This window comes from Callorhinchus milii, unplaced genomic scaffold (assembly GCF_018977255.1).
Source record: "Callorhinchus milii isolate IMCB2004 unplaced genomic scaffold, IMCB_Cmil_1.0 Scaffold3, whole genome shotgun sequence".
NCBI classification, from domain to species: domain Eukaryota; kingdom Metazoa; phylum Chordata; class Chondrichthyes; order Chimaeriformes; family Callorhinchidae; genus Callorhinchus; species Callorhinchus milii.
Window position 1 is genome coordinate 70,363,790 of NW_024704744.1, and position 288,358 is coordinate 70,652,147.

The window sequence follows — 288,358 nt, forward strand, 5'->3', positions numbered from 1 at the left end:
TAAACTGCGCTAATCGATTATAATACAGTTACCTCCATTCAGGGTTGCTTTACTTTGAATGCATGTCTGTCAAGTACAGCAATATTAGTGTGGAGGGTATCTATGAATTCTCTTGAAAAAAAATGATCTCAGCAAATGCTAATCGTAAATGTTCTGTTATCACAACTGGGAACTGTTGATGTTGAAACTTATTCCCCTCTTGTTTACACTGTCTCAAAGTTTATTTTGAAACAGTACAATACAAAATTACATTTGTAAAGCGTCTTTCAAGTCAGGAGGACATCCCAATGCGCTGGACAGTCAGGGATTTGGACCCGAGCTGGGGTCGGGATCGTGGAGGGTAGAAGGGTGGCCGAAGAGGAGGGTCTTGAGACATGCCTTGAAGGAGGCAACTGATGAACTGCTGTGCACAATTGGCTGCTGTGTTTCACCCACAAATATACAGTCAATTTACAGTATATTCTGTGAAGCGCTTTGAGACATCTAGAAGATGTGAAAAGCCCTATATCAAATGCAAGGATTATTATTATGTTTTCCCATGAGAGTCATATGGAGTAAGTGGTTGTTTATTTTTGTTGTGGAAATCAGTCTGTGTAACTTAACGTTTTGTTATTTTACTTGCAGAGATATAGTCTTGAAATCCAAAGCAGGACTTGCAGCTTTGCAGAAATGTCACCCTGGTTTACATCCGGCTCTTGCTATCATACAGGTACAGATCCATGAAAAATGTAACTCGTCTCCTCTGATGGTTGAGTAAAATCTTGGCTCCTCTTAGTCTGCACTAATTCCTATAAGCCTTCAACCTACTCCCAACCAAATACTCTGCATTTATTGACATGCCATTAATTACACCTGCTTTACAGGGTTTCTTCCAAATATGCATTTGGCTCAGTCAATTTAGATCTTTTCTCTCCAGTTCTGCACTCAAGGAGCAAGTCAAATAGCCTGCTTATCTCTTTATTGTCTTTGTCTCAACATTTTTAAACTACTTGACTTTATGGGAATTAATCTGAAAATGAGAGGTCCTAATTGTGGTCTGGGGTGGCCTTCACTTTCTAAGATTTATCAATAACAAAATTACATTTGTATAGCGTCTTCCACGTCGGGCAGATGTCCCAAAGCATTGGACAGTCAGTGTTTCGACCTGAGTTGGGGGGTCTGGATTGGGGAGGGCAGGGGGGAAGGAGGGTAATTGAAAGTACGGTTGAAGAGGAGGGTCTTGAGATGGGTCTTAAAGGAGGCAAGGGAGGTGGCGAGGTCGAGGGCCTGGGATGGAGTTCCAGAGGGTTGGGGCAGAGTGGCTGAAGTCCTGCCCGCCAATGATGGGGTGGAAGACGTGAAGCAGGCTGAGCGGTGGGAGTGGGCAGGTTGGTAGGGGATTAGGAGGTCGCAGAGGTAAGGGGGAGCAAGACCATGGAAGGCTTTGAAGGTGAGAACCAGGATCTTGAACTGTATCCTCTGAGTGATGGGAAGCTAGTGGAGTCGGGCGAGGATGGGATGATAGGATCACGGAGTCTGGTGCGGGAAAGGACACGGGCTGCAGAGTTCTGGATGATATGCAGCCTATGGAGGGAGGAGTTGAGGAGATGGACAGTCAGGGAGTTTGTGCAGTCAAGCCTGGATGTTATGAATGCGTGTATGAGGGTCTTGGCGACCTGCGGCATGAGACAGTGGCAGAGCTGGGTGATGTGCGGAGGTGGAGGAAGGCAGAGCGGGTCAGAGGGGTACAAAGGATAGTTGAGGGTCAAACATTGCCCCAAGGTTCCGGACTGGCGTAGTAATGTGGAGTTCAACAACTTGCATTTATATTGCGCTTTTAATGTGGATAGAGTCCCGGAGCGCTTGACAATGGCGGAGCTTGATGCCGGGCAGTGACTGGACAGGTGACTGTAGACGTGCTGACCTACTTCCAGCACTTTTCCAGCAATGCATGCTGAATATGGGGTGTGAGAGTCGTGCAGATTGGTGTCCCAGTCACCAACAGTCTTAAGAGAAGTGAAATTGGGGTACGATTATGTGAGTTTAATGATCTTGACATGGCTTGAACTTCTACCAATGAGTCAGGCTGGCACTCTATGTTACGCTTGCTAAGATAGACCTTAGAACCCCCCAAAAAATCTATACAAATCGTAGCTGATTGAAGTGTAAAAATTGTTTCACTTAAAGAACAAGAGAGCTAATACTGTATTTTGCCCAGATTATAGATAATAAACTTAAAACTAGCATGTGGTATTGCTTTGCATCTTTGTGACGAGGAGTTGCTTTACGTATTTTCAGCCTTTTGTGCCATACTTTTGCTTATTGATCCTTTATTTTAGGTTACGGATGATCTACCGGAAATTGAGAGAATGTCCGCAGAGGTGAGTTTCAGGAGATTTGTGTTCAAATTTGTTAAAAAAACCCTTTATCCTCACAGTACTTTTTTTTCTTTAAGCAGCTCATTTTGTATTCGATTTATTCCTTATATCCCCCCCCTCATCATCCCACCACTACCCTGTCACGATAATAATAATCCTTGCATTTGATATCACGACATCATGTCTCACGTCTCAAAGCACTTCACAGGATACACTGTAAAGTGTATATTTTGTGGGTGAAACGTGGCAGCTAATTGCGCACAGCAGTATCCCACAAGCACTCGTGGATTGAGTCACCAAATTATAAGTATTTTGGAGCTTTTGCTGGTGAGCAGCTCCAGTGGAGGGAGGCCAGTAAATGGATTAGTGGTGCAGAACTATGAATAGGAATTTTGGGAGCTGCTGATTTCACTTGACGTTGCTTGTTAGCGTTGGTATGCGGTCGCCAGCCCGTTTCTGGTTGCAGTTTCCAATCTTTAAAATGGTTCAGAAACATTCTTCCTCGGGGCTGTCTTTTCTTTGGTTTGTACTGTTCTCTTCAACGTTACAGCTGATCTAAATGGCTGTTATGATTACAATGTACTTCCCTTAATGGTTCTGCAAGTCATACCCTGTGTGAAATTGACAATGTTATTTTATTAGTGCCGAGCACACAATGTACTAATTTTGCTACAAATTAAGAACTAGAATGTAGGAAAATGTTTTCATTGTTTATACACTTTTTAAAACACAATAGTTGCATTGTTTTTTAAACTTTTCATCTAATTGCCTGTGTAAAGTAGCATAAAGCTGAATATGCCACTGTTTTCCTGTTTAATGGTTGGTTAGAAAAAAATAATTAAAATACTAAAATACACCGTGTTCTTTACGGGAAAAGTCAAACAGTTGCCTGTTAATATGAAAATGAGGAACCCAGGCTGCTGCCAATAAAAATGCTTGATTTAATGCTTCAATGTTTATTTATGTTTATTTAAAAATATTTTGAGGAATGTTTCTTTTCTCTCAGGTTGGCTTGAATGTTGTTCGCATCTGTCTGCCTGACTGCAGCGAAGAAGAGGTAAATAATGTTAAAACCCTGCATATTCTGCAAGAGGTCATCCATTTAACGCATTACATATCCACGTTCCCTCCCCCACAAAAACAACAACTTGGATTTATATAGCGCCCTCCATGCCGGATGGTGTCTCAGAGCGCTTCAGAGGAACGGAACCCGGGGCTGAGCCAGAGGGAGGGGGAGGAAGGTGACCAAAGGCGCAGTCGAAAAGAAAGGTCTTCAGCAGAGACCTGAAAATAGGAAGAGAAGAAGCGAAGGGAGTGAGGAAGGGAGTTCCAGAGCCTCGGGGCATAGTGGCCGAGGGTGGAGCGGAGGACTCGGGGGACAAGGAAGAGGCCAGACCCGGAGGAACAAAGGCAACGGGCACTGTGTTGAGGAGAGAGGTGGTCAGAGAGGTAGGCGGATGCGGAGGAGTGGAGGGATTTGAAGACAAGGGTGAGGACCTTGAAGTTGATCCTCTCTGGGACAGGCAGCCAGTGCAGTCTGGCAAGGACTGGGGTAATCGGGGAGCAGAGTTTGGTGCAGGTGAGAATGCGGGCGGCAGAGTTTTGCATAATCTGGATTTTATGGATGGTAGTGGAGGGGAGGCCGACGAGGAGGGCGTTAGAATAGTCCAGCCGAGAGGTGACAAAGGCATGGACCAGGGTTTCAGCGGCTTTCAGAGAGGTATTGGCAGAGACGGGCGATGCGTTGGAGGTGGAAGAAAGTGGTGCTGGTGAGGGACCGGATGTGGGGGAGGAAGGATAATTGGGGGTCGAACCTGACGCCTAGGTTGCGTACGGGTTCAGAGAGTTTTCGGGGGCGATCGGGTAAGTGGAGGAGGTGAGAACCATGAGATTTTAGACGTTGACGAGAGCCAAAGAGTATGGCTTCCGTCTTATCAACGTTCAGCTGAAGCAAATCTGCACTCATCCAGCCCCTGAGGTCTGACAGGCAGGCTGACAGAACATCAGGGGACTGGGGGTCGCAAAGTGAGGTGGAAAAATAGAGTTGGGTGTCGTCTGCGTACATGGGGAAATGTACCCCATGTCTGCGGATGACATCCCCAAGAGGGAGCATGTAGATCAGAAAGAGGAGGGGACCAAGGATGGATCCTTGGGGTACCCCATAGGTAACCGGGTGAGAGCGGGAGGAGAAGCCGTTTGTGCAGATGTACTGCTGGCGGTTTGTGAGGTAGGACTCGAACCAGGCGAGTCCAGTCCCACTGAGGTGGATGACAGAGGAAAGGCGGTGGAGGAGGATGGTGTGACTGGCGGAGAGGTCCAGGAGGACAAGGAGGCAGAGGGAGCCCTGATCACAGATAGAGAGGACTTTCACAAGCGCAGTCTCTGTACTGTGGGCAGGGTGGAAACCGGACTGGAGGGTTTCAAAGAGGGAGTGGGAGGAGAGGTGTGCGCGAAGTTGGTTGGCAACAACGTGTTCTAGGACTTTTGCGAGGAAGGGCAGATTAGAAATAGGGCGGTAGTGGCTGGGGTTTGAGGGATCTAGGGAGGGTTTTTTGAGGAGTGGGATGATGACAGCAGTTTTGAGGGGGGCAGGGACTGATCCCCCGGAGGAGAGGGACCGGTTGATGACGTCAGCCACACCCCGAAAGCCCCATCTCCTCCATCTGTGTTGGGAGATGCACAGAGCAGGTCCTCCAATGCAGGACTTGGTCGGACCACAGTAAAACATGGGAAGCTTGAAAGGCAATACCTGATTGTCGGGCACTTTCACAGTTGCTGCCCCCCTAGCCCTTGTGTTTTTTTTGCGCTTGCCTGGTTCTATGTGGGTTCCAGTATGGTACGATCCAGCGCCTTGGAACGACATCCTGCTGTGAAAGGCGCTACCCAAATGTAATTTGTTGTTTTGTTATGGAACTGATTAGGTTGCTGCGTAAATAATAATGTTAAAATAATCCTTGCATTTGATATATTATTACCACAATTGTATTGTGATACCTTGGTCACTTCTGGCAGGGTGGGTTTAGCTGAAATGATCGTAGGTAGCACACATCCACCAAAGGATACAGTGGTAACATTTGTGTTTGCAAGCACACTACCTTGTCAGATGGCTCATCTAGAAAATGACTTAACAGTAACTTTTCCTTATTATCTGAGAAAGCTGCACAATATTTTTATGTTTTTCATTGCTCCAGTTCTTGGGAGTAACTGAAGGAACTGAAACGATGCAGATAAATCACGCTCAGTTTTGCTATAATATAAATGTTTTTTTTTGGCAGGGTAGTGATTTCTTTTTCATTTTTCTTTTTTTTTTAGGAAGAAAGTATACATGCTCTAGATTGGCACTTTTTATTTGTGTGCAATCTTTCCTGCCACTGTAAAATGTTTAAAAAAAAATTAAGAAAATAATTAATTGGGTCTCTTCCGATCTCGCTGTAAAGCAACTTTTTTAGGCACATGGTTCAGTGTTTTTAAAGAGGTGTTTTGTTTTCTGTTTGGTGGAGCAGCTTGTGGATGAGATCCTGAAACTCAATGAAGACCCTAAAATCCATGGCTTGGTTCTGGATCTTCCCATCGGAGCCCTGAGCGGCAGAGTGATCAACTCTGTGACGCCTGAGAAAGATGTGGACGGGTAGGTTTGTGCTCCTTGCTAATTGGTGCAGTTGTTGCTTCTATCTCACATTTGTTATTTCTCACAATGAACCCTCCCCCAACACTGTGAAACATTTTGAAACAGAAAGTAGAGTTCTGAAATTATCCAATTGCTGATTTTCTCGCCTCTAACTTTCTGGTACTACCTCCTGCCGTATGTTATATTATTGAGGTTTGATGTATTTAATTCGGCTAGTGAAATGCGACTACGGAATCTAATCCAACACTGTTTGTGGGACATTGCTGTGCGTAATTGGCTGCCGCATTTCACTCACAAAATATACAATCAATTCACTTCAGAGTTTATCCTGTGAAGTGTTTTGAGATGTCTCAAGGATGTGATATCAAATGCAAAGATTATTATTATTATTATGAGTATTATAATTATTATTATGTTGGAAATTGACGTGCCAAGGTTGTGGATCAAGTTAACCATGTGTAAACAATACTGATATCCCTTTCTTTGAGTTTGTTTATTTAACCAATGTTAGGTTTCCAGAATAGTTTAATTGGTTGTATATGTTGCAGTGCAGTGGTGTAGGTGGGCTTGGATGCTGTAATGCCAAATGTTGGCTTGCTCATTTTTAGCTACAATTCTTCACACAGTGATGGGAGGAATATTCTGAGTGTTGGTCATTGATCAATTTATGCAATTGTATTGTGATACCTTGGTCACTGGCACAGTGAGTTTAGCTGACCAAAGGATACAGTGGTAACATTTGTGTTTGCAAGCACACTACCTTGTCAGATGGCTCATCTAGAAATGGACTAAGTAACTTTTCCTTGTTATCTGAGAAAACTGCACAATATTTTTCAGTTTTTCATTGCTCCAGTTCTTGGGAGTAACTGAAGGAATTGAAGAGATGCAGATACAATGCACTCAGTTTTGCTATCATATAAATGTTATTTTTGGCCGGTTCGTGATTTTTTTCATTTCTAATTTTTTTTTAAGGAAGTAAGTATACATGCTCTAGATTAGCGCTTTTTATTTGTATACAATATTTCCTGCCGCTGTAAAAGTTTGTTTGTTTATTTAACAAATTTATTTATTTATTTAACAAATGTTAGGTTTCCAGAATAGTTTCATTGGTTGTATATGACCGGAGTCCTGTAGCTCAGTGGTTAGAGCACTCGCTTTGCAGGCGAGGGACCCGAGTTCAATTCCAGGCAGAGGGCGAAACCTTGGGCAAGTTTCCTTACTCCACACAGAGCCTAATAATAATCCCTCAAAAAACAATAATAAATTGGTCATTTTCAATCTACGACTGTTTGTGGGACATTGCTGTGCGCAATTGGCTGCCTCGTTCGCCCACAAATATACAGTCAATTCACTTTGCAGTGTGTTCTGTGAAGCGCTTTGGGACGTCCTCCCGACGTGAAAAGTGCTATATCAAATGCAAGGATTATTATTATTATGTTAGTGCAGTGGTGTAAGTGAGCTTCAGTGCTGTAATGCCTAATGATGGCTTGCGCATTTTTAGCTACGATTCTTCACATGGTGATTGGAGGAATATTCTGAGGGTTAGTCATTGATCAATTATCTCTTTCTCTTCCCCCACCCACAGGATCACAGATGTTAATTTAGGGAGATTGATTCGTGGAGATCTGAGTGAGTGCTTTGTTCCTCCAGCAGCAAGTGCAGTGTTGCAACTATTGGATCAAGCAGGTGAGAGGTTTGTCCTACAATAGAGACTATATTCCTGTGCCTGCTGACAATGTTGGCAGTTATCTATGAAACGTTTCACTTCTTCCCACGATATGCTGGTGATCTTGATCTCTGTACCTCTAACATCTTGCCAAATGATGGGAGTTAACATAAAAACCAAAGCCAATCTTCGCACAGCCATGTCCCATACACTGCTCTGAAGTGAATAACCAATCTTATTTTGGGGATTGTTGGGAGAAACTTGCTTCCCTTTTTGAATAGTGCCATGGGATCCTGTAGCTCAGTGGGTAGAGCACTCGCTTTGCAAGCGAGAGATCTGAGTTCAATTCCAGGCAGAGGGCGAAACCTTGGGCAAGTTTCCTTACTCCACACAGAGCCTAATAATAATCCCTCCAAAACCCAAAACAATAATATATTGGTCATTTTTAATCTACGACTGTCTGTGGGACATTGCTGTGCACAAATGGCTGCCCCGTTCACCCACAAATATACAGTCAATTCACTTTACAGTGTGTTCTGTGAAGTGCTTTGGGACGTCCTCCCGACGTGAAAAGTGCTGTATCAAATGCAAGGATTATTATTATTCTGTGAAGCGCTTTGGGACATCTAGATGACGCGAAAAGCACTATATCAAATGCAAGGATTATTATTCTTATCTTTAACATCCATCTGAACAGGCAGGTGAAGACTCAGTTGAAAGTCTCATCTGCAGGACTGCACCATGACAAAAAGGCACAAACCAGCACAGCAAAGGAGTGTCAACTCCCAAGTAGTGCTTTTGCTGGTGCTGAAGTGTGCACACCTTCTCTATGCACTAACTTTCTTCAGTTGAAGGTCAACAAGACCGAGGCCCTCTTGGTTGGCTCCCGTCAGCACCTCCACACCTCAGGCACTCACAGCATCGCCATCCATGGATGCATACTCCACCTTACTAAGCCAGTCCAGAACCTTGGCGTCTTGTTTTACCCTCAACTATCTTTCCCCCACCTCCACAACATCGCCTGGCTCCCCCACTGTCTCATATCACAGGCCGCCGAAACCCTCACACACACATTCATAACATCCAGGCTTGACTACCCAAACTCCCTGCTTGTCAGCCTCCCCAACTCCTCCCTCCACAGGCTGCAGATCATCCAGAACTCTGCAACCCGTGTCCTCTCCCGCACCAGGCTCCGTGACCCTATCACCCCCATCCTCGCACGATTCTACAGGCTTCCCATCACACAGAGGGTACAGTTCAAGATCCTGGTCCTCATCTTCAAAGCCCTCCATGGTCTTGCTCCCCCCTACCTCTGCAACCTCCTAAAGCCCTACCATCCTGCCCCCTCCCTCCACTGAGCAAGCTCCAGTCTGCTTCACATCCCCCGCCTCGCCCACCTCACCATTAGTGGGCAGGCCTTCTGCCACTCTGCCCCCACCCTCTGGAACTCTATCCCGCAGTCCTTCTGCCTTGTCCCCTCCCTTGCCTCCTTCAAGACCTACCTCAACACCCTCCTCTTCGACCGTGCTTTCGATCACCCCGCCCTCCAGCTCGGGTCCGAAACTCTGACTGTCTAGTGACTTGGGCGTTCTCCCGATGTGGAAGGCATTAAACACATAATGTTGTGGTTGTTCTCCAGCCATTGGAAGAGTTATTTTAGCCAACTAAATAATTGCAAAATTCACATTTAGATCTGGGTTGTCCAATGCGTTAGCCACATGTGGTAAAATTGCATTTTTGATCAGTAAATAAAAAAGAGTAATTGACACTGTCATTGGGCACGAGATCTCAAATACTCATATTCACACCGTGTATGCACATGTAGTTCGATCTTTTTGTGCATTTGTTGGTAAAAACAGTGAGACGAAACACAGTGTTTTGATTGTCGCTTGTGCTTTACTTCCTTGCTTACTACAATTGCTCCGGGACGTTACCCCGAAGGGCTCTATGTAAACGCACGTTGTTTGTTATAACTAATTAATTATTGGTTATCTGCTAAAATGGTGTGTAACATAACAGGTTTCAGCACCATGGACACACCAGCAATACTGTATGGGAGCTCAACCAATTGGAATAACCTCAGCTCGACCACTTGGAGTAACCTCTCCAGGCCAGCAGAAGAAAGCAAGCCCAGCCAATAACTAGCAGCTCCAACATGGCAAAGAGCAAGCAGCTGCCAAATGCGTAGATGATAATATTCTGACAAACTCTCAGGTTAACTTAAATAAAACGCGAAATACCTCAGTTGCTGGAAATCCGAAATCTCAGATATATTGATTGCTGATAAACTTAGTTGGAAGAGTTCACAGCCTGATGTATTGACTTAGTGTGTTCTATGTATGAATTTGTTGTAGCCATCTAAACCTATTTGCAAAATGCATGTACGAGCAGATCCCTAACCTAAACTGCTAATGGCAAACTAAATTACAACGTCTAGGGAATTTTGCTCTTTAATTCTAATGAACATGTAACATGTAATCTTCGATTGAGGTCTGCTTGCCTTCTCTCTCAAGGTGGGGTGAACATCAGTTGCAAAGTTAAAACAGTTAACAGATTGGGGATGGTGGTGAGCTGGAAAAGTGGCTTGCTGAAATGCCCAGTGACCTGTGGCAGTGCCCTTGAGTATTTTTCACTGTACTGAGAAGGCATTGGCTTCCCAGAGGAGACTGCTAATTCTCCAGTGCAATTTGAAAGCTGAGTGCTTGTTGGCACTTGGGGCAGAGTCATCGGTATCACTGAGCGACTCATCTGATAATGTTCTGGAATTGAATCTGTTGGGTAATTTTAAGGTCTCTGTAGTTCGCGGTATGGTTTTATTTACCTCTGTCTCTGATGTGGATAGGCCCGTCAGGGCCTTCAACTATTGCCCATCCCTGATTGCCCTGAGAAGGTGGTGGAGTCTTTCTCCTTAAACCACTGCAGTCGTTATGGTGGTGGTGCTCCTTGGCTGGCGAGTGCCAGAATATTGACTTACTGGCAATTTAAAGATGTATAAATCTATCCAAGCTAGGATGGAAAGTAACTTGCACGTATCGCTGTTTGACCTTTATTCTACATAAACATTTTACTGCCCAGAATTGTAATGATCTACGAGTACTCATTAGCCGTATCTATGAATGTGCTTCCATTTCCACTATTGCCTTCTGTGTCATTTCTGTGTTATTTCTGATTTTGTTTTCACAGACGTGCTCACTGTTGGAAAGAAGGTCTTGATTATTGGAGCTACTGGGTCATTGGAAGCAGCCTTGCAGGCACTACTGAAGAAGAAGGGGATGATCACGATAAGCAGCCAGTGGCTGAGCAAAAACCTCAAAGAACTGGTGAGAGCCAAACTAATACTGAGTCAGATATCTGAACCAGGATTAAATAGTTTGAAATTCAAGCTTTTCGTTTCTCTGCTACTATCCCCCTGATCCAATACAGTAGAATCATGTTCTAACATTCTGACCTGTGCTTTAATGAAAGCTGGTCACACTACATATCCAGTGAAGATTGCTGAGATATGGAGAGTGACCAAGGTCTGGAGCCTGTTTTGCTTTGCTGTTATTTTCAAGGATCTCATCCTGTGGCAGGTGGAAGCCCATAATAATTGTCTTCTGTTGCTCTTTTGCCCAGCTGTCTGATTTGTGTCCTATCCTGTAAATTTGAATTTGATTGCACCTGCACTGTGTCAGAGCTATCTGCAGATGGCAGCAAAATATACCAGTTCAGCTTGCTGGTACTGCCATACTTTTACAGCTGTATATGTGATTTTCATAGTGCTGTATCTTAGATTTTTAAATTTATTTCTGAATGCATTCCAGAATTCAAATGATGTATCCTAGTTACTGCATTGAATGAAGTTGCAAGAAAAATTGTGCAGTCAGTGCGGGTTTGCGTATTGGTCTTGCATTTTAAATGGGTCCTTGGTAAATTTTATAGCAATAATAATAATTCTTGCATTTGATATAGCACCTTATCACGTCATTGAGACATCTTAAAGCGCTTCACAGAATATATTATAAAGTGGATTGACTGTTATTTTGTGGGTGAAATTTTCTGTTCTGGGTGGATTTTTCAACACTTTCTAGACATTATATTCAGACCTACACATTTTGAGTGCATAATGGTTTCTGACCTTGGAGTACACCTGAATGAGACAGTAATGAATCGACTATTGTCAGAGGGAGTGAGCGTGGCTGTAAGGAAAGAATGTGCATGACTGAACAGTGTTCGAGGTCTTTGCAGAATAAATGAGCTTTTGTGCATGTGGAACTTACTGGACATGTATTAGCTTTCACAGGGTGGGGGGGAGGGGGGAGATTTTAAAGGAAATTGGAAATTGGTTGAAATTATAGGAAACCAGGAACCTTGATCTGGATGGAGTTAACTATCTGGGTCCCTCTGAGATCCTTGCATAAAGAATTGCAGTACAAATCTCTGGAAATTATATTGACCTTGTGCAGTCTGATGAGCATGGTCTGACTCTACCTGGAGTACTGGATACAATCTGGTTGTCATATTACAGTATGGGTATCTTGGTTATGGAGAGATTACAGAAAAGGATGATTTAACTAATAGCTGGAGTTAAGCACCTGATTTATGAGGCAAGGCTACAGAAGCTAATCTTCACACTGAAAAGAAGGTTGTCCCTTTTTTGCATTTCCTCATGAATAGTGGTTTTCACTAGACTTGATTATAATATACACATATCCCCTTTATATCTGTCTGGTCCCAATTCCTAAAATATTATAGTTCACCATTTCCCCAGCCTTGCAATCCTCACCATGTCCTGATGTTTTCTTGGCAGACGGATGTCTGACACAGGCAGAAACCCATTATCATGCTTAAGAGTATCCAGACCAAGCTGAGATTTCCGTGCATCCCATCTACACATGGGAGTTCCAGATATAGATTGTTTGAATGGAATGTGCACTCTCTCCCTTGCTTACCTAACTCCGGAAAGTATTTGGCCCAGTTGGCAAGAGCCAAGACTTGGGGAACACAGAGTGTGTGTTGGGGTACTGCTGCAGTCTGACCAGCTAAAACCGCATAGCTTGCCATTGATATTGCTGTCTGGCAAGCTTTTCTGTTGCTTGTCCAGCTAGGACCACGCTTCCCTTGGCCTGCAAGGTTAACAGGAGCTGAGTAGGACGACTCCTTACCCCCGGTCCTGATGATGAGACAGGCTGGCTGTGCTGTCATCAGCAGTGCCCTGGAATTCTGCAAAACCACCTGCCTCAGGAATCGGATTAGAGACCGGTACAGTGGCCTGGTTCGATTCTGCCATTCCATTGCAAAGCATCTCTCCTTGGAGCCAGTTCAGCTCAAAGGAGACTCTGAACTATGTACTGATCTAACTCCTTGATTAGTTTTAATACATTGCCTCCATTGGCAAACTGTTCAGTACCATCTGCACAGATCTGTTCAAACTCTGCGCAGCACCTTCAAAAAATATGTACATTTGGTCACTCAATCCACGACTGTTTGTGGGACAGTGCTATACACAAATGGCTCCTGCTTTTCGCCTACAAAATATATACGGTCAATTCACTGTAGAGTATATTCGTGAAGCGCTTTGAGAAGTCTCAACAACATGATAAGGTGCTATATCAAACGCAAGGATTATTATTATATTGTTATCTGAACTGTTCCATTCACTTTCCATGAGCCCTTCTGGATTTGGCCTCAGTCACCCTTCCTGGTATGGCCGTTTCCGCAGTGTATTACCTTTCGTGAAAATAAATCCTTCCTGGTGTCTTTCCGAAACATATTCTTCACAACGCAGAATCTGTGCCCTCTTTACCTTTGTATAGCTGAAAGTACAATTCTGGGTTTACTTTCTCTATCCTGTTAAGCATCTTAAGGTCCTTACTGAAACCTCTCTTTTTGAGGCTGTTGAGCCTTAGTTTATCATCCTCTTAACAATGAGAATCAGTCTTCTCTGTGCTGTCTTCTCTACTGCCTCTTAGGGCTGAGTGGTCTTCTGTAATTTAATGCATTAATTTTGCCAAACCAAAAAAAATTAACATGTAACAATAGAACTGTATAATTAGTTCTCCAGGATGAATTCTGGCATAAAAATCATCATCTTAAACTTGTATTGTTGGCCATAGTCTGTCCAATTTCCTCACTTGTGAATTATAAGGTCAGGAATATGAATTGCATCCTAACTATTTCAACAGCTGCACATAGTCTTAGAATGTTAGTATTCGGATATTATAAACTCTGGATTGTTTTCCTCCTCTCCAATTTTCTACCCTTCTCTGTGTGAGGTGCTGAGTCGAGCCAAGGTGTATTTCCACAGAGACTTGCCTGACCTCTGCTACCTTACCCATGTGGCCATGCTTCATGTCTGAGCTAAAAAGCCATTCATGATGCTAGGTTATTCAATCGTGGGGATTGAGAGAGGTTAGAACTAAGCCTGATCCAATTCTCACTGGTTTAGCCTTCAGACTATTGTCTTAAAAGGGTTAGGCAGCATTTTGGAACATTCTTAAATTCAGTAACTTGAAACTTATTTTGTGGTCATTTTTAGAGACAAATTGTTAGTATGTTTATAATGAAGCAATTTATGGAGTGGCAAGTCTTTCTTAGTTGGGTCAAAGCTCTTGGATATGGAGAAGTGATATCTGAAATCTGGAAAGTATGTTTCATGCAAATTCCAACCATCTAGAATGCTGTAAGTAATTATTAAAGAAAGCTGGCATTCTCCAAGCATGGATGATACATGGCGAGGGAATTTCTGCATTTATATTATGGCTTGATGATGAGAGTCCCTTGAAGTTGAACAAGCAGTTTTCTATGCTGAAGTGTGTGTGTGTAGATGAGCATACAAATGGTTTTGTTAAAGTGAATTTGAGAAATAAAAGGTAGAGCACAGTATCAATAATACTTCAAACCTGCTGCTGAAGCCTTGGGGATCCTTCCTGTAAAACAAGGTCATTTATTTTTACTTCTGACATTATTGTATAATTAAAGCATCCATATTGTAGTGCAAATGGCACCAGTTTGCCATTTTCTGTCGAGCGAATAATTATTAATTGACCTTAAATCTACTACCCTAATTTTTTAAAAATGCTTCTAATGTGCTGCATCTAGTTGTGCAAAAAAATATTGTTTGTATGAGTAATTGAAATTTGATCAATGTTTGTAATCGAGTTAGACACACCAGATCCATGCAGGTATGGAGTCCTGTAGCTCAATGGTTAGAGCACTCGAGCAAAAAACCTGGCTTCAGTTCGCAGCAGGGCGAAATGTTGGGCAAGTTTCCTTTCACCACTTGCCTCTGTTTACCTAGCAGTAAGTAGGAACCTGGTTGTTAGTCGATTGGCGGATTGTTTTTCCGGAGGTAATAATTCCTTTAAAAAAATGTAATAATAAATTGGTTGCTTAAGTCCACGACTGTTTGTGTGACACTGCTGTGTGCAGTTGACTGCTGCTTTTCGTCCACAAAATAAACAGTCAATTCACTTTACAGTGTATTCTATGAAGCACTTTGAGACGACTCGAAAGACGTGATAAGGTGCTCTATCAAACATAAGGATTATTATTATTATATATGTTTGAAAGACACACAGATACCTGGATAGTAGAGCTGAGGAAAGCCAGCACATTTAGATAAAAATATGTATCAACATCTTTAAACTGGTGGAACAAGCTTGATGGGCTGAATGGCCTCCCCCTCCTGTTCCTATAATTTTTAATGATGTTTCTGAGCTATTTATTTGACTAAGATTGATTGTAAAGGTATGCATTATATTTGGTGACTTTCTTTATAGGACAATTGACACAGACAGATAAGGATGTTCTTTAAAAAACCTGAATGAATTTTTAAGTGTTGGGAAATGTCACAAAATTCTAATTTTGGACACCAGTATCTGAATTGAGCACTTCAGAGTACTTTACTACCACACCCATTCCGTCTCCCTCACCCATCCCGCCCTCAGCTCCTGCCATGGCCCCTTTCCTACATTCATTTGCCCCCATCTCTCCTTCCTCCCTCTCATCCACCATCACCACAATGAAATCCACCACCTGGTGCCTCGACCCCCTCCCCACCCAACTGCTGATCACCCAGCTCTCCCTCCTCTGCCCACTGCTGGCAGACACTAGTAACCAGTCTCACTCATCAGGATCAGTCCCATTCCCCCTCAAAAATGCGGTCATCACTGCCCTCCTTATATAAAAAAAACTACCCTCGATCCCTCCAACCTCAGCCACTACCTCCCTACTCAAACCTGCCCTTCCTGGCCAAAGCTCTGGAATGTGTTGTTGCCAACTAACTTTGTGCACATCCCTCCCTCCACACCCTACTCAAACCCCTCCAGTCCGGTTTCCACCCTGCCCACAGTACAGAGACAGCGCTCGTGAAAGTCACAAACGATATCCTCTATATCTGTGACCAGGGCTCACTCTGCTTCCTCGTCTTCCTGGACCTCTCCACCGCATTAGACAGTCGATCACGCCATCCTGCTCCACCGCCTCTCCTTCAACATCCACCTTAGTGGGACTGCACTCACTTGCTTCGAGTCCTACCTTTCAAACCGCCAGCACTACATTTCTGCAAATGGCTTTACTTCTCACTTCCACTTGGTCACCTGCGGAGTACCCCAAGGATTCATCCTTGGCCCCCTTCTCTTCCTCATCTATATGCTCCTTCTCGTGATGTCTCCGCAGACACGGTGCTAACTTGCACATGCATGCGGATGACACTCAACTCTTACTTTTCCACCTCCAGTTGTGATCCCCAGGCCCCTGATGTTCTGTCAGCTTGTCTGTCGGACATCAAGAGCTGGATGAGCGCAAATTTCCTGCAGTCAACAAGACGGAAGCCATACTCTTTGGCTCCCGTCAACATCTTCTATCCCACGATTCCGACCTCCTCAACCTACCTGACCTGTCCTTAAAACTCTTCGAACTCGTGCGCAACTTAGGCATCAGGTTCAATCCCCAGTTATCCTTCCTCCCCATATCTGGTCCTTGACCAGCACCGCTTTCTTCCACCTCTGCCACATTGGCTGTCTCCGCTAATACCTCTCCCCAAAACATGACAAAATCCTTGTCCATGCCTTTGTCACCTCTCGGCTGGACAACTCTAATGCCCTCCTCGCCGGTCTACCGTCCTCCACTATTTACAAAATTCAGCTCATTCAAAACTCTGCCGACCGCATTCTCACCCACACCAAACTCCGCACCCCGATTACTCCAGTCCTTGCCAAACTCCACTGGCTTCCTGTCACAGAGCAGATCGACTTCAAGATCCTCACTCTAGTATTTGAATCTCTCTATTCCTTGGCTCCCCCCAATCACTCTAACTGCCTTTCTCCCCACAGCAGTACCCGCTGCCTCCGCTCTACTGGTTCCGGCCTCCTCCGCATCCCCCGAATCCTCCGTTCCACTATCAGTGGCCGTGCCTTCAGCCACTACACCCAGAAACTTTGGAACTTCCTCCCTCAACCCCTTCGCCTCACTCCATCCCTCCCCATCTTCAGGTCGCGCCTGAAGACCTTCCTCTTCAACAGAGCGTATGGTCACCTTCCCCCTCTCACTGGTTCGGCCTCAGGCTCCGCCATTGTTAAACACTTCGGGACATCGCCCAGTGTGGAGGGCTTTATGCACATTGTTGTTGTTCAGATTCAGCATGACTAGCCACATGACAGAAATTACAAAGGAAAATAAGAGGGCATTCAGCCTATTGACCCTATTCCACCAGTGTTAGATATTGATAGATCTTAATAAGCACTTTGAGACATTTCCTTTATACTCTTCCAATCAGAGAAAAGCCATCCTTGCTGCATCAGCCTTCCTGAGACCCCTGAGAGAGATTATCAATTCAGTGCTGAATTAAGGGCATTTTTGTGTTGTGAACTCACAGGCATGAGGATGAGAGCAGCTGCTGACTTGAAACCTTTATTTCTTTCTGCATGATGTTCCTATTTTTTGGGTCAGCCAGGTGGGAAAGCTGTTACCATGCTTAAGAGTATGCAAACCAGACTGAGAGATCCAGATACCCATGTCACCTACACATGGAGATTTCCTTTTGTCTGAAATGAATGTGCCTATTTGGTGCAGGTTGGAGTGAGGCAAGGCTTGGGGCACACAAAGTGTGCATTGGGAATGGCTGGGTACCAGCTGAAACTATACATTTAGTCTGGGATCAGTTCATCTTTGAGACTCTGTATGGGGCCGGGGGAAGTTGGAGAAGCATATATTGAGACCTGTTAGGGTTGCACCTCCTGCCGGTGGATCATAAAATTACAATAATGCACAAGTCTGGCTATACTTTTTTTTCTAAACTCCCAATTTTCTCTCTCCTCGAGCTGAAGTTTCACCAAGTGCTTTTCTGCTTTTCTCAAGTGCCTATAGTTCACGTGTGAGTTTTGACAGTAAATGTCAATAAAATATTTGACCGAGGAGTGTGGGGATCGGGGGAGATGGATGCAGCCTGAACCTGCACCTTCTAGTGGGTTGCCTCAGTAACCATCAGGAAAGAGAAGGTTGGCTGATTTTTGTTTTCTTAAAAACCCTTCTGAACCCAGAGGAACTTAGTCCAATCGTGCCAACTTCACTCCGACTCTGGCTACTGGGTTCCATTAACTGAGCTCAGACTGATTTGAACCTATGGCTTTCAATCTGTACGGCCCAGTGCCTTTACTGCTGGGCCACCAGAGTTCCTATGGTCTCGTTGATGTGATTAGGAAAAATACTAATGGTGATGAGAGGTGAGGAAAGGGGCATTTAATCAACTAATTAGCAACAGACCTCAGCAGTTTTATAATTTAAAGCACACAGGAAAAACTAATCTGATTTAGAGAACTACATTGCGGAGAGGTTATGGAATGTGAAGATTTAATTTCTCATTTGTGTGTTTTGTATCTTGGCTGTCTAATCTGTCATGACATTTTAATTTGGGGGGAGGGTGTGGTGAAGAGACCAGCATCTGCTAATAATTTATATTATTGCTTTGGCTTAAACACAAGCTAACCATCTGGAGCCGAAATTAAATCTTCCAATCTTCCATCCTTGGAAGTTACAGATTCCAGTAACCACTATACAGTATGAAGCAAGAACTGCACATAAAAGTTGTGTTTGTTACCCTTGTATTTCAAAACGCGCTAGTAACCATTAGCTGAACAATTTATAATATAATCTTGATTTGATTGTCCAACAGAAACTGATTGGTCTCATTTTCATATCTTGAGTCAGAAGGTTGTATGTTCAAGACTCCCTTTGGGATTTAAAGTCCAGGTTGACACTCCAATTGTCGGAGATGCCATCCTTTGGATGAGGAGTTAACACAAGGCCTGGTTTGCCTGTTTGTGTGGAGCTTAAAGATCCCATGGCACTGTACAAAAAGAGAAGGAAAACCAACAATCATCCAGATAAAATTGTTCACTTACTTTGTGGCTGTTTATGGGACATTGCTGTGCACAAATTATCTGCCACGTTCACCTACAAAATAGTCGCACTTTATATTACATTCTGTAAAGTGTTTTAAGATGTCCTCTTGAAGTGAAAGGCGTTATAACAAATACAAATATTATTTTAAGTTTTGAATTTTTTGCAATTATTATAGTGCTAACCAAATTAAGAATGTTAATCATAAGCACTCAACAATCTGCTAAATAAAATAATATCTATTTTGCCTTATCAAGTCATCAAAATATTTCAAAGAGCTTCGCAGAATGTTAGTGTGAAGTTTGGTTTCTGTATTAGTGGGTGATCTACATAAAAAAAACACCTGATTCCATCATGCAGGTACATATTTGTTCAGATATGAACAGGGGAGCATATTGAGTCTTTTTGAAATGTCTTTAACCCACTGGAGTTATACAATACAATATTACATCTATAGAGCGCCTTTCACACAGGGAGGGACGTCCCAGGGCTCTGGACAGTCAGGGATTTGGACCCGAGCTAAGTGTCGGGATCAGGGAGGGTCGCCGGGTGGCCAAAGGCGCGGTCGAAGAGGAGGGTTTTGAGACGGGCCTTGAAGGAGACAAGGGAGGGAGTGAGACAAAGGGAATGTGGGATGGAATTCCATAGGGTGGGGGCAGAAAAGCTTGGGGTGGGCCGGACGGGGGAGCTATATTCATGGTTTGGATGAGGTGAGTGGATCTGTTTTTTTTAAAAAAAACTACAATGCATTACGTTTATACAGCACAACGGCTTTCTGAAGTTGTTATGCTGCTCTCTGTTCTGACTGGGCAGTGTTTACAGCAGCTGGACCCACATTGCTGTATCGCTTGATAGGCCCGGCCAGATGGACATGGGAACATTCCTGTGTATCGTCTACGTAAACAGCTTTGTTCCAGACCAGTTGCAGTTATTTTTTTTTACCGCTGTACCAAGAGTTTCTCGGGTTGCACTGTAGCGCGTCCCCAACAGCCAGCAGAGTAGCCCTATTATCACTTACTGTCCTTGACTGTAGAGAGAAAAAGAACAATAAGATACCATCAGAGACACTGCTACCTGGGCGTTTTGAATTTGCAGCTTTCACAGGAGAGTAAAGAAAGCGGAGAAAGAAAATACGTAAAATGTGAAGAGATTATTTTGTTTGTGGGGGGAGGGGTAAAGGATGGAGTGTGGGGGTGTGGAGAGTGAGGGAGCGAAAGAGAAGGGATGGGCACCAATTTCTTAAATGTTGAAGTTGTACAATGGAATGTTTTTTTTCTCATGGTGATCTTCTAAACACTCTTAAATATGCTTGATGTTCCCTCCGGGGCTCATTTGCACTGGTGTAAATCTCCCTCCTTGATATGAAACATCCAGTGGGAATGAGTGTGGGAACACTGCTGGGGGTGGCTTGTTGCTACACCACACTCTAAGTTGGCATGCTCACAAAGTAGCAACTGGAATTCTTTCAGAGCAATGGGGGGGGAGCGGTGGGGGCAGAGGAGAAGATGGTTGGCGATCATATCTGTGCCATCTCCCTGCCTCTAAAAAGCACGTCCTTGTATCTTCTGTTTGCTGTGAGACCAATCTGGGAGAGAGCTGAAATAAGTTGAACGACATGGAACAGACATAGGGGTTTTGGAGCGAGGGTGAGAGCAACAGGAAAATACACTCTGAATGCAATTGTTTTTGTTCAGTGCATTGAATTCCAGGGATCAACCATTGATGGATGCCTTTCTGTTCCTGAGCCACTTAACTCGCATGTATATTGCAGCCACTAGGTGATGCTGCAATAACAGTCACAATTGATTTTTTTAAAATATCCTTGCATTTGAATAACTCCTTTCATGTCAGCAGCACATCAGAGTGCTTCAGAGGATATATTCTGAAGTGTAGTGACTGCATATTTTCTAGGCGAATGCAGCAAATTTGCACACAGTAGAATCCCACAAACAGCCACAAAGTGAATGGCCAATTTTATCTGAACCAGAAATCGGACACTGGGCAAAACTCTTCTCTTTTTGAATATTTTCATGGGATCTTCATCATCCACCTGAACAGACATGTGGGACCTCAGTTTAACAGCAGAAGGATACTGCCACTAACAAGGAAGCACATCCCCAGCACTGTACTGGAGTGTCAACCTTGAGTGTGAGCTCCAAGTCCCAACACTGGGATTAAATCCACAACCATCTGAGAGGTGAGAGTGCTACCAACTGAGGCAGGCATTAAAGGGAGGGAACTGGACAATAATGTCCAATGATTGATGCTCAAGTGCCAATGTTTGTACGTTTATGCTGAGCTCCAAATGCAGTAGAAGTCCAACTGCTTCTCCCTGATCTCTGAGTCTGGTAATCGTTCCAAATCTTTATATTTCCTCAACATTCCAAAAATCCCAACTCTATAGGATGGAAGAAAATTGTGATAATCTTTACTTTGGGTATAGCACTTTTCACGACAGAAGGACATCCCAAAATGCTTCACAGGTAACATTCTAAAGTGCAGTGACTGTTTTGTGGGCGAACACAGCAGCCAGTTTGCACACAGTAATGTCCCATAAACTGCTATGGAGTGAACTTCCAATTTTTATTTGGGGGATTGTTGGCCACAACTCCAGAAGAAACTCTTCTAAAATAGTGTCACGGGATCTTTAATGTCTCATCTGAAGGATGGCACCTCCGACAATTCAGCACACCCCCAGCACTACATTGGAGTGTCAGCTTAGCCTACGTGAGTTCCAAGTCCCAATGTGGGAATTGAACCCACAGCCTTCAGACTCGGAGGCGAGAGTGCTTGAGCTGAGCTACTCTTGACACAAATAGTAAGATATGGCTACAATGATCTAGGGTAAATGGAACATGTATAATAGAAAAAATTAAACCTGCAGGTTCATTTATTATAAGGTGCTTGGTTTGATGCTGAAAATCGTTTTGTATAGAAGAGCAAGTCATTCAAAGAAAGGTGAGTTGTATTCATTATCGCATTTCGTTATCTGTAGTAAATTAAACTTTTTTTTGTTATAGGTCCATCAGACTGATCTAATAGTGATAACGACTCCAGAACCAGAGGGAATTCTAGCAGAGTGGATAAAAACTGGTTCAACCATAGTTACCTATGATCAGATGCTTTTATCAGGTAAATTATCCATTCTTTAATATTTTGGAAGTACAAAGCTGTTGCAATGGTTAGAATTGAACATGTCGATCTCCTTGCTCTTTGAAATAGTGCCAAGGATCTTTAATCCACCTGGACATGTGGGCGAGACTGTGATTTACCATGTCATCTGAAGGATGTCTAATCAATCAGTCCTAGTACTATATTAATACTAGCATTGATTGAGGTCAGCCTTGGTTTATGAAGGATAGAGGCTTGAAAGGGTAAGGGGATAATACAGGATAGTAGAATTGAATGAACACCTTGTTCTGAGAGCCAGACGCTTCTGTAACTTACTATGATTATGATTAACATTAATTTAACATCACCAACAACAACAAATTGCATTTATACAACACCTATCACATTGGGAGGAATCCCAAGGCGCTGAACCTTAGATAATAAGAGTCAGAGAGTTTGGATTATTCAGAATAAAATGCATTACCATGATAGCAGAGTTAATGTGGTGGAGGAATAATGTGCTGAATAGTCTTTTGTTTGCATTTGACTTTTTTTCTACCTCTCCTGGCTTGGAGTCAAGCTCCACCACTGTTAAATGCTCTGGGATATGACCCCTCATTAAGTGTGCCATATAACTGCAAGTTGTTGCTGATGCTTTTGTTGTTTCTAGTGTTTGTATTGCAGTCTTTCTAAGACGATGTAAGTATTTCATTTAGCACAAGTAATAATGGTGTTTTACACATTGTCACACTTCTTATGCAGAAAGGGCACCTAAGCTTGTTTTTTCCCTTCAATAGTGCAAATATCAATTGACCTGTGCAAGTTTGAGCTTTGCTTGGTGATAAAACATTTTTGATATGCCCATTACCGAACAATCTTATAGCTGCATGTTAGACAAATGTGCTGTGTTTTTTAATTGGTCATAAATCCTTACACAAGGTAAATGTTCGTTATACTTGTGCTTTGGGCACTTTCATATGTAAACCCCATATGTAAAAAGTTTCTCAGTTTTGTCTGTAAAGCAGACCCATGGAGTAATCCGCAAGCTTAAACAATGCAGGACAGTCTGGATCTGACAGCTAAGATGGGTTTGACATTTTTGTGGTTCAGACTATCCTCAAAAAAGAATGAAATTAAACCGCAAAATTGAATACCTTTTGTTCATGTGACTACTGCATAGTATCAAAGTTTTCAGGGATCAGAAGTGTGTGGTTCTCTCATTTGACTGATGGTCTATTCATTTGTATGACTCAAAGAGCAAGTCCACACAGAACTCGGTCAATAGTGCACTTGCTTCTGAGTCAAAACGCGAGTTAAAGCCCCACATCGGGACTGTGAATTTGTGATCCAGACTGACACTCCAATGCAGTATTGGGGTAGCACAAAAATAATAATAATAATTTGGTCACTCAATCCACGAGTGTTTGTGGGAAACTGAGTGTTCAATTGGCTGCCGTGTTTCGTCCCACAAAATATACAGTCAATTCACTTTACAGTATATCCTGTGAAGCTCTTTGAGACATCTTGAAGACATGATAAGGCACTATATCAAATACAAAGATTATTATGTCAGCTGCTCAATCCTATTCTCCTGCCTCAACTCTCTGCTGTTCAGATTCCAGACTACTTCTCGTTTCTTCCGTCTTAACAATGGTAGCTGAGCCTTCAGTCTAGTACAAAGTCCCTGTCCTTTTTGTACTCCCCTGTCCACAGTATTGAACAGCATAAACAATCCACAATGTGAATACTGTTTTTAAAATTCTTAAGATGGGAAATGTGAAAAATATTTTATAGTTTCCAGATCTCAAGTGAGTATGATATGAAATATCCTGTGGTCTAATTGAATGTAATAATAAACCAAACTGAAATGCAATAAGCAGCGAGAACACCACTGTCAGTAGTTTTTCCTTTAAAGCAAAGCGGAGTTTGTATTACAAGTGGAGGACACAACTGCTCTAATAATGCTTGTGGGTTTCTCCAGTCAGTAACTGAGCTGTGCAGAGCAATGTTACCACTTGCATTAGCAATAGAACTTGGATTTGCCCCTGTAAATTCCTCCAAATGGAAGGTGCTTCCTCCACATGTTTAAAACTCATTGTGCCCAAGACTATTGAAAGAAGAGATGGGATAACTGGGAATGGATCTTAAGGCTTTGTTACAAAAAGGGACTCCCAGAATTGAAACTGGTTCGGGGTGGGCAGGGGAGAGAGGTTAAGAGGAAACGATCTAGATTTTCCAATCCTGCGAAGAATGAATATTGTCAATGCAAACAGGTTGTTTAGCTTGGACTGCGGGCACAGAACTTGGGGGAAAAAGAGTTTAGGAGAATTTTNACACTCACCGAGTTGTTGGGAAGAGGCATGTCACCTGCCAAATTAGGTAGACCGTAGTATTAAAGATAGAGGCTTGAGAGGGTATGGGGATAAGCCACGAGAGTGGGAATGAATGAATACCTTGCTCGGAGAGAGGCATTTTGGGGGACATTCCTATGCTCAAATTGGCTGCCATGTTTGTCCGCAAAAATACATAGTCACTTCACTTTGAATAGCTGTTTTTATAATGAACCCCAGTGCAGCTTAATTAGATGGATGGCAAAGTGCCATAAATGTTAGAACAAGTGAATGATGTTGGGTGTACATCAGGTACTTGGTTCTGAATGGTTAACACTATTTAATGATGGAGATACTTATGGCTGATTTTCATTTAGCTTCTTTACTGACAGTTGTTCTGTGGATATTTTATATTGCCAGGCTTCCTCTGTGGTTTGCAGATGGCCCTTGGGGACTGGTTGTAAGCAGCGATGGTGTTGAGGCATTCACCTTTTGGGCTGGTTTCTGGTAGATTTTGTTTCTGCCCTTGTGGTCCTTGGGTTACCAAGATTTGAATGGAGTCAGCTGTGTTGCTCCTAAATTGCATTAAAGCTACAAGGCAATCCCATTAAACAGGCCCTCGCTGGATAGACTGCAGGTTCTTTAAACATGCTGGTCTCTTGTGGACCTGGAGATGTCAGAAGTGCAGCATGATTGCTGTTGCAGACCGGCCAGCTTGTCACGCTAAAAGGCCACCTTCCATCATCCGATTATCACTGATATTGCGACCTGTGCTTTGTGCAAGTATGCAGGAAACATTGCTGATGTTGCTTTGCAAAGGAAGTGACATCAGTGTCAGGTTGCATGCACAGTGCCCACGAGATGGCTTCAGCAAAACGTCCTGCTCTTAGCACCTAGCAAACAACGAGGTCGTGATGGCATTGGTCGAAAGGATGACATAGATTAGTGTGCCGCCTTATAACATGGGATCAAATCACTCCATTGTAGCTCGGTTGCTCTGATAATCGGGATGAGTGCTTGGAAACCAATCTCTAATTTGGGTTTCACTGTCAACATCAAGAATTCCTAGGCCAGTTGCAGCACCATTATACGCAGTGTAAAGCTCCCTCTGCTCTGCCTCAAAAACATTCCTCAGAGACAATCTGATAGCTTGTGAATTTGATGTCAGAGGAAAGTTTGCTAATCTTATAGAGAGTAGCTGTGTTAAGTGAAATCATCTTTTCAGCAGCTATGAGTTACAAATCAAATCTCTTAGCTGACAGGAGTAGTGAACCTCTTTATTGCATAGAATTGTATGGAATCCACAGCACCAAGACGGACCATTTTGGCCCAGCTCATCCATGCTTCCACCCATCCTAATTCCCTTATATTCCTCTGTTCCCTTCTCTCTCATGTATGCAATTCACCTTGAAGTTTATACTACCTGACACCTTTGAATGATCATTGCACCTTGCACCCAGCTTCTAGTAGTACATTTTAGAAGGCACTGCAACATCTTGGTGTATTTATTTTAATCTAAATGCCTGCTTAGCACATGTATAATAAACCATGAGTGGGAGAAAGGAAAGTAATTGTGGAAGATATTAAATAAGATTTATTATTCTTCCTTGCCTTAACTGCAAGAATCTAGTTATGATGTACTCTAAAACTGCATGCAGAAAACCCATTAGTGGGAAGATGGGGCCTTCAACAAGCTGGGGATCAGGTATAGCGCAGAATTTATCATCTATTTAGAATTCACTGAAACTCCCGTAAAACAATGAAGGTAGGAGTGTTTTGTGTGTGGCCATGATTTTGCAGTTTTTCTGACATGGCTGGCACTAGTGGACGAGAATGGAAACTGCAAAATGTCCAGAAGATGAGCTTATGTGAGCTAAGATGTTACAATGTCTTTAGTTGCAAAGCAGTCAGGCTCTTTAACCCTTCTGAGCTGAAGAACAGACTTTTGCAAGGGTTTCTTTAAGTAGGAAAAAAGTGACTGTGCAGATTTTTACTATTTCAATACAAAGGTATGGATCTTTCCTGTTTGTTACAGTTGAGGAATATTTATTTATGTTTGCAAAAATAAAGTAACAGCCAAACTCTGGGATAAGCAATAATATTTTTGTGTGTGGTGATGGGGTGGGGGGTGGGAGAAAAACATCTGAGACTGACCAGTTTGCTTTTAGTAGTTGTGAGATGCTACATAATCCACATGCTTCTTTAAGGCATTTCTCAGTGTACTGTGCACATCCAATCGGCTTTGTACTTACTTTGATTTGCATCTCTTGCTAACCGGAGATAAGTATTAAAGGGAGGTAAGACTTTTAAGAAAAGCCAATATTTTGAAGTCATGGTGCAGTAAATTTATTTATTTGCCATCTGTGGTTTGTTCCAGATGAAACTTGTGACCAGAGCACCAGTCGCCAAGAATTGCAGCGTAATGAAAATACTTATCAGGGATCCTCACATGAAGGGATTGGACTTCTGGCAACTGCTTTGCGGATCAAGGTTAGGCTAAGTTCAAATTTTGAATAGCTTGGTTGTACAGTCCTTTTCTGTGCAATTCTCTGAGTGTGTAATTTCAGATGCTGGAGAACAGATTCCACACACCCCCACCCACGTAATGCATGTTTACTTAACCTATGTCACAAAAGTCTTGAGTTTAAATCAACTACCTGACTTGCTAACTTGCAGTGGAATAGGTGGAGAAATATGGATGTCAATTTGAGCAGGAATACTCATTCCTTTTATATTTCAAGCCTTTGCAAGAGTTACTCACTGGCTTGAAGGGGTTGCTGAAGCTGACTGCTGTTAACAGAGATTCAACATCCATTGTGTATTCCCATTCAGTTGCCTTGCACTATCGGGTTCACTTGTCCTTCATTTATCAGATTTGACATCAGATTCGACGATACAATGCATTTAAAATTGGTGTTTGCTCTTGTTCTACCACTATTGGCAGATTAAATGAAGAACAAGTAAATATTGTGCAAGAATCGATCCTCTATTCCAACAGGTTAACTCAGCAGTGTTGTGATTAAAATCCAATAGTTTGGACAGACTAGTTCTAAAGCAATTATATTAGGAGAACGGATTCATTTGTATGGCTATCTGCCCATCTTGATAGACATGAGATTTACTGTTATCTGCCAGCACCTCCTGTTCTGTTAGACCAACTCATTGTAGGGCAGAGAAAACAAAAGATTATTGAATACAACCAGCTGTTGGGCGACTTGCTGATTAAAACAGTATAATTTAGAGTGACTAACGATGCTTTCAGAAAAAAGACTAATTGGGATTAACAACTCGTTAATTTCATATTATTTTGAGTTTGGGTAAATTCAATTCTGCTTCCAGCCTTGTGGACTATTAAAATAATTATTTAATGCATGCAGGTTCAGGGCGGGAAGAAGGATTTGTGCATGTAACTTTATGCCCTAGATGTTTTACCCACATCCTCACTTGCACGTAAGCACTCTGAGACACCGTCCAGCGTGAAGGGCGCTATATAAATGCAAGTTGCGTTTGTTGTTCACCAATCTCCCCACATCCATCACCTGGGTCTTCACCAGTTTCCACTACATCAACTTCAAGGGCAGACCAGTCACTGGAAGGGCAGACCAGTCACTTGGGGGCAGGGAGTCATTCTACTCAGTGCCTGTTAACTCTGCAAGCCAACGCCTTAGCGGATAGGGTGGTTCTAGCTGAACAACCAGCGCGAAAGCTTGTCAGACATCGATATCAATGGCAAGCTATGCAGTTTTAGCTGGTTGGACTCCAGCAGTGCCCTAACGCACACTCTAGGGTTCCCAAGCCTTGGCTAGACCAACTTGCTCTTATACGTTCCTGAATTAGGTAAGCAGGATGTACCTCTCCAGGGAGAGAGTGTGCATTCCTTTCCAACAATCTATCTCTGTGATTTCCGTGTGTAGGTGGGATATTTGGAAATCTCAGCTCGGTTTGGATACTCGTAGGCATGGTGATGAGTTTCCAGCATGTGTCAGACACTCGACTGACTCCCCCACGCACCCCCAAAACAAAAATCTATTTCTAGATCCTCATTTTTGCTTACAAATCGATCCAATCCCTGGCACCAGCTTATGTCTCTGAACTTAACCCAGTCTCCTCCGCCCGGTCTGATCAACTTGCTGTCACCTTGCTAGCTGGACTTCCTGCGCTTCCTCCCACCTTTTACTGCCACTGGTGGCCTATACCCCTAACCTCAGGAACTACCTCCCTTTACCACTCTCTTCTATCTTTAAGTTCCACCTCAAATTCAATTTCTGCGAACACACCAATGGCCGCCTTGCCACACCCTTGCTCAGCATCCAATCTTTCTTATAAAGCGCTCCAAGATGTTACCCCATGTGAAGGGCACTATACCATATAAGTGCTTGTTGTTGTTGCATTAGAAATATTACATTAGAACATCTTTAATATGAAATGCTTTTCCAAATGAATTCTCTGTGGTTTTATTTCAACTAAGATGAGATCTGATCAATAATTTGAAAAGCTAATAAAACTGGCATCTGCTAAAAGATACAACCAGCCCATATAAAGGAGAAAGCACATTTAATCTTAGGGAGCAGATGAGATATCCAAAGCCAAAATAAACCTCTGTTAAGTGAACAAATCTTATCAACATTATTTATAATTGAAAGCAAATGTCCCATTAATCATAACAAGAAAAAAAATATTCTTGATTAAATGGCAGCTATTGAACAAGGTCCAAATAAATGTAATCATTTTGAGGAGAAATGAAAGGGCATTTCATTTGAACATCATATGCTAATTACAGATGATGTAACTAGGACTTGAAATGTTATCAGAATGTTTGAGAACTGCGAAATAAGTTTGTAAAATGTGAGCAGTGTAATGATCTTATAAAATCAAGTGCTTTCTATCTGTGTAAAATGCGGGTATTACAAAAAAAAAGGATTCCTTTGTGTTATGGAATAGATTATAGGATCTGCCTCATTCCAGAATCCCTGACTTCTTAAAAAAAATCCCCTTAGTTATTGTGGATTGAATTCTTTAGTCAAAAAAAAACATTTTGCTAGTGTTGAGTGACTGAAAGGAAAGATTTCACCTCTAAAAATGACTGACTTGCTCTATTGAACTAAAAATTGCTTCATCATTTAATAGCAGACGTGCTCAAATGTACCCAATGTTTTATTTTGTCTTAGTATAAAGACTGGGAACTTAAATTTCATCTTGGTTCCTCAATTCCAAAATTTCTGAAAGGGAAATCTTTTTTTTGTTGGAGTTGAAGCTCTCGTGTTTAGTTTTTCGTTCTTACTGGAGAGATTGTGAGTTGAGGTGGCAATCGAGGGATTACCAGAGAAGCTTGATGTGAAATACTGACTGTCCAGCTCGGAGAGGTAGGGGAGTGCAGAGGAGTTGAGGGATTTGAATACAAGGGTGAATATCTTGAAGTCGATCCTCTTTGGAACAGGCTGCAAGGACTGGGGTAATCAGGGAGCGGAGTTTGGTGCGGGTGAGAATGCGGGTGACAGAGTTTTGAATAATCTGGATTTCATGGATGGTAGTGGAGGGGAGGCCGGGAAAGAAGGGCATTTGAATAGTCCAGCCGAGAGGTGACAAAGGCATGGACCAGGGCTTCAACGGCTCTCGGAGAGAGGTATTGACGGAGACGAGCGATGCGTCGGAGGTGGAAGAAGGCGGTGCTGGTGAGGAACCGGATGTGGGGAGGAAGGATAATTGGGGGTCGAACCTGGCGCCTAGGTTTCATACGCGTTCAGAGAGTTTTAGGGGGAGGTCGGGTAGGTGGAGGAGGTGAGAACCATGAGATTTTAGACGTTGACGAGAGCCAAAGAGTATGGCTTCCGTCTTGTCAACGTTCAGCTGAAGAAAGTTTGCACTCATCCAGCCCCTGAGGTCTGACAGGCAGGCGGACAGAACATCAGGGGACTGGGGGTCGCAAAGTGAGGTGGAAAAATATTGGGTGTCGTCTGAAAACATGTGGAAATGTACCCCATGTCTGCGGATGACATCCCCAAGGGGGAGCATGTAGATCAGAAAGAGGAGAGGGCCAAGGATGGATCCTTGGGGTACCTCGCAGGTAACCGGGTGAGAGCGTGAGGAGAAGCCGTTTGTGCAGATGTACTGCTGGCGGTTTGTGAGGTAGGACTCAAACCAGGCGAGTGCAGTCCCACTGAGGTGGATGACGGAGGAAAGGTGGTGCAGGAGGATGGCGTGATCGACTGTGTCGAACGCGGCTGAGAGGTCCAGGAGGACAAGGAGGCAGAGGGAGCCCAGATCACAGATAGAGAGGATGTCGTTTGAGACTTTCACAAGTGCAGTATCTGTACTTACTCCACACGCCTGATAAGAATCCCTCAAGAAAAAAATAAATCGTTCATTTTCAATCCACGACTGTTTGTGGGACACTGCTGTGCGCAATTGGCTGCCGCATTTCGTCACAAATATATACAGTCAATTCATTTTGCAGTCTATTCTGTGAAACGCTTTGAGACGTCTAGAAGATGTGAAAAGCGCTATATCAAATGCAAGGATTATTACTATTATAAAATTGGTTGCTGCATTTGTTTACATTTATATGGTCTCTATTACAAAAAACCTCTGCTTTGGCATGACAAGGCACTAAATCAAATGTGAGAAGTACTTATTATTAGGCTACTTTTGCCTTTGCCTGGCATCACACACTATCCACCTTCTAGATCTCTGGATAGTGATTAGGATTGTGAACCTGGCTGATTTGTTGCTCGCTAATCCTGCGATAGTAAGGCCAAACAGAGTGCCCCAACTGAGCTCCGCTTTCTCAGCAGAGACCAAGAAATGAATCGCTGCATAAAATGTACTTATAAAGTAATACTGTAGGAATATTTTTGCTCCTTTAACCAGGTTAAAAAGAAAACATTTAGTGCAGGAAATTATGGAATTTTGAGAGTGATACATTTCACCGGAATGTTCTTGCATGGATTTTGTGGGTTTATTGCCTCTTTCGATAAGCCTGCTGTAACAAATTAAAGAAAAATAACAAATAAAAAGAAATCTCTGGATAACCCTGGTCCACTTTAAACAATTTTGCTGGTGTTTATATTAAATGATAATTAACCATTCAAACACTTGTTGCTGTGGTTGTAGCATTGAATTTATTAGTGTTGGCAGAATATTTTTTTGCTGATATCTTGAACAGCTTGTCAAAATTATTCTAAAAGTATTTTTAATAAATCGCAATATTTAGATCTCCATTCGAGCAACAAAATTCTAATAACTTTTACAATTTAATTAACTATCACTAAGACACGTTTGCCTACAGAATACACTTTATCACTTCAATTCTTGAAATGCACATCTGGTTCTATTGTATTTGCTTTACAACAACAACAACAAGATTCCATTTATAGAGCGCCTTTCACGTCGGGAGGACGTCCCAAGGCGCTCAGTGGAGTCCTGTAGCTCAGTGGTTACAGCACTCACTTCGTAAGCGAGAGACCTGGGTTTGATTCCCGGCAGGGTGAAATGTTGGGCAAGTTTCCTTATGCCTTTGCCATGGAGGGTCTTGAAGACGAGGACGAGAATTCTGAACTTGATTCTCTGAGGGATGGGGAAGCCAGTGGAGCCGAGCGAGGATGGATGTGATGGAGTCACGGAGTCTGGTGCGGGAGTGGACACGAGCTGCAGAGTTCTGGATGGTCTGCAGCTTGTGGAGGGAAGAGCAGGCTGTTGGCATAGTCGAGCCTGGTTTTAATAAAGCCATGTATGAGGGTTTCGGCGGCCTGAGGGGTGATGCAGTGGCAGAGTCTGGCAATATTGCAGAGGTGGGAGAAGGCAGAGCGGGTCATGGCACGGATTTGGGGGATAAAGGTCAGTTGAGGGTTGAACAAGACACCTAGGTTTCTGACTGGCTTGGTGAAGTAGTGTGCATCGTTGGATACTGCTGCTTCCAGGCCTGAGGTGCGGAGGCGCTGACACGAGCTAATCAGGAGAGCCTCGGTCTTGCTGACGTTCAACTATAGAAAGTTGGCTCTCATCCAGGACTTGATGTCTGACGGGCGTTCTGTCAGGACATTAGTTATTCTGGGGTCGAGGGTGGAGGCAGAGAGATAGAGTTGGGTGTCATCCGCGTGGAAGTTGAACCCCATGTCATAGAATTTTAGAGCACAGAAGGAGACCATTCGGCCCATCGTGTCTGTGCCGGCGGATGATGTCACCAAGAGGAAGCATGTACATGTTGGAAAGGACTGAGCACAGAGTCCTGAGGAGCACCTCACAAGACGGTGTTAATAATAATCCCTCAAAAAAAAAAAAATTTGGTCACTCAATCTACGACTGTTGTGGGACACTGCGGTATCAAATGCAAGGATTATTATTATTATGGAACGGCAACTAAACTGATTTCAATGATCTCAAGTAAGAGCTTGCAGTTGTGCCTTTTATTACTCAACTCAGTATATAAACCTGCTGTGAATTGTCAAGGACATCCCACCTGAAGTATTGTTAACATTTTAAACTGCAGATAAAATAAATTTGTGGACTCTTTACACAGAATACAGTGGAAAGCAGCAGCAGGTGGATAACAAACCAACAGCGTAAGAGATGGGATGTGAGGGCTCTTAAACTACAGCCTCTCTCACCTGTTCCCAGGTAAAGTAATAATAACTTATTCCTTTTGGTGGAGAAGTGTTTTAGTGCTGCTCTGTTAAATTTTACATCAAATTGTACTTGCTTACCCAGAAGCATTAGTAATATCTTAAGTTATTTGGTAGCTATATCAAATGCATGATTATTATTACAATTATTATGGATTGTGTAATGTATTCAGTTATTTGTTTCTGCGTAAGTTGCAGTGTAATATGATCTGAAAATCTGGTGAATAATTCACTTAGCATGAGCAAACAAAGTTGATAGAAAAAAGTTTTGTATTTATTCCTTAAAATGCCTATTTTCCACTTAAATGGAATTGAACATCTCTCCCAATTGTCCCGGACATGCTGTATTTCATTATTAAAAATAATTGGACCACCTATGATGATTCCGAATTCTTTGCTTCTTTTATTTCAGTGACATTGAGATTTCCAGAGCACAGACTCCGAAAGCGATTGAAGTACTTGCCAAAGAGATCGGGTTGCTTGCTGGTGAAATAGAAAGCTTTGGAAGAAATAAAGCCAAAGTAAAACTCTCTCTTCTTGAGCGGCTGAAGGAACACCCTGATGGAAAATACGTATTGGTCGCTGGGTAAGAAAATACTCAGTGCTGCACATTTCTCTTCGATTTCATGACTGGCTAACATTTTATTTCAAGCATTCTTCTGCTGTACTTAACATTAGCAAGTGGCCTCATGTTGGGGTGCAGAGTTCTTAAGACTCTCGACCTGATGAGCAAGGCTTATGCTCATATTTCATAGAATTGTCTACAGAGAAGAGCTGTACAGAAGTATGAAGGTGTTTGGGGGTGGGAGGAGGGTTGGATTGTGTGGGTAATTGTACCCCTGTGTGTATCAGAAAAAGTGTACGTCTCTATCAAAACTGGTGGAAATTGGTAACCACTTATAAAATGCAATCATTACACTTTAGAGTAAATCCTGTGAAGCATTTTGAGACAACCTCCTGATGTGAAAGGCTCTATATCAAATACAAGTATTACTGTATGGAATTCTCCCGAGTGTGGAAGAATGGGGATGACGGGGTTGAAAGCACAACAACTCGGATTTACTCAATTTACAAGCTCCCTTTACTCAGGATCGCGTCTCATAGCGCAGAACAGTTTTAAAAATGAATCCAATTACTAGCGTTGTTTCACTGATCATGATTCTACCTTTACTTTCTCCTAGCTGCTACAATTGTTTGATTTCCGGTTGGGGGGGTGGGAAGCCTTTTTTAAAAAAAAACCTTCTTCCCTCAATTTTGGAATTGGTTTTCTTGTTTTTAGAAGAAAAATGAGTGTTAATTTTTTAATAATATGAACGTTTTTCTCTCTATTTAATTGTTTGTCAAGTCCAACTAATTTTGATAACCTTGAATGAAAACAGGGGCAAAAGTTAGACAATCTGTGTTTTCAAAATGTTTGTACTTTTTCAATTGAACATTTCAAGCTAGTCAATCAGTCCTTAACCTGGGATTATTATTTTTTTTAACAAGTAAAGCTTCCATATTGAATTTAATGTTCCTACATGGTTTTGGCCTGAGTTAAACAATCTGATGCCCCCATGATCTAGAGAAGGGAAAATTGGCCTTAGTTCCCATTCTTAACTGTTATCCAGTGACCCCTGTTGGTGAATGCTCGTAAGTGGATATTTATTGAGGTTGGGACATGGCTCAGCACCAATCTCTTCCCAGGACTGAATAATCTGTTGATTCTTTCTATCTCAGTTCTCTTGGGTGATGGGGAACAGTCGTGCGATAAATTGAGCCTCTCTCCGAGGTGCCACAAGTTGTGATTCAGTGTAGGTTGTCACCATTTTCCTCCCTTTTCTCCTGGTATGTTGATGAATTGTGAGTGGTCATGGTTAATGTCTTGCGTTGAAGTTTCCAGCTGCCTTGTGATGTGAAGATTATCGGTTCAGAAAGCAAGTGAAGCTCCTGTTACTAAGCAAATTGCTGTTGAGGAGATGCTCTGTAACTCCCATTGTTCTTGGATGGGAGTGAATAATGACTCTTGAACCGTTATTAAGATATTGTGCAATCAACTTTGGAAAAAAATGATAAAGCTGGAGACTGTTGTCTTTATGGAAATTCTTGTCACAATTTAATTTGTGCTATTTAGGTTGCTGTTTCCATTTTCCTCTTCCTGTTGCTTTACATTTTGTGGAACTATCTGATAATAATAATAATCCTTGCATTTGATATAGCGCTTTTCACATCTTCTCGATGTCTCAAAGCGCTTCACAGAATAGACTGTAAAGTGAATTGACTGTATATTTGTGGGCGAACGCGGCAGCCAATTGCGCACAGCAGTGTCCCACAAACAGTCGTGGATTGAAAATGACCAATTTATTATTGTTTTTGGTTTTTGAGGGATTATTATTAGGTTTGTGGAGTAAGGAAACTTGCCCAAGGTTTCGCCCTGCCTGGAATTGAACCCAGGTCTCTCGCTTGCAAGGCGAGTGCTCAAACCACTGAGCTACAGGGGGCCATGTGAATAGTGGGTCATGTAAACTAATTTGAGGCATCAATGTTCCACTTAACATTGCTTTTCAAGTCGTGCCATGGAATCTTTAACATCCTCCAGAACAGACAGACAGACTCTTGGCTTAATGTTTCATCTGAATGATAGCACCTCCAGAAATGCAGCACACCTCCAGCACTGCGCTGAAATGTCAGCATAGACGGAGTTCAAAGCTCGATTTGGGGCTTGAATCCACAACCTTCTGACTTGGAGGGAAGAGGGCTGCCAACTGAGCCAGCTGTAATCTCTCCAGTGATTTTTTTTAACCTCCCATATTAACCCAAAGCAAAGAGATTAGGAAGGAGATACCTATGATAGTGCCGAGCAAGGCAATTTGATACATGGACACCTTTAATGGACATGTAAAGCTGATTTTTGCCTCCTCGTGCAGTACAATACTGTGATGTTCTGTTGACCTGTGCTATCAACACTGTAAATGTGATAGCCCAGGTGTCATCCTACTGAAAAGATTTAAATGTGTGCTTTTGTAGCCTCGCGTCCCAGCTATGCATTCTAGCGAAAAAATGTCAATGTTTGCCGTTATTGCCCAGGGACATCAGTTACCTGAGTATTATAGTGCAATTTAATCCTTTGGATGTTAAAATGATTATGAACATCTAATGCAATCACGTATGCAGTTGCTTTTTTTTAACCTCTAAATTAACCAAAGGGGTGAGAAGGAGAGAAGAAAACCCGAAGATGTGCTTTTGCTGATTGAAGTTGATTCTGTCTTCTGGTTTCATTGTGTAATAATCTTGGATGGTATTTATCTCTAATCTTGAAACACATCAGGTGTTGTCCATTACTGCAATAATACCTTGAATCATTGGCTTTTAGAACATAGGAGTTATTAGTCCCAGCAAGTCTGTTCTTTTTCACTAGCCCCATTTTATCTGCCTTTTCACTGCAGTGCATCCCTCAATTATATCTCACCAGAAATTCAACTGATTTCTTCCCGAACCAATGTAGAATGTCCATCCCCTGGTAACTTATTTCACTGTTCTATTAGCAAGTAGTTTAAAAATCCTTTTTGCTTCAGACTAACATGTTTATTGGAATGCTCACAGTTCCCAAGGACTAAAAAAGGACTGCCAACTTTGAAGCATTTCTCTGGTGTAATTCTTATCTAGCTATTAAATATCCTTGTTGAATTTTGAGCCTCATTGGAATTTATGAATACTGAAAGACACCATCATCAACATTTGATCTCTTGCATGTCCTTCACTGGGTCAATAACCAACTCTGACTTCAACAGATTTCTTTGTGTCTTTCACAGGCAAACCAATAGCCATCACATTTTACCTTTGGGAGCTTCACTCTTAGTTTTTCTTTATTTTTGGCATTCTTAGTCAACAAAGCTGTCTTAGACAAACTTGGTTTCCTCTTTTGGGCCAACCCACCTTTTCACTGAATAATATCAGCCCAATTCCATCCAAGACTTTAATATTACTTCCCTATGTAATGGGCTATTTTTGATGGAATACAAGAAGTCTTGTCATCTGAAAGGCATTCCTTCTCTCCTCTGATCTCATCATCTCCTGTCCTCCACCTGAGTTTTTCCTTTGTTTTTCTTTCCCCAACCCCTTTTCTGATTGTCTTTACAATCTATTCCCTTCCAACATCCCCCAATTCTGACGAAAGGTCATCAACGTGAAATGTTAACTCACTTTCCTCTCTCCATAGATGCTGCCTGACCTGCTGAGTGTTCCCAGCGACTTCTGTTTTATTCCTTCTCTTACCTCTGGTACCAGCCTTTCAATCTAGTAGAACCCTTCTGTATCTTTTTCTATTTTATTGATCCTACCATAGTCATTAATCCTTTGAAACTTGGGTTCTTGTTTTCTCCAAAATTATTTTTGTCCAAGTTGGTTAATAAAAGATACAAAACAATTGCACAAATTCTGCTTGTGTGTATTATCACTGATCTATACGGACTCTCTCAATGTTAACGTTAATCTCAATGTGATCTACATCACACGGGGTAGCCCATTAAGGAGGTAACTAAATTGCTCAATATAAGTAATGTCATCCTTTTTAACACGGCATTTATACTTTTGTGTTGTGCAGAATTACACCTACTCCTCTTGGTGAAGGCAAGAGCACAGTAACTGTCGGTCTGGTTCAAGCTTTAGGTGCTCATCTAGGTATCAATTCTTTTGCATGTGTACGACAGCCATCCCAAGGACCAACTTTCGGTGTTAAAGGTACCTGCAACAAACACATGCCTCTATCACGTATATGTTATTTTATATTATATATTCTTTCAGAGAAAGAAAGAGGTATAAGACCATATCTTCCTGCCTAATAATAATAATAATCAAATGCAAGGATTATTGTTATTCGGCAGGAAGATATAGTCTTGTACATCTTTCTTTCTCTGAAAGGAGAGCTGTATTTCAGTTCACCATTTTATTGCGCTTATTCATACCCATTTGGGGTGCTTTAGTTTGGAAAAATCTTGAATTATTAGTAAAATGATCCTTGCATGTGGAAATTCGAGCAACTACAAGTGTAATACAGTAGAACCCTGGTAACTCATTGGTTTTGGGTCCATAAACCCAAATATTGCTTTGTACAAAGCCAAACTGCAACATCACGATAATAATAATCCTAGCATTTAATATAGCACCTTCGAGACGTCTCAAAGTGATTCACAGAATATACTGTAAAAGGAATTGACTGTAGTTTGTATGCTAAATGTAAACTATATTTATATTTCAAAATATATTTTTCACTCATGACACCACACAGCCTGAAATTCCACCTAGTTTTAGCCTGTTAAGACCATTGAGCAGAAATGTGAAAAATTCTTAGATCCACCCACTTCTAGATCAAAACTGAATTCAAGAATTTTCCACAATTGAGTACCATTTTAAATGTTAAGCAAAATGGTCTTAGAGGATAAGACTAGGTGGACTTGAATGCCTCATCACCTGGGCCAATAGAAAAGCGCGGAAATATTTGCCAAAAATTGTGGGGCATTTGACAAATTTCATAGAATCATACAATTATACAAGGAGGCCATTCAGCCCATCGTGTCTGTGCCAGGTCATCGAAAAGAGCAATCCAATTCAATCAATCCCACTCCCCCTCTGTCTTCCCATAGCCCTGCAAACTTGTCCTCCCCAAATAATTATCTACTTCTCTCTTAAAAGTTGCTATTGAATCGGCTGCCACCACCCTTTCAGGCAACGCATTCCAGATACAAACAACTCGCTATGTGAAAAACAATTTGCTCACCTCCCTTCTGTTTCTTTTAACAACTATTTTAAATCAGTGTCCTCGGGTCCCCGACCCACCCGCCAGTGGAAATAATTTCTTCTTGTTCACCCTATCGAATCCCCTCATAATTTTGAAAACTTTTATTAAGTCTTCTCTTAACCTTTTTTACTCCAAGGAGAATAAACCTAGCTTCCCTAGTCACTCCGGATAACTGAAGTCCCTCATTCCTGGTACCATCCTGGTAAATCTCCTTTGCACCCTCTCCAATGCCTTGACATCCTTCCTCAAGTTTGGTGCCCAGAACTGAACACAGTACTGTAGCTGAGGCCTAACCAGGTTTTATAAAGGTCTATAATAACTTCCTGGCTTTTGTATTCTGCGTCTCTATTTATAAAGCCCAGTATCCCATATGCTTTTTTAATAGCTTAACCTACGTGTCCTGCCACCTTCAATGATTTACTTATATGAACCCCCAGGTCTCTCTGTTCCTTCACTTCCTTTAAAATTGTACCATCAGCTTATATTGCATCTCCTCATTCTTCCTCCCAAAATGCAGCACTTCGCATTTCTCCACATTAAACTTCATCTGCCACCTGTCTGCCCATTTACCAGTCTGTCTATGTCTATTTGCGGTCTGATACTATCCTCCTCACAGTTTACTACATTTCCTAGCTTAATATCATCTGCAAACTTGGAAACTGTAGTTCCTGTACCCAAGTCCAGGTCATTTATATAGATCAAAAACAGCAGTGGTCCCAATACTGATCCTTGGAGGATACCACTGCAAACGTCCCTCCAGTCAAAAAAACAACTGTTCACCAGCACTCTCTGCTTTCTGTCTCCCAGCCAGTTCTGTATCCGTGCTGCCACTGTCCCTTTAATACTGTGGGCTTCTATTTTGCTTACAAGTGTCTTATGTGGTACTTTATCAGATGCCTTTTGAAAATCCATATAAACTACATCAACTGCACTACCTTCATCCACCCTTTCTTTTACTTCATCAAAAACTGTATCAGGTTTGTTAGACATGATTTGCCTTTAACAAATCTCTGTTGGCTGTCCCTTATTAACTCATATTTTTCTGAGTGATGTTGTCGAAATTTTGCAGAGAAATTTGGTAAATGTTATGAAAAATTGCGGAGGGTTGTTTAATGCTGTTGAGAGATGCATCTTGTGAAACAACCCAGATTAAAACTATAGGCATATATTTCCTGAAAATGTAGTTATGTTTGTAAGACTAAAAATGCTAATGTGAACAGTACAACACTTACCAAGAATTGGTCACAGGAGCTCAGTTTAGGCCACGGGCAAAGCCGATTTTCCTCTGGCGCCATTTCCACCATCTCTAAATTCCCTGCATACGCAACCGGAGCCGCTCCACCCACAGTGGCAGTGTTGGGGAGGTTGTTGCGCATTTATGGCGAATTCCAAGGAAAAGTGTTTTTGCACTTTTCTATTGGCCCAGCTCATCGCAATTGGCTGCGTGTTTCACCCACAAATATACAGTCAATTCACTTTACAGCATATTCAGGTGAAGCGCTTTGAGACGTCAAGATGATGTGAAAAGCGCTATATCAAATGCAAGAATTATTATTATTATTAACGCCAACTAGGTCTAGTGAACACGTTTTTTTTAAAAAGCCAGTAAGCGATCGGCAAAATCTTGTCGAAATAGCATCTAACTTAAGTGATGTATGTCAACAGGTGGAGCTGCGGGGGGAGGATATGCTCAAGTCATTCCTATGGAGGAGGTAAGACACTGCCGATGTCCTCTTAATTATCGTGAAGCTACAGAAGGGTGGAGAGATAGACTACCTCCATTTCAATCTACTAAAATCTATTTGAAATCACTTACAATAGTAAATAGTTTTAGAGCAGAAACATTTACTTCGAGATGATTCTTGCACATTCAACACCAACAACAACTTGGATTTATATTGCATCCTCCACACCGGACGGCGTCTCAGAGCGCTTCACAGTAACAATACAATGCTGAAGCCGAGCCAGGGGGAGGGGGAGTAGGGTGACCAAAGGCGCGGTCAGCCTAGACCTGAAAATAGGAAGAGAGGGTGCGAGGCAAAGGGAGTGAGGAAGGGAGTTCCAGAGCCTCGGGGCGTAGTGGCTGAAGTCACGGCTGCCGATGGTGGAGGGGAGGATTCCAGGGACAAGGAGGCGGCCAGACCCGCTGGAGCGAAGGCAACGGGCCAAGTGCTTAGTTTATTGCTGATGAAGAACAGGGAATGTGTGCTCAGCTGTTTGTCCCTTGAAAACTCTAGTAGTGGGAAAGACTGAATCGATTCGTACCATCTACATTTATACTGCAGAGTAAATCAAGATCACATCCACACACGTTTATAGCAATCCTCAAGTTTTCACATTAAAATTGATTACCGTAATTTTTTTTATGGGTTATGCCCAGCTGATGACTGCTGAAGCCCTGCACTGCTTTGGCTTTGAACCTATTCCTACCTGTCTGTCTACTCTGCTTCAAGATTAAATAAACCAAGCTTTCAATTTTATGCTTGTTTTGCCTTGGAAGTCCAAATGTTTGCTCTGGCACAGAATTGCTTTCCAGTTTTGAGATGAAGCTTGCTCATAAATGTCAGGTTTTTAACTGAGGATTTATTTAGGTCTTAGAGAAAGCTTGATCAAAATGTGTGAGGTGGTCACCTGGACTACTACAATGACTGCTTTTTGGCCATTGAATATAATGCATTCTGATACAATTTTTTTTTGCAAAATTGCTTGAGAAGCCTTGTTTGGCAATAAAATTGTCTTGCCTTTCAAATTATCCTCCCGGTTGATTCAAATTGAGCAGTCCGAGAGACTTTACTGTTGAAGAACCTTTTTTCTATCAAATAATATGATATATGAAGATCTTGACAGATTGCTTGGTAGGACATCTGCCAGTCTGAGTTAGCTTGGTAATAATAATAATAATAATAATAATAATCCTTGCATTTGATATAGCGCTTTTCACGTCGGGAGGACGTCCCAAAGCGCTTCACAGAACACACTGTAAAGTGAATTGACTGTATATTTGTGGGTGAACGCGGCAGCCAATTGTGCACAGCAATGTCCCACAAACAGTCGTAGATTGGTAGACACTGAAGAAGCAAAATCCATCAAATTCCAAGTTCCCTGTTTTATTTCTCTTCATTTTAGTAACATTTCACTCTGTTGCTCTGCATTTTACAAAATCTGCTGCAGCTTGTGTTTTATCAATAAAAAAAAACTTGGACTTCCTACAATATGACCATCCTACCCATCCTATAGTCAAGTATGTTTATTACAAGAAAAGGGTAGATGGTGAAGGCTGTATCATGAATGCAACTAGAATATCTAATGTAAGAATTACATTCAATGGGAAATGTTGGTATATTTGATAATGGGTTTATTTTTGTGTGGCAGTTCAATCTTCATTTAACCGGGGACATTCATGCTATTACTGCTGCCAATAACTTGCTGGCTGCTGCTATCGATGCCAGGATTCTGCATGAAGCCACTCAATCTGACAAGGTGAGTGAGGACATAATGCTATTTTTTTCTCTAAAACTATGTCATTTCTTTATCATGCTGTTTGCTTTTGTGATCTGACAGAATTGAACATGTGTTAATAAATCTTCAAGCTTTGCAATTTTTCTGATATCTTCCTCCTCCCCGAACACCACAATATTGGATACTGTGAGAATGCCCTAATATACGTTACCGGAACTTGGTATTGAAGAACTACATTTTTTCCCCTTGCATTGGGTACAAACGCATAACCAACTTTCCATAGCATTGTGTTTTGGGATGAACAAATGAACTGGTTGGGGCAAATTAACAGTGCGACTGAACTTTGCGAAATCTTGTGTTGCCTTTGAATATGGTATGAAAGCATAAACCTTCAGCCACGGTCTTCAAACATAATTTTGAAATAACCCTGTAGTTTGGAAATACGCTCATTAATAAGGAGCATAGTTGAGTCATTTAGTTATTGTAATTTATGTTTTATGTTTTCCCAGAAAACGCTACCCAGTTGCTCCACTTTATAGTATATCCTGTGATGCACTTTGAGACTTTGAAATGGTTGAAACTAAACCATTCAAAAATGTTAATATTGTACCTTAGAACCAAAGATGATTATCACCACTTGATAATCACGCCACTGGCTTCCCAACACTCAAAAGGATACAGTTCAAGATCCCTGTCCTCACCTTCAAAGGCCTTCATGGCCTTTCTCCTCCCTATCTCTGTGATCTCCTAACCTTCTACCAACTTGCCTGCTCCCTCCGCTCAGTGGGCTCTGGTCTGCTTCATGTCCCCCGCCTTGTCTGCCCCGCCATTGGTGGGCGGGCCTTTAGCCACTCTACCCTCACCTTCTGGAAATCCATCCCACAGTCCCTCCACCTCGGCCTCCTCCCTCGCCTCCTTCAAGACCCACTCAAGATCCTCCTCTTCGACCGTGCCTTTGGTCACCCTCCTACCCCTTCCCTTCCCGCCCACCACACCTCCTGATCCCAACCACCAGATCGGGTACGGATCCCTGACAGTCCAGTGCCTTGGGATGTCCTCCTGACGTAAAAGACGCGATACAAATGTAATTTACGGTTGTTGTTATTTTTCAGGCTTTGTATAATCGTCTGGTTCCCACCATCAATGGAGTGCGACAGTTTTCTCCCATACAGCTTGCCCGGCTTAAAGTAAGCAAAATTGTTTTATTGTTCTTTCCCTCATTTTTCAATCCATCTTTTACCCTTCTCTGACATTCAAGTATGCTGCAAGTTTTGACTTCTAAATGGTGCCAAATTGCTGTCGAAATTGCAATGTGTTTTCAATGGTCCCGAGGAAATGGTTTCACCAGCGAAGTAACTCCAGTCTAACAGCAGACAAAACAAATATGTTTGGTCTCTACTCAAGAAATAGCCTGAAATCATTCTTAAGCTCTTTTTGTTTTAATGAAAAGCCACTATTATTCAAAGGGACTTCTGTTTTAAATGACTATTTGTTTTACATTAACTATTCCCTTTAGTATTTAGAATTGGTCATTCACTTCATGGTTGTTTTCACCTTGCTATGTGCAAATTGGCTGCCACGTTCAGCTAAAATAGTCACTACACCTTAAATCCTATGATGATCTTTGAACCATTTTGCTGATATGATAAGGGGCAATATTAAAATCAAGGACTATTTTGTGATTATGGCTGGTCAAATATATCGATCCATTTAAAACCCATTGTAGAAATGTAGCAATTGGTAACCAAGTTGGAAAGAAGATAAGTGGTTTGAATGACAACCCCGTATTACATTTGTGTTTGTTTAGCTCTGTTGAATTAAGTAGAATTGTTTTTCCTTTTAGGTGGTAATGTACACTTAGCTTGTATTATATAGCAGCCATACTGTACAGCAACTTTGATTTGTGGGAGTCCATGGTTTTGCCAAGATAAACCATATTTGGCGGTGTCATTTTTTTCCATAAAATATAAGTTGAACGACACAATCTAAGTAGTTTGCTGAATTTATGTAACTTTTTCCATATGTGAGTTTAGGTGTGTGCTGACTGTTTGAGTTGTGATGTATGTTCCTGTCAAAATATATTCAATATGAATTGGCTACAATTAATTCTATTAGATATCTTTGTTGTAATTGTTTTTGATAACCAATTGGTAATGTATTTTCATTATTGAATCTTGTATATTTTTAACTGGCAGCGTGTGCGAGATGTCCACATGTGTTTGTTAACCAGTTGCACGTGTGTATTCACTAGTGTTTATATATTTTCCTCCATAGAGACTGAGAGTTGACAAAAGTGACCCAAGCACGTTGACACCAGGTGAAGTCAGTAATTTTGTGCGTTTGGATATTGACCCATCAACAATTACCTGGCAAAGAGGTATTAAAAACTAAGGATAAAGCAACCACAGAAATGTAATCAAGCTTTGTGGGGTGGAAGAAACTTTGTGATACTTAGGCTTCAATTTTTGGTCTGCACTTACTGCTGAAGTTAAAGTATCCTCATGTGCTATCCCTTTTGATATATGAATTTAGTCATAAATTTACTTTCCAGGGCATAGGATGTGTTTCTCTTAGTCATGGTGGAATCACAGTTTATGAACGGTTGGGTCCTGAGCTGCAAGTTTAGTATACTTAATATAAATTGTGATACATTAAGTTGCTCAAACTCTCAGAGAGAGCCAGTAGGTGGCATTTTAGCAGTTTTCAATATTAATTTAACCTGTTCACATCCAGTTTAATACTTGTTCTTATAAAAAGTTTGAATGCCTTGCTTCAGATTCTATCTTGTAAATTAATCCAGGCATCATATCTGGACAAAGTTTCTGTCGTTTGTCCAGGTGTCAGCCTGACTCTCGCTTCTCGTCAAAAGGTTGTGGGTTTAAGACACAACTTGGGCTTTTGAGCTCATAGTCTAGGTTGACTTGGGCTTCGTGTCAATTGCGTGCACTGGTGCGTGCTTGGGGTGTGTTGCATTGTCAGAGGTGCCATCCTTTGAATGAGATGTTAAACTGAGGTCCCATCTGCCTGTTCATGTTGATGTTAAAAATCCCATGATGCTATTCAGAAAGAGAAGAACGTTTCTCCCAGTGACCTGGCCAACAATCCCCCAGATTAAATTGGTTATTCATTTCATGGCTGATTAAGAGGCATTGTTGAGCGCAAATTGTAGAGTACACGTCACAGTAAATCCCATGAAGGGCTTGAGACGTCTCGACAACATAATGAAGGACTATATCAAAGGCAAGGATTATCATATCATCGAATTTACAATGTCCCTTTTCCTAAGTGTCCCTTTAGCTGTTGATCTCTTAAATAATAACGATCCTTACATTTGATAGATTGCAAAATGCAGTGACTGAATTTTGTGGGCAAACACAGCAGCCAATGTCCCCTGCACAACCATGAAGCGAATCATCAATTTTACCTGGGGGTTGTTGGCCAGGATAGCAGGAGTAACTTCTTTCTTTTTTCAACTAGTGCCATAGGGTCTACAATGTACACCTGAAGAGGCCTACAGGGTTTAACATCTCACCCGAAGGAAAACACCTCAAACAATGCAAACAATACAATTGATTTAGCACCTTTCATGTTGGGGTGGGGGGATATAATAATAATAATAATAATAATAATCCTTGCATTTGATATAGCGCTTTTCACGTCGGCAGGACATCCCAAAGCGCTTCACAGAACACACTGTAAAGTGAATTGACTGTATATTTGTGGGCGAACGCGGCAGCCAATTGCGCACAGCAATGTTCCACAAACAGTCATAGATTGAAAATGACCAATTTATTATTGTTTTGGGTTCTTTGGAGGGATTATTATTAGGCGTGTGAAGTAAGGAAACTTGCCCAAAGTTTCGCCCTCTGCCTGGAATTGAACTCAGATCTCTCACTTGCAAAGCGAGTGCTCTAACCACTGAGCTACAGGACTCCATCAAAACGAGATATATCTCAAAACGCTTTGGCAATGCTGGCTGAACATCCTAGTTGGGACAACATACCCCAGCACTTCATTGGTGTATCAGAGTAGACTGTATAAGTTCTGCCCCCCCCCCGGCACTGCACTCAAATGTCAGCCTAGACTAAATTCCTAGTCCTGACATGGGATTGAACCCACAACCATCTGACCAAGATGTGAGAGTGCTCCCAACTGAGCCAGGCTGACACTTATCTTGTAGAATCGAGAAGTGAACAGAATGCTCTGATTTAAACAGCTGGGAAGGAATTCCACCTAAGTCCAGTCAAACTCTATTTGTGTAGCATTTTAGATCATCCAGTATTTGGTATATTGTTGAATTCAGTTTTGAAGCTTTGTTTTAATAATTTTTTCAAGAACTACAGAAAGTCGACTTCAAAATTATGATTGAAATCAACAATTGCCAAATTCTAGCAGCTATATTAATAGTGTAAATCTAGAGCCACTGGGATTTCTCCCAAAGAGTGGTGAATATGTGGAATAGACTTATCAGTGGAGATGATGAAAGCAGATTATTTCAGCATCCTTAAATTGTGGATTCAGTAGCTATTTTGTGAAAAATCTCTCCAGGCATGAGATTTGCATAGGCATATTTATTATTTTTAGTAGTATGTTTATTATCTATGGCCAATTGCAAACACTTCAATTGACAACACTGTGTTCTGAACTATATTTTGACATTATAACTCAGGGACACCACTTTGCATGAAGGACACTATAAAAGCAAGTTGTTGTATAGGTGTTCTATTTAATGTAGGTATTTTTAAGAATTTGTTGCTATATTTCCCTCCCACATTCACCAGACAAATGGTTTCCTTAATTATTTACCAAATACAAAGCAGCTTCTTTTTAGTTGTGTGGATTGGAAAGACCGAACTCCTAAGACATTCATCCCATTGATGCTTATCTATATATAACTATTATTAGTTAAGGTTTCTTCAAACTGAGTCCTCTTTATTTGCGTCGATGTTTTGTTCTGTACTTAAAGTAATGTATGCTGTACACTGTCCAGCGCCTTGGGACATCCTCCCGACGTGAAAGGCGCTATACAAATGTAATCTTGTTGTTGTTGTAAGTTGTGATCATTGTCTTTTGCAGTGGTTGACACAAATGATCGTTTTCTGCGTAAAATAACAATTGGACAATCAAGTACAGAGAAAGGATTTATCCGAGAGGTAATGAACATTTCACATGGTCATGTACGGATCCAGTTGGCAGCTTTTTTGGAACGAGTCAAAATATTCTCGTCTTCATTTGACCTATGTATTATTTATTATTATGGGAAGACAGAATCCCGGTGAAAGAATTATGCGTCAACTCGGGAGAGGGGGGAATTCTGTTTTGCGTACAGTTGTGCTTCTTTTGATCTAAGATGTAAAAGATCTGAAATTCTGGGCTCTGTTTATGATTCATGAGGTTTGTTCAGTAAATAGTTGAGCCTCAAATATTTGCTGGGTGACTTAATTGCAGCAAAGAGCAGCAGCAGTAGTAGTGGTGCTTTAATTGGCTTGTGTCCTTGGGTCAGAGAACGGAAAATTAGAAGTATCCCATTCCTGATCTGTAAACAGTGACTTTCTCTTTTCCCCCCTTTCCCTGGGAGATTTTTTTGTGTGTATATGTGGGTGCATATTGCACATTGGGATGGTTAGTCTGTAATGAGGAAATATGGTCCAACAGCATTCTCCTTCTCAGGGATCTGGATTAAATAAAAATAATCCTTGCATTTGATACGGAGCCTTTAACGTCTGCATCGAAAGAAGGAGAGGTCACTCTGGTGCTTGCATTATTTATCACTTTCATCACAAATCATCAAACTCAAGCACTTTTTAAGGAAAGCAATTCACCTGGAAGCATTCAAAAGGTAGTGGGGTCTAACCACCAAATTTTGTTTCCTGGGATTCCTTAAGGGCAGTTTCCACTAAAGTTAGAAGTTTGGTGTGATGTGCTTTACCAGAAGGAGTCCCTATTTGAGTCACTTGGATTGCTAATCCTGTTAAATTAGACTGATTCAAATAAAATTTCCTCATTAGTTTTACAATTGTACAGCTGTTTGTGGGACATTGTTGTGCACAATTGTGCTGCTGCATTCCCCCACAAATACACAGATACTCCACAGTAAATCCTGTGAAGGGGTTTCCTCCTGGCATGAACGACACTATATCAAACAGATTATCATTACTATTATTTTGTAAAGTCTTGGATCACTGCTCTAAGCAAACTGCCTAGTAGATTGTCAGCTAAAATTCTACTCAAGTATCTGATCACTTGATTATCCTCTCTCTCCCACCCCTCCTCCCCCGAACTGCTTGGGTTTGACAGTGGCCAAAAATAAGTAATTAGACAGGCAGACAGCGATTTTTCCAGTGTTTTTGTGTTTGGGACATGGTGAAGCAACTTTGCTTTGTTTAAATAAATAGTATTTTCCTGAATGTTAGTGCATGGATCAAATGAGCCACTGGAGAATTGTTTGATAAAGTAAACTGATCATATAAATTGCTAAAGAGTGTTATTAAAAAATGTTAACTTGCTGTTAGCTGCATGTCACAGTATTTTGATCAAATTTAGGATGCAGAAACTTTTAGTCAAATAATTTTAACATAGGTTATTTCCATTCGAATGATTTTCCTTCAAGTTTTCGATCACAGACTATTATGAGATTTTCTTCCCTGAGCCATTCTATGGTTAAGACAACAAATGTTGTTTTTCAATAATATTAATTCCTTTCTCCAACTATGGTATGATTTTATGCGTGCTGGCAACTATCCAGTGCTGCAAACAGTCCTCCACTGGCGTACCCAACGGGTCTAGAGAACAATGTTTCTGTCCAACCACGCAGGGGCCAAGAACAAATGTTATCCTTGCCCAATGTCCACATACAACAGGGATTGCTGGATAAAGATCAAGATCGGAAATCCTGGCTGAATTCTCTTCACTACCTGCCAAGAGACCATTGCAGGACCCCTACTGTTGTTCCAGTTGAGATCAGCTAGGTTGGGCAGCAAAACAATTCTCTCATACAGACTTGAAAACTGCCCTGAGACTACCAGCAAAGTGACTACAGATGGTCATGAATGGTTGAACCTGAGTTCTGGGTAAAAGCCTGAACTATGAGCTGGTGGGCAGTGAGAATAATTGGTGGGCAGTAAGGCATGTGATGAAACATCATATTCCTGTCTGCAGAATTGTTTTGGAGAAGGGAGGGTGATTGAGACGAGGAGATATCCATTTTGGTCTTAGGGTCATTAGGGATAATTTCTGGTAAAAGATATTACTAAACCACATGTTTCTTACATTTACAATCTTGCACTCTCTCAATTGAGGATTGGAATGAGTTCTATTTGATTAGGTAGGCAGGGCCTTTCTGTATAAACCTTCAGGGTGTTTAGAGCCAGGTTGCCTGGCATTTCTCTATGCTTCAGAAAAGTCTGTATGTTTTCTTTGATTGTTGTAGGTCTCATAACTGCTATAGGATGAGAGACAGTTTCCTCTGTCAGATAATTCCCCTCTGATCTTGCTTGGATTTATAATTTACCAGGCCCGGCGCAGCATGGAGTTCAGGTTATGGGGATAATTTCTGTGGGGTGTTGGGGGGGGTTGGTGGTAGAAGGGAATGCTAACAACTTAAGAGTTAAGTTTACAATCTTGCACTCTCCTTTCCGAATCGGAGATGGAAATAAATGTCGTCTTTGTCTGTAGGCACGGATGCTTTGTTTTGTTTGCTTTGGAGGCCTTGTATTTCCATTTGGAATGTGCAACCTTCATCCCTCCCAACAGTTTGGGTCAGTTGTGGGAATGGTGCAGTTTCTGAACCAAGTCCTGTGTTCAGGGAGAGTAGCTGATCATTCTCAGCTGTGTTGGGTATCCAGCCATTGTTTACACCATGCATCATTTCTCTTGGGATTTTAGCATTGAGAAATAACATCTTATAATGGTAAATCTGTCTTTGTCTGGATTCCCTCCTCTGTTTCTAATCCAGATAAAATTCCCTCAGTTGCTGTATCTGGGTAGTTTAACAGAATTTGGGTGAGTAATGGAAAAGGAATACATGCAGGGCTTTTTGGTCTGTTTTTTCCCCAATGTTTTGCCTTTATTTTCTCTTTACAGAATATTTGAGTCTGAATTCTTGTTTAAGGATAATGTGTTTCGTCAGTTACATTTACCAATAATGTACAGATTTTGCTAACTAGATTGCAGTAGAAGTTGATTGACTGCTTATTGCTCCAAAAAGAGACACAGGTACAGCACAGACGAGTCGATTGGCTTGTTTTCGTGATGTACCATTCATTTTGTGATGGCCATTATCGACCCTTTACTGTTTGACTAAGGAAATTGGAAGTAATATAGAAGTGTCTTTGCTGTTCCCTTCCTTTATTCCAAGGTAAAATGTCTGCTATGGATTGAGCAAACAAAGAATGATAAGTGAATGTATTCACTGATTTCCTGCTGGGGATTACCTTCTGCTTAATGCATTTAATGCATGAACAGAAATCTCAAGATGATAAAAGCAAACACAACCTGCATATTTAAGTGTTGTCTTTAGTTAATATAAAGTGAATTACAGTCTTGTCTCAGGCTAGGTGTTTGAATCTGCTTTCCTCTGTTCAAGGCTCAGTTTGACATTGCTGTTGCCAGTGAGATCATGGCTATCTTAGCCCTTACAGATGGCCTGGCAGACATGAACAAACGGCTTGGTAATATAGTGGTGGCCAATAACAGGAAAGGACAACCAGTTACAGCAGAAGACCTGGTATGTATTGATTGGAACTGATATCAAAATAACTTTTATTTTTTGAAAGTTAACCTATCCATACCCCCACTCTTTCCAGAATGGCTATTTTTTCTAATTCTATTATTCCCAAATCCATTCCTCTGCACTAAGACTCATCTGATTTCTGCTTGATTTCAATCTTGTCACCATTCCATTTGCTAAAGGTTTCATTTGCCAAATTTGCCAATAGCAATTTTGGAGGCAAAAAAACCTCCTTCACAATACAGTTTACTTTTTTTGCATTTATATCGCCTATTTCACATCAGGATGATGATCAAAGCTTCAGTTCTCTTTAAGCTTCTGTCTCCATCAACATAAATGCCTTTCCAAAATTAAGAGACTCTTTTTATCTTACATTTTGGTGTCTGAATTTAATGAGAACAGTATTCCTTTGCACTCTGAGGGAGATAGATGCTTAAATTTAAATGGTGAACTTGAAGTAAAGGGACTGACTGGCTGAATTGAGGGAGTACTTCCCAAAATTGAATCATTAACCAGGAAAAATACTGGACCAGGACAGGCAGTTGTATCATTTGGTAAAGGAATTGAGCACAGCTATACTGTTAGGCGTTTGCAATGCATCACAAGAGAACAACATAGTTCAATTAAGAGTATTTAATTCAAAGCTATTAAATCTTTGTACCAGTGCTGCTGTTCCTTACTACCTGGCACTCAGTGACTTCAGCTGTCAGAGGGTCAGATGCAGAGGGTGGGAATAGCGGATCGGGAGCACAGAAGTGTTTTGTATTTAATGAACGGTCTGGGTCTAACTCGCTTCTGGATTTCTCACTTGTGAGCTGATATTTTTTTATGACCCGGTTCATGTTCCCGATGGTCCATGCTTTGTGTAAATTGTGCTGCCCCGTTCCGCCCAAAGCTTCATTTAAAAAGGATCTTTGATCATTGCATTGGCGAGGGGTTCATTTGGTTGTGTAATGTCACATTAGATTAATTAATATCCCATTAGAAAGAAGACCGGGGAAGGGAAAACCAATTAAAACCTAATTGTGTGATGGAAAAACAGATGGAAGTTCTGAATCTTTCATGATTTAAAAGGTTTTTTTTCATGTTATTGCTTCAATTAAATACTTATTCTCTTTGAACAGAATGTACAATCATGTAACCAGTTGAACTCATCCTTGCACACAGTGGCATGTTCACTGTGGACTGAAATATAAATTTGTCAATGCATTACAAACACAATTCATTCTTGTTTGTCCATCAAAATCTCTCAAATAGTTTGAATTAATTGCTCTGTTTAAGGAAATGTAGAGCTTGTTGAATGTCCCTGATAGCCTCTATGTTATGCAGAGAGGTATTTGTTTGCTGATTAATGTCAATCATCCTTTGTTAAACAATGAACCATTGGTTGGAGGGTGAGCAGAGATTTTGTAAAGAAATCCTCCTCACATGACCTTGTCAAGGGAGACTGTTGCTGTAACCTTATGCTTCCTATTTGTGACATTGTTATTTGAATAATGATCACACTTGAAATCAATGGGTGAAATGCTGTGCTTGAACTTGTGACACTCGCAAAGGGACAGGAAGTGCTGACTGACTTTGGTTTAATTTACAATATTTGCGAAACTGCAATTGGCCTGAGTGTTCCTGAACTAAGCTATGGAATTCTGTCTCTTTTCTCTTGTGTTAGCCAAGTGGCCATCTTTTGTTCTTTGTTTTGGGCTGTTTTGATGGAACCACTTTAGCACATTAGATTGAAGTAATGTCTTATGTTCTCTGCATACAGGGGGTTAGTGGTGCTCTCGCTGTTTTGATGAAGGATGCCATTAAACCAACTTTAATGCAAACCCTGGAGGTAAGAGTTTTATTCCAAGAAACAAAATCAACAACTTGTATTTATATCGCGCCCTTCACACCGGACGGAAAACTACAAAACTGAAATAGAAATGTGATTGTGGGAAGCCAATTGTGCTTTGTGTATTTGTGTTTATTCCCAAATCAGAATTTGAGGTTAAGTACAATGGTACAGGTGTTATGCACGAGGTATGTTTTAAATTTTCAAAAAGCTGTTATCAATTTCACACAAAAAAGTTTAAACTAAATTTAGTCCCAGGAAGGACATGGTTGCAAAATAGGAAATAGTGTTTGTGAGAATTGCGATCGACTCCAGCTTTGTTCCTGTAAAGGTTCTTTCAACTAAGAAACTTTCAACATTATTATGGGGGCAATGAATCAAGAAAGGAGAATTTAAGATATGTGTCACCATCCTATCTGTGCTAATTAGGGGCTGTTGTACATAAACCTGTAGAACTGTCAGCTTGTGCTTGGCTCCTGTAACAAGTTATCAGGTTGTGTTAGAAGAGTGATTTGTGCATGTTAAAGGTTAGATTTTTGATCAGACCCTGCCTGGGAATATTAGCCACAGTTCTGGTTACGTAAATATAGGAAGGGTTTTGGAGGAAGCAAGTAAGATCATTCCAGATATCCTGAATTTCAGTAATGAGGGAAACTTAGGAAAGTTGGGATTGTTCTGAAAGAAGATTTTGAGGTGAAGTTTTAGAGATTATGATGACACTATTATTTGAAATTGTGCATATTTAAATATTTGGTAAAGACCCAAATGGGCTCTTCACAAGCACACATCCCAATGACACTTACTGCTGAGACTTGGCAGTTCTAGATAAACAGTACTGCACCTGGAGCCTATTTAAGTGCCCATTGGTAGCTATTGATGAACTTGAGCAATCAGTAAATAAATTGCCACAACTAATGGTTTGATCTTGAAATTTCTGGGGTTTATTATGTATTTCCCTGTTCTACCTTTGTTTTTGTGCTCCAGGACTGCTGCTGAAGAGGACTGCTGAATTATTGGTCCATGGGAATTTTCTATTGTGGCATTTTTCTTTGTTTCTGCCTTAGTTAAAAAGGCAGATTGTGTTTTCACAGATGGAGCTTTGGGCCTGTCAGGGGCAGACGGAGCCAGGAGTCACGATAGCAAAATTTCTTTTAAAATGGAAATTGGTGCTTTATAAAATATTAAAGACAGAACCCATTCACGTGAAGTGATTTGCAGTTAAATTAAACTAATCCTAAGAGAATTAATCTTCATGTTGAAGAAACTCAATTTGTGCTCAGGAGCTTGAGGTTTTACAACGTTCGTGTGACTTTAGTTGCAAAATTATGCAGAAATAAAACTTTGGCTCCGTTGCCAACTTCATACAGTACAGAAATGTCAGTAAATCCAGCCAAAATACCATTCACATAAAAACCTCTTGAAGAGTTTGGGCTTGTTCCCATGTATTCTGTAATGCTTTTGTACTGTCATCTCCCCGATGTTAATATTCAGGGAGTCTAAAACCAGTGTATGCATCCCACCGGCTTTTGTTTTACTGAAAGCATAAGGTATTTAGGTCATGTCTAGATGCTTCTGCATTGCATGGATAGTTGACATGTAAACTGAGCTCCTGCACTGACTATTGTGTACATAGGGGACCAGGCTGTCGTCTTGCTGCTGAAGTACCCATGTCAAGAAATCAATTGCACATTTAGTATGTAATAAATAGGAGTTTTTTAAAAAAATCAATTTGCTCTCTCAATTAGTTATTAAATTAATTCGTTGTTAAAGATTATTCACATTTTTTAATTTGAAATTGGCTAAAATATTAATGCTAGGCTTTGTGCATATCGGCAGTAAATTCCATTTTATTTATTCCCAGTCAAAGGTTAAATTAAGTAAAAATAGAGAGTTGTACAAAAGGTATTTGTGCAAAAAGTATTTGCACAAACAATTTTTTTCATATACAATGGACAATTGTATAAATGGGCTTAAAATGCTAGTAATTGATGTCATATTGTAATTACTGCCAAACCGTAAAAATGGTTCAATTATTCATAATTTTACATTTTAAGGTTGTTTTGAATAACTGAATTGTTTATGGGTGTTAACTGATGCAATTAGCTAGCATCTTGCAGTATTTATGTCCAAAACAACAATTTCTACTTACTGAGCAAACATTTTCAGTGTTCGTCAATTCTTGGCCGGGACACTGGGAGAAACGTTCTTCTCTTTTCGAATAGTGCCATGGAATCTTTTAAGATCCCTGAACAGGCAGACGGACCTCAGTTTAATGTCCCATCCAAAGGATTATAATGTGATCATAATATGATTATAATTGTATGGTATGAAAATTCTCATCTTGAGGCTCTGTCCTCAGTGTGGATGAAAACTACCCTTGATTGGAATTTCAGTTTGTATCTCGAGCTTCAGATTTGGAAAGGGTCGACTTGGGGGCAAAAAAAATCCTTACTTCCACACTGCTTTACTGTGTTCAGATGAGAAGTTAAAATTAATGTCTTAATGCTATTATGATACAATAATAATAATACTTGCATTTGATATCACGCCTTATCATGTCTTCGAGATGTCTCAAAGTGCTTCACAGAATATACTGAATTGACTGTATATTTTGGAGCTAAACGCGGCAGCCAATTGCGCACAGTGGTGTCCCACAAACTGAATAAAATTCGTTTTTTTGGAGGGATTATAATCCCTGGAAAGATATCAGGCAAACGAACAACAACTGGGTTCCTACTACTGCTAGGTAAACAGAGGCATATGTGTGGAATAAGGAAACTTGCCTAAGTTTCCCCCCCCCCGTCCGGGAATTGAACCCGGGTCCTCTCACCTGCAAGGTGAGTGCGCTAACCACTACGCTACAGGACTCTATTGTTTCAGGCCTTCTTTTCACTTGATTTTGCTTCTCGTGACCATAATTGAGTTAAAGTTTTACAATGTAACCTATTTAGTCTCCATTATCCTCCGGCTTTCCAAGAAAGCTGTGATTGATTAAGTATCAGCAAGTGCTTTGAACTGATGGTTCTGAGATCTGCATTTTCGTGTGACGTTTGGACTCTGCTGTAGTCCAACTGGCATCATCCAGATAGATATTTGACCTATGCAAATGACACTTTCTACCAATATTTCATACATCTCTGAATGGAAAGTGAGTTGTAAAGACTGAATACTTTGAACATAGTCCAGCACAAATTTCTGTCTCAATGCCTTCATGCTTTGTCTGGCACTGGTTCTGTTTACATCAGCCTAGCCTGTCTATTATCAACCTACTGTAGTTAAGTGTAGTAAAGGCGTGCCTGAGACAAATTCCATAAATTGGGGACCGGAGATTGGATTCTTAGTTCGTTAAAGCATGACTAAGCATTGCAGGATAATTTAGGTTTCTTGCCTCCTTGTTTCTAAGTTGCACTTTTGACAGAGATGAGAAGCAGGATAGCAGGTGGACAGTTGCCTCAAGACTGGCTTCTCGGACACTAAAGTTCATCTCTCTAGGGTAAAACTTGTGGCATTTCAGAATACATTCATTGTGATTGAAGGGAGGGTAAATTCAAAACTAATCCACAGAAACATTATTTCAGTAAACGATTAGTAAATCTATGGGACAGGCTCCCTAGGGAGACGGTGGAAGCAGGAAGTCTGATTTGTGGAAATGTGATTTCTTTTAGAAAATAATATTTTGAGATGCAGTCAATGAGTAATTTGAGATGTGACGTATAGTAAAGTAAGTGTAGTATGCTTGGAAGAAACAGGCAACTTTGGATGTAAGGTACCTGAAGCTTTCCTCTCTGTTGTAGCCCAATCCAAACAATGAATTGCTCTCTACCAGGATGGCAGAAGGCAAATAGACAGACTTTGGTCTTTTTTTGTCTAGCAATTCTACATCATGTTTCTATTATAATTGTCATTCTTACGAAGCACCACAAATTGTCTCCCAGGTTTTGTTGAAAACTAAAATGAATTATCTTTTTGGACTACCCTTGGAAGGAAGCCTTTTAAGGGCTGACCTTTCTTTCTCTCACTCTTCACACACGTGACTATGTACAAGTTATTTCTGCCTCAGGTCTCTCACCCATGTCACTTCAGTGGTGGGCTCATCACATAGCTCTTTTGATTAGTTTATCACATCTGTCCGGTGAGACTCCCCCACCCCCACTTAATTGTAAATCTGCTCTACCATTCCATTGGTATGTGTTAAAAGGGTCAGAAAAACTCCTCTCCGCCAAAAGCCATAAGTTACCTATAAAAGAATGGAATGTACTTTGGCCTTGCTCCCAAAGGTGGTGCCAAAGTTCCATCTCTTTCTACATGTTGTCAAACCATCGTTCGTTCCTCCTGATCACTGGACACTTAAAGGATAGCTTATGGCTGTCCAGGGTCTACAGAGCTCCATGCTGCTATCTAGATCTGCAGAACATTTGCAAAAGGATCCAAGTCATTGGGTGCCATGGCAAATGGTGTCTGGGTTTGTCCTTTTCAAATGCAACATCAGCTAATGTTGCAGAAGGTGGTTTTCACTGTTATGAGTGAGCTTGCAAAATGGTGTCAGTTAGATGTCAGCCTGGTTTAGTTAGTCGTTCTCTTGCCTCAGTGAGAAGGTTGTGGGTTCAAGCCACTTGTCAGGACTTTGAGCTCATATTCTAGGCTGACACTCCAATGCAGTGCTGGTAGTGTGCTGCGATGTTGGAGATGTTGTCCTTTGGATGAGACATTAAACTGAGGTCCCACATGCCTGTTCAGGGGACATTAAAGATCCCGTGTCACTCTTCGAAAAGAGAAGGGAGTTTCTCTCAATGTCCTGGCTAATGAACTCCACATAAAATTGGGTCATTCACTTTATAGCTGTTTGTGGAACATTGTTGTGCACAAATTGACTCGTTTTCACCTACAAAATGCACAGTCACTGGACTTTACAGAAAATCTTTTGAAGTGCTTTGAGACGTTTCAACAACATGATAATGTATTATATGAGATGCGAGAATTATTTATTGTAAAATGCTTCAAAGGAAAATCTGCAATCAAAATATGTATTTCTCTTGTGAGCTTCCTATGGATTGTGGGACTTTATTATCTGGGTTATTCTCATGGTTCAGGGCAAGCACCATAGGCTGGGCAATGTATGCTTATTGTTCCTCTGTCACACACGAATGGTAACTGTTAATGTTCCTGTTTGTTGGTCTTTTCCTGAAACTGAAGGTAAAAGACCAGGACAATGCATGGGATGGCTTGTGCTGGAAGGCATGAATTGTTGGGTCTGTGAGAACACACTCTGTATTTGGGATTCAGTGACTGCCCAAGACATCTTACTGAGTGCTTCACAACTGGTGGAATTCTCATTCAATGAGTTGCAATATAATATGTGTGTGCTTGATGTGGTTGGAGGACTGTGGCATTGCACTTGTTCACTATGTGCAACTGTCACTCGCTGACGTGCTTATGAGGAGTTTCTAATACCAGTTATCTGTTAAGCAAGAACTCAAATCCATCAATTGTGACTACCCTTCTTGAGAGGATACATAGGTAGTCACTCTGGGGTGAAATTGGAGATTACTAAAATTGAAGTCGTGTATTTTGGGAAACTGCTTAGGTGTGTGATGATTTGGGGAGGATGTTCTTGAAGTGACGTCATTCCATATTAGAGCTAGAAATTACTGCACCCGTCAAGGACAAGTACTACTTACTGACATCGTTAACCTCTCCCTGTCCTCTGGTACTGTTCCCACCCCTTTAAAAATCGCTGTCATTACTCCTATCCTTAAAAAAAACCCTCCTTGGACCCTTCTCTACTCCCTAACTGCCACCCCATCTCCAACCTCCCCTTCCTCTCCTGGAACGAGTTGTTGCTTCTCAGCTTTGGTCCTTCCTCACCCGCCATTCCCTTCTCGAACCCCTCCAATTGGGCTTCCTTGTCACCCACAGCACAGAAACCGCCCTGGTCAAAGTGACAAATGACATTCTGTCCATCTGCGACCAGGGCTCCCTCTGCCTCCTCATTCTCCTTGACTTCTCTGCTGCTTTCGACACAGTTGACCACTCTATCCTCATCCACCGCCTCTCCTCTCACCTCAACCTCCACAGCGCTGTCCTTGATTGGTTCATACCATACCTCTCAACACCGCCTGCACTTCACCTCCTCAAACGGTTTCTCCTCTAGCCCCGGACCGTCTCGTGCGGTGTTCCTCAGGGCTCTGTCCTTTGTCCCCTCCTCTTCAACATCTATATATATGCTCCCTCTTGGTGACATTATCCGCAGACGTGGGGTCAAATTCCACATGTATGCGGATGACACCCAATCTATCTCTCTGCCTCCACCCTTGACTCCAGGACCACTGCTGTGCTGACAGATTGTCTGTCAGACATCAAGTCCTGGATGTGAGCTAACTTTCTACAGCTGAATGTCAACAAGACCGAGGCCCTCCTGATTGGCTCCCGTCGGCGTCTCCTCATCTCAGGCGCTGACAGCATCACCATCCATGGTTGCACACTCCACTTTGCTAAGCCAGTCCAGAACCTTGGGGTCTTGTTTGACCCTCAACTATCCTTTCTACCCCACATCTGTGCCATGACTCGCTCTGCCTTCCCCCACCTCTGCAACGTCGCTCGGCTCCGATACTGTCTCACACCGCAGGCCGCTAAAACCCTCATACACGCTTTCATTACATCGAGGCTCGACTATGCAAACTCACTGCTTGTCGGCCTCCCCAACTCCTCCCTCCACAGGCTGCAGATCATCCAGAACTCTACAGCTTGTGTCCTCTCACGCACTAGGCTCCGCGACCCCATCACCCCCATCCTTGCCCAACTCCATTGGCTTCCAATCACACAGAGGATACAGTTCAAGATCCTGGTCCTCAACTTCAAAGCCCTCCATGGTCTTGCTCCCCCCTACTTCTCCAACCTCCTAATCCCCTACCACCCTGTTCGCTCCCTCTGCTCATTGGGCACCGGCCTGCTTCACAGCCCCCGCCTTGCTCGCCCCACCATTGGTGGGCGGGCCTTCTGCCACTCTGCACCTACCCTCTGGAACTCCATCCCGCAGTCCCTCCGTCTCGCCACCTTCAAGATCCACTTCAAGACCCTCCTTTGACCGTGCTTTCGATCTCCCTGCTTTCCCCCCAGCCCTCCACCCTCCCCCCACCCAACCCTCAGCTCGGGTCCATAACTCTGTCTGTCCAGCACCTTGGGACGTCCTCCCGACATGAAAGGCATTATACAAATGTAATTTTGTTGTTGTTGTACATTTAAAAATTGTTAGGTCTGAAATAATTACTTAGGTTGGGAAAAACACAGGTTTGAGACTGGGCTTGCCGATTGAAAGGCGCTATACAAATGTAATTTGTTTTTGTTGTTTGCTAACTGGGAATGCTGCTGGTACCCAGCAGTACATTTCAGCCAACTCCTGGGATTCCTGCTCCGCAGCACGATTCCTAGGCCATGTCAACCGTGACATAGTGTCAGGTGGGAGTCCCCTTTAGTGACTCTGAGTCACTATTAGCAAATCCCTTTGTGAAACATTTTTGCTTGGACCCCGTTGTCTCCTGTATGATTTAATGTTTGTAATATTTAACACGTATTTCTTTTAAATCCAGGGAACGCCGGTATTTGTTCATGCGGGTCCCTTTGCTAATATTGCACATGGTAACTCCTCAGTCTTGGCTGACAAGATGGCACTGAAGCTAGTTGGCGAGCAGGGATTTGTAGGTAAGTAAAATGTTGACTGTTCTAAGATCTCCTGATAATCGGCAAGAAAACTCAGCTCCATGGAAGCTGGAAGGATGAGAATAGATGGGCCGAAGGACCTTCTTCATGCAAACCAAACTAGTGATTTTGTACTATAATATACGGGGTAAAAAACTGAACCAACCCTGCTGTCCTTTAGATTAAATAACAATTAATGTATTTTGAATATACCATATCTGTTCACCTAATAATCACTACACTTTACAGTAAATCCTGTGAAGAGCTTTGAGACATTTCGAAGACATAATATATCATATCCAGCACAAGGATTATCATACCTAATAAAGCTAATTACAATCTTTGTTGCCTTATCTACTAGTAGAAATTGTGATTTTGCATTATGAGAAGTCCAATAATAAGGCAGTTGGTGACCAGTAACTATATATTCAGTGTTTCCTGTTATGTCATCAGTTATGATATTGCTACCAGCCATCTAGGTTTTCCTGTATACTTCATGATTTATAAGCTGTGTTTAACATTTCAGCAAAAGTGATAGAGAAAAGACCTCGCTTCATAGTGAAGAATCCCAACACTGAAGTGCACTAAACTCTTTGAGTTTGAGAAGTTTTATCCTGTAATTTGTAAATAACAGTAACTTGCATTAATATAGTACCTTTCACGGTAGATAGTATTTCAGAGTTTTGACAGAGACTTACTATACTTTGGACCTGAAATGTTGAGAACCAGAAGCAATGTTCCTGTTAACTAGCTACCTGAACAATTGAATGATCCACCATTTTAGTAGTGTCCATTACAGGACGGTTTCCTTCCCTGCTGCTAGCCCTATGATGTCGATTTGAAGTGCTGACTTCATTGCTGCTAATCAGCTGTTTAAAGCAGTACAAAAATGCAGTGTAATGTATCAATGAAATAATATAACATTGATATTCTGGTGGTTGTTGGGACACCCGATTGCCTTCAGAACAAAGCAAATGCATGTTGGCATTGAATGCAAGACATCTCTTTCCAACAGATGTGTACTCTTGTTTCTCTCAGTCCTCAGAGATGCAATGTCTTGTTTTGTTATAAATTACTGATATCCTTGGTAAACTCTTGGGATTTAGCACAAGTGGGAAAATTGAGGCTTTATCATGTTAAGCAACTGTTTCCCAGTCAATACCCATTTATTTCAGTGAGGGTGATGGGATTCATATGAACTGGCGTTTCACATTCGGAATGACATTTAAAATGTAGCTTCAATTTGTCCATTTATATAAATTGTTTTAATTTTTCATGTTTAAACAGTGAGCCCAGATGACATTAGTTGTGCCCAACTCTGGGTGTTTAATTAACAATTGTAGACGTAGACATAAACACATGGATGATTCCGCATTGCTTCTGTGTTAAATCAACTCCCTCGCTGACTGCTGGAAGTAACCGTGCCATTACGACACCCTCCGGGTGATGTCATTGGCAAGATGTCCTAGAACAAAAGGATGCTCGTGTTAACACAATTCTGAATTAGGATTTATAAGGGATTGTTCCCATTGGTCAGGCTGTCTGTTGAACTTTCTAATTTGAATTCCTCTCGTTTGTTTTAATTAAAATTAAATTGGGTCTGAAGGATCCACATCTACATCACTTTCCACCTGTCCCACCTACATCACCTTCCACCATTGCACCTGGAATGTTCCATATTATTTATTGAAGAATTGCCTCACTGCAAAGCAAATTGCATTAGATTTTACTGATACAAGTTCATTTTATTTTGTTCTTTATCCTCTTTCTTTCCCTCCTACCTGATGGATCCCTGTATTGCCAGTCGAGTTGGCTCACCTGTGGTAATGAATAAGACAATTAGCCCTGTTTGGGTAATATTGAATTAACATGCATAGTCCAGTTTAGAATGGAAATTTTAGGGTCAAAGCAAGTCATTCATTTCACGTCTGGTACACTATTGGCATTGCAGGCTGTAACCTTTGGTGTGACCCCAGAGGCCTGTTACATTGATTATTATTTCATCAGCAGGTTTATGGGTTAAAGTGTGAGTCGACATTCAGTGAGGAGTTTTTTGTGTGTGGCGTGAGTACTTTTCCATGGTGGACAATTGATTTATTTCATATCGGCAGCGTGTTGATGGAAAGCAGCTTTTTGTGACGGCCATTGTAAAGCATCGGCACACTTGGCATTATTCCCAGCCCTACATTTCATTTTACAAATGCCTCTGATGTTCAGCGTAAAAACAGTGACAGCCTGGGATAAGTTTGCTGCCTGATCCCATTGCAACATGTTGGGTTGTAAATCTCTGAATTTCTTCAGTGGTTTATTGTTCTCAACAGTTAGAAATATGACTGATCACAACTGGGTTAGCAAGATAATTAATACAATAGAACCACATTATAATGTGTTTTATTATAATGCACTTGTAACATGATTGGGGTGTGGACCCTGACACTTACCAATAATTCCACAATGTGTGCAGAAAGCTACCCATCATCTTTCACCCTATACCATTGCTGACTTCTGGGTCATCAGGTCATCACTGACATTACATCCTGCTCAACATAAAGAAGGGAAGTCATCAGCAACCTGACAACCCAGAAGTCAACCATTTTAGCACTGGAAGCTGGCTGTTTGCTTCTGTGCACATGCGCAATGAACGTGGAAGTGCTGACCAGCAATCTTGCCCTGTTAAAATGCTGATTGGAGTTTTATGACCTCTTGGGTAAAGCCACTATTTGGAAGGTTATAGGTTGGAATCTCCAATCTGTTTTGTGTTTGCTGATCTCATTTGGGACCTTGCAGTTGGCCTCGGTGCCAGGATTTCTACTCCCTATTGCTACACAGAGACCCAGCTGGAAGGTATTGTAGATATGGACATTATTAGTAGTACAGAATAAAAAATGTCAGTTTCAATAAATCCTTGCAGTTGATGAATCTCGATTCATATTGTGACTACGACTCAAACCACTTCAGTTTTTACTGTAAAGTGTAGTGGCTGTGTGTTTTGTAGGTGAACCATTGAGTGAAACCAGGATCTGACTTTACAGTGACTTTTCTTCCCACTCATGTATACAGTCCCAATAGGCTACCAGGATTCACCATTGTGCTCAAAGTAGAGTCATTTGAGAGAGGTAATAGAAGGGGCAATCAGCTTCTGTGCAGTTCAGTTCTTCCCTTATTTCAGCTCTACAAATTTATTGAGGGAGACATGACGTTCAGATAGATCAGTCCAAAACCGCATCTGATCACCTAAATTATTACCAGGTTTCACTGTCCTGGAAAGACATAGCCTGAAATATTACCTTTCCCCCTGAAAGGAAGTGTTTGTGGAATGTTAAGTGCTTTTAGACATCCGACCAATGTAAAATGTACTGCACAAATATGTGTTGTATTGTAACGTTGGAATTCTATTCAGAAGTAAGGAGACCTATAAACCGTGACGAGTAACCATTTTAAAAAACATTAGCTAACAGAACTGAATTTATGGTACTGATGTCCCAACTGCCTGTTCAGGTGGACTTTAAGAAACCCAAGATACCATTCAAAGAGACATGGGAGTTTCTTCTGGTGACCTGGCCAACAATCCCCCAGCTAAAATCACCATTCGTTTCATGGTTGTTTGTCGGACACAGTGGGCCAAATTGGTTGCAGCTTCTGCCCCCAAAATAAGCAGTTAAGACACCTTATACTAAATTGTATGCAGTGCTTTGAGAAGTCTTCATGATGTGAAAGAGAATGCAAAGATTATTATTATCTTAATTTGAGCAGAATGAATGAATGAAAACAAATCATGTTCTAGGGCAATTGAGTATAGAAATGCATGTAGTTTTATTCCTCCCCCTCTCCCGACCCTAACCGATTCAGAGAGCAGCAGCTATTGCAGGTCAAATTTGTTTACATAAAAATACTGAAGGTCACTTGACATACTCTGCACCCACTTCCTTTGAAGTTGAACAAATTAGATATCTTTCATTGTTCTGCTCTGTTGTAAAGGAATATCTTCACCCTACATCCTGCCATGCTTTGTACAATCATTTTTCCACAATTCTGTTGATTTCCTCAAACAAAACAAAATACATGCAAAAAATCCATCCCCCTTTGAAACATTCTTGCTTGGTAAAATCTGTTGAGACTGATCTGTTTCATTTCAATAATCCTATTATCCACACTGTTGAGTAATTGTTTCTGAATCCTAAAATGCCAAATCTCATGTGGCTTACTATGCACTGTGATGTTGAGAAAAGTACTGAAAGAGGAACAGAACTGTATCTCTGTCTCTTTGCCTACATAAATGCACAGTCTCTACACTTTGCAATGAGTTGTGTGAAGCACTTTGAGACACATTCCTGACGTGAACGGTGCTATACCAAACTCAGCTATTATTTAATTGTGAATATTTTTTGTTTGAAAAAAATCAACAAAGGTCAAGTTATAGTTAGAATTGGTGTAACTGTAGCTTTACTACTGAGATCCTCTCCATCTTAGAGTAGGGTGAATAAGTATTGCACCAAATACTCTATAGTATTGAAACAACTGGCATTTTCTTGTAAAGAATTGGTGATGAATTACTTTTCTAATGTTCTGGAGTAACAAAGAATATCATTTATAATATGCCAGTGCTACTGTTAAGTTATTTTAGTTGAATCAACTTGCTCTGTAAAATTAAATTTCAAAAGATAGTGTATGGTTTGCCTGATTTATGTTGTGATTTTGATCCAATTAACCACATCGTCAAAACATCTTAAAATGCTTCATAAGGATTTACTGCAAAGTATAGTGATTGTCTGTTTGTAGGCAGACATGGCAGCCAATATGTGCACAGTGAATTAACAATTTTATCTGGGGACCGTTGGGAAAAACTCCCTTCTGCTTTTGAACAGTGCCGTGGGATCTTTAATATCCACCTGAACAGGGCGATAGGACCTCACAAGATTTAAACAAAGAATGATCTTAGGCTTCCACAATTAGGACACAACTATCTTCCCATTACATCTGTTTTTTGATTTAATCCAGTGGCTTGAGCTCTGACGCTTCCTAATAACCCAGATCATCTTCTGTGTAAAGACGTACTTCCTGTTTTCTCTGTCCTATAATTGCCTTTTGCAGCCTTCTCAACCTGTGCCCTCTTGTCCAGCTGCTACAGTGCCTCTATCTATATAACTCCCTCTCTCTTCCCCTCTGCCTCGCCCTTCTCCAAACTGTCTACCTAAACACTTACCTCTCTAACCATGTTTAAGGTAGCCTGCTCCTCCCTATTGCTCGGCACTCCAAGATGCCATCCTGTGTGACAGGCACCATTTAAATACAAGTTGTTGTTTGTGTATCTGAGTGTATTGTTCATGGGCATTTCTACCAGTGAGCTGCTTCTGCTGGTTGTGCTGTAGCAAAATCATATTCTGCCCATGTGAATTGCCAAGACTGCTACTAATTAAAGAGGATGCCATTGGATATGTCACACCTTTTGGTTTCACTTCACTTCCACTAATAATACGCACATGGCATAGAATCTGTTCAAGTGAAATAGTTTCACAGGTGAGGCTGCATCACGTTCAGATGAATAATTTAGCCCAGTATATAATTGCACAACAAGAAGCAGCAGCTTTCTAAACTGTTGGTTTCTGTTTAATGTAGATGTATCATGAGTGTCCACTGAGCTCAGGAAGGTGAGGGAAGGAAGTACAGAGGATTTTCAAGCCATTTGAGAGTCATATACTTTGAGCCAAGCCAGTTTTTACTCCAGTGTGCTTGCCCTGCAAGTAGTCTAATCAGTCTAACATCATGGCCTTCAGTTGCTGGTTAGTGGGTCTGGCCTTCAAGATAGTTACCATTGGGAATACCATTGCTGGGGGAGGGGGGATGAGGAGAATCTATGCAGATGTGTTTCATGTGCTAAATATCAACTACTACTAAATTAATTCCAGTATATCCTTACAATACATCAATGCCAATGTCCAGATAATATTTTTATATGGTTGAATCCATCAGTACAGAAGGCAGGAAATCATTAGGATTGACATGTTAGTGGAAGCGAAACATGCTTAATTTTTTCCTTTTTTGTAAAAAAAAAGTAGTAACCAGCCTTTATTGCAGTATTTTAAGATTGAAAATAATGTGCATTGAGTATACCACGCGCTCACTTTGAGTGAAGGGTAGTGCTCCGAGACTTTCTCCTGGTTGAAGGATAATATGCAAATGCAAATTGTTATCGTTAATGTGATTGCAACTACTAATATTGAAAAAAAAGTCTTCCCTCCCCAGTTACCTAACCATGTGATGCCTGGTTTACAGTAACAGAAGCTGGTTTTGGAGCTGACATTGGGATGGAGAAGTTCTTCAACATTAAATGCAGGGCATCTGGCCTGTACCCCAATGTGGTTGTGCTTGTGGCAACAATACGCGCCTTGAAGATGCATGGAGGAGGGCCCAACGTAAGTAACTCTTTAAGAGATGGCTTCATGTATTAGATAAATAGCTGTCCAAATCTCATGGGCAATTACTTCAAACTTATCGCTTTGCCTCCCTGATGTCTACAGCATTTTAGAGGTAGAGGGGCTATTTAACAGCTGTTCAGATGACAATGCTATTCAACTAGTTAGTCTCTGGAGTCTGGTTTGGCATCTGACACCAATCTCTTAGCTGCTGGCAGGAATTACCTTCAAATTACAATCCAGCTTCACCGTCATTGAGAGTATGATTGACATTGAGCAGGATTGACATTGGACTTCGAGCAGGTGGGGTATTCATTGAGCTGGTTAAGTCAGGGTCAGTGAGGTGTGGGCTTTTCCAAATATATTTTAGATCCCATTAGTTCTTCTTGGAATTTCCCTCCTTTTGTTGAAATTGTGCCAATAAAAAAAACTGACCTTATTCATAAAAAAGGACAGAATTTTGAATATATTAATTAAATATGCTTTTATGCACAGTTTTTACAAAACTATTTAAAATCAAACATTTTTAGAAAGCACTGCATGTGTTTGAATTTGTCTATATTGCTTGTTAGACATGTATTTGAGTTTTAATAATACAGGCACTATTTGCGCTTCTTTAGGTTACTGCAGGCAAGCCTCTAACGAAGGAATATACAGAAGAGGTAAGTAAGTGCCTTTTGGTATGAAGATGAAGTTCTGTTTGTGAACATTATCCAAATCCTTTATAGTATGAACATATTTCTGATTTTTTTACAGCATCTGAGCTTCAATGTAGCCCCTACAGAGAGGGCATAAGCTCTTTAAATTGCTGTCATTGTTGCCTTCCAGCAGGACCTTTATAGCAATTGGGAGTGGGAGTGGGAAGTCCCGAGTTATAGCAAAGTGCATTCCAAAGGCATTGTGTTACATGAAAAATTGAGCAAAGAGCACATTGGTAAAGAGAAGATGGGGGTTGTGTGGTAAATGGAAGATTCTCTGATTACAATTGGATTTTGTCAAATCTCCATAACTGCTTGGTGCTGCCACTGTTCTCAGTAGGAGGTTCCCTGTCATCTAACATTCTTATTTTGATGAGCACAGTTACATTTATATGTGCTGAATGATTAGAACCACATCATAAACCAATGAATTTATGGTCACTGGATATTCTACATTCTGCATATTCTATATTCTTTTATTAATGGAATGATATTGATATCAATTACTAAACTCATCATTTGGTTACAATGATTAAACACACCATGTTGGCACTTGAGCACACAAACCAGGAAATTTCTTGATCTGTTCTCATCTCAACCGGGCATACAATGAGATGGTTATGGTTGGCCTCCGTTTCTGTGGACCGGGAGTGGATTGATTTCAGCCTGCATTTCTATTCCTAATCACTGTTCAGTGGAAATGTGTTGTCTGGTGGGAAAATGTGTGCATGTACAAACCTGCTGAGGTGGATGGTGCTCTGTTGTGATACTCTCACCCTACAGTAGTGAAATATCTTACTGTCTTAATCTGTGCATCGGATACTTGGGACAAGGGTGAGAGAGGCGCTTGCACTCGGGGAGCCATGTCCTATCTTGTTGATCCACTATTTCATATTCTGACAGTGCCTGAAGAGCCTACATTTTTTTAAAACTTAAAAAAAACTTTATTTAAAACCTAATTTTAATGACCTGATTGCTCCCCAACATTCTCTAGACCACCAACATTTCAATCAAGACTACAAGCACCGATTGTAAGCTGCAGAAAGTTTGCCTTCAGGATGGAGTGAAGACATTCCCTCCAACCTCTCACATTCTTCTGCTAACAAACTTGAGACTATGCCCCCGTGTCTCTCAATTGCCCAGCTAAAAGGAAATTGTTTTTCTCCTTTTGCCCTGTCGTGCCCTTTAAGAATGTTACTTTGGAATGGATAATATTGGAGTTCCTGTGGGGCTCACTTGGTCTCTCCCAGCTCAGTATTGTAAGTCTTGACCTGGGATGTCAGTATCATGTAGCCTTCAGGATGAGAGATCTCTTGGAGAGGTGGCTGCTAATGGGCAGTATTCCCATCTCCTTGGATACTTATGACATCAGCCACAAGGCAACAATGCGAAGTTCTGCTCCGATGGACACTGTTCCTGACGAAGGATTTTATACCTTGCTCTCTGGATTCTGGATGTCTTTCTGACTGATTACAAAGTTGGAGTAATTCAGCTCTTGGCTCCTCAGACCTTTGTCTTGTAACGCTTTCTGAATTCAGAATGAGTCAATGCCTCTAATTACTTCGGAAGTTGCACCTGGTATTGCTGTACTAGCTTGGTACGTCATGATTTCTGAAACAGCAAAAGGGGGAGGAAGGTACCCGACCTTGGTCTTGTTTTTTTTCTTTCTGGAACTAACTTTCCTTTTCACATGACCTTCCTACTGCATTTTACCCTTCCTTAGTATCAGGTGCCAAAATTTTACATGTGCACCGAGCACTTCAACAACCTTACTGTTTACACAGAGCTCAGCAGGAAACATGTGAAACGCTCTGCATTAAAACATTTCTACCATAACCGGACAAAGGTTTACTAAGATTACGTGCATCAAACTGGCTTCCATTCTACGAAGTTTCCAAGATTCTCTTGTACCACTTTAACTTTAAAAAACTGGTTCACGTATCAGAACACCAAACACTAAATCCACCCTTCATCTTACTGATAATGAATCCAATTTAGGATTTATTTTTCAAATGCAACCACGTTTTTATCCTTTCTAACAGGGACGCAAATGATAAGACAACTGAGAAAAGAGCAGATCAACAAATCTACCTTGTTTTTTGTGGCATCTGTAAGATTATTGGAAACACTATTGTTTACGATATCTGGATCTTGTCTGCCCATCTTTGTGAGGTTTTCATTGCCCCCCAGTGACATCGTATTTTCACTTCTTTAGTCTTTTTTCTATTCTGCTACATGCCCCCACCATCTTCGGAAGAGTTTTTGGCCATTTTGCCCCCATTTTCTGGAACTCCCTCCCTGAATCCCTTCAAATTGTCCCTTCCCTCCCCACTTTCAAAGCCCTTCTGAAGACTTTCCTCTTTGGCTGTGCTTTCAGTCGTCTTTCTTCTTCCCACCCTCTTCAGCTCCCACCTACTAGTCAACAGTGTAAAGCGCTTTGAGACATCCTGACATGATAGGTGCTGTATAAATATGTATTGTATTGAATTATTTTACCTTCAGTCTTAATCTAGTTTTGCCGTTTTTTCCTTTTTTTTATTTTGTAACGGAAGTGAGTAACATTGGACATAATATTCACTGACACTTTATAAATAGACTTGGTTCTTTTATTTATTCATTCTGCATTTAACGAAAATGGACATTTTAAAAATGTATTTTAGTTTGGAATTCAATTGCTGATGAATCAGGAAATTCATTACATAACTACTCTATTACATTTCTCTGGGAAGTAGATGGGTATATGAAAGACAGAAGCTCAGGGGATAGGGCAGGGCAGTGGGATTGATGGTACAGCTTGGTTTGGGAGTTATTGTAGACTCTGGAGCAAATGGTTCTTTGTGCTGTAGATTTCTATGATTCAGCTTATTTTATTGACTCTTCAGTTTTAACTTATTTTTTCAGGTGCATGCTTTTGAGTTTTTTAAATCAAGTTCAGGTGTTTAATATGAGATCCTGTAATCCTCTGTTTACATTTTGTAAACTCGTTTTACTATGATTTAAATGGTGCCTATTTCCTTTTCCTTATTAGGTGATGACATTTTAGAATTTCAGACCAGTTAATAAATCTTAAATACCTAACTGGATGAAACATTTATACAATTGAAACCATTTGTAATCTTTTAAGAAAATCCCAGTTTATAGATGAAATTGCTTCAAGAAATTGCACATGAAATGAGTTTAGTTCAATTTGTTGGACAGGTTAGTTGCCAAAATGTCACTGGACTTGTTGGTGAATGGCTAGAGAACCAAATTCCTTAGGTTGAAGTTAATGTTGACCTGTGGGCCAGTGCTACAGTTATACCACACCAATGAACACACAGATGCCTCATTTAACATTACTGGAGTAAAATTGATGCTCAGTGCTTGTCACTCTTCATGCTAATGTGAAAAATTAATTATAATAATAATAATCCTGCATTTGATATAGCGCCTTATCATGTCATTGAGACCCCTCAAAGCACTTCACAGAATATACTGTAAAGTGAATTGGCTGTATATTTTGTGGATGAACAAAAACATGCTTTTGGAATCATTTATTTTAAATCTGCAGAAATATGTACACATTATTGTTAAATTGCCGTTAGTGTTGAGGATCAAAACCTGGATTATACCACAAAGTGATCAGTTGGGGCATGTGTTTAGACAGAAAGCTTGGGGTTTATTCAAACCTTATGTTGAAGGAATTTTCTGTCGATTGTTTATGTAATGTGATTCAATTATTGTTTTAGAACTTGAAACTGGTGGCTGATGGTTGCAGCAATCTGCAGAAACAGATCCAGATCGCTCATCTCTTTGGAATGCCTGTTATAGTTGCTATAAATGTATTCAAGTAAGTGTTTCTTGCAGCAGCTTTATAAAGTTTGTACATGACCGTGAAATCATTGGGTGTTGAACACCGCAGCCTACAGCCGTAAGTGATGAAGCTTTTCATCAGTGCAACAACAAGTTACAAGTACCCCAGTATTGTATCAACAGTGGACAAATTAAGAATTTAACATTAAACTTAATGAGACTGATCCTTAAATCTTGCTGCCATTTGCATTTGTTTTTGAAGGTAGTGGGTGTGGAAATGCAAAGTTCATTCTAAATTTAGAGTCAATTAGTGATCTCTAATATTATTGTTGCCTGTGTTAACTTTGGCAATTGTAAGTACCTTCAATACGTGTTTGATAAAATATATGCCAACCTTTGTATTGACTGAAAATTCTAAGTGAGTAACCCACCACTTATTTTCTTTTCTGGATGGTCAGTCCCTTATCATATTCAGGTTTCATATTTCAGTCTCCAAATAATTTATCATTGATTTGTGCACTTTAAAATCCATCTACTTAGTTATTGTTTGCTCTTTGTCTCTCATTTGTCACCTGAAATGTTAGAATATTACAGGAATTGAACTTTGATAGGGGAATTGGTGACTAGGGTCATAGTTATAAGACAGCCACAAGAACAGCAAAAGGAGAACTTAGTAGGATTTTTGTTTCACCCAGAGAGTTGTTGGGATGGGGATTGCCGAGTAGGGTTGTGGAGCCAGAGTCGATGTGGATTTCTATGTGTCTATGAATTTCTCTTGAGTTGTGTATAAATAGTGGAATAGACCATTGCTCACTTTCTATTTATCATTTTCTGATTCCAATTGCTAAAGTTTTTATGATCGTGCTTCATATTTCTCAAAGCATAACCGATCTTGAAAGAGTCTCAGATGTAGGACACACTTATTGTTAAGAGCTTCTCTTCCTATCCACAGAAGTGACACTGAAGCTGAGATTGATCTCGTCTGTCAAATTGCCAAACATTCTGGAGCTTACGATGCTGTCTCGTGCAACCACTGGGCAGCTGGTGGCAGAGGAACAGTGCAACTGGCTGAGGCAGTGGAGAGAGCTGCAAACGAGAAGAGTACCTTATCATTTCTATATGACTTGAAGGTGAGTGTGCCTTTAAATCTCAGGTCTTGAGTTTTCAATACTGTTACAGTGAAATCTGCAATAGTAGCAGTGTACATAGTGTTGCTCTCATTTTAGGGTGGTTACAAAGTATTCTGACACAGTCTCTGAAAATATCTTGCAGAAAAGAACATAAAATTAGTATGAATACATTTTTGGAAGAAATAATTTAGTCATAGTTCCATAGTTAACATTTCAAATTAATTCAGTGTTCCTGAAGCCTTAATGAGCTTGAGGATTTCAGTTTCAGCCTGATAAACTTCTCTGCTTCCAATAGAATGAAATGGAATATCTCTAAACTAAATGCAAGGAAGCCTATTTTTTTGGTGGGAGTAAATTCCTTCATCTTCCTTCAGAACACCATAGTCCTCCGAGATGGGCTTTGTCAGGTCAGCAACGAGCGGAATCTGCATTTGGCCAATACTACCTTAGTTTAACCAGCATAGTTTAACATCCACACCACACTGAGACACATAGGCAAGCTTTCTGCTGCTTGTCCAGCTGGGACTATCCTACCCCTTTGGGCTTTGAGTTGCAGGGTTAATGAGAGCAAAATGAGAATAATCCCTGCTCCCCATGCTGGTTTATTACTCCAGTCCTGTCAATGAGCCAAGATGCCTGATGCATCATTAACAGTGCCTTGGAGTAATGCAGACATGCCTTATTTAGGAATAACATCAGTAACAACAACAAAATTACATTTGTATAGCGCCTTTCACATCCCAAGGCACTGGACAGACAGAGTTTCGGACCCGAGCTGGGGGTTGGGATCAGGGAAAGTGGAGGGCAGTGGGAGAAGCAGAGAGATCGAAAGCACGGTCGAAGAGGTGGGTGTTGAGATGGGTCTTGAAGGAGGCAAAGGAGGGGGTGAGGCGGAAGGACTGCGGGATGGAGTTCCAGAGGGTGGGGGCAGAGTGGCAGAAGGTCCACCGCCGCAAAAGTGGGGCGAGCAAGGCGGGGGACATGAAGCAGGCCGGAGCTCGCTGAGCAGAGGGAGCGAGCAGGATGGTAGGGGGTTAGGAGGTTGCAGAGGTATGGGGGAGCAAAACCATGGAAGGCTTTAAAGGTGAGGACCAGGATCTTGAATTGTATCCTCTGAGTGATGGGAAGCCAGTGGAGTCGATCGAGGATGGGGTGATAGGGTCACGGAGCCTGGTGCGGGAGAAGACATGGGTAGCCAAGTTCTGGATGATCTGCAGCCTATGGAGCGAGGAGTTGGGGAGGCTGACAAGCAAGGAGTTTGCATAGTCGAGCCTCGATGTAATGAAAGGGCGTATGAAGGTTTTGGGGACCTGCGGTGTGAGACATTGGTCACTAAGATCACCACAGAGGAGAGACTTAATTCTGATATTTTGTTGCTAGCACATCTCTGTGGAGCCAGCTAAAATATCAGAAACCCAGTTTCCCTCTTTCTCCCCTCCTCTAGGAGGATAGTCACGAGGTGATCTGAGTCCACTAAGTGTAGCAAGTCTATACAAGAACAACTTGTATTTATATAGCGCCCTTTATGTGGGACCGTGTCTCAGAGTGCTTATACATTCTCTGGTCATATGTGAACTGGAATTGTATTATTTAGTTCTGAAGATGAAAAGATTCCACCAACTATTTGCCTGAAGTTGATGTGGTTTTTTAATTGGCAAATCGGATTTGTCTATTAGTATAAATCAATAAGTAACCTGCACAGGATGTGCTCCATGTTTTGTTGAGTTTGGAATTGAGAGTTTTTTTTTAAATCTATATTCTATGTATAAAAGTTGAAAGAAAACTGTTGATGTTCCAACACCATTCAGCTTTAAATACCAGCACTTTGAATGTACATGTAATTGGTAGAGTACTGTGAAACGCTTTGAGACATACTCCTGGCATGAAAGGCGCTATATAAATTAAATGTAAATTGTTGTATCATCCTGGCTCAGTTGGTGGCACCCTTGCCTCTGATTCAAAAAGTGCAATACTGGGGGAGCACTGCATTGTTGGCAGTGCCATCCTTGCCATCAGCGGATGATCCTTCATTAATTTGTCCCACCCTTGAACTATCTCCTCCACCTCTCCCCTTTCCGCTCTTAATTTCAAATCCCACCTGAAGACCTACCTCAGTGACTGATCTTTAGGTTCCAACCATCTTGTCTCCTGCTCAGCTTTTATGAGGCTTTGAGATGTTCTCCCAGTGTGAAAGGGTAAGGTGCTATATAAGTGTAAATTGTTGTTGCTAAATTGTTTAGCACCACTGGATTGAACTGGTCATCTTTACTCTTTACTGACACCAAAGAATAAAGTATCAGCAGGATAGTACTATTCTGTGGCTCAATCCCAACACCATGGTTGTTACAGAGCTGTTATTCTAAGGGTTTCTGCTTGATGGTGCTTTTTTGAATGGTGGAGGGGGCTATCTTAAATAAATAAAGAAAATAAACGGGACTCATTGAAAAAATCATTATTCATTTTTCCTTTTATCTTCTCCCCCTCCTCCGCTCTCTTTTTTATAATGAAATGTATTTTTTTGCTGGGTAATATCAGGACTAATTGAAAGTAAAATGGTGGTTTACATCAGCCGTTCTATGGATAATGTCATTTATCCCATGTACAAAATACATAAAAACCTTATGACTGCTCCCATGATATTGTGGTAAATAAAAGAAGCTACTGATTTCCTGAAAGCAGATGTTTATCAAAGAAAAGTATTGTGGCTTCTTGTCCTCTGAATGCCTCTGACATAGTCTGAATAGTTCCGTTTCATCTTCAAGTTTGAGTCCAGTGCCAGCATACCTTCAAACGCAAGCATACAAAACAATTCTCTTTCAGAAGTGGTGTCTTTTTATCTTCTTGTGGTTATAATGTGATATATTGTGTTTGCTCCCTTGCAGCTGTTTCTTTCATTCATTTGAGGTGCAACATGCAACCATTTTAAGTAGGATGAGACTGCCGGAATAATTTGGTACAATTTTATAGTGTGTTTTCCTCACTCAATTTCAGTCCGTTAGGCATTTTGGGGTGAAAGACTCCTGAGTGAAATGACTACCTGGGTTTTAACGCATATCATCAACCTGTCAACCAGTCTGTGCCATTTTATTAGATCATGGCAGCTCTTTAGAAAGATGAAACTCATTTTTGATCACAGTTTGTAGCGCTGAGTAACTTTATCAAGTGCACAATTTTTTTTTTGGCAAGCAAGGCAACCAATTTCCACACAGCAAGAATGCCACAAAGGATTATTGAAAACTAGGACACTGGAATAAACTCCTTTCGAGTAGTGTTGATGTCCACCTTAGAATAAGCAAGCAGGAACTCTGTTTAATGTCTCCAAAGGACAGCACCTCGAACAATTCAGTACTTCCCCTGCACTGTCGGTATGGATTCTTAGCTGAATCCCCAAACCTTGTGACTCATTGGTGAGAGTGCTACAAGCTGAGTCTGATCCCTTTTCCCCACTATTTCACCGTCTCATTACTCTTTAATACTACAGATAAACTCATATAAATTGTCTTGTATAATCATAATCACCCGTCGTACATATTAATAATAATCTTTCCATTTGATATAGTGCTTTATCACATTGTTGAGACGTCTCAAAATGCTTCACAGGACGTACGCTTTGTGGAGTCCTGTAGCTCAGTGGTGAGAGCGCTCACCTCGCAAGTGAGAGACCTGAGTTCGATTCCTGGCAGGGCTAAACCTCGGGCAAGTTTCCTTATTCCAGACGCCTGATAATAATCCCTCAAGAAAAAAAAACAATAAATTGGTCACTTGAATCCACAACGGTTTGTGGGACACTGCTGTGCGCAATTGGCTGCCACGTTTCACCCACAAATATACAGTCAATTCACTTTACAGTATATTCTGTGAAGTGTTTTGAGACGTCTAGAAGATGTGAAAAGCACTATATCAAATGCAAGGATTATTATTATACGGTAAGGTAGATTGACTGTATTTTGTGGGTGAAATGCAGCAATCAGTTGTAATAGCAATGTCCCACAAACAGCAATGGAGTAAGTGACCGATTTTATTTGGGGGATTGTTGACTAAGGACCTGGAAGAAACTCCCATGAATAGTAGATCTTTAATGTCCACCTGAACAGGCAGATCGGACTTCGGTTTAACGTCTCATCTGAAAGATGGCACCTCAGACAATCCACCATACCCCAAGTATGTGCACCCAAGTCCCATTCATTTTCCTACTAAACACTACTTTGATTTCTTTGCATTAGTTAGATTTTACAAGTCATCTAAATGGCTAAGTCATAACAATTTTGTACTTGGTCCCAAATAATGTAAATCCCAAAGGAAATTGTCTCCTAACTCGGATCACTACAACCGCATCTGCTGGTTGCACTGACAAAGTACCACACAATGTTAGTAATTCTTTGTAAGAGTTCATGCCGTTCATTGTATTTGACACGTTTTCTGCACATGAGGACATGTACATTGTACAGATTGTACATTGTACGGAGTCCTGTAGCTCTGGTTAGAACACTCGCTTTGCAAGTGAGAGACCTGAGTTCAATTCCAGGCAGAGGGCGAAACCTTGGGCAAGTTTCCTTACTCTACGTTTTGCCCACAAATATACAGTCAGTTCACTTTACAGTATATTCTGTGAGGCGCTTTGGGACATCTAGAAGACGTGAAAAGCGCTATATCAAATGCAAGGATTATTATATTATTAGATGTATTTGTTATGTGTTACTTGTATAAAATCTGACTTACGCATAACAACAACAACTTGGATTTATATAGCGCCCTCCACACTGGACGGCGTCTCAGAACGCTTCACAGTAACGTATCCCGGGGCCAGGGGAGGAGGAGGAAGGTAACCAAAGGCGTGGTCGAAGAGAAAGGTCTTCAGCAGGGACCTGAAAATAGGAAGAGAGGGAGCGAGGCGAAGGGAGTGAGGCAGGGAATTTCCAGAGCCTCGGGGCATAGTGCCTGAAGGCATGGCCGCCAAGTGTGGAGCGGAGGACTCGGGGGACAAGGAGGAGGCCAGATCTGGAGGAACGAATGCAATTCTGTTTTGAGGACGTCAGAGAGGTAGGGGGGTGCAGAGGAGTGGAGGGATTTGAATACAAAGATGAGGAACTTGAAGTCGATCCTCTCTGGGACAGGCAGCCAGTGCAGTCTGGCAAGGACTGGGGTGATTGGGGAACGGAGTTTGGTGCGGGTGAGAATGCGGGCGGCAGAGTTTTGAATGATCTGGATTTTATGGATGGTAGTGGATGGGAGACTAGCGAGGAGGGTGTTAGAATAGTCCAGCCGAGAGGTGACAAAGGCATGGGTTAGGGTTTCAGCGACTTTCGGAGAGAGGTATTGGGTCGTACTTTGCATACGTTGTATTAAATGTTATGGACCCAATTTTTTTAAAAAATGTCTTAATCAATTTAGCATTATAATATAAAATCCTTGCATTTGATATAGCACCTCATTACATCATTGAGCATTTCATGGGATTCACCAGTTGAATGCAGCAACCAATTGTATCCCACAAACAGATAAAATTGTGCGCCAAATTTTATCTGTGGATTGTTGAACAGGACAACGGAAGATTGTTGCATCTTTAACTTCCATCTGAGCAGTGGAATGGGTTCTCGGTTTAACTTATGCAGGGCTCCCCTAGTAAGCAATGAAGTGTCAGGCTAGGCCATGACTCTGAGCTCAAAGACCCGTCCTTGCAGTCACTTCATTTCACAGTAAATCCTATGAAGCCCTTTGAGACGCCTTGAAGACGTGATATGGCGCTATATCAAATGGAAGGATTATTATTATTTTTATTGGCGAACGGACAGATCCACTTGTTCTAGATTTATGAACTTAGAGCCATGAGACATTTTTCAACTTTTTACTTTGTGCAGAAGTAAAACCACAATCTTCCAACTGGGCCAATAACTAGGTATGTTTTATGTTTTTTTAATAGAATTACAATTGCTCTTTTTTTTATATTTCCTCTGTATTCATTAGTAGAATGATTATAAAATCAATTTTGGTGCTGTTAAATTGGAAAAAGAAATTGAAACCCAAGAAGTTATTTTGATGCATGAAAATCTTTTATCAGTACACTTTTATTTACTTGGTGCTTTTATAATTCCAATACTTCTGTATAGCTGTTTGAATAGCACTATAAAACTGACATAATATTACTGTTGGCAGTCCAACACTCATAACTGGAGTTACAAATCTCCGTTAACAGGCCAATGGCTGATGTCTCTTGGATAGAACTGTTGCCGCCTTTTAAATATTCTGTAACTTAGTTGTGATTGATGAATCCTTTTTTGATAAATTCTTCCTGTGCGCTGTTAGGTCCTTTCCATTATTAATAATAATATTAATCCTTGCATTTGATATAGCCCCTTATCAGGTCAGAAGGACTCAAAGGGGCTTCACAAGATTTTACTGTGAAAAAATAATAATAATCCTTGCATTTCATATTGCACCTTATCACATCTTCAAGACGTCTCAAAACGTTTGTGACTATATTTGTAGGCAAATGCAGCAGCACAGTTGCGCACAGCAATATCCCACAAACGTTCATGGAACAAATTATCTTTTTTTTTATTTGGGGGATTGTTGGTCAGAACACCGGGTAAAATTTCCTTCTCTTTTTGGATAGTGCCGCGGGATCTTTACATCCACCTGAACAGGCAGATGGGAACCTCGGTTTAACGTCTCATCCAAAAGACGAATTAAGTGAACTGAAAGGATCACTTTAAGCTTACGTATCCAGTGTGATGCCAGCTTGTGCAGTGATCTCCAGGTCAGAAGATTGTGGGTTCAAGCTCTACATTGGGACTCAAGCTCATAGTGTATGCTGATACCAGTGCAGTATCTGGGAGTGCTGGAGACTTATTAGAGGTGACATCCTTTGGATATCAAACCAAAATCACAGCTACCTTTCCAGGTGGACTTGAAGATTCCATTATCCTGTTCAAAAAATGTTTCTCCTGGTGTTTTTGTAAACAATTCTCTATAATTTAGGTTGCTTACACCAATTACCTTTGAAGCTCTTTTAAGATGTTATGATATTATAGCCGTTACATCAGGGAATATCATGCACCTTGACTTGAGCTCTGTGGATGGATACCCCCTGGAACAAATACATTTGTGTCCTCTGACTTCTTGACCACCAGTGAAATCTAGAATCAAAAAGTGAGCTCTTAACAAATGGAATTTAAATCACAATACAGTATATTGTCAGATTTTTTTTCCTTAAAATTTATATTGTACAATCAAATTTGTATTTAAGTCCTATCCTGTTGACAGTTATACAAATGCCAGCACTCTTCCAGGTGGTCTAAGTAATGATGCAAAATACATCAGTTCTAAAGGCTGTCCCAAATTAATGCTGAGCATGTAGTGTAACTGTGGCAATGCTTCCAGATGAGCACAAATAGATCTTATAGATATTGATGTTGTTATCAACAACTATTTATTGTGCCAATTAGTTCACAGCAGTAGGTCTGCTTTGACAATTGAACAAAATGGAACCTATATATTTGGAATCCAGCCCAATGACACAAAAATGGCCCAGTAACTTCCAATACCCTGGATTTGCTGTTGGTGAACTGCAAGTAAAACTTAAGTGTTGACCACTTTTCGTTCATCAGCCTGTGCCCAGAAAAAATAAAGTGGTGACATGACCCAGGTTACATTCTTATTATAACACCCTCATTTGAACTGCCCAGGCCAAACGTGGATGAGACAAATAGTCGATATACACCAGTTAGAAGCTATTAGGATTCATTATTTTAAGAAGATGAGACAGAGAGAGATCTTATCTTAGCCACTGTATGATATGATATATACATTAACTTTCCACAACTAAATTCAGAAAGTCTTGATTTTTATAAATGTATAGAAGATTTCACAGCCAGACTTGGGTTGTTCAAACATGTCATTGAGCAATGCTGAAGAAATAACTTTCAATCCCAAAGGTAACTGAATTACGTAGACCAGACTTGCTGGGGGATTATGTTTCCATAAACCACCAGGTCCTGCTGCGCACCTTATTAATACCACATGTCATTGTGGTATTTCTTATGAAGCATAGAGTAATAAAACTGTGCAGGTTTCTGGCATAGTTAGTGTGTCAGAAGAACTGAGCAGACTTCATTAGTTGCAGCCTTACCTCAGGTGAAAGGGTGATTCTGCATTGCCCTGAAAGTAGGGTATTAGCCTGTATTTAGGACATCCTAACTTGAAAGGCACTATACAAATTAAATTTGTTGTTTGTTGTTGTTATGCAGGTTGTGTTAGAAAAGCATTGGCCAAAAGGTGGTGGAGGGAGCAGGAATCATAAAATTCAGGGTTTTGCTGAGTAGCAGAATTCTGACACTTTTTAATTCTTTTCAATTTATCATTTTAGTTTTTAATGGTAATGTCCAAAAGGACCTGACAATGTCTCTCCATAGTATCCTTCATTCACATTAGCTGTGCCAGAGAGAGCAGATGAGTGACCTGCTCCTGTATCTTCACCAATACTACACCAATAAATGGAGCCATGTGAAGGAACACGCAAACAGCTTGAGTGACTCCTAAACCCCAAGGCCTATGGCTACCTCTCATAGCTTAGAGCAGCCTGAATTCTTTACTACTGTACCATTGTTCATTAGTGCTAAAAGTGGGTCTGCAGTACTTCAAGACACTGTTGATGATTGACCGGCCAGCTTGGCTCATTGGCAGGAGTTGAAGGAGCAGACTAGTCACTGGGGTAGGGTATGTTTCCATTCAGCTGCTGTTAAACCTGAAAGGAAAAGGCTGATGATTAATGCGTGTGAATAGCCTAAGACAAGGAAGTATTTCTTTACCCATAAGGTAATCAACAGCTGGGAACTGAGAGCAGGGACTCTCCTCACTCAGCTTTTCAACCCTGGAAGCCAAAGACCTGAAGAATAAAGTGGTCTTAGTTTGCCCAGCTGTGCTCTCAATGATAAACTGTGTGGTTTTAGCTAGAGTCCAGCAGTACCCCAATCCACTCACTGGGATCTCTAATCCTTGATTCTTGCCAACCTGTGCTTAGGCATTAGATAAGCAGGATGCATCCCTCCAGGGAGAGTGTGCATTCCACTCCACACAGGAACATTTCCATGTGCAGGCAGCAATCATATGTGTAACTTTATTTGGTTCAAATACTTTTAAGCATGGTGATGGGTTTCTGTATGTGTCAGGCACTACACTGACAAAACACAACAGCTGGAACACTTCACAAGGAAGAGGAGGTTGATCCTTGGAAACTTGGCTATTCTGTGGACATTCTGTAGCCAGAAAGTATTTCTTGAATGAACTGTTTTCACCTGCAACCCTTTCAGCTAATGTAGAAGTGGGGAGAAAAAGGAGATTTCATCCCTTTAATTGAGATGCCAATATGCAAAGTCCTTCATCAGGGGAAGATTGCTCCCTGAGCTCCTACGGTAGCTGTGGCTATATATAACCAAATTGTTTTTGGTTAATAACTTGTCATTGCATTGTTAAGCAAAATGGGCAAGAAAGCATTTCACCTTTTGATCTCACTAATCAGCAAGAATTATTGGTTTTCTGACTGCACACTTATGCAATCTAATATATCATAAAGTAATCATTTGACGATTTACTTGCTCTAAAAACACGAGGTTAATGTTTTGACCAGCCGGGCTGCTTTTGTTGGTTGAAGGATTGAGGGCAGATAAAAATTCAGACTTATTACCAGGTACTATTTCAATCAAAACTCTGCGGCTGATTGGTCAGCACTGTAAAATATGTGGCGAGGGTAGAATATGAATTGCTATCAACTCTGCCAGGATAATGTAGCTGTCAGAAGGAAGCTATAAATAGTGTTAAATGGTATCTTGCATCAAAGGAGGAAGAGTAGTCGGATCAGTGTTATCAGCATCTGTGAGCCAGTAAGTGTGAATACTAACTTGGAATACTGACACTTGTATGGAGCTCCTGTTAACCTCATACTCTTAACCGGATTCTGTTATAATTGCACAAATAGGGATCCTTCCCATAACAGTCAGTAATAGTCACTCTCACCCACAGATGACTGATATTCTTGTATAGCAAGTATCCTAGCTTTGTGATCAATATTGATCTAAGCCAAATTAATGAGGAAGCTCTATGACGAGCATTTTGCAATTATCTGCTTATCGTTTTGAACAGGTACCCATCTGGCCTGCCACATTGTGTATGTATTTTACAGCAGTTACCAATTACTTACTTCAAATAATGAAACTTCTCTTTCGCCTATGGGTAATTGACTACTTTGTCCCTAGATTGCAGCCCAAATGACACTTGATCATTTTTACATTATTTGTGTGAGCGTTGCAAAATTTCATGTAATGTATCCATCTGCAAGAAGTTAAATAACTATACAACTGTACAATTGAAAGATGTCGTATTAAAATAATGCAAGCATTTGCAAAACACCGGTTTTAATATTTCATTGTGAATTCCTGCTAAGTGTAAACAGTTTTGAAGTAAACACCAATTAGGGATTATAATAATAATAATTGTATTTAATATAGTGCCTTATAATGTCAAAAGGTTTCAAAGCCTTTCAGAGTTTTCTATAAACTATAGTGACTGAGCAATTCTAGGAGAAAATGACAGCCAATCTGTACACAACAATGTCCCACAAACAGCTATGAATTGAATGACCGTTTTTCCTCTGGAAGTGAAAAGGTAGCCTGGCTTGTCGACAGGGGTGACAGGGATTGAGAAGCATGCAATCAAAAGGGACAAAGGGAAAACTTTCAACTTGAAATAATAATTCAGTTCTTTCAGATTTGCATTTTATTACGTGATAATACTCCTTTTCAGTGTGAAACAAAAGTTGAGTGTATTTAATGTCCTGTTTATAGAGCTGTAAGCAAAGTTCCATTTCTTGCAACAGCAAATTAATTGGGAGCAGGGAAGTCTGATTCATACAACTGCCACTTGAGTAGCATTCATACTGCAGGGGTATAATCCACGTGTTGCGAAACCATCGCATCAAGTGGCTGGGCTCCAGCACCCACAATTCACTAGCAAAGCTCAATGCTCAGCCATGATTTACATTGTTTGTAGCAATTCGTCACCGTTTTCACCGCAAGAACTGGGCATTAGATCTTCCACTGTTGATGCTAACAGGCATCCTCAAGAGACCAAGGAATGCACTGCTAACTGCAGTCAGCTGTATATTTCTGTCTGATTTCTAACTGTTACTAACTGTTCTCAGCTACTGAATAATGCGTTGATTTCTGCGTGCGTTTCAGATGTTTGTATGTAGGAGTAAATTGCTGTATTCCAGGGTAAATACTGCTTCTGACAACTTGTACCTATTAAGTTAACCCGGTGAGCTTGCCATATAATATTACTTGCAAAGCCAAACATTTGGAGGTTTTCCATACCACTTTGTGTATTCAATATTTAGCACAATTGCTGGTAAAATACCAGTGTTCTATGTCCATGTTGGCATGTGAATGTAAACTCTCTACAGGTCTCATGTCGGTCTGTTTACACAAAGGAGAAAGCAGAGAATCCAGGTGGATGCTGAAGATTGCTCTTAGTCTTCTGAATTGTGCATTGTTCCTATTTATTGGTTTGTTCAGTCGCAAATCGGTTGCTTGGAGCCAGTCCAGCATGAAAACAAAGGGCCAATGCTGGAAAAGGAATCTTTGCATTCATTTTGTCAAGAAAAAATGCACATTTATTCAAAGTCAACGTGCTTTTATGACAGATAATGCAATTAGTTTTCATTTCATATACATTAAATGTGGAGAGAAATCCTGGCATTTCAAAGGAATTATAAAGTGTATAGTTCTGTTCATGTTAGAAACCCTGCAGTTACCTTCAGTGTCAGATACTGCTCCTGATTTCCCTTCATTGATCCCTATGCATCTGTAGACATTGAGCTCACCCATGATGACTGCTGACACTCCATGTGCACTGAGCATTTTGGTGAGATACCATTGGGCAGTCTGTGCCTAAACAACAAGTTACCACCTTCAATGGTGGGGAAAAAATATAAGAAAATTGGTGGACAGTGAGTGTGGAATTGTAGAGCAAGCTATTATAAGCAGCTCTCTCTAAAATCCTGCTGTGGCAAAAACATTTCTTAGAGTATAGGCATTTAGTTTTAGCCTCCCAAAATCTTATCAAACTGGTCTCAGGTACTTAACTCTTGAATCCAAGAAACAAATCTGCAAACATCATCAACTGACAGTAGCAGTCTGTTTATTTATGCACAACTTTTGGTCGTGAGTTTATTTTGGTCTTTTATTTTACAGTTGCCTATTGTGGAAAAGATCAGAACAATAGCACAGAAGGTCTATGGGGCTAAGGACATAGAACTGTCTCCAGAAGCGCAATCCAAAGTGGATTTGTATGTCAAACAGGTGAGAGCTCTTGGTTTAAGGGGCCAGTAGATTAGTGTTTTATCATTTGTTTTCTCTGACAAAGGGCTCAGCAACATCGTATAGTATTTGATATGATAATGTCTGTTTCTACACTGCTTTGAACCCTGCTGTGAAATCGAACCCGATCCTGAACACATCAAGCTTCATACCTTCCCACCTTCTCCTGCTTGATGACCTGGGACAGAGTTAATGCAAAACGCAAAGATGCTTTCAAAGAATGGAAAATTGTTGTCCCAAAAGAGAAAATGTTAATTATTCTGTTGAAAGCCGGCTACATTGAATGTTGTGTTAACCAGGAAAGGTTGAGGTTCTAGTTCACAAAAGACACAACCTGCTTCCATGAATTGTACCTTAATCGAAGAAACATCTGTGACCTCTATTTCTCTGCCTCTCTCTCTCTATCCATCACCTCCTTTTTCGTTTTCACTCTCTCCCACCCTCCTGTCCCCAGGCTAAAGGCTTCCCAGCTGCTTTGCCTCCTGAAATTAACTTAGCACTAAAAATTGACCTGATCCGTATGACTTATTACGGCACACTGTTCTGATCAAATATAATAGCTTGTCTCTGGTTTATTTGTATGTTCAATAATTAAGTTTCTCCTTTGCTTATAGGGTTTTGGAGACTTGCCAATCTGCATGGCAAAAACTCATCTTTCACTCTCTCATCAGCCTGAGAGAAAGGGAGTTCCCACTGGCTTCATTCTACCTATTCGCGATGTACGTGCCAGTATTGGTGCTGGCTTCATTTATCCGTTGGTGGGCACAGTGAGTCATTTTTCTATATAGATCAGAAAGGGTATGAAACCTAGATGGTCTATGGATAAAGGCATTACCTGCTCCATCAGAGTGAGTTCGAATCCTGTGTTGAATTCGCTGATCACGACTGCAGCACTGCAATTGGTCCCAATGTCACAGGGTTAGCAAGAGGAAAATTGGCCAAGCTACCCAGTTGCTATCCAGAGACCCCTGTTGAAAGGTGCTTCCAATCAGATCAGTCTCAAATTCTGATCAAATAGTTTGCCAGCAATCATAATGAAGACTCCCTCGTAAATGTGTAAACTAGTTGGAAGGTGCTCTGTGGCACCATATCCTCAATAGAAGAGAAAAGGAACTGAACACTTCAATTCCTGGGGGAATTGTCTGATGAAGAGCAAATAAAACAAAGTTAGAAATGGCAGGTAACAGAAATGGGTGGGTCAGCCTGACTAGGTTTACAGCACTCTTTCTTCTGAGTCAGTTGGTTGTGGGTTCAAACCCCACTTTGGAACTTTTAGCACATAATTCAGGCTGACACCCCAATGCAGCATTTCGGGTAAGGTGTAGTATGAAATGCCGTCTGCCTGGGTTCAAGTGGATGTTCAATATGGCACTATTTCAGAGAGAAGGGGGTTTCTCTTGGTGACCTGGCCAACAGATGCGCAGTTTTCACTACACCTTGCAATAGTTCCTTCAATGCAGTAATAAGGCAGTACATCAAATGCAAGGATTATTTATAACCAGTTTGTAATGTGCAATTTGGAAATGTAATATTCAAAATCAGTGTTATTCCAACAATCGATGACAATGAGATGATCACAACAAAATGATGTGACAAATTACCTTTATGGGCCTGATGCATTTCAATTTAATACAAAGCTTGTATAATAATACAATATATACAAGATAGAATATACATAATATATAAATATTAATAACCTTGCATTTGATATAATGCCTTATCGTGCCATTGAGACATTTCAAGGTGCTTCACAGGATTTAATGCAAAGTTTGTGTATTTTGTTGTTTTGAATTAACTTATGAAGCTACCCTATTGCAAAGAGTGCTTGTTAAATTGTGCCCTCCTTTGTTGAATATTTAGAGTTAAAATAGTTTCCCTAAAATGCATACTATACAAATTACTATATCAATTGCTAGTTTCATATCCTTCAAACAGTTTTGGATAAATCTAATTAAAATAAGTAAAAGCAACCGGTTGCTAAAGATTTGATTTATGTTTTAGTTCAGCGATATGACCACGTGTTTTTGCAATTATTGTTCATCAGTTTTTGTAATTTTGTTTTGTGAACTGCGAGCAGAAGTTCATTCAACAATTCACTGAGCATAGATCTACAGAAGATGCTGTTTCCTGTATGGAATCACATTAACATGTTATCTCCACGCACAGGGGCAGGCATTGTTTCCTTCGTTTGGGGGCTTCGAGTAGCTGAAGCTTCACCCTCTGCCTCATTGTTTTTTTAAAAATGAAGTATCTTTTGTAAGGAAGTATTTCCTGAGGAAGAGGCTACCTTAAATACAAAATGCAGCAACATGGGTTAGAGTGGCCTTGGAACTTTGCGCAGTTGTCATATACACAGTACAACAAGAAAGAACTGGAAAACTTCCTGTTCAATGTTTTGCGGTGAGCATTAGAAAGTCTTTAGAATCTGGTTCTATATGTGGAAGAAAAATGTGCAAAGCTCCCAGTTATTGTTGGCCTTTTGCAATGCTGCAGCTATAATGTAACACAATAATTTTTAAGATTTAGAGTGCTGGCTGGCTCCTCTTTATTGCCTTTCAGCTTCAAAATCTTTCCAGGAAAAAGGAAATCAAGGTTTATCTGATGAGATCTGTAGCACAGTAGGGGCAGTTTTGTATTGACGCATGTGGCTTTTCTCCCAGGTTTCCCTATCCCCTGTCCCTGACCCTCAACCACAGCGGACACAGGTGGATAATGACTGAGTCTCTTGACTTGGAAATGGGATTAAGGAAAATTGAGGGCTTGCAACGACAATGAGGTCATCCATTCAGAATATGAAGCCAAGAGTTTAGGCTGCTCATTGAGAATTGAGATGTTTCCAGCAAATCTATTGCAGTTGAAATATGGGTGTCAATTTATACAGATTTTCTTACTGGAAATATGAATTCAAACTGAATGGTAAAAATCTGAAATAAATCATATTGATCATAACAGGAAAGACATTATTTCCATTGGTCAGTGAGAGGAGGCATCAATTTAGGATAATTAGCAAGGGAACAAAAGAGGAAAATTAGGAGGTTTTTTTACATAGTGTGTCAAGGAAAAATCTATATAGCTTTCAAGAGGGATAAATAGTTGAAAAGCAATAAATCACAGGGATATGGGGCTCTTTCAAAGAGTCAGCACTGAATGGCCTTCAGTGCTGTAGATATCTATGGTTCCGACTGTTGGAGAAAAATCATCACATCAGCATTGTGCCTGAAACATTAATCTACTTTCTCTGTCTCGGGCAAGCTTGTCTGGCTAGGATCACTCAACCTGTCAGGGCTTTGGCTTGCAGGGTCCACAGAAGCTAAGTGGGAAGATCCCCTGATCTCTTTTACATTCTTGTTAACAACCTTCTGCACATTTTGCCAAGTCATTTTTGAGTTCCTGGTACTACAGGCATAGGAAGAATGCATGGCAGATTCTCAAAGGTGACCTGAGTATCAAAAGCAGGTCTCTTTTGCATGTACTCTGAATTTCTGACATCCAGAGAGGGGGAGAGAAAGGTAGACATTCTGAAGGTCTGTAGGTACAGTGAGTTATGGCCCATGTGTTGATGAAGATAATTCCTTTACTTTCTCTCTGTCTCCAAGATGATCCACAAGTTCCCTTGTGTTGACCATAGAAATCTATTTGCTTTATTATTAATAATAATCTTTACATTTGGTGTAGCACCCTTCACATCAGGAGGACATCTCAAAGCGCTTTGCAAGATTCACTGTAAAGTGAGGTGACTGTGTACTTTGTGGGCGAACATAGTGGCCAATTTGCTTTAAATCAAGGAGTTTTGGCATCCTGCAACTTCCTATCAACAAATGATTCATTGTTCTTAGATTGAAAGATTAATCAAAAGAATGTTGTGGGAGATTGACCGGATAGGCTTGATGTACCAATGATCAACTCATACTTGAAATTGTTGCAATCTATCATCCAATCTTCAAAGTACCTGGTTATTAAGGATTCACCCAACCCAAAATCATCCACTATAAGTGATTTGTAACATCCTGGTCTTCTCTAAGCACTTACTATTTAAAACACTGATGGTAAATGGAAATTGAGTGTGCTTTAATGTCTTAATAGAGTGTTGTAACAAATACAGAGTGCTTTAACTAATACAGAGTCCTGTAGCGGATTGATTAGAGCACTCGCCTCGCAAGCAAGATGACCTGGGTTTGATTCCTGGATAAGCAAGTTTTCTTATTCCACACGCCTCTGTTTATCTAGCAGTAAGTAGGAACCCGGTTGTTAGTCAATTGGCAGATCGCCTTCCGGGGTTATAATCCCCTAAAGAAAATTATAATAATTTGGTCATTCAATCCACGACTGTTTGTGGGACACTGATGTGCATAATCGGGTGCCGCGTTTTGCCCACAAAAATATACAGTAAACATTCTGTGAAGCGCTTTGAAACATCTCGAAGACATGATAAGGCTCTATGTCAAATGCAAGGATGATTATTATTGATAGAGAGGGTGCCCACTCCCACTGGATGAGAATTCTTATCCAATTCTATCAGGCCATATTCTTCATTTGATTCTCTTTTCAAGAAAAAAAGCTGAGGAATAACCATGGAGAAACTACTTGCCCAACTTAGTTTCTTATTACCAATTGTTTGGGCCTGGTTAGTCTGTCTGTATTTCCAAGGCGTTGTAGCAGCATATCTACCGTCTATGAAATCATAGTGTTAAAATATCAACTGCTTGTTTTTCTCCCATAAAAGGAGAGCACCCAGGTAGAAACATAGGAATGTACAGCACCAAAAAAGATAGTAGATCATCTAGCAGATTCCAAGTGTATAAAATAAATATTTTTACACAGCGACTTGTTTGGATCTGGAATGCACCGTCTGAAAGGATGGTGGAAGCAGATTCGATAACCACTTTCAATAGAAAAGTGGATAGATAATTGAGGAGGACAAATTTGCCAGGCTATGGGGAGAGAGCGGGGGAGTGGGATTAACTTGGATGGCTCTTTCGAGAGCATGATGGACTGAATGGCCTCCTTCTGTGCTGTATAATTCTATGATTCTAAATCTCTTTTATCCCTCAATCTATTTCCTTACTAAATAACTATCTTCTTTACTCCTGAATTTGCTGTTTCAATCTGTCATCGTCACATCTGTAGATGTGAGAGCATTCTCTTTATGTATGTAGATGGAAACATTTGTAGATTTAGGCAGGCATTTTTTCATCCAGAAACCAGCCTTTGAGTAAACCCAAACCACAGTTGACAAGCAAATCGGATAGTGGTCTGCACATACTTGTATTTGCAGGGGTCTCTTCATTAGTGCTTCCTATTGAGTCTCAGACTAGCAGCAAGGGAACTATTTAGATTAGTTTGTATTGTTTCGCTACACTTTATTTCCTTTGTCTTGGCTACTCAGGATGATTATGCTCAATCGCTGCTATGCTTCAAGTCAACCTGAAGCTGTAGGATCTCAAAGTCCCACAGTTCAGGTTCTGTCTTCTATTAGTATGCAAAGAATGAAGAGTGAGTAATTTGTTTAGGGGTGTCAGTAAAAGACAGGTAAATGGGAGCAAATGGGTTCCTCTTTTAACGAACCAACACAGAACGCAATCGGCCAAAATGACCACCTTCTGTGCTGTAAAGCTCTACGATTGCTTAAACGTTGTGTCCCAGAATGAGATTTTATATCAATAATAATATCCACTTGGCTGCATCCTCCTTCTCTATGTCCCCTTCCGCACGCCCTAGACCATCTACACCACCCCCTCCTTCCACCAGGGCCCCTACCACTCCCCACTTCCTACACTCTTTTGTCCCGATTACTCCCACCTCCTTCTCAACCACCATCTCCCAGGTGAAGCCCACCACCTGCTGCCTCAACCCCCACCCCCCCTCCCCAACCCAGATACTCGTCACCCAACTCCCCCTCCTCTCGCCGCTGGTAGCCAACACAGATAACCAGTCGCTTTCCTCAGGTTCTATTCCTCTCCACTTTAAAACTGCTGTCATTCTCTCCCCACCTCAAAAAACTCACCCTTGACCTCTCCAACCACACAAATTACCAACCCACTTCGAAGCTGCCCTTCCTTGCCAAAGCTCTGGAACGCATCGCTAACCAGCTTTGCTCACACCTCTCCCTTCACTCTCTCCTCACGCCCTTCCAGTTTGGTTTCCGCCCTGCCACAGCACAGAGACGGCGCTTGTCAAGGTCGCAAACAACGTCCTCTCTGTCGACCTCCTCGTTCTCCTGGACCTCTCCACCGCGTATGACAGAGTTGACCAATGCATCCTCATCCACTGCCTCTCCTCCCTCATGCACCTTAGTGGGACTGCACTATCCTGGTTAAAGTTCTACCTAACAAACCGCTTTTACTTTATCTCCTCAAAAGGTTTCTCCCCCTGCCCGGTCACCTGTGGTGTGCCCCAGGGCTTCATCCTTGGCCCTCTCCTTTTCCTCGTCTATATGCTCCCTCTTAGCGATATCATCTGCAGACACAGGGTAAACTTCCACATGTATGCAGATGACAGACAAATCTACTTTTTGTCCTCCAGCTGCGACTCCAGGTCCACCGACATTCTCTCGGCTTGTCTAGTGGATATCAGGACCTGGGTGAGCGAAAACTTTCTGCAGCTGAATGTTGACAAGACAGAAACCATACTCATTGGCTCCCGTCAATGTCTTCTCTCCTGCAGCTCTGACCTCTTCAACTTCCCTGGCCTTTCCCTCAGACTTAACAAACCAGTGCACAACCTAGGCGTCAGGTTTGACCCACAGCTGTACTTCCTCCCCACATCCAGTCCCTGACCGGGACCGCCTTCCTCCACCTCCACCACATTGCCCACCTCCAACTGTCATTTGCTCCAGACGCAGCCAAAGCACTTGTCCATGCGTTCGTCATCTTACGACTTGACTTTTCAAATGCCCTCTTCACCAGTCTCCCCAGCTCCATCATGCACAAGATCCAGCTGATCCTAGACTCCGCCGCCCACAAACTCACTCGTACTAAACTCCATACCCCCATCACACCAGTTCTAGCCAGGCTCCACGGTCTCCCTATTGCCGAACAATCGATTTCAAGATCCTCACACTCATTATCAAATCCCATCACGTTCTGGAACCCCCCTACCTCTCCGACCTGCTGACCCCAGAACTCACTGCTGCTGCTCGACTGGCTCCGGCCTTCTGCATGTCCCTCATCCTCTTCATTCCATCATTGGCGGCCGGGCTTCCAGCCACTATGCCCCAAAACTCTGGAACACTCTCTATCTTCAACCCATTTCCAGGATGTACCTGAAGACCTTACTCTTCAATTGTGCCTTTGTTCACCTCCCCTTGGCTCGGTGTCGTGCTCCGCCACTGTTGAGCACTCAGGGGCACTACCCTGCATGAGGGGCGCTATATAAATGCATGCTGTTGTATTTACAGTAGTGTGTGTTTATCTGTGTAGATTACCTGACCCTGTACATAGAATAAATTCTCAATGAAACTGTCCTCGGTATTTCTATTGGGTGTGCTCACATGAACTCAGTCAACATGTGGAAGGTGAGATGAGTTAATGTAACATTTCAACGAGCAATCCTGGAGAGACTGTAAAGATCCACTCCAGTTGATTTGCAACCCGTACATTTACTACAAATGACTTACAGTCTTCACAGTCTCTCCGGAATTGCTCATGGAAATGTTACATTTACTCATCTTATCTGAGGGAAGGGAGCCAGATAATGGTCCAGATATCCTGAGGATTGATGAATTGTGTGTAACTGTATTTGAATATTTTTTTTTAAATTGAAGGTACCAAAATGGTCTTCACTTGCGTGGTTCACTTTTAAATCACCTTAAGTTGGCAATAAATAGAATACGGATGACAATTTGCTAATCTTGTTGATTCTCATGTGCTTTCTGGCATGCAATGCAATCTGTTCCACAGCTGTTTTCATGCCTTTTAAACTAACATGACAAATGATTGCGGTAGCCAGTTACACTTGTTAAAGCGAAACAACACTATTTAAATATTGTTCATTTCAATACCAGAAACCATCTGTTAGCCCGAGTTACATCATATAACTTTGAAAGCATTACAGAAGGCGTGAAGTGGCTGCGGAGAATGGGCTGTCAGGAGTGCTGTCATTGCCTGTAACATACTGTACGAAGAATGAGTAGTGGGGTAACTCTGGAGGTATCACAAGTGACATTTCTGCAGCTGAGCATATTCTGTTTACTAAATGATTGTTCTTAGTAATTTAATTTTTTTTAATGTTCATCACTGCAAAGGATATTGCTGACGGGAATGAATTATTTTTGCAATTCAGGGAGGACACCCTATGTCTGCATCGAGCACACATGGGTTGGCTGGGATGGCCTGAGTGAGATTGTCGATTTGTGTTGATTGGTGAGTAGGATTTTGCTGTAGGTTCATACTGATTAGGAATTGGTGCCTAAACTCAAAGTATGGCTACAGTGGAGAGAGAATAGGCTTTGATGCCATCTGTGTGGATTGAATTCAAGCTCTGGTCCAAGAGATGAAAGCACAATCTGCTAACTAATTGGTTCACCACAAAATCTCTCTGTGTTTTCTTAAATCAGGATGAGTTCTTTTGAAATGAAATATTTGCTGTTTTGCAATGGGGCTGATGAGCATTTTGGATCATCAAACATTCTGGACGCACCAGATTATCCCCCAGGAGAGTGTGTTCACAGGCCATTGCCAAAGCTGCTATGTGTTACAGTTCAATCAAGCTTTACAGCTGAACTAACATCCATGATTTATTTGATGCTCAACATACTGTAAAGTCAAATTTCTGTAATTTAATTCAGTGCCTTGAGCATTTTGTATTCGCCACTGCTCCGCGACTGTCTCACACCACAGGCTGCCAAAATCCTCATACACGCATTCATAACATCCAGACTTGACTATGCAAACTCCCTGTTTGTCGGCCTCCCCAACTCCTCCCTCTATAGGCTGCAGATCATCCAGAACTCTGCAGCCCGTGTCCTCTCCTGCTCCAGACTCCATGACCCTATCACCCCCATCCTCGCCTGACTCCACTGGCTTCCCATCACACAGGATACAGTTCAAGATCCTGGTCTTCACCTTCAAAGCCCTCCATAGTCTTGCTCCCCCCTACCTCTGAGACCTCCTAACTCCCTCCCAACCTGCCTACTCCCTCCGAACTCCACTCTACTCCCTCCACTCCCCTGCCTCGCCCACCCCACCAGTGGCGGGCGGGCCTTCAGATACTCTGTCCCCACCTTCTAGAACTCCATCCACAGGCCCTCCACTTCACCCCCTCACTTGCCTCCTTCAAAACCCATCTCAAGACCCTCCTCTTCGACTGTGCCTTCAATCACCCTCCTTCCACCCCTGCCCTCCACCCTCCTCGATCCCGACCCCTAGCTCGGGTCCGAAATACTGACTGTTCAATGCCTTGAGACGTCCTCCTGACGTGAAAGGCTCTACACAAATGTAATTTTGTTGTTGTATTCATTGATCGTAGTGATTTTACCAGCAACCAAACCTGTACACACCCTGTTTTATCGCAGTATTCCCTTTGTACAGGAGTGGCAAACATTTTATTTTGCTGTTGCTGCAGCTGGAGAAGTGTTAATATCTGCCCAACTGGGCCATATGTAAGAGTGGTGCATTTAATTTTTGTGTGTGGTTTAATGCACACTCGGAGATGTGCTCCTTATTTCTTGAGTGCAGTGTTTCTGGATAAACAAATGACAGCTAGAAGATTCATTTCCATCACCAAACTGTTGAGGAGTATTAACCATTTTTATCTGCTGAAAGAATGAGGGAAAAGGCTGGCTGGTTACCCTCGGCTGCCTACTGTATACTGTATACTGACACATGTTTTCCAATGCTTCAGTGCTAGTGTTGTCTGATTCAAATCTTCTGAGAGAACTTTGCAAAAATCTTATTCATGAAGACAAACATTTAGAATTAGAGAAAGGCAATGTTTTGTTTTATCACCACATTTTGCACAAGTAAATGGAAGGTGATACATTTCAATAAGATTGGCAGTGTACTTGCAACCAAGTGAATCTTGCAAATGATTTGTTCATAAATCTGATTCCTCTTTAACAATGAACCTTATTGCTTTGTCAGTCTACAGGCCTTAAAAACTGATTCTTACATTTGATGCAATACTTTTCAAGTTTATGCATCAAAGCATGTCACAGAATATACTGTAAAGTATAGCGACTGTATTTTGTAGGCGAACACGCCAAACAATTATGTTCCACAAACAGCCATGGAATGAGTGACCAATTGTATTTGGGGGATTGTTGGCCAGGATTTTTTTTTAAGCAATTTTCCAGTTTGTACATATGTGTGTATATATATATATAGTATATATATAATATATATACACACAAGTTCCTCGAGCCTGTTCCGACATTCTATAAGATCATGGCCGTAACTCATATCCCTTGATATCCTTACCTAACAAATATCTATCCACAGCAATACGAGGGAGTATGGGTGTGAAACAAAATTGCACTAAAGCCAACTTGTATAGAAAATAAAGCTTGAAAGGAAGGCAAGTTTGAAATTAAAGTTGGCGAATCTTGGAAATATACAGCAAGATGAGAAACATCCGAAAGAGATGGATGAAGGATAGTCTTTAAAATGATGAGTGGCTTCGATGATGTAGATTTAAACAGGATTTGTCCATAAGAACAGAGCTAGAGGACGTAGGATTTAACTTAAAGAGCTTTAATAAGCACAACAAAGTAGAGTTTATTTCCCTACTGAGTAGTGAATAGAAGAGAACACCACAAAAGCAGTTGATCCTGTCCTACTTGCCTTTAGAAAAGCGTAGGGTATATTTTCGCTTGAGAGCTGTACGAGAAGAAATAGATGTTCAGACTGATCAATACAGCACAGGATTTGATCATTTCTTTGTTCCTGTGGCCATAAGGCACACTGTCCATTCAACCCAACAATTATGCAGTAGTGTTTTTGTTCCTTGGGCCACCACGACTAATCCCACTCTTCTGGGTGATTCAGGCCAGGTATGGAAAAATGGAAGATGTGGAACGGAGAAATATTTTGAGCAATGGTGATTCTTTCTAAAGAAAGTTTAACCGCCCCCCAGATGTGAGTTGGTGGAGTTCATGATTTTGAGCAGCATTGGCGGACGTTATAGGGGGCGTCCTTTAGGCATATGTATGGTGCCTTTTGAGAGGCGGAGTAGGAGGTATGAGGCAGCGTGGAGAGCGACTTTAAGGTAATGCCATTAATGACCTACCCCCCTTACCATCACCACCACCACTGATTCTGATAATAGGGTATCCACCATGTGTGTGCTTTAGTTTAAACGTAAATATAACAATAATGATGTGCATGTGGTGCCATACTTGTCGTAGCTCAGACTTAGTTGCTCTGTAGTCCACGACTTTTCACAGCAAAGTTTTCTTTAGGAACTACAGCTAAAGGTCAAATCAAGAGCACCATCTTTCATTTCCATATAAGGGAATAAATTGTGTCTCGTGGGTTGAACAATGCAGCATGTTTGTGTCTTAATGAACCCTTCTCTTCTCCCCCAACCCCTACCCCCTTCTTAAAAAAATTTAGCAGTTAGCTGTTTCCGTGACTAAACCAATTGTGAATCTGAAACTGAAAGCACTCAGCATTTAGTTATACATAAATATAAATGTATGTAATGCCTAATGTAATATTCTTTTATATTAGCAAAATAAATGCCATCTTGAGTTGATTGCAGGAGTCTGCTATTCGTCACTGTCCACCACTGTTGACAGAAAAATCCTCTGATGTATATCACACAGAATAAGCTGCAGTAAAATCTCAGCCAGCAATGATGCTGATAAACTGTTTGCCTTTGCTGTTGCTGTCTATAGTCATTCGCCCCTCTGTGTTGCATTGCATTGTACCACATCACAAACAGCATTTTATCTTCCAAGTTGTGCATAGTATCTTTGGTTATTTAAGTTGACCCTCATTAAATTTGAAACAATGATGTCCTAATCATTGATTAGTCAGTGGGAAAATGATCACATTATTGAATTGAGTTGCCTCGCTACAAATACCGACCCAAACTATAGCGTGTGCACAAGTGATGTTTGTATACACATATATGTTCGACAATCCATATATGTGTACTTATGTGTTGTGTCACACATACATATGCACGCAAGTGCACAGTGCATTGCACATACATGCAACGTTCGCCTACATACAACATACATACACAGCATGCACACGTATAAATGGCCGAAAGTGATTGCAAGGCTGTCAAAGTTCAGTTGACCATTAAAAAGCCACTGTGACCTCCTCTGAACAGATATGGCCATTTTATACTGTCCAAAAGTAATCTAAAAGATACTGATCTAAACATGGCTTTAGAGGAGCCAGTTGTAAGACAGTCAGTCAGTCTGTGGATTCTGTTTGTAATGTTTCTCTTTTAAAGCTAAGCAGCCTGGTCATGTGCGATTAACGTACAAAGTCTTTGCATCTGAAGGTTGACGGTTTAAGACAGAATTTTGCAGGCATTGTTCAAGTGAGATAACAACTGCAGATGTGATCACTGTTTTCCCCTTGTTTGGCTTGAAGTGATATCAGGAGAAGAAGAGTTCAGCAGTGGAGAAGGAGTAATAATTGTTATTAAAAACTTCTGCCCAGAATTTAATTAAATTCTGTTGGCAATCTGGCTGATGCCGAGATTAACAATGTTTAAGTAAGTTTATGATGTTTGCCAATTGGTAGTGTTCAAACTGTTTTCATTCTATACTTTTTCGGGGAGGGGGTTTAAAAGGGGATTCGTTTCTTTCACACTAATTCCTCAATTGGTTCTGTGTCTGCTTGAGGAGGGGAAGAAAGAATTTGCAATTTCCACAATACTTTATAACATCGAAACGTGTCAAAGTGCTTCACAGCAGTTACTGTTAACTGTAGTGGTCATATGGCAGCTATTTTGCACACAGGAAGTTCCCACAATTAATTAAATAAACGATCAAGTTCACTGGAGGACTGGTGACCAAGCGCCGGGACAGGCGCTCGCTCCTTTCTTTCACTCGCTTATGCGCTCTCTCTCTCATATATAAATCATTTTTTAATACTACTTTAAAACCATGAGTCAATTTAGTGTTAGTTTCTATAGTCAGGATTAGGATCAACAACTGTAATATTAAATCACCCACCGCCACTTGTTTATTTATTTGTCTCGTGCATAACTTCATTCAAGTTGTAATAATATTCGTTACATTTGAAATAGTCCCTTTTCAATTTGTAACATCTTAAAATGCTTTGTGGTAATTCCTGTAGTGACTGTGTTTGTAGATGATCACAGAAGCTTATTGGTGCACAGTAATGTCCCAAAAAAGAGTTAGGAAGTGAATAAGCAATTTAAATGGTGGACTATTGGCCAGGCCGTTGGGAGACTCTTCCTGACTCTTTTTAAATGGAATCATGGATTCTTCATCATCCACATGAACAGGCAGTTGGCATCTCGATTTAATGTCTCATCCAAAGGACGAAGCCTACAACTATGCAGCACTACCCCACTACTACACCAGAGTGTCAGCCTAGACTAGACTATGATCTTGAATCCACAACGTTATGACTCAGAGGCGAGAGTCCAACCAGCTGAGGCATGCTGGCACTTAACTTCTTGTATCCAAAGATTGTACTGTTTTAAAATAGTATATTTCAATACATTCCCATCGTCTATTTCTGTGGAATTGTTTTCCTTTTACTAGTTGGTATATCATTGTTAACTTTCCAAGGCCTGTTATTTATAATTTTAGGTGTTGATGGATCTCTGTTATCTGTAGAGTACGTTTATGGATTTTACTGTAATCTTGTGATTGGAACTATCTTCTCTAGGTACTCGAACATTTGTAGTTCTTTATTGTGGTTTTCTGTGTAAACAGATGTACTGCTAATTTACTACATTTTTCCAAACACAAACTTAGGAAGCTACAGTGAGGGAATTTAGGGTTGTTTGAAGTGTAGGTCTGGTTTCATGCAGTGCTTCAATGCATCATCTGTCAGTTCATAATTCAATCGTTTTCCACCTTTTGGAGTTTATTTTCCGGTCCTGTTTTTCCCTTACATTGATTTTGTCTTGTGATAAGTTATCAGTGCAGCTCTGTCCATTTTAATGTCTCTCTGGTAGAGGAAAGTCACTCAATGGGGCTGAATTTTATCCCTGTTCATAAAGAATCAACCTTGTAGTTCTAATATGCAAACGTTGGTTTGTGGGTGTAACATAATATTCCCTGATAATGATCCTTGCATCTATCTATACTAATAAAAACAAAATGTCTGTATGTCTGTTTGTGTGTCCATCAAAAACGCAATAACGATTGACTTAAGAGACATGATTTATACCTCATCGTAAAGGTCTTACATCAGGGATCTCCTATCATGGCCTAAACAAGCTCATCAGATATGTATAGACTCCAACAAGGAGTCCTCTCAACCAGGAGTCCTCCCAAAGGATTCCTCCCAAAAGGATATGTGTGCAAATATGTGGACAAGGAACGCTAATGAGTTCAATAGCACATTTTCTTAATCTTAAGGGATAAAAATGTAATGCTTAAGAAGCGAAGATCAAGCCTTTCAAGGACAAGTAAGAATGCCAGACGAAAGAGAGAAGGCCGATTAAATGAAACTGGTTGCAAGCGTAGCTGCAACAGGTACAGCTAGTGTGGTATAATGCCTGCCATTCATGTCAGGACATCTCAAAGCATCTCATAGGATATACTGTAAAGTGAAGTGACTGCGTGTTTTATGGGGAAATATGAGTTGAGGTTAATTTAAAAATTGTATCTCTCAGCATCTCCAATAAACGTTGGTGTCACTATTTTAGAAGGGATATTCAGTTGTTGGAGTTAGATTTTCCAAAGGACAGAGTTGTGAGAAAGCTAGGCTACTGTGGGATGTTTCTCTCTTGATCAGAGAAGACTGAGGGGCACTTGTTGGATTATGAAGGGTTTGGGATTCAAATGGATTTTCTGCATCTTTAACATGCATCTGAACAGGCAGACGAGACGTTCTTCGGATGAGACATTAAACCAAGGTCCTGTCTGCCTGTTCAGGTGGTTATTATAGTTTCAAATAACAATTTGAAAAGCAAAAGGCATTTATCCCAGTTCCTTGGCCAACAATCACAATTCACTGCATAGTAGTTTTGGAATATTGCTGTGTGCAAATTGACTGCCGCATTCACCCACAAATCTTGTGAAGTGCTTTGGGACGTCCTCCCCACGGACAGGTGCTATACGAAATGCAAGGATTATTATTAAGAACAAGGAGTCGCATCTTCATAGAGTAATCCTTCCTAGGGTTGAACACCCAAAACTCAGCACAATAATGAGTATGCACCTGCTTACTAGTTTGTAATAGTTTACAAATCAGGACCCCCCCTCTAAATCCACCTCCCCCCGCCCCACACCCCCCCCCCCCCCCCACTCCATATTTAGAACATATTGGCTGCCAGTCTTTCATTAATATTGAACCACCCCACACATTACTGCATTAGAATCCACTTGCTGATCTTTCACACATGAGCTTAATCCGTCTTTTCTCTTTACAATTTTCTGCTCTTTGTTTTGGTCTTCATTTGGAAACCAGTTCTGATTAATAACATCAGAAAACTGGTTTCTATATGAAGACTGGCTAAAAGAATTTTCCAAAATACATCTTAAAATTGCAAGGGAATATGACCAAGTCTAAGGTGGTATTGTGGACCTTAAGGTGAGTCGAATCAAGTCTCTGTACAAGTTCAGTGTCTCTTCCTGTCTTGCTGTGCCTTACTATTTCGGCTACACATCACAGGGTCTTGTTTTCTGCTGCTGCTGTTGGTTTTAGTCCACCAGTACCCTCTTAAGGGACCCTCCTTTCTCCACAAGTCATCTTTCATATCAGCGATGCAATATTTACACAACTTTAAATCGGAATCCCAGGAGACAAAGCCAGCATGTGAAACAGACGTGTGTTAATGAAAGGATTCGGGAAAGAATGTTTGAAAAATGTGCATTGGGGCATGTATTCCTACACTATTTATTATACTTTACAGAAAGGGATTAATAATTTTGCTCATTGCCTTTTTTGCTGTGCGTATCACCAAGTACTTCTCATCCGACTGTCATAACATCAGCAAATCAAGGCTAAAATGCACACATTGGCAGCACTGAAGATTACGGGGCCGGGAGTGGAGGGAGCGTCACTGGGGCTGTGGAGGACAAGAGTTAATGGATGGTGGGGAGCAATGCTGGGAGGAGGCGGCAGCTGGCGAGCCTTTTGGTGGGGGGCGGGTCAACAACGACGACAACAACACACATTAGCGGGAAGTTGGGTGCAGAGGGCGAGTTTATTTTATTCCACCTTCACAATGTGTGCTATGAATTGCATCTATGGGAAAATTTTGGACATGCCTCACTTCTTTGTGAGGATACTGTGGGTATTGTTCACCTACAAATACACAATCACAGTAAACTCCCGTGAAGCACCTTGTGACTTTGACAACATGATAAAACTCTGTATCCAGTACAAGTATTTTAATCATTACTGTTGGGGAGAATTTCCACCTGTGTCTACATTTACTGCTTGTGTCTAGATTTATTCTATTTAGCATTTCACAGTGTCCAGAATTAGACAAATTCTTAAACATTTTGAAGTCATGTTTTCCATAAATTCTTTCAAGAACTATGGAAAAACGGCTTCACTGTTGAGACTGAATTCAACAATTCGTCAAATCCTGCAAACTCTGAATAAAATGAAACATAAATAAAGTGAATCTAGAGCCAGGTGATGGTTCTGCCCTTCATAAAATGGAACAACTTCTTCCTTATGCTCCATTGCTCTTATTTTTTTAAATACCTTAAAATTGCTGCTTGGCCCTTCAACATTACATGGGGGGGGGGGGTGGTCACTGTAGGTAATCTGAACACTGTACTTCATTTTCCACTCTATTCTCTCCACCTGGCTATGATATTCTCAGTTTAAATGCAACTTGGTTTTAAAGCAGGAAACAAATGAAGAACAGATGCAAGTTGATTTGTATAAGATGGACCCTGAATTTTGGTTTGGTGGTTTACTGAAAAATAAACCACTAAATCCCACTGTGGCATTAAAATAATCCCTGCGTTTTGCACTTAATGCTTTGCATTTAACAATTTATCATGTCGTCAATGCCTTAAAGTGCCTTACTGTAAAGTGCAATGACTATATGTAAGTAAATGAGGCAGCCAATTTTCACACAGACAGCAATGTCTTGCAAATAGCCATGAAGTGAGTGACCAATTTTATCTGGGGAATTATTGGCCAGGACACTGAGAGAAATTCCCTTTAGGCAGAAAGCACATTTCTGAATGCAGCAGATGTTTGTCATTATATTTGATTTGGAACCGCTTTGTCTACTGTCAGCTATGTTTAACTTGCATGTGGCTCGGGGGAGGGGGGAGAAGCATATCATGAATTTTGGTCATTCCTGAAAGCAGTTACTCTGTACATGTAGTGTTTACACATTCCACTTATCTTAACATCATCTTGAAATAAAAGCAACCGGAAAGTGGTTTAATCACCCTTCATGGTATTCTGCGCTGGGATTTTATGTATTTGTAGTCTGTGATATCTGTGACAGAGCTGCGACTGTAAGGTTTGTCCCAGGTGTTTTAAAGAAAGTGATAGAAAATTAACTTGAGGTTATTTGGTGAGAATGAAGGTACTGAAGAGAGTTTGGTTCCTGGTGTGGTTGGACATTCATCATCTCATGGACCAGAAAGTTGACAATGAAAATTGTAAATTGACTGGGCTTTAATGCAGGAGGGTACGCCAAATAAGATAGGGCACTGCTACCACCCTTTTTCATGGTCTGTTGCTTGTGAATAAAGCCTCTTTTAAAGAAGGATTGGATCTACTTTACTTTGTTGCAAGGACTTTTTCTTCTAATTCAGCTTTTCGTCCAATTCACTAAATGTGGCGACTGCGGCAACATTTCATCAGACAGAACTTTTATATTACAATGCTACATGCCTGAGCCCAATAGAGGATTCTACCCAATACTCTGCTTCTGAGATCTGGCCGAGGGCGGTGCCTTGTAGTGGGGAGGGGGGATCAAAGAGGTCTTCAAATCCAGAATTCCATATTCAGCTAATTACAACGTGGTGGTGTTTGCCAGCCAAGTGAGGCCAAGATAACCAGATGTAGGAGGAAAAGGGAGGCTGCGGAGATGAATCCTCAAACCACAAAGTGCTGTAACATTGATATGCACTAACTGGGCATTCAGCCGTGATAAACATTTCTTCAAATGCTGCTACACTCACACCATGGAGATCTGCTCAACCTGAGCCTCTTCTCTTTGTGCGACTTAAATCAGCCCTGCCATTTCCAGTACTTGTTGATTCAAGTGCTCACTTTACTAAATAAAGAGATGGTCTGTGAGGTGATATTCTGCAAGACTGGGCTGAAGATCTTTCTCTGTCTGAATCTCTCTTTAGGGTCTTTGGTAGTTTTGCTGTACTTTGCTTTTTTGGCATTGTGAGGTCTACTCTGAATTGCAAGACACAGCCTCTTGCTAAAGAGTTCATCTGTGGTGACAGAATCTGAGTAAGATGGTTTCCTATTAAACCATAGAGAATTTGCTCAGGGTGATAAAGACTGGCAATAAAGCATATTGTAACTTGAAATTATATACCCCGTGCACCAAGGAAGAGGTTTTTATTAAGGAGCTGAAATGTATTTGTTTATTAAACTGCTAAATGGTTCATTATTTATTGGAGGGACTATTTTCAGCTACTTGTTTACAAAAGTATGAAATATTAGTAGTTAATGCTTTTCATATTGCATTCTTTACAATTATTCAAAATATAAGTTTCCTTGTTGAGCCTTTGTAATGTGCGGGTGAATTGTACTGAGACTGCTTGGTTTCAACAGCATATCAGTTCTCACGGCTACAACAACTTACATTTGCAAGGCACCTTTCAGGAAAACAGATATCTCAAAGAACTCTAAATATTATTATACTGTTAGAGTGCAAATGCAGTGGTTTGAATCGATCCTGGCTCTGCTCCCAGATTGTCCCATAAATCTTCTTGGCAGTCCAAAGCTTGATCCAGAAAATTCCAGGGATCATCTTTTGATATTAAGGAGGGGATCAAGTGACGTTATTCTCCCCATTGCCAGAATTCTGGCTCCATCCATGTTTAGTTGGGAGCTCTTTTCCAATACGAAGAGGGTACTATTAACAAGTTTAAATCGGGCTTCCACATCCGACTGCTTTACTGTTAACCCAAAATCATTTCTGTAAGTAATCCTGGTTCACTTCCACCAGTAGCTCTGAAGGATTGTGAACAAAATGGGGAAATGCAACATTAAGTGGTAATAGGAGAAATGAGAGGAAGATGAGGTTTTGTAATTGGTTGGAGTGACACCGTTTAGGCTACTTTGTAGCTTTAAGACGCACGCATGTTTTGTTGATAAGAAATTAATTTTAAAAAGTTGCACATCGATACTGTAGCCCGGGTTCAAGCCACAAACAACGCAAGGCTTCGTTGAACCAGACATCTTATTTATTTTTAGCAACAGCATTTGCAAACATTTACTGAAGAAGGGGGAGAAATCAATGCACACGGCTGCAGGAAATGCTAAGTGCTGCTCGCTGACTGAATTATATCCATTAGGAGAAACTGATACATAAAGCAACGACTTGTCTTAGACCTGGAAATGTACTGCAATGATCAGTCTTTCGGTTCCAAAAATCTGTATTTTTGGAACGTCAAAACGTCAAACCATTTGATATGTATTGATTAATGTGTCAACTATTTATTAATGAAAGGGGCAAGTAGATATCGTATGGCTTTTTTTTACATTTTAATTTTAAATATTTTTCAAAATCAATTTTCATTGCCAGACTGATATTCCAAGTGCAATATTAAGGGGAGCTCTGCATTTTCAAAAGCTCTTATAGATGTTAAGCCCACCCATTCAGGTGGATGTTCAAGCTCCCATGAACACAATTTAAAAAGAAAGTTGGCCCCAATATTGCTTCAGGTTAATTGGTCATTCACCTTCAGACTTCTTTCTGGCACCTTAGTGGAACAAGTGGTTGCCACAAAGACAGTCACTACACTTCCTAGTAATTACTTGTGAAGCATTTTGAGCCATTTCAACACAACAGGGTGCTGTGAAAATGCAAGTCATTTTTCATTAACACAAGACTGTGCAAATTATATGGTAACAGTTCTCAGAGTTGGTGTCACACTGGTCCATTCCTCTCTCTAACAAGTGTTTTGGGATGTTTTGTCAAAGTAACAAGTCACTAAAGAAGATGCATGGATTATATTACAATTCAAGTTACTACCCCAATATCCACATGTTATCTATTAACATGATGTGCCAAATTAATCATATGTGCAGGGTTTTTAATCACTCCTGTTAACGGTAGATGTCATTTCAGTTTGGAGTGCAGTTTAAGTACCTTTATTGAGGAACATAGATGTGTAGACCCTGGTGTGATAATATGAAAGGGATGAGGACGTGTCTTAATTTGAGCCATGAAATGAGTGGTTTTGCTCCAGTGTGAACGGGACATGCTTTTTGAAAGAGCTGGTAATACAGAATCTGTTCTTTTGCACCCATAAAGTTCATGAGTCATCCCTGCAGTCATCTTGGGTGGTTGGATGTTGACCAGAGGTCACCAGAGTGTTTTGCGAACAAATGTTGGATGTGAGTTACCTCAGCTGCAGCACCAGCACAGAGCTCAGTTATATGTGGAAGCTGACTTCATGTAGATGTTCAATAACCATGTCCTTATGTCTGTTCGCTGCAGGAGGTTTTTTTTTGTTGTTGCTGGAAACAAGAGACAAAATTCTCTGAAGGGTTCACTTATTAAATAGAACTGCCAGGAAAATGTCCTGGCAACAAGAGATTATTTTCTGAAAGCCAATATGTGTAATTCCCCAGACAGTACCAGTCATTTTGGGTATAAAACTGTTCAGGCTTCTGTGGCCGACTTGATGCGGTGGACAAATGTCGGACAGACTAGACTGAGCATTTGCCGAAGCTGCTTGTGAAGATTGATTCATGGTATATTAGCTTTTAGAAAATAATCTGCTGTTGCCAGGACATTTTCCTGGCAGCTCTATTTAATAAGTGAACTCTTCAGAGAATTTTGTCTCTTGTTTCCGGCTCGTGTGGCGTTCCTCAGGGCTCTGTCCTTGGTTCCCTCCTCTTCAATATCTATATGCTCCCTCTTGGTGACATCATCCGCAGACATGGGGTCAACTTCCACATGTATGGGGATGACACCCAACTGTACCTCTCTGCCTCCACCCTTGACTCCAGGACCACTGCTCTCCTGACAGAATGTCTGTCAGACATCAAGTCCTGGATGAGAACTAACTTTCTTCAGTTGAACGTCAACAAGACCAAGGCTCTCCTGCATGGCTCCATCAACGCCTCCTCACCTCACGCGCTGACAGTATCACCATCCATGGTTGCATGCTCCACCTTGCTAAACCAGTCCGGAACCTTATTTGACCCTCAACTATCCTTTCTGCCCCACATCCGCGCCATGACCTGCTCTGCCTTCCCCCACCTCCGCAACATCACTGTCTCACATCGCAGGCTGTCGAAACCCTTATACATGCCTTCAGTACATCGAAGCTCGACTATGCAACCTCATTGCTTGTCAGCCTCCCCAACTCCTCCCTCCACAGACTGCAGATCATCTAGAACTCTGCAGCCCGTGTCCTCTCCTGCACTAGGCTCTGCGACCCTATCACCTCCATCCTTGCCCAACTCCACTGGCTTCCCATCACCCAGAGGTTACAGTTCAAGATCCTGGTCCTCACCTTCAAAGCCCTCCACTGTCTTGCTCCCCCCCCTACCTCTCTGACCTCCTAACCCCCTATCACCCTGTTCACTCCCTCTGCTCAGATTCCCATCTCAAAGCTGTGTTGTGTTTAGCACAGAGCACAGTCATGGTAATACTTAAAAGTAACAAGGTACATCCAAACAAATTATTTCATCTTTATGTCCCTCTTAACCTGGGTTTATCTCCAAATCTTTGAAAAGACCAAGGCAATAAAACTTTGAACAATCTGTCCATAACCTTTATAGCTTGTATTCTGTGGATTTTTAGTGCGCGTCAGTGATCACAGTTTCACAAGATACAGCTTATGCGAAATTGCTGGCTGTTAAAAGCTAAATCCCTTGGTGGTATGAGCACAGCAGCCTTTTCATATAATAATAGTTATTGCATTTGTTATAGCGCCTTATAAAACTAATAAGAATGATCAGTTTATTTTTTAAAAAATCAAGGGACTGTTGTTTCATAAAGCCTTTTTTGTTCTATTTGAAAATAATAATTGTGAATGTTAAATGTCACTCAACAAAATTAAACTGTCCCCTTCCCTGTACCCATAGTTTCTTCTTTCCTCGTCTGAATCAGTGCTTTGGGGAGTCTTCCCGTCTATTATAAACGTAAAGTTGGTGACTCGAGCTGGGGTACAATTCCATGGAATTGGTTGCTTTGTGGTTCTTTGTAAAATGGCCGTTCTTTGTGAGTCTCAAAAGTGAGACAGCAAGGATATTTTAACCATGGGGAATATCACAGCCGAGTCCAGTTCAGTCTTCACCTAATATCCACAAATGGACATTTCATGGAGGAAGGTCACTGGATAATGTTCAGGAACAGGAACATGATTTTGTTTTTTGCCTTACCAGTGGCCCAATTGTAGCGCTGCTAGTGAGAGAAATGACAAAAGGTGTGGTCAGAATAGCTATTTGAAATGGACAAGCATGGATGGGATGAAAGGGTGAATACTTAATAATGCCAGTTTGATCGGACCTGAGTCTTGCAGGGTCTGTGGTTGGTGAGTAGCTGTTAGTGGTCTCAGATTTCTGTGGTAATTAATGACCCAACAATGACGAGGCTCTAAAACCACAGGCATCTGGTGATCTTTTGTTCATCGGCTCCAGGTAAAAGTTGACGAAGAAAGAATGTCCATGGTAACCGTGTTTACCAAGATAATGTTAGATTAAGCACTTAATAAACAACAGCTGCTGAGCAAAACTGCTGAGCAATTGGAGGTTCAATAGGCTCCTGTTTGATTGCCAAACATAGCAAAGAGATGTGAGATAAGGTCTGATTATCCTGCTGACTGTCTCTCTGATGGTGCACACTTTTTTGTGATTTTCATTGAGCTCAACGCTCTCAAGTCCAGGCAGGCTATTGGCAAATGTGGATCTGTTTTCACTGGTGCAAAAGGGGCAACTGGTTTAGTTTTCATACCAACGCTGGTGGTGTCAGTGGTCAGTGGAGAGGTCTGTGTTATAATGATCGATGTATTCTTGTTTTTTGAAGAGTTTTGCAACCAGGGAGGGAGAGATGGTGCGAGATGAAGGAGTTTGGGGAGAGTTCCAGAGTGTGGGGGTTAAACTTGGCGGTGAGAGCTGGGTGGTGGAGGAGAAGGTTGACTTACAGTAGGCCTGAGTTTGCGGAGCACAGGAAGCAGAGTAGGTTGCAGAGGTAGGGTAGGGCATTGAGGTATTCACAGGTCAGATTGAGGATCCACTAGGGGACAGGGAGCCAGCAGAACTGGCAACAATGTGGGTGATGGGCCTGTGGGCCCAGTACACGAGAGATGGAGGCTATGGAGTTCTTGATGAGCAGTAGCTTGATGGAAGGTCAAGCTAGGGAAGTTGGTGCTGTGAGTATTCGTAGTCAAGTTTGCCCAGTGCTCACTGCAGTCCAATAAGAAACGATTTTCTAACAAGATTCCTTATCTACTTTCAGAGCAGAGCTCCTGCAGGTCAGTGTGACCTATTTCCAGTTACCAGAAGGAAGTCAGTACTCAGTTAAGGAATCCTATTAGAAGAGCAAATATTTGACTGCAGTGTCTGCAGTCGATCTCTAGTACAGAAGATGTTGGTCACTGCTGCTTTGTTTTTCAGGGAGATATTTCTGAGCAAGTTGACAAAATTTAATTCACTTTGTGAACCATTCAGTTTAATTTAATGTATAATTTATGGTGAAGTTCACATATCTACATTGCACATTGGAGGCCCAAGCGCAGACTCTAGAGGCATGCATACTGCCTGCAACACTCTGAATTGCTCGCAACAACAATTTGCATTTATATAGCACCCTGCACGCAGGATAGCGTCCCAGAGCACTTCACATACATGTTCTAAACCTAGATGCTGGGACTAGTAAAATCATACTTTACACATTGTGTAAATGCATTCAGTGGATGTTCCCTTCCACCCACCCAAACCATCCACACCGCCTTCTCCCTCCGCCACGGCTCCTGCCACTCCTCACTCCTTACACTCCTGTGCCCCCATTTCTCTCCTCTCTCTCAACCACAATCACCCAGATGAAGTTCACCACTTGCTGCCTCGACCCCCTCCCCACCCAGTTGCTGATCACTTATCTCCCCTCCTCTCACGGTTACCCAACCTCTCCTCTGGCTGTGCTCCACTTCCCCTGAAAACCACTGTCATCACACCCCTCCTCAAAAAACCCACCCTTGATCCCTCTAATCTCTCACACTACCGTCCCATCTCCAACCTACCCTTTCTTGCCAAAGTCCTGGAACGCATTATTGCAGGTCAACTTCGGTCACACCTCTCCCTCCACTCCCTCTCGAGCCCCTGCAGTCTGGTTTTCGCCCTGACCACAGCACAGAGACAGCACTTGTCAAAGTCACAAATGACATTCTCGCTATCTGTGACCAGGATTACTCTGCCTCCTCGTTCTCTTGGATCTCTCTGCCCTGTTCAACACAGTCGACCACGCCATCCTCCTCCATCAGCTCTCCTCTCTCATCTACCTTAATGGGACCGCACTCGTATGATTTGAGTCCTACTTAACCAACTGCCTCCATTTCATCTCATCAAATGGTTTCTCCTCCCACCCCGCCTGGTCACCTGCGGGGTACCTCAGGGCTCCTTTCTTGACCCTCTTCTTTTCTTTATCTATATGCTCCCTCTGGGCGATGTCATCCACAGACACGAGGTAAACTTCCACATGTATGCCGATGACACACAAATCTACTTTGCCTCCTCCAGCATCGACTCCAGGTCCGCCGATGTTCTAGCAGCTTGTCTGGCAAACATCAGGGCCTGGATGAGTGTAAACTTCCTGCAGCTGAATGTGGACAAGACAGAAGCCATACTCCTTGGCTCCCGTCAATGTCTTCACTCCTGCAGATCTAAACTCCTCAACCGCCCTGGGCTCTCCCTCACATTCACCAAACCAGTGCGCAATCTAGGCGTCCGGTTTGACCCCCAGCTGTTCTTCCTTCCCACATCTGTTCCCTGACCAGGACCGCCTTCTTCTACCTCCGCCACATTGCCCGCCTCCAACAATACCTTACCCCAAATGCAGCCAAAACCCTTGTGCATGCGTTTGTCACCTCCCGCTTGGATTACTCAAACACCTTCCTCGCCTGTTTCCCCAGCTCCACTATTCAAAAAATCCAGCTCATTGAGAACTCTGCCATCCCATACTGACCTGAACCAAACTCCATACCCACATCTCACCAGTTCTGGTCAGACTCCACTGGCTCCTCATCACCGAATGGATCGACTTCAAGATCCTCACACTCGTGTTCAAATCCCTTCACTCTCTGGCATCTCCCTACCTCTGACCTCCTCACTCCCCAATCCACCACCCGGTGCCTCCGCTCAACTGGCAACGGCCTTCTGCTCGTCACTCTTCTTCAATCCCTTCGCCTTGCTCGCTCTCTCCCCATTTTCAAGTCCTGCCACCTCCTCGCTAAACCAAAGCAGCATTTTTTCATGTGATAAGTCACCCAGAGTCCAAGAGCATCTTGTCAATTGTTTTCTGATGGAAAAAAAATCTCATGTTCTTTCCATAATTTGATTTTACAATTTTCTTTCCAGGCATTGCCTTCTACCGCAGCTCACAAGATTAGTCGCATGTGATTTGAAATGTGGATAAAATAAACTAGCACTCCAAATACTATTATTTTTGTAGGCGAATTTCCTTAGCATTATTCTCAAACTGGTCACTTGATTGTCATCAGGTTACGATGTCCTGCTTAATGCAAGTTGTTGTGTTTTCCTACTGAAAAAGTCCATCAGCAATTCGCGATGAGCATACACGCTAATCAAATTCGCTTAAAAAACAATCCATCAAGCAGTTGGTACTGTCAAGCAAATAAATGCCAATTAAACACTACTGTTGGAATAGTCAGTAACACAAAACTGAATATAAACATAAAGCATCATACTGTTCATATGTGCTTATGTTGAGAGTTCTTTGCTATAGCACTAATAATAACAATATCAATCCTTAAAGCAGCTAATTTGTGCACAACAATGTTGCACAAACAGCTATCAAATGAACCAATTTTGTTTGGGAGATTTGTTGGCCAGGATACTGGGAGAAACATCCTTCTGTTTTTGAAAAATCCATGGGATCTTTAACATTGCATGAATAGACAGACGGAACCTTGATTTAACATCTCATCCAAAGGCCAAAAATTGCTCTTCAGATTGATACCATTCAAATAGATTTGTGCACCTTCACCTTTGACTCAGTTTACACATCCCTTTAATTCTGCAGACTGCGGATACACAGTACTTGCAACATATTACAATTTGATTTCTTCATATGGGGTTTTTAATATTCAACCACTCCAGCTGACAGAAGATTAAACTTTTCTAGACTCTGTCATGTATTAGGACAATGTGACATGAATGTTTTTTTTGGGGGGTGTGGATATGGGGGTTAATGCAAGAAGGGAATATTGCAGAATGTGAGAATTCACCAGTCCAAGTAGTGGAATTTGTCAGAACACGTTACCATCTGGTGATGCTGAGGAGGTGAAACAAAGGTAAATTATTAGGTGGATATCTCTGCAAACATGATAATGAAAAAGGCTAATGCACGATTGGCTTTTATCACAAGACTGGAATACAAGAGTGAAGAAGTGATGTTACAGTTGTATAAAAGGCTGGTTAGACCTCATTTTGGAGTATTGTGTGCAGTTTTGGGCACCAAACCTTAGGGAGGATTGGCCTCAGAGAGTGTGCAGAGTCAATTTACTAAAATGATTCTATGTGTCAGAGGACAGTGGAGCAGAGTAAATTGAAGAATTTAAAAGACAAATGGATAAATGCTTGTTAGACAGGGATATCGAGGGATTTGGAGACAGGGTGGATAGGTGGAATTGCATTGCAGATCAGCCATAAACTTTGCAAGTGGTGGAACAGGCTCAATGGGCTAAATGTCCTGTTCCTATAGAAGCATTAGTATATTCGGGCCATGTGTTTAATTGCCCCACAAAACATGCCACCCATTCAGAATCTTACACATAACTTTCATTTATAGAGTGCATTCAAAGGAACCACTCAAAACATTGGGCAAACATAGTGAAACACCAAGCACTTAACAAGGTATTTATGCTGACCAAAGGTACCGTCTGTTTTGAGGAGGATTTTGAAGGCAGGGAGAGAGGTCATCGTGCAAAGTGATTGATGAACAGAATTTGAGGGGACAGGACATGGTGACTGAAAGCTCAGCCATCAATGCCAAGAGTGGAAGGAGTGGAGAATGACCAATAGAATAGCTGAGGATACGTGCAAGGCAATGGAGCTGTAAGATCCTGTGCAAGGGGGTAAAGTACATGTATTATTGTGCTGAGACTAAGAGTCCTGGCAGTGGAGATGAAAGCATTGCTTATTTGGGGAAGGGCGGAGGAGATTTACTGGTCTCTTAAATTTTCCAATGACATCCACTTAAATTGAATCTTACTACAACAGAGGAATGGTTGTGCAGTAATCTCACTCACATGTTGAATAAATATTTCAGAACTGGCCTTTAGTACTGAGCAAATATTACAGATGATTGAGTTCATTATTTGTCTGAGGTTCAGTGCAGTCAATATTAACTGTGGGTTGAGGCGTATTGTTTCAACGTTTCTTACCTGAAAAAAAGTTATTTTGTTTTTTTTCCTTCATAAACAGAAGAGAATGAGTGCAAATCATTATTGCTCACAGATACAAATTAGAAAGGTACAATTCCAATTAAATTTTTGACAACAAGATTAGTATTATGCAATTATTAATTTCAATAAAAAAATGTACCTCAGATACCTACATGTAAATAACTATTGTTCCAGTGGCTCTTTAAAAATGAAAATTGAGCACCGAGCTCATTCAGCTTTGAGGTTTTGTATTGATGTTTGGGATTTCATTTTCTGGTGACCAGAAAGGCTTTTATCCCACTGTTCATTCCCAGTTTCCCACGGGAGCTCAGCACGGCCCTGAATTCTGATGAAATGGATAAGCGCAAGGAAGAAATGTTAACCATAGGATCACAATTTCTAAGTAACGGGAGTGAAGGACGATGAATTTCAATGGCTAAAGCTAGTCGTGCTTTCATCCAATCTCTGCACTGTGTGGACTGTTAAATGCACTGTGGAATTCAAGCTATATGAATTCGACACTTGTTATTCATTGCACTCATGGGTATGCTGGCTGTTAATATTTTTGCTGATCAGCAGTTCCTCATCTATATAACTCATTCAGATACAAGAGCTTGGTCTGGATTTCTGCACATTAGTTATCCTGACCTGTCTGTCGGCGCACTGTAATGGTACGCTTCAGTGATTTACCTCGGTGCTAGTTTCTTTTCCTATCTGAGACTTGATCGCATTCAGCACATAAATGTATATTGAAGTCATCAGTTCAGGAAGGATTTAAAATCTGTGTCTGTGTTACTGATAGTTGTCCATAAGGCTGCATGGTATTGCTGATAGTTTGTTTATATGTATGGTTTGGGTACGCTAGAAATGTAACCAGCTTTGAGACAAATTGCTAAAAAGAAAATGGGTAAAAATCTATCCATCCTAGTGATTCTGACTCTAAGCTCCTACTAGCAGAAATTTCCAGGTGTTGAATGAATTTTCTGGGAGTGCAAAATCTGGTTTATACAGAGATGTGGTTAAGTGGGGTTGGGGTTGATATGGATTAATTTTAATCCAATCAGAAAGCTATATAATAATTAATATGGACTGTCTGGTACTGGCGTTTTGTCGTAGAAGTTATTGAAATAAAGATTTCTTTCAAATTGACAGCTTTGCTTCCCCTCTTCTTTTTCATCCCCTGGAGACTAGGATTCAGACTGGGGTATAGTTCCCAGGTGCCCTCTGCCATTGCCCAAGTAGACATTCTTGATGTGTCAGGTTTGTGAACCTAGATGCTGAGTGTTAGCAACCTAGTTGACTGTACAAATGGTCTCCTGAGTTGATGGCCAAGCATGCACAGTATTCAGCAGCAGTCAGTGGACAACAGTTGGGAGTAGGAACCTTGGTTGTTCTTTCTCTCTCCTCTTTTTTTGTCCTGGTAAACAAAAGACGATTGTAATTCTCTCACTGCCTTCCCTGCAAATGCCCTACCAAGAATCAGTTAATTCAACACAGGCAGGAGACTGAACCTGAGACCCATGAGGTCTGCATGGGTCGAGGCATTACAGCGGGTTCATTAAAAATAGAAGCAGCTATGAAAGGTGATGCAATCGTGTGCACAGCAACAGATATAAAACCCCATTCTAGTTAGTGATAGAGCGGTGACTACAGAAGTAAGTTTTATGAGCTGACTGCTAAAGCAAGAAAGCCAACAAAGGCATAATGCAACATCTTTGTCATACCACGTATTCAGTGATCAATACTGCAAGCCAGTCGGACAGCGATGGAAATGCATTGCACTTAGAGTGTACCTCAGGTCCATGATAAGTCCGGTTGCTTTAAGCGGACCTGCCTCATACTGGAGGCTCTATGTTATGGGATTAGTCTGTATACCCGAAATAGTGTGGCCTTTCATGCCATTTGATCTCATTCTTGCAGAACACCCACTCTACTCTCCTATCACAGCACCATGGGTCAACTTTATTTTTAATGAGTCCAGCAATACATTGTTGCCTCTGTTGGCAAATCCATTGTAGAAAAAAACCTTGCTACTGGCAAATCCTGCTGGTTATGTGGTGCCAGCGGAAGTCTGCTGGAATGGCTGATGACTGTGTGGTGCCCAAGGCTGATGGATGTTTGTTGACCTTATGCCCTGTCGGCTTGTTTGGCAGAAGATGATGTTTTGCGAGGATACAATAGCCGGTTTGTGCAGATTATTGGAGGGCAGAGGATATCAAATTCATCCTGCCCTCGAAACATGCAAACATTTCGGTCACCTCCAGGCATAGATTCATCATTGACGTAGTTGTGAGTTTAGATGGGGAAAATAACTTTTAGCAATATGTTTACTTCCATTTTTAAAAAAAATAGCCTGAACATCAGCCATTCAGATACAGATGAGAAACCACAGGATCGTGGAAGCAAAAGGCAAGGTTACTGAGAGGGGAAGAGCTGCAGTATTGGTCTGTCTATCATTGGAAGGTTGTTTACTTTGCTGACCATTTAATTGCAAACTTGCCCTTGGCAATATTTATAGGTTTTCATCTGAAACTGAGAACTATATATTCCTTACACCAGAAACTCCTCTGAAATTAAACTTGTCTTTAGTAAAAATTGAACTGATAATTGCAAGTCTACATATAAACTAATGGTCTTCTTAACAATTTCTGCTGGCATGAGTTTTCTCTCAAGTCTGAAGGACAGACAGCCTGACTCGGTCTGCAGCACTCTCAGCTCAGAGTCCGCAGTTGGGGGTTCAAACCCCACTTTGGAACTCTGAGCTCACAATCTTTGCTAACTCTTCAGTGAAGTGCAAGGGATTATTGCGTTGTCAGAGATACTATCCTATAGATGAGATGTTTAACCAAAGCCTCGTCTGCCTGTTTTGGTGGATGTTAAAGATCCTTTGGTACGTGTAGTAGACCAGTGTTTCCTGAGTGAAGGGAGCAGCCAGGCTAGGAGAGTTACTGGAGAAGTTCTGTAGTTTGTTGCACCACACATTGTGTGTCTGTCTGTGGCAAAGCTCTCTGTCCATAAATGCAGTCCAGTAATTGCTTGGAACTATAGTCCAAGGTCATAGATATTCAAGGTGACTGTTGTGTGGTGGTGGCCATATAATGAGGTACTGTTTGTGCTAAACTAAACCAGAGTCATAAACATTAAAAAGAACCGTCACTGTCCAGTTCAGCTGCTGTCTGGAATCTGGCAGAGTTCGGCAGTGGGAATGATTGTACAGATGTATGGTGCAGTGAGGGTAGCTTGCTGTATAAAGAGGTAAATAACGTGGGAGGAAGGTGTCATCATTGAAAGGTGATACTTGGGAGATAACTTTAGGACTAGGTTTACAGAAGCATAGATATAATACACAAGAGGAGGCTTTTTATACCCAAGATGAAAGTTATGTGAGCAAACATTAAGAAAGTTAGGAGAGGGAATATACAGGGTTAGAAAATTACCATTGCAGGCCACCTCACTAGTCCCAAAATTTAGGAAAAGTTTTACACTACTGGATTTTTTTTGTCTTAGTCATGATTCCATACCTAAGGAATTGATCCCCTGCTTGTTTGTTGAAACAAAGGGCTAAAAGGTGTTTGAAAATCAAAGCGATTGATCCAAGTTAATGAAGACACCACTGAAAGGCGTCATAAAATGGGCACATGAGTTAGAAGTTAGAACTATGTATAGAATTGGGGTAGGAGTGGTGGTAGTAAATGTATGGAATATAGTAGGGGAGGGAGGTTGTTGAACCAATGGCATAAATAGGGTTAAGGGACAACTGGATGTAGTTAAGAAGGTGTTGAGTATGAAAGGTAGGAATGACTATTCAACACTCTAAAATGGGCTAAGACTAGAAATGTACGTTAAACACTATAAACCCTACTTTCGCCCACAAATTCACTTTACAGTCTATTCTGTGAAGTGCTTTGAGGCATCTAGAAGACGTGAAAAGCGCTGTATCAAATGCAAGGATTATTATAAGGCGCTTGATCACAAAGAGCAGTACACCGGAGCCTGGATGATAAAACCACCCTGTTGTCGTTGTTGCTAAGAAATCAATTAGCGTTGCTGCAATACTGATCAGTGCAGAGAATTGGTTCTGTTGGGAGTGCAAAAATGTTCTTTTGACGGTTCTTTGGTCATCTGGTGAAAAACTGAAAACAAAAACAATATTAAGGTGCAAGTTGCAGTTCCAGGGCTTCAAATCCATTTGCCACAGGTTAGTACAGCTCTGTCTGTGCTTTGTTGTGCATGGATTTCTTTCTTCTCTCCTTGTAATAGTAGTTTGAAACCGGAAATATATAAAAGCTGCTTCCACAGCAAATCTATCTTAAAACAATTTAAACATTTGACAAAAAAGCTTAAAAACTAGTTTTTTTTATAAATATGAATAATAATTTGGTTCTTGACAAACCTAAAATAGATTAGCGATAATAATTTGGAAGTGATTTCAAGTCTCAAGATGGACATCATGTTTAAAGTTTATAGCAATTTCCCCCTCATTTGGGTTTCTCTCAATTTTGCCTCCAGAATTGTTGCAAAGTGCCGGATGTTTGTGAATACTCAAGTTTTATGAATAGAAACTTTAATCTTGATGAGAGATTATATTTTGTTAGTTATTTCAGACATTTTGTTAGTTATTTCAGAACGTTGAGATGTTTGATGATCGAAAATGCCAGTAATTGAATTTCTTTCTTCAGATCAGCACACTTAGCCCTTTGGCAACCACATCATGGTGTTTTGACCGACTGTTGATACTTGAGTTTTTTGGCGCAAATTAATTCTAGTTATGTAAGGTGTATTTGGGACTGCCAAAACACACTTTTTAGCTTTACTAATGTCTTTGCTACAATCAAGTTCTTTGGTCCAAATTTTAATAAATTTCCTCTCCCCCCACCCCAACTACCACATCATAACGCAGTCAGATTGCATTAAATACTTCAACAGTGGTGAGCTTGTCCTGATTTTTGATCAAGCTGAATTTAATGTGAAATGTCCAGAAAGAGTTTGCTGGTTGAAAGCTACGAAAACGTTTGAAAAAAAAAGCATGGTCGGTCTTTGAAAGATTTGATCGTTGAAAGTGGCAATAGTTTATCTGTGAAAGGGTTAACAAGAAAGTTGCAAAAGATAACTCTGTAATCAACTACCTTCTGTGCGCTCTTTATCTTGTGGATGTCAGTTCTTATGAGTGTCAGTTTCACTCAGTTGGCAGGTCTTGCCGCTGGTTCAGAAGATTGTGTGTTTCAGCTCCATTTCAGGACTTGAGGTCAAAGTGCAGGCTGACCCTCCAGTGCAGTACAGGCGAGCGCTGCATTGTCAGGTATAGTCCTTCAAATTAGACATTAAACCAAGGTCCTGACTGCCTGTTTTTTGAGTGAACATTAACGATCCCATAACTCTGTTCAAAAAGAGAAGGGAGATTTTACCCTAGTGTCCTGGCCAACAAACTGCCAGCGAATTTCGTAGTTATTTGTGCCCAGTTGCCTAAAAATGTAGTCGCTACACCAGATAGCGGTTAGCTGTTGAAACACTTTTCAACAATATTACTCTATCAATTGCAAGGATTATTTATTATCTGATAAAAGTACAGGATTATAAACATCATGATGTAAAACCTTACCAGGCTTGGCTGGTTGCAAGATTAGAGTGATCCTCAAGTACTCTCCAAAGCTTGTTCTGCCAAGTGTTGCTAGTAGTGTAGATCTTTTTTCTGACACACTGGTTGGAAGCCAGACATGTTTAGTGCTACAATGAAATACTGGGAAATGGAAAAGGACACATGAACACTGGATTTTACAGCAAGTCAGAACCTTTTAAATTCGACTATCAAGAATAAAAAAAAATTCCACCTGTTATATAAAGTAGATCTAGCGACGCAGTAAGTATCTATGTCGGAGCTTTTCAGATGGTACCATTCTTACAATCTGTTCAACACCAGAAGGGTAACAATTAACCACCAAAGTCTGTAATGTTTCCATTTCATTCATGCTTTCTAGCAGAAAATGGTTAATATGAAAATAGAAAAACAACAAATCATATATTCCCTTGTTTAAAACAAAGTACAATTTAAAGAGATGCTGTTAGGTGCAGTTTCTGAATTGTCATTTGTTGTTTCTCTCTGCTGAGTTGCACCTAGAACTGTGCAAACACAACTAGGCTTTCAAGACCAAATGTGGCATTTTAAAATGGAATTTATGTTAATAAAATCAAGAAAGGTAATTCTTCACAGGATGGTAGGGGCTTAGGAGATCGCAGGTCAATTCTTCACTATCTGAAACCTGTATCACAAAAATACAATTGAGGAAACCGGAGACCAAACAGAGCTCAGTAGAAGCAAAAACATAGTATCCTAGATTTTTAAGGTGGCCCATGCCAACTGGTATTTCAAGCTTGGGATGAAAATTCCCATTATCTTAACATTTATGAGCGTACAAAATTCTGGAAAATTACTAAATTTGGAGGCCATTTTTCTGCAGTGCTTTTTAACTTTTCCAGAAAATCAGTTTCTAAATGAATCTGCTTTGTTCGATACGATGAACATCATGCGATGATGTCTTAGCACTGATTTTACCACAGTATGTCGTCTACACGACTTTTACTATTCCTATTTTCAGCAGCTGTCAGTCATATCTCTGACAACATGCTTTAAGTGTCATCAGTAGTAGTCCAGTATCTATTCTGGTCGTTCTGCAAAGATTATGTCAAATACAAAGATAATTTTGTATAGAAAGCTACTTTTGAACATGGGTGTTTCATGTCTTGCTTCTTTCTTTTCATGCTTAAAGCAATGACCTTAACCCAAGCAGTAGCGCTTTGTTTCATTTATATAATAAGAATAATCCTTGCATTTGATATAGCGCTTTTCACATCTTCTCGACGACTCAAAGCGCTGCACAGAATAGACTGTAAAGTGAATGGACTGTATATTTGTGGGCGAAACGCAGCAGCCAATTGCTCACAGCAGTGTCCCACAAACAGTTGTGGATTGAAAATGACCAATTTATTATTGTTTTGTTTTGGAGGGATTATTATTAGGCTCTGTGTGGAGTAAGGAAACTTGCCCAAGGTTTCGCCCTCTGCCTGGAATTGAACCCAGGTGTCTCGCTTGCAAGGCGAGTGCTCTAACCACTGAGCTACAGGACTCCACCCTGACTTTTAGCTTGTTCTTTTAGTTTGTTTCCTAAGTAGCTAACTTGTTTGTACCTCAATAGGTTGGTTTCATTGTACATGATGTACTGTTTCACAATGTCTTCTGGTATTCAACGTGTCTGAACCCAAAATTGTGTCAGGCAGGCAAACAGGAAAATTCAATGGCACTTTTCGTCAAAAAGAGGAGGAAGCTTTTGCTTGGGGCATGGCCAACGATGCCCCACATGAATTGGTTATTAATAGCACAGCAAACACCTGGCTTGCTTCATGTTGCCCTGCCTGTCTGCCCAATATTAGTGGGTGAGCTTTCAGCCTTTGTACCTCGGCTTCATGGAACTCCATCCCGGACGGAGTTCCTCAGCCTTGCCCCATCCCTCCCAATTTGAAAGCCCACCTTAAGACCTATCGTTTTGACCACATTCTTTTGACCATCTTCCCCCCGCCCCCCCCCCCCCCCCACACACGTAAATGTGAATTGTTGTTGTTGTCAATCACCTTATAGCTGTTTGTGTTGCCTTGCTCTACACAAATTAACTCACGAGTGTTTGCAAATAAAACGGTCACTACCTTCACTAAACTTTGAAGAGTTTCAACAACAACAAAATTACATTTGTAAAGCACCTTTCACGTCGGGAGGATGTCCCAAGGTGCTGGATAGACAGAATTACAGACCCGAGCTGGGGGTCGGGATCAGGAAGGGTGGAGGGCAGGGGGGGAAAGCAGGGAGATCAAAAGCACAGTCGAAGAGGAGGGTCTTGAGATGGGTCTTGAAGGTGGTGAGGGAGGGTGCGAGATGGAGGGACTGCGGGATGGAGTTCCAGAGGGTGGGGGCAGAGTGTCGGAAGGCTTGCCCGCCAATAGTGGGGCTATTATTATCATATTATATTAAATTAAAATAAGTGAGGCAGGGGATGTGCAGCTGGCCGGAGCCCGCTGAGCAGAGAGATCAAACAGGATGGTAGGGGATTAGGAGGTCGCAAAGGTAGGGGGGATCAAGACAGTGGAGGGCTTTGAAGGTGAGGACCAGGATCTTGAACCGTATCTTCACTGTGTAAAGCAAAATATAACTTGACGTTCTTCTAGTTAATTCTCTTCAGATCACTAAATGGACTTAACTTGAAGTTCAGCATGAAATACTGCACAAAAACCCATGAGTCAGGAATGGTGTATAATGTGGGGTTAACACATTTCGCCCACAAAATATACAGTCAATTCACTTTATAGTATATTCTGTGAAGCGCTTTGAGATGTCTCAAAGACGTGATATCAAATGCAAGGATTAGTTTTACTATAACACTTGAAACTGATCTTACAAACAAGTTCTTCAAGACCCTTTCCCTCCCAGTAATCTACTGTTTCAACCAGATTTATACTGTGGTGGCTGCAGATTCTTTTTTGTCGTTGCTTGTTGTTTATTTTTGAAGTTTAGTTTGAAGTTGCCGTGTTTGAAATCATGTCATTGCCATGGCTTGCTGAATAATTGTACATTTTGAGGAGTGCATGACTTTTGCTGCTTGTGAGGCCTGGGAGATCAGGTGTATTTTGGTTGTCAAGAATGACTGAATGTCTAAATAAAAGGAATTATGAGATGCAGGAGGAACCACATTTAGTATTTTGGAGGGGTTTGTGTGTGTTTTGAAAGCAGGGTTTACAAAAGAGGGGGTGGGGAGAGGGAGATCAAGTCTAACAACTGGTATAAATAGCAGCAGTGGTCTCTGGCAGTGGGCATTTTTTTGAGAAACCCTACAAAACAATCCCAGATGAGATGATCTTGAACTACATGACGCATTTAATGTTGCACTGGAGTAAAATAACATCTGTTTGCCTCCGTGAGAATGTCTCTAGGCCCGTAATAGAAAGAAATATATCCTGATTGCCACAATGAGATTGGGGTATATTTAATACTTATCTCTTTTTATGGCAAAGGGAAACTTTAATGTCTTTCTCTTTGGAAACTTTCAGATGAGTACAATGCCAGGATTGCCCACAAGGCCTTGCTTCTATGATATTGACCTGGATTCAGACACCGAGCAAATCACCGGATTATTCTGAGAGCATGACTCCAGTGTTTCAGGTAACCTTTTTTATGTTATATTTTTGGTACAAAATGCATAGTCACCACACTTTACTTATCTTGTGAAGCTCTTTGAGCTGTCCTCCCAACATGAAAGGCGCTACATTTAAATAACTACATTTATTCTAAAACGGCCATGACGCTTTGCTTCATTTTAAATGCACTTCTATTAAATTCAATAATGAGGGAAACCGGCCCAATAAATAAATATAATAATGATCTTAAGCAGAAGCAAGAAGGGTTTTGAATTCCTTTTAATAACTATTTCAGCAGATGTTGCTATATTTATAAGATTGTCTCTGGCAAAATCTTTGTTAACCTGCCCAAAAAGTTAAATAATTCTAAAAGCTTTTGTTGCATCCAAAGCTGCAGGAGCTTGTGTGATCTTGCAGCACATGGAAAGCCAAAGTCAAATGTTCTGGCATTATGCAGCTGCAGATTTGCCTCCTAAGCACCCTCCCCATTTATATTGAAGGTTGTGTCTGTCTTAAGAACTCTTGTGTTATGGCTCCTTTGTGATACTACTCTGCAGAAGTCTCTTCTCTGCAGCTATCTTTCTAACATATGAGTTACATCCATGTATTTCAATCTTACGCCACTTTGCATTCTCAGGCATCCAGTCTTGAGGACCTGAGGGTAGGATAGAAAATCTGAGAAAAGACAATTCTGGTCACTCTGATATTTTCTGGTGTCCACCTGAAGTGGCATTGGTCACAGTCTGAGAAAAGATGATCTGACCCACTCTCAATTTGCAATTCCAGTGAAATCTAAAATGGGGTGGGGAGTGAGTCTTTAAACTGAGAGAATGGGAAAAGCACATGACATTAGGAGGAGTATTCAACAAACATACAGCTCACCATTTATTAATAATATTGTTATTACTAAAAATTATCTTTGCTTGTGATATAAATTATATCAAACCAACATCAGACATCTCAAAATGCGTCAGAAGTGCCGTTGTTTTTGTAGCTAAATTTAAGAATATTAATAAAAATAATAAATAATCTTTACATTTGATATTGTGCTTTTCACATTGGGAGGACATCTCAAAGAACTTAACGGGATTTTATTATAAACTGTAGTGACCGAGTATTTCCAAAATTATGCACAATCTCAAATTTTAAGTCCAGTCTTGAAATTAATTTCATGATTAATTTTGGGCGTCCATTGAACAAGGCCAAAGTGTAGGGAGGCACGTGCCTTGTTTAGAGCCTGTCAGCCAAACCTCTCTTTTTCTAGTACTTCTACTGTAACACATGGCCTCAGTACTTTTTCTCACAAGTGAGAGGGAAGTCTTCTCTGCAGTGATTTTTTTTAAACTTACGAGTTTGAAGAAACTTAATGTCTGCCAAAAACAATTGATTCATATCTGGAAACTATAATTAGATATAGTGTAGTTAGGAACACATCAGTTGTAGGGAAAATCTTCAAAATGACTTTTTAAGTTTTGTAGTGAGGGAACACTAGGAAATCGGCACCTCGATAAAGAAAAGTAAATTTAAACAATGCTTCGTATATCCAAACTGCTGGAGCTCAAAGACATTAATGTCACTGTGGACAAAGGAAATTTGTCCTAGCGCCTTGCAATATCCTCCAACATGAAAGACCCCATATAAATGTAAATTTGTGGTTGTTGAAATGAATGAATTTTATGCACTTGGATTTCAAATGTAATTTAAGGTGCTGCGATTGGAGACTGAGGTAAAATAATCATCTAAATAAATAGTGACCTGGGAACACTGGGTGACAATATTTGGAAATGTTTCTAACTTTCTGATCTTGCACGCCACTAAATCAAGCGTCCATATCAACAAGATAATTTGGCTACTTACCTCGTAAATCAGGGGCTCTGGATCTCTTTTCGTATCAGTACAACCTAATGCAACACTGGACTGAGTTTACAGTCATTAATGAATTCTCTTCAGAAATGGATACTGAAGGAAGACCACTGTTTGATTTTGATGAAATTTTCCTTTACTTCAATTGAATTAAGAAAGACCGCAAGAAAAGAAATGCAAACGCACAAACAGTTAGTTACAGATGAATTTGTAAATAATAGATAGTACTTCACCAGCTGCTGCTTTTGTCTGCCCCGACCCTCCAGTCACACATTCGAAACCTCACTAACATTTTTAGGATACACGCTTTACCTTATTAAACCATTACCTCAGACACCCCACTCAACAGACATCCCATTGTACAAACACCGTCAGACTGAATCAAACTGGGTTTCTATCCATCGCCCTTTCAACATCACTATGCATTTCAATTGAGGTGGAAGTTTCACCTCACATCTTTCACCACTTTGTCTTAGCTGTTCTTTGACAACTGCTCACGGTTGTGAAATTCCACCCTTGACATCTGTTGTAATGCATTGCACATCTTGCTTATTTATGATGCATTGCTGTGTTGCAAAACCTGATACATTTGCCTACAAAAACAGTCGCAACACATGACAGTGATTACGAATGACATATGAAAACACTAAAAATTCTGAAGTGTTCTTTCTTTGATGTGTGTGAGCAGAAAACTGCCTAAACAAGTTTTTGTGTACGACCCTGTTGAGCTTCTGAAATTTCAAGATTTTTCAACAAACCCAGTGAAAAATTACAGTTCGTTACATGTTATGCAACTATTAAAATTGAAGAGAATTTAATTTTGTGCTGTGCTACAAGAAGATTACTCCTGTTTACTGCAGAGCAAGACACGAGTTGCAGTCACAAGATTTGTGCGACACAAAAAAACAAAATCTGAATTGTTAGTCAAAATATCCTTGCTCTGCCAACTCAACTCGAGAGTGTTCTGCTGGATATTATCAGTGTTATCGGTATTATCTGAGGAATACGGAGGACATAAGAGAGAGCTTGGTTTAAAAGAAATAGGTAATGCCTCATAATTCTATTAGTATTGTTTGAACATATAATAAATTATTGCATGAGAGCTAATCTGCAGATATAATTGCCATCAGTAAATTATAAGGCTAAAATAGGCTCATGGAGTCAGTGGCAAAGCAAGTAGCTGGGTTGTGAAGTGGCTCAGTAGATCAGCAGAAGGTACTAAATAAAAGGTCAAAAGGCCTATATCTGGAGATCAGTCTCCAGGGGGAGTTCCTCCCTCTGCCCCTCCAACTCAGTCTAATCCCTCTCTATTTATTTAATTCCTCTCTAGAAATCTATAGGGAAGAATTAAGCACAAATATTATAAAGAGTGGGTGAGATCTCTTTGACCCACCTACGGTCATCTCCCACTTCCCTTGCTTGGTGTCTGATACTGTCCCCAATAGAGATCTTCTCCGGGTCCTTCACGTGCTATAAGCGCTTCGGGACACTACCCAGTGTGAAGAGTGCTATATAAATACGAGTTGTTTTATTGCTATTGATGCGTCCTACTGAGGTGGGACTTCGTAGTGCAATAGATTGCCCGCTGTCTGCGCTATCAGGCTCCCATTCAGATATCAAGTCAGGTTGCAATGGCTGGAATTTGTTTGAGTTGTGTGCATGCCTGCGAAGTGTCCATTTTAATGGAGTACAAGATTTGGGAGATACAAATTTAGTGAGTGAAACAAACACACAGACAGTTAGAAATGCAGAGGATTAGACAAAGGCAGAGAGAACGAGATACTTAATACAGAGACGATTTATTTGCACTGTTTTTATATCCACAATGAACTGGTCCCATTTCATACAGATTTGGAGTTCTCTAGTGCAATATGAAATTGGCTGATGTGCTTTAAGTTTCCCTGTTCCCATCGGTGCAGTGATGTGGAGCTGCCTGCAGATACTTTATACACCTATTCTTCTTTCTACATCGCTTTAAATCAGTCAAAGCCGAACAAACAAAACCATCAAATGTTGAGGTTGCACTGGTACACGGCTTATCAGATAATTATTGTTTGATCGAAGAGCCTGTCATGTGATCAGTTTATCTCAACATTAGAAAAAGGCCTTGGAGCCATCTATAGAAGTTGAAAGGGGTGTTAGTTCGCTCATGACTCACCAGGTCTAAACAGTGTCAGGCGCCAATAAAAAAAAGCAAACCAGATGCTGGGGCACATTGCCAAATCCTCTGGATTCTGATTCCCAGAAGGGATTGGGGGCCTGAAGGCTTTACCACTGACAGTGGTTTGAGAGGAGTGGGCGAGCAGAAGAGCGGGATAGAAGATCACAGGAATAGGAAGCTGCTAGGGAGTTAAAGAAATTATAGGTGAGGGTTTTGGTGGTGATAGGGACATCTTTTTGGGTCTTGTGCGAGATCAAATGTGAGCAAGGAAAGAGGGCTAAGGATCAAACCAAATGGCAAGTTGTGCACTGGTTCGGTGAGTTTGAGAGAGAGACCACAGTCAAAGGGTTATCAGGCAGTGACGTGATTTAATGAACAACTTGATGCTATAATGGCTGGGCTCGTATTCTGGAAGGACTAGATCAAATGGGCTGAAGGGTCTGCTATCTCTCATGAGTTTGTGAATCTTAGCTCCAGTAGTTTGTGAATCTTAGCTCCAGTAGCTTGTGGTATGGAGGAGCCCTGATAATATAGGAATTTCACCTATGCATTTGCAGAGAAGTTCTCCCCAAAATAAACATTCTAATATCCTCCAACTTAAATAAACATTCCAACATCCTCCGACTTAATAATAATAATTCTTAACATTCAGTGCCGTGCCTTTCATGTTGGGAGGGCGTCTCAAAGCGCTTTACAAAATTTTACTGTAGAATGTAGTGAATGTGTTTTTGTGGGCGAACCAAGCAGTCAATTTGCAAACAGCAATCTCCCACAAACAGCCATTAAGTGAATGACCAATTTTATTTGGAAGATGGTAGGCCAGGACACCAGGAGATCCTCTTTTCTCTTTTTGAATAGCGCCATGGGATATTTAACATCCACCTGTTTTTCACTTTGTCTCTCTCTCACTGAGCGGATTACCTCAGTTTCTTCCCCACTCCTAACCCCACACATCCATTACTGTGGGAGCATTTTGTGGACAGAGGTAATAATCCCTTCAAAAATAACAATACTAATTTGGTCACTGTATCCACGGCTGTTTGTGGGACACTGCTGTGTGCAATTGGCTGCCGTGTTTTGCCCACACAATACACAGTCACTACACATTACAGTATATCCCGTGAAGCGCTTTGAGATGTCTCAAAGACGTGATAAGGCGCTATATCAAATGCAAGGATTACTATTATCATTAACTAAATGGAGAGGTGGGCTCTTAGTTTAACATCTCATCCAAAGGACGGCGTCTCCAACAATGCAGCACAACCCAGCACTGCATTGGAGCGTCTGCTCAGATTATATGAGTTCAAAGTCCTGACAAGGAACTCAAATCCACAATCTTCTGACTCAAAGGTGAGACAGCTTCCAACTGAGCCAGGCTGACACAACTTTCTGGAAAGGAACGTTGCATCTGGAAATGTAGAACTAGTGATATCATTCAATGTCAACAAAACTTGTGCCAATTAATTCCTCTGTGACCCAGCTTCCACCACCTCAGAAGTTAAAAATTTTGGAATGGCGTAACAGTGAATATTAATACCTGATGTAGCACTGGAATCCATCAAGCTTTGGATCGTATTAAGCTACTTGGCCCTTTTAAACTTATTCAGGAACACAAAAAATGGTTCCCAAAGTTAATTTTTATTTGTTACATTCGTAGAAAATACAAAATAGAATCGATTCTTATCCGGATAACCTTGCTAATGTTGAACACCGTCACAGATAAAGCTATTAAATTCTTATTGTTCTAAACCAACTAATATTCTAACATTCAGTTGAGGATTTGAGTGGAGGAGGCCCAGGTTTGTTGCTTTTAGGTGCCTAGTGTTTAAATGTTTCTTCAGACCTCTTCTGTGCTGAACACTAAAACAACTGTTCACCTAAATTTATTTGAAATATTGAAGTAACCAAAATATCAGTATATAAAATATCTGCGTCTCCTGCAAAGATGATGTTTGTACCTGCATATTCGGTAGCAAATGACAGTGATTCCATCCTAAATAAACGGGGCTTTATTGCGCTGTCAATCCTGGAGGTGGTGGCTTCAGGAACAGTTTGATTCCTTGCGGAATTAGTGGTTTGTTGTTGCAATCTTTACCTTGGGACATGTTTGCAGTTTGTTACTCTTTAAAAGTTGGGATTGCACACCAGTTTTTGTAAAATTATTGGTGAAATGATACGCCGAATGGACATCTGATTATTTGTTTTTTTCTTGTTTCCAGATTCCCTGGAAACCTCCTCCACATCTCCTCACACCAGATAGAGTGACCTGACTCAGTTCTCCTCTTCAGATCAGTTAGAGTGAACTGGCTCAATTCGTCTCCTTACACCAGATCTGAATTTGTCTACTTGCCTTTTGAAGACTGTGGAAATCTCATCATAGAATCTTATAGCACAGAAGGAGGCCATTTGGCCCATCATGTCTGTGCCGGCTCTTTGAAAAGAGCTACCCAACTAGTCCCACTCCCCTGATCTTACCCCATAGCCCTGCATTTTTTTTCCTTTTCAAGTACCTATCCAATTCTCTTTTGAAAGCTCCTATCAAATCTGCTTCCAATGTACTAGAGAGAAAAACTAATGTGAGCTGAATACAATACAGCTTCTAATCTATATACATAAAGTGCAAGGAGTCCTGTAGCTTCAAGACCGGTCTCAAAACCTTTCTCTTTGACCGTGCCTTCAGCTCTCCTCTCGACTCTCTTCCCCCTTCTCGCTCCCTCCCTTCCCTCCCCTCACCCTGACCATTTCCCCCCTCCTCGCTCCCTCCCTTCCCTCCCCTCACCCTGACCATTTCCCCCCTGCTCGGGTCATGACCCAACTGTGCAGCGCCTTGGGATGTCCTCCTGACGTGAAAGGCGCTTTTTAAATGGAATCTTGTTGTTGTTGTTGTTGTAGCTCAGTGGTTACAGCACTCACATCGCAAGCGAAAGACCTGGGTTTGATTCCCGGCGGGTGAAACCTTGGGCAAGTTTCCTTACTCCACATGCCTGATAATAATCCCTCAAGAAAAATAAATAAAAAATCAAATAATAATTTGGTCATTCAATCCACGACCGCTTGTGGGACATGGTTGCCGCATTTCGCCCACAAATATACTGTCAATTCACTTTACAGTATATTCGGTGAAGCGCTTTGAGATGCCAAATGCAAGGATTATTATAAAGCTAACTCATTTGTATGTTTTGGAAGATCAAACCAGTGCTTTAAAATGTTTTTTTTAACAGCTTAATTGTATGTGCTCTTCTGTTACAAATACCCTAACCCTAACTCTAATATTAAATGTGTGGTTACAGATATTTTGCTATTAAATTTGTAGTTACAGACTATGCTAATAAATGACTTACATTGTAAATCAAAGGTGTTTCTGACTCTAGTCAACTTTGTACCTTCTTTATTTAATACTACAGTTATGCTGCTGGCAGCAAAGCCACTTCCATTCTGTCAGTTTTGTGATGTGGAGTAGGAAGCAGATTGTCTGCCCATTCCACATCACTCGGAGATGTCAGTTTGGCTCAACTGGTAGCACTTTTACCTCTGGATCAGAGGGTTGTGCATTCATGCCCAATAGTATGTGAGCTTTGTCTAGACTGACACTCCAGTACAGTAATGGGGGAGTGCTGCCTTGTCAGAAGTACTATTCTTCAGATGAGACATCGAATCCTTGCCTTTTCCTCAGCAACATGACATCTCTATGGGTACTTAAAACACCAACTAACAAAATAGATGAAATGAGAAAGAAATCAGTGTGTCCAGGCTACTTTGGCTTACATTTCCAAATAGTTACGAATCATAGAAACATCTCTGAACATTATCCTTCATCCAGAAGCACATGGCTTTCCCTCAAAAATGAATCTCTGTGTAAGATTCCTTGCTCAAGATTAACAGCAGAGGTCCAGGACAGATCATCGTTCAGAGCTGTCCAATTGGAAATCCTGCCAAAGACCATGACCCCCCTGGTTCCTATTATAATCATCAAATCCTGGATGAGCTCTAACTTCCTTCAATTGAACGTCGCCAAGATCCTCATCCACATTTTTAGCACATCCAGACTTGACTGCACCAATGCTCTGCTCACTGAATACCCCCCAGTTCTTCCTACACAAGTTGCAGACTATCCAGAACTATGCAGCCTGTGTTCTTTCTCGCTCCAGGCTCCCATCACCCCCATCCTCATTCAGCTCCACTGTCTCCCCATCCCCAGAGGATTCAATTCAAGATCCTTGTTCTCACATTCAAATACTACCTCTCACCCTACCTCTGCATCCTCCTCAAACCTTACCGACCTGGCTGTTCCTTTCACTCAGTGAGCCTGCTTCACGACCCCTGCATAATCTGCCCCACCATCAACAGGTGGGCTTTCATCCTTTTTGTCCTCATTTTGGCCCGCCAATTCCCTCCATCAAGGCAGATTTCAAAATGTACCTCTTTGACCGTGCTTCCAGTCATCTTTCCCCTCCCCAGTGCCCTTTGGCTCCCACCCACAGATTGGGGGCCTATGCAGCACTGTAAAGTGCGTTGAGATGTTCTCCCAAGGATAAACGTAGGTTACAACTTACTCCTTTATCCCAAGAGCTTCACTTTGTCCACAGTATAATGTGAAAATTAAGATATAAAATGTCTAATATATTGGCATCATCCACTTTTACATCCTCAAATAATTCCAATAAATTTATTAAGCATGACTTTCATAAACCCATGCTGTCCTGAAGGCGTTTCCTTTATTCCTGTTAAGTGTGCTTCAATTGCTTCCTTTACAATAGGCTACAATGTTTTCTACTGGAGTTTAAACCAATTTCCAGGATCATGGGTCTGATCTTAATTGAGAATTGGAACAACATGAACAACTTTCCAATCTTCTGGTACTCTGCACCTAGTTAATGACCTGTAAAAATAATTCAACCGCAGCTCCCTCTACTTCTATCCTCACTCCATTCAGTACTCTTGGATCGGTGCCACATGCTCCTGTTTTATTAGGAATTTTCACGTTCTCTAGGTTTTTAACCATTACTAATTTCTTTCTGGACCAGCATCGCCTAGTCCCAAAAAAGGAAATACCTGCATTTTCAACAGACAATTTGCTATTGTCTCCACTGTATCTTTTGTCTTCCAGGGGTCAGCTTGCTCTTTAATTCTTTGCCTAATAAACTCCTACTTCACATCATATATTCAATTTAGCACTTTATCCAATGTAACTTTAGGATTATAAGCCTTGCATTTTGATATAATGTTGAATGTCTCAAAGTGCCTCACAAATGTTCTGTAAAGTGTAGTGACTGCTGTGTGCAATTGGCTGCTGTGTTCTGCCCACAAAATATTAATCAAATCACTTTACAGTATGTTCTGTGAAGCGCTTTTAGAAGTGATAAGGCGCTACATCAAATGCAAGTAGTAGTATTGTACTTTGTGGGCGAATGCAGCAGAGCAGCCAATGTCCCACAAACAGATCTGAAGTGAATGACCAATTTTGCACATCGAGTGTGTTTATACCTAACGTTTTACCTGAGGTGTAAGTCTAAATCACACAACTGAGAGTTATATGTTTGCATGGTTTCTATTTGTTTGGCACTGAGTGCACACTCTCCCCTAAAGAATGTATCCTGTTTACCTAATCCCCCAAAATATAGGACAAGGTTGACAAAAGTCTTGGGTTGGGGACTCCTCAAGTGCACATTGTGTTCCTGCAGGAGTGTAAGCATCTAAATCCACTCAGCTTGTCATTGTGAATACTTTGAGCTTTGTGCTACTTACCAGCTAAGATCACAATACCTGTTAGGGTTTTGGCTTGCAGAGTTAACAAGCTCCAAGTGGGAAAAATCTGACCCCTCATTGACTGGTTTCCCAGTCCCACAACATTTCAAACCCATAGGTCAGAAGGGCTCAGCTGAAGTCGACCTTTTGGTCTCTCTGATCTCATCCTTCCACAATAGCCATCCTAACATCTGTCAGGAACAATTATGAAATCTGAACGAGTTGGCCGTGCAACTGGTTCTAACAATAACACTGAAAAACTAACCTGATTTCAGTTCTGCTCAATACGCGTATACACAGAGCACCAAATCCATTTTGTAAAGGCCACTAAGTAATATTGAACACAGTAAATCGAGCTGCCCATTCTGCTACATATCGCTATAAAATTTGGGAACGATATTGCAGTATTTAAATTTTTTTAAAAAGAACCTGCATTTAGCTTTCCATCTCCTGTAAATTCCTATCCTGTAATTTTCCATGATTTTCAATATTTAATTATCTGTTGATTTTTTCCTCCATATTACAGTATCAAATCTAATGGCATTTGGTCATTAATCTTAAAGGCTTCTGTTATTCATAATCCTGCTATCAGGCTGTCGCAAGATAATAAATCAAGTGTGAGCTCCTTATTAGTCACCAATAAAATGCTGTGCCAAAACGCCTGAACTAGCCCTTGCAACATCCCTTTCCCCATTCCACTAGGATCATTAAAATCTTCTGCGTTTTGTGTGGTCAAATAATTTCAGGAAAATGACCTCTTGTCCTGGTGATTTTATAACCATTTCCAATTATTAATGTCCTATCCTTTGTATCCTGTGTCTAAGCTGATTCAGATCTTTTGTCATCCAAAGCTGAATCTTTTCTTCAGACAATTCCCCTAACCCATCAATAGCAATACAACCCCTTCTAAACCTGTTACACTGAGCTTCGTAAAAGTGGATCCAGCTCTCTGTTAAATCAATTAGATCTTTCTTACACTCGTTGATTCAAAAATATTTTGCTTTATCTAACTTATGATTCCTGTCAATTCATTGTTTATTAAAAGCATAAATACTCTGCTTCACATTACATTTTGTCACTTGACCTTGTGGTGCTTCTCCATCTTACATCGTCTTTTATCCCCCATTCAGAACTTAACATCTACTTAACTTAAAAACCAGAGGTTAGATGCTTAGCAGTTCATGTTGATTTGGTCTTTAAGCACACTTCATTTTGATCTGCATAGACTCTCAAACAAGAAATTATCCTCGTCAGCATGAAGTTATCAAAGAGCACAGGAAACAACCAAATAGCATGAACTTCACGCTTTTGTCCTGCAACTTCATAACCATGTCCATATATTTCCTTTTCAGGACCTTTTGACTGTTGTATTTATTCCGATATGTACAAATACAACAGGCTTATTTTCAGCTGTCTAACACACAATCTAGCTTCTCACCTCAGTCTCAGTAAACACAAAAGCACATGACTTCACTTACGTTCACTACATAGTTCTCTGTCGTTGCTAAATGCTGTTTCCATAGCAATTCCTTGAGTTTCATTTGCACATGTTCACGCTCCTCTATCCAAGACCTTTTTCTATGACTGCATCTCTTTCCATCTTAATTGGTCTCAGCCTGGCTCAATTGATAGCACTTTCCTCTGAGTCAGAAGATTGTGGGTTCAAGCCTTATGTTGTGATTTTTGAACTCACTAGACTGATACTTCAATACATTCCTGGAGAGTGCTGCTTTGATGGAGGAGAAATTTACAGGGGTATGGGGAAAAGGCAAGTAAATATTCCTTTGGAGTAGACCTTTAAACTAAGATCCTGCCTGCCTGAATAAGATAATGTGCAAATTGGCTGGTATTTTGTCGTCAATTACAGTCACTACACTTAACAATTTACATTTAAGCACTTTGAGACATCCTCCGATGTGAAAGATGCTATATAGATGTAAAATAGTTGTTGACGTTGTAGTTGAAAGAGCAATCCATTGTTCAGCCATTTATTTGCATGGATTACAATTGGCTTCAGTGGTTCTGGGCTAGGAGGGGTCAAATGATAAATTGATCACTATTGGTTTTGTTTTTTCTGTTGAGAAATTACCAAGCAAATAGAAAAACATCCATCCAGATGTTTATGACGTGGGTATTTGAGAAACTCTGGCTAGAAGACAGACAGCAGGGAATACAAGTAAATGGATGTTTCTCAAATGCATAAAATCTAGCTTTTGATGTGTCTCAAGAACTGTGGTGGGACTCTTGTTGCTATATAATACTACTATCACTGATAATAATTCCTGAATTTGATATAGCATGTTTCATGTCTGGAAAACATCTCAAAGCGCTTCACAGGATTCAGTATAAAGAGCAGTGACTGTGCATTTTGTTTCCTTTCCCTGATAATCTGAGGAGGGTTGTGTTTTTGTTCACTGATACACACATTTTTTCCACACGTTATTTCTTGGTAGAAGAGACTTAGATATTTGGCTAAGGATTCAGATCTGTAATTGGAATCACAGAGAGTTTCACATGCAACCTCCTGGTAATGAAATAGAAAATTAAATAATGATATTTTCAGATCATATGGAATGTTGCACTCGTCACAAACTGGTTCCATGTGACCGAGGTAAGGACCCATGTGATGAGAATAGCAATCTCTTTGTTGCTTGTTTTGTTTTTCTAGCAAAGGCAGCAAGACTCAGGCTGTTTGTTTTCTGGACCACTTTATCATATTTTTCTCTGCATTATGACTAGTTTTGCTGCTTTCTGGTTTTCAGCGGGAAATAAAATCGGTATCCGTCTATTCTCCGATTTTCTCCAAATCAAGGAAAATATCCACTTCACATCAAAGTTAAACATCTGGGTTTTCCCCCCTAATTTCTTGTAAAGCTTCCAAAGGCCATTTGGGGGCCATTGTTTTGCTTTCCCAACTCTTGTTGGAGCTTTCTTCCCTTTTAATAATGATAATAATCCTTGCATTTGATATAGCACTTTTCACGACTTCTCGACGTCTCAAAGCCCTTCACAGAATATGCTGTAAAGTGAATTGACCATTTATTTGTGGGCGAAATGCGGCAGCCAATTGCGCGCAGTAGTGTCCCACAAACAGTCGTGGATTTGTGGGACCAATTTATTATTGTTTTGTTTTGGAGGGATTATTATTAGATGTGTGGAGTAAGGAAACTTGCCCAAGGTTTCGCCCTCTGCCTGAAATTGAACCCAGGTGTCTCGCTTGCAAGGCGAGTGCTCTAACCACTGAGCTACAGGACTGTTTTCTCAATCAAACAAACAGCTTGAAACCAATAAACCGCCCACAGTGGTGACTTTTGTTTGTGGCTGTATCATTCCCCTCACCCCGTCCCCTCATATCTTGCTTGTGTGATTCGATCTTGAGAATACTAAGAAAACCAAGCCTGACTGAGGCACAGTATGATCAGTCATCCCAAAGAACAGAAGAAAAGAGGAACTGAACTGCTAATGTAAACCATTATCTGGCCTTAGGACATTAAGTACAACAGTAGCCCAATTTATCCTTTAACATACAAGACAAAGTGTCCTTTGGTTTCTGGAGCACTTCATATTTCTGGCATTATCTGAAAGACAGTATAAGTAGCTCAGAGTGGTTCAGACTCCTTCTGATATAATACAGCTGGTTTGTGCCATCCTTTCATTCCTTGGTAACGTGTAACCATCGTCACAGAAGTAGCTGTATTAATACACAAACTATGCTCGCCACTGTGCACAATACCTTTCAGATGTGCAATGTTATCACTATGTCCTGTCTGCTAGTTAGGAGGACGTTAAAGATCCCATGACATTATTCAAAAACAGAAGGGAGTTTCTTCTGGTGTCTAGGTCAACAATCTTCCAGTTAAATTGTTCTTTGACCTCATGCTTGTTTGTGAGATGAATTACTTTCTGCATCTGCTCGCAAGTACACAACAGTTCTTTGTGAAGCACTTTGAGATGTTTTCACATTCTATCAAATCCAAAGATTATGATTACATTGTAATAGGAACACTATATGTATTAGATACTTAATGTGCAGACTGTGCTTAAGCTCGATAATCTTCTCCATTTCCTGCCTATGCCTCGTACTTTTCCTTAGTTTCTAAAAAAAACACAAATATAATCTTGTTCCTTGTCATTGGAGCTCAAAGGTCAAGAAAGTCAATCCAAAAATAATCCTGTATATTTGCCTTCAAAATTAGTATGTGAAAAGTTAATAACAGTTTTATTATAAACTTTTTACTTAATAATTGCCCTTAAAAAGCTTAATGTAGGCTTTTCCTGGTAATCAGATAACTTTATAACATTAGCATAAAATGGTAGTCTGATCGCAGTGCAATCTAACACTAACTTCTGACGTCTGTATGACTGTAACACAGGATTATATTCAGACTGTCAGCTGGTAGTTGGTAATATTCATGTCTTTAAATCTGAAGGTTGTTTGTTCAAGCCCCATATTAGGACTTTGAATTCACAGTCTAGACTGACAATCCAATACAGTGTGGGGGAGCCCTGCATTGTTTACTTACTATTATTTGAATGAGACGTTAAACCGAGGTCCTGTCCATCTGTTCAGGTGGACGCTAAAGATCCCATGGCATTTTTTGAAAAGAGAAGGGGGTTTCTCCCAGTCTCCACCCAAGTACAACAACAATTTTTATATAGCGCCCTCCACACTGGGCGGCATGTCAGAGCGCTTAACAATGGCGGAGCCCTAGGCTGAGTCAGGGGGAAGGGGAATGTGACCGTAAGAAGAAAGTGGAAGGTCTTCAGGCGCGACCTGAAAATGGGGAAGGAGGGGACGAGGTGAAGGGGTTGAGGGTGGGAGTTCTAACGTTTCTGGGTGTTGTGGCTGAAGGCATGGCCGCCGATGGTGGAACGGAGGATTCGGGGGACACGGAGGAGTATGGACCCAGTAGAGCAGAGGCCACGGGTACTGCTGTGGGGAGAGAGGAGGTTAGAGAGATAGGGGGAGCCCCTATAGAATTGGTCATTTACTTCATGGATGCTTGTGGACAAATTGGCTGCTACAATCACCTACAAAATAGTCACTCCACTTCACAGTAGTAATAATCCTTGCATTTGATACAGCATCTTATCGCGACTTCAAGACACCTCAAAGCATTTCAAGAATATAATGTAAAGTGAATTGACTGTATTTTGTGGGCAAAATAAATCCTGTAATTTCTTCACTGTAAATCTTGTGAAGCGCTTTGAGACATTCTATCAAATGCAAGAATTTATTATTACATTATTATTTATTATTATAATATGGAAAACTAGGATGCCTGCACTTATTCAAACATTCCTCCAAGAATGCCCTGTTTATTTTGTGAAGCACATTTGTAAATGGCTGATATTGTACATCCTTTTCTTGTTGTTCTTGCTTGTTTTTTTAAAACTCAATCCTTGGTTGTAATTTAGACCGAGGGGAAGCAGGGTCGAAGCAGAATTCTCCCCCTCACCCGACTCACTATAAAAACAGCATTGCTGACAGGTCTACATAAAAAGAGATCGCAACTTTTTTTCAGCAATTCTTTATTAGTTTGTTAAACTTAGCATGTGCCTGCTGGTTTATAAAGGTAAACAGAATGAACTGCAGCTCTGTTATCATGTAAATAAGAAGGATTACTCTTGTCCTGGAGCACTTAAGGGCCAAATATCTCGTATTTACACATAAACAAACAACTTTACTTGGCAAACTCTGATGCTGATTGACACGTATTGTGTGCATCCTACCTGCTATATAGTGTTTCAGGAAATCACTGGGGTTGAGGGTGATATAACTCGATGGGTATTCACAATAAGTCAGTAAAGTGGGATAGACTGTTTAAATTGAGCGCCCCCCAAAAAAACAGGAATGGCTCTAAAAACTGGAGCTGTGCAAATGTGGCCGTTTCTACTGTATGTTGGGAGTGATAAATGACAGCAAATTGTTGCATTACCCCTGTGTGATTTACGGCCCGTGCGATAAAACGGCCCAATCTACTTGACACTTTGCCCACTCCTGTCTCCCCCCTTGTCCCCTTGTCCATTTGGAGCTGAGCTGCTAATGAACGCTTTGTGTGTCGGTGCCTTGAACATGCGGTTCCTGGTGAGCCTGTGAAACCCAGCAAAACCCAGCAGGGAGCCGCTGACACAGACTAATTCACTTGAGTTGTAACATTCCTGATCCATTCTGTCAGAAGCATGCCAGGATCCGCAAATTTGTTGCTAATTATTAGGAGTGGGTAAGTGCTTTCTGTGCTCTCCTTCAGACTCTCACTGCCCCCCCCCCCATCCCCTTGTTTGAAGGAAGGACCACAAGAAAGCACCATATGACACAGGGGCCCCCCCAGCATATTCAACTACAACCCGAGTGTTAGGTTTGCTGCCCTCTGGGGAAGCAGATTTAATTATAACCCAAGGTTTTCTTTGCAATAGGCTGCCTGCGTTGTGGGGGAGCATTTGTCCTGGACTCTCCCGCTGTTTCTAATGGGTATTTGGTTCCTGGGAAGGTGTTGATGGCTCGTTTGAATTGACTGACTTTTTTGAGGGATGTTTTCATATAAGAAAAATAAATGATTACCTTTCCCGACCTTTTACATATTTATATAGAAGGAGTTTTGCACCCAAAACCTTGTCCAGATAATAGCATCCATCAATCCTTACATATCTTCAAATGTACCTATGATCCACAGTTAATACTGGCATATTAGTATGAAGAAAAGCAGGATATCACAGTAGTGGGTTCACCCACTTGCGTGTCTACATGTCGTGGAGTCCTGTAGCTCAGTGGTTAGAGCACTCGCTTTGCAAGCGAGAGACCTGAGTTCAATTCCAGGCCGAGCGAAACCTTGGGCAAGTTTCCTTACTCCACACGTCTAATAATAATCCCTCCAAAAAAAACAATAATAAATTGGTCATTTTCAATCTACGACTGTTTGTGGGACACTGCTGTGCGCAATTGGCTGCCACGTTCGCCCACAAATATACAGTCAATTCACTTTACAGTGTGTTCTGTGAAGCGCTTTGGGACGTCCTCCTGACGTGAAAAGCGCTATATCAAAAAATATATATATGTAATATAAATAAAATATGTGTCTCCCTTGCCTGTTGCTGTGCAGGTACCTTTACTATGTTTACAACGCTGCTGTGTTCTGAAAAGGAAGTGGATGGGCATCGAGAGCAGCTGGATATCAGCATTGGCTTTTACTGTGGTAATAATGGAGCCACACAAGGAAAGATACACAAAGCTGCCATTCACTTTCCACAAACATGTTCTTTCTCAAACAAATATAACACTATAATAACTCAATGATTAGTAATAGGAGCACAGATACAGTGATGGGTACAGGTAGTTGAGTCATACTTACAGCACTGGAAAAAAACCTTCATTCCTTCAAAGCTTGTCTCATTTTCAAATGTTGTCCTTCTCTGTTTTACATGTGCCCCTAATTTCCTTCACCACCTAAAACCCACCATTTCCCTCTTAAAACTGCCCAGACCATCCTGTGTTAAGTAGTTAAATCCAAAATGTCTATCCACCCTCCCCCTTCTAAATTTGAGACCAGGACCCATTTAGCCATTGAGGCTTGACCAAATTGGCTTGACCTGTGGAATGGGCTCCCTAGGGAGACGGTTGAAGCAGGAAATGTTGATTCCTTCAAACACAGATTAGATAATTTTCCTTTAGAAAATAACATTGTGGAATATAGTACATAGGTAGTTTGGGACATATGTACATGCGACTGCCAGGAAGGTGGAAGGGGAACTAGATGGACCTTGGTCTTTTTTCACCTAGTATTTTTATGTTCTTATGAATAAGGTCTGGTATTGGAGTTGAGTTTAATTATACCCTTCATGATCCAGAAGACTTCAATGAGTTCAGCCCAGAGATGCTTCTTCTCCATTAATAAACATTCCCAATTTCTGCAATCTCACTTGATACAGTGGCCCTAATCTCATATTAATTTAGTTGTACCTTCTCTGTAAGGATGCCTAACTATTGCAGTGTAGATCCCAGAACTGTTCCAAAGTGGGGCCATACCAATTCTTTGTTACTGTCATTGTTACTGCCAGTAATTCATTGTTACTGTCATCCATACTCTACAACATGATTACCAAAAACAAATTGTTTTTACATAGCACTTTTTACTGTGGGTGGCGAGGGGGGCGGTATCTTTCCAAGGCTCTGTACAGGCAAGGTTTTGCACCAAAGCTGAAGGTTGTACTCAGGAGTGGTGGGGGATAAGGGGGATGAAGGTAGGGAGGCGAAGACGACTGAAGGTGCCATCAAAGAGGAAGGTCTTCTGACAGACTTTGAAGGAAGCAAAGGAAAGAGCAAAGCGAAGGTAATCTGGGATGGAGTTCTAGAGAGTGGGGCAGATAGCCTGAAAGTCTGACCCTCAACAGTGGGGCAAGCAGGGCAGGGTACATGAAGCAGGCAAGTTCTGGTAATGTCCCACAGGCAATCAGTGCTGGAATCGAGGATAGCGGCAGAGAGATAGGGGGGGGTTTCATCGCATACATGTGGAAGTTAACCCCATGACCTCTAACCCCCTAACTATGGGTCCTAAAATCCTGTTTGCCTTCCTTGTTGCTGCCAGACACTATGCTAATAGGCTGAAAGATCTATTAACCAGAAGTCCCAGATCATTCTTCTGCACTGAGCTCTGAAATCATATATTGTTTTGTTAATACTCCTAACACTCGTTACTCTATCTCAGCCCCATGACCATTCACTTGTTGACATTAAATGATAACTGCACCCTTTTTCAACCAATCTATTCCAACTTCATTTGTAGCCTGCATCTTCTTCCCTTTTATTAGTAAAATAAACCTCAGTCAATTTGGTATTGTTTAGCAAATTCAATGAACTGTTTTATCCCAACTTCCAAATTATTTACGTAGACTATAAGCAGCAGAAGTCCCAACACTGAGCCTTGGGGGCACCCAGTTTATCACCATCCTCCATTATGATTATACCCCACAAACCACTGCTCTTCACTTTCCTTGATGCAGCCAACGTTTGATCCACTTTAGAACCCCCTAACCCCTTTGTGTGTCTTTTAACCTTGTGAAGTAATTTTTTATGTGTCACTTTGTCAAAGGCCTTCTTAAATTTTAATATATAGTGTCCACTTCGTCACCTTTATCCACCAGAACTGTAATTTCTGTTCCTCGCTCTTACCCGACTGAACAGAAAGTGAGGCGAGGGGTATTGACCTCAGTTATGATTTCTGACACATCCAAATAACCTCTTTAACAACTTGCTTTGTAAAAAAAAAAAAATCCTCCTAATCTTCCCCCTTTGCTAATTATTTTAAATTGATACCCTCTAGTCACTGACTCACTGACCAGTGGAAATAATTTCTCCCAATCGACTATCAAAACCCCCCCATAATTTTAAAGACCTATAAAGCCAGAGGTGAAGCATCTAGGGTTTGAGGTTTCAATGCTCTACCGATCACGGTCTAAGTGCTCCGAGACGCCGTCCAGCGTGTTGTTGGTGATGTCAATACCACAGTCTCTTTCGCCACCCAGTAACCAGACTGGATGAACTTATACACAGTCTTGTATATTTGTCAGAATTGGCACAGGATACTTTGTCCCCAAAGAGAAAAGATAGAAATGTATTCCTGCTAAGAGATGCAAGACATGTTACAACAGAAGGTTCAGGCAAGCAGACAGTTACGTTCATGGATAGACATTGTGTGAGCAGACAGACCAATGTTTTGCAAAACCCAATTTGGGATTCAGAATTCTGACAGACAGAAGAGCTAGGGGATTTGTATGTTGGGTTGCGTGCCGATTCAGTACAGGCTCAAATACAAATACAGCAACTTGCATTTATATCGCACCATTTAATTAGGGTAAAGCCTAGGAGAGCTTTACAAGGAGGGCTTTACAAGGACTGGGTCAGATGCCAAGCAAGGGAAACGGCACTTTCAAAGAGGTAGGTTTTGAGACAGGACCTAGAGATAGAAAGAGAGGAGGCGAGACAAAGGGGTAGAGAAAGGGAATTCCAGAGGTTAGGGATGTAGGTGCCGAAGGCTCAGCCAATGATGGTGGTGTGGAAGAAGCCAGGCTGCCTCACACAGTATGCCCTGGACGGTGCAAAGTGCCAAAACTCCAGTGCAGCAAGTGAGACTTAATGCAACCACTCACACCCTGGAATGTAAAGGGCCCTTTGACTACATTGTTAGAGTTGAACAAGGCTGACCAGCTGGGCGACCATAGGAACAACACAGATGGGAGAGTTTGGCATTGCTGGAATACAAATGTTATTGATATTAGTGCTCCCAAGATGTTACCTTGCCTGAAGAGCTCTATATACATGCAAGTTGTTGTTGATGAGATGCTGGTGTCCTTCAGCTGTCAATTAGCCAGGACAAGCACACTGAGTTTATATCCCATGTATATATGCTCCACCCATGTCAATCTCTGACCACAAACAGAATGTTTATAAGACATAGAGCCACTCATGTGCAGTAATTGCCAAGTTTATTGCATAGACCAGGAAGTGACAAACATGATCCAATAGACAGCACCATCACTCAGACATATTCACCATATTCAGGCATAAAGTCTGACCACATTGTTGTAAAACCTGTCAGTTGTTAGTGGAGAGTATCTGAAATATGTAATGTGACTAACGAATAAAAGGTAATAATACCTATACGCAATAAAGAAATAGACTTTATAGTACAATTCAAAAGCCTTGCTTACATTTTAATGTCATTAGCACCATCAGTAATAAGATATTGCAACATACAACATCAGAGGAGGGAGTTTCTCCCGGTGTCCTGGCCAACAATCCACCAAATAAAATTGATCATTCACTTCTAGGCTGTTTGTCGGACATTGTTGTTTGCAAACTGGCTGCTGTGTTTCGCCCACAAAATACACAGTCAATCTATTTTACAATATATCTTGTGAAGTACTTTGAGACATCTCAATGACGTGATAAGGCTACATACCATATATTATATATATAGTATATGTGGTGTGTATATATATGGAAGACAACACTACCATATATTCTTTTGCACACCCAAAACATCCAACAGAATTTTTCTCTTTGTAAAAGAAGGTATGAGCACATAAATCTGTAACATCCCGCTCATTACCTCTCTGTTCAGGGTACTGTTCCAGTCATTAATTATCCTCTGGGTAAAGAAATACTTCCTGAAATTACCCTTTGCAACCCTACACCTGTGCCCTCTTATTCTGCTGACATGGTGTATCTAAAAATATTGTTCTCAGTTTACTTTCTCAATTCCATTTAAAATCTTATAATTTACCCGCTGAGACATCTCTTTGTTGGATATGGAACACACCATTGAGAGGAGGGAACTATTTCCACATCTTGTTGAGCCTCGCTGTTCCATAATTTGAACCAGGCATCATGTCACAGTGTTGCCAGTGAAATGTAAGAATTTTCCAAAATTCAAAAAAAGTTTCACATTTGAAAGACAATGGCCTTAAGGCTAAGCCCACGTGAAATTTAAGGCCACAAGATCCTTCCATTTACAAAATGGGTTTGTATAGTTCCATTACACACAAGGCACAAACTGAGCTGCTCTTTCTTTTTTTCCCCCCCTCTCTCTCTCTCTCTCTTTCTTTCTTACTTACTTTCTTTCTTTTTTTCTGGCTTCTCCCTGTGCCAGAAAATCCTACACCCCAGAAAGATGGAGGCCAGCATAAGGGAGTGAGTGCATTTCACTGAGAACTCTGCAGCTAGACCATTATTCAATGTCACATCAATTGACGTGCAATTGATCAATGGTGTGTGTGTGTGTGGCGTGTTCCTCAAAATGCTTTTCATCATGCGTTTGTGTTCCTGCCATAATTCCTGGGAGCAAAGGTAATCTAAAGGAAACGTGCCTTTTTCACAAACAGGTGTGTTTGAAAGTGCAAAAGATTATATAGTAACGTTGTCAAAACCTCCATGTAATATACACCCAATGTGAATTGTATCAAAATTGATAAATATAGGTAAGTGGACATAAACTAGTGGTGGATTAGTGTTGTATGGACAAGAGTAAAGGTACACCTGTCTTTTTGTAGGTAAAAGTGAAATTATTTGAAGAGTAAAGGAGTTTAGGAGTCCTGTAGCTCAGTGGTTAAAGCACTTGCCTCACAAGCGAGAGACCTGGTTTCAATTCCCGGCAGGGCGAAACCTTGGGAAGGTTTCCTTACTCCACATGCCTGATAATAATCCCTCAAGAGAAAAAAGCAATAATAAAATTGGTCACTTCAATCCACGACCGTTTGTGGGACACTGCTGTGTGCAATTGGCTGCTGCATTTCGCCCACAAATATATAAGTCTTTACAGTTTACACTTTACAGTATATTCTATGAAGCCCTTTGAGACGTCTAGAAGACGTGAAAAGCGGTATATCAAATGTAAGGATTATTATTATTATTAGAAAGGAACACTGGTCTACCAGTAGTCTGCCCTGGAACTATAGGATATATGTATTGGACTGTAGTTGTACAAATCTATGACATGCTTGGGAATAGAAGCTTAGAATCACTGACAATTTATAGCATAGGAGGAGTCCTGTAGCTTAGTTATTAGAGGACTCGCCTCGCAAGCGAGAGGACCTTGGGTCAATTCCCAAGCAGGGAAAAAAGTTGGGCAAGTTTCTTTACTCCACACGCTTCTGTTTACCTATCAGTAAGTAGGAACCCAGTTGTTAGTCGATTGGCGGATCGCTTTTCTGGGGGTAATAATCCCTTAAAAAGCAAATAAAGAAATTAAACCCACGACTGTTTGTGGGACACTGCTGTGTGCAATTGGCTGCCACATTTCAACCACACAATGTACAGTCAATTCACTTTATAGTATATTCTGTGAAGCGCTTTGAGACATCTCAAAAACATGATAAGGTGCTATATCAAATTCGAGGATTATTATTATTATTCAACGCTTTTTTGAGATTGTACTGGTGCAAGATACCCCCACTGAAACCATTTACTCCAATCCCATTTCCCTGCTCTTTACCCATAGTCTTTAATATTATTTTTCCTCAAGTATCTATCCCGTTCCCTTTAAATTATCATGTCCACACTCTACAACACTTAGGAAGGCAGCAGAACTGTTTTTGCTCACTAGTTTCTTTTCCATCACTTGATTAGGTTGCAATCCCTAAGTGCATTGGATTGATGACTTCCAATATACAAGTGCACAAGGTTCTTTGACTGATCCCTACTGCATTTCCACCATTTGTCTGAAACGAGCCAATGATATAGAAATTCAGGGTTGCAGTATCTTGAAAACTATGGCACTATTGTCCGAAGCACTTACATCAGCCATCTCTTTAGAAATTTTCAATGTTTATATTCTCGGAAGTTTCAACCATCTGCTTGCTGAAACCAAGGCACCACAGTGCAGCCCTGCGCACCTTTTCTCTGAGATAATGTCTGAAGCCCCAATTTCCTTAAGCTTCTAGCGTTAACACCATTGTCTTCAAATTTAAGGCTGTGCAGAAATTTGTAAAATTCTTAAATTAAGTCTTTATTTGAATCCCAGTACCCACAAATAACAGATCCCAAATAAAAGTGGTCATTGCCTCCATGTCTGCTTGTGGGACATTACCATGTGCAAATTGCCTACCGCACTCACCCACATAATACACACAGCCACAGAACTGTTCAGTATATCCTGTGAAGAGTTTTGAGATGTCTCAATGATGTGACAAGGCGCTGTATCAAATCCAAGGATTATTATTACTATAACTCTGGATGGTCTTAAGACTAAGAAAAATTTCAGGCTTCTGTTTCTGAGTATCTGTGATGTGTGTCTGCACCACCAGACCCTCATCTAACTGAATGATTGCAGTCAAAATAAGAGGCAAAGGCATGGTTCATGGTTCACGAGGTCACGCTACAGTCTGTGAATTTTCTATCCTTGTGAGCAGAACTTGTAGTCACATTGAACGAGGATACAGCAAATTCTTTATTTCGAGTTAATACTAGTTAAGGAGCTTTTCCCAGAGCTTTACCGACACTTCAGAAAAACAATTGCAACAGCTGAAACCCAGGTTAAAAAAAAACTTTCCAAGGTGGACCAATACACAATCCACCTGGAGTCCTGTAGCTCAGTGGTTAGAGCACTCGCTTTGCAAGCGAGAGACCTGAGTTCAATTCCAGGCAGAGGGCGAAACCTTGGGCAAGTTTCCTTACTCCACACAGAGCCTAATAATAATCCCTCCAAAACCAAAAACAATAATAAATTGATCATTTTCAATCCACGACTGTTTGTGGGACATTGCTGTGCGCAATTGGCTGCTGCGTTCGCCCACAAATATACAGTCAATTCACTTTACAGTGTGTTCTGTGAAGCGCTTTGGGACGTCCTCCCGACGGGAGGGGTGGGGTGGGTGGGGTGGGTGTGGGGGGTGGGGGTGGGGAGGGGCGGTGGGGTGGGGTGGGGTGGCTGGGGGGTGGGGGGGGGAGAGGACAGTGCAGCCCCGGGTCCTGCCCCCCTGGAGCTGCCATTGGCTGTGCGGGGTTTGCGGGGCGGAGATACATATAACCAGTCACCAGAGGGGAGTGGGTCGAGCGGTGAGACCGCAATCCTCTGGGGCTGCGGGTGAGTGAGATGGCAGTGTAGGGGCTCTGCTGCTGCTGTGGTGCTCCTCCTCGCACAGCGCTGCCGTTGGGGACAACAGGAGGAGAGGAGAGAGAGGAGAGGAGAGAGAGAGTGGAAATAAAAACAATCACTGCGGAGCAGTGCTTTTTTTTTTCTTTTTTTAAAAAATAAAAGTCGACCATCACCGCAAACCGGGACCGGAGTCCCCCCACTGCGGAGCTCTCCGCACGTTTTGGATCTGCGGAAAATCTCTCTGCACTGTGTGGAGAGGGAGAGAGAGAGGGGGAGAGGGGAGAGAGAGGGGGAGAGGGGGGGAGAGGGGAGAGAGAGGGGGAGAGGAGGGAGAGGGGAGAGAGAGGGGGAGAGGGGGAGCAGTGCTGAGTGCCCGCGGCCGCTGGTGCGGGAGGAGCGGCACTGACCGACCTCTCAGTGCAGTCCCAGTGGGACACAGACAGAGACCCCCTCACCCCCCTCACCCCCCCCCCCCCCCGGGCGGCTGCTCCTCTCTCCCCGGGACTCTCTGATCCTCACCCCCCCTCACCCCACACCCCCCCCTCACCCCCCACACACCCCCCGAGGGCGGCCCTGACGCCGAGATGGGAGTCGGCACCTCCACGGCGGGGGAGCGCCACAGCCCCCCCGAGAGCCCGAGCGGACACCGGCCCGGGGGCCGGGACAGCCCGCACCGGGAGGCGGCTGAAGCCAAGGTGAGGCTGGGGGGGGAGGGTGGGGTGGGGGACAGTCTGGGGTTGGGTGGAGTGTGGGGTGGGGGGAGTGTGGGGTTGAGTGGGGTGGGGGGGAGTGTGGGTTAGGGGGTTGTGTGGGGTGGGGGGAGTGTGGGGTTAGGGGGTTGGGGGGGAGTGTGGGGTTAGGGGGTTGTGTGGGGTGGGGGGGAGTGTGGGGTTAGGGGGTTGTGTGGGTTGGGGGGGAGTGTGGGGTTAGGGGGTTGTGTGGGGTGGAGTGTGGGGGTGGGGGAGAGTCGGGTTGGGTGGAATGTGGGGTTGGGTGGGGTGGGGGAGAGTCTGGGGTTAGGGGGTTGGGTGGGGTGGGGGGGAGTGTGGGGTTAGGGGGTTGTGTGGGGTGGGGGGGAGTGTGGGGTTAGGGGGTTGTGTGGGGTGGGGGGGAGTGTGGGGTTAGGGGGTTGTGTGGGGTGGGGGGAGTGTGGGGTGGGGGAGAGTCGGGTTGGGTGGAATGTGGGGTTGGGTGGGGTGGGGGAGAGTCTGGGGTTAGGGGGTTGGGTTGGGTGGGGGGAGAGTCTGGGGTTAGGGGGTTGGGTTGGGTGGGGGAGAGTCTGGGGTTAGGGGGTTGGGTGGGGTGGGGGGAGAGTCTGGGGTTAGGGGGTTGGGTTGGGTGGGGGGAGAGTCTGGGGTTAGGGGGTTGGGTGGGGTGGGGGGAGAGTCTGGGGTTAGGGGGTTGGGTGGGGTGGGGGGAGAGTCTGGGGTTAGGGGGTTGGGGGGGGTGGGGGGAGAGTCTGGGGTTAGGGGGTTGGGTGGGGTGGGGGAGAGTCTGGGGTTAGGGGGTTGGGTGGGGTGGGGGGAGAGTCTGGGGTTAGGGGGTTGGGTGGGGTGGGGGGAGAGTCTGGGGTTAGGGGGTTGGGGGGGGTGGGGGGAGAGTCTGGGGTTAGGGGGTTGGGGGGGGTGGGGGGTGGGGGGGGAGTCTGGGGTTGGGTGGAGTGTGAGGTGGGGGAGAGTCTGGGCTGAGGGGGTTGGGTGAGGGGCTTGGATGGTGGTGAGTGGGAGAGTCTGGGGTTAGGGGGTGGGGGGGAGTGTGGGGGGGGGAGAGTCTAGGGTTAGGGGGTTGGGTGGGGGTGAGTCTGGGGTGGGGGGGGGAGAGTCTGGGGTGAGGGTGTTGGGTGGGGTTTGGTTTAGTGGAGTGTTTATTTTTGGTGGTGGGGTGGGTGGGGGGGTGTGTGTTGGTTTAATTGGGGGGTCTTAAATAATAATAATCCTTGCATTTGATATAGCGCTTTTCACGTCGGGAGGACGTCCCAAAGCGCTTCACAGAACACACTGTAAAGTGAATTGACTGTATATTTGTGGGCGAACGCGGCAGCCAATGCGCACAGCAATGTCCCACAAACAGTCGTAGATTGAAAATGACCAATTTATTATTGTTTTTTGTTTTGGAGGGATTATTATTAGGCTCTGTGTGGAGTAAGGAAACTTGCCCAAGGTTTCGCCCTCTGCCTGGAATTGAACTCAGGTCTCTCGCTTGCAAAGCGAGTGCTCTAACCACTGAGCTTCGGGACTCCACCTTCACCCCTGCTGTCATTTTATCTCCAGTGCTTTGTGCCCACACCCTGATCCACATCTCTGATTTTTAAACTCTTTCATTTCTGAAGTTACATTTAGATTTATTTTTCCCCCACCAACCCTCCCCCCCCCCCACACACACACACCAAACAAAGTTGCGTCCAACAGGAATGAGAATCTTTTTGTCATTCACCAGCTCCCAGTGAAGCTGAGCCCTTTGCAAGTTGGGGAGGGAGTTAAATGGTGTAGGTTTCCTGACTCCTGTGGCTGTGAGGTCTTTCAATGTGGCTCGTTGCGGACCCTGGGAAGAGCCTGGGGGGCGACTTGGCAGATCTGGATTTATTTCCTCGGATCCTACCGCCCAGATACTTTTTTTTAGTTTTTTTTTCTCACTGCGCAATTGCATTTCCAGTTCACTTTCATATTTTCTCTCTCGAGTGTGAGGAAGGTCTCCCTCGGGCCAGCCACACGTGTGTGAGGCTGAGTTAGCAAAACTGCTTTTCTCGGTACTATAAACCCATTCCCACGGAACCGTCCGTGTCTCTCTAGCACGAGGGAGCGATGTTTTAAGATCGTATGTGCACACACCCTTCGAGCCCCACCCTGCAATGCTCGTTTTAGTTGACAGGCTCTCGATTCACTGTCCTCTCCCTCTCCCCACTCGCCCCAAAAAAATCCCTGTTGTGTGATACTGAAGAGGTGCCAATGTTGCCTGCAATAAACTGTTCTTAATTTACCTAAAACAAGCAGATGTTCCAATGATCAGGAGAGATTGTGTCAATGCAGCGTACTTCCGAGCTTAGTTTGCTGTTAAATGCTCCGATCACTGCATGAAGGATGCTGCTGTATAAATGCTTGTAGTTGAAGTGCTTTTGTTCTATGTTTATGCCCTCTTTATTGTGTCAAAACGAGGGCTGCGAGTCCTGCAAGTAACGTTGACTGTAATTTATCTGAGGGTCGAAGAAGTTTGCACGCATCAAAGCGTTGTGGGCTTCTTGAATTGCAAAATGTGATTTTCTAAAATGAGATGATTTGGTGAATCTTTCTTGGGTCAAATCACAAGCGAGAGCGAAGAACCTTAATCTGTGCAAAATCTTGGATTGCATTTAACTATACATTGGTACCAGCTGTGTATTTAATGCAACAGCTTGCATTTTGTACAATGCCTTTTTCAAATCAGAAAATGCGTCAAAGTGCTTATTATAATAATTACGTTTGGCATAGAGCCTTTCATGTCTGGAGGACGTCTCAAATTTCTTCACATAATGTGCAGTGACTGCGCATTTTGTGGATGAACACAGCAGCCAATTTGCAAGTAACTTTCTTCCCACAAACAGTCGATTATAGTATTGCGGGGGGAGAAACCCTTCTCTTTTCGAGTAGTGCCATGGGATCTTTAACGTCCACCTGAACAGGTCATCTACTGTCCACATGACACTAGTTACAGTAAAATAAGTCAGTTTGGGTTTATCCTACTTTTTGAAATATTACTCTCTAATACAATACAAAATTACATTTGTATAGTGCCTTTCACGTTGGGAGGATGTCCTAAGGTACTTGGATGAAGATGAAGCTAATCCCAAAAGGTAGATAATCTTTCCCAGCTAGAGAAGCAGTAGGGAGGGAAGTGGGAGGTATGGCCAGAGCTTAGTTGCTAGATCTGGCTGGGGAGAAGAGACTCCTGAGAGGTAACCTGGTGAGTGGGTGTTTGGTGAAGATGGTTTTGGGATCAGTTATGGCCTGGTGTATATCATCTGTGTGGCACATCAGTGGCCGAGCCTTCAGTTAGTACACCCCTAACCTCTGGAATTCCCCGCCTCTATCCCTTTATCTCACCCCTCTCTCTATCTGTCTTTAAACCCCATCTTAAAACCTATTTCAACTGTGCCAATGGTCACCTCCCTCTCTTTTTCGCTTCCTTGGTGTCTGACCGTGCCACTGTGAGGTTTTCAGACATTATCCTACTTGAAGGGTGCTATATAAATGTCCACTGTTGTTTGTCTGCTTACTTTGTACCCCAGTACAATACTCTATATACCATACTCCAGTAGAGGTGTAATATTGCTGTTGTGTTTGAGAGATCTCAGAGTACGTACAGGAAGAATATATAGAATGTAAGTTTTGCATACACTGGAGTAACAAGCAGCGTTGAAGGGAGAGAAAGGAACTGAAACAATGCTAAAATGGATTGCTTGGAGGTCCACAGCAATGCTTGGAGCTAAATTCAGCTGAGCATGTAACAAAAATGTATTTGAAAGGAAGAGCAACAGATTCCTGAAGTCTCTTCTCACTGCATTGTCAGTTTCAGCTGCTTTGAATCTGGAGTACTCCAGGAATTCTTTAACACTGCCAAGAAAATGGCCAAGACTCTTGGGAGTTAAAGGCTTTTGTAAGACATTTTCTTACTAACTACTTGGCAAAGCAGTTGTGTGTTCTTTCCAAAATTCTTCTGCTGATTAAACCCCCATAACTTTTATAGAGTTTCTGATTCTATACAATGGAAACATTTGCTTGCTGATAATCTACAATTTTATTTAACTTGAATTGGGGGAAATAAACCCCTCAAAAAGTTGAACTTAACTCTTGCATTATTCTAAGTATATTTAATGTCGAATTGAAAAGTAAAGCAATCTATATGGTTGTTACTATTTTGCTAATGTACAACAACAACTTGCATTGATATAGCACCCTTCATGCGGAATAGCGTCCCAGAGTGCTATATGCTTTTGTAATGTTCAGATCTTAAACCCTTTCTATAATAATAATCCTTGAATTTGATATAGCGCTTTTCACGTCTTCTAGACGTCCCAAAGCGCTTCACAGAATATACTGTAAAGTGAATTGACTGTATAGTTGTGGGCAAACGCGACAGCCAATTGTGCACAGCAGTGTCCCACAAACAGTCGTAGATTGAAAATGACCAATTTATTATTGTTTTTGGTTTTGGAGGGATTATTATTAGGCGTGTGGAGTAAGGAAACTTGCCCAAGGTTTCGCCCTGTCTGGAATTGAACTCTGGTCTCTCGCTTGCAAAGCGAGTGCTCTAACCACTGAGCTACAGTACTCCACTGAGCTACAGGACTTCTGTAGTATGAGCTCAAGTCCCGGTCCTTTCAGAGGAAAATTATTACTGTATTTGTTAAACACGACTGATTTTTGCTGATGTCTTTGAGGAAAAATGTTAGATAATTAGAAGCATTACTATCCCCAATCCCCCTGAAGAAAATAATAACAATTCTGTAAAATAATTGTTTTTTAAACAAATATTTGATAAACTATCAACTGGTAATTGCTCCTGTAAATGAAGTATTATTGATCTGGATTGGTAGAATATGACTGGATAGAAAGAAAGACTTGCGCTTTGATAAGGCGCTATATCAAATGCAAGGATTATTATTTTTAAATAAATTGTATTATCTTGAACTTTTCCCCCTTCCCCCCACCCCCCAACTTCACAGCACTTACTGTCATTTGTAAGGATTGTCTTTGTAGGCCAACACAAAGCCATTTTGCACACAAAATTCCACAAAGAGTTGAGATGAATGGCTAATTAATCTAAATTGTTGGCCAGCAAGACAGTAGGAAAACTCCCTTGTCATTGAATCTTTTCAGAGCCACCTGAACAAGCAGACTTGGCTTGTCTATATTGTAGAATAGCTCAGAAAATAGTGTTTTCACAGCACTGGAGTGTCAGCCCAGACTGAGCTCATGCCTTTGGCAATGAGTTTGTCTTCGGAGCATAAATTAGAAATTATGCAACTGATAGCTAAAATAAGGAGTGAAATAATTAGCCAAATAACTTGTCTTTAAATCAATGCTACAAATGGGGAATGAGTCATTTTCAGAAGGCATCCACTTTCTCTTTACCCCCCACCCCCCCACCCACTGGACCAGGAATCAGAGTTGAGGCCACAGCGTTTAACCCGAATATGAGAATGGAAGGGAGGATATCCAACTTTGCAGTAGACTAAACAAGTTGTCAGAACTATGATCAATGCAGTTTCATGTAGCAAAGTGTGTTGAAGTATACACTTCAGATGAAAGACTGGATGGGGATGGATTCTTAATTGGATGGAACAACTAGTTGGGGTAGATGAAGATTTTTTTGTTGGGTGGGATTTATAAGTTAAAGCTGATTCTGTACAGTAAGCAATCAAAGGCTAATGGGCTTGTCTGGAATATTATTACCAGGGAACGCTACTTTAGTTGTAGTCATTGCTGGTCAAGCCTCATTTAAGTTTCGGTCCTCTTTAATGCCCCACCTAAGGAAGGACATATCCTTAGAGGAAGGTATGCAACAAATCACTGGACAAATTTCAGTTGTGCCTAGAACTGAGGTCTAAAGGTGCCCTGTTTGAGGCAAAAGTACGGGTTTCACAAGCCAAAAAGGTGGCCACTTGGGTTGCAGTATCTTCAGGAAAGGGGGAATTTAGATAGGATGCTTAAACTGCAAGCTACCCTTTGCTGCTCATCTTGCTTCACTTGCCTCGCCTGCTGCTCACCTCCCTAAACTACTGCCTCTGCTTGTTCCTGTAACAAAACATTCAATCTCAACATATGATCATTTGACACAGCCGTATGAGTACATTTGACTTTTAATGCCCCTTTAAATAGCTTTTTTTTAAGAAGTGGTGAGCTACTGCACTTTTTTGCTCGGATACTGTAACTTTGGATGATTTGGGATTCGTATTCTATTGGATCCTTGGGTTCCTTCTGATCTAATTTTGATGATACTGCACAAATGGGCTAAATAGTGTTTATTTTTGTCCTTTCTAATTCCAGTTTTTTTTCTTCCAAAATTGCATGAGTTGAAATTGACTTTTAGGAATATTACACATTTACAGTAATGGGAAACCATGTATCTGCATTCAGAGGGGTATTGGGTTGCAAAAATGATTTATCGTGGGGTCCGATTTCAATTTCCTGGTCCTTTTCAAATTGCCCTTTTGTATACTTCAAGGTCATGGGCATCCACATATATTTTATATATATATATATATATAATACAAACACTTTCCTATTGTGTAGTAATTGTATCTTATTCTGTGCAAATAAGGGTGTTTTTTTGGTCAGCCAAGTATCTGATATATATGGAAACATCACCAACCTGCTTAAGAATATTCAAACTGGACTGAATTCCACATCTGTATGCCACCACCACCATACAGAAATGTCCCTGCCTGGAATGGAGCACAGACATCTCAAATATTAGATGCATGTTAGCAAGAGCCAAGGCTTGGGGACTGAAGACTTCACTGTGGTTCTGTTGACATTAAACCAGCTAAAATTGCAAAGAGACAGAATAAATCTAGAAATCTTGCAGAGATGTCACAGATCCACAGTTTCTACTGGTATCTTAATATTTCAGGGATTATCTTTCATTGGAGCTCTGTGAAGATCAAAAATGGATAAACTAATCCTTCCAAACAAAAATGCCCAATAAGAATGTATTTAATAATAATAATCCTTGCATTGATATAGTGCCTTATCACATCTTCAAGGCATCTCAAAGCGCTTCACAGAATATACTGTAATGTGAATTGACTATATTTTGTAGGCGAAACACGGCACCCAATTGCACACAGCAGTGTCCCACAAACAGTTGTAGATTGAAGTGACTGATATTTTAATTTTGAAGGAATTATTACCCCGGGAAAAGTGATCCGCTAATCGACTAACAACTGGGTTCCTACTTACTGCTAGGTAAACAGAGGCGTGTGGAGTAAAGAAACTTGCCCAATGTTTCTCCCTGCTGGGAATCGAAGCCAGGTCTCTCACTTGTGAGGCAAGTGCTCTAACCACTGAGCTACAGGACTCCACAACTCCCTGCCTGTATGTGGTATTTGCTTGTTTTAATGAGAGAATTACATTTTTGCAAACATTCAAACTAACTTTGCAAAGCTAAGGGGGAGGTGTGATGGTTAGAATCTTTTATCTGACATCAATGAGTACAGGAACACAAATTCTCCTGGCCACCCAGTTGGCTCTTTTTGGTCCAACCATTGACATTGAAAACTTCTCTCCTGTTCCAAATGGGTCGTCGCCCCTTTGAAAGGCTACTCAATCCCTGTCAAACCACCATCTTATCTTTCACTTGCGCTTCCTGGCCAAAGTTATTGAAAGATTGTTGTGGCATCTTAAATGCCTTGGGACGTCCTCCCAAATGTAATCTTGTTGTTGTAAACAAGCAATGGATCATATGTGGAGTTTGAAACTCAATTGAGGATCAAGCAGTTAAGGACCACAAAACCAACCTGAGTCAGGAAGCAATGGAACATGCTTGCTTCTCATTATTCCCTGTTCAGTCCCTATGTTTTAACTGCACTGAGGCCCAAGTCAATCCATCAGTGACAACCTGTATAACTGCAATGGTGGGCTATCTGCTGCCTTCACATTATTAAACATTCACATTCTCCTTGGTTGTCCTATTTTTTTTCCCCACCTAACCTATTAATGTATTGAGCACACAGACCTTTGGTGCACCTCAGAGTTTTGGTTCTTCCGTTTTGCATCTACATAATGCACCTCAGCAGTGAAATCTGCTAGCACAAGGTTAGCATATAAAACCACAAAGTGCCCAACGTGACATCTTTCCTCTATCACTCTTGATTTCTGTATGATTGGACAAGCAGCCAGACAACAAGTTCTGAATAATCTAACTTCCTATAGCTTAAACTTGAGACTGAATCCATCTAATTTGTCTTTAGCCTCTAGCTCTGATTCTATTAAACCCTGCTTCCTGACTCAGGTTGGTTTTGTGGTCCTTAACTGCTTGATCTTCAATTGAGTTTCAAACTCCACATATGAACCATTGCTTGTTTACAACAACAAGATTACATTTGTATAGCGCCTTTCACGTCGGGAGGACATCCCAAGGCATTTAATGGCCCTATCTCACCACACCTAGTGCTAAAACCCTTGTCCATGCATCGATTACCTGAAGAATTAAGTTCTCCATTTAGTTTCCTTAGCTCCATTCTTAACAGCTACAAATTACCTGGATCTCAGCAGCCAGAGTCCTGTTTTGTACAAGGTGGCTGTGATTGTTTTTCAGCCTTTGCATGTACTATATAAAGATTCCTGAAACATGATATCTATTGTATTGTTCTGTGCAAATGTCCTTTGTATGGTATAATTGGGTGTTGAATATTAACTTGAACAGTGTATCTAATGTAAAATTTTAGACCAGTCACTTGACTCTATGGTCGTGTGTTGCACAATCATCTTATTGTGATGTACAGGAAAAGTAACCTTACTATCACATAACCAATGAACCAAATTCAGCTGGCACGCTTTATGAATGGAATAAAGTACAATGCCTGGCAGGTCCTGTGTTCTGTTTTATACCATAATTCTTTGTTGCACCTTCTTGAGGAAAAGCTCTCAGTTCATAAACCAAAGCTAGCAAAAATAACTTCAAAAAGGCTTGAATTCTACTCTTGGCCATGTATTATACTCAACCTGAAACTAGGGTTTGATCTGGTCAGGGATACAGTTCTTTTGTTTCATGTCTGTCATAGCTTCCTCTGTAGTAGTTTTCAATATTTAACATTCCATTCACAATAGTGTACTCTCTAAATGGAAATTATACCTTATTCATGTTTACTTCACCACTGGTATGCTGTGACTATACTCTCCTTGGAGCTTAGCTAGCTTCAAGTTAACTTTCTTGACAACCAAATGTCTCAATGAATCAATCCTGTGCGGTGCTCTCGGTAGTCCAGTTCCTGAGCCAGGTGAGTCCGTAGTGCTCCAGGGCACTGCTGATGGCAGACAAGCCAGTCTAGCTCATCAGTCAGACTTGCAAGTCGCTGGAAGCAAGGATTCTTCCGCTTGGGTCCTGTTAACCCTGTATACAGCAACTATTAATATGGGGGAAGGGGACTTCAATTAGATTCTGTACTTTAGCCTAATGGCTATCAAAAATTGGAATAGCCATTTGTCTGCTCTGATAACCACTAACCAAAGCAATGTTGCACTGTACCAATAGAACTGTAAGCTTCTGTTATCCAAGTGCCTCAACTGGAACTGTGCATGAACTCACCTGTTACCAAGCTTTTTTGATGCGGAAAAAAAAATCTGGTTTTAAGCAAATGGGTGTTGGGATGTTAGTCGGTATGAGCTCATCTGTTACTGCAATTTGTGGCCTTTGGGAGACGAGAGTGGGAGGAACCTTGCAATTTGACTGAGGCTGGGAATCCAGTTAGGACTTCAGTCGCACTACTATCACATGAGGTTGACTGTCATTTAATAGCTTCTAGAGCTGGCAGGTGATGAATACATTGCAGTGTTCTATTTGGAAGTCCAGTAATTCCTTGAGGGACTGTTAAATAAAAGAATTCTCTCCTGCTATCCTGAGATTGTAGAGAGTAGATCAGTACGTCAGTGGTCACCTAGCTAGTTTACTGAATGCAAAGCTACCTCTTGATATTTCAGTCTGCCAACTGTGTCTTGTTTCACAGCATTTTTAAAAAGATCCTCAGAGAATCATCATTTGACCCATTTTCAGAGAATTACAGAAGCTGTTCGGCCCAGTGCTCTTTTTTTCAAACTGCATTGTATAGTTGGAGTTTCTCATGATGCAGATATCTGCTTTCACAACTTTGCGGTACCTTGTGTTGAAGTTGTGATAATACAGCATTTTACACCCTGGGTAGGTTGTGTATTTTTAGAGGTGAACATTCCTCCCAGTTCACCTGCCCCTTGTAAGAAGTATTTCTGAGCCTTAATCTATTCCTATTAACACAATAGGGAGGGATAGAATAGTCTAGGTTTCAGGAATTAGTTTTGTGCTTGACGGCCAATCTCAGAAAAGTATAATAATTAATCTATATTTAGTGTAACACCTTTCATGTCGGGAGTGAGGTCCCAAAGCACTTCACAGGATATACAATAAAGTGGTTTAACCGTCTTTCCGTTTGACCCATTTTTTCATGTTGGAAGTTTGCTCCTTCAAGAAGCAATCCATCCTAACCAAAATTCCTAGCGTCCTCTTAATACTTTTCCCTCTACATGTGCTTGTCCACATCTTAAATGTCTCAATCAACTGCTCTATTAACAGCTACCTCTATCTGAGGTTAAAGTATCAACTGATTAATGAATTGTTTAAGATGAAGAATTTATTACATTGTAGCTCAACTGCAGATGTTTAAGAATTTAGACAGTACTTGTACCACCTCTGCTTATCGTGTCTGCCTCAGTCTACACCGCTGACTCTGGTTTAGGCAGCTTGGCCATAGTTCAGGATTCTTGCCTGTACTTTGTTTTTATATATGCTTTAGGGAAAGGACACTTGATTCCAGCTGGCATTGGACAAATATTGTCCTTCTTTCTCTTTTTCAGCCCTTTTTCCCCCAATGCATTCTGATCTATCTGTGGTACACCTCAAACAAGTATGTGGTCTACGTTACATAATGTGTGCCTCGCCTCAAAGATTGAATATTTCACTATTGGGACTGACCGAGAAACATTTATAGTTGCCACATGGAAGAACCTGCATGGAGAGAGTTTGAAGATATTAGAGATGGAGCACTTGGTATCCCCTAGGTGGCAGACAACACTAGTCATGCATTCTCTGTGTTTGCTCATGGCTAACATCCTCACAGGTGCTCAAATGCGCATCTGGAAAATGTTTTACTTTAGTGTTTTCAACGTTCTCAGAGGGCAAGAAATCTAATTTTGCCTGTATTAATTGGGCAATGTAGGCAAATGCTGTATTTCCTCTCCACTGGAGAGAACAGGCCAATTATGGTTGGACTCTATAATATTATAGACAATACACTGGGCCTTTCAAGGCAATCTAGGTAACATGTTTGGTTGGGAGGGTGGGCTGTACACTCTATTACTTCTTTTATGCATTAGGGCTACTGGATGAAGACCGAATGTTTTTTTTAGGAAAACAAGGGGAACCGGATTTATAAAATGCACCACTTCACATGCACTGGTTAATCGCAGTGATGAGATTGTGGTCGCTATTAGGAATGGGGAGCGAGGACAAAATGTCATGTGAACTAATGCATTTCTTGCTTCCAAAGTACCATATTAAAAATTCAGATGCTTAAATGCACCAGAATATAAATAGTTTGTAAAAGCCTTAGCACTTTGACATGAAGGTTTTACAATGTATAATTTTTCTTATTTTGAAATGCTTTATTTCCTCTTCAGAATGCTTTTCCATCTGGTCATGTCCATATTTGGGATCTTTATCCTGTCTACATACCACCCATGTCATCTCTGTGGTTTGGCAGCAAATTTCTGTGTTCATTATGTGGATCAAATTGCAGGACTGGAAATCTTTCAAGTTTTTAAAATCTTTGCTTGCAAACCACAACTGTAAGATAATTGGCCTGGTCAACAAAGATGTACCAGAGGTTGATTCAACTAGTTAAATTCAGTTAATTTTCGACGTATCTAGTTTCAACTCTGTAAAACTTGCATATGGTTGGGAAGGAAGCACATCAGAAATGAATGTTCGCTCCCAAATTTGGCTTTGGAATTACTCTTACCCTGAATATCCTTCACTGATGCTCGTTTAGCTGTGATCTCCATATTATCAGCTGGAGATGGGTCAAAACATTTTCATGACTAATTATAATAATGATCATTACACTTGATGTATTGCATTTCATATTGGGAGAATGTCTCAAAGTGCTTTATAGGATCTCTATGGGGTGTGACTATTTTGTGACTGCTACACTTTGATCTTTCATTAAAAGTTAACTTCTAAATTATGAAATTTTAGCTAAGTTTTATTTAATTAGCCCTTTTGGGAGGATTATACAGGTGAAGACTGAATGCAGTGTTTGACCAATAGTACAATATTGCTTTGGATTTAGTCTCAATCCACTTTTTTTGTGTAGCTGTTTGATGGAACATAAGTTTTCTCATCAATGAGATGACCATGTGTGATTTGCTGCTATTAAGGTAGTATTAAGGCATCCACCCACAAAATACTCATTACACAACAACAAAATACATTTGCATAGAGCCTTTCAAGTCAGGAGGACATCCCAAGGCGCTGGACAGTCAGGAATCCGCCCCCGAGCTGGTAGTTGGGATCTGGAGGGTGAGAGAGTACTTTACAATATACCCTTTGAAGCGCTTCCTCTTCAAGTGAAAGACTCTATATCAAATGCAAGGAGCAGTGGGGTGACTGCTTCTCTCATACAGCACTACATGTATACCTGGTGTGCAAATTTAGTTTGACTAATGTGAAATCTCAAGTTAAGTCATATGGCTGCTTTAGCAGAATGTTCTCTTGGGTTCACTAGTCAAATTGAGCAGTGGTAATGTTTGAGTGGCAAACTGACAGGGTCACTTGGGGTACTCTGTTCACAGTGTAAAAGGTGACCCCATTACCACTGATCTGTGCCTTTAAGATCTGGTGTTAAAACAAAGCACAAAAAATAGCCTTTGTGAAGTGACGTCAACCATTCTGCACATGGCACAATGGGCAGGAGGGGAAATCAGTGATAACTGCAAAGTGACCTTTTAGTACAGAAAGCTAGCTACTGAGCGCCAAGTTCTGTACTTCCAGTATAGGGTAATAATAATAATAATAATCCTTGCATTTGATATAGCGCTTTTCACGTCGGGAGGACGTCCCAAAGCGCTTCACAGAACACACTGTAAAGTGAATTGACTGTATATTTGTGGGCGAACGCGGCAGCCAATTGCGCACAGCAATGTCCCACAAACAGTCGTAGATTGAAAATGACCAATTTATTATTGTTTTGTTTTTTTGGCGGGATTATTATTAGGCGTGTGGAGTAAGGAAACTTGCCCAAGGTTTCGCCCTGCCTGGAATTAGGGTAATAAACTAGGGCATCTTAATGGAGTCTCCCTTCTGTATTGATTGCATTTTGACCCTTCATTTTTATTAAGAGTGGAGCTTTGTAGATAGTCATATGGCAAGCTAGAGATGGTTGTGCTTTTTTAAAAACTATCAAAGACTTGTAACTTTGGATTCGTGTAATGCTGCTAAAATAGCAAACAACAACAACTTGCATTTGTATAGAGCCCATCACGTGGGGTAGCGTCCCGGAACGCTTGTGATTTATGCTCAAAGTGCATCCTACAGGTGAATTGGGAACCATTTGATCAAGTGTTGAAATAGCCATTTGGTAATTGCAGCTGTAGAAATGGAGTTCACCAGTGGAATGGAGATTTAATGCATTCAGTGGAATGACTGGTTACAAGCAGCTGCCTCTCACTATTGTAAACAGATGCATCTAATGTGTTTGAAAGGTTCATGAATTGGGATGGTGTTGAAACTAAGGTTTAAAGAAAAGCTCCAATAATGGAGTTAGCCTATCTTAAAAGCTTGTGCTGCTGGGTGCATAATTCACCACAGGCTGGACTCGCTTGTCAGCCAAGGCATTAGCAGTTAGTTTGCTATTTCCCTCTTGTTTTATTCCAATAGCATGATGGAATGCCTTTCAAGCACATTTAGTGATGAACAGTATTCAGAAGCTCTGCAGCATATAGCATCCAAGAGGACAGGGTGGAATGGGGGTGAGTGGAAATACAGGATTGATTTTTACAATGCAACATTACATTTGTATAGCGCCTTTCATGTCGGGAAGATGTCCCAAGGTGCTGATTGGCATTATTAGCATTTTAATGCAATAATACTTGCATTTGATATGTAAAAACTTGAATTATCAGCACCCTTGTTGGTATATGCTTTACTTTCTAAAATCCTCATATTTCTCTTCCTGAGGTGAATAGTACACGTGGTGAGAAATGTACCCATTAATCAGCACGAGATTCTCCATTCTTATATTGCCTTCAACTGCACGTAATTCTGTCCCATCTGGATGCATGTTTTGGGCTAGTGTAAAATTGACCCCGGAAAGCGATCCTCCGATCGACTAACAACCGGGTTATAGATAAACTCTTTTTTTTCAAATAGTGCCATGGAATCTTTTACCTCTACCTGAACAAGCAGATGGGACCTCAGTTTAATGTCTCATCTAAAGAATGGCACTTCAGAATTGTGGCTCCTTCAGATTTGTCCCAAATGATGTGATTCCTATTGGTGAAAAACATCTAAGCAGCAGTGACTCCTGACAAGTGCCTCTGGTCCCTGACTAGTTCGCTGGGAACTTGGGTTGTACTGTGGTGTCATGGTTATGCCTACGTATCTTACTGTAATGGCTGCTAGTACCAAATGCATTGATGACACCGTGTCGTCTCTATGGGTAACCAACATGTTCAGCTATTTGGAATGGAATTTGCAATGACTTAAGAGGCCATCAATTTTTTTGGAGGGAGGAGGGGGGTGAAAATAAGAGGTTGTGTCATGAACAGTGGCGTGCTCGACACATCTGACACTCAATTGGCAAATTCTTGCTTGATCCCCTGGTTTCACGCCAACTTACAATCATTACTGAGGAAGTTCTTTGGGCCTGAGCACCTTTCTTCCAAACAGGATTTGTGCCCGACTCTGGACAATATGTAACCCTATTTAAGGCAATGTGTTCCCTATAACTGGGTAGATCTGTATATTTCTGGGTGGTATGACATAGTTGCTGAAGGATGAAAATGAGGGCATACAGTTCCATTTGTCCCTGTTAGGTGCTGAGATTGAGACAAAATGACTGCTCATAGCAGCATGATGCATGTCTGCAGTGCTGGAAGCAGACTTAACAACTGTAGTGGTGGGGTTGGAGAGGGAGAGAAATTAAAGGGAAGGAAAGATCAAAGGTAGCTTTGAAGAACAGAATAAGTACAAATTAACATGGAAAGGTGAATTTAAGAATGGTGGGGAAGAATTGTTGTTCTCACATGGCTAGCTTTTTTTTTACACATAAGTGACATCACTGCTTATTATTATTATCATAGAAAACTTGCATCAATTTATGTTCTGGAGAAGTGACCGACAGATGTGGCTTAACTGCCTGACTTGACTCTTGCTTTCCAACAGCAGCTTTTATATTTTTCTGCAGAGAGTGCTGTCTGCACTCTCCACCTCTCAAAGCCAGTCAGGAACCTCGGGGTTCTGTTCGACCCTGAGCTGTCCTTTCTCCCCCATATCCGCGCCACAATTGGCACCGCCTTCCATCACCTCCGGAATGTCGCCAGACTATGGCACTACCTCACCCCTCACGCTGCTGAAACCCTGGTCCACGCCTTTGTCACCTCAAGGCTGGACTATGGGAACTCTCTCCTCGCCGGCATTCCCGCCACCTCCCTCCACACTGCAGGTCATTCAGAACTCTGCAGCTCGTGTACTGTCCCGCACCAGGCTTCGGGACCACATCACTCCCACCCTCGCTCGCCTCCACTGGCTCCCATCCCCCAGAGGATCGAATTCAAGATCCTCATCCTCACCTACAAGGCCATTCACGGCCTTGCTCCCTCCTACCTCTCCGACCTACTATCCCCCTACCTACCTGCCCGTACCCTCCGTTCCTCTGGCTCCGGTCTGCTCCACATCCCCCGCCCCAACTACCCTACCATCGGTGGCCGGGCCTTCAGCCTCTCAGCCCCGAGGCTCTGGATCTCCATCTCACAATGCCTTCGCCGCCTCCTCCCTTTCCTCCTTCAAGGCCGGTCTCAAGACCTTTCTCTTCAACCGTGCCTTCACCTCCCCTTTCGACTCTCTACCCTCTCCTCGCTCCCTCCCCTCCCTTCCCTCCCCTCACCCTGACCATTTCCCCCATGCTCGGGTCCCGACCCAACTGTCCAGCGCCTTGGGACATCCTCCCGACGTGAAAAGCGTCCTATAAATGCAATTTTGTTGTTGTCTGGCAAATGCGTGGCCTCCACATAAACCACCGATGTCTAGTGTTTCACTGGGCTTGTATCGGCATCAATAATCCATAAGAAATATCTAACTCCCACCTCGCCACTTCCAGTGTTGTAGTAATGTGCTTCCTATAATGCCTGTAGTCTCATGCTCTACCACCAGACTCAAATTGTACTTCAGTTCTTTTTAATGCAAGCTTCAAGGCAGTAAATGGTATACTACTGTTAAGTAAGTGCATTGTATGAGTCATGCTCAACCTTTGCTTTGCTAAATTCCTAGTGAATTGTAGGCTATTCAGCCTGTTCTACTGATCATTGTGTTCTGTTTAAACAATTCTTTAATCCTTGGATCATAGCAGACTCTTAATCCAATTTCCTTGCCTTTTCATATCCCCTAATGTGCTTGCTTCCGAAATGTGCATCATCTCCCTTTAAACGTCCCAGATCTATTTGCACCCGTGGTCTTCTGTAGCAGCGAGTCTTGTCTCACATTCTCACAGCCCTTTTTTGTGAGAAGAGGATTTGTTACTGCATTAGTAAACTTTAAACTTGCTGCTGTTTCTACATGAATTGATAACGTTGGCGATTTCACATCTTACCTATTGTCTGTCCCTGCTGAACTGTAGCTAACACATGTGATTTAATGGAAGGGTAGAGTTGTTTGCTACCACTTGATATAACTATGAGCTTGCAGAATATAAAAGGTTTTAGAAAAAGTGATAGCAACGCTCCCTCGGGAGAAAGAGGGAAACCCAATGAGCTAGGTTATCGTTCTCACTCCACATCTGGACTGCACTGCTCTACTGTGGAAGATCGCAGGTTGTATCCTGGTCTGTGCTGAGTTAGCTGGGAGTGCCAGAATTAGAAATGTGCACCTGGGTTAGGAAAGAGAAAACAAGCTTATGATTCTTCTTTTATTTACTAGATTGCATAGGATATCAAGTGTTGCATGTTAGGGAATTAATGCCTTCAGTAGTTGCAAGCTGATTTCTATTCCATAGTGGTATCCAGCATCAATAAAAATACTTGCATTTGACATAGCGCCTTTCACATTGTCAAGATGTCTCTTCTCACAAAAAAAACACATGTGTTACGGGATATACTAGAAAATGGATTGACCAGCCTGCATCTCCCAATACCTGCAGATGACAACAACAAATTGGATTTATATACAGTATTATTTCACATGTCATCAGGAGGGCGTCTGAAGGCGCTGAAATGGGATCATTAGCAAATACTCCAGATGTGGAGTGAGAACCATAATGTAGCTCATTGGGTTTCCCTCTTTCTCAACCCCCCCCACCACCTCACTACCCTCCTATGAGGAATGGCTATTTGTACGAGGCATCTGTGGAACTGGTGGAGTCTGATCTCCTTTTGCCTCCACACACTTTATCTGATTCTATGATGAGAAGCTGCGGAGTTGGGATGTGCTAACTTTTAAATCCCATTGCGATTCCGACAAAATGTTGGCACAAACCAGTGTTAGATTTTAAATTAACTTACCACAGTATCACTATCTGCGAGCAGTATTGCAAACCAAACCTCTGAGCCTTTTCAGATGCATTTCCCAGCTTCGGCTTCCATTATTTGGATAGAGCAGATTCTCCTTCACCCTATACACACTCTTGTGGAGGTTTTCATGTGCTCTATTTACTACAAGCAGTGTAAAAGGTGTTGGCTCCGCTTTCACCCTGTACTCTGGAACTACGACATATAAGCAAAGCTGTAAGCCACTTGGGATTTTTACTATGCATAGTTTGCGTGTGCTCTGATTGCATTCATGTAAATCTGATTGTTAGTCGAAGCGGTCTTGTTCCATTCACTGTACAGGCCTCGGCAGTATTCCACATGCCCCCAACTCCTGCCCGCAGTAACTACACAGAAAAGATCTGCAAATAGGGGGATGTTGGCCTCAATTCTCTAGGGTATACAAAATGGCTTCCTGAGATGTGATAAGGAATTCACTTTGACTAGCGTTGCATTCCATTCCAGTATGTTAGGAATTCCTAACTATTTGCTAGTGATTTCTTTTCTTGCATCTGACTTGAGGAGTAAACTACATTTTGAAGATAGAGAATAGGTTTACACTGAGCCGTAATTACTTCAGTGACTGCTTACGGCAACTCTTTAGCTAGGATAGCAGCAAATAGTCCAGCTGAACACCAGAGAAACATGGAAATCACTTTATCAACAGTATCTCAAATCTGTTATCTGATCGGAGTCAAACTTCTGAATTCAAGGACTGTTTTTTACTAATTGTGCAGAATATTGTCTTGAGAACAAAGCGGGGCTTCTTACACTGAGGCAAACCCAACTCTTTATCTGGCTAACCTTGAATACGTCATTAAATATTTTATCTGGAGATTGCACGTTTTGAAGTGAAGTGCCATGCATACCAATTGAACTCTGCAAAACATCAACCTCCTGAAGGGTGTTTATGGAGTCTGTGGTTTGAGAGTAGCTTGGCAAGGAGAGGCATTTATTCTCTGGTATATACAGTATCTCTGCTGTAAACTGCCCCAAGCTGACAGAGGCATGCGGAATGCACATGGTGACACTTGGCCATCAATCTGCTGTACGTGTAAAATGCTTTACTAATTAAAATAAAATGTAACGTTGCTTGAGGTATGAGCTTGCCTTTCTCCAGAGAGAAAACTGACAATGTCCAGTGGCTCAGATTGGAAGGAAAATGCAGGACTGAGTGGGTGGCCATCTTCAGCTCACCTCCTGTGGTGTGAGAAGCAGTTTTGTGTGCCAGCTGCTGCTTATCCAGCAATTGTAGCTTCTCCGAGGCTCCTCGCCAGGGTATATGTGGTATGGTCTCTATGTGGCATACAGTCCTGTAAAATGATATTTGTAGTAATAATGTGTCTGGCATTTTAAATAGATGGGCAACATTTTTCTCTCCCTTTTCCCCCAAACCCCATGGCAGTTCTTTTCTGGAGAGACTGTAAATGATTCCCATCTTTCTATTCAGATCCAGGTCCACGGGTGCTGGAGTCATTGATATTTACCCAAGTATCCACTGACGTGCGAGCTTGCCACAGTAACTGCGAGCGGAGTGTTTGACAGTAAAATGAGTCCTTGACTGATCTGGAAAGGGTCTCTGGAAGTAACCTATCCCCTTGTCCAAGAGCAGCACTCTGGCTGAGATCGGCAATGCAGCACAGCCTGTAATCTAGTAGTTTGTGTCCTAGTGTTGAATTGGTTGGTGCCTTCACTCACTAGGTCAGCATTGTAGCTCACTTGTGTTTTGGTAGATCACTTCCCTCCTGCCTACACGCTCTCTTCTTTCTGACCTGCCACACTTGAACTGTTAATTTGGTGTTTTTTTTCTTTTTCTTCCCCAGTGTTTCTCTCTCCATTGACGGTGGTGAGGTATAGTTCCCAAATGCTGGAACCTGGACTTTGTCACTTTCTCTACCCCCATTCCTCCCCACCAAAAAAAAAACTGGGCAGTGTGGTACTGAAAGTGATCTTAGCATTGATCCTTATTGAACCTAGAACTGTCCTGGTTTGCATAGAGAGCTGCCCTCCTGACATGAAAGGCACTACACAAATGTAATTTGCTGTTAATTTGTTGCTGTTTGTGGAGTCCTGTAGCTCAGTGGTTAGAGCACTCGCTTTGCAAGTGAGAGACCTGAGTTCAATTCCAGGCAGAGGGCGAAACCTTGGGCAAGTTTCCTTACTCCACACACCTAATAATAATCCCTCCAAAACCCAAAACAATAATAAATTGATCATTTTCAATCTACGACTGTTTGTGGGACATTGCTGTGCGCAATTGGCTGCCGCGTTCGCCCACAAATATACAGTTAATTCACTTTACAATGTGTTCTGTGAAGCGCTTTGGGACGTCCTCCCGACATGAAAAGCGCTATATCAAATGCAAGGATTATTATTATTATTATGCTGGTTATTTTTTTATTGGAATGTTTCAGTTGCTATGTGTTGCTAGTTTCCTCTGACACAGAACTGGAGCCTTTGACAACCTTTTTATTTATATGTTGCACTTTGAGCACAGTCTTGGCTTTGCCTTGTCAGAGGTGCTGTTCTCCCTGTTCAGGTGGACTTTAAGGTCCCTTCAAAAGTTTTTCTCTCTCTGTGTCCTGGCCAACAATCCTCTAGATAAAATTGGCTCTTCACTTCATGTCTTGTCAGGAGATTCCTGCGTTCAAATTGGCACCATGTTAGTCATCTTACAGTGACTGCACTTTAATAATGCTTGCCTTTTTTTAAACAGGAACAAGAAAGTGCATTGAGATGTTTTGATGCAACATTAAGGATTACTTTTTTAAACGTGAAGTCTGTATAAATATTTTCTCGATTCACTTATAGGCTCCAGAGAATTCTGAACAGTTTTCTGTTGCGGTATTCAGCTTTGCTCTAATTCTTTGTTTTTCCGCTCCTCTGCTTGCTAAGCAAAGAGTTCAGTTAGTGGTCAATACTTAATTTTCAGCTATACTCGGGCAATAAACTAAACTTCCTTCTATTTTTATGCTTTAAATGAAAATATTCCCAAGTATCTGTCTAATTGCTATGTACTTTCTATAGTTGAATTGAAGACAAACTGACCTTACTCAATATAAAGCATTGATAGCCTGATGTATTTCCCATTCAATTACTTCAGCCAAAATCCATGAAAAGAAACTTTCAACAACAACTTAGTTTATATAGCCCCCTTCGTGTAGGATAATGTCTCTAATGTTCAAGAAAGACTGATGATGTTCAAGTGTGTTCACACACTTGCACATAAAGGCTTAGCCCTTATAGCTTATTCCAAATTGTGTGGTGCAAACATAGAAATTTACCCACGCCTATTTTAACTGCATGGGGTGATGGTTGCTCTAGTTAATCGTGTGGGCTGGGTGTTTATTTTGTCTTTTATTCAATAAACCTTGATATTGTAAATACTGCTTACCCGCTGAGTGGGTTTTGGCCCCAATCATTGTAGGGTTTGTTTATTTGTGGGGCTTGCTCTACAAATGTCTTGTAAACAGAAGAGAAATATGTTAGTAGAGAGAGGGCCTTTAAGGGTGTAATGTTGACTTAAGTTCTCAAAGATTCAGTTTCTAAACGTTTAATCAGGTCCTAAAGGGCCTAATGTTTCATAAAATCTTGGTTGCCTATTGCCACAAGAGCAAATATTATAGTGCAATCTCTTCAATACTCCTTTACTAGAGCCGTAGTGATTTTGGCTTTATTAAAATGTTTGGGAGTAAGGCTTGTGTAATGCACAGTAGCTGTTTAATTGCTAAAGGGCTTTGGAACTCAATCGGTGTGAAGTGAATTACTACCTTCCACTTCTCAAGGTGCCTTTCAGGCTCCCATTTCCTGAAGGATTCTTAATAACTTGCCTGAGTCACTGCTCCCTTGTTTTGGGAGAGAGGATGTGGGCCAGAGAGCTGCTAACATTTTCATTATTTTAAGAGCATGAAATGCTTTAACTCCGTGGGAGGGATTGAGAAATCACAATGTTCTGGGCTGATGTAGCTTCAGACTGACTCAGGCGAATAATAAACCAAGTTACTGGAGATGTGTATTCCCTATATACCACTGTATATTCCCTAAATGCTGATTCAGACTTTGTCTTTAGAAAAGCTGTTCATTAACAGAACCAACCAGCAGACTGCACAGCAAGATGGATCAATTAGCTCTCCTTGGCCAAAGGAAAGCAAACTGACTACTGTATGTTGGTAATTGTTTTCTCCCAGAGCCTGAATAATGAGGTTTATCATGGCTAAGCACCACTCCAACGCTCACTTGGTCTATAAGCTGAACTAGTTTGTTTAGTTTGATTCAGTTTGTTTATAAAGTAAAATATTTCTTTGATCTCTCAATGATCGCTCCTTTTACTGATAAAATACGATGTTATAACTACAGTACTGCATCTTATCCAGACATGTAGTCACAGCAGCCTGCACACGTACAGTGGATAAGGAAGCCATTCACACCATCCTATTAGAAGCAGACAAAGGATCGTTTGATCTTTACCAATCAATATGTCTGAACTCTTTATATCCATTGGCTATGCACTTATTTCTACTGGCAGTACTTTGCAGAACACTGCATATCTGTCATTTCAGCACCAGAGTTCATTTGGTAACTCTGCCACTAGAATTCCATTCCCTTGGTTTTAATTTCTTTCCCACTTCCCAATGTAACCCTGTGTTCTGTTTAGCTGGAAAGCTTGCAACTTCCCTTCCCACACTTATTTTGTGTAACTATCGAAGTACAGGAAATCGGAAGTGCAGGAGGTTTGTGTGGGGAGCTCTTGCCGGAAGCCTTGTTGAAGTACTGCAAAGTGTAATAGGATGCGAGGTGACTGATTTGCTATTGGAGTGATGTAACCACCGCATTTAAAGCCTGAATATAAATCTTCTATGTAATCTTATATTCCATGAACACAAAAATATAGAGCCAGTTTAAGCTCTAGTAGCCAATAATTGAGAATATATTTTTCTTCTTTCCACTTAATTGTTGATCTAGTGACTTATTTTATGTATCACTATCATTTCATACAGTGTCCAGCTGCCACATGGAGCACATCTAAGGCAGCAACATCCCACAAACGGGAGACGAGATTTCCTTTTTTGTGTGTGAATTTAGATGACTGTGCAGCTCATGGCCTCTCTCTCTCCCGCACCATGCTCAGCTTGCCTATATATTTAAATCCTCGCTCAGCTTCCCAATCTCCAGCGGATCAAATTCAAGATCCTTGTGTTCAAATCCCTTCATGGCTGCACCCCACCCTATCTCTGTGACCATCTCTACTATCCTGACCGCTCCCTCTGCTCAGTGAACACCAACCTGTTTCATGTCCCCTGCCACATCATTGATAGGTGAGCTTTCGGTCATTTTGACCCCACTCTCTGGCACTTCATCTTGGACTCCCTCTTTGGCCCCTCCCTCTCTTTTTTTATTTTAAAAATATCCACAGTTTAATTTGAAATTATTGGCTCTAATCCAGTTATCTATCTGAGCTGGTCATGGCACTTGACTACAAGACAAACTGAATCACTTGTGAATACAGTTCAGTGATCTGAAGCATAAAGCTTGATATACTGTGAAATCTGCATATCTAATGTGAGAAACTTTTTGTAGAACAGATATTGGCAAAACAATGTACCTATGATCTTGGCACCAGAGCACAGTGTTAACACTGCACGTTTGCAAGTAAGCTTTAGGTCAGCCACTTGTCCACGTTCATTTTCCCCTCCTCCAAATTGACCTTGAAAATTAAAACAACCCCCAGACTTTTTTCCCAACCACCCTGAGATATAGATGAGCTGGAGAGTTTGGGGAGCAGGAAGTTGGAATAGTTGAGCCTGGGGTAATGAAAATGGAGGAAGGACCCTGCAGATTAGAGGGAGAGTTGATGGCAAAGGTGTATTGAGGCTGCCGTCCAGAATTTCCTACACTCAGGACACTCTCAAAATGTTGAATAAAGCAAGACTGGTGAAATTTCTCCTAAAATATCCTGTACAAAAGGAATAGGATTCCCTACATTTTCTCATTCAACAACTTTTATTGTACGTGTTTTGCTAAAATGTTTCTAAACTTCTATCCAGTTGCCTTATGGAGAGTGGCTGGTCAATTCAAAGGTTATTTATTCTATATAAAGAGGTCTTTGTTAGACATGAGAGCACTAACATTTGCAGTGCAGTAGATAAATTGCTGGAGTGTGGAATGTGGTTGGAGTGAAGAGGCCAAAGGGGATTCGCCCAGGTAACCAGATAGCTAAGTCTCGAGTTATCATCAGTATGATCTTTATCACTCTTTGATAACATTTGACATTCCTAGAAACATTTAGCATTCCTAGATTGTTGTGGACCAAACTTAGTCCTCCTCGCCAGTTGTCTGGATAGCTCTTGTTTTAAATCAAATTCTTCACTCTGGGTTTGAACAGAAGACAATTTTGTTTTAAAAAACACCCCTGAGTGGTTTCCACCAGCCTGCCCATAGTTTGCTTTTATACTTTCTCTTTTATACTTTCTCTCAATTGGTTAAATTGCATGTAAACCACAAGCTTCACCACAGTGTCAGGATTACTATTAGTTCCTTTCAAGCGGGCAGCAATGTTTGGTATACAAGCAATAACCCTCTCTGTGCTTTCCAGCAGCTGGTGCCTGCCAATATCAGGAGCGCTGCTCTGTACAAAGACCTCCTGTTAATACATCTGCTTCATTGCTAATTTTGTTTTGCTTCAGAGAGTCTTTTACTCTTTAAAAGACCTGAACTGCAAAAATTCAATCGACTCGCTTAATTAAAACCGTATGGGTTAGTTATCTCTTTCAAACTGACTACTTTGACAATAGAAATACAAAACCGCTATTATGTCTAAACTACTGGTATCTGTTCTTACACAGGAAACCTTGTTTGTAGCTTTATCCCATTACAAGTGTACCTTTTTTGGTGATTTCAGGAGCCTGATTTTTGTATTGCCTGAATCCTGTTTTAGTTTGGAAGCTTATCTGGTTGTTATTGCTTTGATGTCTAGATCCTAGAATGGGAGGTGTGAATTTAATAGCACTATGATTAGTGGAGTTCACTCCAGCATGTATTGCTTAAAATCAGTGCTGTGTGGGGGCCCTGCAGAGTGCATTCTACGGCAGCTGCTGCTCCAAATGGCTAAATGGCCAGGTTTTTGTTCAGTGGCTTTCTGCCCATGTATGTACAGGGGAAGCTTCTTATAACTGTATCCCCTGGGCAAGTGACTTGGGGCTGAGACTTGGGGGCTGAGTTATAAGCAACACACAAAGAATAGTTGACTTTCATGTTGCTGCTGACTTAATTTCCTCAGTTGGTTGAACCATCGCTCAATGGGAAGGAATGTGTGCCCGAGCTGCGAACAGGCAAGACTGTGACACTGCTCTCATGCATTTCATACTGAGATGAGTTGCACATGGGAAGCTCGTAGGGAGTTCCTTGTACCTACCATCCAACCTGAGGGCTCAAACCTGCGCTTGTTAGATTTTGAACGACCAACTAGTGATTATGCTCATTAAGGGGGGGAGGTAAGCAGCGTCTCCTTGGAGCTGAAATGGTTCCAAGGAATGTCAGAATTGAGCCAGTCCTCTGTGGCGGTCTTGGTAGTTCGGTTCCTGAGCCACGCAGGTCTGCAGTAATCCAGGGCCCTGTTGATGACAGCATAGCCAGCCTGGCTCTTCGGCAGGACCTAGAAGGGCAGACCAGTCACTGGGGGCAGGGAGCCATCCCACTCAACTCCAGTTAACCCTGCATGCCAAAGCCCTAACAAGTAGGGTGGTCCTCGCTGCACAAGCAGCGGGAAAGCTTGCGGGACAGCAATATCAACGGCAAGCTATGCAGTTTTAGCTGGTTAGACTCCAGCGGTGCCCCAACACACTCGCTGGGGAGAGCGTGCGCATTCCGTTCCAACAATCTTATCTCTGGGATTTCCATGCATAGGTGGGATGCAAGGAAATCTCAGCTTGGTTTGGATACTCTTTAAGCATGGTGATGGGTTTCCATGTGTCAGACACCCAGCTGACCCAAAAATAAATAAAATCATTCCTTCGTGAAGCAACATCAGCAGGGCTTCCAACTCGTGCATAGGAAATTATATCACCAGCAATCCAGTAGCTGGCCCATGTCAGCTCGGAAAGCCAGGAGCGCTCCGCCTTTGGTTAGTACGGCTCCATCAAATGCCAGCACTATAAGTAAGGCAGTGTGACATGGGGGGTATTTTGTTTTTCCTTGACTGGTTCAAATCATACCTTTCACACCGCCTTCACTTCGTCGTCACAAACGGGTTATACTTCAGCCCCCGCACGTCTCGTGTGGTGTTCCTCAGGGCTCTGTCCTTGGTCCCCTCCTCTTCAATAGCTATATGACCCTCTTGGTGACATCATCCACAGACATAGGGTCAACTTCCAATGTATGCGGATGACACCCAACTCTATCTCTCTGCCTCCACCCTTGACTCCAGGGACCACTGAATGTCTGTTGGATATCCTGGATGAGAGCTAACATTCTTCAATTAAATGTAAACAAGACCGAGGCTCTCCTGATTAGCTCCCGTCAGCGCCTCCACACCTCAGGCACTGACAGCATCACCATCCATGGTTGCACACTCCACCTTACTAAGCCAGTCTGGAACCTTGGGGTCTTGTTTGACCCTCAACTATCCTTCCTACCCCACATCTGCGCCATGACCCGCTCTGCCTTCTCCCACCTCCACAACGTTGCCTGGCTTCGCTGCCTTCTCACACCACAGCCCGCCGAAACTCTCATACATGCTTTCATTACATCGAGGCTCGACTATGCAAACTCATTGCTTGTCGGCCTCCCCAGCTGCTCCTTCCACAGGTTGCAGATCATCCAGCTCGTGTCCTCTCCCGCACCAGGTTCCGTGATCATATCACCTCTATCCTTGCCCAATTCCACTAGCTTTCCATCACACAGAGGATACAGTTCAAGATCCTGGTCCTCATCTTCAATGCCCGCCACGGTCTTGCTCCTCCCTACTTCTGCAACCTCCTAACCCTCTGCCATTGTGCTCGCTCCCTCTGCTCAGCGGGCTCCGGCCTGCTTCATGCCTCACTCGCCCCACTATTGGCCGGGCCTTCTGTCACTCTGACCCCATGCTCTAGAACTCCATCCCGCAATCCACCCGCCTCGCCACCTTCAAGACCCATCTCAGGACCCTCCTCTTCGTCCTTACTTTCGATCTTCCTGCTTCCCTCCCTGCTCTCCACCCTCCCTGACTACCCGCTTGGGTCCATAACTCTGTCTGTCCAGTGCCTTGGAACGTCCTCCTGCCATGAAAGGTGCTTTACAAATGTAATTTTGTTGTTGTTAGTCTCCGCTGCCACTTACCCAAGATGGTGTGTGAGCACCATAGAAGGCCAGTCCATCACCCATTGCCCACATAAATGCACCTATAATGAGTGAGAAACTTCTCTCCTTTTCTTCCCTTTTCATTTTGAAATTTCTCAACTGTGTGATAAGGCGCTATATCAAATGCTTTTATATATTCAGTCTAATTTCTTTATGCTAGCACTGATGTATTGTAGATGGCCACTACTTGGAGTAGTCTAAGGTAAATGAAGCATTGCGTACAAAACGTTATCCTTCAAGGAAAAGATTGGGTGTATATTATACATGACAAACTGAAATGAACTGTCTTCTTTTCCAAAACAGCCCATGCAGAAGAATGGTCAGATCTCCAGTATCCATGGCAAACCAGAGGAGCAAGCAGATATCAATGGAACATCAGAACAGTTGAATACGCATCAGGAGGAAATATCTCCCATAGAAGGTGAAGAACATCTTGAACTTTTTTTGTGGGGGAGAGAAATGAGACATTAAAATATGCAGAATTCTGGTGTTTAATGTTCTACAGAACATTAATACATGATCAATACATAAAGGAATGAAGAAAAACTTACCCTTTTAAAAAAAATTAGATGGCGCGGTTCACTTTCACAAATTATTCTCCCAAATACATATGTAATTTTTACCATCTGCCCGGTTTGTTATCTGTGATGATCATAGCTGTTCTGTGAATGTGCCCACTGTTAAGGTTATCATTATATGGATGCAAAATAACTATTTTAACTATGAGTGGGATTAAGTTGTAATGTGCTATGTTAAAGGATTTCCCCCACCTCTCCAGGAGCTTACCCCTCTTATTTGGATGTAAAGACAATGCAATGATGGCTATGCTATATACACTCTCTGAGATTGGATGAATGTAATATTAGACTGGATATGTAGTCTATAATCCACTTATTAGTTTACCAGCAGAAATGGCACTTTAATGCATCTTTACTTCAGAACCAATTCAGAAATCCTGAGTTTGAATTTGTGATCTAGGTTGACAATTCAATGCATTGTTGGGGGAGCATTACATTGTCGGGTGAGATGTTAAACCAACAACAACAAATTACATTTGTACAGCGCCTTTCACATCGGCAGGGCGTTCCAAGGTGCTGGACAATCAATGTTTCGGACCCGAGATGAGGGGTCAGGATCCAGGAGGGTGGAGGGCAGGGGGGAAAGGAGGTTGACCGTAGGCATGGTCGAAAAGGAGGGTCTTGAGACGGGTCTTAGGGGAAGGGGCGATACGGAGGGACTGTGGGACGGTGTTCCAGAGGTTGGGGGCAGAGTGGCTGAAGGCTCGCTCGCCAAAGGTGGGGTGGGTGAGGCAGGGGACATGAAGCAGGCCGGAGCCCGCTGAGCGGAGGGAGTGGCCAGGTTAGTAGGGGGGTTAGGGGGTTGCAGAGGTAGGGGGGAGCAAGGTCATGGAGGGCTTTAAAAGTGAGGACCAGGATTTTGAACTGTATCCTCTGTGTGATGGGAAGCCAGCAAAGTCGGGCAAAGATGGGGGTGATAAGGTTGTGAAGCGTGGTACAGGAGAGCACGCGGTCTGCAGAGTTCTGGATCATCTCAACCTATGGAAAGAGGAATTGGGGAGACTGACAACCAGGGGGTTTGCGTAGTTGAGCCGGGATATTATGAATGGATGTATGAGGGTCTCGGCGGCCTGCGGTGTGAGACAATTGGCGGAGCCGGGCGATGTTTGTGGAGGTGGGGGAAGGCAGAGCAGGTCATGGCACGGATGTGGGGTTGAAAGGTTAGTTGAGGGTCAAACAAGACCCCAAGGTTCTGGACTGGCTTAGCAAAGTGAAGGGTGCAACCATGGATGGTGATGCTGTCAGCGCCTGAGGTGTGGAGGCGCTGACGGGAGCCAATCAGGAGAGCCTCGGTCTTGGTAACGTTCAACTGTAGAAAGTTAGCTCACGTCCAGGACTTGATGTCTGACAGACATTCTGTCAGGACAGCAGTGGTCCTGGAGTCAAGGGTGGAAGCAGAGAGTTAGAGTTGGGTGTCATCCGCATACATGTGGAAATTGACCCCATGTGTGCAGATGATGTCACCAAGAGGGAGCATATAGATATTGAAGAGGAGGGGACCAAGTACAGAGCCCTGAGGAACACCACACAAGATGGTACGGGGGTTAGAGAAGAAGCCGTTTGTGGAGATGAAGTGGAAACCAAATTCCTGTCTGCCAGTTCAGGTGGACGTTGAAGATCTCGTGGAACTATTTGAAAAATGAAGGGAGTTTCACCCGATGTCCTGGCCACAATTCCCCCAAATAAAATTGTTCATTGACTTCATAGCTGTTTTGTGGGACATTGCTCTACACACAGTCTGTGGGGTTTACCTACAAATAAATGGTCACTGCACTTTGCGATAAATCCTGTAAAGTGCTTTCAGATGTTTCGAATGCTTGATTAAGTGCTGGATGAAATGGCAGGATTGTTATATTGACTGACTTGGCTGATTTCTGCATCTGCTGGGATGGTCAGCTTTATGCTTGCTATCTATTGCTTTTAGACATGTGTAAGCAAGATTCTTTCTGCAAACGTGCAAAGAATTAGATAGGTTTTTGGCAGTGTCTCTTGAGTAGAATGCAAATGTAGCATAAGGTTTTTTTTTGGCTTTGCAATATTTTTTTCATTCCTGTGTTTCAGGACCTGTCTCTCTGGGTTAAAATGTCTGCTTGGTGGCTGGCTAACAGTGGGCTTTTTGCTGTAGGAAAATGAGCTTTGACCAGTTGATAAGTGATTGGTCTGGATCCCCTGTGTAGTGTAGGGAGGGGGTGGGCTGCTCACTAAAATCACATGACTCGATGTCTTTTTTTTNGCCTGCTTGATACAGGAACATGCTGATAATCCCATTCTCATTAGGGTTTCAGAAGGAGTCGACCAGTGAACAGCTGAGGACCACAAAGGGGATGTCTGTCAAGCACTGTGGCTGTTGAAATGTGCATTTAGTTTGCCTTAGCTTGTGCTCAGGCTGAGAACAGTAAAAGCTTGGGTTTGTTCATTTTTTTTTAATTTAAGTCTTTGGAGACTCAAAATTAAAGCTGGCCATTTAAAGAAAAATCTCAAAAATTGGTGTGAAGAATTGCCAGGAAAGGCTTCAGTTGCAGGTAAGATAACTTAAGTAGGGCTGGAAACAGGACTGTGAAGGTCCCTTAGCTTCAGCTAGTCTTTATCCTGGAACTACAGTCTGGCCAAGAGTAGATCAGGGTGTGGCTGGCCCAGTTCGCTTGGGTTTTGTTTTTACTGATGCTGTTCATTCTAATGCTTTACCTCACCAGCAGTAATAATGTAGGATTGTAGCTGTATGCAACCAGCAGAAATATCAGCTTATATTTTTGGATTTGTATATGGCAGAATGGTTGAATTTAGCTTTAAGATCACTTCATTGTTCTATAAAATTTGCTGGTAATTTTTAATCTTGCGCTTTCTGAGTACTTGACAGTAATTATAAAATCTTTCAATTAAAAGATCAGATGCTTTCAATTTAAACCATGAATACAATGGTTTTTATTTTTTTTTAAATTAACATCTAAATATCTTATCCTGAGTTTCTTGTTTCTATGCTGATGCCATTATCAGATAATTGAAGTTTTAATACTGAGGCTCAAAGTTGTCATTAACCAGTTTGAATTCTGCTTTCTCAAAGTCTGCCTAAACTATTGTAGAATATATGTAAAGGCAATGTAATGCAACTATGACTCTTGTTTAAAGTGGAGCACCAGCTTTGTTTAAAGTGGAGCAACAGCTTTAAAAGGCTGCATTGTTAATAGGCAAAAAAAAACTTGTAGCTGCCCTAACAATGTTAAGCATTGGAAAGCTTTGCTGCCTCACTGGAGAGCAGTACAATGAGTTCACAATGGAATGTAAAACTTGAAACCTGGATGTGTCTGTCATTTTGAGCAGAAGGCAGCCCAGCCTGGGTGGAGTAATGTGGAATCTGCAGCAGCTGGTCAAGCAGGGACCATAGCTGGGACTCTTGATTTTTTTCATCACTTTGATGATTAACTGCAGCTGTCTTGTGTTATCGCCACAGCCTTCCCGTGTTTAAAGACTTAAAATTGGTTTTAGCTTGAAGTTAGTTGTGTTCAGGAGCAGGTTAATAACCAAATGTCTTGCTGTCTTGTGTTATCGCCACAGCCTTCCCGTGTTTAAAGACTTAAAATTGGTTTTAGCTTGAAGTTAGTTGTGTTCAGGAGCAGGTTAATAACCAAATGTCTTGTATTGGGGTTGACCAGATGTTTTTTTTAATGGTGCAGATCTGTTACATTGAACGGTTAGTTCAGTGCTCTAAGGCATTAATTACCCTGTGTGAAGTTATTAGTCTTTATCCAGCTTGTCATTTAGTTTCTTGGAAAGCCAACAGGTAGTTAAATGTCAATGTGAATATTAGGGTTGGTGCTCTACTATACTGCAGAATCACTTAAGAATTGCCTGCAGCTTCTCTTGCTAATGGGAATTTAAAATCCAGTATAAAAGGGCAACAGCCAGGGAAAAGCTTTCAGACTTAGGTCATTATTGCTGCAACTGAGATTGTAGATTTAATCACAGAATGTGCCAAATAATGAGGAGGCTGCTATGAATGTCCACTGCCATAGGGTATGGTATCTGGTGAGTGGATTCCTACTGAGTGCTGCTGGTTTGCTGCTCATTCCAGAGCTGTTATCTGCTACACCCAGCAATGCAAATGCCTGTAATTCCTAGTCACATTGGGCATTAATGTTTGTGTTGACACAGATTTTCTTTGCTGCTTTGATGGATGTTATAAGGGATGCTGTGGAATGGGATGGTTTGTGATGCGTTGCTTGTCTGATTGTAGAATTTAAGGAATGCCTGGGTTAGCTTTCAGGCAGGCAGTCTGCAGATCCCAAGAGAGCACTCAAAATGGCTCCAGATGTCAGGAAAACTGGTCATCACATAGTACATGGCTCACAACAACTGGAAGTTTCTAACTATTTTATACACCAAAGACTCTAATATAGTTTCTAGTCCAATTAATGTTCAAATGTACAGAAGTCCTTATTAAATACTACTATCAAAATTCCAAGATTTAACCAGACAACAGGTAGAGAGTTCTGTAGCTCAGTGGTTAGAGCACTCGCCTTGCAAGCGAGAAATCTGGGTTTGATTCCCAGCAGGGTAAAACCTTGGGCAAGATTCCTTACTCCACACGCCTGATAATAATCCCTCCAGGAAAAAAAACAATAATAAATTGGACACTTCAATCCATGACTGTTTGTGGGACACTGCTGTGCGCAATTGGCTGCCCTGTTTTGCCCACAAATATACAGTCAATCACTTTACAGTATATTCTGTGAAGTGCTTTGAGACGTACAGAAGCCACGAAAAGTGCTATGTCAAATACAAGGATTATTTATTTTATTACAACTTGTTTGCACTGCACATCATGAGTAAAATGTTCTCTGTCAGCTGCTAATTGCATTTCCAGTTCCTGTCTTTTTAAAATAAATTCTCTTTTGGTCCTCCTGTGATGGGTGAAGTTTTTTCCATGAGGTTTTTTTTCAACCAACTCTTTCTGGGATAGGGCAGTTTCCAGAGCACAAGCTTTGGTAATTTTCCTGTGTGAGCCCGAGTAGTAATCATCAGGGCACAATATGACCAGTGCTGAGTCTCTTCTCATCATACTTTTTTCTACAAAGGGTTTTTTTTTCCCCCCTCCCCCTTTTACTGGCCATAAAGCTAATTGTAGCACTCCTGCTGTTGCCTGGCTGAGACCCAGCCCTGTAGGGGTGCCTGCTGAACTTGGACCTATTCCGTCATTATTCTACCGCCTCTATTCACTTACCAACTGAAGCCGCTACTACTGGTAACCCAACAGCTAGCCACATGAGGCTGATGCGAGCAGTGACATGCATGAGCAGAGTCTTTGGCATAGACGTTAACCAACTGGTCTATCTAAACAGTAACTGAAAACTGGGGGAGAGGAAGAGAAAGAAGAGGGTACAACCCCGACCTGCTAGTTAAATGGTAATAAGCAGTCACAAGCTCCACACATCAAAGTCGCTCTACCAGTTGACTCCAGGGTTGAACATATTGTATACCACCTTAGAAAACCATGGGTGCACAATCAATTGAAGGGAGTGATGGACATAATGAATAATTTAGAAGTGAGGGATCTGGGAGGGAGAGGAATATGGGGAAAGTGGAGAAAATCAGGTTAGACCTTAGAGTTCCTGATGGTGCAGGAGTATTACTGCGTTGAATGACTAACTCCTGCTTTTTGGACCATATGACATAGGGAATGGAGTCACTGACTGCCTTTTTTCTATGTGACAAGGGTCCTAAAGGCCCTTTCTCCTAAATGTGTGAACTGCTAGGAACGAAAGGATGCCAGCTATGGTGACAGGTTCACAACAGTCTGTGACTCTGCTCCACTTTGTCACCCTCTTGCCTTCCAGCCCTGGGTATTCAGGAGGTCAGTCTGATCTCTACCTTAAGAGTAGAGTTTTGTCAAGTTCTGTCCATCTGCTGCCCCGATGGGGGTAGTGTTTCAGCTGAAACTTGAAGAGGAAAGACTTTATTCTTGATATGTCTGACCATCTACTTTAGTTCTCCAGACTAATGATTGTGGTGTTCACCATTCCCCAGGTTGTATAAAACTGTAGTCCCAGAGACTCTTTGGCTGCAGCCACTTTCTTATTGCCTTTTGGTCTTATCTGCTGTACTTAACGGAGTTTTTGATAACTATTTTCCAACATATCTTTGATTTATTCAAAGCAGAAGGAATCTCACCTTGAAATGTTGCAAGGCCTATTTCAAACACACCCATCTAAAGTGTTGCACCCTTCTGGTATGTTGCCTTAAGGAACTTAACATTTTTCCTTTACACATGAATTCCAAGACGTTAGCAATCTGGGACTGACTTCTCAAGGGATTGTTCCAGCCACAACCCTAATTGAATAGATGGGTGGGAGGGAAAGAAATAGCAGATGATGCTTGTCACTCTGGTTTAGCTTGGACCCCAGAAGTTCAAACCCATTTACTTACTAGGTGACCAGCATTAAGCCCCATAGATTTGGAACACTTTGTGATCATTTTTGTACTGTGCCCAGACTCATTAGTGGTGTAAAAGCAGGCTGGATTCTTGCAAACAAATCCATAACTTAAGAGGAATTGCCCTAATAGAGAATGGCATCTAACATGCACCCTTAACAATAGTATTTGACGGACAAAAGTGTATCTGAAGGACTGGAGTGAGTAAAAGCCTTGCATAAATATTACACAAACTAGTATTCTTTGTGGAGCAACTCTCCGATGCATCAGTTAACAAGTGGTCCTCTGTCTATATTGAGTGATCTGCATTGTTGACTTGAATTTACAATTGTCCATCAAACAGTCACTCCACTTTACAGTTACAGTATATCCTGTGAAGTGCTTTGGAGAACATCCTCTTGACATGAAGGATGCTATATCAAATGTAAGTATTCCATTTAGAGCTACTGTATCTGAACTGATTTCATTGCTTATAATATTTTACACTGTAAGCCAACACCTTAAACGTACTTTAGGTCTTGTTCAATCCTGTACGAGTTAAGCTATAAACATTTGGAAGTCCATTGGTGTAGAAGAATTAATTTACTTTAATGCATCTTTTTGCTCAGGTGCTTGATCCTGGACTACCCACTCACTAAAGCTGATTGGGTGGAAGAGAGGAAAGAGGGGATGGTGTGCCCATGAAGTAGGGGGACATGGTCTGGTATATTCAAATGCGAGTCAGGGTGAGCTGAAAATAGTTCTATTGTGTTTGAAGGTGGGTGCTGAATGAAGAAAAGGGAAACTTCCTGCCTTGCTTTATAGGAACATCTTTATTATTTTGAACTGAAGTTTCATTAGTCCTGTAGCAAGCGAGAGTACCTGGGTTCGATTCCCAGGAGGATGAAACCTTAGGTAAGTTTTCTTACTGCTAGGTTAACAGAGGTTGTTAGTCAATTAGTGGATTGCTTTTCCGGGGGTAATAATCCCTTTAAAATAAATACATAATAATAATTTGGTCACTCAATTCACCACTGTTTGTGGGATATTGCTATGCACAATTGGCTGCTGTGTTTCGCCCACAAAATATACAGTCACTACAGTTTATACTTTATTCTGTGAAAAGCTTTGAGATATCTTGAAGTGATAAGGCACTATATCAAATGCAAGGATTACTATCACACATGTAGCTGAGTTTCGTCCTTGTAAGTTTTTGCAGAAAGTGCATAGCCCATATCATTTGGTTGTCTTCTTGTGGATCTCTGCCTTCCATGTACATTGGTGACAATCTGCGGGATTCTCAAATCCTGCAGGAACCCAGATGTCATTGTGCCAACCTGCCTGAATTTCATTCTGATGCCAGTCTCCTGCCAGGGACATCCTTTGGCTTTCGTCTGATTTAAATCCTTGCAATTGATTCCAGCACCTTTCATGTCAGGAGGACATCTCTAACGCTTCATTGTTTTTATTGTAAATTGAAACTGGTGAGCATTTGCCTACTCCCTTTACAAATTGTTCCATGGGATCTTTACAGTCCACCTGACCAGGCAGATAGGACCTCAATTTAACGTATCATCCAAAAGAAAGTACCTTATAATTCAGTGTTCCCCAGGACTACCTGGACATGTCAGCCGAGATTAGGAATTCAAAGTCCCAATGTGGGACTTGAACCTATATCCTAACTCTAACCAACTGAGCCTGGCTGACTTCACAGATGGGGCAAACAAGAGGCTTTCAAGCAGAGTTCTGGTTGGTTGACATAAATCTCACCCAGGTATGTGCAGGATTCAATATTTGTATATCTTTTTACAAATCCTAAATTTAATCCCAAACTGATTTGAAGTCCAATTTTGGGGATGGGTAGATTGCTATAAAGTTGCTTTTTTGCGTAAAAGCCCAGCAAGTTGCCGACAGACCGCCAGAAAAACTTTGGCCCTACTTTCTACCTAACATTTAATGATTTGGCCATTAAGGTGCAAGTTGCAACCAAGATTTTTTTAAAATCTACAATATTATCAAATGTAGCTCCGCTTCAGGGAAGTCTAAAACTTGTTGGCTGTTTGATCATTTAGAAGAAGGTAAGATTAAGCCTATCTTCTCTCTGAAAGTGGATTTAGTTGGTCTTGAAATCTGATTTACTTTCTTATGTTCTAGCTATTGTTCACACATGATACACACACTCTACAGATATACTGTAAAGTGCTTTGAGACATCATCACAGCAAGAAAGGTGTTATAACAAATGTAATGCATTTTCCTTCAATGTGAAGCTCTAAAAACTATAGGAGAGCTGCCCCTGCGGACATTCAGAAGTGAACTGCAGTCCACTTTGAACTGAGCTAAACCAGTTGCTTGCTTGCACTGTGGAATCTGATTAAGATTTCATCAAGTCAGAAAAGCTCAGTTTTTACTCCACTGTATTAGTTGCCAACAGCCTTTGATCCTAGTTTTCAATGCTACAATCTCTTCTGTAAATGGACTCATTCCATAGATCATACCTGTGGGACAGTAGTGGAGGATCTCGGAGTTGATTGAGTAAAGGTGAGTAATTGGAGTTTAGATACAGATCAACCGTGATCTAATAGAATGGAGGAACAGGCTCGAGGGGCTGAATGGCCTATTCCTGTTCCTAAAAGATCCGTTATGGAACACAGGAATCTCTCTCTCTCGGGAAGTGTGAAGTTCAGGCTTGACTCGTGGTTCTTTTGAATATTATCAAACTCTTCGATCACCCGGACCGTGTAATATTAAAGGGTGAGTTGAGGATGTTCATAGTGAACTAGTCTCTTCAGGGGTCACCACTTGCTCAGGATATCTTAACTTCCCAAGGCTTTTTGTATCTGATTTATAATTGGCAAGTAATTCAAAAAGTAATGTGTAGATGATCAAATATCGCCATCTACCGATGGAATGGATGTTAGCTTCAATCTGAATGATGGTTCGGATACTGACTGCCATCTTCAGGGATGAAGGAATGAGGCGAAGAAAATTGTGAGCCTATTAAAATTGCAGGATTGAAGGGGGGAAAATGATGTGCACATTTTTTATGTCTTTCTAAATTACCAGGAATACAGATGTTGCAGCTTGTTTTTAAAAAGACTTTATTACGACTATTTATGGCATTTGATGATTTTTTTTAGAAAGGCTGACCAAGTTATGATCTTGAAGTGTTGCACTCGATGTTTATGTATGTTTGGTGCCCGTAGTGTATAGTTGATGTAAACTGAGCAGGTGAGCAATCTTTCAGTCCTGTAGCTCAGTGATTTAGAGCACTCACCTCGCCATTGAGAGACTTGGGTGGTTGGGGGTGCGTGGGGCACAGGCATGTGTGATTGGGACTGAAGAATAGAATGCTATCTTAAAGATCCAGCAGAGATCTTTAAGATGTTTAAGTAGAGATGGGCTAGTTAGCCAGCTATCCGCTATATAAAATTTCTAAACATTTTCTCTGGGGTTTTAAGATTTTGTTTTAACATTGATTTCAGAAAATGTGAAACATCGGAGCACTTGAGGACCAAGAAGCGAGCCTTATTTTAAAAATGCTGCCCTTTAAAACCAACATGAATCATTTGTCTTGCAAATATTTCCAAAAGGTCTGATCGGTCACCTTTAGGCAATTACAATGAATCCAGTCCCCGTGTAAAAACCAGATTGACTTTCTCTGTAACGTAATACAGTGACCTTGATTTGTGACTTGATGTCAAACTGTTTTCGTATAGCAGAATTTTTTATGGCCTGGGAGGACTGCAATGCAGAGGAGCTTGCTTGCCTGTAAGCTCTCACCAGTTGGGTGAGGGGATGGTTTGCTCTGCTCTGACACAAGTCTGGGCTATCACATGGTTCCTCTCACAGGGCTGCTCGCTGCAGTACTTGCCAAATGGATTCAGGGGGATGATTGTTGCTTGGAGAGCTCTTGAAAGGTGAGAATGATTCAAATTGAAGCAAGCGTCTCTGAGCCTTAATAATGCTTTTGGTTTTAAAATGTTGTACAAGAAGGTCAGTATTTGCATATGAAATGTTTAGTTTGATTGTGTGGTGTGTAGTTTTGGGGACGTGTGTGATTTTTAAAAAAAAATTCTGGCAATGTGCTTTGAGTTATTTGTGTGTTGAGAGAGAAACTGTTGTGATTGAACAGCTAGCTGGAGCTAACTGAGGTGATGGTGGGGGAGGGGGGGGAATCTGTATTGCTAATTAGAGTTTCAATTTTAATCAGCTTTTTAACCACACACACACTTAACTTGCTTGCTGAGGCTTCAGCCCCTCACAGGGTCCTCAAAACAGGGAAAGATGCATTTCTTATTGACTGGGTTACTTATGAGAATTTAAAATGTTTTAAATTAATTTTCAGTCGTTGTCATTGCAAATTTTGACATTGAGGCTTCCTTGCAACAAAAGCCATTTTTTATTTGCCATGAAACCATCTTTACCTCAAAAGGCCTCAGTATGCTTTAGTTGCCTCTAGGATAAATAGGCATCTAGTTTTCACCATTTTCCCAGTTCTTACTAAGTTCCAGATCCTTGTTTTTTTACTACCTTGTTCCAGACTAGAATCTTCAAACAATTTTCCTTGAATTCTCCTTACAATTTTTCCTGAATTATCCTTACCAAAATGACTTTGCCTTGTATATTCTCAAATCTCCCATCCCTTCCATTCTTAACTTCTACCAGTGTTTCTTTTAACAAAAGTGCAGTTCCGATAACTCAATTGGATAGACAGCACTAATCTGTGCAAGGATTGATACTTACACCATTAGGTTTGTACGTGAGACCTTCAGCTGTTCAGGCAGATGTTAAAGATCCTGCGGCTGTACTCAGAGAATTGAGTCTCTCCGAGTCTCCTGGCCAACATTTTCCCCCAAACAAAATTTGTCATTCAGTTCATGGTTGTTTGTGAGACGTCATTGCTGTGTGCAAACTGACTGCTGTGTTTGCCTACAAATTTCACAGTAAATTCTGTGAAGTGTTTTGAGACTTCTTCCTGATGCTATATCAAATGCCAGTATCATATCAAAGTACATTGAGCTAAATATTTTGTTTTGTCTTACAGTTGAGCAAGACAAGGCAGTATCCCAGAAAGTACAGGACAAAATGGAAATTGACCAAGAGGTGGCTGTCCAAACGAATGGGGAAGAGGAACAGAAGAATGCCCAAGAAGGCAAGGCTCAAACAGGCACAGATACTGGAGAGCAGCAGGAAGTATCTGAGGGAGCGCAGGCCGGGGAAATTGGTTTTAAAAAGGTCTTCAAATTTGTGGGCTTTAAGTTCACAGTAAAGAAAGAGAAATCTGTGAAGTCTGAACCAGTTCAACTGCTGACAGTGAAGAAGGATGAGGAGGTCACTGCTGCCGAAGGGGGTGATGAATCCAAGTCAAAAGGGGAAGTAACGGTAGACCATGAAGTGGCTTCAGCTCCTGAAGAATCTTCTTCTGAGACGAGCCCTCCTGAAGCTCCTTCCCTGGAAAAAGTAGATCAAGTTATTGAGCAGGCAGCTACAGAAGCAGAGCCTGGGCAGACAGCCACTGAGCCTGTGGAGACGGTGCCCGCAATCACAGAAGCGGTAGAGCCTGCCACAGAAGCGGTAGAGCCTGCCACAGAAGCGGTAGAGCCTGCCACAGAAGCGGTAGAGCCTGCCACAGAAGCGGTAGAGCCTGCCACAGAAGCGGTAGAGCCTGCCACAGAAGCGGTAGAGCCTGCCGCCACAGAAGCAGAGACTCTGCAGACAACCACGGAAGCAACGGCGGCTGAAGAACCTCTGAAACCCGCCGAGTCTCCAGTTAGCCCAGTGGAAAGCAATGCAGCAGCTTCTCCTTTCAAAAGGTTTTTTAAGCAAGGATTCTTTTCCGGATTACGGAAGAAGCCAAGCTTTAAGAAAACTCCAGAGGAGATGTTAGTTACTGAAAAGACTGAGATGATTGCAGTGAAGGGAAGTGAAGGGCAGGAAGATAAACTAAATGGCAGTGGCAAGGAGGGGAATGAGGAAATTGATCAAGAAGCTAAACCCCAACCCTCAACTCCAGAACAAGTACAAGACATGGCAGGTCTCCAGACTGAAATCACTGCAGAAGAAAAGTCAGAGAAAGTGGCTGATATTGGAGACTTTGTACCAGCTCTGAATGATGATGATACTATGATTAAAGGCATAACTACAGATGTTTCAGCTGAACCAGGAAAGGTCTGCACTCCTGTGCAATCTGAGGTCAATCAGATCAAACCAGCATCTGCCCCAGTTCAGCAAGCTGAGGCCCTACCACAGTTGGACACCACAGTTATTGAGGCTCCAGCGGAATCCCAACCTGAAAAGGCAGCAGTAAGCCAGGAAAAATTCACCACTGAAGACATAGTCAATGAGGCTGAGCTGCTTTCTTCACAAGAAAAAGCTAAGTTGCAAGGAAGCCCCCTGAAGAAGCTCTTCACAAATAGTGGGATAAAGAAGCTGTCTTCAAAGAAGTCAAAAGGAAGGAAAGAAGAAACAAAAGTAGAGGAACCAGACGATGCCAAAATGCAGATGCATTCCTCGACCGAGTCTGAAGAAAGTCCTGATGGCCCCAAATCAGAAAGTCCGGTAACTTCTCCAGAAGAGATGCCCAAACCAGGCATTAGTGAGGTAATGCCACTAGATACGACCCATGTTAATGGACACGGAGAAAATGGTAGTGCTGACTCTGAGAGGAGGAAAGAAGGGGTTACGGCTTGGGCTTCGTTTAAGAGATTAGTGACACCAAAAAGACATCCAAAACGGCCATCGGACAGTGACAAAGAAGATGACCAAACGGAGAAAGCAAAGACCTCAACAATATCTTCCACTGAGAGTGCTGCCTCGGCCACCTCAGCTGTCTCCGTGGAGAAGCCACCTTCTCCCATCGAGAAGCAGGAAGAAAGTGTGCCAAATGCTGAAGAGCAAAAACTAGAGCGTAGCAATGAAGATCCTAGAAAGAAAGTGGATGCCTCAGTCTCATGGGAAGCTTTAATCTGTGTAGGATCTTCTAAAAAGAGAGCTAGAAAGCCATCCGACCCCGAGTCCGTAAAGCCAAGTGAAGAGATGGAGAAATCAATGGAGGAAAGTGAAGCAGTGCAAGATCATGTTGATGAAGAAGTAAAAACCAGCAGCACTCAAGACACTAACCAAGAACCAGTTGGAACATCTCCAGAACGTCTTGAGAGCCCTGTAGAAGAAGCAACTGAGGGGACGGTCTCAACGTGGGAATCTTTCAAAAGGTTAGTGACACCGAGGCGCAAGTCAAAATCTAAACTGGAGGAACGGATTGAAGAGCCTACAGTGAATGTTGACGCTGTTCCTCCAGAGAGTGAACCTGTGAAAGAGGAATCCTGGGCTACTTTCAAAAAGTTGATTCCTGGCCGAAGGAAAAGAAAGTCTGATGCTAAACCGGAGCATGTTCAGGCTGAGAAATTGACCGAAGTTGGAGAAAACAAAAGTGATGAGGAGTCTGAGACGCCAGCGGTGGTTCCACTATCTGAATACATTATTATTGAACAAGAAGCAAAACCTGTTGAGTTGGAGAAGGTGTTGGATGAGGAGAAGCAACCGGAAGGAGCAGAAACCAGTCAGATGACTCTGACTGGCGAAATACCAGATGAACGTTCTTCTGTCGTTCCTCTTAGTAAAGATGTAGAACCTGGTGCTGAAACTATTCCTACGGTAGAACGTACACCTTTAGAAACTGCCAAAATCTGTGTTGATGAGAGATCTCCATCATGGATATCAGCAAAAGTTTGTGAAAAAGATATCAAAAATGAGACTGAAGAAGTAGCTGAGCAGAGAAGAGCAGAAACTGAACCTACAATCCAACAAGTGGTGGTAAGTGCCATGAAGAGTTCAACAGAAATTGTGCATGAGGTCAGTCAGGATGACGCTGTTCCTCCAGAAGCTGAACCTGTGAAAGAGGTCCAAGAGGTCTTCTCTGAAGTGGTAACTGCTCCAGAGTACCCAGTAGAAGAATCCTTTACAGAAGAGACTGAAATGGTTTCAGCAGTGTCACAACTGACTGAAACCTCAGCAACAACTGCTGAGGGTACACCACTACAGGAGGACGTGCAGTCAACCAAGCAAACTGAAGATGTGCTTCAGGAAGTTGCTGAAAAGGTAAAGTTGTCAGAAGATGGAATTGGACCCCTGACTAAAATGGTGATTGCAAACGGGGCTTCATTGGAAGAATCTAAACGGGAGATTGGAGGTTTTGTGGAAAAAGATCAACTTGAGATGGTCAAAGAATCCTATGATATGTCTGAGTGCATAAAGGAAGAAGCTGAAAAAACACCTGCTGTAGCTGAGGAGTCTGAGCCAACTGACTTATCAGAAGAAAGTGAAGATTTGCAAGACCATGGAATTACTGGCAAGACTGCAGTAAAAACCAGTGAAGTGCAAGAAGTTGTAGCAACCAGTATCCTACAGGAGGCAGAAACTGTTCCTCACAAAGAGGTTGATGCTCTTCAAGGAGACGTTCCAGCTGAAGTTATACAGAAGAAAGGAGCTGAAATGGTGCTTGTAGAGAAACCCATTGCTTCACCAAAAGTAGCTGAGGAAGCGATGGAAATAATGCAGATGGGAAAGGCAACAATTGAAGTACAAGAGATTAGCACAGCTCGAGTTGCTCAGAAATTGGACACTGGAGTGTCTGAAGCTCCAGTTGGTGATCTAGCAAAGGTAGGAGAAGAAATTGTCTGTGAAGAGATCCTCAGATCCACTTCAACAAATGTTGATGTGGAAATGAAAAAGGCTGAAACTTTATCCGAAGAGACTCTTGAAGCCACGATGGTTGAAAAGGTGGAAGTAGAAAATGTGGAGGCTGTATGTGAAACAACTGAAATTGTAGCTTCAGAAGTGGTGAGGCAAATGGGAGCAGAAGAGAATGGTGCTGTAGACGAGCAGTCCTTTGAAGCCACTCCAGCAAAAATAATTGAGAAGGTGACAGCTGCAGACATTAAGGCAGTAACTGAAGAAATTAAACCCATTTCTTCCCTAAAAGTAGGAGGTGAAAAAACTGAAGCAGCTCTTTCTTTAGAGGGGGTTGAATGTGTAGATAAAGAGCTTGCAGCTGACCAGGTGGCAGAGAGCATAGTGGAGCAGGCTGTAAAATTGTCTGCAGACACCAAACTAGTTGATAAAGTAATAGAACACAATGCTGCTCCTGCTGCAATTGAGAAGACTGAAGAACCGCATGTAGTTGAGAAGGTAGTACTGAGTGAGGTTCCAGAGGTTGAGAAGTTAGAAAAGACCAAGGATGTTGAGCATAGACTTGAACAGACAAAAAGCATTGATAAGGTGAAACAGATAGAGGAACCTGAGAAGATGGTTGTACAGATGCAGGTGGGTGAGAAAGTAGAACAGTTTGAGGCACCTGACAAAGCTAAATCAGTGCAAATGGTTGAGATCGAACAGTTCGAGACAACTGAGAAGGAAGTTGAACAGATAAAGATAGAAGTGACAAAGGCACTAGAGGTAACTGAGAAGGTGGAAGTGATCGACGCACTGGAGGTAACTGAGAACTTGGAACAGATTAAGGCATCTGAGGAAGAAGTAGAACTGGTGAAGGCACCAGAGATAATTGAGAAGGCAGAACCTATTGAGGCACCAGAGGTAACTGAGAAAGTAGACCAGATGGAGGCATCAAAGGTAACTGAGAAGGTCGAGCCAATTGAGGCACCAGAAGTAACTGAGAAAGTAGACCAGATGGAGGCATCAAAGGTAACTGAGAAGGTCGAACCAATTGAGACACCAGAGGTAACTGAGAAAGTAGACCAGATGGAGGCATCAAAGGTAACTGAGAAAGTAGACCAGATGGAGGCATCAAAGGTAACTGAGAAGGTCGAACCAATTGAGGCACCAGAGGTAACTGAGAAAGTAGACCAGATGGAGGCATCAAAGATAACTGAGAAGGTCGAGCCAATTGAGGCACCAGAGGTAACTGAGAAAGTAGACCAGATGGAGGCATCAAAGGTAACTGAGAAGGTCGAGCCAATTGAGGCACCAGAGGTAACTGAGAAAGTAGACCAGATGGAGGCATCAAAGGTAACTGAGAAGGTCGAGCCAATTGAGGCACCAGAGGTAACTGAGAAAGAAGACCAGATGGAGGCATCAAAGGTAACTGAGAAGGTAGAACAGACCGAGGCAACTGAGAAGGAAGCTGTACAGATAAGCATAGAACTGATAGAGGCACCAGAGGTAACTGAGAAGGTAGAAATGATTGAGGCATCAAAGGTAGCTGAGAAGGTTGAACAGACCGAGGCAACTGAGAAGGAAGCTGTACAGATAAACCGAGAACTGACAGAGGCACCAGAGGTAACTGGGAAGGTAGAAATGATTGAGGCATCAAAGGTAACTGAGAAGGTAGATCAGATGGAGATATCAAAGGTAACTGAGAAAATGATTGAGGCACCAGAGGTAACTGAGAAGATAGAATTGACCAAGGCAACTGAGAAGGAAATAAAGGTAGAAGTGACTGAGGCATCAGAGGTAACTGAGAAGGTGGAACAGTTTGAGGCACCTGAGGTACCTTCACCAGAGGTAACTGAGAAGGTAGAACAGATCGATGCAACTGAGAAGGAAGCTGTACAGATAAATGTAGAGCTGAAAGAGGTACCAGTGGTACCTGAGAAGGTAGAGCAAACCAAAAAGGAAGCTGAACAGATAAAGGTGGAACTGGTGAAGGCACCAGAAGTAACTGAGAAGGTAGAAAAGACTGAGGTACTAGAGGTAACTGAACAGATGGTTGAGAAGGTAGAACAAACTGATATCATTGAAGTGGCTGATAAGTTGGAAGGAGGGACTGTAGCTCTGAGTGGAGAGGTCATTGAAGTCACTTCTCTAGAGGCAGAACAGGTAGAAGGAAAGAATGGGGTTTCATGTGAAGAGAAAGTTGAAACTACTCGAGCAAATTTGGTTGAGCAAGTGGCTGCAGAAACCAATGGGGTTGCATGTGACAGGACCATTGAAACTACTTCAGCAGAGGTGGCCGAGCAGGTGGATGTACACTTACAGTCTGAGCCTGTACATGAAGTAGCCAAGCCTGAACCAGGTAAAGGAACTGAGATGATACAAGAAAAGCTTGAAGCAGTTGCCTTACAGAGGGTAGAATCTGAAATGGTTGAAGCCACCCGAACTGATCTTGTACAAGAAGTTGCTGAGAAGATCCAAACCGAAATGACTGAGGCAGTAAGTGAGGAGATGATTGAAGTGTTGCAAGAATCACTTGGAAGCACTGATAGGGAAAAGCAGAGCATCGAGGCACAGGTTGTAACTCCCACTATTCCAACAGTTGAAACTAGGCAAGAGGAACCAATTGCAGAATTGGAATGCAGAGAGTTGGTCAGAACCATCCCAGCTGAGGATGTAGAGGAGGTAGGAACAGAAATGGCTGAGGCAGCATGTGAAGATAGAAACAAACTTGATGCGCAACCTGAGCAAATTGAGGAAACTCAGTTGGAGGAAGAAGTGGGCTTGAATATGGTTACACCAGCGGAATCTGCTGTGACGATGGTACAAAATCAGGAAGCTGAGGTTGCAATTGAAGGGAAGATTGACTCTGCAGTGGCAGTGCTGGGTGAAGTTGAGCTTAGAGCCTCGTGGGAAGAACTGGCTGTGGAAACTGAAATGGTTAAGCCAATAGACCAACTTGAAGCAAAACCAGAAATGGAAGAAGACAAAATTGCCCATCAATCTGAGAGTCCTGAGCAAGGAGCAGTAGTGGAGGAAGTGATATATGAACTGATTGATGCAGCACAAACCAAACCCGATGAGGCTGAATTAGTTAAAGAGGCTGTACACAAAGATGAAGTTCAACCTGAGTGTATCAAAGCGGAGACCCCTGATGGTGGCAGAAAGAAGATGCTGTGAAAGTACCTGAAATCACTGCTGCAGCAGGATTTGAATTGTTGTCCGCTGAAGCTCAAGTAGAGGGATTTAAAGAAGCAGAACTTCTGCTTGCATCTGAACCCAAGCAGGTCGCTGATCTTGATGCAAAAGTGTGCTCGGCTTCTATTGAAGTTCAGGCTGCGGAAAATGAGGCAGCGATTCCCATTACTGCCGTTCCTGTGACTGAGAGCTTAGAGTCTCGGGAAGTTGCTTTCCCTGTGACTGTAGCAGCCATAGAAGAACAAGTTCTCACCGAGACAACAGCAGTAATTGAAGCCCCAGTGGAGGCCGAAGTCTCAGAAGTAATCGATCAGTCTCAGGAACTGGATGAACGGTTTGAAAGTACTGTCAAAGTATCAGTTGTGGAAACTGCAGCTGCCATTGTTGAGGCAGCAATAGAAGCTGCTACTGGTTGCTTTTCAGATGATGTTAATGTGGTCCACGAAACTGATTTAACTCCTGATGTGCAGCAGAGCATTATGGATGAATCACCTGAGGGGACCACTGAACACACAGATGTTGCTGAATCAAAAATAGAGTCGGCGATGGAGACTGATGGACAAAGTAGCCTCACGGGGACAGTTGAAGTACAAGGTACCGTGGCAGGATTTGTTGAACAACAGGTCTCCATGATGGTTCAGAATGCAGTTCAGAGTATTGTACTGACTGAGAACACGGTGGAAACTGTGGCTCCGGTACCCTCTGATGCTGAATGGGTAGGCAAACCAACTCTAGAAGGTGAAACACCAGAAGTGGAAAGGGCTGTAGAAGCGGAAATAAAATGTGAACAGAAAATAGCTGATCAAGAGCAAATCCTAGAGAGACTGGAAACTGAAGCAATGGAGCAAGTTAGCATTAAAGAGATGTTGATGCCAAATATTGAGATCGTGCTTGAGGCCATTAAATCCGAACAAGAACAAGTTGAGATCAAAGTATTAGAGTCAACCGAAGCTAAATGTGAAAGCTTGTTGCAAACCACATTAAAGGATTTGCAGCCTGATGAGAATTCTGAGGATGAGACTACAACACCTACGCAATCGGAAGTGACCAAAGTAGAACCATGCCAGTTATTGCAGACGTCTGAAGAAATGCAAGTGTGTGCAGTGCTGACTGAAATTCCCAAAGAACCCAATATGATAACCCAACAGCAAGCTGAAACCGCAACCTCTGTAGATGCCATGCCAGCTGAAATCTTGGTGGCTGCTAAAGGGGGTCCGACACAAGAACTTGCAATCAAAGCTGTGATTGAAACCAATGAAGATGAGCAATGGGAAGTTTGCAGGAAGAAGTGGCCCAGGAACCAGGCAATGAAGAAACTCTAAAACAGGAAAGCCAAGAAGCTGGGGTCGAGCACCAAGTGAGCCTATCCTCAACTTTACAGTGTGTGCAAATCACTACTCAACAGACGCCATCCTGAGGTAAGTTGAGACTAAACACAAAATAATACAGATAGGGAAATCTGAAAGCAAAAACAGAAGTTGCTGGGAACACTCAGTTAAAGAGGTGTTAATGATGTAGTCTATCACATCATCTTGGTCCCACATGCACCTTTTCTTTCCCTGATTTGCCTATTTTGTTGCATCTCCTTCTCTCCCCCCCCCCCCCCACCCCGCCGCCACGTTTTACATCATTATCACCTCTTTAACCCATCATCCCCTGCCTTCTACCCCATTTTCTCCTTTGTTTTCCTTGTCCTGCCTCCCCCATCTCTATTAGCCCTTAAAAGCCTCTCCCTCCCAACATGCCCCAGTTCTGACGAAGGGTCATGGACCCGAAACGTTGACTCACTTTCCTTCCTTCATAGATCTGCCTGACCTGTTGAGTATTCGTAGCGACTTTTGTTTTTGTTTTAAGTTGAGACTAGTGCACATTTACAATTGGAAAGAAATTATGGTTGTCAGTTTACTTTCTTTGGGCCCCCAAATATAAATTTTTCAGGCTCACTGAGTGCTTTTTTTAAAACCTGATTACCAGACAACTTTTTTTTATTGTCGTTTGATCTCAAGTGCACCCTCTGCACAGGTGAAATTATAAAATCTGTGCTGTCTAATGTTTGTGTAGGTAAGGTTTTATTTCCTCACTTAAGTAAATAAAATGATCAGACTAACTGGAGCTCTGCATCACTTCTGGCTTCCAGCTGAAATTAGTGCAAGTGTTGTGGTACCCCATGTTTTATGTTTTATATTGAAAAAAAATACATCTGGAGCTTGGGAAATGTTCAGTGAAAGACATTGCAGTCAAATCGCCAAAGAAAAAAACAGTGCTACATTTTAGTATCTCGTACCCTTCAATTGATTTGCCACATTGTCAGTGACCCCTTGAATTTCTGGCCCAGTCTATCTAATCTATCCTGCTTCCATTAAACTCTTAAATACCACATCTTCATCTTGCTTCAAAGCCCATTTTGGGTTTACCTGGAAAATGCTGTGATTTGTATTCAGTTCTAAAAGTACAATGAGCATTGAAATTCATGTATCTATTTCCTCATGTACTAAATTCCAAGAAACCTAGCTTGCATCCAAGTGCTAGAAAAATACCTCTGCAGTGAAACGGACTGAAATTATAGGCTGTATGATGATCTATTTAATATTATGACTTTTAGATTCATAGAATGTTACGGCACAGAAGGAGGCCATTCGGCCCATCGGGTCTGTGCTGGCTCTTTGACAGAGCAAGTCACTTTCACTAACCCCAATCACCAGCTTTCTCCCCATACCTGCAAACCTGTCTTCCCCAGATACCTATCCAGTTCTCTCTTAAAAGGTGACTTGTTCACCTACAATGAGACATTTCTAAGGGTTGTATACCGAGGGTGGCAACTTGGACCGAGGAGGGCTACTGGTGACTGCCAGACCAAAACTGAGCGCAAGTTTGTCATCTTCAGGAAAAGTGTGGTGTGGGGGTGGGATTGGAGGAACTCTGCCGTGTTAATTTATTTCAGCTTTGCTTCTTTTCCCCACTAAACAGATCTCTGAACGAAAATGACCTTAGTCGCATTAATGGAAAAATGTGAAAAATAAGAAGATGGGAGGATCGCACTACTGTTTACTGTGACCGACTGCCACTGTCTGCCAGTCCTGTTGATTGACAATCCCGAAATAATTCGAGAGCTTTGCCTACACTGTTGTAGTATCGTGGTCTAATGGTTTGTTGCTTTTTAGCCTGTTGTCCTTGTGATGAGTGTAATGTTGCTTTTTGTTGAAACAAGTGACCTTCCTGCTTTCTTCAGACTCCGCATGGAAGGGAGAGGCAGCATTATACAACTTCCTGAATTCCCTCCCCCCATTTTATTGTTAGCAGAACTGGAGAGCAATTATTTGTATATTATATGTATATCATCACTAGATCCACTTTTTGTATGTATGAAATTCCATTCTTAAATATAGTGAATATAGTAATATATCCTTTCCATGTTAGGTATTCCACCTGGATAATAGGAGAATCTACAGCAAACAATGTATGTCGACTCTGTCAACTGATAGATTCCTGATGTGAGGAGAAGTGTTTGGCTTGACTTTTTTTTGTTGCTTGCCAAGTGATCTCGGTTCCAACAATGATCTGTGGAACCATCCAGAGTAAAAGCAATATTTTAAATTCCTGCGCTCCGGCTGTTATTGCGGGCCATAGTGATAGCAAGACAGTACCCTTTGCTCAAGTTCAGTTGTCCTTTGCCACGTAAATTACCCAAACTAATCTCTTGCAGTGTACTCAAAAGTGCATTCCCAAATAACTGGGCAGAGTTGGGCTTGATCCTTCACTCACGCATTAGTGGGAGAGAGAGGAACATTTGTGCCCTTTTGTTAAAGTTATTAAATGATAATGTGCAGGAGTGGGCCTGGGCTGTTGTAATTAACCTTGTGGTTCTAGTTCCAGTATGGTCAATAGCTCTAAAATGAAAATGCAGCAAACATTTTTTTAACAGCGGCTTTATTTAAAGAAGTCTTCAAAAAGGCATTGAAACTTGGGACGCTTCACATGTTTTAAGAGTAATGTTCTCGCCCAAGAGGATGTATGTTCATGGACTGCACTGTTACCAGAAAGTCTATTGTAAAGTTTAGTGAGATTGTAAAATAAACCATGATGCACGTGCATTTAATTGAAGACTTGTTGGGGTTTGGGTTCCATTAGCACCTCCAGGACGTGCCTTGGTATTGCAATTAATGCACAACTTAGCCATTTTTAATATTCTTTGAAATTCCACCAAGAGTGCATATTTGAGTAATCCTACAATTTAGTAAGGACCATTTTAAGGAAAAGCATTTAAAGCAAAACGAACATAAGGTTCATCATATAAGGGTAGAAGTGATTCCCATCTCGCCCTTTCTCCTAGGGGTGAGAGGGGGTGAACTATCCTGCAACCATTAAAATGTACAGTTCCCACTTCATTTTATGTTATGCAGTACTTTACAGCACTAAGTTAGTGATAAGTGCACTGGAATACTGTGATTAATTTCTTGGATAAATACTGCAAAACTATTTTACGCATGTCATTTGTAGGGCAGAATTACAGGATCATCTGCAACCCAGAAGGCTAAATTGCTTGCATTAATCCTTCTGTGCTTTTTATAGCAAACTGAATGTGAAATTGAAATTTGTACAAATTGTATACCTATGTACCTTAAGCCATATTGTAATACTTAAACTGCTTCTACAAATAAAGTAATGTTAGCATTAACTGTCTTTGAATTGATGTATCAAGAAAATAAGGTGATTTTGGTGGCATGGAACTGCTAATTCCACTGTCTGGAAGATTTGCCGGATTGTACGTGTGTTCACATTTTCTTTGATCACTTACTAAAATTGCTTTTTATACTTTGTTCTTAGAAAAACTTTAATCTCAATTCCTCACTTCACTAAACTTTCTAAGGAGGTTAAACAATAACCCAAATAAAAACAGAAGTCACTGGGAACATTCAGCAGGTCAGGCAGCATCTACGGAGAGAGGAAAGTGAGCTGAAGTACAACTGACGAAAGTCATCACAGTGAATCGTTAATTCACTTTCCTCGCTCTATAGGTGCTGCCTGGCCTGCTCAATGTTTGCAGCGATTTCTGTTTTATTTCAGATTTCTAGTATCTGCAGTATTTTACCTTTTGTAAACAATGTCCATCCAGTTTTAATTGGTTCACTCCAGGTCCAAGTTTCCCTACACTAAAATATCCAAGTGCCTTGACCCAATCCACAGCATGAAGACAACACATACAACCCTATAATAATTCCTGGCCTCAAACCACCAAAAGGCAGTGTAGATGGTGTCTGTTTTCTTCACAGCTTCATAATCACAGATAATAATAGTTCTTGTATTTGATATAGCGCTTTTCACGTCTTCTAGATGTCTCAAAGCGCTTCACAGAATATGCAGTGAAGTGAATTGACTATTTAAGAACAGTGATTTGGCAATCTTAATGATCTCACTATTATTGGGATTTATTCATCACATCAGGTGACTCCCTTCAGGACTCCATTCAGCAATATGGTCTGCTGTAGAGAAACTGGCTTAGCCATGTTAATCATTAAGGTTTTCTGTTTTAATACTGTGTTTTAATACTGGATGTTTTCTGTTCTAATACTGTGCAGGTAATCCACCGCATCAACTTGCAGATCAAATCCATACTTTATCCAAGCCTAATTGATCTTTGCCTTTACCATGGAATCTAATGGAGTCAATCAAGTGATGTCTGGTTGATGTGTGGTTAACACCATCTCCAGTAGGAATAATTGAGAAGGCATCATTTGAGCCAACCATTGTGGCTTGTGGATATCTAGAAGTGCAGTCTGGACCTGTGCCTGTCCTCAAGTTTTTCGACAGATTTAATTGATACACCAACAAACATTTTATCTGTTCAGGTGGATGTTAAAGATCCCATGGCACTATTTGAGGAGAGAGTTTCTCTTGGTGTCCTGGCCAAAAATCCCAGATAAAATTCACTTCATGACTATTTGGGAGACATTGCTTTGTGCAAATCTACAAAATAGTCACTCGACCTTGTAAATCCTGTAAAGCACGTTGAGGTGTCCTCTTGATGTGAAAGGTGTGTAATAAGATGCAGCAATTACACAAGTTTGTTAAGTGGTTTATTTAGCCTGTGTGTGTCAATTTGTAACCAGTTTGAAAATAAATCTATTGCAGTGTTTGCATAGATAAAGATGCAACTCCTGTGCTGATTTAGAATTAAGTGGAAGCAGGAGATTGGACTAATTTGCTGGATTGAGCCTTTTTAATCATCGTATTTTGTACAAAAAACTGCCCCAGTAACTGTTCTACCCCAGCAGGCGGGCTGGTCTGTCATCAACAAGATCCTGTGGAACACTGGCTCAGGAACTGCGCTCCGGAGACCACCAGATCGGGCTCGATTCCAACATTCCACTGTCACCTTGGAGTCAGCGCAGTTTCAAGGTTTCCCTGCTTACAACCCCTACCTCCCCGAGAGGAAATTAATATTGAAACCAAGGTCTAGTTAGCAAAACTAAATAAAGCAAATGTTGAAAGAGGAAGACTGGAAAATAAAGAAATATTATTCGACAATGTCAAATGTAATTCTTCACAACCAATTTCTTTATAGAAAACGCTGGTCATATTGCCATTTGGGAAACTGGAAGGGTGTGGAAATGGAGAGTAGTAATGAAATAGTCATTAGTGAACTGCAGATTTGAATTGGTACCAGTTGGAATGTATCCAAGAGTACAAAACAAGCTGAACTCATAAATAAGGAGAGCTGTGCATTACATTATTCTTAGCACACTGAATATAGGGATGGCACCAGACAACTGGAAAATAGCTAATCTTGTTCCAAATTTTAATAAAGGTCAGAACATGGTCCTGGGAATTTGCAATACATCAACTGTGGAAACTTATTGGAAGGCCCCAAAAAGGAATCAGTTCTAATGCATCTTATGAGAACTAAACGCTTAACAAATGTATTGGATGTTTGTGAAGCTGTAATAGAATATTGTGGATGAGGGTAATTGGTTGGATTTCTTTATATTATAACCTAATGTTGAATACAACAACTTGCATTTATCTTGCGCCCTTCAGGGCAGAGTCTCGGACCACTTAACATTGGCAGAGTCTGATGCCGAGCCAGGGGGAGGGAGGATTGGACTGTGCTTAAGAAGAAGGTCTTCAGTCAAGATCTATAAGAGGGGAAGAGCGGGTAAGGCGGAGGGATTGGGGAGAGTTCCAAAGCTTTGGGGTGTAGTGGCTGAAATTGCAGCCTTTAATCTCCTCTACATGGGATTTAGAATTTATCCAATGTGTGAGAATAGTATGTTTGGGTCTGACAGATAATAAATGTGCAATTTATCAAATTCGTAATAATTGTTAGGAAATCTGATAAATTATCTGAGTTACTGTTAGGAAGTGTGAGAAATACTGCAAATTAGATCATATGTCCCTGTAATCCGCTAATAGTGGATAACATTTGTTTTGTTGAAAGCATTGTGTCACACGCATAACTTTTTGGCTCAATTTCCCTTTCGAAAAGTAAAGTAAATAAATACACCCCTCCTGTCAGTCCTTAATAAAATATGACCCACACCACATTTTTTATTATCCAATGATCTTAAATCTAACTGCATACTACATCACATGCACTGACTGTATAATGCCCACCAATAATAATAATATTCATTGCATCTGATATAGCGCCTTATCACATCTTCGAGATGTCTACGTGCTTCACAGAATATACTGTAAAGTGGATTGACTGTATATTTTGTGGGCCAAGAAGTTTTATGGCTCATCATTTCACAGCACAGCTGCTCTCACAAACTAGAGAGCACTGTACAGAACCAAATGTTCATTGATAAATAATAACAATTATAGTATGACAAGTGGCTACATAACAGAATAGCACAAAGGAAGTTGTTGAATCCAATGTTTGTTCCACTTTTGACAAAAAGAAAAATGCAATCGTTCACAAGCTTGTGAATGAAGCAGGTCGGGTCAGCTTATTGGTTAGGGCTCTCATTTCTGGGATACAAAAAAATTGTTTGTTGGGACTTGAGCTCATAGCTCATAGCACTGGCACTGCATTGTTGGATGTGCTATCCTTCAACTGAATGATCACCTATGGACAGGCAAATAAGATTTGAACAATTCCTTGCCACAATTGGAAAAGAGAAGGGAGATTTCGCCCAGTATCCTGCCCAACAATCCGCCGGGTAAATTGATCCTTTAACTCATCATGGTGGTTTGTGAGATCTTGCTATTTGTAAAATGTCTGCTGTCACTTGTCAACTGATACATAAGCTGTTATTGCAAGAGCATGCATTTTTCATGTAAGATAACATCTCAACGCATTTTGACCACATCACTCCCACCCTCGCTCGCCTCCACTGGCTCCCCATCCCCCAGAGGATTGATTTCAAGATCCTCATCCTCACCTACAAGGCCATTCACGGCCTTGCTCCCTCCTACCTCTCCAACCTACTATCCCCCTACCTACCTGCCCGTACCCTCCGTTCCTCTGGCTCCGGTCTGCTCCACGTCCCCCGCCCCAACCGCCCTACTATCGGTGGTCGGGCCTTCAGCCTCTCAGCCCCGAGGCTCTGGAACTCCATCCCCCAGTGCCTTCGCCTTGCTTCCTCCCTTTCCTCCTTCAAGGCCGGTCTCAAAACCTTTCTCTTTGACCGTGCCTTCAGCTCCCCTCACGACTCTCTTCCTCCTCCTCGCTCCCTCCCTTCCCTCCCCTCACCCTGACCATTTCCCCTCCTCTCTCCCTCCCTTCCCTCCCCTCACCCTGACCATTTCCCCCCTGCTCGGGTCATGACCCAACTGTGCAGCGCCTTGGGACGTCCTCCTGACGTGAAAGGCGCTCTATAAATGGAATCTTGTTGTTGTTGTTGTTGTTGTTTAACAGGTACAGCACTGGACACAAGCGGAGAGGATGGGAGATTGATAAGAGGAGGCAAAGCAGAGGGAATTCCAAAGGTTATGGCATAGTAGCTGAATGGTCAGCTTCAGATAAGGAACAAGGAATATGCAGCAAGCATGAGAGAGCAAGCAGTGAGGGCCACGATCGCAGACTTCGAGAGGGTGAGGATGTGTAGAGATTTATAGGTGATGTTACAGTGAGAGTGAGGATCTACTAGAAGACTAGGGAGCCTGGCGAGGACCTGGCTGATGGGTATGTTAAGATTGATGACTACCTAGTGATTCCTGCTGAAAGTACATGATTTGTTGAGGACAGAATTTATCTCGCCTGTGTTACTCCCATAATCAAACAACCTGCCAGCAATCATCACCCAGGTTGACACATGATGAAATGGCCCTGGGAATGTTACTGAAAAGATCCTGGCATGTGCTGAATCACATCCCGGGGTGACTCACTGCTTTTATGCAATGAGAGAAAACTGGAAAAACTTCAATGCCTTTCTCAGGTTCCGATACTGCTAATTTAAGATCAATTATAGACTGAATTCCAGTTAAAACGGCAATTTATTTTTCTGCCTCTTCACCTCCAGTCCCAATTTTTTTTTACAGGACTATGTGTTAAAATTGTTTGTATTTTTACACTGAAAGAACTGATATTTTGTATATCATTCATAGGAGTCCTGTATCTTAGTAGTTAGAGCACTCGCCTCGCAAGCAAGAGGACCTGGGTTCGATTCCCGGCAAGGCGAAACGTTGGGTAAGTTTCCTTACTCCACACGGCACTGCTTAGCTAGCAGTAAGTTGGAACCCTTTTGTTAGTCAATGGCGGATCGCTTTTCCAGGGTTAATAATTCCTTCAATATAAATTTTAAAATAATTTGGTTAATTTATGACTGTTTGTGGGACACTGCTGTGTGCAATTGGCTGCCATGTTTCACCCACAAACTATACAGTTAATTCACTTTACAGTATATTCTGTGAAGCACTTTGAGAAGTCTCTAAGACGTGAGTAGGATGTCACCCTGCCCCCAGTGACTGGTCTGCCCTTCCAGGTCCTTCCGATAAGCCAGGCTGACTGTGCTGTCATCAGCAGGGCCCTGGAATACTACGGACCTGCCTGGCTCAGGAACTGGACTACCGAGACTGCCAGAGGGCTGGCTCGTCACTTCAGAGTCAGTTCAGCTACAAGAGACAACCCTCCCTCCCTTCCGACCCTCCGCCCCACCCGGGATACCATAGTTCAAAAAAAACACAGCTATCAGAGAAGATAAAAACACTGATGTGATCTAATCCTTTCATCCACCAAATCCATCACTAATTCCTTTCGTACTACTTTTCAGGGTCTGGTAATCTTTCAGGAACCTTCGAAATAAATGTAGACAGCTGGAATAATGATGTGTACCACTATTTCACACAGAAGCAGGAACCTTTGAACAATCTTCACGCTATGCTGGTTCACTGTCCAATCCTAACATTCAGGGTATAAAATGTGACAATCTCACCCTTTATGCTCTGAATCAGAATAGGTTTGGTACCTGGCCTTGCACCAAGAATGGCCGGCATAATTGAAACTGGAATATTTGCAAACAAAAGTGATGAAACAATATGAAAATCCTTTAACCACTAATTTGTTCTTAGTTGTATTTGGGTCTGAGGTATGTGCTGCTGAAAAGAAACATTTTAGAATAAATAAATTCAATTTTGCAAACTTTTTTTGGGTCAGTCGGGGGCGTCTGGCATTGTGGAAACTCACCACCATGCTTCAAAAGATCACAAACTCGGTCTGGATGAAGAAGACCCATTGGCTCTTTTGATCTCATCCCTCCAGAACACCCCATCATTGTGTTATGCTGCTTTTTAAATGTCCTGGCCTCTACCACCTTTCCTGGCAACCTGTTCGTTGTTGATCACTCTCTGCGTGAAGAAAGGTTTCCTGATATCTAACCTGAAATTGTCATTTACAACTCTAAACCTGCTTCCTCTTGTTCTGCTGTCATGATGCATCCTAAAGCAAGGAGCTGGATTTACTTTTCCAATCTTATTTAAAATTTTATACACCTCTTTGAGGTCCCCTCTGAGTTATCTTCTTTCAAGATTGAAGAGCCTTAGCTTGTTTAGTTATTGCTCATAGATCATTCCTCTAATAGAGAAGAGCCAAGGCTTGGGAATTGAAATTTGCGCTTTGGGGTCCTACTAGGGGTTGAACCAGCTGTAATCCCAGTTACTTGCCACTGAAAGCACTATCTGGCAAGCAACCCTTGCTTGACCAATTAAGACTACCCTACCCGTTTGATTTGCAGTTCTAACAGGAGCAGAGAGAGAAGAATCCTTCAAACGATCCATATAAATGACATAAAACACCACTAAAAGGCACAAAGGGTAATAGTAACTTTAAGACAAACCTGAGTGACCTTGAAAAATCAGTTATATGGCCAGCAGAGTATGGTGGTAAATGAGACCCAAAGCAGGTGCATCTGCCAGTGAATATTTTATGCCTAAGTATCCATGCTTGAACTAATGTAAAAGGTGAGATCAAGGAAAATGCAGTTACTTCTGATTCTTTGTCCAAAGTAATCTCAATGTCAATGTATATATGACCAAACTGCAATTGTGAAACAGCATCCGTTACATCACACAAACATTTACCTATTTTACTCCAGTTAACCCTGTAGCAGTAACTGCATCTTTTATTTATAGCCACTTTTATTCAGTTATTTATATAATCCTTGCATTTGATATAGCGCTTTTCACATCTTCTGGACATCTCAAAGCTCTTCACAGAATATACTGTAAAGTGAATTGATTGTATATTTTGTGGGCAAAACACAGCAGCCAAATTGCGCACATCATTGAGCCACAAATAGTTGTGGATTGAAGTGACCAATTTATTATTTTTTNCTTGAGGGATAATTATCAGCCAGTTGTGTGGAGTAAAGAAACTTGCCCAAGGTTTTGCCCTGCCGGGAATTGAACCCAGATCTCTCGCTTGCGAGGTGAGTGTTCTGATCACTGAGCTACAGGACCAAAATAGAGAGTAACCTACAAATGTTATTTTCTCGACTTTCCTCTTTCTATGTTTTAGGAGTTTAAGTTCGGAAGTAACAACTATTTAAAAAAGATACTTTCTTTTATTCAGTTCTTTTACAACAAAGATATTTATTTCCAGGGATTGTATTCAAACTATAAGGTTGAGTTAGAAGTCCCTTCCAGATGATGTTGGGCATTCATTCATAAATAAGATAATTTCTCGGCACTGCCAACAATTTGCAATCAGGGGAATGGGACTTTGTGCAGCAGACAAATGACTGCTGGCGGGTTACAGCAAATGAAAATTCATTCTCACCAGTAAAAATCTTACTGGGGGATAAGATTCAAATGAGACACTAAAACAAAGTTTCCAGTTCCTACCAAGCTCGTTTTATTCAAGTCTTTGGTATCGGCAGCATTATATTACACATTGTACAAATATTAACTAACAAGATTTTTGATTTAACAGTGAAGTTGTTGCATGGAATCAGAACTGAAATACAGGTGCAGTGTATATTCAGGTTAGATAAAGGACTAAATAGAAATACTAAATGACGTAAGAGTAAGGCTGAAGCTCAGTCTTATGGGCCAATTGACAAAGCATGCATGTACAAGTCTTTTTAAAAAAATTAATCTGTAGTTTATTGCTGTACAGGGGGGATGAAAACTATATATGTGCTTCGTCAAACAAATCCCAACCTAAACCAATGAACTGGATAGCAACTTTTTTTAAAAAAAAATCATTACAAAAAAAGGCAACACTGAATGATGCATTTCAAATCTCGATGCTGCTTGTAAGGAGTGCTAATGCAGGTGATGTCACAGAAAACAATGCTCTTACCCTTTGCAGTTTGAAATTCAAGTAAAGTCCAACCACTATTCTGAATATTTTAAATCATGATCATCTTAAAAGAGCCATTTCATACCAAAAGAAAATCGTACGCCTGCATTTTCCTCTCCTCCTCCTCCCACCCCCTCCACAGCCCCCTCCCAATTAAACATCTATGGCTAGCTTTTATTTTGTTTTGGTCAAAACATCAAGCTCTAGTCTATCGATTCTTGTTCACATAAGTGAAGGAATGTACTTTCCTCATTTGGGGCAATACAAATCTGAAATACATTACTTCTTTCCCTTGAAACATGTCCCATAAAATTCAGTTTTTAAATTCACACTTTATTTAAAAACTTTAGTTAATGCAAAAAAGAAAATGGGTTTGACACCGAATATCATGTTTATGCTTTATTAAATATTTTAAGGCAGTTGTAATTTGTTTTACTTTTAAATACCAACCCTACTGTAGTAAGCCTATCATTTACAATAATACAGAGTAAGTTATAAACATTAATTTTCTCAACTATCCTCATTGTATGTTTTAGGAGTTTAAGTTTGGAAGTAACAACTAAGTACATCTCAGCACTGATGGTTTACTCAGCTGAGAGTGTGTTAATAACTGTAGAGGCAAAAGCTACAATTAATAAACAGTAAAAAGAAACATTATACTATGGGATTTTACATATCTTGCAACACAACAGCATTTACAAGTAACGATTCTGAATACATCAGCCTTGTGTAACTCTTTATAACCAATTTCAAATGAGACCCTTTTTCCTGGCATTTTAATGCTTACTATTGCGGCTTATAAAATGTACTTCAGATGATGTTTTAAGTGAATGTCTAACATAAGGGCATTGCAATACTATTGATACTATCTAGTTTAACTAATGTTATTGTACTGAAGTTAATGTACAATACTGCAAATAAAAATGGGTAACTGAGATAGTTAAAGAGTCAAGAGCATATTTCTGATAAAGCTTCCTCAACTTCAACATGACATGATACGAAAAACTGTCACTTCTGTTCCATACAACCTAGATTACTCTTTTGCACACATTACCTAATGGACAAAGCTAATAAATTGCCGATACATTTACAGTATGAGTTTTACTATTTTTGGTATGTGTGCACACTTACTTTGTAAGTAAAATATATTGAATCCTGGACCAAATTTGACATATTCTTTTCCCAGCATACAACCCTTTTCCTTCAGACAGCAATGTTAATATTTGCAATTTACTAGTCTATGGTACATCAAGTTAATCCGCAATATAATAAAAGGAAAGTTTTTTTTGTTGATGGTTGTTTTAGCTTAAAAAATTCAACATTTATTAAAAACGCTACAAATGTTTAGACATACATCACAGAATAAATAATGTATCTACTATTTCGGTAAAACAAGCTAACATTACTAATGCTACTAATTTGAAGTCAGCATGCATAGATGTTCTTAAGTTTCTTTTCTTCTCCTGAAAGCAGATTACATGGACATGTCAAAGAGCAAATTGTAAATAAGTGAGGTAAAAGTGATATTTAGATTTACACTGAACAAATTTAAAACAAGATTATACAAGTGAAGAGGCTAACAGTGTGGAGCACCAAACAACGGCACATCTTTGCTCTATCACATTGGAAGATGTTTCTTGAAAATGAAGAAAGCATTTGCATTTCCTTATGCGAGCAAATTGTATTTAACACCATATCAAACATTCTACCTGTGAAATATTTTTCATGTATATGACACACTCATAAAAGGGAATCCTGGTTGACACAAGAATTGTAATTTTTTTTGGCATAACACCTGGTCCCAGGTTCACTCATTTTTTTTAAAAACCATTGCCTGAATTAATCTTTTGGGAGATAATGTTGTAAATGATTATACCCTGGATTAAGTCTTCAATGTGGATTTCATTATTGGTTCAACAATAATCACGGTCTACCTGTACATTTTACAATTAGCCACTGGTGGTACAGTATTCTTGCAACATTGTGGCCTACTCAGTGATAGTTTGATACTGTAATCTATGAAGCATAACATTTATCAACAGTTCTTGCATCTTGTTTCTTCACCTCAGATTAAAATAAATTTTCACTTAATTCTAGAAAATCAGTAGCTGCACAGTAACCCTTGAAACTGTCAGTCACTGATGCTTAATTCAAATGGGGGTACACCGGTCCCGTTTGGTTTGAATATATGCCTCATGTAACTCTATTGGAATTTGTTTCTTTGACTCAGCAGTCACTTTGAGAAAGGCTGGAAGGATAAAAACCTCAACGGGCATATGCATACAATGATGTTGTAACACCTATGAATCCAGGACACCATGATGTAATTTCCCGTTCCAGTCACTTTCAAAGGGAGATTTACTCATAAGAGGACACTATTGCAAGAAACGCAGACCAACATACTTTGGTTTCCTTTAGTAACTAGATGAACACTACTAATGTGGTCCCAAAGCAGTTCATGATTGACAGGGGCTACGTAATCCAAATTCTGATGCAAACACTGACTTAATTTTTATCTTAAAGTAACAAAATCCTCAAGTAACAAATTATTATACATTTTTATCAAAAAGAAAGCCTAGAATGGACTTTGAAAATAAACATCCGGTTGTATCTAGCAACTATTAATCTTGTATATTATAAGAAACACACTGATAAGTAAGTAAATGGGCATAGTTTTTAATCTACTAGAACTGCCTGAACATCCTCCTCATTTGACATGGTCTCCAGCTTCAGTGACTGGTTAGTTTCTGTCACTTCACAAGCCTCTGATGAACCCTCCCCTCGAACTGCTGACTGAGTTTCCATCAACACAAATGTATCCGAGTTCTGGTTTTGACATGAATGCCTAACAGCTTCGCTAGCACTAGAGAAGCTTTTATCACACAGATTGCACTTGTACGATTGATTTGTTGGAAGGTACATAGGATCCATTAATGACTGGTTATTTTCTTCTGAAGACCCTTCCCCAATCACGGTTTGCTTATTATCCACCATCATAAAGGTATCAGAGTTCTGGTTAAGGCACACATGCCTAGCAGCCTGGTTGGCCCTACAGAATGTTTTATCACAAGTACTGCACTTATATGGTTTGCCTGTGTGAATATACATATGTTCTCGCCAGTGGCTTTTCTGTATGAACTTACGGCCACAGATGGAGCACTCATACTTTCGTCTTTTTACCTCCCTATCTTGATCTCCTAGCTCTAGGTTATCAATATCCGCAATGTCTGATGGTGGTGGTGTTTCTGCCTGCTGCTGTCCATCCGTCATTGGTGAATCATTTTTCTGTGGCAGCTCACTGTCACTGATTACTTCTGCTTCAGGTATTATTTCCTCAGGATCTTTACTGGGTTCAATAGACTCAGATTGGCCCAGCAGATTAGACATATTTAATCCTGGTTGATTGCTAACAGGAAGTGACATCCCTGTGTGAAGCTGCAAATGTTCACGCAGGCTGCTTCGAAGCGTGAAACGACGACCACATAGATGGCAGACATAAAACTTTGGAAAACCACTATTCTTCTTCATTATGCTAGGCTTAACGTGAGCTACTGCATGAATTTCAGGCTGCCCATCTAGAGGAGGAATATTTTCACATCGTTCCTCCACAGATTGTGAACCAAGTGGAGGGATTTGTGCTTGCAGTGTGCCTGAGGATGTCAAAGATGACTGCCCAATATGCTGAGATGGTTGGATAATAGGTGTGCCCTGGGGATGCTGTTGACTCCCTTCTGAAACGCGATCCTGATCCATCCGTGATGAGTGTGTTTGAGACCTGGATTCTCGCACAGACTTTTCTCCAGTTGCAGACAATCTGCCATGAGGCGAAATTTGATTATCTGCAATCTGAATGCCATACAGTGACGATGTCCATGCAAACACTTGATCAGGACGAGGAACGGCTCCATGGCTGGCAAGGCTGGCTTCTTGAACTAGCGGATAAGCATGCAGAAACTTAATTCCTTGTTCAAGACGAACAGGATCAATGATCTGCGGAGCCATCTTCCCAGTGTACATTAAATGCAGGAGGTAGCTAAAGATATCTGGTTGAATATCTGTTGGTTTCAGACGGACACAGTCGCTGCAAAAAAGAATAAAAGTTTTACAAATATTATATGTCCTACTATATTATAAAATTGATGATTTTGATTCAGCTGTCACCGTAACTAGTTGTTAATAAAACTGAAACATCATTCTTTTTATTCAAACATGCAAATTCAAAAATCATAAGTTGAATCAAGGAAAACAAGTGGAAAACAGTATGTTTCAAATCTACCCACTGAAATACACCCATATTACAGAAAGTATATTTTAGCAATGGAAAGAGTATATTGTAAATTTACCAGGGTTGAGTGAATACAGCTATCAGGGAGGGATGGATAGATTGGAGCTTTGAGACAACTGAGCAAAGATAAAACATGTTTAAAATTATGAAAGAATTTTATAAGGAGGAAATTGATTTTCATTTACTGATGAGTTCAAAACATGAATGCATAAATGTAAGATAGCTAGTAATGGATCTAATAAAGGGTTTAACAGAAACGTCATGCAGAGGTTGTGGAACTCACTGGCAGAAGCTGTGGTTGAAGCAAAATTCCATGTATTTAAGAAAAAGTTTGATGCACACATGAGGGAGAAGGGAATATAGGGGTATAGGAGAGGGAATAGGAAGGGTGGGGACTCACGTGGAGTATAAACACAAATGGTCCATTTCCATGCAATATCATCTGTAATTCTATGTAAATATGTTGTCACCACTATTACAAATTTCACTTATGTTGAAATCCACATAAATATACTTGACAAAAATACATTTACAAATGTTAGATCATAAACTGAAAATGTACTTAGAAACAAAAAAAATGACATTTTATATACATTTGCAAACTGTAACAGAAATGCTATATTCATATAAATCACAAGAACAGAAACTTTTGTTGTTTAAATGCATCAAAATATTTATTACCTGGTCTGATGAATAAAAAGCATTTTGAAGTAATTGGAAAAAGAAGCTAGGACTGCTTTATGTGCCTTGAAATAGACATCACCTATAGCCACTGTGCAGTCACACAGGAAGCCAAATTCCCGTTGAGCATTGAGCTGCTGTAGCAGGATAAGACCATGGTTAGCCAGTTCCATATTTAGATCCTAGAGAATACAAGAAAAGAGGTCACCTTAAATACATGGATGAAGCCAAGTAAATTACCAATATCTGAAAACTATAACTCTATCAAATGATATCACTCCACTCTAGGGAAAACAGCTAATCTTTCTCCATAAGTACAATCTCTCATCCCTGGTACCATCCTAGTGAATCTCATGTGCACCCTTTCTATGGCCTTAATTGAGGCCTTCCTGTATTGAGGTGTTCATTATTGGACACAATTCTTCAGCAACATTGGTCCAAATAATGATATATACATGGTTAACATTACTCCTTTACGTTTATATTCTATGAAACTAATTATAAAATGCAATATTTGAATAGCTTTTTTATAAAAACTTTCATCAACTTTCCCTTCCACCTTCTTTTAAAAATATTGTGTATTTACATCCTAACAATCCTCTGTGTAAAAATATTCCTATCTTGAACCAACTATACATACAGTAAAATCCTGATAAATCGACCCTGGCTTAACTTATCACTGTTATTTAAATCATAATGTGTCAATATCCTGACCACACTTATTTATGTATTTATACACATGCCTAACTCACCACTCTGGATAACTCGTCATTTGAGTCCTGTTCCCTTGGAGTGATGATTTATCAGGATTTTTCTGTATCTGTAGAATAGCCCAGTTTATGGTAGTTTACAAAATGTTGTAATTTTACATACAACCACTTTGAATTTAAGAAAAGGCCTAAACCCCCTCCTACCCCAATATTCTGCAGTCACTTTTTCCTCTCTGAAATCATTTGACTCATCTTCCTTCCAATGATTGTACAAGTCCACAAATGTACTTTGATACCTCAAGTTGTTCTTTCTTCCAAGTGTGAACCTGGATAGTGGATGTTACAATAAAGTGGAGTCCTGTAGCTCAGTGGTTAGAGCACTCGCCTTGCAAGCGAGAGACCTGGGTTCAATTCCAGGCAGAGCCAAACCATGGGCAAGTTTCCTTACTCCACACTCCTGATAATAATCCCTCCAAAACAATAATAAATTGGTCACTTTCAATCCACGACTGTTTGTGGGACACTGCTGTGCGCAATTGGTTGCCGCGTTTCACCCACAAATATACGGTCAATTCATTTTACAGCATATTCTGTGAAGCACTTAAGAGATGTCCAGAAGATGTGAAAAGTGCCAAATGCAAGGATTATTAATATAGCAAACAACCCTGGGGTAGTACATTTGATTGAGGTAATTAAATAAATTAACTTTAGTTGGACTTGCATATTTTATGGGATATAAAATGGGCCTAGATTGCTAGGAAGTCACATGAAAGACTTGCTGTTGTCTTTGTGGTGGGCTGTTGAAAGTGCACTCAGCTCACAGATTTGTATTCAAAATTGCTCCAATTCCCTATTGTTTGTGCTTGAAATGTTTCCAACAGCTCCTGCTTATTGAACAAACCCTTTCCTTGAAACAATGTTTGAAGGAGGTTGATCAGAAGGTCCTGTGGGAATTTTGCAGTGGAAGACCAATAGTGGAAAATGATCCTACAGGTTACAAGCCATTCTCCTGTGTTCTTTCTGTGCTTTCACTGCAGTGTGCTGCTGGAAATGGGAAGAACCTGACAACACCCAAAACAAATGCCACTAATCATGTTCACGCTGGAAAAGAGAAGATTGAGAGGAGATATGATTGCTGGGTTTAAGATTCTATAGGGGCCAGACAATGTAGATCATGACAGGCTGTTTCAACTAGTCTGAAACTAGTCAGAAACTGCTCTGGTCAAGATCACAAATGACATCCTGACCATGTGTGACCAGGGCTCCCTCTGCCTCCTCGTCCTCCTCGCCGCCTTTGATACCATGGACCACTCAATCCTCCTTCACCACCTCTCCTCCCACCTCAATCTTCAAGGTTCTGTCCTTGACTGGTTCAGGTCCTACCTTTCACACCGCCTCCGCTTCGTCGCGGCAAACGGTTTCTCTTCCAGCACCCTTGTGCGGTGTTCCTCAGGACTCTGTCCTCGGTCCCCTCCTCTTCACCCTCTACATGCTCCCTCTTAGTGACATCATCCGCAGACATGGGGTAAATTTCCACATGTATGCGGATGACACCCAACTCTACCTTTCTGCCTCCACCCTGACCTCCAGGACTGGCTTCCTGACCGATTGCCTGTCCGACATTAAGTCCTGGACGAGGGCCAACTTTCTCAAACTCAACGTCAGCAAGACCGAGGCCCTCCTGATTGGCTCGCGCCAGTGCCTCCGCACTTCAGGCGCTGGCAGCATCAGCCTCCACAGCTGCACACGCAACCTCACTAAGCCAGTCAGAAACCTGGGTGTCTTGTTTGACCCTGAACTGTCCTTTCTCCCCCACATCCGCGCCATGACTGGCACTGCCTACCACCACCTCTGCAGCATTGCCAGACTCAGTCACTGCCTCACCCCTCAGGCTACCGAAACTCCACCCACGCATTCGTCACCTCAAGACTTGCTTACGGAAACTCCCTCCTTATCGGCCTTCCCAACTCTTCCCTTCACAAGCTGCAGATCATCCATAACTCTGCAGCTTGTGTACTCTCACGCACCAGGCTCCACGACCCCATCACTCCCACCCTCACCCAACTCCACTGGCTCCCCAACTCCCAGAGAATCAAGTTCAAGATCCTCGTCCTCACCTTTAAGGCCATCCATGGCCTTGCCCCCTCCTATCTCTCTAACCTGCTGACTCCGTACCAAACTGGCCCATCGGGCTCCGGCCTGCTCCATGTCTCCCTCCCGATCCACCCTACCATTGGTGGCCGGGCTTTCAGCCTCTCTGCCCCCACACTCTGGAACTCCATCCCATGGTCTCTTTGCCTTGCTTTCTCCCTTGCTTCCTTCAAATCCGGTCTCAAGACCCTTCTCTTCGACCATGCCTTTGGTCTCCCTCCCACCTCTCTGCCTTCCCTCACCACTACACCACCCCTCCCCGATGCTCGGCCCCCCAACATTTGACTTTTCAGCGCTTTAGCAAGTCCTCTATAAGGCGTTCTATAAATGTAATTTTGTTGTTGTTGTAGTCCAGGATAATAAAGCCAGAGGCACGGCCTGCGATTGAAGGGGATAAATTCAGAACGAATCTACGAAAACACTATTTCAGTGAGCGAATAGTAAACTTGTAAACCATCTCTCTAGGGAGACGGTTCAACAGGAAATGTTGATTCTTTCAATATAGATTACAGTTTTCTTTAAGGAAATAGCATTATGGGATATAGTACATAGTTTGGGACATATGTGCACGCAACCGCCAGGAAGGTGGAAGGCGAACTAGATGGACCTTGGTCTTTTTTTCATCTAGCATTTCTTATATTCTAATGTAATCAACGGCAGTTTGGATGTAAAGTATTCTGTCAAGGTAAGATTAATCCTTCTAGCTTCTAGGGCACAAGTTAGATTTGCTTCTGTAACTCCTCTAAGATTTCCTGTGCTTCAATGCACAGAGAGGGCAGGTTGAATATGAAGAAACCTTGAGTCACATCTATATAATCAAGAGCAATGGTGACATGACTACTGTATAAAACTATCACATTGCTAGGCTGTTATTGTGCCTGTTCAGTGGATCCCAGAAATGCCTAAACCTTCTAGTCTGTTTCATGGACTCCCAGGAGCCAACTGGGACTGAGACCACTATCAGATCTACTTGAACTGGGTCGAATGGAAAAGAAGGCCAAGTGGGTAATTGGTAGGCCAATTGGTAGTTGTTGATCAGACACAATGTTTGCAATGATAGCTGTACAGGTTTTTTAAAAATAGTTATTTAATAACAATAATCCCTGCATTTGATATAGCGCTTTTCATATCTTCTAGACATCTCAAAGCGCTTCATAGAATAGACTGTAAAATGAATTGACTGTGAATTTATGGGCAAAACACAAATATGATAGAAAATAATCCTTAATAAACAAAGCCTATAATAATAAACAAAACCTATAAGATTGAAATGTCTTAAAGTGCTTTACAGGCAATTGCTGTAGAATGTAGTGACCATGTATTTGCAGGTGAACTTGGCAGCCAATTTGCACACAGTATTATCCACAAATAGCAATGAAGTGAATGGCCACAATTGTATATGGAGAATTGTTAGCCCCTACACATTAGAGCTCTCTTCTCTTTTAGAATAGTGCTGTGGGATACCTAATGACTACATGAGCAGGCAGATGGGGCCTCAGTTTAGCACCTCACCCATTTAGGCAAGAATCGAACCAAAGACATTTATGGCACAGAAGGCCATTTGGCCCATGTCTGTGCCAGCTCCATCAAGGGCAACCTTTCAATCTCATTTACCTCCCCTTTCCCAAAGCTCTATAGATGACCCTTTTAATTTATCAGTCTAGTTCCGTCTTGAAAGCAAATATAGATTGTGCCTCAACCATCATTCCCGGCAGGGCATTCAATTTCCTAATTACTCTGTGCATGAGAAACATTTCTTCGAACCTTCCGGCTTGCTCATTTACTAACCATCTTAAACTGATGTCTTTCAGTTACTGACTCACCAGCCAGTGGAAATAAATTCTCCCTACTAAGTCTATCATAATTTTAAAGGTTTCTATCAGGTTATTCTTCAACTTTCTTTGTTCCAGCAGAGAGAGAGAGAGAAACACACACACAACTCAGCGATGGAGAGACACACACACTGAAACTTAGAGAGACGCACACACGCCCTCACAGACACAGAAAGACACATTCAAGAGACAAACACACATACACAGACACAGAGTGAGACACATCCACTCACAGACAAAGAGAGACACACTCATTCAAAGACAGAGACACACACACACATTCAGAGACAGAGACACATATGCACTAACAAACACACACAGAGACACATACACACAGGCAATCATACACACTCACACACAGACTCACAGACAATCACAACAGCGGGGCCTCTGAATGAAACCCATTTGCCGCTTGCGCCACACATGCACGTTCAGAGCCGTACTGCCCCACCCACAGTGACGTCAGGTAAACAACTGGGAGGCCCACTGGCCAGAAACTACATTTATAGCAGGGTGTAGTGGAGGTGGGCATTTGTGGTGGATTCTGTGGGTGCACTTTTCTGTTGGCCCAGGTTATGACTCGTCACTGGTACCCCAATGGTGCCTTTAGAAGCACCTATTTTCAAGTAACTTTCCTTTTCCTATATGGTGAGGTGCTGCCCAGCCCCAAATCATTCATCATTCAGCCACAAAACAGTCACTCCACTTTACAGTATATCCTATGAAGTATTCCTGACTAGTACTAGTGTGGCCCTAACCCTATGGTGTGTGAAGGACATTGAAAATGAAAAAAAAAATAACTGCCAGTACAAAGTAATAATAATCCTTGCATTTAATATAGTGCCTTATCACATCTTCGAGATGTCTCAAAACTCTTCACAGAATATACTGTAAAGTGAATTGACTGTATATTTTGTTGGAGAAACGTGGCAGCAAACTGCGCACAGCAGTATCCTACAAACAATCGTGGATTGAGTGACCAAACTATTGTTCAAAATTTTTTTTAAAAAAGGGATTATTATCCCTGGAAAAGTGAGGAAACTTGCCCAACGTTTCGCCATGTTGGGCTAATCAAACTCAGGTCTTCTCTCTTGCAAGGTGAATGCTCTCACCACTAAGCTACAGGACTCCACAGTAGATATAGAAAAAAAGTATACAGTTCTATTTCCTAAAGCAAGAATCTTCACTTGAACCCAAAGATTCCACTTCCTCCTGATATCGGCATTGGGTTGGCCATGTTTTAGAGCATCTCGGTTCTGTCTTGCAGAGTAGGTTCTCTGGACTGTTGTATGCCTACTAGACCCAATATTTACTGGGGTTGGGGAGTACCCAAATTAGTTTGCAGACTTTCCCAAAGTACCTGCTCCTGCTAAACTCAATAGAACAATTCCATAATTCCATAATTCTCAATTGTTCTGTTCAAGCAAGAAACAAAATAATAATCCTTGCATTTAGTATAACACTTTTCATGTCAGGAGAATGTCTTGAAACGGTTCACAGGATTTATTGTGAAATGGAATGAATGTTTATTTGTAGGCAATTGCAGTAGCCAAATTGTGCACAGCAATGTCCCACAAATTGCATACAAAATACAAATCTAAATTTGGTGTTGGAGGTATCCAACTATTTTTACACTTGAAATGTGTAATGTTTCTTTTGGGCAACAAAAAAAAGTCATATGGCCCAGTAGTGAGGTGTAACTTAGGAGATCCCAACCCCAATTCCTGACCATCACAATTTCAAATAACTGGAAACCTGTTCCATTGAGAATATAAACCCAGCCTTTTTATTTGGCAGATTGAATGTTTTCCTAGACAGCTTAGTGATAAACATTTTTGGCCTTATTACTACCCTTGTTTTTAAAAGAGGGAAATTGGAAATAGATGACAATATCTGCTGACCTGCCACAATTAAAATAATGCAGGAAGTGGGTACTACCGCTCACATGGGGCACCTAGTAGAAAATGAGATACCAGGCAAAGGTCAGACTATTGAAAAACAGTCACTTAATACTGGTTCAAAAGGCCCCCCCCCCCAATGTAGTATAATCAATTAATGGTCACTATCTGGTGGAACATACTGCAAACTCAATAAAAAAGCAAAGCCATTTTCCTGTAAATGTAACCATTATACTGGGAACCAATTTTAATTTTGATCGTTTTAACTCATTCTTTGATGGTATGCTTTGATTATTGCAAATCTGATTTTCATTAAAATAAACCTAAAACTGTACAACTGAAAACGTACAAACAAAGGCTTCAATGCCTATTTTCTGAGTTCTGACAGTTCTTTAGTGGATTCCTGGCAGTTACAATTGATATCCACTCCACTAGCTTCAATGTAACCAAAACCTCAGTGCTACAAATGTCACAATTTTGAGCTCACAAAGGGGGGTTTCTTATTGTAGCCCTGCAAAGCAATCTGAGATTTTATATACCGAGATACAGTAAGCAACATTATGAAAAAGCCAATAAAGTATCTATAAAGCCGTTAACAAAACAGGAACTTTGGCTGGCATTGCACAGCAGCTTGATCAGAGCTTGACAGATGTATAAATGTTGCTTGTGTAAAAGGGTTACACCTGAAATGTTAACCCATTGATTTCTTTCAGATATTGATCAATCTGATAAGTCTTTTCATCATTTTATATAGTCAGCATTCTTTCAAGTCTAAAATGCTATTAAGTTGCATATCATATGATAGAAAATCCATTGAATTGCATGAATAAACACAATGGTCTAAAGTTAGACCAGCAATGTTTGAGTTAGCTTGAGCAGCGTTATAGCCTCCAGGATTTGTCTCAGTAGACTAGGGAAGGCAGAAATCAATCAAGTTACTGCTCATTATCCAGTGAAAACCATCCTTGTCTATATATATATATATAGTTTAATCTTTATGATATATTTGTTTTTGAATTATTAATTGCCAATATTAACCAATGTTTACATTAAAACAAAACTAATTCTAGTAAAACCTGCAAGTTACTCATTCAAAGCAAAAAAAACAAGTTTGGATTCCTGTTCCAAAGATAGATTGCATTGATTGTCTCCACTGCATTTTTCTCCTCTCTGCTTCTGAAGAAACTGCATAGGCAGTACTTTGCTCAAGTGATCATTCTACACATGCAAGCCTTGAATGCCAGCATGTTACTCAGATATGAGGAATGTCACAGCCAAGCAATAACCTCTGCTTACTTAATATCCACACACTGCATTTTCCAGCAAAGGTTCACAATAAAGAGCAGGAATGTTAATTTTATCTCCCACTTGATAAACTCAACAACAGCATAAGTCCTACTATTCTAAGAGAGTGTTTATTTGATGTTACTGAGGCTTTCAGACAAATAAATTACTCAGAATCTACTGTTCCATAGAACTCTGGTTCTCTCAAACCAACCTGGCCCAGCTGTGGGATTTTACCAGAGTTGGGTCTCAGAGCTATCCCCCTCTTCTCTTGCCCAGTGAGAAAAGTCAAGAATAAATAGTACAAAGACAAGATATTCAAGCATTTATAGAAGTATTCCAACATCTATATAGCAACCCAATTAATTGTAAATGTAGGTCTTATCATTTTAAGACATGTCAATCCTACTGTGCCTCCTCCCCGCCTAGCAAGTGTACAAATTAACACATTTGAAATCAGTAACTTGGAGAATTGCACGTCACAATGTGTTGGGAGCATTCTTGGATTGTCCCTTATGCAATAAAATACGTGGTAATGTGGCGTCAACGAATAACAGCAATGCTGATTAAAGCATTCCATGAATAAAAACTGCTTAAAAGATATGAGCTACTCCACGGTCTGAAAAAAATGTTTTGAGTGATTTCAGTAAGTAAAATTTATATGTTATATAAGTATGAGCAAATTAATCAACGTTTCTGGTTTTCTCTCAAGAGGTTTAAAAATATATTTTCCTTTAGCATCTCTTGCTAGTTCCTAGATACATGATAAAATAATTTCATATAAAATACCAGCTATAACTAGAACAATTCAATTCAGTACATGTATCTATTAATGAGAAATATTTACCAAACATAAAATGTTACAAGCAAAATGTATCCTTTGCCATCAATACATAAGCAAGCTACATTATAAGAAGTTGAACTAAATAATATAAACATTTGTTTCAACTTCTTGCAGTAGATTATACTTAAGGCAAAAGGATAGTTTTTTCTCAAAAAAAAACTACTGTGCAGCTGTTAATGGGCATGTGGTAACTAGCCCTGCTTTCCTTCATACATGGAGTTTAGTGGTTAGAACATTTGCAAGTGAGAGAACCTGGATTCAATTCCCAACAGGATGAAATGTTGAGTAAGTTTCCTTACTCCACACGCCTGTTTACCTAGCCATAAGTACGAAACTGGTTGTTCGTCGATTAACCGATCGCTTTTCCGGGGGTAATAATTTCTTCAAATAAGAAAATGTGATCACTTAATTCACAACTGATTGTGGGACACTGCAGTGCGTAATTGGCTGCTGTGTTTCGCCCACAAAAAACATAATCAATTCACTTTATAGTAGATTCTGTGAAGTGCTTTGAGACATCTAGAATACGTGATAAGGCCCTATATCAAATGCAAGGATTATTATTGTTATTGGTAGAACACCAGCTACAAATGGAGGGGATACTAATCTGAAAAATCTTATTTTCCCCCTGTAATAAAAATACAACTCACAGCATACTAAGAGAGCATCAGATATGAGCATTATGAGGTGAATTGAATTAGCTTCAACAATGATAATTGTTCTGAGATGGCGAAAGAAATCAATTTAAACTATGATTCTATGAACTCCATGAATTTCTACTGGCCATTTGTAGAAGAGCATTGTCAGAAGCTTGAGAAAGGGTTTGCTTTTTTGGTCTGACTTAGAAGAAAATGCACAAAATAGGAAGGAAACAAATGCAAGAAATATGAAGTTGAGGAAATACATCTGCTATGGTTTTCTCTTGCTTGCAGACATACCTACAGTAAATGGCACATAAAATAAAGTTTAAAGAGAGGAAATTCATTCAGAGCATCACAAAAAAGCATTAAGTACTAAAAATAGAAATTAAGTTTCAAAATTACACAGCAGTTTACAGCATGGAAACAGGTCAATCAGTCAATACCAGTGTTTATACACCACACAAGTCTCCACTACTCCTAATCCTCTCTCCTATACCTCTCTGTTCCCTTCTCCCTTGGTTCTGCATCAGTTCCCTTTTACATACGCTGATGCCTTTTTTGCTTCAACCATAGCTTCCAGTGAATTCCACATTTTTATTCTTAACCAAACAAAGCTCACAAATTACAAAAATAAGCATCTGCTTTGTCCTGCTGCAGGCCACTATTTAAGAAGGTAGCCAAACTTATTTGCAGTGGTGAAATCAGGAAAAGTTAATTTAGTATTGTGAGGAATGTAACCATCTGCCTCACTTAAATGTAATGGTTTGTTTCATTCATTAATTTGCTACAGCGGAGTCTACTTAACCTGCAATTAGAGTGAACAGAATTTTGCATGAACCCAGCGCTAAACAACAGAAAGATTTTGTAAATGGTCTATCCCATGTTACCAGATTCTTGACTGGGAGCTCCTGGCTTTGTCCCTGTCAAACTGTCCTTTAGCACAAAGAGTATCACATGGTTATTCACGTTTGCACCTGAAACTGGCCAAAATGATTTTGTTCTCCTCTTTACAGAGCATTTTTAAAGGAATTTTCACTGGTGAGGACTGAACTCAAAAAGGCACTTTTATTCCACATCCAGAAACATTAAAAACAGATTTCTGCAGATGAAGCAATGCTTTGTGTATTTGTTTCAAACCTTAGGGTGATTAAAATAAAAGCAGGGATCTAATAAATAATAAGCATATTCATGCCTTTAATTATCAAATAATATTCTGCTAAATTTGCCTAAAATTCTGTAACCATTTGGTGACTGCTGACGAAATCACCGATATCTTGTTTATTATTATGGAAGGGCAATTTACTGGTGAGGAATTTTGAAAATATTACTGGGGAATTTCTAGGGGCTGGTGGGGATTTTCCCCACAACTTTATATGTTAAAAAATACCCCCTTAAGTGAATTGACCACCATTCTAGCAAAAATCAAATACTTTCATCTTTCAGTCAAAGATTACTCTGGTATAAGTGACTGTACTGTTATGCAGTTGACACATTGTGCATCATTTGTTTAGCAACATCTGGAACTTCAGCTTTGAAGACACCTTCTAATAGGAATTTAATTGCTATTATTGTTGTACAAGGGAGATCCACAGTTGCCAATAAGACATACATAATGGGTTACTATCGTTTTAGGTTTGTAAGCAGCATCAATAAGAGAGATATGGTGTCAAAAGTTTTTCATTTGGTATAAATGAGAGAGGTAATGTAACCGGCCTTGCATTATGATTATGTACATATCTTTACTAATCATAATTGCAGTTTTGGTTGACAGATGGTTTTGACTATGCCACAAAATAAATTAATCTGCTTTGTTGTCTAATGACTTTACCTCTGCCAGTAAGTCAGTCTTACCGGCTGTCATACAATTAGGGAGATGCAGTAGCACACTGCAAAAAGTCTTACTCTTGTTATTTAAAAAAGATATATTTCTCCCTTCCTCTAATAACAATTTGATGCCGAACAAATACTATCTGACGTCTGCACATACGTGTTTGTTAGTGCTGGAGATTTCTAGAATTGAAGCTTGAAATGGAAAAAAAAGACAAGCTGGATTTTTGAAGAATTTCTTCCCTGTTGTCAGCAAAATTCAATTCAACGTTTATAAACTGATGCTGAACCACATACTAATAAATTGAATACAAGAGGGAATACCTGCCAGTTCAATATAAGGAAAGATCATTCCAGTCGTACTGTACCAGTTAAGAGGCAACAGAAAAACAGAATGAATTTCCAAATGACAATCACCCACAAATGCCAGATCCAAACACTAATTGTAAAGAGTGGAGGTTTAGCTTTGAAAGCATTTTTACAAAAATCATCATCAAAACTTTTGGTAGTATTCTCACCTCTAAGTCAAAAGGTTGTAGGTTCAAGTTCCACATCAGAACTTTAAACTCAATCTGGACTGACAATGATGGCCCAATGCTGTGCTGTGGGGAGCGCTGCATTGTTGGAGGTGCCATCCTTCGGATGAGATGTTAAACCGAGGTCCTGTCTGCCTATTCAGGCGGATGTTAAAGTCCCATGGCACTACTCAAAAAGAGAAGGGAGTTTCTCCTGGCGTCCTGGCCAACAATCCCCCAAATAAAGTTGGTCATTCACTTCATGGCTGTTTGCGGTATATTGCTTTGGGCAAATAGGCTGCCATATTCATCTACAAAATATAATCACACTTTACAGTAAATCCTGTGAAATTCTTTAAGACCTCCTCCTGACATGAAAAGCACTATACAAAATGCAAGGATTTGTATCATAATTTATTTTATTTGGCTCAGCTGCATTAGCCTGGTTTAGTCGATAGTATTCTTGTCTAAATCCAGAACTCTGCAGCCCCTGTCCTCTCCAGCACCAGGCTTCACGACCCGATCTCCCCATCCTCGCCTTGTTCCACTGGCTTCCCATCACTCAGAGGGTACAGTTCAAGATCCTGGTCCTCACCTTCAAAACCCTCGACCGCCTTGCGCCTCCCTACCTCTGTGACCTACTAACCCCCTACCAACCTGTCTGGTTCATCCGTTCAGTGGGCTCTGACCTGCTTCACGTCCCCACTTCGCCCATCCCACCACTAGCAGGCAGGCCTTTAGTCACTCTACCCCCACCCTCTGGAACTCCAACCTGCAGTCCCTCCGCCTCGTACCCTCCCTTGCCTCCATCAAAACCCGTCTCAAGATCCTCCTCTTCGACTATTCCTTCGGTCACCCTCCTACCTCCACCCGTCCCGCCCTCTACCCCTCCTGCTCCCAATTACCAGGGTCAGTGTGCGGACCCCTGACTGTCCAGCACCTTGGGATGTCATCCTGATGTGAAAGGCGCTACACATATGTAATTTGTTGTTGTTGTTGTCTGAGTCAGAAAGTTGAAGGTTCAAGCTCCATATCACTCCAATGCAGTACTAGAGCTGTGCTGCATTTTGGAGGAGTTATTCTTCAAGTGAGATGTTAGACTGAAATCCCATTTGCCTGTTCAGGTGGATATTAAAGACCCCCATGGCACTATTTGAAAAGCAAAGTGAGTTCCTCCTGTGTCCTAGCAAAACAATTACCCCTAATAAAATTGCTCCTTTACTTTATAGCTGTTTGTGGGATATTGCTGTGCACAATTTGGCTGGCAGTTTTAGCTACAAAATAAATTCACTATACTTTACATTAAATGCTTTGAGACATCCTCCCTCCAACTGTGAAAAGTGTTACATGAAATGCAAGGGCTATTTTATTTCAAGACTTCATACGTCAGTTGAGGAATAATTCTTGAAAGAGCCATCCTGCTATGCAAGTGGATAATAGTGTAAAACAGTTTTGCAATAAACTGTTTACCTCTGGTTTTATTTACCCACAGGGGACAAATCCATTTATATGAAATAATTGTCAAGATTTCCAAAATTTCTTTTTTCACAGGTGTGTAGTACATCAATCCATTAAGCACATTTACACAATTAAAACATTTGCCGAATGGATTTGCGAGGAGGCAGGTAATATGAAGGAAAAACAATAATAAATTGGTCATTTTCAATCCACAACTGCTGTGCGCAATTGGCTGCCGTGTTCGCCCACAAATATACAGTCAATTCACTTTACAATGTGTTCTGTGAAGCGCTTTGGGACGTCCTCCCGACGTGAAAAGCGCTATATCAAATGCAAGGATTATTATTATTATTAGGTCACAAAGTTACATGTAGGTCACATAGTCAATCCCAATGCTACATTAGTTGTAGGTGATGAATGACCTGTGTCTGATCTGCCTAATCCATCTGGCTAAAACCGTAACTACCACAAAATCAGTCTTGTACGACAAGAATTTGAACTCACAGATGCCTAAAGGTTTGAATAGCGTATACATCAAGTACAAGACTTAGATTCAATTTGGGATCAGTAGAGATTGGTCAATGTTGATTATTTTTAAACTCACCTCCATGAAAATAGAAATTTAGAGCCTTTCAATAATAATACCCAAAAGAAAACTGAAAACACTGCTAAGCAATCAACATAAAGGTATGATAGTATCTCCTGCTGCTGCTAAACAGGAAGAAACTTTGAGACAAGCACTGCTGCATAGGCAAACATGGTGAAATAGTGGTCAAAATCTTATTAAGTATACGGTGTAATTTATGGTTACACCATTACAGAATGAATATTATTTGCCTATGCAGTATTAAATTGTAATTAGGGTTACAATTATTTTTGGGAGGAGGTATACCAGCTTCAGTCTCCTGTAATAAAATCAGCAATTCTCAGCTAATATGCTGTAGGATATTAAAACAAATAAAAAGGCAATATCTTTGAGAACTGGCCTCTGATGTTACTGTAATGTATGAGAGTATGTCCGTTTTAGAACCGAAGGAAATTCTTACAACCTAGAATACAAAATCCAGTAATATTTAATAGGCAGTGTAAAGTAGTATTTTATGGCACTATATAAAATAACCACTGGGGGGCATTGCCACATTAGGAAGAATAAAACAATGCTAAAGAAATCTAAAACAGTGCCATTGGGTACGCCAATTTCACATGCAAGAAAGAAAATATTTTTCTACCAAGATTTCCACTCTCTGGTATTGCACTACCACCTGGTTGCTTCTAAACCCTTGAGAAGCAGATTTTGATTATGGTGCTGGAAACCTTATCAGCAGTCCAATGTTTCAATAATGTACAAATTACAGGTCTTGAAGAAGGCAAGAGAGGGAGCGAGGTGAAGGGACTGCGGGGTGGAATTCCAGTGGTTGGGGGCATAGTGGCTGAAGGCCCACCCATCAATGGAGGGGAGGGGAGGGGGGGATGTGAAGCTGGCTGGAGCCTGCTGAGCGGAGGGAGCGAGCAGGTTGGTAGGGGGCTAAGAGGTCGCAGAGGTAGGGGTGAGCAAGGCATGGAAGGCTTTGAAGGTGTGGATCAACAACAACAAAATTACATTTGTTGGGAAGATGTGCCAAGGCGCTGGACAGACAGAGTTTCGGACCTGAGCTGGGGGTCGGGGTGGGTGGAGGGCGGGGGGGAAAGCAGGGAGATCAAAAGCACGGTAGAAGAGGGTCTTCAGCTGGATCTTGGAAAGAGGCAAGGGAGGGATTGTGGGATGGAGTTCCAGAGGGTGTGGGCAGAGTGGCAGAAGGCCTGCCTGCCAATAGTGGGGCGAGCAAGGCGGGGGATGTGAAGCAGGCCGGAGCCCGCTGAGTGGAGGGAGCGAACAGGATGGTAGGGGGTTAGGAGGTCGCAGAGGTAGGGGGAGCAAGACCATAGCGGGCTTTGAAGGTGAGGACCAGGATGTTGAACTGTATCCTCTGTGTGATGGGAAGCCAGTGGAGTCAGGCGCGGATGGGGGTGATAAGAGTCACGGAGCCTGGTGTGGGAGAGGATGTGGGCCCCAGAGTTTTGGATGATCCGCAACCTATGGAGGGAGGAGTTGGGAGGTAAACAAGCAATGAGTTTACATAGTCAAGCCTCGATGTAATGAAAGCATGTATGAGGGTTTTGGCAGCCTGCTGCAGTATGAGATGGGGCGGAGCTGGGTAATGTTGCAGAGGTGGGGGAAGGCAGTGGGTCATGGCACGGATGTGGGGTAAAAAGGATAGATGAGGGTCAAATAAGACTCCAAGGTTCCAGACTGGCTTAGTAAGGTGGAGCGTGCATCCATCACAATGCTTAAGAGTATGCTCAAAGCCAGCTCAGCTCCAAGGAGATCTCGCTTACCTCCCCTTTCAGGATAGACACTCGTAGGCCATTGACATCCAAAATGCGCAGGTTTGAGCCCTCTAGGTGGATAACAGGTAACAGAAACTCCTACAAGCTTCCTGGTGAGCAGCACAACTCAGCATGAAATGTGTGAGCATTGCCACCATCCTCCTGCCCACTGCTCAGACACACATCCCTACTCATTGGATATCAGGCCCTGGATATATGGAAGTGTGTTCACAAATCCGAACTATAGTTAACATCTTCCAGCAGCTGTTGTCACAAGCCTCAAGAGTTTCCTCATCAGTTATCAGTATGTTGTACTCTTGTGATTGATAGTATAATTAGATGAAAAGTAAAGCCACCTCTGTTCTGTGTCAACAACGTGTATTGATCGTAACTAAAAAAAATGTTTTTCTCAATTTTCTATATCAGCTGTTTTATAGTGTCTCCACACAAGGATCCAATCTTGTGTTGAAACCCTCGTTCACGTCTTCTTCACATCCCAGCTGAACTATTCCAATGCCCTCCTCACTGGTATCCCAGCTCCACCATACACAAATACTAATTAATTAAAAACTCCACCGCCCAGATACTCACCAGCACGAAACTCAGTACCGCCATCACACCAGTACACTGGCTCCCAATCACCGAACGAATCGATTTCAAAATCCTTACCCGTTTTCATATCCCTTCATGCCCTCGCACCTTCCTACCTATCCGATCTGCTTACCCCACACCTCACCACCCACTGCCTCCGCTCAGCTGGCTCCAGCCTCCTGTTTGTCCCTTGTACCCTCCGTTCCACCATCGGTGACCGTGCCTTCAATCGCTACGCCCTCAATCCCTCCGCCTTGCCCCCTCCCTCTCCACCTTCAAATTCCACCTAAAGACCTTCCTTTTTCATTGTGCTTATGGTCACTTACCCCCTTCCACCCTGGCTCATTGTCTCGTTCACGTCTTCTTCACATCCCAGCTGAACTATTCCAATGCCCTCCTCATTGGTATCCAGTGAGGAGGGCATTGGACTCCGGGACTCTATTCTGCATGAAGGGTGCTATATAAATGCAAGTTGTTGTTAAATTATGGGCAGTAAAATCAAAACATTAAACTTCTTTCTCTTTTAGATGTTGATCAGCCTACTGTGAATTCACAACATGACAGCAGTGGTTAGCAAGTTTGCTTCACGAGAGGATCTGGGCTAGTTTCCTGTAGTAAGTAGAAACCTGGTTGTTAGTCGATTGCTAGATCACTTTCGAGGGTAATAATCCCTTTAAAAAAAATTGGTCGCACAGTCCTGACTGTTTGGGGGACACTGTTGTGCACAAATTGGCTACCACGTTTTACCCACAAAATACAGTCAATCCACTTTACAGTATATTCTGTGAAGCGTTTTGAGACATCACAATAAATAATAATCCTAGTATTTGAAATAGCGCCTTATTACGTCTTTCAGATGTCTCAAAGCGCTTCATAGAATATACTTAAAGTGAATTGACCGTATATTTGTTGGCAAAACGCGGCAGCCAATTGCACACAGCAGTGTCCCTAAACAGTCATGGATTGAAGTAACCGATTTATTATTGGGGTTTTTTTTCTTGAGGGATTATTATCAGGCGTGTGGAGTAAGGAAACTTGCCCAAGGTTTTTCCTTGCCGGGAATCAAACCCAGGGCCATTGCTTGCGATGCGAGCGCTCTAATCACTGAACTACAGGGCTCCACAATGACGTGATGAGGTGCTAAATCAAATGTGAAGATTATTATTATTTTATTTTTAATTTAGATTTCCACCATTTATGATTTTTCTTTTAAATCTCAAAACCATGGGGAGCTTCACGGTATGAACTCAAGCACATAGGAAACTGTGCTAAGACTATTCAAACTTGTTTCAACATAGTATCCTTCCAGCCAGCAGAGAGCATCTTTTATCCTTATGTCAGGAATTAATCAAACTATGTTCCACAGATAAAAATTCAATGTGCATTTCATGAACCATTAGTCTCCAATTATATCTAGTTCTACAGCTTGTTCCTCTCAAATAATAAAAAATAAAATAAAAAGCCTTTCAGCTCTCAAGCTTTGAAATGTGAATCAAAATTTGTGGAAATTTCAGTTGTAAAGAAATATCGAATACTTACTGCAGCATGGCTCCAGTTCACAGTTTTGCCATTTAGGTCTTTTACTGTTACTAATGCAAACTGAAGGGGTCACCCCAATCTCTTTCTTCTCCCCCACCCAAAAAAAAATCTCTTGCAGCAGAGCATGCATGTCCATTAGGCAAAATGTCAATCTGTGTACAAATTTTAGCAGTCTCTAAGTGATGTTTGAGATCTTTGCTTCCTAATTATTATTTTAAACTCTGTAAGTCTATTCATTAAGACATGTTGTTTTAATATACTATTGGCAGAGCTCAATCTGACCTGGGGGTTTAGGACCATCTGTCAACTCCTTGAATTAGCTGCCAGGTTACAAGAAGGGTCATGCTGTAGATGAGTCGGAGATCCTGGACAGAAGGCAAGTTGTGCTGGATATTATGTTAGGTCCTTTATAATACTGGTATATTAATACTGTAGAAGAGTATTAAAAAGTCATAGCTCTGTGAGCCTTAAATAATTACTATAATGCAGCATTTTATATGCAAATTGCTTCTGCTTGCAAACCACTTTCTCAATCTATAATCAAACCTATGGTTTTAGGTGGTGGACAGGAGAGGAAAAGCAGAGAGGTTCATTGCACCACTAGCCGTCTAGGGTCATGTGAAGGACATTGTGCAAAATGACCAGCTGACACTTGGAAAATTCCCTACGCAAGGATACTACTCTTCACAAAGTCATAGAATTAGCAAGAATGGATAATCCTGCGGCTTCAGAAACACAAAAACTTTTAAAATCTTGGAAGTCATCTTACAGATTAGAGAGATCACCAAAACTTTAAACATCTTTATTATTTGAATGGGGAATTCCGATGACATCCTGCTCCTATCCAGTATAACAAGTTAGCACATACAAAGCACCAGTTCCTTTTTAACTAAAAAAAATTATATTTCAATCGGTTGCAATTCCCCACAAGGCAAGGCAAAACCTTGGGCAAGTTTCCTTACTCCACACGCCTGATAATAATCCCTCAAGAATAAAAACAGTAATGTAATCGGTCACTTCAATCCACAACTGTTTGTGGTACACTGTTGTGCGCAATTTGCTGCTGCGTTTAGCCCACAAATATACAGTTAATTCACTTTACAGTACATTCTGTGAAGCGCTTTGCGACGTCCAGAAGCGTGAAAAGCACTATACCAAATGCAAGGATAATTATTATTAAGAAATGGCCAGGTGGGACCATAGATGAGGAGAATGCAGACAAAAATGAACACCTTAGATGGTAATCTTTATTGTGTATCATCTGCACATTACTAGAACATATTGAACAGTTAGAACACAAAGGTCCATGTGAGGAGTTGGGGAGAGAAAGAGCACTAATACCCTGGGAAGACAAATGCTATTACCTACAGCACAGGCCCAGGATTCTGTAAAGTTACATGAATTATTTCATGGAACAATTTGACAAATCACATCACTAGACATATTTAGATGCCAAGAGGCTGCTATAATTGTTTGTGAGTTGGTCAAGGTTTCAATTTTGGAAATAAGGCTGTATGATTTCATCTTCCAAATAATTTAAGAAGTGAGATATTAAAGGTGTTCTTTATTTTACAGAAAACTGAAATGGATGCAAGATGAATTCGTACTGAGCTTAGTTTCACCCCAAAGTCAAAAAAGATGCTGCAATATCTTGTGTACAGAAGGCGCACCACAGGAGAGAGAACTAATGAGCATGGACAAACTTCTTCTACTTGTTATATATACAGCTGGTGGGTGGCTTTCTTGCATAACAGTGTTCACTACAGACACAGTAGTCCCTAATCTAAGAAGCATTTTATCCATGCTGTCAAGCAGAAGCTTGTGCATTCGGAATGCAGAATCTGACCTGATAGTTCAGGGGAGTTCCTGTGAGATTGGTACTGTTCAATGCCAGGATATCTGAGAAGTACAATTTACAAGGCCAGAATTTACCAGAATTATTTGTGCCTTCAAAGCAGAGCACCAAGTACTGGTCGTCTGTGATGACATCTATCATAACTTGTCATTGCCAGAATGAACCAAAGACAGTGCTACTATCTTAAATTTTAACTGTTAAAATGTCTAAAATCTAAAACGGGACAATGTCCTTCCGATGTTTTAAATCAAGAGCAAAATTTGTTCTTTTTTTTGGAAGAACCTACTCTAACCACAGCAGATATAGGAGACTCATTTTCTGCCACTAGGACCATCACAAGGCAAGAGTTCTTAAGCAGTCAGTAAAAAATGCAGCAGATGCAGTCGTTCTCCCCTGAAGTGTAATGGCATGATCAGTGATCTCCTACTTAGGCAGAAATAACAGGAGACAACCTCCCACCTGGGTCATCTGTTCAAGGAGCTTCAAAGCAATGTCGGGTGAGTTTGCACAAAAATAACTGAAATTCAACTTAGCCTGTTCGATCATTTCCTCTTAAAATTTAAGATCATACAGAATTGTGTAAAAATCTTAAAATTCAGTCTAATTTGGAAATTGGTTTTCTATAACTCTTAAGAAGATCCAATTTCTGTTGAGCCCTGTGATAAATAACATTTTCTGCCTAAAGAGCCTAACCATTTAGACTGCCAATCAAGTGAAAAGGATTGCATTCCTAAACTGCTGATGTATCTCTGTGTTATGGAATAGACAACACCTGGATTATAAGTCAGTTTAGTTGTGTGTGTTGCAAAACAACTCAGTACAGATTTATGTACCCTGTAAATATAGTCTACTCACATCTACAGATAAGACCACGTCCCTTGGCAGTGATCCAAAGGGACGTAGACATAGAAAATTCCACCGAGGTTAACAACAACAACAACAACAAGATTCCATTTATAAAGCGCCTTTCACGTCAGGAGGACGTCCCAAGGCGCTGCACAGTTGGGTCATGACCCGAGCATTGGGGGGAAATGGTCAGGGTGAGGGGAGGGAAGGGAGGGAGCGAGGAGGGGGAAGAGAGTCGAGAGGGGATCCTCTTGGAGATCCTCCACAACCTCTTGGAGATCCTCCACAATTGTTTTGTGCCCCCACCCCCCATCCCTAACAGGAACATTCAAAGAAAGCACGATCATGTTCTATGAAACCCTGGCATTAAACAATTCTCCTGACTAGTCCAATAACAACAACAACAATCCTTGCAGTTATTATGACACCTTATCACACCTTTGAGACATCTCAAAGTGCTTCACAGAATGTACTGCAAAGTGAATTGACTGTATATTTTGTGGGTGAAACACGGCAGCCACCTGCGCATAGCAGTGTCCTACAAACATTCATGGATTGAGTGACCATTATTATTTCTTTTTCTTTTTGAAGATTATTACCCCTGGAAAAGCGATCCACCAATCAACCAATGGGTTCATCGGCCACATCCTGTTCTTCCACAGACAACTCCTCCTTCAAGACCTCCTGTGGCTTAATATCCTGAGGCTTAACATGCTGGGGTGACAACCTGGAGCTCAACAGTCCAAAAGACCTAAAATAATTCCCACAGGGCTTTGACCACATCGTCATAGAGTACACAAGCCAGTGCTTTGGGACAAAGGTGATATTAACTGCACATTTTTTGCCTCAAGACATTGATGCAGTTTCTGTTTGTTGCCTGGGACCGACAAAGTAAGTAAAAGATTAGGGATATGACAACTGAATGTTTCTCCATAGTGCTTTTTGGTATTCTTTTCTTCACGTAGCTTTACCAGCCATTGAAACCAGTCAAAATATTATCTAACACTTTTATCAGAACTTTCCTGTGTTGAATGACAACTGTCCAAAACCACTAATTAAAACTTTAAAAAATATATTTTAGAGTGCAATTTTTCTCCTGGCGCCAGTGGTACACAAACCATACAAAAACTGTACATTTGTAAATCTACAAAACAATACCATCTTCATGATAGAAATAAAAATCAAAGCTGTGGCTCATGCCATAACAAATGGGGTGCAGCTTTCCCAGTGTAGAGAAAAATAAACTGCATCTACAACCTATGCACTCGGCCTTTAGAGTGCAGGGATCCTGTGGTCAGCACTACCTAACGTTGACTGTGACCACAGAAAAACATTATAAAGAGTGTTGTCACCCATGTTGTCTTCACAGAAAATTAGCCATACCTGACTCATCTTAGTAGTATAAGAAAGATTCAAATTAAAGAATTAGTCCTTATTCCTTACCACCTTTCTATATATATATTCTTGTTATAGCAGTTGAATGGGACTTATTTAACGGGAGTAATATTACATTCACAAACTGTTAAAACAATCAGGGAGCTTGTTTCTAAGTTTGAAAAACGCATGCATGTGTATCCAGTCAAGCAAGTTGGGAAAGCTTGAACTGGGTAAAAGATAAAGAGAATTGGCTTCAGGCAGATGGGGAGGGAAGAGAAGAGCAAGAATTTAACCTCAAGACCACTATAAATTATTCCAACACATCAGGCAAATGTACTCTCCTGCAAAAATAGTCTGATGCACTGAAACATTTAAGTTCTGAAATATCTGTCTACGAAGTAGCGCAAGGGTTAAAGGATAGTGGCAATCTGCCAAAGTACACCGGGGAAGTAGAGTTTCTAAATAAATAAAAGAGGAGGTTTTTATATTTAAGACATTTGGGGTTTAACCAAAGGTCTAACGCCACCCCCCCCCCTAAAAAAAAGCTCACACGTCAAACAATTGGCAGTATAATTCAGATCCGAGGTCTTTTTACGTGTAACGGTCGCTAACCTTGAATATTTCATGCATTTTTTAAAAAAAAAATAACGCGAGGGCAATAAGACAGCAGCCCCGCGGATTTAAATTCTCAGCCATTTGCGGACTCAGCCGACACGCGCTGCTTTCTTCGTCCGGTTAGAACTCATCCACGGGTTTCGCAACCTGTCGTGGTGCGGGTACAACTCGCTCGTTCACAAATGCAATAAAGTTAACACACATGGACTCGATCGGCCAACTTATTTGTTCGCGCACTTTCGCGTTGCCGACTCTCTCCTCTCACCCGCCGCACCGACACAGATTTGCACTCCTCCACACCTCCCCCGACAACACGCGTTCAAGCTTTTCCCCCCCTCCCCCCCCCCCCACCACCATCCATTCTCTCTCTCTCTCTCTCTAAAATTTCACTCTGACCCACTCTCTTCTTTTAAAGTATTCAAACAAATCTCAGTTAAAACAACAACAACAACAACAAAAAAAAAAGCAGAGCGAGGACTGGCTGCTTTGAAGAGGATTATAATAGTTTTCGTGTGTGTGTGTGTGTGTATGTGTGTGTGCAATCCCGCCCCGTTCTCGGCGGCACTGCACTGCAAGTCTCGGCTGCGAGTGAGTGAGTGTGAGTGAGTGAGTCCTCCCCTCCTTCCCCGTGACCGGATGGATCTCCCGCACTGCCACTTCCGCACATCCAAACTAACAGCCCCGAGGAGGGAAAAGAACAAAAAAAAGCAGCCAAAAGGTCTCCCTTCTCTTCGGGAGGAGAGGGTGAGAGCCCGGAGGGGGGGGGTGGTGGTGGTGGTGGGGGGGGGGGTGAGTGAGTGAGAGGCAGAAGAGTCGGTCTGAGTTAGCGAAAGAGTCGGCGGTTGGGGAACGAGCGACACGCGAGCCCCCGCTCGGGCTCACGCCGCTGCATTTTTTTTTCTCTCTGGGTCACGGCGCACGGCGCACGGCGGCGGCGCGGCCGGTGGGCCGGTGGGCCGGTGGGCGGGCAGACAGTCGTTGCTCTGCACAGCCCCGGGGGCCTTGCGGCAGGCGAGCGGGGACGTGGGGGGAGGTCATGTTTAACCGAGTGAGCATTTGAACCGCGCCGACACGAGCGAGCGAGCGAACCGTCCACGAAACACACCCGAGCTCACCCCCCCGCCTCCCTCCCTCCCTCCCTCCCCGCGCGGCCCTCTCTCCTCATACCGACCTGGGGCTGGATTTGAGACTTTTTTTTTCCCACTCTTTTTTTTTTCTCTCTTCTTTTTTTCCCCCCCCCTTACCCCTCCCTCCCCCCTCGCTCGCTCTCTCTCTCTCTCTCTCGCTCTCTTTTTTTTTCGCTGCCTCTCTCTCCGGGTGTAACCGCCACTCGGCTTCCGCGCCGCCGCCGCCGTTGCCGCCGCCGCCGCCTCCTCCTCCTCCCCTTCGTCCGCACCAACTGCCAAAACCGTCCGCCGCACGTTCCGTTACGTTCCCGTCACATGACCGGAGTGGGCTGAGAGCTCCCGGGGCGCTGAGGCGGCGCGAGCCAGCGACACAGAGAGGGAGAGACACACACACACACACAGGGGGAGACACAGAGAGAGAGAGGCACACACACACACAGGGGGAAAGACACACACACACACACACAGGGGGAGACACAGAGAGAGAGAGGCACACACACAGGGGGAGAGACACACACACACAGGGGGAGAGACAGAGAGAGAGAGGCACACACACACAGGGGGAGACACACACAGGGGGAGAGACACACAGAGAGACACACACACACAGGGGGAGAGACACACAGAGAGACACACACACAGAGGGAGAGACACACACACACACAGGGGGGGAGACACACACACACAGGGGGAGACACAGAGAGAGAGAGAGGCACACACACAGGGGGAGAGACACACACACACAGGGGGAGAGAGAGAGAGGCACACACACACAGGGGGAGACACACACAGAGAGAGACACACACACACAGGGGGTGAGACACACAGAGAGACACACACACACAGGGGGAGAGACACACACACACACACACAGGGGGAGAGACACACACAGGGGGAGAGACACAGAGAGACACACACACAGGGGGAGAGATACACACACACACAGGGGGAGAGACACACACACACACAGGGGGAGAGACACACACAGGGGGAGAGACACACACAGGGGGAGAGAGACACACAGGGGGAGAGAGACACACAGGGGGAGAGACACAGAGAGACACACACAGGGGGAGAGACACACACACACACAGGGGGAGAGACACACACACACAGGGGGAGAGACACACACAGGGGGAGAGACACACACAGGGGGAGAGACACACACAGGGGGAGAGAGACACACAGGGGGAGAGAGACACACAGGGGGAGAGACACACACAGGGAGAGAGAGACACACAGAGAGGGAGACACACACACACAGGGAGAGAGTGAGACACACACAGAGGGGGAGAGACACACAGGGGGAGAGACACACACACACACACAGGGAGAGAAAGACACACACAGAGAGAGGGAGAGACACACACAGGGAGAGGGAGAGGCGTGCAACACACACCGCAAACGGCTGCAAAAGAAAATAGAGAGAGGCCTTTTTGCACTGCGCCATCCCTCTCCCTCTCTCTGTGTGTGTGTGTCTCTCTCTCTCTCTCTCTCACACCCCCACCAGTCCCTGCAATCCATAACATTGCTTTTACCCACCAACCCCCTCCCACCCACTCCCTCCCTCCCTCCCCTCCCGCCACTACACCGACAAACCGAGGCAGAGCTCCCAATACACACACTCCCTCCCTCCCACTCGCTTATACCGACGTTTTGCGGTTATATCCCAAATCCCCACTCCACAAAGAAACGCGAACTCTTAATACTTCTTTTTCCAAAAAAAAAATTTTTTTAAATTTTTTTTTAATATTAAAAAAAAACACCCACCACCTTCTTACCGACCACCAGAGAGAAAGAGACAGGAGGGAGGGAGGGATTTACCAAAAAAAAATCACATAAAAACCCATGAAATAAAATTCAGGTTAAATGGAAGGCCCGCGGGCCACCGGGAGCCGCTCAACCGGTTCAGTGCAAAGCGAATCGTCCAGGTGAGGCTTTTCTTTTTTCCCCCCCTCCTCCTCCTCCTCCTCCCAACGATTTCCCCCCTTTTTTTTAATTTTATTTGGCCAAACAATACAATCGCACAGCACATCTGTAAGTTTTTTTTACACACACACACACACACACATATATATATATAGTGTATATATGCATATATTGTATATATATATATATAAATATATATTGTGTGTATATACATATATCATTTTTTAATTATTTTTTTTAAATAAAACAATACAAATCGACTCGCTCGCTCGTTTTATTTTTTTTTCCTTCCCCCCCCCCCCTCCACCACCACTTTTTTTTTCTTCCTCCCCCCCTCCCCCCCCACTCCCCCCGCCCCCCCAAAAAAAAATAATAATAATTTTTCCCACCAAAAAAAAAATGAGGGAATAGGTTTGCCCACCCCCTAGAATCGATCCAAGGTCATTCGGTTTAGCGCCGCCGTCCAAATATGGTGGTGAAGACCATTGCATTTTTAACACTGATCGCGCAACAGCAGGGACATGGGGGTCAGGCCGCCTGCAGATGCTCGGGAGTCCTCGTTGCCCTTCCCCTCCTTCCTTCCCCTGCGCACTGCCGATACACAATGGTGGGACTCGCTGGTGGGGGGGTGGTGTGTGTGTGTGTGTGGGGGGGTGGTGGGGGGGGAATGCATTACTCCTCCCCCTCTCTTGTCACATTAATTATGAAAATATTTCTAGGTCGTGTTTTCCAGGGTTGTTTTTTTTTTCTTTTTTTCTTGTTGCTTCGCTCTCCTCTCCTCTCCTCTCCTCCTCCTCCTTCTCCTCTCCCTCCTCCCCCCCCCCCTCAATTCTGCAAGTTCTCTTTAATATACAGTCAATTCACTTTACAGTGTGTTCTGTGAAGCGCTTTGGGACGTCCTCCCGACGTGAAAAGCGCTATATCAAATGCAAGGATTATTATTATTATTATTATATTATAATATGCATCCCAACAGTATTAAGCCAGGCTTACCATATTTTTCAAAAAAAATTGCACAAGCTTTTCTTTTGAGTTTCACTTAAAAGCAGAAATATGCCGACAAATCCAGAGCAGGTCAATACGTGTGTGAAACGTTATAGGTCCCATAGGGTAAAACATTTTCAAAGCTAAACTTCAGAACTGATCGCCCATGAAAGGTCACACATAAAACAATCTATTTATGCCATGTTCTGCTTCGCACCCGCCCCGCCCCCCCCCCCCCCCCACATGCACGAAGAGCAGTGGAAAGTGGAGATTGCGAAAAATATTTGGGTTGCACCTCTGCCTGTTACCGGTGTTTTGTTCTTCTGTTTCCATTCCGACTTGATCCACTGTCTCCACTTTATCTCCGATGATTTCTCACCCCTCTCTCACGTTCACCAGTGATGTACCTCAGTGGACTATCCTTGGTTCCCTCCTGTATCCTTATCTCCCGAGTTTCACCATCCACAACAAACTCTGCTGCCGAACAACAACTTGCATTTACATAGTGCCCTTCACACAGGGTAGGGTCTTGGGGCACTTAATAATGGTGGAGCGTCATGCCGATCCGTGCGGAAGTGACCATCGGCACGGTCGAAGAAGGAGGTCTTCAGGCGTGATCTGAAAATGGGTAAGGAGGAGGCAAGGTGGAGGTACTGAGGGAGAGAGTTCCAAAGTTTTGGGGCGTAGTGGCTGAAAGCACAGAGCTGAGGGGATGAGAGACAAGCAAGAGGCCCGAGCCAGCCAAGCAGAGGTGGTGGAATGGGGCTAAACAGGTCGAAGAGGTAGGGAGGTGCTAGGGTGTGAAGGGATTTGTATACGAGTGTGGCGATCTTGCACACATCCTCTCCCACACCAACGATTGTGTGCTAGTCATCCCTTAGCTCACCTGGCTCCTAACAGATCGATTTCAAGGTCCTCACGCTCACTTATAAATCCCTTCGAGCCCTAGTACCTTTCTATCTCTGATTTTCCACATCACTCCTCTGCCTGCCCTCTCTGCTCGGCAAACTCCTATCCCCGCCATTGGTGGTCAAGCCTTCAGCAACTACACCCCTAGCCTCTGGAATTCTCTCCCTCTTGCACTCCCTCTATTCCACCCAAAAAATTTACCTTATCGACCATACCTATAGTCACCTCCACCCTTACTCTACTCCATTATTCAGGATCCTCTGTAAAGCACTCAGAGATGTTATCCCATGTGAAGGGCACTACATAAATGCAAGTTGTTGTTTTAGATGTCAGGATCTCCCATGAATGGAGCTTGCAGCACAACTGGACACAAATGTCATTACGTTGGCACTCTCACAAAATCGAAACAACTGCAAAATAAAGGTAGTGGAAAGCAAGGAACAACAGTCACTTTTGCCCTGCTTTCTGACCTTCAGGGAGCTAAGCTGAATACAGGAGGATTGCGCTGTCCGTGTACAATGCATGGGACAGTGTATACATGACGATTAAATTCTGATGGAGCACAAACTTCTAACACGCACAATTAGCATGTGGTCAGAGGTCACGATGTTGCTAACAATGGCAGCAGGACTCGATGCATGACACATTGGTGAATTATCAGCGGGGGCAAAACCACTTAGTTCACTTTTTGAGCTTGCTGACAATTCAGCACACACAACTGAAGTCGGCATGGATTTTTTAAATACAGATCAATCTTTGGGCATTTCCAACATTTTTTGTTCTCATTTAAAATTAAATCAGATTTGCGTGATTATCGCATCATTATTTTAACACGGCCTCCGCAACTTTAAGAAAATAGAGATCAGATGTGCCAAAGGACCTTCACCCAAACCAATCTTGTGAGCAGTGGGAGGAATATTATGTATTTTGCCAGAACCCCTCCATTCCCTCCCACATAAAAGGGAAGGATCATTCTAAGTGTTCTAAAACTACATTATACTACATTATACACATAATGGTATTTCAGCCTTCTTTCCCCCCTATTCTGTAATTTATGCTTTCAGAACTGCTGGTTAGAAGCATGCTGAGAGGAGACATTTTGTGTAGAATCCCTGACCCAGTGTTTGAAGGCATATAATATGGAGTCCTGTGGCTCAGTGGTTAGAGCACTTGCCTCACAAGCGAGAGACCTGGGTTCGATTCCTGGCAGGGCAAAACCTTGGGCAAGTTTCCTTACTCCACACGCCTAATAAAAATCCCTCAAGAAAAAAAACCCAAAATAAATTGGTTACTTCAATCCACGACTGTTTGTGGAACACTACTGTGGTCAATTGGCTGCCAAGTTTCGCCCACAACAATATAGTCAATTCACTTTACAGTTTACTCTGTGAAGTGCTTTAAGAAGTCTAGAAGACGTGAAATCACTATATCAAATGCAAGGACTGTTATATAATAATAATCCTTGCAATTGATATAGAGATGTCTCAAAGTGTTTCAAAGAATATACTGTAAAGTGAATTTACTGTGTATTTTGTGGGTGAAAAAACACAAGAATCAGAGAATCACAGCTAGAGGTGCCTGTGCTCCTGCAGTAGAACCTAGGATTATTAAGTATTTGGTACTACTCACAAATTAAAATAACCATTTTAAGATAAAGGGCTTTGTGTTCCTCTCTCAACATGCAGCTCTTTCTCAGTAACTGATCTAGCCACCCAGGCTTCACAATATAGACCTCCAGTCAGCAGCCCCTCTATAGACAAGTAATATGTAAAAGTTTCAGTTGGAGTTTGCATTTAGTAGAGGGACTCCACCTTCTGCAATGAAAAACAGGGACCTAAGATTGCGATGAAGCTAGCAAGCATGATAACATAATAATAATCCTTACATTTGATATCTTGCATGTCATTTTAGGAGAACGTTGTCTGCTTCCTTTGATTATTACTGTGCTCGACTCCCCACCTTCACCAGTCTCACTTCCTAAGCTCCTTTTACTTTGTTGGCCATGCCCCCTCCCTGTGCTCCTGACGCCCCCACCCAACACTCACCATACTCACTTTTTTAATAGATAGCTGTACCCATTGCAGCAACCCTTGAAACCAAAGGCTCCAATATGGAATGTAGATTTCGGCATAAACACTGTGTGTGCACCTTGCATGCCTTTCTGCGTCAAAGTCGAGCATTCAGCTTTCTTGATGCTGCACATTTTTTGCACAGATGGCGCCATGGAATAAGCAAGCAATATGCAATTGCATCTTTCCATTGCTTTGGATAGGAACTGGCAGAGTGCTATTGATTCACTCTCAAACTCAATACAGCAGAGGGAGATTCATTGACTTTCAGTACTGCCAAAGAGCAGGAAGGTTTGCCATCCTTTTTTGATCAGTAGAAAGTAGAGAGGAAATGTTCTGTGACGTTTTTAAAAAGCGTTCAAAAGCTGCATCTGCTCCAAAGTGATAAAGATGCATGACATCCTCTTAGAGTCATCTCACTTACACTGATACTTTGAAAGTCAGGCTGTCATGGGTAACGTTTTGCCACACTTTGGTGCTGGGATCAAACGTGCAATATAATGCCTAATGCATTTCAACATTAAAGGGAAATATTAGACTCTAGGCTAAATAGTAAAAGTAATCAAAATAAATATAACCACTTATCTAAAAATATTCTCTCTTTCTTATTTCACCAGTGTTTTAATATCATTTGATGAGTTAGCTGGCTCAGCTGGTAGCACTCTTGCTTCTGGGTCATAATTGGGATGTGAGCTCTCTAGGATTGTGCATTGCCTTTTCATTTTTGGGACCTGACATGAAATTACAGTAATTCCAGACTAACGGTTTGAATCTTGCCTCTCTCTACCTACACAAGAGCCCTACAACAATTTTACAGAATTTGGCCAATTGTTGAATTTAGTCTTAATATTCAAACTGTGGTTCTTAAAATACCTTATAGAAAAACTGTTTCAAAATTGAGACTGCATTTAAGAATTTGCAGATCCTGATTTCTCTGGCATGTTATGTAAATAGAGCAAATCTAGACCTAGGTGGCCTTTCTCCCCAGGTGTGAAGGCAGCAGAGGGGAATATTGCTTTGCATTTAGCAGAGTTATATCTGACCTATTTATGTATGATGCTGACCCTGGGTCCCAAAAGTAGAAAAAATCCATCCCAAAATATAAATTTCAAAGAACCAAAACTGAAAGTCTGTCTTAGTCTATATGATACAATCGAGCGCTGGGGCATCTATATAAGTCTAGGGTATATAAACCAAGCACATTTGAAGGCATGTTAAAAACACTTTCAATCTCAAGAATGATCTATAGAAAAACTACAAAACTTCAAATCTCATAAATGCAAGGAGGATAACTCCTGTTTTATGAATGGAAATGTAGCCTGTTTGAGATCATCAATTTGTACAACAGCACAAAACAATTTACATTTATATAGTGCCTTTCACAACTGGAGAATGCCTCAATGCGCTTTGACTGGGAGCCTCCGCTGGTGGGTGGGTGGGGGGGGGGGGGGGCAAGAGTGGCCAACAGTGTGGTTGAAAAGACAGGTCTTAAGCTTTGTTTTGGAGGGTCAAAATGAACTAAAACTTAACAACAAAGGTAAACATCCATTTATTATTACTCAGAGTTAGCAACATCTTAACAAGTTGCATATCCAATTCAACAGCTCACCGGAGATGCTACATTCAGCAGCTTGTCAATTAGACTAGAGGCCATTCCCTGTTGAGGGGTCTGATATGTTGATGGCTGCTGTTCCAGCTTTGTGCTTTATTGTACACAGGGTTAATGAGCAGTCAATGGTGAAGTTTCTCAAGTGGAAACCTGATCTTGACTTAATATCAGTGATAATTACTGTCTTGATAAATATTAACAGAGAAAAAAGCACAACTCACAGCATGTTTAGGAAAGAAGAGAACAAATGCTAATTTTTACCTGATGAGCACAAAATAACTGACTGGGATAACATATCATTGGCAAGCTCTCCCTTCAAGACTGAATGCACACTGATCCAATTAAGCCTTTGCGATCTTCATGGTAGAAGAGATGCTTATAAGCAAATAGGATCACAAGCAATAAAATAAGTTTTACTATAATCACACAGCTCAGCTCCAGTGTTACAGACTCTATTGCTATGGTCTGATAGATGAAATCTGCTATGGAAAGAGCAACAGTACAGTAACATCTGTTATAAATCACTTTTCCAGTACTTAGATTGTCATTTCGTATACAGACGACCGTAGCTGCAATGCAGGTGGTGCAATAAATCTGAAGGTAAGCGTTTCAAGAGTTTACTAGAACCAATTTATGGAGTGATCAGACATGAAACAACTATTTGGCCCAACTAATCCACACAAGCCCCACCCCTCCTATTTCCCTCTCCTATGTACCGTATATTTTCTTGTTTATAGTAACAGTATATAATATTGTGGACAGCATTTTGCCAGTAGCTCTTGGTAATTCAACCTAAGCTCATTTCTAAACATTTGGACCAGACAGGAACAAGTTCCCTCAGACAAATTTGTTGAGCTCAGCTCCCACTCAGAAACTTGCCTAGTCATACATGTATGTCTACTGCCATGTTCATACATGTCCTTTATTGCCATGGATATAAAAGGAGAGACTGACTGACTTTGCAGAAGATCCACAGAACATCATCGTAATATCCTGTTTCTACAAAATCCTGGTAAATCTGCATCTGGCAGAACTTCAGCTTCAATCAGAGTTGACAGGGAAGGTGGAAAGAGAAGGTCAATTCATTCCCGGTTGGCCATCCACCCATGCCTAGATTTTACTTTGCTAAATAGCCAATGGGATTATCACCACTGCCAATATACTGTTTGGATTCTCAAGGCACACAACATTCAACCCTCTATTCCCTTCTCTCTCATGCATGCATTGAGTTGTTCTTGAATGCATTAATGCTTTCTGCTTCAAATATTGGAAGTGTTTTTCCACTATAACCGATTTGGCTAGCTGAATATTGTTCTTATTAGCACTTGTTCAAGGAGGAAAATTACATTTCAGGGACAATTTTGTGCCATATTTGTTTGGTCTTGCAAGCTATCAGCCCATCTTTGTAATGTCACCCTATTGTCTTGACCGCCCTTCCCCCCCTACTTTCTGGTGAAACCTCTCTGTCTTCTCATTTCACCTTTATTATAAAGCCCTTATTATTTTGTCTTTCTACATAAATTCAATTCACACGAAATTATAAGATCATAAGAGAGGATTGTTCTGGCTTTCCTTTCTCTATCCGCAACAAAACACACAAAAGTCACATTGCTTTACAATATATCCTGTGAAGCGCTTTGAGACCGTTTGAGACAGTGTGATAAGGATCTATATCAAATGCAAGGATTATTGTTATCTCATTAAGTATTGTATGAAACCAGGCATTTTATACATTCATTTGTCTTTCATTTAATTTCAATATCCTCAATCCTCTGTTGAATTCCCCTAGTGTGGCCTCATTCCAACATGCAGCCACATATTCCACCATACTCAATCCTCTGTTGACTGATTTCTTCTGCTTGTGCCCCGTTCTCTCTGTTCCACCATCAGAACATAAGCCTTCAGCCACAGCTCCCCTCTCCTCTATGACTTTCTTCCAACACCACCAATGCAATACAGCGATGCACAGGATGCAGAGAAGGTTGATCATATGTTCCATTTAGTGACAGATTAATACAAAAGATACCAATCTGATTCACTTGGTGCATTATTTGATACATTATTTATTTGGTGCTCACTGGCTGATGCCACTACATTCAAACTGTGCTGTAAAATCAGGAGATAGAGTGGGAGGGCAGGCCAGCTGGGTTCTCCAACTGAGTCACAAATATCCGTTCATTCCATTTTCAGCTTATATAATGTCATATTGGAAACATTCACAAGCAATTAAATGAGCAACACTGTCCAATACAAAGTCACAATATATTTCAATAGTTTTATTCCAGCTCACGACGTACCAGAATTTTATGTGTCTTAACATTTGATTTATCTGTTTCCAATTTTACATTGTTTACAGAATTTGGTTCAACACTGTGCCAGGTCCTGCTGTATAATTTTACTGCTGTGGAGGTGGACCAGAGGCTTTTGTGATGCAAAAATACCTTTTTTGTCACGGTTGTGGTTCTATTTCCTGTACTGTAGCTGCCTCTGCACTAAAATTACCAGATACAGGAACAGTATTCAGACAGCCCATCTTTTCTAGTTGGTGTCAGAGGTGAGACTTTGACCACATGTCACTCAACACAAAATAGAAAACAACATTTAAAACTGAATGAGGAAATGACAATCAATAAGACATTGGCGTTAAATTGGCTAAAGATATAGCTGCTTAATTTTCATATAACCAGCAATTTAGGTTAAATTACACCATGCTATTTCTTAAAATATGTACCTGAAAGCTTCCCACGTAGCCTTGTAGGTAAAAGCACTGCTTGTGTGACACTAAAGCCATATAGACCACAAGCCCCAAATTTTTCATTTGGGCTTCAAATTCATCATTGTCTTTAAAGTTAACATCTTAGAAAATCCTTAAGTGAATTCATAATTTGAAAGATGGTTTTACAGAGTTCTTTTTAAGGCCTGTGGAAAGCCGTTTTCCATGTTAAGGCTGAATTTCCAGAGTTCAACACATTCTTCAATTTTAAGACAATGTTTGTAAGATTAAGACTGTGAAAAGCTTGGGTTCTCAGAAGACTATGGGTTAAATTCCCTATCTTCACTGAGCTAGCAAACCTTAGCTGGAGCAGTAAATGAGATGCTACTATTGGCCTTAGTGCTCCTGGCTAGGAAGAGGAATGTTAGCTCAGATTTCTGCTTGTGATCATTGAATTATATACAGTGATACGGCATGGAAACAAGCAATTTTACCCAACTAGTCTATGCCAGCAAACACATCACTATACTGTGACTCAGTCATGACTGTGTTAATGGCTATCTGAAGCTGCCCACATTTCTCAAGTAAAGTGACAAACCAAAAAGTGTTGTGCCTTGCTTGACTCTCAACTCACCTTTAAACGTCACATTTGCTCTGACCTGCTCTGCTTTTCCCTTTTCCCATTCCATTAGGAATATGTGAGGTTTACTGTATATAGATATAAAATTGTATTGTATTCAAGACTGGATTGTACTCAGCAGCCCTCTTTCCCTCAATTAAAATTTGCCTTTGAATCATCCCATCATCTGGGATACTCTCAGAATCCATCTACCTCACAGGCTCCCTCCTTTCTTTCACATCCCAGCTAAAAAAAAGTGCATCATTAACCAAACCTTCAGTCACCTCCCTCTCGTCTTTTCCCAATCTCCAACCTGCTTGACCTCCCATTCTGTCTCAATAAAGTGCTCTACCCTTTCGCAATACCCTTTAATACATCTACTACCCAAGTACCTATCTCTTATTTAAACATCTCCATTGAGCTTCCCTTTACAGCTTTCTGGGGCACAGCACTCTGCGTCTTCATACCCTCTGACCTCATTTCTAACTGCTTTAGTGCTGGTTGAAGAATCTACATGTCCTCAGTCAATGTGAATTTAGACAAGGGTGACTCACACCCATACACATGGACACACAAATAGCAAAACTTCAGTATAAATTCCTAGATATTATATGATAGATTAAGTTTTAATTAATTTCTCCTCATTTAACCTCTTGTTTGTATGTAGAGCAGGCAGCTGATTTGCTTCCAGGCCAAGATGGTACCTTGTGGAAAAGCAAGTTAGATCCACTTTACTCTCTTTTTAAGGAGGCAGTTGACATCATTAGAAATTGCAGCACAGAACCAGGACATTAAGCCCATTCTGCCTGTGTTAAACAGCCAAGCACTGCTGAAGTTATCTATTCCGATCCCATTTACTTGATTTTTCTCCATTATGGCACAGCTGAGATTGGAAATTCATTTTATTTTATTTTGGTCAGCTTATGTGGAATGCATGCAGAAACCCATCACCATGCTTAAGAATATCCAAACTAAAGTGTGAATTCAATGCATCCCACCTACACATTCCAGAGATAAATTGTCGGACTGAAACGTGCACTCTCCCCCTCTGGAGAGACGCATCCTGCCTGCTTATCTAATTCCAGAAAGTATTAGGCTTTTTAATAATAAACAATTTAAATAACAAAGGTATTAGGGAACTCATTTTACCATTGTAATAATACCAAACTATATGCCTGCTATCAGGTAATAACCTTGGGCAAATGGTGTCACGTGTCAGGAACTGCAAATGTGTCACATCAACCCACATGAAGTCCACTATGGTTGAATAGATCACATTGGAACAGAAACCACTGGTCAGTCAGCACAAACACACTAGTTACCAGCAGGAATCACTGCTTGTGGCTTCCTGTTATGAATATCAAAGTTTAGATCACTTAAGTCTCTAAAACAGCAACAACAACTTGGATTTATATAGCAGCCTCCACGCTGGACGGAGTCTCAGAGCGCTTCCAAAATATATTCCTCTATGGGGTTCACAACATGTGGGGTGAGTGGGCTACACCACATGTGACGTGGGAGAGGGTAACCTATTAAGTTTTACATTCCATAATTCGTTTTCTAAAATAAACAGATTTTTGGGGGGTAGTTATGCCTTGACTGCTTCAAAATAATTGGAATCTCAAGCAACCCGGCCTTGTTTATACTCGGGGGGACCCCAGAAAAATAAAGTCTCCGATAACCATGTCAAACTATCTGTAATGAAACAACAAGCACTATGCCTTTGGCCAAAGAGAGAGGGGGCAGAGTTTAGCAAGACACTGGAGAGATTGCCAGCTTGCAGGCCTGGAGCAATGGCTGAATCTATTGTTTCACACATTGCCTTGGAATGTATGCTCCTCACTATTCAAGGGTCCCGGAGGTTAACCGAGGAAACCGGTTTGAGAGAGATTCTTACATTTAAACAGAACCCTGATATGAAACAGACAGCACCAGGAAGTGCCAAAGGTTTCCAGTCTACAAGGGGTTTAGAGTGCTGGTTTTCCGGCCTGATTTTTTTTTAAAAAAAGCTCATCGAGATTCTCAGAGAATTGTGGAGAAAAGATCACTTTAATTGCAGTCCTTTGCCTTGCGAGATGTCGTCTCTGCATCCAAGTTGATTCCCCCAGGCTGGTCTTTACTCTCTGACTTGTCCTGTATGTTTCCAAAATATATTCCTGGCGTTGGATGAATCCCACATTGTGTTCTCGCAGCTGCAGGCTCTCAGATCCTCCCCACCCCGCTTCAAACTCCCCAATGGCTAATCATAACCACTGCTGTTAGCACTGCCAAAGCTGCAGCTTTTTTCTCACATTGTCCTGCACAAAATGATATTTTTTTGAAAAAGAAACATCAAAGAAGCATTTTGCTATACAATTGTACATTGAGATGTTCCTATGCATGAAAAGTGCTGCAGAAATGCAAGCTATTATTGTTATTATTATTATGCTTATGACCCAGTGTGATAGTGAGACAGACTGGTCAGAAAGATCCCAGGTTGGATCCATGGTTTTTGCTGATTCAACTCTCTCAACTGGGTCGAGGGAGAGAGACAGTAGACTTTACACTAAGAGACATTTCTCTGTAAGTAAGGTGCTACAGAAATGCAAATTATTAACATTACTCAGTGTGGTACTGAACCACACAGAACAGGTTTGATCCATAATTTGTGCTGAGTTAGCACTGGGAGCTGAAGCTGTACTATAACTGGGGAGGGGGGGCAGTTTTTTTTAGTCTGCCAGGTGGAGGCCTGGCCCAGATGGTAGCACTTGCCATCTGTAGAAAAGGGGTTTTGCCAGTCGGTGCCCTTTGTAGAGGACAGTATCAGTCACTGTCTTCTGTAGAGGAGGGGTGGAAAGAAAGTCAGAGAAAATAGTGATACTGTACACTTGGGAGATGATAAAAAAATTCCTGTAACAATAACAAGATTACATTTGTATAGCGCCTTTCACATTGGGAGGACGTCCCAAGGCCCTGGACAGTACAACATTTCAGATCCGAGCTGAGGTCAGACGGGGAGAAGGGAGGGGAGGGGAAGGGGGTGGCCGATGGAATGGTCAAAGAGGAGGGTCTTGAGGTGGGATTTGAAGGAGGCTAAGGAGGGGGCGAAGCGGAGTGATTGGGGGATGGAATTCCAGAGGTTGGGGGCAGAGTGGCTGAAGGCTCTCCCGCCAATGGTGGGGTGGGTGGGTCGGGGGACGTGGAGCAGGCCAGAGCCGGCTGAGCGGAGGGAGTGGGCAGGTTTGTAGGGGGTTAGGAGGTCACAGAGGTAGGGTGGGGTGAGATCATGGAGGGCTTTGTAGGTGAGGATCAGGATCTTGAACTTGATCCTCTGAAGAGATTTAAGGACAGTTATTTAGTTCATCATATCATCATTCTTTGACAAATGCTACATGTCACGTACTTCTTAATATCACAATATCCTCCCCCCCTGACCTCAGCTCGAGTCCGAAATGCTGTAAACTGTCCAGCACTTTGGGACGTCCTCCCGACATGAAAGGCGTTATACAAATGTAATATTAAGTTCAAGTTGGGTTCAATCACTCTAGCCTTTGGAGGCTGTCTCTTCTTTGAGATGTCTCAAAGTGCTTCACAGAATACACTGTAAAATGAATTGACTATACATTTTGTAGGTAAAACCCGAGAGCCAATTGTGAACAGCAGTGTCCGACAAACAGGCATGGATTTTTGAGGGAATTATTACCCTCAAAAAAGCAATCAACCAATCGACTAACAACCGCGTAAACAGAGATGTGTGGAGTAAGGAAACTTACCCAACGCTTTGCCTTGCCTGGGAATCAAATCCAGATCCTCTTGCTTGTGAGGCGAGTGCTCTAACTGAGCTACAGGACTCCACATCTCATGATCTCAACTCGTAATCCAAGGCTGTTATTTCGGTGCAGTATTAGGGAGTGTTGCATTGTTGGAGCTGTCAGCCTTTCACCGTGGTTTTAAACCGAGGACCTATTTTCCCTTTGTGTTGATTCTAGTGGGCATTAAATATCCCTTGGCACTATTTCAAGAAAAGGAGCAGTGTGTTAGTTTCCTGAGGTATATTTATCCCTCATCCAAATTTATCCAAATAAACCCCTCAAAATATTAACTGTTATGCTTTGTTTCCTTTTTATGGGAATTTACCAATTTACTGTCTAATTTACCTACAATCTGCCAAATAGAATCGGCCATTCACGCCCTATCACCTCCCTAATCTCTCTGATCTCTTTCTAAGATTTGCCCGCTCAATCAGGCTTGCTGCATGTCCCCTGCCCTCTCTGCGACAGGAGCTTTTGGATGAGCTTTTGGATTCTATGCCCCTAACCTCTGGAACTTCCTTCCTCCACCCCTCCATCTTGCCCCCCCCCACCCATGTGTCTTCAAATCCCGCTACCTCTTCGGCCATGCCTAAGTCACCTCCTCCTACTTCTCTCTCCTGCTTGGCATCCATCCCTGTCACTGGAAAGTACTCCGAGATATTATCCTGTGTGAAAGGCACCGTATAAATGGAAGTTGTTGTTGTCATTGCTTTGAACACATTGACAGTTTTGTTTGCCTACAAATGCACAGTCACTACACTAAATGCCCAGTCACTACACTATCCAGTAAAATCCTTTAAAGCATTTTGAGATGTTTGAGCAATATGAAAAGGCATTCTATCAAATATAAGGATTTTTATTATAATTGAATAACAACAGTCAAAGTTATTCACAGAATGAAGAGTTTTCAGACATTTCAACACAATATCAAATTCAAGCATTATTACTGTGCAAAATGTGAATGGTTACAGAATGGTCTGTGTTGTAGGAGATTTTTTCTAATTCAGAGCAGTTAAAGTGATTATAATTGAGGTAGGGGTAACTTTTGCTTATTAAGAGAGGAACGTTTTCCCCCCCCATGTTTAGAATCAAACAACAATCTTTCAAAATCAAAAAATCTCCAAATGCATCCTTTTCTTGGGTCTTCCAGTTTAATAGAAAATGCTAAGGGATTTTTTTTTACAGGAAAAAACCCATCAATGTTGGAGAATATGCTTGGCAGGAATCAGCATGTTGTGGACAGAGTTGCAAATGCGATCTTTTGCTTGCTGCAGTACATACATGAATTGCTTTCTTTTGTGAGGCTCCTGACTCAGTGTGACTAATTTGCTTGACAAGCTGTCTAGTTGCTAACGGTGCCAAATCTGTTTGTGTCAGAAAGGTGGAAGGTTAACCCTCTTCTCCCCCCTCCACTTTTCTTCCCTCTTCTGAAGGCACCAACTCCTGCTGGCGTGCAGTTACACTGGCAAGATTGCCTTCTGGCGCTTCACTCACTCTTCATTGTGAGCCCAGACACTGAATGCTGGCAGACTATCGATCATGGAGCCATCCTAGTGGAGCCTGATTCTGATCCTGCCCTCCTGCAACATCCACACTTAGTTACTAAATGACCTGCATGGTTCAGTTTCACATTGAACAGTGGTAATATAAACAGGAGAGTTGGTGATCATCTTTTACTTGTCAACTGAAATTTCATACTGAATTGAATTTTTTCCCAGCAATTTCCCTCCTCTCTTCTTTTGTTGTGGGTATAGTTTGAATGGAAGCCTGTTAGGTCTAAGTGACTATTAATCATTTGTGAACCCATGCAGTGACTGCCAGGAGGCTATTGACCATGGAGGTCATCACAGATTCTGATCTGATCCTTACCCAACAACCACAAATGTTATCTTCCAGCAGGAATACCTAGATAGCACCAGGAGCAGGAATCTGGCCCATATCCACCCCACCCCCAACCTAAAAGCATTCATTTCATGGTTCTTTGTTGGACACTGCTGTGTGCAAATTGGCTGCCTTGTTCATTCACAAAATAAAGTCACTACACTTTACAGTGTATCGATGTGATGTGCTTTGCAATGTCCTCCAGACGTGACAGGTGCTGTATCATATGTAAGGATTATTAGTATTAAGCACTGAGTGCACCCGTGCCCTGGATGAGATCAACTAATTCAGCACAGATAACCTTGCAGCCTTCCAATGGTCTTGATGGCCTATCATTCAAATCCAATATTGTTCATCTGGTTACAAAATACATTTTTTTTAACCAATGAATAATTGCAGTTTATTGGAAGAGAGGAAAAGCTTGTCAAGAATTATCATCCTTTCTGTCACAAGTGGATTATGGAACATATATTAAACGTACAAAAGGGCAGTGATATCAATTTACACGACTCTTCACGACGATATATTTTAAGATATATTTTTATTTGAACAGTTTCCAACCACATTAACAATATTAATAATATTGATAGAATAAAAAATCTGTGAAAAAAAATCTATTAAAAACCTTGGAAGTCAAAAATATAGTAATGTAACTGTACAGTAGTGTTGCATGTCCAGAATATATGAGACTGATTCACCAACAGAAATCTGTTAAACAAAGAGAACAGTTGAACAGTATGGTGAGGTAGGACCATCTGTCATCCTCACTGTAGTTCTTTCATGAAAGTGAAAGACCCATAATTCATAAGCACTGCATGCAGTAACAGTGCTGCCATCTCTACAGGGATTCCAATACGTTACAAAATTCCTAGTGGGAACACAAGTATGAAGATGGAATTCCCAAGGCCGGCGTGTAATTTTCAGTGTCCATGGAAACCATGAAAATAGCTGCTGAGATTGTAAGATCCTCAGAGAAAATGCATGACATTGAAATCTTTCTTGGAAAATGTTTGCAGCCATTTTGTTGGACCAAAGGTTGGTCGTCCTGGAGTGCAAGCACTCAGGGAGGCAGCAAAGAGTGAGATGAGGGGGTGAAGGAGAGGAGCAAAGAAAAATAACAACAGAGGAACAGAAAAACAGAAAAACATGGAATGAAAGGAAACTAAAAGAGCAAATAAAAAGAGAAATGAAAAACGTCAAGGGGACGAAAAGAGACTTAGAAGAGAGAAATTAAGAGCAATTGATGGAAAAGAGATTTTTGTTGGCAATGTAGTGATTTGGTTTGACCCATTTGTCAGCGCTGTGTCTCAGTGTTTGCCACACAAACAAAAAGGTTTGCTACTGTTCAATTATGATCTCAAGGACCAGGATATCTGAATGAAGCATTTCCATTTTAGGTATTCTTCCAAATGTCTTTGCAGTAACCAGTACTTAGTATATTCTGTTTTACACTGCAAACAACTGGAATGTGTTTTGCGGAGATATAATCTTCTCTTTTCTCAGGATCACTCAGGGTCAATGTGTTATTGCTCCAGAGTCAGAGATGGTTGCATTGTTTCCTTCAATAACTTGCATTTACACAGCACCTTTCATGTAGGAAAATGTAAATTGTAAATTTACCTTGAAACCAAGTAGCCTCAGCAGACTAAAATAAATTACTTGTTTGCGTCTTGAAACCCTAAGCTGCTCAGAATCAAAAGTGGTTGTTTGCACTGGAAAGCCCCCACTGCTCATTCAGAAATGACATTTCATAGAATCATAGAATCATACACAGAAGGAGGCCATTCGGCCCATCGCGTCTGCGCCGGCTCTTTGAAAAGACCTAACCAAATCAATCCCACTCCCCCGCTCTCTGACCATAACGCTGCAAACTTGTACCCCCCACCCCGCCCAATTTAATCTTGTGGAGATTCACTCTGAATTTATTTAGATCAAATTTGCATTTGGTGCAATCATTCGAAAGCTATAAAAACTGAGACTCTCGGGTCTATTTTTCTCCCATTGTAATGCTTAACAAACGAAAAGTCAGGGTTAAAATGGAAGACGTGTTGTGGTTGTGAAAATATTAGTGATAGTGAAGTAGAATCTTAGCTAGGAATTTTTGTGGAAATGGGCAAGTGCAGCTCAGTAAAAGTAAAATAATTTGACTTATTTTAGTTAGCTTACCATCAAGGTCACGTTCCTAAACTAGCATTTTCAGGTTTAAATAGCAGGTCCGCATGATTAAAAAAAGCGAGTTATAAGAAAGGAAGTCAAGCTGAATCTCTGCACCAAGAGGCCTGAAATTAAACCTAGTCTTAGCCTATAAGACCACATGTTCTTAAAATTTAAGATAACGCAGAATTATGGAAAGTTCTTCAATATAGTCTAAATTGGAAATCATAGGTACGGGAACTAGGGGTGCAGGAGAACCCCCAAGATTAAAGTACAGCATCATGCGAGCTTCTGACTAGTGGGTAAGTAATGGCGGTTGGGGATAAATAGTGCAGGGAACACCCCCACTATAAAAAAATTTCCAGTACCACTGTTGGAAATTAGTTTCCAAATTAGTTTCCAAATAGCAAATAACAAATTACATTTCTATAGTGCCTTTCACACTGGGAGGGTGTCCCAAAGCCCTGAAATAAATACTGCATTAAGACTTTCACACAATTTGGTGCAAAATAGTCTTAAAAGTAAAGACTAGGTAGAATGAATTTTATGGATGTAAAAATAGGCACAAAGCACTTGTATGTTTTACAGGATGTGCTCATCTAGGACCTCCCCAACCATTTCACTTTGGCTTGCTTGGTTGAGGACACAACTACACATTGACCTGTCAGACAGGCTGCTGTATTATTGCAGACCTGCCCAGCATTTGCCAGCATGTCTCCTTGGGGCCAACTGAACCCTACAATGATCCTGCTTTTGCGCTCCATAGTTCTAATGGATGGAGCTGTTCATGCAAAGAGTCTGAACAAGTCATAAGCACAAAACTTAGTAAGTACAAGATCACTAGTGATAGGAACTCCTCATTAAAGGTCATTAAAATAATCATCTGCAACGTATTAGGGTAACACTAAAATGGAGAGATCGATATGGTCTACTTTGCCACCTGGCAGCGATTTAATTGCTAAATATTTATTAACTTGAAATCTCAATTTATATAAACAGTAAACAAAATTACACTCCTAAAATCTTTTTGCTTTGAAAACCACTATAAAACAAGTTTCAAACACACCTCGAGAACGAAAGCACTTACAAAGCCTTACAAACATTTCCTATTATGGCAATATTGTGACAAACATGATATTGTTTCCTCAGATAAGACCCATGCATAGATACTAGCTGCCAAACAATGCTTCAAACTAGTAAATGATCAATTTGAATAATATTTTTGGCAAATAATGTTTTGATAACAACAAAATTACATTTGTATAGTGCCTTTCATGTCGGAAGGACGTCCCAAGGTGCTGGACAATCAGTGTTTCGGACGCGAGCTGGGGGTTGGGATCAGGGAGGGTGGAAGGCAGGAGGAGAAGAAGGGTTACCGAATGCACGGTCAATGAGGAGGGTCTTGAGACGGGTCTTGAAGGAGGCATGGAGGGAATGGAGACAGAGGGACAGCGCAATGGAGTTCCAGAGTGTGGGGCAGAGTGGCTGAAGTCTTACTTGCCTGCCAATGGTGGGGCGGGCGAGGAGGAGGGAGCGGCCAGGTTAGTAGGGGCTTAGAACGTTGCAGAGGTAAGGGGGAGCAAGACCATGGAGGGCTTTGAAAGTGAGGACCTGGATCTTCAACTGTATCCTCTGTGTGATGAGAAGTCAGTGGAGTCGGGCGAGGATGGGAGTGATAGGATCACGGAGCCTGGTGCTGGAGAGGACACTGACTGCAGAGTTCTGGGTGATCTGCAGCCTATGGAAGGAGGAGATGCTTCGCAGCTTCGCTCTTTCCTCTTCTCCCACTCCCTGCATGAATCCCTCCAATCGGATTTCCGTGCTGCCCACAACACTTATGTGGAGTCCTGTAGCTCAGTGGTTAGAGCACTCGCTTTGCAAGTGAGAGACCTGAGTTCAATTCCAGGCAGGGTGAAACCTTGGGCAAGTTTCCTTACTCCACACAGAGCCTAATAATAATCCCTTCAAAAAACCCCAAAAAAACAATAATTAATTGGTCATTTTCAATCTACGACTGTTTGTGGGACATTGCTGTGCGCAATTGGCTGCCGCGTTCGCCCACAAATATACAGTCAATTCACTTTGCAGTATGTTCTGTGAAGCGCTTTGGGACGTCCTCCCGACGTGAAAAGCGCTATATCAAATGCAAGGATTATTATTATTATAACACGGAAACTGTTCTGGTCAAGTCACAAATGACATCCTGACCATGTGTGGCCAGCTCTCCCTCTGCCTCCTCGTCCGCTCCGCTCCTTTGACACTGTGGACCATTCAATCCTCCTCCACCGCCTCTCCTCCCACCTCAACCTTCAAGGTTCTGTCCTTGACTGGTTCAGGTCCTACCTTTCACACTGCCTCCACTTCGTCACATGCGGTGTTCCTCAGTGCTCTGTCCTCGGTCCCCTCCTCTTCACCCTCTACGTGCTCCCTCTTGGTGACATCATCCGCAGACATGGGGTAAATTTCCACATGTATGCGGATGACACCCAACTCTATCTCTTTGCCTCCACCCTGAACTCCAGGACGGGGTCCTGACCAACTGCCTGTCCAACATCAAGTCCTAGAGGAGGGACAACTTTCTCCAACTCAACGTTAGCAACACTGAGGCCCTCCTGATTGGCTCGTGCCAGCGTCTCTGCACCTCAGGCGCTGGCAGCATCAGCATCTATGGCTCCACAGTCAACCTCACTAAGCCAGTCAGGAACCTGGGTGTCTTGTTTGACCCTGAACTGTCCTTTCTCCCCCACATCCGAGACATGACCGACAATGCCTACCACCACCTCCACAACATTGCCAGACTCTGCCACTGCCTCACCCCTCAGGCTACCAAAACCCTTGCCCAAGCATTCGTCACTTCAAGGCTCGATCATGGAAACTCCCTCCTTAAATTGGTCATTTTCAATTTTCAATGTTTGTGGGACATTGCTGTGCGCAATTGGCTGCCGCGTTCGCCCACAAATATACAGTCAATTCACTTTACAGTGTGTTCTGTGAAGCGCTTTGGGACGTCCTCCCGACGTGAAAAGCGCTATATCAAATGCAAGGATTATTATTATTATTATTATTATTATCAGCCTTCCCAATTCTTCCCTTCACAAGCTGCAGATCATTCACAACTCTGCAGTTCGTGTATTCTCTCGCACCAGGCTCTGCGACCCCATCACTCCCACCCTCGCCCAACTCCACTGGCTTCCCATCCCTCAGAGGATCAAATTCAAGATGCTTTCAAGGCCATCCATGGCCGTTCCCTCTGTTCAGCGGGCTCCGGTTTGCTCCATGTCTCCCGCCGACCTGCCCTACCATCAGTGGCCGGGCTTTCAGCCTCTCTGTCCCCACACTCTGGAACTCCATCCCACAGTCCCTTCGCCTCGCTTCCTCCCTTGCCTCCTTCAAGGCCGGTCTCAAGACCCTTCTCTTCGATCCTGCCTTCGGTCACCCTCCCACCTCTCTGTCTTCCCTCACCCCTCCCCCATGCTCAGTCTGGTTGACAGGAAGTTGGCTCTCATCCAGGATTTGATGTCCGACAGACATTCTGTCAGGACAGCAGTAGAATCAAGGGTGGAGGCAGAGAGGCAGAGTTGGGTATTATCCGCATACATGTGGAAGTTGACCCCATGCCTGTGGATGATGTCACCAAGGGGGAACATATAGATATTAAAATGGAGAGGGCCAAAGACAGAGCCCTGAGGGACACCACACGTGACGGTGCGGGGGCTAGAGGAGAAGGTGTTAGAGGCGACAAAATGGAGATGGTGGGAGAGGTAGGATTCAGAATGTTGTGAGTGACTTTTAACCAGGGCTGTGGCTGTGCTGTGGACAATACAGGGGAATGGAGAGGAATGGGAGTTTGGAGATTGGACAATAGCTGGAGAGTAGGGATGGATCCAGGGAAGCTTTTTTGAGAATGGTGGTGATAACAGCTGTTTTTAGTGGGGTGGGAACAGTCTCAGTTGGATAAGGGGAGGTTGATAACGTCCGTTGAAAGAGGGACCAGGAGGTGGAGCTGGGAGGTGAGGAGAGGGGTGGGGACGGGGTCGAGGGAGTAGGTGGTGGGCTTCATTTTTGAGATGATGGAGGTGAAGGAAGAGGGGGAGACAGGGTCGAAAGTGAATAGGGATGGATGGGTGGGGGCCGAGACATGAGGCGGAGGTGGCAAGGAGGTACCAGTGGACTGGGGAGAGGTAGCTGAACGAATCCCTTTGACTTTGGATTCGAGGAAGGCCAACATCTCCTCGCATTTGGAATTGGAGAGGATGGGCGTGGCGCAGGTAGGTGGACGCAGGAAGCGGTTAGTACAATTCTGTACTTAACAAGGTAGTGATTAATATTTAGATAATAATCTTTGCAATTTGATTATAGCATCTTATCACATCATCAAGATGTTTCTACGTAATTCGCAAGGTATACTGTAAAGTGTAATTTTGTGGACGAAACATGGCAGCAATGTAGACAGCAATGTCCCACATACAGCCACAGAGTGAATAACCAATTTTATTTGAGGGATTCTTGGCCAGGACATGGGAGAAACTTTTCGAATAGTGCCAGGGGATCTTTAACAACCACCTGAACAGGCGGATGAGACTGCGGTTTAATGTCTCATCTGAAAGATGGCATTCCTGATAATGCAACACCCGCCCCAGCTCTGCATTGGAGAGTCAATTTAGATGATGTGAGTCCAAGTCCCAAGAAACCGCAGCCATCTGTCTGACTCAGGCGAGAATGCTGCCAATTTGCCAGGCTGACATATCATCAGAAGTATAACACGTTAGTACCAAGTGAGACCTCAGTAGAGTTAATTTAATGTAAAGCCTTTACAGAACTTGGAAACTTGAGTCTAGTCCTTTTCCCACGTCCAGTTCAGACTGCTATTCTCAGGTTAATGATGATTCCGAGTCCTTGGAATGAGTTTTCCTGTTTTTCAACTGAAGTGGTTAATTTGCTACACTGAGAAGCACAAATACAGTACAAAACACAAAATACTGCAGATGCTGGAAATCTGAAACAAAAACAGAGAGAGCTGGGAAAACTCAGCAGGTCAGGCAGCATCTACGGAGAAAGGAAAGTGAGTCAACGTTTCGGTTCCACAACCCTTCGTCAGAACTGGGGCATGTTGGGAGGGAGAACTTTTTAAGGATAAGTTGAGGGGGAGGCAGGACAAGGATGGCAAAGAAGACAAAGGAGAGAATGTGTTAGTTGATGGCTTAAAGAGGTGAGAGTGGTGTAAAACAAAAGGTGGTGGGGGGGGGTGAGTTGAAACAAAACTGGGGAGGTGTTTCCTTTTCTCCCAACATGCCCCAGTTCCGACGAAAGGTCGTGGACCCGAAACGTTGACTCACTTTCCTTTCTGCACTATTAATAATAATCCCTCCAAAACAAAAATCAATAATAAATTGGTCATTTTCAATCTACAACTGTTTGTGGGACACTGCTGTGCGTAATTGGCTGCCGCATTTCGCCCACAAATGTATGGTCAATTCACTTTACAGTCTATTCTGTGAAGCGCTTTGAGACGTCAAGAAGACGTGAAAAGCGCTATATCAAAATGCAAGGATTATTATTATTATTATTAACACCTCTTCTCCCCAGATTTGTTTCAACCCACCCCTTTTATTTTACATCCCCTCCTTTTGTTTTACGCCACTATCACCTCTTTTACCCATCAACTAACGCATTTTCTCCTTTGTCTTCTTTTTTGTCTGCTTTGTTGTCCTTGTCCTGCCTCCCTCTTCCAACATGCCCCAGTTCTGACGAAGGGTCGTGGACCTGAAACGTTGACTCACTTTCCTTTCTCCATAGATGCTGCCTGACCTGCTGGGTTTTCCCAGCTCACTCTGTTTTTGTTTTGTGAACACAAACACACCTTCTGGTTCTCAATTTAGTTCTCACAAATTTTTGATTTTAAGTTACATTCTTTATTGTTTGTCCTTCACATTATCCAACTTGCACGGCCTTCATTATTTGTATCTAAACAGTGTCTGCATACAGTTTTACTACAGGTAGCCTAGATCACAAATTGGAAAAAATATATGGATGATGTCTATTTAAGACATTGGCAACAATTTATTTGCAAAAAGTACAAGTTCCCTGGGCATCATATATTTTCTGCAGAAGTATACGTAGCTTGTAATGCAATATACAAACCATAAATATGACTAATTAATGATACAGACAGTAAAATTTAATGAAGTAACTACTCCTGACAGGACCAGAATAGAGCTGGAAGATGGCATGCCTGCCTGGTTGAGTGCAGGATACTTTAAAGACTAGATACTTTTACAAGATTGATACGATCTGCATTCTCATTCTCCCATTAGGATTATCATTAGGATTCTAATGAGGCAACTCAGTAACAGTCGAGAGGAAAATCAGGGTGCAAGACAGATCTAATTAAAACCAAATCTCTCTGGCAGAAAGATCCAACCAATAATTTTATAAACTAACTTTCAAAATGATCAGTCAAAAAATAGGAAAACTTTCAAGTTGCAGTGTGAATAATGACTTGCAAAAGGAAGAAGGATCTGTGAATGGATTTTGCTGTTAATGTAGTTGAAATAACAGATTATAAAGTGCCACATGTAATACATGACAGCCCAATCCTAAAATGCCATGATTCATTTCAACAAATAAATAAGTTTCTAAAATTCATAATAGTTCAGTTTAACAATTAGTCCATAATATTTCAATAATACTTTCTGCATCCAAGACTCTCTTAAGTCACTTTTATTTTCAGAACAGTAATAGCCAACAACCTTTTTAATGAATTTATAACCTTATATAAAAGAAAACAAATAAAAAAATCTATATTTAAACATTTTCAAGTAAGTCTGATATCACCAATGAATTACAGTTAATCCCAAATCAATATAAATGCAGTATAAATGAATGAACAGGAAGTTCTGCATGAGAACTAAATTGCACAAATAGTAAAACATCCCACAGGGATTGGGATCAATGCAGAAGCCAGCTGGAGGATACTGCTCATCCACTACTTGAAGATGCCATTCTGTGTTCAAAACTAGTATCCATCTAATTTAGAAAATTACTCGACCAAGTTCAAACAAGACCTAGACAAGAAAAGTGGAGAAAAAAAAGGCTGAATTGTGGATTGTGAAATATTACATATTCTTAAATCTATTGTCTGTGTTAAGAAACTGTAATCCTCCTCATTGTGCATCAAACACTCTTACACATAGGTGCAAGAATTAGCTATGGTAAACTATACTATATAATAGTTTTCAAATTAGAACAAGCAAGAATTCCCCCTCATCTTTATACTCACTTTCAACCTGTCAACACAGCATTAATGAATCAGGTTAAATAAGGGTAAAGTTAAATATCGCTTAAATTAAAACTTTCAAATGTGGGTTAAACAGACAAGAATTTACAAGGATTCAATGAGACTGGAGAATTGATTAAAAAAGTAGAGGGCACTGCAGTAATTCACGTCTTGAAATGTAGAGGGCCTTCAGGGTTTACATCCAAATCAATTCAGTATTTCACTTTATTAGACTCAGCTATATATGATCCACACTTGAAAAAAAAGTTGAAAAATGTTGAAAAAAATTTGGAAGTGTACCATTTGCTGAGCTCAAATTTTAAATATAAACATAATTATAATAACCAGAAGTGCAGGAAGTTTTGAATAATTTACTTGTAGGTTGTCCAGAAAAAATTGGATACAACGGTTTGCAGAATCTTCTCAGGGGCAATATTCTACATCTTAACCAATGGCTTCATAAAGTTGTTCTATGACGTACCTCAATGGTAATAAGGATAACAATCATCCACTCGAGTCGCAGTCCATGTTTCTCACTTAGATGGTTCCGCATCAGGTCTGTTAACTCTGTACAGTGTTGCAGCTTTTCATTGATAACCTATAGGTTGAAGGTTTACCACAATATAAGAGCTACTACTAATTGGACAGTATTTCATACACATCTTGCTTGCATAACGTATCCTTCAACAGATATAACTGGACATATGCATTTAGCATTATTTATTCCCATGCCAACACACTAGTATATATATGTGAGAGGTTATACAATGAAAATTAGAATACGTACAATAGTTTCAAAATTTCACCACTGAGAATTTAATTTACATCATAATTAATTATTAAAATAAGGAAGAAATATATTGGCCATGACACAGAGAATTCTCTATTCTTCAAAATAGCATCATGGGATTTTTATCTGCCACCAGAACAGACTGAAGTACCAAATTAACCTTGATTTACTGTCTCATCTGCTGGACTGTATAGTATACACTACTCAGATTAGAAGGGAGCCAATGCAGTGAGTCAGTATTATTCCTAAACAGTCATTCATCATGGCCTTCCCTGAAATTATACATCTACCCATTGTCCAATCTTACATCACATTATTGTACATTCTTACTTACAGCAATCTTGCTGTAATTCAGGAATTACTGAGATCAACGGTGCGAGAGCTGAATAAGTAAATGATAGATAATCATTAAAACTGTTTACTCAGACCTAGAAATCCATCCAAATTAATACCCGTGAGGACATCAAAAATAAAAATACATAGGAATTGATCCCAAACTTTCAAATAATGATTTATAGTCGTTTAATTTTTTCAATGAGTATGTTTGTAAGTTTGAATGCGTACAATATTTTCAGAAAATCAATGGCATGTGAAACTTGAAATGGGAGTACATTGAACAGTAATTTTAGCAACTTCTTCCATCATTTACGGCAGAAGAATTTTTCAGAATTCTTTATCACAGACTTGGATTTTCAATTTTTTTTTACAATTACAATTCCTTCCCAATTTCATCATAAAACACCAACCTTTACACGTCGGTTAATGTTTAGGTATTGACAGGTTTTGTCATACAGTTGTTCTAGGTTCTCCCTGTCCCAGTAAAAATCTGGGGTCATCAGCAGATCAGAGCTCAAGTTTATACGGTGCCTGAAAGAGGACAAATGTATCGTAACTACAGGTAGATAGTATCAATAGTAATAAAAATCCTCACATTTGATTTAGTGTCTCTCATGTCAGAACAACATTTTAAAGTGCTTCACAGGATTTACTGTGAAGTGCAGTGACCATGTATTTTGTACGCAAACACGGCAGCCAATTTGCACACAGCAATATCCCATTGAAGTTAAAATCCCATTAACAAAGTGAATGACCAATCTTATCCCTGAGTTTGTCAGCCAGGACACCAGGGAAAACTCCCTCATCTTTTCGAATATGGCCATGGGATCTTTAACGTCCACTGAACAGGCAGTTGGGAACTCAGCTTAATGTCTAACCCAAAGAATGGCACCTCTAACAATGTAGCGCTCCCCTGGCATTGCACTAGAAAGCCAGCCCAGACTAAAATGCCACCTGGAGATTAGGGCTGAACAACTGTCTGCCAAACAACAGGATTGTGTTAAAAAACGCAACCAATGATATCAGGAGAGGGAGCTCAGAGCTGGTGGAGTAGAGGATGAGATTCACAGCCGGGGGCGTGGATGGAATGCGACACCAAGCATCATCTTATAGTAAGTAGACAGCTCCAGCAAACATTTCTGGAACTCAGTTCATCTGCTCATGGTTCTTAGGATGTAAGATTGTGGCTGAATCTGCCCAAATTGTTTAAAAATATCCCTCAAGACATGAAAATGCATAACTTGTGTTCAATGTAAATCTTTCTCACTTTGACACCCACACTTGTGAACAGTCTAACAGTTGTGTTTCTCCACAAACCTCGTCACCCTCTGCTGTCACAATCCCCATGCTCTAGTTTACAATTATTAACTGTTATTAGATATTTACTAGTTATTAGATATTTACTAGCCACTAGAATTTTGTAAATCTATTATAGACAAAAAAGGATGTTTTTGAGGAAAACAAATAATGCATTTTTATTATAAAGATGTAGATTTAAATGTTCTAAAGCTAAAATTCTTAATGTTATTTTCAGTCCATTTTCTTAAAGCTAGGCAGACTAATGTTGAGTATTAATAGCTTTTTTATTTGCAAATACTGTTATTTTTAAGATAGTTTGACAATTAATAAAGATAGTGGAATTCCCAACATGAAGAGAATTTAACTTTGTTCATTGGAATAAATTCAAGTCATTTCCATTGCATATTGGGGCCATTCATATGAATATTTAAATTCTTCCATTTTATAATTTAAAAAAATCTTGCTTGCATTTAAGATAAGCCACGCATCTGATTTAGGGCAACAAGTTTACATTTTTACATGAACCGTGTTCCAAACTGCAGGAAAAACAGAAACAAACATCCTTTTCCTACTATACTAACAGCAAGACTCCAACCACTTCTTAGTGGAGCTTCTTTTGGGGTGGAGTGCTGCTAAAGGTTGCTTTGAGTTGCTCCTAATGTACCATTTCCAAAATACATGGAGGAAAAGTGCAAAGCACAACAATTTTCACTGCTCCAGAATTTACACAAAACATTCTGTGGGTGAATTGAACCAGCATGTAGGAGAGGTCATATACTATGAGGGGATGATAAATCAGAAAGCTCAGTAACTATATGAAGATAAGCCTCCAAGTGTTTTTGTGGCTAGCGTCTCCATAGAGCTGAAAAAATGCCTGTTCCTAAGTTTCACAATTAGCTATACAAGATATTGTGATTCCAACTAACCTCAATTAGCTGATTTCGAGTTAAATAGAATGAATATCCTATAACATCCTGTTACATAAGAAATTAATAGCTTTATTACAATAAACTGGAAGCTCTCGGCTATGTAATTCACAGTTCCATTCATTCCCTTTTGGTTTGTATTTTTACCTAAGGGCAAACAGTTCACCGATTTTCTGCATGACTTCAGATCGGGAAATTTTCACTCGTTTTCCTGCCTTCAGCATCTATTAGGAATGAACAATAATACAAACCTATCACGATAAGTTCTAATCAATAACAGTAACCTTTTGCGATATGTGAATATGCCAAATTCCAAGTAAAAAACAATCTCATTTATAGAATGGTACTTTGTTTCCCTTTATGTAAAAAAAGCACCTTAATTTATTTAGCAATATTCTCAAATGATTGTTTTGTGATTAATTATGTGTTCAGCTTTATTGAGTCATTTGTGAAAGTCCCAAATATTGGTTTGTACCTCAATAGACATCTTAAAGGTTTACTTAACACACCAAGAATTTGGTTGACTTCCAGACTTGGGATCAGGAGGGTTCCAAGTTTGATTTCTTCTGGGTTCCCTCAGCCCTTTGCTCTTTCAAACCAATAAAATAAGTGCTGTATCCTTGGTCACTAAACTGGCTCTGAGGAACCACACATATCAATGGGAGGCAGGTCCAACATATTCAGTCACTGTTGACACTTAACTGGTCTGTTTCGTCAAGGAAATTTGGAGGTCCTCAACCCTGTGAGTTAAAGCCCTGATATCTAGCATACTCCTAGCTGTACAAGTATCACAACATGAACCAATTTGTAGTTACAAGATGCATGGCCAATTTTACTAAAATTTTATTTTGTCATTAGTTTAGATTTAAGAAATTTTGAACTAATAATTCAAGATACATAAAGCTGAGACAAGACATAGTTTAGACTAACGAATGTCAAAGTAATCCCAGTGGTTTGCATCTGTTAGTCATACATTGGTGTATAGCAGTTAAATTTCTGCCGAACAGAGCCTTAAACTGGAGAGTAGGTGGGTTTCTCTCCATGTCAATTGATGGCAGTGAAAAATGCACTCACTGAGGCAATTTCCTTGATGACAGATCTAATCAAATATAGTACATAGTGTATAACTATGTACTATATCCCATAATGTTACTTCCTAAAAGAAAACAATCTAATCTGTGTTTCGAAAGAATCAACACTTCCAGTTAAGATTTATATACTACAGACAAAGACAAGTTGAGGATTTTGTTAAACCATATGGAACACAGACACGTCTCCTGGTAAGATTTAGGAGGTGACTGGAGCACTGGAATTGTGAAAAATTAATGAAGTGTGTTTAGTTTGACTGTGGAATGCAATTAATTCACAGGATGGACTCAAACTGCCAGGAAACAGGTCATCTACTTCCAGAGTAATTGTGACAGAAATATAAATCTGGCTAATCTGTTAGTGTACAAATGTTATCCAAATATACTGATAAGAAGTTATTTATATCTGGAAGATTCCTTCAAGTATAGTTCTCTCTGACTGCATTCCATTTGAATTCCTTCTCCAGGAAACGACACCTTTAGCCTGATTGGGAGATTAATTCCCTTTTTACACCAGGAAGAAGCTCACACTGTAAAAAGTTAATTTTCCCTGTGGAAAATTTCCCCAAATGAATTTGGACTTGGATCTGTATTGCGCCTGACTACAGGAGTTCTGATTCCATAATAAAAATCTTGCCACTGGACCAGGTGACATTCCATGCATGCCTTGAGCCTATTGCATACCTAGCACGTCAAACTCATACATGTTTGCGCCACCAGTAAAAATTGGATTTTGTCATATCCACTGGCCAAATAATAGCACAATCATGAAAAAAACTGGAAACAAAGTCATCTGTTATTGAGGTGAATCTATCAGTCTTCGTTACCATGATATGGGTAGCAGTGACCACAAAAATGAATTTATAATAGGATTTGGCGCTTGTATGAAAGTTGGGTGGAAATGCAATATTTACAGAATGACATCAAGGCATGCACGTAATATTAGTTTCCTTACGTAGCTTCCGCCCGATCAGTGACCAGGCTTTCAGGCTCTCTGCCCCCACAATCTGGAACTCCATCTCAAGGTCTCTTCGCCTCGCTTCCTCCCTTGCCTCCTTCAAGGTCAGTCTCAAGACCCTTCTCTTCGACCGTGCCTTTGGTCTCCCTCCCACCTCTCTGCCTTCCCTCACCCCTACACTACCCCTCTCCCATGCTCGGGCCACAACACCTGACTGTTCAGCTCTTTGGGACGTCCTCCCAATGTGAAAAGGGGCTCTATAAATGTCATTTTGTTGTTGTTGTAGTTTCTAGAAATCTGGAGGCAACATAAACTTATTGACCAGTATGTGACAATGCCCTCGGTTTGGCACCAGATTTGGAGTATGGAGCCATGATGTAAAAGTGGCTTTACATTATTTTGTGCTTTAATTACTGTTGGGAAAATCAGTCTCAAACAAGGGCGTTTTCATCGCCACAGGATCCTCATAAAAGCTTTTTTTTCTGCTGGTTCAGATTTTCCCAGGTGATTTTTGTAGCAGATAACATTGTTAAGGCACTGAAAATCAGGAAGGAGCTGACTTGTAAACACATCGACCAAATCTAAAACCAAATTCTTGCTGATGACAAAGTGCTCAGGTAATTGAATTCCTAATTGGAAAGCAGTGCACACATTGAATTTAGCAAAGTCACTTTTGTGTTGAGATAAATACTCAATAGTCACCAACAGAGCATTGAAGGAATGGAGAAGAGGCAATGGATCCTCAGGCAATCCATTACTATTTGTCTTGCGGGAATGAAGTTTGTATTGATGAAAGGAATTAGCTGCCAGTGACAAATCAGATATCACCAACATGTTAAGTTAGGTTTGGAGTATGATTGACTCTTCAGAAAGTTAAGCAATGATAGAACACAGAAGACTTGCAGGCATCGGTAGGTTCCATAACACTGAATACAGACTTTGAAATGAAGCTCTACCAAGCTCAGGTTCAAAAAAACATGACAGGTTCTCTCCAAATGCAGCATAAGAATCTCGGCCTTTGGTCATTTAAGCCAATGGTAGCAGAAGTAAGAGGTATTCAGTCGTGAGCACTTGAAAGTAAGGTTGCTATATTTTCATTGTGGCTGGGCTCCTGATAGCAGGAGTGCCATTGCCAGTAGACCTATCTTATGAAGCTCGCGTCAAATGTTAAAACATTTAGAGCTAAGCAAGCTATTTGACTTGGATTGTGAGCAAAGAATCTAAAATCCAGGCTCAAATCAGAAATCTTAACTCAGACTTAGAAGAATTCTACTGCCCACCCCATATAGTATGTTTATGGAAGACAGTCATCAAAAGAAGCGGAAAAATATTGTTTGGGAATGATATTGAAGGTGACAGGGAGACTGAGAAAAAGAATACACAATAGTGGAGTATGGTTTATGTGTTGTTGGGTCCAATCGGAGTAGTTTGTGGGAGCAGCCAAATAGGGTTCTTAGGTTACAACTGAAACCTTCCTTTATTCGAAAATCATTAGTGATTATGCAGTAAATCGATTCTAGTGCTTTTTTGAGAAAGAGAGTGTTTTACTTTCAGGAAGGAAAAATAGATTTGAAATAAAGTGCAATTTTCGGGTAGCAAAAAAATACAAACTCTTTGGTACATGTAATTTAACAATTTATCGCATACAATTATTATCAATAATGCTTGCGTTGATATTATGCATATCATGTAAAAGATCTCAAAGCACTTCAAAGGTAATTGCATCAAGAGTAGCAACTGGATATTTGTAGACAAATGCAGCAGCAATTTGGTGGACAGCAAGGGCCCAAACAGTCATGAAGTCCTCATCCAGTACTGGAGTGTTACCCTAGACTGCTTACTGAAGTCCTGACATGCATGGTGCTTGAACCAACAAACTTTTGACTTAGACGTGGAAGCCAACCAAATTGGTGTATAAAATTTTAAATGGAATTGAAAAGTAAACTCAGTTCATTACTTTAGGATGTATCATGGCAATAGAATAAGAGGACATAGATTTAGAGTTGTAAAGGGCAATTTCAGGATTGATATCAAGAAACAGGTCACATAGCAGGGATTCAATATGGGATCTTATTGTGCTGTTATATTACGTTTCAGTTGTGCTTATTAATATTCTAATCAAACCAATTTTGCGATAAAGTGTTTCTAATCTGTTATCATTCCAGTTTCTGGTTTCATTGCATTCTCACAATTAACAATATTAATTTGACATGATGGTCATGCATAACACCAGAAGCAAACCATTTGCTGCTCATGAATATGCTTTAAAATTCATCTCCTGAATTAGACTTGCAATCTAACTATTTGTCAACTTACCTCTGGAATGGACTGAATGGAGTTAACAAAACAATCCAGTGACACCTCCCAGATGGCAAGCTTCACTGTACCCAAAGATACAAAGAAACAGTTGTAACAAAATTATAAAAATTTCAGTGAGGCTTAAGCAATTTCAACAAGGGAAACTTCATGGCATTCTTTATTCTTACGAGAGGTCCTTTATATGTAAAGGAAGAGATATTACTCCTGTACACATATATTAAACAGGAGAACTAATTTACAGCAACACCCAGTAAAACACTGCCTTGCTTAGAGAGCAGGTACCCTGTGTATATCCATGAATGTAATGGTCAGCTTCTGTGGTATCTGTCACCACTGTTGTTACTTTCTTACACGAGGCGCATGCAAATCATGAAATATTAAAATATTTATATTATATAAAAATATTAAAATGCTGAACTCACTTTGCAAAGGGGGTTACGTCAGCAGAATTTCCTGCGCATTGGGTGCAATATGCAGCAAATGACATCAGCAGTGAGCTAAGAACTGTGAAGTCGGCAAAGAACTCCTTTAAACCAGTATTTATCTATTTTTAAAGATACTGCTATGACTTATTTCACCTAAACTAAAATAGTACATTGATATCATATTGAGCATCAAGTACAAAGATATACATATACATACTTATGACAAGCTTACCTGACAAGGATAGTGCATTTGAAAAGGCAAATTTCTCCAAAATAGATTCATTTGGCTCCAAATCAAAATTCAACAAAATCTGTCCACGATGTAGTTTGGAATGTCCTCTGTTAAGATAAATATACACACTCTTATTGTAAAGAGGTTAACTGTTAACACACATGTTCAATTTCTTGCCTATCCTCACAGATGGTATAAATATGACTTTAATAGTAATCAGATGGTGCAAATTGCCTAAACCAATTAATATGCTTTTTTGGGTTTAATGAGCACAGGTTATTTGAACCCTCATACCTAGTTACTCAAGTGTTCACTACATGGAAAAACCAACTAACAAAATGTGAGAAGTATTTCTTTTGTAGGCATTTTTCAAATTTCCCCTGCAAATTTAAGTAAATTTATTTTATAAATAAATAAGTAAATAAATGAAACTTCTTACTCTGAAATCCGATAGTTAATTTCTTCATTCTCCCAATGAACCAACGCCACTTCATATGCCTGGATCTCATGTCGTTCTAAGATTCGCATAATATTTTTCATCTAAAAGAAATGTTTAGTAAAGTCATTATAAACATAAAGCTTAAAAATACTGAAATTCTTAATATGTATATCTTCATATATAAAATTCCACAGATTTATAAATACAAAAAAAAATTCTTCCATACTAAACTTTAGTTTCAGCTCGTATTATTCTTTTCCATTATACAAGTTTAGCTTTGCCTGTCTATCCTTTGACTGGATAGAGGATAAGACAGCCTTAAATTTAATAAGGTTTTAATCTATTGTGAAAATATTAACTTAAAACTTGGATTAGTTCAATAGAACTGAAAATGTCCATTTATGATGGATATTTATAACTACATTCACTTTACAGTATATTCTGTGAAGTGCTTTGAGATGTCTCGAAAACGCGATAAGGGGCTATATCAAATGCAAGGATTATTATTACATAATTAATACAGGAACTAGTGTAATCATAACAAAGTATTACATACATGCCTTCAATGAAGAATATAATAATCAAGCAGAGTAAACAGTACAAAAACAAGAGCACGTCTCAATAATAAGTTCTGATTGCAGGTGCATCTCAGCATGAAGCGACCAGAAACTAACAGTTTAAATATTAATCAGGATGTAGGTGGTGAGATTCCAGTGCACAGTGAACCTCATAAGTTGCCAGGATTATTATATGATACAAAGGACAGACGGCCTCAAAGACTGGCATGAGGATTGCAAAGGATCAGTAGGCAATGGGATTCATAGGTTGGCAGGATAAAGACTGGGCTGTTGCATAGCAATGAGCAGATCTGGAGCCAGATGAGTCTATCGGTTGGCAGGATAAGGATTTTGTGACACCACTGGGCAGCAAGTCCCACAGGCTGGCAGAATACTAATGAGCAGCAAATACCCTGGTTGGTAAGGTAAAGGATGCATGGCAACAAAAAGAGGGAAGGAAAAGAACAAAAAAAACTGAACTACCATTATAGACATGCAATGTACCTGTATATTTCAACTTACAGTTTTATCTTCAACATTCCAAAATACAACCGAGCCCTCCCTGTGTAGATGAGAAATAAAAGCTGTTACAGTTCCCAACCATAGAGAGGACCATCTGTTATCTTTTAATAGTCAGCTAATAGACAGATGAGACAGATTTGGCAACACTATACCTAAATTCCATTTATAAAATGCTGAAAGCTAAATTAGCTATGAATACATTTAATACTGTAGGTACAAATCTTAAAATGCTATAAAAACGGTTAACACTTTTGGGGAAATAATTTAGTTCCATATGTTAGAGGAAAGAACTTGCATTGCTATAGTATCTTATTTCAAAAAAAACATTTCAGGTAATTACTGCCAGTGTAGAAACTGTTTTCATACCATCTGCAGCAGTCAATCTTAAAAGGAAACTAGGACTGTTTTATTCTGCACATATTCAATACAGTAGTTTTAAATGGCTAATTGCCAGAGTTATATTGCAATGAGAATCTGGATAAACCAGTGTTATGGTACATTGCTGAATTCTTTCTACTCTACTGTAAATATCAGACAGGATTAAATTGTCATCAAATAAAAAAAATGAATGGGACTTGGGTGCATATACGACTTAAGCAAGTTATATGACTTTTAACGAGATGATTATTTGGGGAGGACAAGTTTGCAGGGCTAAAGGGAGAGCGCGGGGAGTGGCATTGATTTGGATAGCTCTTTCAAAAGGGCCGGCACAGGCATGATGGGCCAAATGGCCTCCTTCTGTGCTGTATAATTCTATGGTATGACTTATGCGAGTGCACCTGTATCAGTAATATTACAATATTACTTCCATGGGGCATTACCTCAAATTATTTCCTCCAGCAACCGACGCGTGATGTGGTGGTATTGATAGAAATCTCATGAAGTTTCTTATACAAGAATATTACCAATGTTATAATAGTAATAATTATTCTTGTACTTGATACAATGATGTCATTTCAGGAGGACATCTCAAAGCACTTCCCAGGGTATATTCTGAAGTGCAGTGACTGTATTTGTAGGCGAATGATTAAGGGCCATAGGCAGATTAATTCCAGAAACTGTTCTTGTGTGTGCTACGGAGTGTAGCCAGCTAATCCGAGCTCTGCTGCAACACAAGCCTCCAGCACTTTATGCATATGAACTTCTGGATCTGAGAAACTAGGATGCCCACATGATGTATACACACACACACACACTCCACAAAAGCGATATCGCCATTTTTTATGCTCAGCTGTTGTGCTAACCATACGTAATTACCTCAAGAATTAGTTCTGATGTTTATAGTTTCAGTCCCACGATACTTCAGTGCTGAACACCCTCTGCTATCTTAAATTTTGTTTGGTTTATAGCACGATTCTGCTGGCAATGACACTCTGAATGTCCTTGGGATGTCCTCCCGACGTGAAAAGCGCTTTATAAACGTAATTTTGTTGTTGTATTTTCTTGAAGTGAAAAATGGGTGACCTGGGACGATAGAAAACTGAGGCCGCACTTTTCCCACGGAATCCGCTACCAACACCCTATCAATTTTCTCCGCAATTTCCCATAAAATTTGCCAAATGGCCTGAAATTTTTGGCAAATATTACCACAATTTTCTATTGGCCCAGGGGATGACCTACTTGGAGGCTGAAATAGTTCTGCCGACACATACATCTTCTCTTGACAGCTGTTACTGTCCGTGCTCCAGATAGATGAATGACCACTGACAATGACAATAGTCTTCCCGATCAATTAATCATTTAACTCATGGCACTTTGTGTTAATCCTTGCATTTGGTATAGTGCCTTATCATACCATCAAGACGTCTTAAAGCCCTTCACAGAATACACTGGAAAATGGATTAACTGAGTTTTATGGACAAATGCAACAACCAATTTGCACAAAACAATGTCCCTCAAACAGTCATGGAGTGAATGACCAATTTTATTTAGGGCATTGTTGGCCAGGACACTGGGAAAAACTGTCTTCTTTTTTCGAATAGTGTCATGGGATTTTTAATGTTGACCTGAACATGCAGACAGGACAACAACAACAAGATTCCATTTATAAAGCGCCTTTCACGTCAGGAGGACGTCCCAAGGCGCTGCACAGTTGGGTCATGACCCGAGCAGGGGGGAAATGGTCAGGGTGAGGGGAGGGAAGGGAGGGAGCGAGGAGGGGGGAAATGGTCAGGGTGAGGGGAGGGAAGGGAGGGAGCGAGGAGGGGGAAGAGAGTCGAGAGGGGAGCTGAAGGCTCGGTCAAAGAGAAAGGTTTTGAGACCGGCCTTGAAGGAGGAAAGGGAGGAGGCGGCGAAGGCACTGGGGGATAGAGTTCCAGAGCCTCGGGGCTGAGAGGCTGAAGGCCCGACCACCGATGGTAGGGCGGTTGGGGCGGGGGACGTGGAGCAGACCGGAGCCAGAGGAACGGAGGGTACGGGCAGGTAGGTAGGGGGATAGTAGGTTGGAGAGGTAGGAGGGAGCAAGGCCGTGAATGGCCTTGTAGGTGAGGATGAGGATCTTGAAATCAATCCTCTGGGGGATGGGGAGCCAGTGGAGGCGAGCGAGGGTGGGAGTGATGTGGTCCCGAAGCCTGGTGCGGGACAGTACACGAGCTGCAGAGTTCTGAATGACCTGCAGCTTGTGGAGGGAGGTGGCGGGAAGGCCGGCGAGGAGAGAGTTCCCATAGTCCAGCCTTGAGGTGACAAAGGCGTGGACCAGGGTTTCAGCAGCGTGAGGGGTGAGGTAATGCCGTAGTCTGGCGATGTTCCGGAGGTGATGGAAGGCGGTGCCAGTTGTGGTGCGGATGTGAGGGAGAAAGGACAGCTCAGGGTCGAACAAAACGCCGAGGTTCCTGACTGGCTTTGAGAGGTGGAGAGTGCAGCCTTGGATGCTGATGGTGTCAGCGCCTGAGGTGCGGAGGCGCTGACGTGAGCCAATCAGGAGGGCCTCGGTTTTTCGCACGTTGAGCTGAAGAAAGTTGTCTCTCGTCCAGGACTCGATGTCGGACAGGCAGGCTGTCAGGACATCGGTGGTCGTGGAGTTGAGAGTAGAGGAGGAAAGGTAGAGTTGGGTGTCATCCGCATACATGTGGAAGTTAACTCCATGTCTGCGGATGATGTCACCGAGGGGGAGCATATAGAGGGTGAAGAGGAGGGGACCGAGGACAGAGCCCTGAGGGACACCACATGAGACAGTACGGGGGGTGGAGGAGAAGCCATTCGTCGAGACAAAGTGAAGACGGTGAGAAAGGTACGACCTAAACCATTCAAGGACAGTGCCTTGAAGGTTGAGGTGGGAGGACAAGCGGTGGAGTAGGATAGCGTGGTCGACCGTATCGAATGCTGCCGATAGGTCGAGGAGGACGAGGAGGCAGAGGGAGCCCTGGTCACAGATGGTCAGGATATCATTGGTGACCTTGACCAGGGCAGTTTCTGTGCTATGGGCAGCACGGAAACCTGACTGAAGGGGTTCGAAAAGAGAATGGGTGGAAAGGAAAGAGCGCAGTTGGGAGGCGACAACTCTTTCCAAGACCTTGGAGAGAAAGGGGAGGTTGGAGATGGGCCGGTAGCTTGATAGCTGCGACGCATCAAGGGAGGGTTTTTTCAGGGTGGGCGTGATGGTGGCAGTTTTTAAGGGAATGGGGACAGAGCCAGAGGAGAGGGACAGGTTGATGATGTCGGTGATATGTGGGGCAAGAAAGTGGAGCTGGGAGATAAGGAGTGGAGTGGAGTGAGAGGACCTCAGTTGAACGTCTCATCCGAAGGATGGCACCTCCGACAATGAAATGCACTCCCAACACTGCATTGGACTGTCATCTTAGGCTTTATGATTCCAAGTCCTGACTTGGTGCTTGAGCCCACAACCTTGATTCAGAGACAAGAATGCTACCACTGTGCCAGGCTGACCCAGCTGAAGGACAGCACCTCCAACAATCTTCTGGTATCTTCAAGCATCGACCCCTGGAAACCAAACACTGTAACTCAAATCTCTTTTTAGCAGCATCGACATTTATGGGTTACTTCCTGTATTTTGTGTTTGAACTTGTTAGATAGCCAAGGAAGTTTTAATGCATTGGACAATGTATAATCAATCTATCATGTCTCAATGCCACCAAACCATTCTGTTTGGAGGTCTCCCAAATTGTTTTGTAGAGACTACATATGAAGAAGACACCTGAAGTGGAGATGTGTTCATGAGATCCACAAATAAGACTGCAAGGTAATATATGTCTCAAGTCCCAACTGCAAGGTAATATTGGGATCATAATCCTCAAAACAGTATAAAGATATTCACAGATACAGTGTGTTGTTTTGCAGTAAATTGCTCTGGGTGCACATTCCTCTCATCATCTGCACACTCATCTTCATCCCAAAGAACAAAGGGCAGATCTCTAGGACTGGATTCTCTGAAGTCTGGATTGAAGCCTGCTACATAAGAGACAAATAGCCCATGGACTCCATGGTGTCCAGAACTGGGCATTGGAAGCGACACCATAAACACTGATGTGTAAACTGTTTTCTTAATGATATCAGGACTGCAGGGGCTGCCTTTGAAGCATTTAGACGGAGGAAGTTTTAGCTTGGAAATGGTTTTGACGGACATCATCAAAAGGCCAAGTCACTCTTCTCAGGAATGTTCTGATCAATATGCTCATAGAAAGAAATCTATGGGTGCATTGTGGGAGGACGAAGATCAATGGCAGGTTTTGTCAGCTGAATCTGAAGCACTCCCTTAATGGCAATATTGATGAGCATCTAACCTTAATCACTTCCCATGCAGACATGGCTACTTCACCATCAAAGTCTGCACAGTCGAGTCTTTATTGTAGACACTTTAGCTACCTATGTCTGAAACAAAGATCAGCGATCTGAGGGCTAGGCCTGCTTAGATGGGTGTAACACCCATCTGATCTGGAAGCAGACAAATACCTTAAGAACATGCTACTTGAAGACTTCTTGGGTAACACCAAATGACATTTTTAAAGCAGGATAACCTTTTCATGGAATAAAATTTTGTAAGACCTTTCGAATTGGGCAATAACTGAAGACAGCTTTACCAGGTAGTGTGAGTATTTGTTACAGAGAAGGGTTAATAACATTTTACACATTTAGAATTCAGTGCTTGTATGAAGCTTGTATGTTTCTGCACTCCATCCTTCTCCATTGCCTTTCCTCCCTGCTTCACTTCCATGATTCTGTCCTTTGCTGGTTTTACTTGTCATCTTCATTTTGTCTCTTCCAGTGACTTTGCCTTCCACCCCAGCACCACTGGGCATTCCTCAGGACTCTATCCTCAGTCCTCTCCTTTTCACCATCTATCTACTCTGACTTGGTGACATGATCCGTAGGCTGGGGTCTCCTTCCACATGCATTCAGATGGTACCTAACACTATTTCGCTGCCTCTACCCTCCAGGACCAATGCTCTTATGACCAATTGCCTGTCCTGGATGAGTTCTAACTCAGTGATCTGCAATGGATGCTCATTCCATCTCATGGAGCCAGTGGGGATCTTTGCTGACTTGTTCGATCCCCCAACTGTCCTTCAAACAGTGCCGGCAGTACATTCATTTGACCTTCCATTATCTTCACAGCATTGTCCGTCTCCACTACTACCCGCTGAGACCCTCATCCATGTCTTCATTACATCCAACTCCTGTGTTCCTCAGATCCACCAGCCCCTCCCTACACAAGCTGTTGACCATCCGGAAGTTTACAGCCTGGGTCCTCTCCTGCATCAGGTTCCACAAAATCATCACCCCCACCCTCGCTCGGTTCCACTGGCACCCCATCCCCCAGTGGATTAAATTAAAAATCCTTATCCTCACTATTAAATGCCTTCTCTATGGTCTCAGCCCACTCTACCTCTGCATCCTCCTACTGCCCTGTCTTTTCCTCCACTCAGTAAACACCAGGGTGCTTCAGCTCCCCTGACCAATCCGCCCATCATTGTTGGGTGAGCTTTCAGCCATTCTACCCTGCTATCTGGAACTTCATCCCTCCACCCCCCTCCTCTCACCTTTAGAATTTGTCAGAATTTATTTTTTCAATTGCACTTTCGGCCACCTCCCCAGAGTTGTGCTTCCAGTTAGCCGTGTGAAACTCTTTCGAAAAGGCACTATATAAATGTAAATTGTTATCACAGATCTCAATCCATTGCACAAGCTCAAAAATTTTAAAGAAAAAAAATCAATACATTATGAAATAAGAACTTTCCTACACATTAATCACAGTTATTGTTAATGACCAAAGTAAAGAACTTAAGCTGCGTTCCAGAACAAAACTACAACAACCATAATAACTTGTATTTATATAGCACCCTTATTTCATTTATATTACCCTAGTGATGGTAGCGCTTCAGAGCACCTTAGACAAAATATCTAGCAAAATGAGGGAAGAGACTATGGAGAGGCAATAGGTAATATATTAAAGCAATAGCTTCCCTAAGTATCTTTCCCTTCTATAGATGGCTTATAATTACTCAGCTGATTTGGACAATTGCAATTCTTTTTGAACATTTTAAATAAAAGCACTAGCACAAACAAGAAAATGAAATTGAAGAGTTTAATTCATGAAATGAATTGGAACTGTTTCAGAGCATGCACAGACCTGGAATATATGTGCAGGAATGATACTTGTATGTTTGTAAGATGTTATTTGTAAGATTCAGCTTTTGTCCTAAAACGTCGAGATTTTCAAACAAAGAATTGGTTCTCACTTTCTGGTTCATGAGCCTCCCTGAACAGCGAGATAAAATAAGCATGTAACACCTCTGCACTGGCAGGGATCACATGCAATGCACCCCATCAACTGGCAAGGGAAAACAGATGCACTTTTCCCACCCCCTACCAGACTGGAAGAAAGTAGATGCATAACAAATGCACAACATTTGAAAATAAGTGAACATCTTCTGCAAGATCAGCATCTAATCACATTATTGGCATGTCCTTGGGCATTTCACCCACCAAAATATAGTCACTGCACTTTACAGTAAATCCTGTGAAGCGCTTTGAGACACCTCAACGATATGAATAAGGCGTAATATCAACAACAAGAAATATTATGTCAAAGTATGGGTTTCAATTGGCAGAGAACAATTGAAAATACATGGTAAGAAAGGTTTAACTAAATCTCAGAAATTTTCATTGGTCAACTGCTGCTGTGGGATTAGCAATGGAAATAGTTTTAAAAGCAAGAGGCATAGAATCAACTCAAATAGCACTGAAGTAGTCAAAGACATTGCTTTACGTATGTGTACGACACCCAACTCTATCTCTCTGCCTCCACCCTCGACTCCAGGACCACTGCTGTGCTGACAGAATTTTGTCAGACATCAAGTCCTGGATGAGAGCTAACTTTCTACAGTTGAATATCAACAAGACCGAGGCTCTCCTAATTGACTCCCGTCAGTGCTTCCACACCTCAGGCGCTGACAGCATCACCATCCAAGGTTGCACACTCCACCTTCTGAGCCAGTCCAGAACCTTGGCATCTTGTTTGACTCTCAACTATCCTTTCTACCCCACATCTGTGCCATGACCCACTCTGCCTTTACCCACCTCCACAACATCACCCGGCTCCGCCACTGTCTCACACTGCAGACCGCTGAAACCCTCATACACACATTTATAACATCCAGGCTTAACTATGCAACTCCTTGCTTGTCAGCCTCCCCAACTCCTCCCCCCTCAGGCTGCAGATCATCCAGAAATCGGCAGCCCGTATCCTCTTCTGCACCAGGCTCCGTAACCCTATCACCCCCATCCTCGCCCGACCCTACTGGCTTCCCGTCACACAGAGGATACAGTTCAAGATCCTGGTCCTCATCTTCAAAGCTCTCCATGGCTTTGCTTCCCCCTACCACTGTGACCTCCTAACCCCCCACCAACCTGCCTGCTCTCTCCAATCCACATCCCCTGTAGCAGAAAATGTAATATAAAATATATGGTACTGTAAAAGGTGCACCCCACTTTAGTGGCCAGTGACAACAGATCAGCTATGCCAAGGTATATAATATCACATATTTAGAAGATTCAAAACTTGTAAGAAGGTGCGGCTTATGGACTTTGATTTACACTACTTACAGAAAACAAATGCAGAAAACTGGGAACTGACCTGAAGAAGAAGATTAATCCATGGTCATCTGGCTTGGCCAACATATCAGTCCCAATTGCCAATACATTGGCGGCATCTGAAAAACAGTAAGGGAAAAAATAGGCAACCAACCATTGCTCAGGATTTAAGACTCAAATCTTTAAGTGATGACAAAAGATAATAAATGCTGAACCACACAAAAACGAACCATACAGCAGAACCCCATTATAAGGTCTTTCATTATAATGCAGGTTCAGTGTGGACCCCATCATTTACATACCCATAAAATCCAAAATGCATCTATTAGGTCCATTAGCACTCAGAAAAGCTGGCCGGCCATTTCAGGAAGTTAAAATGGTCGACATCTGGCTCATTAGGTCACTTCCAATGTCACTTTCTGAGCCATTCTTTCGTGTCAACCAGCTTCTTGAAGTGCCATTGATGCTGGCCATCTTTCTGTACGCACTGCCACTACATTTTGCAGTGAATTCACAAAACACAGTACTATAAACATACTTTATAGTATATTCCGTGAAGCATTTTGGGACGTCCTCCTGACATGAATGGAGCTATACGAACTGTAACTATTATTAATTATCCCATGAAGCGGTTAGATGTTACAGATTTTTACATTTAACAGAAAAATTCTAAAGGGCTTTGAGATGGTTTTATTTGGTCAGCTAGATCCCTGACACATGCGGAGGGTATCCAAACCAAAAGGAGTTCCATGCATCCCATCTATGCATCAAAATTCTTAAGGAATGGAATGCATCCTGCTTATCTAATTCCAGGGAGGATTAGGAACAGGCTGCCAAGAGCCCGACTAAAGCAGCATAGCTTACCATTGAATGCACTGTTTGGCAGACTTTCACACTGCTTGTCCAACTAGGATCACTCTACCCATTGGAGCTTTGGTTTGCAGGGTGAACAGGAGCCGAGTGGGAAGAATTCCTGCCCCTCGGGACAGGTCTGCCCCCTCCAAGTCCTACCATTGAACCAGGCTGGCTGAGGTGTCATCAGCAGTGCCCTGGAATACTGTAGACATACCTGGCTCATTAACAGGATTACCCAGACCCCCACAGAGGGTTGACTTGATTCCAACAGTGTGTTGCCAAACATGTCACCTTGGAGATCTTTCTTACATCCTCCAAACCAGGTTGATAATCACTAGTTGGTCACTAGTTGAGACATCGACATGACAAGCTACTATAACAAATACAAGGATTATAATTTTTCTTCTCACCTCTGGGCAGATCGGTTATTTCATTATAACCACTTGATATCAGATCATGGCAGAGATTTTCTAGTTGATATTCATCTGCAGTTGCAAAGGCTGTACATTTCATTAGATCCTGTCCAATAAGATACAAATACAAAGAGTGAGTCATAAATGCATGCTATGATCAATGTAGCACTTCTCTCAATTGAAAAATAAGCTCTAGGTCTCTCTGCACAATAAGAACAAATATAGTTTCACCCCGTTCAAATGCAAACTGAATTTGCCCCAGAATATTACTTGTTTTCTTCCAATACTCTGCTGGCAATAGACTCATGAATGATCTTGTCGGGAAATGAGGCCAGCAGAAGTCAGGGGCGTAATTGTTCCCTACCTGATACCTGCAAACATTTTTTTGTGTCACAATATTATAAAGATCCCATGACTTCAAAAGGGTAAAGAATACCCGGCCAACAGTCCTCCAGTTAAATTGGTCATTCACCTCATGGCTGTTTATATGCTTTTGTTGTGTGCAAAATTACTACTGAATTTGCCTTCAAGAAGTTATTACAATTGACCTGTGAAGCACTTTGAGACAAGATAAGGCACAATAAAAATGACAATTCTTTCTTCTATCAATCAGCTTTTATTTGTGTACACCAACCACATTTGATTGAACAAAATATAGTTAAACCTTATTCTTCCGACGTGTAAGCCTTACCCCATTTTCTCCTGAAAAAACAGCAACTCATATTTCAGAACTACAAGTTCATGTGTGAACAACAGCCCTCCAGTACATTGCCCATATAGAATTTTTTCATGAATGTGACTAAAAGTTGTCAGCAGATGATCTGACTGTGAATTACACTACAATTTTTTTAGAAAAACAAAGAAATAATTTATATAGTATATATATATGTTGTCCAAGTACATATTGCTTAAATGTTCTAATCAGATCAGAGGAAAAAAGGGATTGGAGAAAGGCAATTTGAGAGGATATCTTGCAATTCAAAGAATGAGAACAATTATACTGAGAGTTAAGTAATTGATGTTTGCATTTTGTTATACTCCACATACCAAGGAATATCAAAACAGAACTGCACACTGGAAGGGAAGATTAACCTTTGATCTGACCTAAAAGCCTGCATCAATGACTGATCTAAAACTGTATTTACTTTAGTAGGAAGGTACGAACAGTCATGTTCAGTAAAAATTCCCTTGTAGATCTATATTGTGATTAGTCAGGCTTTCAATGACCCATCAAGAAGCAGGTGTCCTAGTTTTAAGATGAATGAGAAAGACATCTGAAGTAAATTAAATAGTACCTTGTCACTGAACACCTGTGGTCTGATTTATGTAGTTATGCGATAGATGTGTTCATTAGAATAATGAGCTAATCTGATGCTGCTTCACAGACAGTAGATGTAATGATGGGATTGCTGTGATAATGTCCCATGCAATGTACATTGTATATTGTACTTTGGAAGCTTATTTTCTTGAAATAAATTACAAAATGTGTGTTGTATTGTCAGAGGAGCCATCCTTCGGATTAGGCAATATATTGAAGTCCCGTTTGCCTGTTCAGATGAATGCTATAGATCCCTTTGGCATTATTTGAAAAGGGAAGGGAGTTTCTCCCAGTGTCCTGGCCAACAACAAAAACTTGCATTTATATAGCACCCTCCACGCTGGGCAGCGTCCCGGAGCGCTTAACAATGATGGAGCCCGATGCTAGCCAGGGGGAGGGGGAAGGTGACCATGAGCATGGTCAAAGAGGAAGGTCTTGACACAACCTGAAATTGGGGAAAGTGGGGGCAAGGTGAAGGGATTGAAGCTTCGGGGCGTAGTGGCTGAAGGCACGGCTGCCGATGGCGAAGTGGAGGATTCGAGGGAAAAGGAGGAGGCCGGAGCCAGTAGAGTGGAGGCAGCGGTCAGTACTCTGAAGAGAGAGGAGGTTGGAGAGATAGGGGGGTGCCAAGGTGTGGAGGGATTTAAACTCTAGAGTGAAGATCTTCAAGTCGATCCGCTCTGTGACAGGGAGACCGTGGAGTTTAACAAGGACTGGGGTAATTGGGGTGTGGAGTTTAGTACGGGTGAGAATGCGGGCAGCAGATAAGTTGAATTTTGTGAATAGTGGAGGAGAGGAGACCGGCAAGGAGGGCATTAGAGTAGTTCAGCCGAGAGGTGACTAAGGCATAGACAAGGGTTTCGGCACATTGTGGAGTGAGGCATTGCCGGAGACAAGCAATGTGGCGGAGGTGGAAGAAAGCGGTCCTGGCCAGGGTCTGGATGTGGGAGAGGACTGGGGATCGAACTTGATGCCTAAGTTGCGCACGGATTCAGAGTGTTTTAAGTACCGGTTGGGTAGGTTGAAGAGGTCTGAATCAAAGGACAGAAGACGTCGACGAGAGCCAAAGAGTATTTCCGTCTTGTTGATGTTTAACTGCAAGAAATTTGCGCTCATCCAGGCCTTGATGTCTTTCAGACAAGCTGACAGAACATCAGGGGACTGGGAGTTGCAGCTGGAAGAGGAGAAGTAGAGTTGAGTGTCATTCCCATACATGCAGATGACATCACTGAGAAGGAACATATAGATGAGGAAAGAAGGGGGCCAAGGATGGAACCTTGGGGTACTCCGCAGGTGACTGGGGCGGAGGTGAGAAGAAAACCCATTTGCGGAAACGTAGTGCTAGTGGTTTATATGTAGGACTCGAACCAAGCAACTGTGGTCCCACTGAGGTGGATGATGGAGGAAAGGCGGTGGAAGAGGATGGCGTGATCGACTGTGTCGAACGCGGTGGAGAGGTCCAGGAGGATGAGGAGGCAGAGGGAGCCCTGGAGGACATCGTTTGTGACTTTCACGAGCACCGTCTGGTAGAAACCGGACGAGAGGGGTTCGAGTAGGGAGTGGAAGGAGAGGTGTGCACGAAGTTGGTTGGCAACAACGTATTCCAGAGTTTTGGCCACGAAAGGCAGGTTTGAGATAGGGAGGTAGTGCACGAAGTTGGAGGGATCGGGGATAGGCTTTTTAAGGAGGGGGTGATGATAGCAGTTTGGAGGGGGAGTGGGACTGATCCAGATGAGAGGGACTGATTTATTGTGTCTGCCAGCAGTAGGCAGAGGAGTGGAAGCTGGGTGATCAGCAGCTGGGTGGGGAGGGGGTCAAGGCAGCAGATGGTGGGTTTCATCAGGATTATGGAGGATGAGAGGAAGGAAGAAGAGATGGGGAGGGCAAAGGAAAGGAATGTAGGATGGGGGCCGTGGTAGGAGCTGAGAGGGTGCGGGGGGGGGGGGGGGGAGGGTGAAAGAGATGGAATGGAAGGTGGTAGGGGACATGGGGCAGGAGGATCAGGCTGCCGGGTGGCTATTTTCTATTTTAGAGGTAAGCAAGTCCATGACCTCTTTATGACACAAATGTCCACCTACTTTGGAAACAAAGAGGTAATAAAGAGCAATGGGTCAATGTGGACCCACCTGGCTCAAGAACAGGACTACTGAGATCATGACAAGAGGATTGATCTGGTTCTGACCTTCCGAACCACATCAGACCCGGGTTCACTCCTCCTTAAGATTTAAAATTTAACAAGCACAGATTTGAGTCCTCACTAGATGGAATGCAGGGATCAAGAAATCTCCCACTATCTCTCTCCATCGCCAGTGTCAGGGCATGAACACAAAATACATGATAGAATGTATCCTGTTAAGATTGGAGACAGTGATCCAGTCACCTAATACTGTAAAATAAAACCTTTCACTCTCTATAACATGCAAAGTTGCTAACGGCTTTGCTGTGGTCTTTTAAAATCACTGGGGTATAATTCCACCTGGGTCTAGATTTACTGTATTAACGTAGCATTTCATAGCGTACGAATTTGGCAAATTGTGGAATTCAGTCTCAACTTTAAAGCTGTTTTGCTGTAATTCGTAGATTCAAGACATCGACGACGTGGCAAGGTGTAAAGTCAAATGAAGGGATTATTTAATTTATAGAAAACTGATGTCAAAATAAGGCTGCATTTAAGAATATGCCAAATTCTGTATCCTCTGAAATGCTACGTAAATAGAGACAATCTAGACCCAGGTGGAATTTTAACCTTCTGTTTTCTGCTCTTTTGGGTCCTCTCCAACTGTCAGCTACCATTATGCCTCATTCTATATTTCGCCCACAAAATATAGTCAATTCACTTTACAGTATATTCTGTGAAGCGCTTTGAGACATCTCGAAGATGTGATAAGGCACTATATCAAATGCAAGGATTATTATTATTTTTACAGGATAGGGCCTGATGTGCAGTTTTTATTCTCTTCACTCTCTAAACCAGGGAAACAATCTTTTACTGCAGGCTTATACAATCATATTATATTCTCAAATTCAAGTTTAACTTTTTTGTTACCTCTGTATCTGGTGCTGGCTGGTTGGTCCTTGACGGCTGTTTGGTCCGTGGCCCTTTAAGCGTTCTTTTGGCTGGCAGTATTGGTTGTTTGGAGGCCAATATATTGCTGCCTGTTGCACTGGAATAAAATCGTTGCATGATGTCTGCAAGCCATAAAGAATGGAGAGATCTGCCATATAGAGCTTGTACACACACAGTTGTTTGTTTCTGCACTAGATAGTGTGCCGTTGATCGAGAGTCCTGAATTCTCGGACACTGTCCTTCTAGTGTATGACGCAGACCAGTTCTCCAATTGTTTCTTTGCAATCTGATCCAAGGCAGCTGAGTAAATCCAAGAATGGGTCGCAAATAAGGAATTTTTTGCATTAAGTTTGTAGATTCTTCAAAGAGGCTGAGCAATCTAACAGCCATGGTTAATGTATCACCAATCTAAAAGGGGCGGAAATATATACATCACAATAGAATTTTGTTATCTTTCTCAAGATACAGTAATCCTTGCATTTGATTACAGCACCTCTCACGCTAAAACATCACAAAGTGTTGCTGTCAAGTGCAGTGACTGCGTCATGTAAACAAACATAGCAATTAACAAACAGCAAGATCCCACAAGGAACCAATGACAAATGTATCAAGAGGAATGTTGGCCAGAACATTGGGAGAAAATCCCTTCATTTTTCGAAGTATCATAGGATCTTTAATGTCCACCTGAATATGTAGAATGGACCTCATTCTTAATGTTTCAATCAAAGGGCAACACTTCCAACAATGAGGACTCACAGAAATATGGAATGTCATCTTGAACTATGACTTCAAGTCCCACAGTTGAGTTTCAGCTCCACATTGATTAGTTTATGTTTAAATTGAAGTTTGCTGCAATGTAGATTAAGAGAGATATTGTACATAGTTTGAGTTGAAGAATATAGGTTTTTAAATTATATTTTCAGAGTTTCAACTGGACAGAAAAGCTACTGTACGCATTACCATAAATAACAGAAATCAATGTTCTACTGGATTGCTGTCTGTTTATCACCTTGTGATTGTTTGGCACAATGCTTAATGAACGTCATGTTAAAAAAAGTCATACCACAATATTGGCAGGATCGAGTGTATCAGAATGTATGCGTCAATCAGAAGGGTCGTGGACCCGAACCGTTGACCCACTTTCCTTTCTCCATAGATGCTGCCTGATCTGCTGAGTGCTCCCAGCAGTCTCAGTTTTTGTTTCAGATTTCCAGCATTTGCAGTATTTTGCATTTTTTTTAAGACTCATTCAATGTTGGATGGTTTATTTTTCCATAGATTGATTAATGGTTTATTTTTTCCAAACAGCAGAAGGGTAACCACATATAATGCAGTGAAGAGTCATTGTAGTCATGTAGAATTAAAGCAAGCGATAAAGATAAAAATCAAAATAAAAGAGTAACAGACAGAAAATGAGAACTGCATTATGCACAGGTTCAGCTTGTCATATTGTAAAACATGCCTGGCAGTATCTGAAATTATACTGCTGACAACACAACATTTCGACCATTGTTTTTTTAGAAACAAATTTAAATATCTTTTCCCTAAAATAATCTACAAGAAAAACTAATATGGCAATGAGAGAGAGTGGCCCAAATCCGTGGTTGCTTTAAACCGTCAGCCTTCTGATCAGGTGATCACAAATCACAGGCTGGAGTACTGGGATTACTCGTCCCTTCAATCACTGATAGTTTGTTTCTTCAACTCCCGACTTGGCTGCTGGAATGATAACTCACTGTGTAACAGCACTCCCTCTCACAAGCAGGGAAATAGCACACGCACAGCTGGCTATCCCCAACAGAGTGGCAGGGGCTGTTGCCTTGGAGATGACCATGGTCCAGAAAATCCTGTTCTTCCAGTTGAAGGAAACAAACTGCTCGAGTGTCATGGGTGGGGGCGGAGGAGCTGCAGTACGCTAGGAAATAGCTTATTTTTACTGCGGCTTATCACATCAAAATGCCTCAAATTACTTTACAGTAATTACAAATCAAATGGTGATGTCTTTTTGTAGACAAATGATCTAAGCATGCAGCTAATCACCCACAAAGGATTTACCACTTCGTTCTCAGTAAATCACAATCACTTTGTTGTGGCACTATAATTGGTGCTTTGTATTTTCATTCCTCAGGTCAAACTATTTTAAAGCAGGAGCCTAAAAAGTCAAATAAAAAAGGAAAAACAATTAACTTGTAAATTCTAGATTCCGAATTAGGTATTACAATCAAAACTGCTGACACACAACAAGAACTTGCATTTATATATTGCCCTATTGCAATAGGAGCGCTTAGCAGATTCAGCAACTGAACCATGTCACTAATCTACCAACATTATAAAAGCTGAACAGATGAACCCACTCATATGCACTGGAAGTTTGCACAAAAAAAAACTTATTTTTGTAAGTTTCCTATGTTGAAGTGCAATGCAGTGAACATAATTTGATGCATTATAATCAATGATTTCTTCAACTAGTTACACTCCCATTCTATTTATCAGATGTTCATTTTCATTCTTGAAATTCTCTTCCAGTAATTCAATAAACCACAAATTGATACAAATGCTATAATGACACTATATTCATTAAAGTCATTTACTGAGTGAATGGCTCATATACTATGCTGTTGTTCTCTATTTATGTACCTATTCTAACATGGCGAAACCTATTCTAACATAGGCTCCTGCTTCAAAATAGTTTGACCTGAGGAATGAAAATACAAAGCTACTACCAGATAATTTATGGAAAAAAAATAAACTGCACCAGACTACAAACAATCACATATGACATTGCAGTACAAGTTGCATAAATAAAACATGGTACAGGTTATTGTTGAACTCATAGTTCTATTTATCTAATGCACTTTATTGTTTATTCATTACGACATCTTTACAAGTGGATAAACACTTTATTTTAAAAATCCCATTGTATTCAATTTCCTATGTCACATTCTGTGTATATATAAGATCGAAAACAGTTTCCCTTCTCACCTCTACAATCCCTTCCCTAAATGACTTTCCAGATAGCAATATGTCAGGATCTATGACCCAACAAAATCCGTCTGATAACCTTCTTCCTGAGCAGCAACATTCCAACCGTGTAATGCTCACTAAGCACAGTGCCTTGATAACATAGTCAATGTCTGATCAGGACTTTCTGTGTCCATCTAAAATGTCAATCATCTCAGCTTTCAAAATCCAATGGTCCTTGCCGCAGAATATTAAGTGCGCCTCAAAACACAAACAGCAGCAAAATCTCCACAGGTATTAGTGCACAGAAGACGAACTGAAAAGGCAAATATGTTCAGAGAATCAAGGCAGATTGATATTACTCTAATGCATTGTAGGGAACAATTAAATAACATCTTCATGCACACACAGACTGCAACCATCTCTTTTAAATATTAAAAGCGTGTTTTCGTTCAAACACTCTGGATTGAAAAAAATGTCAACGTTTTAATTTGTAACGGAAGAGATTACGTGTTCTCCTTTTGTACAGTTTGACCTAATTAGGATTAGCCCGATGGTAATAGTTAGTGTAAACTCAAATTATGTTCTACCCCACACAACCAGATTGTGTAAAAGTCAAACTAAATAGTAATGTTATTTGTCATATAAACAACAATCTAACTGAGGTTGTCAATCAGAACACCTCATACTGACAAACACATTTGCTAAATTAGCTGCAGGATATTTGAACTATGATCATGAGAATTGATAAAGCGTTCTGCAGATGAATGAACTTGGTGAAGTCTTACACTTTGTGATATTTCTTCTTCCTCTATCTTGTTGGATGAAATTTGGATGCTCACATATTTAAAGACTCATAGATCTAAAACTTGTAGTGGGTGCACTTAGGGGATAATGTTATTAAGGGTCAATCATAGATTCTTTGAATGTTCCCAATTATAACAGGGCAGATTCACTGTTCCTCCATATAAAATGTTCTCATTAAATTAGGTGCCTGATGCCTTAACCCATACGATCTCTTCATAGTATGTGTGGCAGATTGTGCTATTCAAGCTCAATATACTTAAACCTTCTGATACATCCAAAATGTGTGCAATTTGAAAAGAGAAAAATAATCAAGAACAAAAGAATATGTACAACTTGAAAAAGGCAAGCAGGTCATCAAGCTGATTCTGCCACAGCTCTTTGACAATCACCCCATTCTTACTACCCTGCCCCTCCCACATACATATTAAACTGCAAATTTAGAGGATCCTATGCACCTAAATTTCTACCTCCTCATCTGAAGGATACACCTACAATAAAGCAACAGCCCCCATTACTGCACTGAGTTCTGTTTGATTGTAAACTGCTCTTGATCCCACAATCTATTGACCCAGAGGTGAGAATGCTTCCGATTGAGCCAAGCTGACAGCCAGATGAGTGAAAATAATGGGCCCTGAACAGACAGAGTGAGCAAGATGGACTACACAACATTTTCTTGTTCCTTTACCAGCTATCATTGTGGCCTTGGAAATAAGATTGCCAATTAATGCCAAATCAAAGTCACTTTTTTATTTGTGGA

At 41.6% G+C, this 288,358-nt stretch overlaps 4 protein-coding genes across 8 annotated transcripts in view; 2 read left to right on the forward strand and 2 right to left on the reverse strand.

Annotated features, from left to right (window-relative positions):
* Window positions 1–686: 686 nt before the first annotated feature.
* Window positions 687–128,503, forward strand: mthfd1l (methylenetetrahydrofolate dehydrogenase (NADP+ dependent) 1 like). Its single transcript, XM_007894417.2, has 27 exons — window positions 687–709; window positions 2,319–2,360; window positions 3,364–3,414; window positions 5,861–5,985; window positions 7,571–7,671; window positions 10,835–10,971; window positions 22,051–22,162; window positions 26,849–26,961; window positions 32,987–33,084; window positions 33,502–33,675; window positions 37,672–37,808; window positions 40,531–40,577; window positions 42,238–42,345; window positions 43,437–43,511; window positions 44,599–44,701; window positions 47,401–47,477; window positions 50,909–51,049; window positions 52,818–52,886; window positions 60,473–60,584; window positions 66,855–66,994; window positions 67,615–67,656; window positions 71,421–71,521; window positions 72,437–72,614; window positions 84,860–84,967; window positions 85,600–85,704; window positions 121,974–122,085; window positions 128,304–128,503. The coding sequence occupies exons 2-26, from the start codon at window positions 2,349–2,351 to the stop codon at window positions 122,061–122,063; spliced, it is 2,556 nt and encodes an 851-aa protein (XP_007892608.1). The 5' UTR covers window positions 687–709; window positions 2,319–2,348; the 3' UTR covers window positions 122,064–122,085; window positions 128,304–128,503.
* Window positions 128,504–146,989: 18,486 nt separating this feature from the next.
* akap12b (A kinase (PRKA) anchor protein 12b) lies at window positions 146,990–193,163 on the forward strand. 3 transcript variants are annotated; one of them, XM_042332941.1, is made up of 3 exons: window positions 146,990–147,112; window positions 174,575–174,692; window positions 186,301–193,163. In XM_042332941.1, exons 1-3 carry the CDS (start codon window positions 147,002–147,004, stop codon window positions 193,101–193,103), a joined length of 7,032 nt encoding a protein of 2,343 aa, XP_042188875.1. In that variant the 5' UTR covers window positions 146,990–147,001; the 3' UTR covers window positions 193,104–193,163. The 3 variants fall into 3 exon arrangements, with proteins under 3 accessions (XP_042188875.1, XP_007892605.2, XP_007892606.2); XM_007894414.2 differs by lacking the exons at window positions 146,990–147,112; window positions 174,575–174,692 and adding an exon at window positions 177,242–177,371; XM_007894415.2 differs by lacking the exons at window positions 146,990–147,112; window positions 174,575–174,692 and adding an exon at window positions 184,992–185,173.
* A 12,226-nt stretch (window positions 193,164–205,389) lies between these two features.
* Window positions 205,390–234,377, reverse strand: zbtb2b (zinc finger and BTB domain containing 2b). The gene is made up of 3 exons (XM_042333095.1): window positions 234,351–234,377; window positions 210,830–211,011; window positions 205,390–209,944 (listed from the first exon to the last, which is right to left on the reverse strand). Exons 2-3 carry the CDS (start codon window positions 211,000–211,002, stop codon window positions 208,540–208,542), a joined length of 1,578 nt encoding a protein of 525 aa, XP_042189029.1. The 5' UTR covers window positions 211,003–211,011; window positions 234,351–234,377; the 3' UTR covers window positions 205,390–208,539.
* A 24,476-nt stretch (window positions 234,378–258,853) lies between these two features.
* rmnd1 (required for meiotic nuclear division 1 homolog) overlaps window positions 258,854–288,358 on the reverse strand; it is a 36,683-nt gene continuing 7,178 nt past the window's right edge. Inside the window, exons 2-12 of one of the 3 annotated variants that reach the window (XM_007894409.2) lie at window positions 283,813–284,241; window positions 279,446–279,554; window positions 278,224–278,299; window positions 270,132–270,171; window positions 269,053–269,153; window positions 268,614–268,720; window positions 267,954–268,018; window positions 263,739–263,815; window positions 261,777–261,897; window positions 260,722–260,838; window positions 258,854–260,028 (exon numbers count right to left, since the gene is read on the reverse strand). In XM_007894409.2, the coding sequence (XP_007892600.2) occupies window positions 259,996–260,028; window positions 260,722–260,838; window positions 261,777–261,897; window positions 263,739–263,815; window positions 267,954–268,018; window positions 268,614–268,720; window positions 269,053–269,153; window positions 270,132–270,171; window positions 278,224–278,299; window positions 279,446–279,554; window positions 283,813–284,223 (1,257 nt within the window). In that variant the 5' untranslated portion in view covers window positions 284,224–284,241 and the 3' untranslated portion in view covers window positions 258,854–259,995. The remainder of the gene's footprint in view (window positions 260,029–260,721; window positions 260,839–261,776; window positions 261,898–263,738; window positions 263,816–267,953; window positions 268,019–268,613; window positions 268,721–269,052; window positions 269,154–270,131; window positions 270,172–278,223; window positions 278,300–279,445; window positions 279,555–283,812; window positions 284,242–288,358) is intronic. The other 2 variants (XM_007894411.2, XM_007894410.2) reach the window with 2 other exon arrangements.

Coding starts and splice junctions, on each gene's coding strand:
- mthfd1l (XM_007894417.2), top strand. Junction 22,163..26,848: donor TGATCAGATGCTTTTATCAG/GTAAATTATCCA, acceptor GGTTTGTTCCAG/ATGAAACTTGTGACCAGAGC. Junction 71,522..72,436: donor GTTGCTATAAATGTATTCAA/GTAAGTGTTTCT, acceptor TCCTATCCACAG/AAGTGACACTGAAGCTGAGA.
- akap12b (XM_042332941.1), top strand. CDS start 147,002: ATGGGAGTCGGCACCTCCACGGCGGGGGAGCGCCACAGCCCCCCCGAG. Junction 147,113..174,574: donor GGGAGGCGGCTGAAGCCAAG/GTGAGGCTGGGG, acceptor TTTCCAAAACAG/CCCATGCAGAAGAATGGTCA. Junction 174,693..186,300: donor GGAAATATCTCCCATAGAAG/GTGAAGAACATC, acceptor TTTGTCTTACAG/TTGAGCAAGACAAGGCAGTA.
- zbtb2b (XM_042333095.1), bottom strand. CDS start 211,002: ATGGAACTGGCTAACCATGGTCTTATCCTGCTACAGCAGCTCAATGCT. Junction 209,945..210,829: donor CTTTTTATTCATCAGACCAG/GTAATAAATATT, acceptor TCTTTTTTGCAG/CGACTGTGTCCGTCTGAAAC.